The sequence below is a fragment of the Pelodiscus sinensis genome, chromosome 1, assembly GCF_052426305.1.
Source record: "Pelodiscus sinensis isolate ZL-2025 chromosome 1, ASM5242630v1, whole genome shotgun sequence".
In the NCBI taxonomy this organism is placed as follows: domain Eukaryota; kingdom Metazoa; phylum Chordata; order Testudines; family Trionychidae; genus Pelodiscus; species Pelodiscus sinensis.
Genome location: NC_143052.1, coordinates 129,577,649 through 129,801,437, shown reverse-complemented (window position 1 = coordinate 129,801,437; position 223,789 = coordinate 129,577,649). Strand labels below are relative to the sequence as shown.

Below are 223,789 nucleotides of genomic sequence, written 5' to 3'. Positions count from 1 at the left end.
AGCCACAGCAGGGGTAGGTCCCAAACCCAGGTTGAGCCAGAACTGAGCTGGGCTGCTGGCCAGCCTGCTAAAAAATGTACTGGTTGGGAGGGGGAGGGGAATGCGTGTAGTATATAGCATTAACCTATAAGCTTTTGCTTATTGGTTAATTGGATAATTGACTGTACTATTACATCCCTAAATAGAACATATATCACCAAGGAGAGTAATAGTGGCCCAGTGAAATGGAGGTGCCTTTCTGCCAGAGAGAACTGAACTTTGCCTTCATAGCACCCAGTGTTTCTCAACCTTTTTTTTTAAATAAAGTACCCCTTTACAAAAATTTAATTCCCCTCAGTATCTATAGTTTTCAGGCACACACAATTTTTTTCTACCATTGCAACACATTTGTTTAAACAATTTAATTGTAGCTGGGTGGGCAATAACATTTTTGGGTGTAAAAAGTAGAAAAATAGGAAAGCGCTGTAAAACTTAAAACAAAAAATCAGTTTTCTCCAAATTTCAGTTGTGTTGACGTACTCTCCCCCCCTCCCAGACTTCTCTCAAGTACCCTTAAGGGTACTTGTACCACTGGTTGAGAAACACTGCCCTAGTCCGACCAAGAGACTCCAGTGGGGAATGGGTTCACCACGTGGTAAACGTGCAGAACATTAGCTGTTATGGTCCTAGATCCGCTGACTGCTGGGGTTTTTTGTGTGGACTTCAACAATACGTAGGCCAAATTGTCATCCCCAGACTGCTTCATGTGCTGTTTAACTGTTTATCTGTGTTCTTGAAAAAGGCTGAAAAGAAGATTCCTGATGTTACTTTAGCCTGTTCCTTCTCTAGGCCTTCTACATAGCGGCACAGGAAAACGTTGCTCCATGAACATGCAGGGTGGGATCCGTTATTAAGTAAGGGCAAAGTGTGAATGCTCTGAGGGATTGGATTCAAATTCAAACCAAAGGAAGCATGAAGGATCAGCCTCTTGCCACATGGGTTTGGCAATGGCAAGCCTGCTCTTTTCGTGATTGAAAACGGCTGCAGCATTCTGTGTATATTCCCCTGGTGGAAAAGCAGTTGCAACACAGCGGAACTGTACTAGCTCAAAGTTGCAACACAGCGGAATTATACTAGCTCAAAATCGCAAGGATTGGATCCACAAACTTGGCATTCTTATTTTTATATTAAAATTTTTTTATTGAGATGATGTAATTACAGGCATTTTTAAAAATTATTTGCAACTCACTGGCCCTGAGAATAGGCTTTTGTTTGTTTTCTTTTTTTACATTCATTTGATTCAGTCCCTTAACCCCACACCTTACTTTTTTTTTTTTTTTTTTTAAAAAGCCATTAATAAAAACAGACTAGAATTCATTTTAAAAATGCATTCTGGATTTGCACATGGTTGCAGTCATATAAAGAGAAATCATGAAGAATGCATGCTCGGTATTTGTCTGAGATCAGGGGTGGTTGCCATTACTTAGTGTTTATGCAGGTGGCCCTAATAGTGTTTTCTCAATGGATAGTCCTCACAAGGTTTAAGACTGCAACTGCAAGAAGGTTTCCTTATTGGCTTACAGACCTATTATCTCTGTCCTGCCCAAGCAGCATTGCCCCCCGCCCCTTCTGTTTGCAGAAGGATCTGGCTTGCTTAGATGTATAGCATGTTGATGGCAGGGGAGGGCTCTTTGTAACCACACTAGTTGAAGAAAAGGCCCATCTCCCAATGATTAAGGGACTCCTTAGAATCTTTCTCCCCTTTCCTGCTTCCCTTGGGGAAGTGAGCAGAAAGTATGGCTACGTGGCAGATGGGCAAATCCTACACTTGGAATTCAGGGGTGGAGGGAGGTGAAAAGGGCAAAATTCTTGTTGATAGTCTCATGACCATTTCCCATCTATCGAATATCGATAGTTCAGTCATGTTTTACCTACACTTCATATGGCTTCCATGTTTGGATCTCTCTGTAAGAGGGCAGTGAATCTGTTTCCTGCAGGTGCTGTAGAAGTCTTTTTTCAAACTGACTTGCTCCCAAGATCCCTAAGGATACCTCAAATTCAGATATTGCAAGTCCCTACAGTCTGGCAGGCTGTTTGGTCATGCGCTCCAGCTTTTCACACTCCCTCCCTTAGCCATTTAGATCTTGATAGAAAAATCAGAACACTATTGCCTGAAAAGTTCACCATGCTAAGGACCTGCTGGGAATCCAAAGACTATTTTATTCTTACTGGTTTGTCTGTGGTTTTTTCTTGGCAAAGCTATTCTTCACGAAGGATGTGAAGGAGGAAGTGGACTCTGAAGAGGAATGGGGCAGAGGGAGAGGTTGTCACACACCATAGTTGTATGACTCAAGAAAATTTCCAACACCAGAAAGAAAACTTATCTAAAAAATTTTGCAGTCTAGATTCTTTCTTGGTTCCTGCAGGTATCAATTACCAACTTTTGTCAAAGGCAAAAACTTCTCTGTTAAATTTCAGCCTGAGACAAGTGGATGTGTATTCAAGGTTCCTTACCAGCCTTACGGTGAGGAAGTTTCACCATGTTTGCCACCACAAATGGCAGGGGTGTGTGGACCAAATTGGCAAACTCTTCAGCACACACAAATCAACACCGGTTAGCAGAGCCCTTAAATACAAGAATTCTCCTCCTCCTTGTCCCAACCATGCCATAATGACAAGTTGGAGAAGCAGAGGGCATGAATGCTCAACACCTATTGGTCGAGATAAAAGAGCAAACTCTTCCTTCCTATTTTCACAAAAAGAAAACAAGAGTAAGGAATTTCCTTTCAACCTTGTTCATGTTTCCTTCTCCATTTCTTAGTTGCAGTCTCCCTTCTTTTTGTCTTGAGTTTTCTTAGTTAGAGGTTTGCCAACTCTGTGTGCTATAGCAAAAGCATAAGGGTATTTGCTCTCATAATCTAAGCATGAGCCTCAGCTCCTGAGAAGGGACTGTCACCTGTCTCCTTGAACAGAGCCACATTCTTTAGCTCGAATCAAACAAAAACAGCTCCCTCTCCCTTCAGTTTCAAGTCCATGGCTACAAAGCCTCAATTCCTCAGCACCTCTCCCTCTGAATCCTTTTCAGAGCCACATCAGGGAATGACGCGATGGCAATCTTCTCTTTTGCTGGTATTTGGTGCTGCTGTTCTTTGATGCAGAGAAAAGGCAAATGCCCAGTGTGGTGTAAACTAAGATTATGGAAAAAACAGTTCCATAAAGCTTGGGAGGGAAGATGTATTGACAGTCTTTCTTCATCTTAGGCCAACTGGGAAGGGTTTTTGTTCTAATTCCATGATGTGATACTCTATGCCCATTTAAAAAAGACCAAAAAAAAAAAAAAAAACAACCTGTCACTCTACCATAAGTGACTCAGCACACCTTGCAGTGAAATTGGACTACAATTACATAACTATACAGGGCACCACTCCTAACTAAGTGGAAAGTTTTCTGGAAAGCAACATTCGTCTTAAATATTTGGTGAAGATCAGGTGTTGTATCTGGACTTTTTGGTGGGACAGAGGTAATGATCCCTTGATTTCTTCCATTTCAGATTTCTAGGATCTACAAAAGAGATTTTATTAATGAACAGACACAGGTTTCCTTTCCTTTGGACATCACAGTGCAGAGAAAGTCCAATCTCCTGGTTGAAAACTTACTTGGAGCTTCTTCTTTCCCAAATGCATATTTTGCCGCTAATTTTTTTTCTTCACTAACAAGGGATGGCTGATGATGGGTCCATCACTTATCCTGAAACCACCAATGGGAGTGACCAATGTTACAAAGGGAAATAGTTTCTCTAGTCTGGGACGTAAAAGTCCATGCAGATTAAAGGAGCCACCCCTTCCTTGCCAGCCATCTAGGCCAGATTCTCTGTTCCAATAGTGGCAGGCAGCAGCCAAAGCTGCTCTTGCTCTATCGGCTGCATTCCAAACTGGGGCTGCCAAAACAAGAATGTCTGAACATTAAAAGGAGAACACAAGGAGGCTGCTTGTTTTGTTTAAAACCATGCTAAAAAATGGGCAAGCGGCGGAGTGATCTCTGGCTGGTCGAGATGCATTTGGGAGGGATGGAGCAGGAAGTTGGAGGCATCAAACAACCAGTTTCAGGATACCAGGATAGCTATTTGGTCTCTGGTTGTCCTCCACATATCTTCATGCTTCTGGTTTCGCTTTTCTATCCAGCAGTTCTGGCTGATCCTAGGGAGGCTTCTGAGTATTATAAGCAACTGTGGGTCTTCATCTTTTTTCCTTCCCCTCAAGGCATAAAAAGAACCCTTCACCTTCACCCTCAAAACTGCTAGCTGCTGTGGAAATCATGGCTACTTGTAATTACAAATATTTCAACCCTTTCTCTTGGATAGAAGACATGGACAAGAAAGCCCACACTGTCTCTGTGTTGCTTTTATTCAAAAGCTCCTCTGCTAGAGGAAGGGTGAAAGCCAGCATCAGTCTATTGTGTTGTGTCAGAGATGGTTCCTGTTTGTCATTTTCCCCTTCTTCCACAGAGCACTTAGGTGATTTGGTCCATGTGCCAACAGTTAATTGCCAGCCCAACATACACTGGTAAGGTGTCCCAGGATTGTAGCAAAAGATGACTTGAAAAAGCAAATCGTGGCATCTTGTCCTATATGAATTAAGAAAAGTCAAACTGCATGTTTATTAGGAAAGAATGAAACAAACAAATCAACAACAGGAAAATAAAAATGAGTCAAGGAAGACTCCGTAGGGACAACAAAGTAGTGCATGAGGCCAGGCTCTCTCTCTGCCACCTTGCTGCCGCCACCACTGCTGCCAGTTTGTTTGTGTTTTACTAAGGTGCTTCGGGTCCTGCATGGTCTTCAAGATAAGCACTGACCCCATATTCTGCTCCTGTGTTCTTGTTCCCCCTCCCAAACTCCTGCAGCCGTCTGGGCCAACATTTCTCCCACAGAGTGTTGGTTCTTTCAGCACTCATCCTCCTGATAGATTTGTTCATCCAGCTCCTGGGACTCCAGGTGCTCGAGGCGGTCTGTTCGGCCACTCATAATCTCATCTGGGGTCTTCATGAACCTTCGAAACAAAGTGGTCAGTCAGTCACTGGCTTTGCTCCCTTAAACCCTGCTATGAGCCACCCTGAGCTTTCTAATATTCTGCCACAACATCTCCCTAGTGACCAAACGTGTTTCGGTGTCTAATTTCCATTGAATCCAATGGACATTAGCCTCAAAGGTACTTACGGCCTCTGTGCTTTCTTCCCAGCATCCCAGTGGTTTGGGCATGCCCTGCCTCCCCTCATTCCCCCAGAGACTGATGGGCTGCCCCAGAACACAGTCAGAAAAGCATTTATTTATTTGTGGGTTTACACAGCCACACTCGAAAGAAAAAAAGCTCATTTCTACAGAAGGAAGATCACTTAATAAGCAACTTCCTCTGTTATTGCTGTTTGCTACTGTAGATACTTGTATTGAGAGGTGAGCGCTCTCTCCTGGCCCTGTCAGCTTCTTCTAAGGCTATAGCTTCTGATATCATGCTCCTGGGTTTATGGCAACACAGCCTGTTGCCATGGAAATGCCTACACTGTCACCAATTTGCCATGAGCAGCTGAATTGCTCCATGGTCACAGGGACTGCACAGCTTTTCAGTGTCTCATGCACTTCCTATCCTCTGCACATAGGAGAGCCCTGCCCAACAGGTGCTAGCTCGTCTGAGCGGTGGTCTCAGTTCTGTCCCAGCTTGGTGTCTTGACTAGCCTCAGTGCTGGTGGAACTTGGACAGAGAGGGTGGCGGACTCCACCTCTGAGGCTAGGTCTGCACTGGACCTGGAAGGTCGGCTTAAGGGACACATAGCTGGATTCAATGTACCATAAGCTGAGCTTGGCACCATTTCCACAGCAGGAGGTCAACGGGAGCAAACACTCCCATCAGCTTCTCTTACTCCTCATGAATCGAGGCGTTCCGACACCAAACGGAGGTTCCCTCAGCATTCTATTTAGCGGGTCCTTATTAGATCCACTAAATCGAATGCCAGAAGATCGATCTCCAGTGTGGAAAGTGGAGATGTGGCCTCGGTAATGATGCTGCAGAGACTGTTTGGATACCAAAGTAGGCAAAGGGAGAGGAGCCAACTGTACCGAGTGGGGTCTCCAGTGCCACATCCTCTACTCAGTGTCTGAAGAGTGGGAGAGGATGGCAGGGCTTCAGATCTCATCTTCCCTCATTGGCTTGCACCAGTGCATAGGAGAGTCTCATGTGGACTCACATGCAGACCTTCAGTTAAATGTACCAGTAGCCAGAGCAGGGAATGGATTGAGAGCCTCAGCCCTTAGCACTACTCTTAGTGCAAGTGGTGGGTAGCAGGTATATGTGCAGTGGAGCTTTAATTCTCAGCTCAGGTAGACCGCTTGGACAGTTAGCAAACTAAAACTAACATTGTAACCCTGGCAGCGTGGGTGGTAGGATAGGTTAGCTATGTAAGAGCCTTTGTATGTACTTAGGCAGCAATGCTGTGACTATGGTGTTATTTTCTAGCCTGGTAGCTTGGCCCGGGCAGAGAAAGGTAGGGGCCCGGGCAGAGAGAGGTGCATCCTGGAGGTGAATGCCTGGCTGCGACGATGGTGTCACCAGGAGGGATTCGGCTTCCTTGATCACGGGGTGCTCTTCCAGGAAGGACTGCTTGGCGGAGATGGAGTTCACCTTTCCAGGAGCGGGAAGGCCTTGTTTGGACACAGACTGGCTAACCTTGTGAGGAGGGCTTTAAACTAGGTTTGTCGGGGGCAGGTGAGCAAAGCCCACAGGTAAGTGCTGAATGTGTGGGACTGAGAGATGGGTTGGAAATGGGGGGGACTACGGCCTATAATGGCAAGGAGAAAGGAGGGTCAGGGCACAACAGGGAGGCAAGATCAAATCAGTATCTTAGATGCCTATATACAAATGCGAGAAGTATGGGTAATAAGCAGGAAGAACTGGAATTGCTAACCAATAAATACAACTATGATATCATTGGTATTACAGAAACCTGGTGGGATGGGACGCATGATTGGAATGTTGGTATGGAAGGGTACGGCTTGCTCAGGAAGGACAGACAGGGAAAAAAGGGAGGAGGGGTTGCCTTGTATATTAAAAAAGTACACACTTGGACTGAAGTGGAGACGAATGTAGGAGATAGCTGTGTAGAGAGTCTCTGGGTTAAGCTAAAAGGGGTAAAAAACGAGGGTGATATCATGCTAGGAGTCTACTACAGGCCACCTAGCCAGGTGGAAGATGTGGATGAGGCCTTTTTTAAACAATTAACAAAACTATCCAAAGCCCAAGATTTGGTGGTGATGGGGGACTTCAACTATCCAGACATATGTTGGGAAACTAACACAGCGAGGCACAGGCTATCCAATAAGTTTCTGGACTGCATTGGAGACAACTTTCTGTTTCAGAAGGTTGAAAAAGCTACCAGAGGAGAAGCTGTTCTGGATTTGGTTTTAACAAATAGGGAGGAACTAGTTGAGAACTTGAAAGTGGAAGACAGTATAGGGGACAGTGATCACGAAATAATAGAGTTCATGATCTTAAGGAAAGGTAGAAGGGAGACCAGCACAATTGAGGTAATGGATTTCAGGAAGGCAGATTTTGATAAGCTCAGAGAACTTGTAGGTAAGGTCCCATGGGAAGCAAGACTGAAGGGAAAAACAACTGAGGAGAGTTGGAAGTATTTCAAAGGGACGTTGTTAAGGGCCCAAAAGCAAACAATTCCGCTGTGTAGGAAAGATAGAAAATATGGCAAAAGACCAGCTTGGCTTAACAAGGAGATCTTGCACGATCTCAAAATAAAAAAGGAGTCGTATAAAAAATGGAAACTAGGACAACTAACAAAGGATGAATATAGGCAAGCAACACGGGAATGCAGGGGCAAGATTAGAAAGGCAAAGGCACAAAATGAGATCAAACTAGCTACAGGCATAAAGGGAAACAAGAAGACCTTTTATAAATACATTAAAAGCAAGAGGAAGACCAAGGACAGGGTAGGCCCACTGCTTAGTGAGGAGGGAGAAGCAGTAACAGGAAACTTGGAAATGGCGGAGATGCTCAATGACTTCTTTGTTTCGGTCTTCACCGAGAAGTCTGGAGGTGTGCCTAACGCAGTGAATACAAGCAGAGAGAGGGTAAGTTTAGAAGATAGGATACACAAAGAACAAGTTAAAAATCACTTAGGAAAGTTAGATGTCAGCAAGTCACCAGGTCCTGATGAAATGCATCCCAGGATACTCAAGGAGCTGATAGAGGAGGTATCTGAGTCTTTAGCTATGATCTTTGAAAAATCATGGCAGACAGGGGAGATTCCAGAAGACTGGAAAAAGGCAAATATTGTGCCCATCTATAAAAAGGGGAATAAGAACAACCCAGGAAACTATAGACCAGTCAGTTTAACGTCTGTCCCAGGGAAGCTAATGGAGCAGGTAATTAAGGAAATCATATGCAAACACTTGGAAGGTAATAAAGTGATAGGGAATAGCCAGCATGGGTTTGTGAAGAACAAGTCATGCCAAACTAATCTGATAGCTTTCTTTGATAAGATAACGAGCCTTGTGGATAAGGGAGAAGCGGTGGATGTCATATACCTAGACTTTAGTAAGGCATTTGATACGGTCTCACATGATATTCTTATTGATAAACTAGGCAAATATAACTTAGATAGGGCCACGATAAGGTGGGTGCATAATTGGCTGGATAACCGTAGTCAGAGAGTTGTTGTTAACGGTTCTAAATCCTGCTGGAAAGGGATAACAAGTGGAGTTCCTCAAGGGTCTGTTTTGGGACCCATACTGTTCAATATCTTCATCAATGATGTAGATATTGGGATAGAGAGTACGCTTATTAAGTTTGCAGATGATACCAAACTGGGTGGGGTTGCGACTTTTTTGGAGGATAGGGACATAATTCAAAATGACCTTAGCAAGTTAGAGAAATGGTCAGAGGTAAACAGGATGAGGTTTAATAAAGAGAAATGCAAAGTGCTCCACTTAGGAAGGAACAATCAGTTCCATACATACAAGATGGGAAGCGACTGTCTAGGAAGGAGCATGGCAGAAAGGGATCTAGGGGTCATAGTGGACCACATGTTGAATATGAGTCAACAGTGTGATGCTGTTGCAAAAAAAGCAAATATGATTCTAGGTTGTATCAACAGGTGTGTTGTAAGCAAAACTCGTGAAGTCATTCTGCCGCTCTACTCTGCACTAGTTAGGCCTCAGCTGGAGTACTGTGTCCAGTTCTGGGCGCCACATTTCAAGAAAGATGTGGAGAAATTGGAAAGGGTACAGAGAAGAGCGACAAGAATGATTAAAGGTCTAGAGAACATGACCTATGAAGCCAGGCTTCATGAACTGGGCTTGTTTAGTTTGGAAAAAAGAAGATTAAGGGGGGACATGATAGCAGTTTTCAAATATGTAAAAGGGTGTCACAAGGAGGAAGGAGAAAATTTGTTCCTCTTGGTTTCTGAGGACAGGACAAGGAGTAATGGGCTTAAAGTGCAGCAGGGGAGGTTTAGATTGGACATTAGGAAAAAATTCCTAACTGTCAGGATGGTCAAATATTGGAATAAATTGCCAAGGGAGGTGGTGGAATCTCCCTCTCTGGAGATATTTAAGAACAGGTTAGATAGACATCTGTCAGGGATGGTGTAGATGGAGCTTGGTCCTGCCTTGAGGGCGGGGGGCTGGACTCGATGACCTCTCGAGGTCCCTTCCAGTCCTATTATTCTATGATTCTATGATCACAACTAGTGTACATCAGTGCCCTGATCTGAGCTGCAAACGACACCTTCGGCTTCCATGCTGACGTATCAGGAGTAACACTGCGGGCACCTAACAATAGCGGGAAGGACAGAACCTGAGAACGCTTCAAGTTCTTTAATACCCACTTAAGTTATGACTCTCGCTTCCTACTTTTCCATTTCTTAGCAACAACTGAAATGACAAAATGGACTTCCCCCTTTAATCTCCCTTTGTCCTTTATGTAAAAAAACGATCAAAACAAAAACATTTAACTGAAAATACCATTTTCCACCAAAAATAGTTTTCAGTGTAAATATTTTGACTGGCTCTAGTTATTTCTTTTTCATATCACGTGAAAAAGTTCCAAACAAAACCCTGCCTGCCAGTTAAAATGAGGCACAGATCCACTGATGTCAATGGAGAAACTCCTAATAGCTTCAGGGTGATTTGTATCAGGCTCTAAAGTAGGATCACTTTCCAATGATCCTGCCTCAATAGATGTAGAGCTGCTTCTAGATAGTGACACATTACTGACATACGCACTCTGTATCTGCTGCCCACTACCTCTAGCAGTAGGTCCCAAACAGTGGGGTGTTCTGCCAGTACTGGTACTTTTGGTTTTGTGAATGACCCCCTGACATTCCTCTTCCTCTGTTCATTATAAACCTCTGTGTTGGATCTCCCACTCCATTCTGCTGCACATCTCCCAGTCCACAGTATATGTTGTATACCAGGGTAACTCAACTTTGGAAGCCCTGGGGGCCACAATGATCCTTACAGCACATGCCGAGGGCCGCAATTTAAGTGTGGCTGCATATACATGCAAATATAAATGAAAATATATGCAAATGGATTCTTTCACACTGATGGGCATGAATACAAAGATTAGGGCATGGGTTCCCAAACTGGGAAATTCCAAGGGGGGTGCGAAGTGACTCAGCCTGCCCCCCATCCCCATCAAGTTTTGCTGCCCTGTTCAGTTCCCTTTTTCCTTTTTTTTTTGCTCAACAAGTTTTGCTGCTATTTGGGGGGAGGTGGGAGGGGCATGAGGGTTTTTCAAAAATCAAAAAGGGGGGCGTGATGCCAAAAAGTTTGGGAACCATTGGATTAGGGCAAGACTCCACAACATGCGTTTAAGTCAGTTCTGCTGATATTCATAAAATGCAGTATTTACCTGATTTCCACCCATATGACAGCACTTTTAATGAGCAATGACAGTCCAGGAATTACTACTAAAGCACATATCAACAGAAGACTATTATATTGACTACTTTTTTGTTTTGGCTCCCACTCGCAGGCTGTGTGTTGAGCCCCGCATAAACCCAAACTGCACTGTGGGCTGCAGACAAACAGGCCATAGGCTGCATGCGGCCCACGGGCCACATGTTGAGTAGCCCTTTTCTAAACCATAGCAGAGTTCAGGGGGCACCAAAGCCTAATTCAGTGATCAGAAGATGGAGGTTTGGAGTAGCTTAACTTCCAATGTGTTGAGATCATGAGACCTCGGTTTTAATCAACCACCACTGAGACTTAGACTATGAAACCAAACGCGAGGCATGTAACCAAGGGCTTAACACATGATGCAATGTTCACCAGCGTCAATGGACAGTCTCCCAATGACTCCAATGAACACTACATCAGACTGTTGCGCAGTCCCTGGAAGGTGCAGACCCTTCAATGTGGAAGGCTCTCTCAGCTTTAACTCCATTGACACCAGTGTTACGTTGCTGGTAGCGGCACAGCTTGCTCAAAACTTCTTCCTGCTCTCATCAAAAAGCAATCACCTCAGGAGGAGAAGGGGAAAGAAAAAAGAGGAAGGATTACCTGAACAAAAGCCTTTGTCCTGGCTCCTTCCGGATGATATTTAGTTTGTAGTAGTGGCGTAGGGCTCTGGACATTTTCTCATAGGTCATATTTGTTCTGTTCTGTTTGTTCCAAAAAAAATCATTGAGAGACAATTACATACCCATTTCCTAATGTTGCAGGAGCAGCTATAGAAATACCACAGCTGGCTGAAACCCCCACGCTAGTTCAAGAAGCTACCTCCTCTATTCCTCTGCTGTCTATAGGCCCAGCCTGCCTCTCCAGCATTCATCACACACTTCTGTGTTTTTCTTTTCACTCAGAGTGATTTGAATGAGGAAGGCTTCCAAAAACCAAGATTTTTAAATAAGGCCACATTGGATTGTTCCCAACCAAGACCTTCATCACCAGGAGAGACTTCAACATGAAAGAGTGTTTCACCCCACGTAGGCCTTCTTTTCAATGAATGGCCTTTTGTGAAAGCTTCCAAACAGCTAATAAACTTTATGTGACAGCACTCCTTCCTGTTAAAGGTGGTGTTCCTCTGGGCTTCCCCTCTATTAATTAGTTCATGTTTACACAGCACTTTGAAGCTCTAGCAGCTGTTTCTCTTCTCACTTTTTCTGGTGTAAATCAGGAATAATTCCATTAATGGGTACATCTGTTTACACTGCAACGTCCCCTCTCCACACACACACACACACACACACACACACACACACACACACACACACACACACACGGAATCTCTGCTCAGGAGAGGGCTCTCACTGGAAAAGTAGGAGCTGCACTGGCAGACTGTCACAGGTTTGAAATAAGATACGCTGGCACAGCTGTGTGTGGGAAGCTTGCATTACGCTTGCCCGTTCCATGCTGTACACCAGCGACTGCTGTCAGTCTCTTTCTTAAATGATCCCAGATCCCTCACTCTGGTTTTGTTTCCCAAAAGGCCCCCTGCTTGAGTATGAGACTCCTTCTGTTTGCCCACTTCCAGTGAGAGCTATGGCTGGCTCGGTGATGCCTGAGGGAAGGCTCCTGTGGCAAATGAAAGAGTAAGAATGGCAGTGTTCTGCCTGGAGAAGCTGGGGTGTGTTCCCTTAAGCCTGTCTGAAGCCAGCAGGCTCACATTCCCACCAAACCAGCAGAGGAGTTATTCCTTACAGCCTCCCTGCGTTGGCAGACCGAGATTTTCAAAAATGGTGTAGGGTTGCCAGATGCCTTCACAAAAAATCCTGACCAGGCAAACTGGTTGAGCAAAAAAAAAAAAGCTGCCGAGCCTTTAAATTACCCCCACCCTCGCTGCCAGCCTTCCATCCCTACCAGACGGAAGGCCAAAATACTGAACTGTCTGGGTGAAAACTGGACACCTGGCAACCCTAAAAGGGGGGTGGGAAGGGTCAACACTTTTTGAAAATCAGGCTCCTTTAAAGGGGTCTCAAAGTTGGACCCCTAAAACTGAGGCATCCAAATCTCCAGTCACTTATCAACATGTGCAGCCTACGTAACAGAAATGTAGCCCTGCACCAACACCAGACGGCAAATGTGATTTCTCCTGCTTGGTGCCGCTGGCTTTAAAGCAAGCAAATCAGAATCTCTCTCAGATAAGGAAGATTCTAACGTTATTGTGTGTTGTGTTTATTGCAATACAATATTTACTCCTCTCCTGCAATAGCTGTATTAGCCACGCAGCAAGGAATGCTAAGCAGCTCAGGCTTTGGAAAGAGAAAACAGGCGACCTGTCTCCAGTCTCAGACAAGACCCTAAATAGAGATTTCTATTAAATTGTTACCCTGTTGTTTTCCTAAGAAAGCCCCATACCAGACACTCTGGTCTTTTGCAGAGATCACTTTAGCCCAGGAGTTCTCAAACTTCATTGTACTGTGACCCCCACTTTTACCACAAAAATTACCAGACCCCAAGGAGGGGGGTCTGAAGCTTGAGCCTGGCTGAGCCCTGCCCCTAGGGGGAGAGGGAGGAGGACAATTCCTTGCTTCAGCCCTTGGCAGGGAGCCTGTAAACTGAGCCCCACCACCCAGAGCTGAAGCCGTCAGGCTTCAACTTTGACCCTAGGCCATGGGGCTCACACTTCAGCTTTGGCAACTGGTGGTGGGGTTTGGGCTTCAGCTTTAGGCCCCAGCAAGTCTAAGTCTGCCTAGGCAATCCCATTGAAATGGAGCTGTGACCCACTTTGGGGTCCTGACTCACAGTCTGAGAACTGTTGCTCTAGCCTGAGCCCCCAGTGGGGATCAAACCTGAGGAGGAATGACATACTTTTAGAAAGCAGAGTCATTACAACCAGTGTCCATGTCATTTTCTAGCTAAATGTTGCTACTCCCAAACTACCAGGCTCTTTATATAATGCCTGGCTTTCTGTGATCCCTGCTGTTGAAGGTTGGATGCTTTAGATATGTAAACTGTTATAAATAGAATGAAAGATTAAACCTTTCCATAAGTATTTTACTTTCTCTTATTCTCTTCAGTATTTCTGAATGAACTCCAGAATGCAACATTCCCTGGGAGGAAAACCCCACCACTGCTTACTTTGTGGTTTCCCCACAGTCGGGCCAGCCCGTTGGGATCTACTATCCGAAATATTTTGGATTCTTTGTCCTCCCATCGGATGAAGTTTTCGTACCGGCTGTCAGAAAGCAGCTGATAGACGTAATCCCAAAGCAGTCTGCAGTCTGTGAAGAGAATCAGAAAACACCATTCAAATACTTCTAAGAGGGATGAATTTTGAGAGCTTTCAGATCAGTGTGCAGTGAACCCCACTTATGGCCTCATTTCTCAGACTTTGATGCTCTTAGGATGAAGCAAGATGGCAGCATCCTGAAGTAAAGGGCTGGATCTCTCCTGGCTTATTTATATAAATTGTTATGGGCTACAGAAGCTTTTATCGCTAGTCGGAATATCTCAGATCAATAATGACTGAAAGTTGTTCCCAGTCCACAGCCTATGTGAAATGAGAGGCTGGTCTCAGTCTTGTTTCACACAGACAAGTACCCATATAACAATAACTACTGACACAATTAGCTCTAACCATCCCCTTTGTTAGTTGTCTCAAATCAGAGAAGCCATGGAACCTGAAGCCAGAGAGACTAAACTATATCCCTTTTGCACGTGGTAACTCCTCCAGATCAGCGCGAAAGCGAAGTGGTAGAAGCATGCACAATGTGATCCCTTTCCTATAGAACAGAAGAGTTCAGAGTTCTATACTATTAATTTAAGACCTTTCACCAGTTCTAAATTGGTTGTAAAAACTTAGCAACTGGAAAGCACTGTCATTGTGTGAGAGCTAGCAAGAGGTTAAACACCTTCTGTTTGGACAACCAAATTAAAATTTCCTCCTGGGAAACACTCCTTAGGTCACTAACAGACAGTTTTGCTACGTCTACACTGGTCCCTTTTCCGAAAGGGGCATGTTAATTTCACAGGTCGTAATAGGGAAATCCACGGGGGATTTAAATATCCCCCGCGGCATTTAAATAAAAATGTCCGCCGCTTTTTTCCGGCTTTTAGAAAAGCCGGAAAAGAGCGTCTACACTGGCCCCGATCCTCCGGAAAAAAAGCCCTTTTCCGGAGGATCTTATTCCTACTTCAACCCCCCCATCACAAACAAACAAACAAACAAACAAAACCCAACCCCAACAACAAAACACCATGAAAATGAACCTGGTTCAATGGTTAAAATACAGGATAAGGGAGCAAGAGAGCTGGGTATTAGATACAAGGGTATATCTACACTGCGAGCTTCTTTTGGAGTATGCTTTTCCAGAGGATATCTTCTAGAAAAACTTATTTTGAAATAGAGTGTCCACAATACAGGGAAGCCTCAAAATTAGTCCAAAGCAGGTTCTCCTAATGTGGATGTGCTATCTTGACTCAGAGCCCCAGGAAGCACTGGGGAGGAATAACTTTAGAATGGCCCTGGTGAGGGGCTGTTTTGACATAGCAGCAGTGAAGTGTCTACACACGCCCTCTTCTGAAAAAGCTTTTTAGAAAAAGGGCTTATTCCTCGTGGAATGAGGTTTACTGCCATCGGAAAAGGCCATCCATTATTTTGACTTTTTGTTGAAATAATGCAATTGCAATGTGGATGCTAGTATTGTTTTTCCAGAATAACGGCCGTTATTCCGGAAAAGACGGTGCAGTGTAGACACACCCAAAGCTACACATGGCTCACTTCAGCATGTCATTCTCCTCCTGTTCGCCTTGGTTTCATCATCTGTTAAAATGTGTGTAATAATATGCTGAGTGGGAGAACTTATAATGGGGGTATTACTAATTCATGTGAGTTGTGTTAAAAATGTCTAGAGATATTTTTAGTAGTATTTCCCATTTTAGAAATTCTGGGAACATCTTTGAAACCTGCACAAGTTCATAAACCAGAATTAACTTTGCCAGTGCACTCTCTATAACCTGACACATAAGGGATGCTGTGAGGAAAAAACCATGCATCGAGAATGGACTACGTGTCACACAAATGACAGTAGTTATTTAGGGAAACTAATCCCTACACGCACAGCACCTGGGTGCACCTCTCTTCACTAACTACAGCGTCCAATGCAAGGTCTCTGCCCTAATATTCCAATCTGAATTTGGGATGGGCTCTGCCTGAGAGGCTGACTCATCTTCTGTGACCAGGCCTCCCACAACTGGTATGCATCACTAGAAAAATGAAACTTAGCATGCTGACTGATACAACAAGGCTTCTGAATGTGGGATAGAGAGGTTTGAAAATTTTCATCATAGGGATTTTTTGAGGGGGGATGAGGAATAGCTCTTTAAAAACATTTTTTTTCCCCAGAAAATTCTTCATTCCATTTGAAATTTTCTGTTTGGTGAAAAATAATAATTCAGTTGTTCATTACAAACTGGAGTATTTACACAGAACATTTCAGAAGGAAAAAACGTAAAGAGGTTTTTTCATAATTTCCCCCGCATAAGAATGGGAATGCTCTGTTTTTCATAACATGGACATCAAACTCACACTGGAAATAAGAGCAAGCTGCAGGCCTTCACAACTCTGGTACTTAAATGGAATACATTGCTGTAGGATCTGACAACCTCACAGTCTTTCACATATTTCTCCTGTGAGGCAGGGCAGTGCTGCTATTCCTATTTGTATAGCTAGAGAACTGAGGCCCAGAAATACTAAGGCTTCTGATGGAATAAACTCTCCCATTAATTCCTCTCGCTCTTCTCATTCAGATGGAGTACTGGAGTCAAGAGGAAAGTGATTAATAAATTGACCCCGAGTGGATTGATCTCCACAGCGTTGATCCTTCCAGTAGGGGAGACAAGCTTGAGGGTACTTATCTCTCCTCGTTCATTGTCTAGGGAGTGTAGGTGCCTAACTCTGCTTTGTCTGGATCGAAGTTGTTCCAGTGATTTTCTAAAGCACCATGATGCTCAATGCTGTAATGCTTAATTCCCTTTGTGGATCCCATCCTGAGGGACTGCTGGGAGGTCATATACGAAATCTGTGGCTGAGCAGGGAATTGACTCTTAGCCTCTTAAATCCTCAGTTAGCACCATAACTACTGCATGATCCTTCTTCTCATGAACGCGTTACAAAATCCAGTTCCTCAAGCTCCTTTTCTGTCAATAATTCTTCACATGCCAGCACAGCCTTACTTTTTACATTTATAACTAATTTTAAATTAAATGTCTTATTCCAGTTTTCTCTTGCAGGCAGTGAAGGAGGAGAAATTCTGTTTCTGAATTTGTTCTGTTTAGGCAATTATTTGAGAAGTGTCCATTTAAACTAGGGAGGAGGCCCATATAAGTACCTAGTGACACAGATAATTCATTACTATTTATGAAATAATTTGAACTTTTTCAGGGAAAGGCACCCTGGCAAAAAAAAGTGTCAAAATACAGAGTCCTAATTGAAAACGAGTCTTCCCCTCCACCGTATTTCTTTTCTCAGTTTCAACTCCCCTCCTGGCTCCGATGTCCAAGTGCATTGTTTTTACCCTTGTTTGATCATTAACAGATATGATCCACCCTGTGGACTACAAGTTATTTTCTATATCAATTGCAGTATGTTTAGCAATGCAACCTGCCTATTTTAGCACCTTTTCCACTAACTGAGCATGTATCCAAGGTGAACATACACATGCACCTAACAGAAAGCTTTTGAAAGTTGAAAAGCTAATGGAAAATGATGAGGGCGGGCTTTTATGAGGGTAGACTCCGCATTGGTCTAACACTGCTCCTAGAAGCTGATTTCAATGGAAGTGAACTTAGGTCAACAATCAGCTCTTCCGAAAAGTCTTCCCTGAAGTTGTATGGAGAAAATCCTTTTTAAATTATATTCTAGAGCAAAATAATTCTATACGGTTGCAAGAATTACTGAAGAGGAAAAACTTTTATCCCTGAATTCAACACAGTGAGGGTATGTCTACACTACCCTCCTAGTTCGAACTAGGAGGGTAATGTATGCATACCGCACTTGCTAATGAAGCCCGGGATTTGAATTTCCCGGGCTTCATTAGCATAAGCGGGGAGCCGCCATTTTTAAATCCCCGCTGCTTCGAACCCCGTGTAGCGCGGCTACACGGGGCTCGAACTAGGTAGTTCGGACTAGGGTGCCTATTCCGAACTACCGGTACACCTCATTTCACGAGGAGTACCGGTAGTTCGGAATAGGACCCCTAGTCCGAACTACCTAGTTCGAGCCCCGTGTAGCCGCGCTACACGGGGTTCGAAGCAGCGGGGATTTAAAAATGGCGGCTCCCCGCTTGTGCTAATGAAGCCCGGGAAATTCAAATCCCGGGCTTCATTAGCAAGTGCGGTATGCATACATTACCCCGCTAGTTCGAACTAGCGGGGTAGTGTAGACATACCCTGAGGTTATTTCAGTCTGTTGTATCCTTTACAAGAAGCTTTAGATAGGACAGGGGCACAGGAATGAGGGTAGGTCCACACTACCGTAGTAAGTCGACCTATAGTATTCAACTCCAGCTACATGATAACATTGCTGTTGTTATCATGTTGTTGAGTTACTGCAGAGTATAGATGTAGCCATAGTGTGTGGAACATTACCACTTCTGGGCTTTGACAAATCCTGACAACTGTTGATCATGAGGTCTGTGACTCTGCTGATGCCTGGCTGACCCAAAATTGTACCTATAACCTTGATTTCATTTTTTTGTATTTTTTTAGAATCTTTGTTAATAAGACACATCTATTTTCTGAGCCATTTTGAGTGGGTACAGACTTCATGTATCTTGAACAGTATTCATTTTCATTCATGGGATTTCTGAGAGTAATCTAACGTGATATGTTGGAACAGTTTTGTTTTCCAATTTCTTTTATTTTATACAAATAATCATATATGGTCAATACTTGCTCCCATTGAAGTTAAGGGGAAAACACTCAGGGTGTGTCTAGACTACAGGGTTTTTTCAAAAAAAGTGGCCTTTTTTCGAAATCCCCCCCCCAAACCCAACCTTTCCCCTGTGTCTAAACTGCTGTTGCAGTCTTTCGAAAGTAAATCGAAAGAATGTGGCAGTTTTTTCAACCGCTGAAAACCTCATTTTATGAGGTATAACACCTTTTTTTGAAAGTGCTTTTTCAAAACAATGCGCTATGCAATGCAAACTGTGCTTTTTTGAAAGAGAGTATCTAGACTACCTGGGAGCTCTCTTTTGAAAAAGCAGTTTGCTTTTTCGAAAGTACTGATTGTAGTCTAGACGCTCTTTTTCTAAAGAGGCTTGCAGTCTAGACGTAGCCTCATTGTCTTAAATACAAAGGATTGAGCCCCAAAGTAGGTTTTTACCCCCCCCTTCATCCATATTACATGGTAAAGTAATTAAGAAATCAGTGTAGTTAAGGCAACCTATCTTTAGGGTTGCCAGATACTTTCACAAAAAATACCCAACATGGCAGCAAAAAATTTGATAGAGACAAAAAAAAAAAAAAAAAAAAACCCACCCAAAAGCCACCCCCACAAAAAAGTGTCACTGTGCCTTTAAGTCCCCACGCTTTCCACTCCCGCTGTCCCTGCCAGAGGCAGCAGAGGAGGAATTTCCCAAGCAGCCTTCCATTTGAGAAAAACAGAAAATATATTTTCTGGTTTTTTTACCGGACAGAGGCCACAAAAAACAGATTGTCTGGGCCAATGCTGGACACCTGGCAACCCTACCTAGCTTTATACACAAAGCAATAGGACCATGGTTTATTTTCTGTAAAATCTATACAATTTCTCTAAAAGAGCTTTTCTGTACAAGAGGCTTTAAAAATATGATATAGTATAAAATTTTTAACTGGGAATGGCTGAGGATGATTGACATAGGTCACTCTGCCTCTGCCACACAAGCTCATTGTAGCAATCCCAGTAAAAGATTTGTGTCACATATAGTCTTGTGATCTGAGTTCTGTCACAGGCTTTCACTGTGACCCTTGGCAAGTCACTTATCCTATCTGTTGCCTCCTTGTCTCTATCTGCAATATGGGGGATGATAGTATTTCCCTTCCTCACAACCTTAATAAATTGACATTTGCGGCTGCTCAAATGGAAGCCATTACAGCAGTACAGAAGTAGACTATATTTTATTTGCAATATTATCTAGCTATATCTCTGCATGTATGTATTCTTGGATATGTGTGTGAATGAGCTGTCAGATGTAAACCCTTTCTAAAATATATTAAGAGCTGATAGCAAAGCTAGTGAATCTCCCATAGATTTGTAATACGGTTTCATATTGTACTTAAAACTTGAATGTCATTTGGGCATTCTGAATGTATGGTCAGCCTTGACTACTCAACACTAGGGGCTGAAGACTGTAACTTGTGACATTAAAGAGGGACTTTTGCGTGAATTTCCCAAATGGTAACTGACCAATAACCCTGATGGCACAATAACTAGGTCATTCTTAAATATGCAGGTAGTAGTACTAGTAACTGAGTGAAGCTTCTTGGGTGCACAGAATACAGATTTTCACTAGCTTTATATGATATTTCACTAGAGGCAAGTAAGGGAGTCACTGTGATGGTACTGTATATCCCATGGCCGAGAAACAGAGTGCTCTCTTACATGTTGTTAAAGAGAGATATTTCTATTCCCACCCATATTTTATACAGCAGAGCAGTATAGATTTATCACAAGGACGTCGATATGGCTTTATAGAAAAACAGATCATGCCCAAGAAGTCATCAAGTCCAGTCCCTTGTCCTCATTGCAGGACTAAGCACCATCTATGCCATCCCTGCTAGATGCCTATCCAACCTGCTCTTAAATATCTCCAGTGATGGAGATTCCACAGCTTTCCTAAGCAATTTAGTCCAGTGTTTAACCACCCTGATAGATAGGAAGTTTTTCCTAATGTCCAACCTAAACCTCCCCCACTGCAACTTAAGCGCATTGCTTCTTATCCCAAGCAATTGGCTGATGGGCCTTGTCCTAAGCAAGTTGATGGGAAATGCTTTCCCCTCGATACAGCATAGTGTAACCACTGTGGTAATTGGAGCTAACAATGTCAACTTCAGTTATTCACATGAGTGACGTTACAGAAGTTAGATCAATTTACAGTGGCAATAAAGACTAGCTCTCTGTTTTTAGCTTAGGATAGCTCACTCATGTTAATTACCCCGGGGGCAAAAACAATACACCTTTTAGCTCTGAACATAAAGACCTTAGTTCACTGTATTAAACACTACCCTGCTGACACCATTCTCAGTACTGGGCCAGCTATCCCTGGTGGGAGGAAATCTGTCAACATAGTGTTGAAAATTGTGTTGGCAGCCAAAGTCCTGTGTGCAGTCAGGCTCCTGCACTGTTACAGTGGTACAGCTCTGTCCTGACTTTTCAGAAGTGTCCCTCATATGCAGATGAAAGGAAGACCAGAGATTTGTTGCTTGCAAGACAATTTTACAGTATCGCTGTAAAATCCTGTTTAATTAGTTAACCGGTGACCTAATTAAATGGGGGCATATAGGGGCTGCCCTGGCCAGGCTCCACCCACCGTGGTCCCCGCAGACCATTAACCCATTAACCATTCACATCTCTAGTTTACAGCATACATCTTAATTGGCACAATGAAGTTAACACTTTCACTTGCTCAGCTGCAAGGTGAGTTGGAGAAGGGAGGAGCAGCAATCAAAGCTGACAGCTAAGTACATAATTGAATGGAAAGCCTGAGGGCTTGTCTTCACAGGGAAAGTGACTGAAATAGCTATCACAGTGTAATTATTCTGCACTATCTCCCTGCATAGATATTTTATCGCAAAATAACACTGATTTTTAGTCCATTCATAAAGTACAGTAATTATTCCAAAGGAAAATCGCCTTCATTCCAGAACTGTGTGCCCACACCAGGGAGTTATTCTGGAATAGCTATGTCAGTCAGTCTGCCCCTTGTAGACAAGTTATTACTAAAAGGGGAACTGAAGGGCTTTTAATCTGCTGTGACTTGAATCCATGAGTCTGAGTTTCTGCTGTAAGAGTAGACAGCAACACAACCACTCTTTCTGTCATAGGGCATTGTATGCCCTTGATCATCCTGACATTTTACTTCCCTGTGCCTCAGTTTCCCCAGTTTGTAAATTGAGAATAATAACAAAAGGGTATTGCGAGGATTAATTCATTATTACTTGTAAAATATTTGGAAATCTTTGGGCACAAGGCACTATAGAAATGCCATGATCTAATTAGGCTTCATCAGCATGTAAAAACAAGTGTGTTTGGAGATCTAGACACAGGTGCAGAGAGGTTTAGAGCATTTTACGATATGGTGTATCTCAGGGGCCTGCGGCCCAGATCCAGACCGCCAAGCTGCTGGAACAGGCCCATGGGCCGCCTTGCTAGAACCCTCAGGCACAGAGCAGCCAGCCGCTTCAGAGCAGCCCCAGAGTCTGTTTCAGGGTCCTGCAGGGCTGCTGGCTGGGAGCCGCCTAGGTAAGCGCCTTCTGGCCACAGTCTGCCTCTGGCACCCCATACCCTCCCTCACCCCTACTCCCTACCCTAGGTTACCACCCAAACCCTCTGCACCCCCTGTCATCCAGTTCACAACTTCCTCACAACACCTGCACTCCCTCCTAAATCTCTTCCCCAGGCCAAAATCCACTCCTGTACCCATACACTTCCCATACCCTGCACCCCAAACCACTGCCCCAGATCACAACCACCTCCTTCACCCAAACTCCCTTTCAGGACTCCACACCCCCTCTTGCATCCCAGTCCCCTACCCTGAAGTCTCTTCTGCACCCAACTTCTTCCCAGATCCCACACCCCTCCCACAGAAAAGTGTGGCCCTTGACCACTTACCAAAATGTTGGAGTGGCCCTCATCAAAAATTATTGCTCAGCCCTGGTGTAGCTGGACCTTCTATTCCCCAACAGAAGCTAGATCTTCTCTTCCCCAGCATCTTCTACGACTGACCTACTATGTGACTATAAAAGTGAGTACATCGATCTCATCTTTGTTTCCATTGCCCCTCTGCCCTGGCTACTTAGTCTGTGAGCTCTCTGAAGGATTGTCACTCTCATTGTGTTTATATAGTAGCTAACACAATGGATCTTTTAAAAAATAATAAAATAACAGATACCGATATTGGCCTTGATTCTGATCTCACACTATGTATATGCTTATGACTTCAGTGGCGTTATTCCTGATTTACACCAGTGACAGTGAGAAATATACCCATGTTTTGCATAAATGGAAGATAGGTAGACCTGAGTTGCATGTAAAGTAAGGCCTCTTTACCCTTTTGGTAGCATAATGGGACCTTAAATAGAGTGTAAATGCAGCATATGACGACTTAAGGACCCTTTACCCTGTCAGAGCAGCACAAAGGGGTCTTATGCAAATGAGAATCAGGTCCCACAATTTTTAAATGTTTGCTGAAAAGCGACAGTGTTTTATCATCAGTCAAATTAATATTTTGAAAAATGATATTATACAAAACGTGTATAACAGATGAATCATCCCGCAAGTGGAAGTCATTTTTTTCTCTGACAAACCATCCAGCATTCTATTGATTGAGTTTCTGTAAACAGGATGTTTGTGCATACTGTAATGGCAAAGGAAAATAGTGTTTTCTTTTCATCAACAAATAACTGTGTATAGATGTTTTTCTTTTTTTAGGGGGAGATGGAATGTTACATTTTAAATGAGGAGAGTTTAGGGCCAAATTCTGCTCTGATTTGCACCATTTGCATCCCCATGGTAGTGTGAGGATGTAAGCCAGGGTAAAGTTTAAAATATCAGAAGCCACATTCTAAATATGTGTCTGTTTTGGGGCTGACATTTTTTTCCACGAGGTCTCTATTTTAACAGCCTCATTTGCAGACTTCCAGCCTCCATGGGTGTGCAAAGAGCATGCTCACACCTACACAGACATTTGTCTTGCACTTGCACCTACACACAGAGCAAATGGCCTCTTCCATCTGCACATACAGTGACACAATGACCACAATGACAAATCCATTTCCCCATAAAAAAATAACGTTTGCCTAGACAGACAACTGTGGGTTCAGAAGAACAAGCCACCGTCGGAAGGTGTTCTGAAGGTGTTTGTCCTTTTTTCACATTATGCAGGGATAAGGCCCTTGTCTATTTGTTAACAGCCGAGATGACCTCTCCCCCCTGCTTTGTTGACTAACTTATTCACAACCCTAAGGATTTAGGATTTTTTGGGAGGATTTGTAGTTTCTCACTGTTGTTTTGGGGTAGATATTCTGAGGAAGCATTGTGGCCTACTGGAGAGGGTTCTAGACCCAGCTTTGTCACTAAACCTTCACTTCAACCTCTCTTTGCTTCAATTTCCCCATCTGTAGAAAGATGTTCAGATAGTATGGTGACGAGCGTAGTAAAAAAACCCTAGATAGAATCAAGTAGATAGCTACCTCCTCTGTAAAGTGCTTTGCAAACCAGTGAATAAAAGTACCATATGAGAGTTAGGTGATGATATTATTATAATTCTCAAGGTTCTTTTAAGTCAAAGCAGCATCTCTCTCAACCTACCAAGCGCCTCATTTGAAGTAGCATTATGAAGGGAGGGAAACCCAAACTGATAAGGAGCTAGTTTTGATGCAAGGGGTTCATCTTGTCTCAGGCCTTGTTTACACTAACCTCCTCCCCACCCCTCACATTGGTACAACCTTCACAACTTCAGCAATGCAAAGAGTGTACCTGAAGTTGACGTGCTTACCACAGTGTCTTCTGTGTGATAAAGCTGGCGGGGGGTGCTCAGAGATGGATTGACCATGCTTAAGCAGACACACCAAATTGACCGCTGGTCGATTGTTCATTGTAACATCGATTTACTGTGCAGTAAGACAAGCCCAGAGAAACAGACTGGATTCTAAATTAAATGACTTTATGCCAGGTAGTCCAGACAGATGGAGGGAGTGCATTACTACAGGTACATTTTCCTGTTAGGGACCCAGTGCTGCTCTCATTGAAGTCAATAGTGAAACTTACTGCCTTTGACTTCCATAAGCATACCCTCGAGCTCTTTGTGCTTTTGCACTGAGCAGTATTTGGCTGTAATGAACAGGAATTCAGAAGTATGCACTGTAAAGAGTTTATGAGCCTGTTAGTGGCCCTCCCTATGTTTTGGAAGCTCTCCAAACTCTGCCAGAGAAGCACATACATATCTAGGCCTTTCATGTTGTATATAATTTATAAACATGGTGTGATGAATGGGAGGGATACTACCCTTTTCTGGACATCCCAGCTATTCAGTTAACTAAATTTCCTGTAAGGATTAAACCCAGAATCAGTGGGTCCTTGGGTATGTCTACACCGAAGGGTTCTTTTTGTATTTGGTTGGTGGGAGCATACTATCTTATGTCAAGGATGAAGGATGAAGTTTAAAAAGAACAAATGCAAAGTACTCCACTTAGTCAGGAACAATCAGTCTCACACATACAGAATGGGAAGCGACTGTCTAGGAAGGAGTACTGCAGAAAAGGATCTAGAGGTCATAGTGAACCACAAGCTAAATATGAGTCAACAATGTAATGTATCAGAGGGGTAGCCGTGTTAGTCTGAATCTGCAAAAGCAGCGAGGAGTCCTGTAGCACCTTATAGACTATCTGAAGTGTAGGAGCATAAGCTTTCGTGGGCAAAGACCCACTTCGTCAGATGCATGTAGTGGAAATTTCCAGAGGCAGGTATAAATATAGGAATTTATACCTGCCTCTGGAAATTTCCACTACATGCATCTGACGAAGTGGGTCTTTGCCCACGAAAGCTTATGCTCCTACACTTCAGTTAGGCTATAAGGTGCCACAGGACTCCTCGCCGCTTTAACAGTGTAATGCTGTTGCAAAAAAAAGCAAACATGATTCTGGCATGCATTAACAGGAGTATTGTGAGCAAGACACGAGAAGTCATTCTTCAGCTCTACTCAGTGCTGATTAGGCCTCAGTTGGAGTATTGTGTCCAGTTCTGGGCACCACATTTCAAGAAAGATGTGGAGAAATTGGAGAAGGTCTAAAGAAGAGCAACAAGAATGATTAAAGGTCTAGACACGAACATGACCTATGAAGGAAGATTGAAAGAACTGGGCTTGTTTAGCTTGAAAAGGAGAAGCCTGAGAGGGGATATGATAGCGGTTTTCAGGTATCTAAAAGGGTGTCACAAGAAGGAGGGAGAAAAGTTATTCTCCTTAGCCTCTAAAGATAGGACAAGAAGCAATGGGCTTAAACTGCAGCAAGGGAGGTTTAGGTTGGACATTAGGAAAAACTTCCTAACTGTCAGGGTGGTTAAACACTGGAATAAGTTGCTTAGGGAGATTGTGGAATCTCCATATCTGGAGATATTTAAGAGCAGGTTAGATAGACCTCTATCAGGGATGGTCTAGATGGTACTGGGTCATGCCATGAGGGCAGGGGACTGGACGTGATGATCTCTCAAGGTCCCTTCCAGTTTTAGTGTTCTATGATTCTAAGGAATCTGTGATTTTGGGGAGTTTTTAAGCAGAAGTCTTTAGTGACAGGATATTTTAAAGTCTCTTGCAGACCCCCACCTTCTGCACTCAAAGTGCCAGAGTGGGGAACGACCTTGACACATGGTTATTTGGACCCCCTTGTATCCAGGTAATTATGTTTGTTGGATAAAGAGGAAAATACACAACATTAATGCTGATCCTTGTTGCAATGTCTGACATGCTTTCTTTGGCGGATATCAAGCCCATCACAGAACTTATATGTGACCAGAGCTGACTGTGGTACAGGCAATTTTGTTTTACTTTAAAACATTGAACAGTTTTCGTGTTTTAGAACTTTAAAAGTATTTTAGAGAATGCATATTATTCAAACAAACAAACAAACAAACAAACAAACAAACAAACAAACAAACAAAAACCCAGCCCAAACCTTAAGACGTCTCTCACCCTATTGGACAGCCTGAAGTCTCCAGATAAGTAGAATGTTAAAAAATGCAAGGAACTTTGGGACCGACTGAGGCCTTAAAGTGAAGTTCAACTTGAAGGTCTGATACCAGATACACACCTGTGCCCCTTACTTGGCCTAGACATTACAAACCTGATCTTTATTTTCTGAACTAAGTTTTATGTTAGCATAAATGTGTGAAATGTCCTGTTCACTTGGTTAACTGGGACATTCAGCACATATTTCTAAAGCGGTTGGATTTCCCCCCACTGTGATCTATTTACAGTTCTCTTTTATGCACAAAAAACATTTTCTGTAACCTCAGTTTCCTGATTCAGCAGATGTGATGTCAATTATTTACGATAACAAAAGTGAGACAATGCCTGAGGTTTGTGTGGGATGGAGGTAAATTTGAATCTGTAAAGAGGGACAGTGCTAGTAATGAGACACAGTGGAAAGGCCTACAAAGTAGCTCTTGCTGGCCATGTCTACTAGGGATGTTAAATATCAGTTAATTGAATAGTCGATTAACCTCATGAATTCTTATAGATTACTCAACTATTCTATAGTCCCCGGGGGTGGGGCTGGCAGCCAGTTCGCTCTGGCTCCACTCCTGAGGAGCCTCCTGACACTCTGCACTGCTGCCTCTGGATCAGAGGCAGCAGCGTGGGGTACCAGCTGGGAGCTGATCCGCAAGGGGAGCCAGTTTAAAAAACAGCTACCCTTGCAGACCGGCTCCTGTTGCCTAGCACTGCTGCCTCTGATGCAGAGGCAGCAGTGCCTGCCCAGAGGGTGAGGTCTGAGTTCTCAGACCCTGGTGCGAGCGAGAACTGAGCTGGGCTGTCTGCCCTCCTGGCTACTAATACACTTTAAATGCAGAGCCACAGCATTTAAAGTTTAAAGGTAGATCACAGACCCAGCACGAGCCAAGACTGAGCCAGGATGCTGGCCAGCCTGCTAAAAAATGTACCTCAACTTAGAGCCCCAGGAAGCACTGGGGAGTAATTAGTTCAAATTACTCTGGGGAGTAATTAGTTCAAAATAGCAGCACCGGAGCATCCACGCTACCGTTATTTCGAAATAACTATTTTGGAATTAGCGTTACTCCTGATGAAAAGCAGTACAGATTTTTAATTAAGTGGCCCATTATTTCAAAAAACGGGCTTGGTAGTGTGGACGCTCCGCTTATAAATTCAACTGTAGGGGTGTTATTTTGAAATAAAGTCCTACTGCAGACCAGGGCTGGGAGGAGAGTCCGAGTGACCACCTCATAAGGTTGGGCCTGATCCTACTAGATGCTCAACAGCCCTTTGATGCAGCGTGCCTCCACTTCCCACTCATGGCACCTTTTAATGGCTCCTCAGTAAGTTGCAAAATCAAACCCCATTGTGCATGGGACAATCCTGACTATCCCTTATGTCCCAATATTCCTTAAACATTTTGTCCAGGAAAGCAGTAGCCTTCCCATGAGGACAAATCCTAGGAAAAAAGTTGGCCATCTAGTGATGTGTTAGAGCAGTGGTGCACAACCCGTGGGTTGTGACTCTTTTGGGGGTCGCAGCTGTCTTCCTGGGCGGGGCGGTCGCAGCATTTTGATCTGTGCTGGCCGGTATTTTCTTTTCCCAGCTCGGTGCCTGACGTACACGCGGTGGGGGTGGAGAGAGTGGCAGGGGAGCAGAATGGTGCTTTAAATTAAAAGGGCTGCATCAAATGTTTCCTGCAAATTTTTTTTTTTTTTTTGCTCAACAAAAATTTTCCCAGCTCTGGGGGTCGTAAATGAAAAAAGGTTAAGCACCACTTTCTTAGAGGGGAATTATAGAGCGTAGTTCTGTTTATATTAGCTCAAGCTATTGTACTGATTATTGTTTATATTGGTAGGTAAGTACTTCTGGGTTAAGTGTCACAGAGGCTGCCAGTTGTTCCTTTTGGTCAGATAACAGAGAGGTGCCAACTATAGAATTTGGAGATGAATGTTCCTCGCTTACCCGTCTCCCCCATAGTGAAGGCATTACTTCAATAATTACAAGCCATTTTGTGCTTTTTCCTGGTCAGTTAATGACTGGAAAAAGGAGTTAAGGGTCTGAGACAAAGTCATGGACTCTTAAAAAGCTGTCCGGTCACTAATTGACTTGTGGAAACTGCAGAATGGATCATTAACATAATCATGAAACCTTTTATTTCAGACAGTCTAACTTTGCTGCACTTCTGATGGGGCTTCCTTCTCTCTGGGCCAATTTAGAACATTTGTTTCTCACCATTCAAAGGCCCACTGACTACTCCATGAGGGCAAGTTCTATTTCAAAGAGTTTAATCTTAAAACTAATTGGGAGTGGGTAGAGCTGGGGACGGGGAGGCAGGACTCCAGCATCTGACCCTACTTCTCCCACCGTTTACTTGCTGTGTGATCCAGACCAAGCAACGCTGCACCTCTGCTTACCTACCTATATAACTGGCTTCAATAATACTTACCAGCCATCACAATGGAAGTTGTGAAGCTTACAAGAGGCTTGTGCTTTTTGTAAGATTATAAAAGTCCAAAGGACAGGTTATTGTTAAGAGTACTGCATGGTTTGTTTAGTTACTGTGTGGCAGACTCTGAATGATGGTCATGAGCTTGTGCGTTGCCCAGAGAACATCACACTTACCTGCTATCCTTCCAATTGGCATTGCATGCTCTTCAGGAGGGGAGACGGACACCATGATGTGGTTCATGTATGCTAGCTCTTCCCGGTGGGACAGATTGATGGGCTTTACTTCCCTGTGTAGCCCATCCTCAGACAACCGCGATGGTTTGAATTCTACCGAATGCCTGGGGTTCAATATCAAAGGGTGCATGATGGGGCTGGGCATCAGCTGGATGACCCTGGTGTTCTCCTGGCGAGGGCTGGAAGGCTTCTGAAGTACTTCTGGAGGAGGCGGGCAGTGGTTATTCTCTATAGGAGACACTGAAAGTGGATAGGACTCTTGGTGGTTGTTCTCTTGGTGATGCCGTGTCCCTGGGACCCTATCAGCTGGGGAGAGGCGGCGGACAGTGTTGTCCAATGGGGACTTCAGCGACCGCTGCTCAGGGTCTGGTGACGGCCGGTGATTGGTGGTGATAGGTGATCTAGGGCGATGCAACAGTTCAATGGTGGGGGTGTTGTGATGGACTGTCTCTGCTGATGGTCTTGAAGGTCTCTGGATGAAGTTGTCTGAGGAGAAAAGGTGAAAAACCCATTATGACTAGTGTGACTGAGCCACAGAACCTAACTCAAACTGGAAAATCTGCCCTCACACACCTTATTGGACTCAATACAGGAGTAATGGAGTGAAATTGAATGGCCTGAGATATACAGGTGGGCAAACTAGAGGTAGTACCTTCTGGACTACAGTTCTGTGAATCCACAATCTCACTAGTACATTTTAACATGGTCTTCATTACATCTGAGGGGGGGAAGTGTTGTCTAAGATTTTGTCTACACTATGCAGCGTGTAGCCACTGTTTGATGGCTCTTTTACTGTCAAAATACTTCCATCCCCAGTGAGTGGCGTTCATGCTGTGGGCAGGAGAGGGCTCCTGCTTACAATGCACGGCTCACACTGGCACTTGCTGCGAGGAAATTTTTGTCGTTCCAGAGTTGGGGGTGTGTTTAACATCTCTGAACAACAAAAGTTTTGTTGTTCAATTGCCAATGTAGACATAGCCTAAAAAAATAGGAAGCTGCTGATTAGGTCATCTGAGCAGCATCTTGTGCCATTGGACAAGTGGTCTATACGCCCAGAACCCCTCACCAATAAAAAGAAGTCTGATGGCTGTTTGCATGGGATTTTAAGATCCCTCGATGAAAGGTGCAACATAAGAGCGAGTTATTATTCACTTTCTTTTGCGCTGCCTTCAAAACGAAATGCAAATAAATAAGCCAACATACCCTGGCTTTTCAACAACAATTTAATAGTGTAGACTTTAAAGCCACAGATGTGGGAGACACTCCATGCATAGAAGAAAATATAGAGTGACAAGAGAAACGTCATATGTGGTTATACCCTGGTTAGATCACAAGTGCATCCCACAGCCTAACACTGCACTGGCAGGAAGTTTTTCCTATACTCAGCCTAAATTTCACCTCATCACCCTCAATAAAATCCTCTAGGACAGTCTCCACCAAGATTTTTTTCTTGTCGGCTCATTCCGCATGAAAACCTTTAGAGTGTCTGATGCTGGGGGAAAAAAACAGTATGTCCTTTTTGAGTGAGTCTTCTGACATTAGCAGTGTCTTTTAAACATAAGGGCTGTGTCTACACTGGCATGAATTTCTGGAAATGCTTAAAACAGAATAGTTTTCGTTATAAGTATTTCCGGAAAAAGAGCGTCTACACTGGCAGGCTGCTTTTCCGGAAAAGCCCTTTTCCCGGAAAAGCGTCCATGGCCAATGTAGACACGCTTTTCCGGAAAAGAGCCCCAATCATCATTTCCGTGATCGGGGCTTTTTTCCGGAAAAGACTACTGGGCTGTCTACACTGGTCCTTTTCCGGAACAGTGTTCCGGAATAAGGACTTATGCCTGAGTGGGAGCAGAATAGTTTTTCCGGAATAGCGGCTGATTTTGTACAGTTCAACGTCGTTGCTTTTCCGGAAATTCAAGGGCCAGTGTAGACAGCTCGTAGCTTATTCTGGAAAAGCAGCGGATTTTCCGGAATAAGTGGCCCAGTGTAGACACAGCCAAGGAGAGCTCAGAAAGCATGGACACCATCTGCGAGGGTTATTACCATCCACAAACCAAAACGCTTATTTCAGCTGACAGAAAATGATCTGATTTTGGCTGATGAAGGCCATAGTTTTCGGAGTAGAAAGCTACCACCAGAGAGCAAACACAGTGGGTGAGGTCACATCTTTTACTGGACCAGCTTCTGTTGGTGGGAGAGACAAGTGTTCACATTTACACAGAGCTCCTTGTCTCTCAGCCACAGACGTGGGTCCAATAAAAGATGTTACCTCACCCACCTTGTCTCACTGACATCCTGGGACCAACACAGCTACAACAGCCCTGCATACAACAGAGAGCAAAGGCTAACAGGTTTTTATCTAGAAAAACAAAGATCAAATTTCAGCCCTGTTTGCCAATAGCCTCAGGAGATAAGAGCAGGAAACTGTTAGGCATATATCAACAACCAAAACAAGTAAATGGGACTGTCATATTTGTTGACTCACTTGCTCTGCTCCTTTAAGAAGAATTGTCCTCTGTGCTCTGTCCTGTCAATGGAGCACTACTCTTTGAAGCTTCTATTCAGGCAGAAAGGAATCTAAGGGCTCCCTGCCTACCCTGGAATCCACACCCGCTGCAGCAGAAGGATCAGCATGAACTCCAGCAAAAGCTGAAACATACAATGCCCTGTTGCTGGGAAGATGCAGTTCCTCTCAGCACTGGCTCAGTGATTTTAAAGTGACCCCTCTGCCCCCCCTTCTTTCCCCACCAATGGGCACCTGCATGATTTGCCAACAGTCAGTTTCTTTGTGAAGACCTAGAACAAAACTAGACCTGCCTGAAGTTTATGATTCTCACACCTGAGGACAGGAACAAGAACAATATATTTGTGTCACTAGTGAGGTCAGTCGCCACGTAATGGCAGGAGGAAATGAAACTTCCAGATCTGAGCTATGCTTTGACTGCACTGGATGAAAAACAACATGTTTAATAACGGGGCTTCAAAATGAACTTAAAGTACCTTGTGGCCAAAGATAGCTTCTCAGTTTGGCCAACTGACATGGAACGGTTCAAACCATGTTAGAACATGAATCAAAACCAGCCTTGTCTACGATCCTGCCTAGTAACTGCAGTTAATGGTGCTTAAGGAAGGCTCTCCAGCCATCATAGATGGGACCTAACATTCATTAATCACCATCAATGTTCCCTCTAATGTTTTTCCCCACCTGTGTGTGGAATAAATTTTGTTATGTGCACCCAGGCACATTCAGGTGTGCAACACCAATGGAAACGCATGGTGCTGGCTGTGGGTGCTGTGCTAATCAGCTGGATGGTGATGGAATCTCTCCTGGATGGCCACCCAAGCACTCAGCTTACAGGAGACACTGATCACCACACAAAGAAAACCCATTTAATTATGACTGCTTCCCACCCCCATCCCCGGCCCAGCCCTAGTTATATACAGTGCCCTATTTTCTACTGGCTGTCTAACTAAACACTACACATTCAAATGCATTATGCTCATTTTTGCACTATGTGAGTCAAGAGAAATGAGGGTATGCCTACATTACCCTCCTAGTTCGAACTAGGAGGGTAGTGTAGACATACCCTGAGAGGGCAACCAGGGACATTGCATGGAGTTGACCCTGACACCTAGTAGTCGTGCTATGCTTCTGTATGGGAACTAAGTCTCTACTGTGCTGGAGCAGGGCTGCACTCAGCCAGGCGCAGGAAGGAATGCCTTACACTGCTCTCCACTGGAGCATCCGATGGAAACATTATGCAGCATTGACTGGCTGCAGAGAGGGGCCCGTTCCTTCCCCTCCTTTGCCAGGGGAGGGGATGCTGCAATAAGGATCCATTAGTGAGGGGTGGAGTACAGAGGAGAAGAGCAATGAATCTCAGAACACTCTCGCTCAACTCCTCTGTCAAACTCAGCAGGACTAAAAACGGGCTCACTTTGACTCTCAGTTCTCTGCATCATCCTCTTACTTTGGCAACCGATGCAGTTCATAGAATCATAGAATCATAGAATCCTAGGACTGGAAGGGACCTCGAGAGGTCATCGAGTCCAGCCCCCTGCCCTCAAGGCAGGATCAAGCTCCGTCTACACCATCCCTGACAGATGTCTATCTATCCTGTTCTTAAATATCTCCAGAGAGGGAGATTCCACCACCTCCCTTGGCAATTTATTCCAATATTTGACCACCCTGACAGTTAGGAATTTTTTCCTAATGTCCAATCTAAACCTCCCCTGCTGCACTTTAACACACTAATGTTTCACACCAACTCTGGGTAGACAGCGCCAAATATCAACATAAGTCACTATTCCAACAAATCTCTTAACCCTCGTGGAATGAGGGTTACAGGGATGCCGGAATAGCGCGCCCGCTCGTTCAGAAAATAGCAGGAGCATTTAAAGACGTGGCGTTGCTATTTCGGGATACTTCTGGTATCCCAAAAAATAACACTGCAGTCTAGACACACCCTTAGCTACACCAGCCTCAGAGAATTTGCCCAAGGGAATTGAGTACTAAAGTACAAAATGTTCAAATTTTTGGGAGTGTTCCCAGTATGTTCTTCACCACACATATTTCACAAAGGGTTCACCTAGTCCATTCCCATTTTCCATTAAAAAAGCAAAAAACCCTTGTTTGTTGGGCTCATGAAAGCGAGAGATTAATAACAGCCTCTGCCTAAAGCCATGTACACTGGGCAAAAACTCTACACATTTCCCCTTGTCAGCTCTGCCAGTGCAACCTACTCTGTCCTGACTTGTATCACCGTCTAGTTATTCTAGTGCTGACATCCTCACACACTTTTGCCAATGCCCTTCAACCCCATTCTACTTCACACCTTGTTTGAATTCTGCAAATTGTGCACTTTTAGGATGAGCGGGAACTAGAGTGAAATCCAAATTGTTTTTCATTTATGATTAAGGATGGGAGATACAGAGAAGGACTAGTTGACAATTTTCCATCATTAACAAACTTTTTGGGGTGGAAAATTGGGTTTTTAGCTAAACACAAATTCTCCTGAAAAGTATGTTTTCTACAAAAAAACAAAAACAAAAGCAACTTTTTGTCAGGGAAACAAAAGCCTGTAATCTGGAAAACTCCATAAAAAGAAAAAAAAAAGGTTCATATAGTATCTGACCAGCTTTAATAGGAGTAAAAGTGTCAATCTCTGCCATGCTGTAAAAGCAAATCACCCATTCTAAAAAAACACCATTTGTTATGCATCATGGGAAGATACCTCCAAATAGACTGGTGAATTTGTCTAAATTACCTCCATATTTTATCACAATTCTAAACTAAATAAATTCCAGTGACAGTTATAAGAATGTTTCTTTCACCTCCTCATTAATGCATGTGTTTATCTTATCTAGTGTTGAGTATGTGTTGGAATTTCAATTCAATCTCAGAAGTTAGGATTTCCCCCCAAAAAAGACACTAGTGCTTATTATAGGCCTCTTTGGTCCCGCCACTATCTAAGATTTAAGCTCAGGATAGCTTAAATCTTAGCTATTAATTATTTATGAATAGCTATTAATTATTTATCATTATTTATTTGTTTGTTAATTTATAAATTGGGCTTAATGACCAAGACATATGGTGCTGGTGCAATTGCAAAAATTGAGCAAAAAAAAAAAAAGTGTGTGTGTGTGTGTGTGTGTGTGTGTGTGTGTCTGACACCATGTCATGCATGTCTAAAGTTTCTAGATCCATTAGAGAAAATGAATTCCAAGGTCAAAATCCCCAGATCCCAATTTACAGCTAGCAGATCACAAGTGCAGCAAGAGTACATGAGGAGGGAAGAGAGTTTTCCTTTTCTCAGAAAAGTAAGACTTAGGCAAGGAAAGTTATGTGCTATACCTACCTGGTATAATTTTTTAAACAGGCTTTGAAGCAGAAAATAAATGGACATTTACACAACCAAAAGACTAAAATATAATGTAGTGTACTAAGAATTTGAAGTCAATCGGCTCGATAGATCAGCTGTACATTCTACCAACTGAAGGATTGCTCCACTTCTGAAGGGAGAGCGATTGCTTTAAATGAAATTTTTATTGGTTTAGACTAGAGTAAGAAAATAACGTCCTGACTCCTCCTTATGGTCTCATTCAAACTGCTGATGTAATGACACTGCCAGTAATAAAACACACATTATTACCTTCATCATGGTTCTGGTGTAACATGACCTCTGACTGAGCATGGATAGAGTTCCCAGGGTGGAAGAAAGGCGAAAATAGCATGCGAGCTTTCCTTTGTTTCAGGATATGCTGAAGGAGTTCATATAGCACATCACCTGAAAGACAAAGAGACGGCTAAAGGAAATGAAAAGCTACAGATTCTTGGGGGAAGACTCATTTCGACATTGGAATCATGAATCCAAAGCTCTTGGGTACCATTTTCAGATCCAAAAGTGCCTCCAGGAGGAATGATGCAGTGCCTGCCACATCTTTCTCACTCTTGAGTAAGACTCCTTCTTTATAGTCCAAACATTGTGCATGTCATATGGCAACAGCAGTGAAAAATGTTGTTCTCATTCTAATATCACGGCATAAGAATAATTTCTAGCACTGCTAGAATTCTCAGGTAACAATATGGTGGCCTTATAGAAACATATTTTAGAGTTGCCAAAAGACAGATTGTTTATATGGTGATTAATTTAGTGTGAGGCTATTTAATCTTTAGTGACCATCTTACCTCCAACTGTATGTAGGTACATGAGGGCTACAGTAGAGGTGCTTTTTATCTTTTATAACAGGTGACAAGCAGTTGAGTAGAAAGAGTTAACCAAAGCACAAAATGCAGGTGACTCAAAAGTTCCCTAGGGGTATGTGGTTAATCTTAATAATACTACATGCAGCCCTTTGCCTGTGTCCTGCCCCCACATGCAGAAGTCAACAAATTTTCAGCTATGGTACTTTGCCTGAAATGTTAACTAATTTTCATAGGTGCTTGAATTGTCTTAATTAAAGTGGCATTTGGGAGACCTTGGAGTTTCTATTATTACTATTTTTCTTTCTGTATAACACCTATAAATCCATTTCATATTCATTACTTGCCTCAGTACAAGCTTCTACCTGTCGGTCAAAGATTCTAAATCTTTTTTGTTTATATCCTAGCTATTTCATCCTAAATTATTCTCATTTGCATAGTCTGACTTTTTGCTCTATGTCTGTGTCTTGGCTGCTTTTATTATCTCAGGGCTGACTTTGGGGCACTTTTAAAGATGTCTGTAAAGCCTGAAAAATTAATTAAAAACAAAGCCTCAAGAATCCTTTCACCTTTTCCATATTTAATACATAATAAGAGACCAGGGAGGGATTTTACCACATAATTTGTATTTTACAGACCAAGATAGAGACACACACATACATTGTGCCAGGTCACTCCAGAAGAATACGCTGGTCATCCTTTAAAAATTCCCCATCTTTGCCTGAGGCCTAGTCTACATATAGCCTTTGGATCAATATAAGGATTTCATGAGGGATGTGATTTCCTACAAAATGGTATAATCCCTGTGTGAATATATTTGTTATACAGTACTGGTATAATCCTGTCTATCCTAGTATAGCTATTCCCATTAGAGAAGGGGGATATGTTATACTGGTATAAGCACTTTGAGGCTGCTATAATTGTATCTACACAAGATGCTATAAAGGTAAAACTGTTTTGGTTAAAAAAAATCATGTCACTCAGACTATGTCTAGACTGCAGGCTTCTTTTAGAAGAAGCTTTTCTGAAAGAGATCTTCTGAAAAAACTTCTTCCAAAAGAGAGCATCCACACTGCCAAAGCTCATCAAAAAAGCAATCTGCTTTTGTGAAAGATAGGTTCCACACTGAATGGACGTTATATCGCATTGAAGCTGTGATTACTATGGACAGAGTGGTCACCAGGGCACCTGTACTTTTTTGTCTTTCCTCTATTTTGAAAGAACTCCCTCTTCCTCATCCATACATCCCTTTTTCCAAAAGAGCTCTTCGGAAAAAGGCTTCTTCCTCGTAGAAAGAGGATTACCAATGTGGAAAAAACCCCTCAGTTCTTTTGATTTTCTTTTGAAAGAACATGATTATACTGTGGACATAAGTGAAGTTTTTTTTGGAAAAGCGGCTGTTTTTCGTAAAAAAGTCTGTAGTGTACACATAGCTTCACTGAAATACCCTTACTAGTAGAGTTTTGAATGTATACAAGCTCCTTGATAACTAAATTACATTAGGGTAGAAATAGAATAATTTCCCTATACTTCAAATATAGGAATAGCTGAGAAATACTTTAAATACTGAAATGATGTTTATTTCATTATCCATAGTAACCTACACACTCCTGTTCCTGTTATTGCTGCATAGGACATAGATTTAGGAGGCTTGAATGGCATGTTTTCTCAAAAGTTTGTCAACAGCTACAATACAAAAATTAGAATATAATTTTAAATTGGGTTCATAGCTCAATAGACAAGAAAGCCAAACCTCACATTCAGCAAAGGCTGAGCACCAGTCCCAGTGTAGGACGTGACTTCTAGAGCCCAGGACCCTCCTCTGTGAATGCTCAGTCCCCAGATGCTTAAATCCAGCTGATCTTGAGTGCAGTAACAGTACATGCAAGGACAAGAGAGGTGTCCCTCCTAGGCAGTTGGAGTTGGGGTAATGGAAGGCTAGTTACATGGAGCATATTGGATGCTACATACAAAACACCAGAAAAGTTCTCCTGCTCCAGTTTTATTTATTTATTTCTTAAGCCATCAATGGAACTTAAGCCCCTGTTTAAGTGTTTTGTTGATTCGGGTCCTATATGTAAAAAAGGATAAGGATGCTAGTAGGTGGAGGTGCCTTTGGGGAGTTAGTTCATTCTGAACTACTCCACATTTTGATTGGCTAGGGCAACACCATCTGTATTCCTGTGTCTTTGTATTGGATGTCTGATAGCAGCTATTTTCCAGGCACTCAGCTCAAGCTGCATGATCATCTCTGGTAGCTGATTGAATTACAAGCCTTTTTATTTAGCAGGGGTAAATAACGTAGTTAGAACCATTCATTCAAACAACATGTAGTTAGAACCATTCATTCACATTTAGTCTCACAGGAGAGGGAGGAGGTTCAGTGTGATTTCAATGCTGCAGGGGACAGACTGCAGGGAATATAAATATAGGCAGGTGACACACATGCTTCTACATCTAAATCTTCCCTCTGAATAGACTAAATAATTTGGCAACAGGCGGATTGATTCACACACCTGCCTGTGCTTTGCCTGGGGCTAAACTCCGGCAAGTGAGAGAATAGGGGCAGAGTAATGGGAAGCCCACGGGAGCTGTAAAAATAGAGGAAAGGTCCCAAGGGATGAGTTTTGCTGAAGCTTTTAGCAGCACAATCAGATGAGTGAACTGTGAGGCTGAATGCTAATGCGGGCTTCTTAAGAGACTGGCGCAGTTGAATAACTCCCTGCTCTAGCTGGGTCTGTGGAATGATAAGGACAAAGCTGGAGGTCCTAAATGGTTGCCAGGTAGTCTGTCTCTGGCTTTTGCAGAGGGTTTTAGCTAGAGATGGGCCAGGCACTCACAGCTGGGCTCTATACTCGCACAAAGTGCAAGGGTGTTAGGATCGCTCTCCCCTCCCCCTTTCTTATGTTGTTGGATGCTTCACTCTCTTGCTGGCCTAGTCTACATGGCTGGCCTCGTCTCTCCCTTCCAGCCCCAAGGACTGTGGCTCTTTTATCTCTGCAACTCATCTTTCCTGGCTCTCTTCCTCCCTCCTTTCCCAGAGTCCGTCTCTTCTGTCTCTTCCCAGGCCCCCATGTAGCTCTGTCTTTCCTTATGTAGATAAACCTCACCTGAATGAGGAGACCTGTATCGAAAGTCCTCTTTGGTCAGGAGCAAGAGTGCTTTTCCATTCATCTCAAAAGTGTTGCTGTCAATCGGCCTCAGGGAAAACTCCTTCTCTGCCCATTTCAGCCACTGGGCCACATCATCCCTGCTCCAGTAAACTGGCTGCAAGCCTGTGGGAGACAAAACCACAGTGGTCATGTTAAGAAACTGGAACAAAGAGCAAGCGGTTCTGGGAAAGGACTTGTGGATCATGAGCTGCATTTGGAGGCACGCCTTGAGATTGGCCTGGGGGAGCTATACAAAGTTATGTTTGCGCCCCAACACCTTACTGTAAAAAGCTCTATTAATCAGCAGGTGTCTGCCTCTTTACCAAACAAGACACACAACCACAGTTTTCAGCTGGTGGATGGATAGAGATTGTGGTCACGGGAAGTGAACTCTGCTCTGCTGGTTCGCCAGATTCAGATATACAGTTTTTGTACCAGTATGTAGTTGTGTATGTGTGATGTTTAAGAATACTCGGGTCCTTCAGGGCAGAAGTTAGGACAGGGGCTTGGAGATGTGTGTGCGGAGGTGAGGGAGTCAGGGTTGGAGGAGAGGAGGGGCTCAAAGCATGGGGTGGAGGTGCAGGAGTTAGGGCAGGGGGTTGAGAGGAAAGGGGGCACAAGGGAAGGGGTGAGGAGCTCAGGGGACGGAGTGGGGGTGGCCACCAGCTTCTCCCCTGGGCTAGCATGGGAAAGAGGGACCACGCGCCCTTCCCACTGGCTTCTCCACAGGGCCAGCCCAGGGAAGGGGGGCCATGCAGTGTCTGGCAGCTGCTTTCTGGTGGGGGCCATACTGCTGGCCAGCGGCTGCTCACTGGTGCTTGCTGCCCCCCCAGTGGTCATGCATGAGCATAACTGTCCCTGCTCTCACGCCCCTCTTTCCATTTGATGTGAAATAATCACATTTGATGCACATCCCATTATTCTGGCACAACCAAACCTGATGTTGCTTTAAGTTATGATCACAGGAAGCTGCCTACTACATTTGGTAGCCCTCGCTCTTACCATCTAGAAGGTATTCTTGAATAAGCTGACAGACAGACAGACAGACGGACGGTCAGATGCACATTTCTAAAACATATACAGCCTCTCCACAAGTTACAGACTAGTTACGGACCAAACACTTGGCTGTAACTCGAAGTGTTCATAACTCGGACCCTATTGAGTTACATGGCGCTGTTTGTTAGTACAGATCGCGTTCGTAACTTGGGGACCGCATTTACAACTGCTTCAGTCGCAAATGCAAACAGTCGTAACTCAATCATTCGCAGCTCGGGATTGGCTGTAGTAATAATTATACCAGAACAACCTCTAGTTTAGAAATACTATAGTTTTGTCCTCATTCCTACACAGAAATAACCTGTATTGAAAAGCTAAAAATTGTGTTCCACCCCATCAGAAGTTGGTCCAATAAATGATATTACCTCACCACCCTTGTCTCTCTCATATTCTGGAACCAACATAGAATCATAGAATCATAGAATACTATGGAAACACTGCAGATTATACTGCTATAAGCACATTTGTACCAATTTAACTGTGCCCTTAACGTTTGTGTATAGACCAGACTTAATTTTGGTTGGGGTGCTTGATCTTGTTATCAGTGAAATCAAAGTTAGTTTAACCATTAATTTTATTGGGACTTGGGATAATAGATGAGATTAAAATATCAATCTTATACACACTTTTAAAAAGGCATCCTTCACATGGAGAAAAAGCAGAATAATTTTCAGGCAGCTGCTTATACCTAGATAGATAGGCAGGCAGATTATCTCTTATCCACTGGGAGATAAAAGCTTCCTTTCCTTTTCCCCTTATGAAATGACTCATTGTTTGACTTGTTACAGTGCGTAATGTAGAGAGGAAAGCTTCACGCTGTGCACAGGAACATAAAATTTACCCTGTCTGATCAGATCTTTGATACATAGCTCCCGGCAATAGTTAAATCTTATGCTTCAGAACAAGATGAACCACCCTTCCTTATATTGCACCTGGCTGATTGTATGCTGTTGCGCATGGGAAGATGTTTCCTTCCTGGCACACTGTTCCATGAGACTGATTACCCCAATCTTTGCAAGCATAACTACTCATCTCTTACTTGTTTTTTTTTAAATGATATGCAGTGTTTTGACCAGTGTTAAAAAAAAAAAAGTCACGGGAAGTGAAGTATGCTCTGCTGGTTCGCCAGATTCAGATTTCCAAAGCAGCTCATTGGAAAGCCCCGGCACCACATTACACATAGAACTGAATCTGAGTTGGGGGGGGGGAATTGAGAGTGAACTTTTGGAGCATCACATGAGAGCATAATTGACTCCTGAAAGGAACAAGATACAGCTGAGCTGAACTCCAGTATACCAGTAGAAAGATCCCACATCTAGTTTTCCTTCATTTGCAATGAACCCCTTAGCATTGCATTAGGAGCCACTTTCAAAACAAAGAATCACATCTAATTCTTGCTGCAAGAGGACCTACACTCTCTACCCCTCCCTCAAATTAGTCCTTGGTTTGAGTGGGACCACTGAGGGGTGTGTTTTCTGAGCACGCGTAGGGGAAGCTCTATGCAAAGAGATGTGCACCGTGGTCTCAAAAGTGTTGAGACACATGCCCATCTTCCTTCCTGGTAGAAGAAATTCCATAACCCAAGGTCCTCCCAGTGTAAACAATCTGTTTCCAGACCCAAGAGTTTCGCCCTGAGCACTGCCTGCTTCAGAACTGTGTCAATCGTTGCTCTCGTGTTGGTTGCATATGGAAGGTGAGGTGAGATCTATTAAAGCACAGATGTAACACATAAAGAGCTTGAGAAAAATTAAAGGGCCTTGAAATACCCGCAAGTGACTTCCCACTCAAATACTGATGGTAACAAACGTGCTAGAGAATATCCCCCAATGTTTCTTTGCATTTCCTGTCAGCCTCTCCCAGAGCAACCACTTCATTGATGAAACACCTGTATATTTTTTATAAATTCAAATGATAATTAAACTATGATGTCCACCAATGTCTTTTCCAACAAAAATTAATTTGGGCTACTGGAAGTCAGGGAGAGTCAGCAAGCTAAGGTCAAGAACAGTGATGGCACAGCTGTAGGGCCTCCTATGCAATTCTATCAGTGCTTCTCTATGGAACTGCAGCCCTGCTATGCTAGTCTTTGTGCCTCTACCACTGGCAAGCCTACTCATCTCAAATGTGGGCAATAACACTCCTTTGACTCCCAGTGCTGCCTCCTCTCAGTTCCCTACTCTAAAGATCCTGAGGCCTGACATGGAGCACTCCCTGCTGTTTTACTTCTGGACCCACGTTCAGTCCTGTCAAAGCACCCGAATCCTGACCTGGAAGAGTTCTAAGCCTCTTCTGAACAAAGGCTTCCAACGGCACCAGTTAGTGTGGAGGTTTTGGGGCATGGAGAATGGGACTATTAAGATGATTTTGTCTTATTCTGTCATTTGAACCAGCCTCTCCAGTGGTAATAGGCTAGTGAAGTAACCTTTTACATCCCTAAAGCCTACTTCAGCTGTTATCATCTGGGTAGCTACTCAAGTACAAGCAAATCTCTGCATTTTGATCTTTGTCATTGGATTTTGGTACCATGGAAATCCAACTAGAGTTTTGATTAGAAATCCAAACGATGAAGCAAGGCTCACAACTTCCCAACTGTATTACATCTTCTGCTGTGGCTATGATTACACTACAGAGGGGTTTTTTTCCCAGAAAAACGGCTGTTTTTCTGAAAAAACTTCACTTACATCCACACTGGAATTGTGTTCTTTCAACAAAAAATCAAAAGAACAGTGGGGTTTTTCCGATATTGGTAAATTTCTTTCTATGAGGAAGAAGCCGTTTTCCGAAAGAGCTCTTTTGGAAAAGGTGTGTGTGGATAGGGAAGAAGAAGTTCTTTCGAAAGAAGAGAAAAGAGGAAAAAGCACAGGTGCCCTGATGGCCACTCTGTCCATAGTAATAACAGCTTAAATGCAAGATAGTGTCCACTGGATGGACACTATCTTTTGAAAAAGCAGATTGCTTTTTCGTTGCGCTTTTGCCTCTTCTTTTGGAAGAAGTTTTTCGGAAGATCTCTTCCAGAAAATCTTCTTCCAAAAGAAGCCTGAAGTCTAGACATAGCCTAAGAGATTGTGGCTTTTGTAAAAAATACAAGATCTTCTCCATATTGTGGCACGCCAGAAAGACAATCTCATGTGATCAGCACAGTTTGTAGTTTATAGCACATTCCTGTACAGAGTATATCACAAACAATAAAAGTAATTTTCTTTCAAGGGCCAGATCCCAAAAGCTGGTCTGTGAATGTTTTCCGTTTAATGTGGTCTGTACGATTAAGTATTTCTGTGACAGACACACACCTGTGTGAGGTGAGTCAGTGATGAACCCAGTTCACTGCTCTCGGATAGATCAGAACAAACCATGCTTAGCATCATATTGACCACGGATGTTCAGACACAGAAACATTTCATAATGTATGATTCTCTTCAAGCTACTCCTATCTCTGACAATGAATCACTTTGCCTTTCTAATTCAACTTCCTCATTGGTAAAATGTGGTAATAATATTTACGTCCTGCCCCTGGGGGTGGTAGGAGAATTAATGTCTCTCTGTTGTGTTTTGAGTATATAAAGTGCTGTCAGAGACAACAAAACAGATTAACCACTTCTCCACCTCGATCTCCTCCTCCCTTCTCGTCCCTCCCTCACTTTCCTGTGGAACGATTTGCTTCAAAGCACTCTGTCCACTGCATGACAGTCCCTTTGCAATGCTGAATCAATTCAGTCCAGGGAGGCTTTTTGTGGAGGCGAAAACATAGCAATGTGAGTAAGTGTGAGGCAGGCTAACGTCACTGAAAGAGCGGCTGGCACCTCACGGAAAGCTCCATTCAGAAAGAGCTGCCCCGGAGAGTATCATATATTTTCTGTAATTCTTTTCTTCTTCTTTTTTCATATTGAAATTGATCATTTGATGAAAAAAAATGGTATCAAAAGGATGGCTGTGCAGCTCAAGGGGGTTTTAAGGCAGGGAGGAAACCTAACTATATAGACCTGCTGATACCTCATGAAAACATTTGTCAAATAGTCTCCATAAAGGAAAATGAACCCTGCTTATGGTTTTGGATGCTGTGTTTTATATTTTTTGTCATTTTTCCCCATTGATCTTTATTACCAGGAACACTTCAAGAAAATAGATTCTTTCCATATTCCCCTTCCCCTTTCTTCATAATAAAGGTTGCTTGCTGCATCGTCTTAAAGTAACAAAAACATTTACCAAACAAAACAAAAGTATGAGGAAGATCAGACTGGGACTATAAAACAAAGGCCAAAAACTGCCTGATCCAATGACCACCGCAAGCAATGGAAAGAGTTCCATTGACTTCACGGGGCATTAGGCTGAGCCCATTGTGCAGGGCTTTTTGCCTTAAAAATTCCCAATTAAAGCAGTGAGGTTAATTTAGGAGGCAGCTTTTTCTAGCTTGGGAATGTGGAGACATGGTTTCTAATCTCAGCTCTGAACTGCTGCGTGACTTTGGGCTAGTCACTTCCCTATTTTGTGCCTCAGTTTCTTATCTGTAAAAAACCTGGGATAATGATAAGCTCCTCGGTAAAGAGTTTTGAGATCCAGGGATCTATACAAGAGCTCAGATATTGTTATTCCTCCTTGTGAATAAGGATGGCGGAACCTGGTTTTGCAAGACTCCATCACATTCTCTAGCCAGCCTACCTTTTGTTAGCTCCTCAGCATTAGCTTCAATAGAATAAAATTGTTTATAGTGTTGCTTACAGTCTTGTACCAGTGGGGTGGCCGTGTTAGTTTGAATCTGCAAATGCGGCAATGAGTCCTGTGGCACCTTATAGACTAACCGAAGTGTTGGAGCATAAGCTTTTGGAGCATAAGCTTTTGTGGGCAAAGACCCACTTCGTCACATGCATGTGACAGTCTTGTTGCACCATAGGCATTAAAGAGGGAGAAAATCATACAGTGAAGCTACAGGCTGGAGCTTGCTATCCTAATAGATTATCTGCTCCTGTTGCTTATTCTTTACCTGAAGTCCTACTTCTGACATTTGTTAAATTAGCTGGGATAAAAATGATGGGAGTGGTCCACTCCTATGCTCCAGGACACAAACTTACAACCTGGAGTTAGGAAGAAACCCACTCACCGCTCCTAGACCCTATAGCACGGCATGAACAGGTGCAACCAACAGGAACCAATGGGACGGTTTACACCTTCCGCTGACACAGCTGGTATAAACAGCGGGGAGGGCGGAAATCTTTCTTTCTCTCTCTCTTTCTCTCACACACACACATTTCAGAATTAACTGGTTTGAAATGTCATGCTTTCCCCATTTTCTATTGCAAGTTCCTAAAGAAGTGTTTGCTCTGGGCATTAAAACAACTCTGAGCTACACAGACACTCCGCGATAATACATAGAGTCATAGGTTTTTAGGCCTCAAGGGGCCATTAGAGTCACCTGGTCTTCCCTGCTGCATAATACAAACCAAAGAATTTCATCCAGTAATTCCTGCATCAGACCGTAACTTCTGGGTGAATGAGGGCAAGCCTTTGCGAAAGATATCCAATCCTGACACTGGCAACACTAACATTCAGAGGCTCTCTTTTCCCGTAAGAGCAAAGGACACGTTTCAAATATGTACTGTATGCAGTAAATCACGTATTTTAGATGTACATTACTTATGAGTGGGAAGTGTAGTGTATACAGTATGAAAAGGGCCATTTCACATTAGTTCCAATATGAGTCAATATATGAGGTCACAAGTTCAATATATAAATCATACGATTCTTACACAGCATTCACAACTACATTACAGATATTTTTTGTTTCGATTAGGGTGGGAGATTCCATCCTAATACTTGACTGCCTCATAGGCGAGAAGAACGGGGAAGATACAGAAGCGAGGGGTGGGGGGGGGAGACTCCATGTTCATTCATCCTTTCCAGAGGGCAGATGGAACTGTTTTCACTCCCACACTGAAAAGTACTTATCACAGTTGGGCAAACAGCAAAGGAACCAGCGCATGCAAATCAGCAGCTTGGTTTTGTACACCCAGGGATCCAAGCATCATCACGCTGGCAGCATCAGGCAGAGAAGCGCTGACTACAGAACAATACACAGTTCACCAGTGGGAAAACGGCACTAGAAGTGTTCACAAAAAGCAAACGGAGGCTAGCAACTGGCATGCTCTGAACTGAAGCAGAGGCTGGCATCGTGTGATTAATAATCTGTGAGGGGCTGTGTTGCTCACATCACGTACCACACAACCAGGGCAGAGAGAGGGGTGTGTGATGAAGGCCGGGGGACAAGAGAGTGGGTTTCTTTGTCCATGACTGTTAAGCCAGATGGTCTGCAGGAGCAAGCATAGACTTCAGAACACTGGGGTCTATGTCAGGCTCTGCCACTGATTCAGTGTATAGTTGTGAAAAGTCACTTCACCTTTCTGCCTCAATTTCCTCGGGGGGTGGGGCTGGGGAAGAGGGATGAATGCAAAGGGCTCTAATGAGGATTGATTAATGCCCTGAATACAGAGTCATAAAGTATCAGGCTGGAAGGGACTACCAGAGTGTTTAGTCTGACCTCCTGTGTGTCACAGACCACCTGCACACTAAAACCAACAGCCAACATTTGACTAAAATATTCCAACCCACAGGAGACCAGACTGTTCTGTGCCACAGGCAGAGAATAGGAAGGCCTGAGGTTGCTATTGCCTGAGGCCCCTGCAATGAATTGTCTTAAGGAAATGACTAAATGATATATACCCAGATAATCCAGGGAAGTGGCCAACACCCAAAACTTCCCAGGTCATTGCCAATCTAACTGTGGGGGGAGGGATTCCTTCTCAACCCATGTAGGCAATTGGTTAGACCCTGAACATGTGAGCAAGAACAAGCCAACCAAGTACCTGAGACAGAATTCTCAGTGCAACCTCAGAAATCTGCCCCCCTGGTCCAGGGACCCCTCTCTCCCCCCTGGCTATCCCAGAGGCTTGAGAGGAAAGACATCAAAAAATAACATGCTTGTAAAAATGTTAAGTGTAATTACTGCCTACTGGGGAAATTGACTGAGAATTGTGGGGGAGAGCAAATTGGATGAATAGAACCCTGTGTGGATACAAAATATATAGCTGCATCTGTATCTGCAAAAATGAACCGTGGATAGCTGCACGATACCTGGAGATATAAAGCAGATATCCACACATTTGAAAGGTTCTAGATACAAAATTTATATTCACATCCAGATCCTCAAAAAAGAGCTGCAGATATCCACACTGACATCTGTGGGTGTGGATACCTGCAGTTATAAAGTGAATATATGCAGATTTTCAGGGCTCTAAGAATGAGGGAGGAACTATATGAAGAAAGAACAGACTAGATGTGGAGTGGAGGAGTTCTGGGGTTGGGAGTAAGGGGACTAGCACGCCTTACCCAAACAAGCCTTACACATCATAAAAGAATGTTGTAAAACTGGCTTTAATTATAATGTTAGGATGTAGAAGTTCCCCACGGTCCTGGCAGAAATCTAGCAGCTGTAGAGTAACAGCAAAGGCCAGCCACCTGAAATTCAAAAAGGGGCTCAGAGACCCTTTGCAAGGGAATTAAAGTAAAGGATGGAGGGCAACTGAATTCCTTTCACTACAAAACTTACGTACAGGGCATGTTGTGTGCACACAGTCTGCTTGTAGCCCAGCGTGCACCAGGCATGCTACATTTTCCTGTATAAGTGCGAGAGAAGTTAATGAGAATTAGAATTCTGTGGATCACACAGATAAGTAATATCTGCTTTAATTTCTGCCCAAGGGCTTATTCTGGTCTTTATGACAAGCTTTTCATTTCTCACCAAGTGTATTGGCTGCATGGAGACCCTGCAAACTCCAGACACGCTGGTCTATAAAGCTACCCTGTCACATAATAAAATAATAATAAATAGATCAAACTGTTTTTCTAATGCAGCCTATGGAGAGCCTGCGAGAAAGATATTGATTGGAAAATGCTCGAGTAGAACAATCTCTGAGCTCTGGTACAGGGAAATAAATCTTTCCAGCGCCCCACACCCGGTGCCAAATGCAGCTTCCTGGAAGCTGCCGTGGCCCTTTCTGGAACTGAAGTGAAAATCCCATGTTCCATCACCTCTCCTGACCTGCTGACATTACACATGGTTTGCATTTGCTGATCAAATGCACAAGCAGGACTCTAAATTAGCTTGCTAAGCTAAGAGAGCTTACTGATTAAGGAGGGCAGATGAAGTCACTAATAAAAGAAAAGCCCTGAATTGTGGTGTGGGAGAAGAAGGGAGGAAAGAGGTGTATGTGTATGTGTATGTGTGTGTGGGGTGGGGTGGGGAACTCTCCAAAATTAAAGAAGGAAAAAGTTCCTTCTCTTTCCATAGCTGAGTTTTTGTTCACAGATCACAACAAACAAAACCACCCTATAAAATTACTGCATAACTGCATACGGCACAACTGCATATTACTCTGCTAAATAAAACATCAGAGGAATCACCCCCAAAATAATGTAGCCCAAATCCTGACGTTCTTACTCATGGGTGGATTCTGGTATCCAGAGGCAATGCCTGGGGCGGGGATGGGGTACATGGAGTCAAATCCCCATCCCCCCAAAATTGCTGCTTGGCTTGTACTGAGTATGCTCACATGGATTTAATAAGATCAGCAACATCTATTGAAGACACTGACTTTACTCTTCTCCCCCACTACTGGCAGTATAACCTACTGATATTGGTTATGACAATGATTGTAATCAATAATTTACTGTAGTCCAGGGTGTTACGCTATTATAATTGCGGTCAGTATTTTGCCCACAATTTTTATTCCTTCTACTAACTTGCTTAGAAGTTTGCCTAAGTCAGGGTGAGTAAAACCAGAGTAAAAAGTACACCTCAGGACTTAGCCCTGCACTAGCCGTATTATTATAAGCTGCGGCATTTTGGATCACTCCTGTAGAATACTATAGCACTCTGAGAAAGCCTGGAAATTAATTAATTACAGCAATGATTTTATTTTCAGCCAACTCATTCACTGTTTGTTTGTGAAGATTGTCGCACCCACCCACGGTGCATATTTGTCATGCATGGATTTATCTTCATCTTGTTTCTAAAGTGTGTGTGTGCCTATGTGTATAAATTTTACATCATCACAAAGCTTTCATCATCACCTCCATCATTGTTCACGGTGATGTCCCAAGATTTTATGTACCAAAATGCCTCTGCCAAAGGTTCAGGATTCTGCATGGGGCAATTATCAATTGGAAGAGCTAGCAGTCACAGCAGTAGTGAAAGGACTTACTAATGCCCCAGGAACTTGTTAAAGAGACATTGTCTAACTGTTCCAAAAATGCCTTTTTATCCCCAACAGTTTCCTTTTCTCTCCTCTGCACCATTTACAAGGCCTTCTTAGGCCATGTCTACACCACAATTTATATCAGAAAAACTTACGTTACTCAAGGGTGTGAAAAAACACACCCCTGCATGACATAAGGTTTGCTGGCGTAAGTGGTAGTGTGCACATTGACATCAGCTAGGGATGTGGATGGGTTAATGGGTGATGCTTACTGGGTAACACGGATGGAAGGCTGCCAGGCCCCTCTGTGGGGTGTTGGTCTCCAGCAAGCAGAGTTCCTCTCCACCAGCTTGAGCGCCACCCTCCCCACCCCCTCCGCCCTGCTGCCAGCACGGGTTACAGGTAGGGTTGCCAGATGGTTTAACCAAAAATGCCAAACACCCCCGCACCCCCCACAAAAAAAAAAAAAAAAACAGGCAAAAAATTCTGTTGAGGGGGGGAAAAAAGGAGGAGACCAAAGTTGTGCAAAAAAAGAAAAAAAAAAAAAAAGAAAAGAAACCCCAGTATGGCTCCTTTAAGAGGCTTTTTGGACTTAAGAAGCTGCCATAGTCCGGCAGCTATCTTGTGACTCCCTGCTCCGTGCCAGACAGCTCGCCTGCAGAACCAGGTAAGCCGGGGGGGCCTGGGTCCGGTTGCTGAGTGTGTCCAGGTGTCCGGTATTGACCCGGACAGTCTGGTATTTTCGCCCCCGGCCGGGAAAAAAAATCAGAAAATAGCACACATTTCTGAATTTTTTTTTCACTAGACAGGAGGCGAAAATACCAGATTGTCCAGGTCAATACCGGACACCAGGCAACCCTAATTACAGGGGTTGCTTTGGCTGAGCTGGAGTGACCCATCCTCCTCCCCTTTAATTGGTTAACTGGTTAAATACTATGTTTAACTGGTTAACCAATTAAACGGGATTTTACATCCCTAATGTCAGCCAGAGAGCTTCTTCCATTTGCACAGAGAGGCCCCATGAGAGCTCTTACAGCTTGGCCAAATGTTAGGCTTAAACTGCATTCTGTTACTATTTCTCTTTAGGGCCTTATCTATACTTCAGTTAGGTTAACCTGTTAAGGGTGCTACTTACCAGTTAACTTTTCATATCCCTGCTTACAACGTGAAGTCTGAATTAGTCAGGTCACGACAGTGCATCTCCTGTTGCTGCCTTTGACAGCCTGAGTCCCACTGCGTGAGGCTAACACCAGTAGCCCTGCCACCTTAAGGATGCACATCGCTGATAGAAGGAACAATGCACGGACAGGAAATTCTAGTGTAACTGATGCAGTAACTATAGGCTGACATATCTGAAGTCAACTTAATTGTGTAGTGTATCCATGCCCTGAGAGACAGTGCATAACATTGAGCATTAAATATGGCTGCTACTGCAACTATTAAAGATGATTATTAAGAATAACAATAATATTTGCATTTACACACCTTGTGGTGCCTCTCAACAGACGAGTGCTTATGTTGTTATGTCCATTGTACAGATGTGAGGCACAAACAGATTGTGGACTTGTTGAAGGTCACTCCCCCAAATTAGTTGGAGGGTCAGGAGTAGAATCCAGAGACTAGATTCTACTCTCAGTTACAACAGTGTAAATTAAGAGCTCCTTTTCATTTGTACCAGTATAGCTAAGATCAGAACATGTTCATTTCTCTGTGAACACCTTTTCCTCCTTTCCCCTCACTTCCATCTGCTTGTTTCACCCAGCTGGTATATTTTATTGTAAAGCAAGGACTGTACAGGCAGTCCCCGGGTTACGTATAAGATAGGGACTGTAGGTTTGTTCTTAAGTTGAATCTGTATGTAAGTCGGAACTGGCGTCCAGATTCAGCCGCTGCTGAAACTGATCAGTTTCAACAGCGGCTGAATCTGGACGCCAGTTCTGACTTACATACAGATTCAACTTAAGAACCCCAGGCATCCCCAAGTCACCTGCTGCTGAAACTGATCAGCGGCTGATTCCAGGAAGCCCGGGGCAGGGGCTTCCTGTAGTCAGCCACTGGTCAGTTTCAGCAGCGGCTGACTTGGGGACGCCTGGGGCAGAGCAGCTGGGGTGCTGCTGGGTTGGTCCAGTAGCTCCGCCGCTCCTCGGCGCTACTGGACCAACCCAGCAGCACCCAAGCTGCTCTGCCCCAGGCGTCCTGATTCAGCCGCTGCTGAAACTGACCAGCAGTGGCTGAATCAGGACGCCTGGGGCAGAACAGCTGGGGTGCTGCCCGGTTGGTCCAGTAGCGCCCAGAGTGGCGCTATGGGACCAACTGACAGCGCCCCAGCTGCTGTACCACAGGTGTCCGGAGCAAAGCCGCGGAGCACAGGGGCAGCGGGACAGCCCAGACGCGCCGTGGCTGTCCTGCTGCCCTCGGGCTCCGTGGCTTTGCTCTGCTTTGCTCCCCGTCCCCCTGGTCTGCAGACCAGGGGGACGGGGAGCAAAACGGCGGAACACGCGGGCAGCGGACAGCCCAGACGCGTCTGGGCTGTCCGCTGCCCGCGTGCTCCGCGGCTTTGCTCTGCTTTGCCCCCCCGTCTCCCTGGTCTGCAGACCAGGGGGACAGGGAGCGGGGAGGGCAAAGCAAAGCAAAGCAGAGCCAAGCCGCGGAGCACGTGGGCAGCAGACAGCCCTGTCCGCTGCCCGCGTGTTCCGCCGCTTTGCTTCCTCTCCCTGGTCTGCTGGAGACCAGGGAGAGGAAGGGCCCCGTTCGTAACTGCGGATCCGACATAAGTCGGATCCGCGTAACTCGGGGACTGCCTGTACATTCATTGAGGGCAGGGATGTGTCTATCACGTATGTACTTGCTTTGCACAATGGGTCCCTACTCTCAGCTTGGGGCCTCTAAGAGGTATTACAAAAGAAAGAAAGAAAGAAAGAAAGAAAGAAAGAAAGAAAGAAAGAAAGAAAGAAAGAAAGAAAGAAAGAACTGACCATCATCATTGTAACCCATGCTTTAAAGAAGTCTTTTGCCTCCTTTCCAGTTGTTTAAAAGTGCTTCTTCTCTTTGGGTGCGTCCACACAGCAGAGTTATTTTGGAATAATGGCCATTATTTCAAAATAACTATGCGAGCGTCTACACAACAATTCTGTTATTTCAAAATAATTTTGAAATAACAGATAGATTATTTAAAAATCTGTAAACCTAATTCCACAAGAAATAACACTTATTCTGAAACAGCTATTTCAGAATAGCAGTAGTGTTTATGTTCCACAGCTCCTATTTTGAAATAGCTCCTCCCCAGGACCATTCAAAGTAATTACTCCCCAATGCCTCCTGAGGTTCTAAATTGAGGTAGCATGTCTACATTAGGGAGCCTGCCTTGGACTAATTTTGAGGCTTCCCTGTAGTGTAGATGTGCTACTTCGAAATAAGTATTTCAGAAAAAAAATACAAAAAATAGCTTTTTTTTAAAAAAATAAGCATTCTGTGTAGACGTACCCTTTATGAAGATCGTATTTCAGCTCAAATGAGATAGTCTGATGGTGGAATCAGAAATTCTGGCTTCATGTTGCCATTGAAACAACGCATCAGAAGATTCTAAAAATCAAATAAACTGTTGCCTGTATAATAAATCAGGTTGCTGGAATTAATTACTTGACCTGTCATCTTCGTGGTTACTGTGATCTTTCCAGTCACTTCGAACACAAAGGAGATCTCAGAGGCACCAGGAAGTGAATTTCATCATTCTGAATTGGGCAGAAGTTTTCAAGCCTGACTTTCATAATCCGGCAAAGTGTCAGCTATGGCATATTGGCACATTGCAATCCCCCTGCACTAAGGAGCTGCCTACTTTTCCCAAGGATATTTCTTTCTCAAAAGCCCAGACCATGGTGAAAAATTCCTTAGGTCCCTTTGTCTTAAAGAATTTTGGCTAGATTTCCAGTTCCTAACTCAGCCGTGACTGTGAAAAAAATACATTAGCATGTTTCCAGGCTGTTTCCATGGAACATGAAACTGATTTTGTCACAGAAGAGTCCACTGTGAGACAACAAGAAGTTTGCTCACTTCCTCAGCATCTGGGGTCCTATAATTCTGAGTCATGGCTACATTTGCTCTGCTACTGTAAAAGCAGAACTTGGCAAAGCAGCCAGGTACATGGCTCAGTTTGTCTGGAAACATTAAGTAAAGCAGCACACAGAAGGTTTCACTTACATTCAGGGTGAAGACTTGGAGCGCACTTGACCCAAAGGGTTTTTCACGGCAGGACTTGTTTCTATGTTCCAGGGTTTTCTGCTGGATTGCTAAACCAGGGGGCTGTCAAAGGCTGCCACACTGGATCAATGTATGAGTTATTCTCTCTCTTGTAGGCAAAGGCCAGCCACTTGACTTTAAGCATTAACCCCTTTAGTACCATTCTGCAAATGGTGTGAATTGCGGCTCCTGGGATTGCACTGTCACTCAGTTTACCACACATATTCTGAGATATAAAAGGAAAAGAGCCACTGCTAACATGTTGCAAAACATTCTTCACTCCAACATGGTGCAACTGCAGGACCAGGTGCCAAGTGGGTAAAAGATCTAGTCTTTGCCTCACATGGCGGGACTGCTGACATGCATTCCAAACTGCCTCCAAACCCACTATACTAAGCAGGGAAGTGATTTAGTCACATTTCTATTAGTTGGGGACAGGGGTGAGAAGTTGTCCCACATCTCTAAATTATGGTTACCAACTTTCTAACAACACAAAGTGGAACACCCTAGCTCTGCCCCTTCACAGAGACCCCACCCCCTGCACCACTCCTTCCCCCGAGGCACCACTCTTTGGTAACTCACTCGCCCTCACCCTCACTCACTTTCACTGGGCTGGGACAGGGACTGGGGTGCAGAAGGGGATGAGGACTCTAACTGGGGATGCAGGCTTTGAGGTGGGACCAGAAATGGGAGGAGTACAGGATGCAGGGGGCTCTGGGCTGGAGCAGGGAGTGGGTGGGGGCTGTGATCTGAGATGGAGATTGGGATGTGGGGGTGGTGGTGGTGGTGAGGGCTCTAGGATGGGGCCAGAGATGAGGGGTTTGAGGTGTGGGAGGGGGGCTCTGGGCTAGGGAAGAGGAATGTGGTGCAGGGGGTTGAGGGCTCTTGGCTGGGAGTGTGGGCTCTGGGATGGAGCTGCATGTGAGGGATTTGTAGTGCAGGAGAGGGCTCTGAGTTTGTGGGGCACAGGGCTGTGGCTGGGAACTGGGGTGCAGGCTTTCTTTGGGCACTCCCAGTCAGTTGTGTAACAAGGCTAAGGCGGGTTCCCTGCCTGTCCTGGCTCTGAGCTGCACCCTGGAAGCAAACAGCAGATCCGGTGCCTAGGCGTGGTTGGGGTGTTAGGAAGTTCTGTGTTCTACTCTTGCCCACAGGCAACTCCTTCCCCCAGTTCCCATTGGCTGGTTCCCAACCAATGGGAATGCAGAGATGGTGCTTGGGTTGGAGGCAATATATTCAGCCCCATGGCCGCTTCCCATGCACAGCGTGGTGTCAGGACAGGTGGGGATAAGCCTGCCTAAGCCTTTCAGCACCACTAATCAGGCTTTTAATGGCGTAGTTGGTGGTGCTGACTGGAGCTACCAGGGTTCCTTTTTGACTGGGTGTTCCAGTGGAAAACTGGACACATGGTCACCATACTCTAAATGGAACAACAGGAAGGATTAAATTAAAAGCCAAACCCAAGAACTACTATTGCATTATTCTAGCACCATGAGTGGTTTGATATTTCTGTTGTCAATGAGAGACAGTTCTGAGAAGCTCGCTCTCAGAACCAAGAAAATTAGTATGATTTTTCTCCCCAAGTCAACAGCATAATATCAGTTTCAACAAATAATTCACAGTATATATTTTCAGCCTAAGATCAAGTTATGAACTGAACGCAAAAGAGAAGACCTAGCTAATTTACAAAAACATTGTCTCACGCTACTTTTCATAAGGTTACAGGGCGGTGAATAAGGTCACATATTTATTAAGACTTTTTTTTAATTATTTATATCATGGTACCACCTAGGGACTTTAACTGAGATTAGGGCCCCATTGTGCTAGGCACTGGAAAATTTATTGTAAGAGACAGTCTCTGCCCTGACAAGATTACAGTCAAAATTAGCAAGGCAGACAAATGGTTGGGAGAAAGGGATCTCACATGTCAGCAGAGTAAAAAATATGATGGTCTGCAAAGCACACAAAGGCCTATTTACTTGTATCCTGTGTTGTAGATGTGATTTGCCTATGATAGGTGATCAAAAAAAATCCATGAAAAAAATTGTGAATTTTTTTTCCATGTTTTTTCATCATAAAATTTGGCTTTGTTAATTTTGGCAAATTTCAACCAGCTCTATAAACTACACTTGTCAAAATAAATAAAGCATAATGTGTGATACAGGAACTGAGATTTATAAGCATATTTGCTTACCCACCAGCTTATTCACAAAACTCAGGAATCCACATCCGGCTGCACTCATGAATGCAAACTAGCAAGCCTCAGGTTTTATTATTAAGTCATATTCCTCACACTGCTTCAAATCATCCAACCCTGATTGATCTGCATTCACTCCAAATCAACCCCAAATTACCTATATTGGAATAAAAAATACGTTGTGCAAAAGGAAATGTCTGAAAAACACACCATTCACGTCCAATGGCTTCTCCCACATTTTAGCACTTGCCTGGATAGCTCCTGCAGCCAATATAGCTCCATCAAGAAAAAATGGTGTGTAATGAGTTAAGAAGCCCTGGAGGCTGCTTTTGCTACCAGTTGCTGACAGCAAGAGTAACTTTTAAAAATGCTCTTCAGTGCTGAGGCAAAAAGCGCAGAAGGGACTTGGTGACTGGGGTGCAGGAGTATGGAAAAAAGAAGAGACACAAGGTAAAATTGAAACTCGCATGCAGTTGCCCCACTAAAAACACCCTCTCACACTTCTCCACTCCCATTCTGTGGGGCTGAGTGTGGGTGAGTGTATGAGACAGAAGGGGGGGAGGGAAAATATGATGTAAAAATGGGTAGGAAGGAAATTATAGATTCATTCGCACACAGTGGGGAGGGAGAGAACAAGAGAGAGGAGGAGGAACTATATTTTGAGGAGAAGATATCCTCTGAACCATCTTCTTCTCAGGGTGCTCGTTCCTCACCAGTTTCAGGCTCTGCATGTTGGATGCTAAGCTAATGGGCTAAGTCTAGACTGGCATGATTTTCCGGAAATGCTTTTAACGGAAAAGTTTTCCGTTAAAAGCATTTGCGGAAAAGCGCGTCTAGATTGGCATTTGCGGAAAAGCGTCCTTGGCCAATCTAGACGCGCTTTTCCGCAAAAAAGCCCCAATCGCCATTTTCACGATCGGGGCTTTTTTGCGGAAAACAAGTCACAGCTGTCTACACTGGCCCTTTTGTGCAAAAGTTTTGCGCAACAATGTTGTCAATCCCAAGGCAGAGGTTTCATCAACAAATTCACACAAAATGACATATTCTTTCCCCACTGTTCTCAACACCTTAATATCTCCAGGAAGTGCAGGAAGTTATAATTAACTGGTTGGTAATTAACCTGGAGCACACGGACTTCCCCTAGGTCAGACTGGCAGTGATCTTGGCAGGTTTTCACCTTCTTCGGCAGTGTGGGTGCGGGTCTTTTGCAAGAGTCATATGGGCATATCTTACTTAATCACTTCCCTGCTACTGTTGGGGCCTTGATTCTGGTGCACCTCAGTCCCTCCTATTATTTGCCTGTGGCCCATAATAGTCTAGTCTCCTAGGGACTGTGATGCTTTGGTCTCATTTTAATTTTGGGAGTAAGCCTGGTGGAAGGTACTGGTGACCTGGTGGTTCCTTCTGGCCTTAAATTTGACATCTCTGTAGTTTAAATATGGTAGACACATTAAAGACATGTCCATGTATCAGTTTGTGTCACCATAGGTCATTTCTGAAGAAATGAGTGCAACTTCAGGAAAGATACAAACCCTGATGTGCACCAGCCAAAAGCTCTTGCACTTGAACTAATGGAGGTTAGGAAGAAAGTGTGGTTGTGGCAGGTTATTCTATAACTGTCTACAGGAGAGTTTCTTACAGGCGCTTCTAAAACAGCTTGACCACGGGCCTGACCTAATATATCAATTGTTTAGTTCCCAAACAGGGCTTAATTTGATGGAGTAGGAGTAGGGCGGATGGACTAGTTGACCTCTCGGAGGTCACTTCTGCTTCTAGTTCTACAATTCTATGATTCTAATTAACACTCCAAGCCTGTGACAGTCTTAAAGTGGCACAGTTTTGTTACTGCCTCGTTTGGAACTTGTTCTGAATTTCCTTCCTCCTCCCCCACAGTCACTGAGGTACGTGTGTTGAAAGAGGAGTTTTCTCTTGTCTGATCAGCCTCACCCTTATTCATTTAGGGCTGTCACCGTCATGCTTTTGCAACTGTGCTGACGGAATCAGGTAGGAGGAGGAGGTTGGGTTGGCAAGAGGAATCTTTTGTCTGTGCACAAAAACCATGGTGGAATCAGCTATGACGGAGGGAGAAAACAAGGAGAGAGGAGGAGGTGTTTCATAATGAAACAGGACACCTTTGTCTCCCCCTACATTGTGGCTGTGGTTTGTAAGAAATGAAGATGCTGTTTGCATGCAATTTTGTTGATAGCAGTGGACAAGGGAGGGGGGAGGAATCCAGAAAAGAAGTAATACAGAATCAAAAGTGGTTCTAAACTCAAAGGCCAAATTCGGTGCTTTCTAAAATCCAATGTCTTGCCCACTGAAGTTAATGGCGTTGCATCCCTGAAGGCAAATCAGCACAGAATTTAGTCCAAATTTTTCTGCAATGCACCAGCATTTCTTAAGCTGTGGTTTGTAAAAATGCACATAAGACTTACCAGGTTCACAGGCTTGACAAGTGAGTTGAGTGCAGAATGACCCTGACTTAGATTGAGAGGACATAGCTCTTCTAGGTCAAATTTTCTAGTTCTCCCTTCGGCTAAGCACTGAGATGCTGGCTTGGCAGGAGTGGGAGGGGAGATGAGATGCACCTTTGCATAACTTGTATCTCAGTGGGGGAGAGAAAGCTCCTTTAAGACTCACAGAAAGAAAAGGGAAACCCCTCCTCTCATCTATGCCACCTACTCTCCTGGAGTTGTGTTACGATACACAGCCAAACACAGTCAGGTGCTCTACCACCACCTCCTCCCAAGGGCTGACCCTGAGCTCCTAAGCTACTTATCACCCCCAACCCCAAACCCTTTTCAACCTCTTCCTCCCCTAAATCCTGACCTTCCACCTGCTTCCCTGGGCTAACCCTATGAACATTCACACTCTCTCATTCTCTCTGCGGCCCTGCAGTTTGAACTACAAGGGTGTGAAATAGCAGCGCTCACCAGCGTGCTGCACTGTAATTGCCTGGTGTGGACCCTGTGGGTGCAAAGTCAAACCTTGCTAGTTCGTTTTCATGTAACTCTCTTTGAAGAAGACACTATTAATGCCAACTAGGAACCTCTGAGTTTGTGACTGCAGTGTAGGCACAGGGGAATTACAGCGCAGCCCTTGGAGGTGTAACAGTTAACTCGAACTAAGGACTTAGTTCGAGTTAACGTTTGACTGCTGCATGTAGCCGCGGGCAGTTAGTTCGGGCTAGGGGGATTTAAAAATGGCGCCCGGACAGGAAGATGCAAATAAAGCCTGAGATATTTAAATCCCGGTCTTCATTTGCAACTTTGAATGCCTATATTATCCTCCCTAGTTCAAACTAGGGGGCTAGTGTAGACATACCCTCATTTACCTATTACATTTGGCAGCATGGGGGGAAGACACCACAGAAGGGATCCAATCAAAAATAAACATCTAGAGGAGAAGGACCATAACACGGCTTAGGTTTAGAAGCCTTTCAAGGGAACCTGGGCCTGCTTGTGGTCAGGCCCACCAATCGGGGAAGAGAAGAGGAGAAAAGGGGCAACTTCTCCAGGGCCTAGTGATTCAAAGGGGCCCGGGACTCTCGACTGCCACAGCTGTTGCTGCCACGGCCAGAGCCCTAGGCTCTTTAAATTGCAGATGGAACCCCAGGCAGCACGCTCCAGGTGGCACTAAGGACTGATCAGGGATAGGGAACAGTGAGGGCTTTGTGGTGCTGAGGGCTGGCTGCTCCCACTCTGCACCTTCCGCTCAAGGTCCCACCCAGACAACAGGCAACAGGGTAGCAGTGGGGCCAGGAGTAGGGTTGCCAGATGGTTTAACCAAAAATACCAAACCTCCCCTCCAAAAAAAAAAACACCAGGGGAAAAAATTCTGTTGAGAAAAAAAGAGGGGGAGACCAAAGTTGTTGAGCAAAAAAGAAAGAAAAAAAGGACCCCGAGAGTTGTTAAGCTTAAAAAAAAAAACCAAAAAAACCACCACAGCGTGGCCCCTTTAAGAAACACTTTTGAGGCTTTTTGGCTCTAACAGGCTGCTGGCGACCATCCACCATCTTGTCTCCCTGCTCCGGGCCAGACAGCTCCCCTGTGGAACCCGGTAAGCACCTAGGATTTTTGCCTCCTGGCCGAGAAAATAAATCAGAAAGTATTGGACATTTAAGGTGTCCAGTATTTTCTGAATTTTTTACCAGACAGGAGGCAAAAACACTGGACTGTTCAGGTCAATACCAGACACCTGGCAACCCTAGCTAGGATCTGCCAGCCATGTTATGTGAATTCTAAACCTCCACCCCAGACAACTCTGGGAGGAGACCAGCCCTCAGCACCCTCCTTTCTGCTCCAGGTCCCTTCCATTGGCCAGAATTCAGCCCGTAGGGACCCCAGGCAGAGCAAAGCTCCCAGCAGGGCAGTTCTCAACTCCGCCCCTTCCACCCAAGACCCTGCCTCTTCTGGGTCGGCCCGTGGCCACTTCTAAAATTTGTGAAGTGGCTCACCTTCAAAAATTATTGCCCACACCTGCCTTAAACTGTAATAAACTAGAAGCATCCTGCGAGTGTTTGCTTAGTACAGGACTCATTTAACACCCCAGCCAACCCTGTAACAGGGCATAAAGGAGTAGAGGGGTTTTTAATCTGCTTTCACAATGGCGTTGCCAACATCCCAAGCCAAAGCTACATCTGGACCATGTCAATGAGCCCAAGAAGTGGGAGCTAAGTTTGTCAACAGCTGCTATTTCCTAATTGGCAGACACACTGTAGAAGCCTTTTCGTAACTCTAATAAGAACATTTGCATAATTCTACCCAATTGGCTTTGCATATATTTTCCCCTATTATATTCTTTTTTATTCTCTCTCTTTGCAGTTCATCGCATTTCATATATTTAACTAGATGTCAGACAAGTCCAGGCAAAATTTGGTCTACAACTAATCCCAATTTTCACTCTCTGAATTACATGATTATTGATTTTTTTAAAAAAAGCCAATAATCTAGGTATTCCTAATTGTTCAATAAACCATAGTCCACAGAATGGAAAAAAAAGTTTCTTGTGCTTACGTGATTTTAGGAAAATCAGCTATTACTAGAAATTTTAGGGAGGCGGGGACAGGTTTTGTTTTAAATTCAGTCAACATAGACTTATTGTGTGAACACCAAAAAGTGACTCTAAACAAAATGAAAGGGATACACATATTTTCATTGGCAAGTTGAGAGAAAAGCAACATGCAAGACAAACCACATTAATAGTTAAAAGACAAGAGAATTTTTAAATTGGTCTTCAGAAATTATATCACATGGGCTAGATCACGCAACCTTTATGCTGGTGAGCATTTACTCAGACAATTAGTCCCATTGGTTTTAATGGGGCTCTTCAGTTGGGTAAATGCCCCCCCATTGTGAGTAAGCACTGAACAATCTGCCCTTCTATTCATCAGGATTTTTTTAATATATGATTTTTTAAATGATAGTGTCTCTAAGTCTAGCTGTTCTGGAAATTATTATTACTAAGATTTTTTGCAACATTCCAAATTTCTCAAACTACAAATCTCTTCCCAATATTAATTATAGCAGCTAAAAAAAAGTAAAATGCATATACATAAATGAGAGTATTGCTCTGTTTTTAGAGATGGACCGAACACAGCTTTTTTTTGGGGGGGGGGGGAGGGCGGGGAGTACCACACCTAGCACAAAGGGATCCTGATCCATAATAAGGTTCTGTAAGTCCTACCACAATAAAATAAAATAAAATAATCAGCATAATCAGGCTTCTACTGTGTGTCTGCCAATTAGGAAATTGCTAATCAGCATAATCTACTGCTGTACTCCTATATCTCTACTTTGGAGGAAAACTATTACAGCCGCTCCCCGAGTTGCGAACGGTCGAGTTACAACTGTTCGCACTTACGACCAAAGCTCCCATGGAGCGGTCGTAAAGATGTTCCTGAGTTACGAACGTGACCCACGCTTACAAGCAGTGCGGTCGTGTGTAACTCAGTGGGGTCCGAGTTACGAACAGTTCGAGTTACGGACCAAGTGTTGGTCCGTAACTTGTTCGTAACTCGGAGAGTGGCTGTATTATTCTTTCCCAGAATTCTTGACTTGTGCCAAACTTCCAGAAATGACAAAATGGCTCTGAACTAGTTGATTTGATGTCTTAATGGACCTTATTTAGGGGAAGCGAGATCTTGCTCTCTTGAGTGAAGTGTGGTGCAAAAAGAGGGCAGAAGACCCTGAAGAGAGAAAAGCCTGCCAAACAGAACTGGTTGAAATATACAAATCCAGCTGCACAAAAACAACAACATTTCAAAGTTGTTTTCATTTTGCCATTTTCTAAATGGAACCAGGTTATGTTATTTCAAAAAAATGTCACCATTTTGGTTTAAAGAATGTTACTGAAAATGTTATTGAAGTGGTTATCAAAACAGTTTGATCATCAAAAGTCATCTTTTGGGACAAATAAATATTTTCAATAACAGCCATGAGATTGTTGTCAATGAAATTTTTGAAAGCAAACATTTTTTAAAAGTCTGACTTTTTGAAAAACAAATAGAAAATTTCAAGTCTTAACATATGGTTGCTTTTGGTGAAAAAAAAATGTAAACCAGTTTTTTACTGCCAAACAATTTTCTTTAGGATTTCAGTGTTCAACTTGAACATCTTTATATGCACCTTAACAACACAATGCTGTATGACCATTCTCACAGCTCCTTCCTGGGCAGCCTCAGCCTGCTTCTCTGAAAGGCTGAATAGCAGATGCTGTAGGGAGCTCTCATTTTTATAAATGGCTTCATTACATTTATAAAAAACACTATAGGTCACTTAGTAGCAGATTGTGACGTATTATCATAAATTAAAATCAAATGACACTTCAAAATAAATGATAACCTGTGTGATGCAACATCCTGGAGTTTTCTTTTTCCTTTTTTTTTGTTGGTTGCTATGCCCAAATATATATTGAGTGCTGCTGTTATTTTAGTTTATTATTTCTAAAGCATCAAATGTACTTGATAAAATTAATAATAATTAATAAAGAAGAAGGAGAAGGAGGACGATGAGGAGGAAAGACAAAGGTGTATGAGGTAAAATCTTTTGTTGGTCCAGCTTCTGTTGGCGAAAGAGACAGTTTTGTTTTTTCACAGAGCTCTTCTTCAGACCTTCTCCAGACTAGAAGAAGAACTCTATCTCAGGTCAAAAGTTCATCATTTTAACTAACAGAAGTTGGTCCAATACCCCACATTACCTCAGCCACTTTATCTTCCTAATGTCCTGTGAGCAGCATGGCTACAAGAAGTCTATCTCTCAGGGTGTGTCTAGACTACAGGGTTTTTTCGGAAAAAAGTGGCCTTTTTTCGAAAAAACTTCCCATGCGCCTAGACTGCTACTGCATTCTTTCGAAAGGAAATTGAAAGAACTCAGCAGTTTTTCGACAGCAGAAAATCTCATTTTACAAGGAAGAATGCCTTTTTTCGAAAGTGCTCTTTCGAAAAAAGGCGCGATGTAATGCAAAGTGTGCTTTTTCGAAAGAGAGCATCCAGACTGCCTGGGTGCTCTCTTTTGAAAAAGCAGCTTGCTTTTTTGAAAGTACTGGTTGTAGTCTAGACGCTCTTTTTCGAAAGAGGCTTTTTCAAAAGTATCTTTCGAAATAGCCTCTTTCAAAAGAGGCTTGCAGTCTAGACGTAGCCTCATTTATGGTTTAGTTCATCATTTTTAGCTTGAGCCTGCAAGGCACTTTCTGATGGTTTGCAGAGAGGTGGTTCTCAAAAGTGCTGTCTCTTCTCCTTGTTTCCATCTGCTCAATTACATTGAAGACTCTTTAAACACATTAAATACTTTCCTTCCAATATTACTTTCCCATATAAACAAGAGCCTTGTTTGCAACAGGATCTTCAAGAGTATGAGTGAGATGGTGCCCTATCTACTAGATGACCTTTCACAATTTCTTGGATTCATCCTTCCCTCTCCCAGCACAGGGTCCTTTTCCCAGTCTACCTCTCCCACAGGTTCCTCTCGCATTCAGATCAGGCATCTGCCACCTCTGCACTGCCTGAGGTCAGCACAGGCAATGCTGAGGGCCAATCAGACACAGGCTCCCTGCTCTCAGTCCAGATACTCAGACCTGGACTTGCCATGGCCCACAGAAGCCTAGAGGTGCAAAGGCAGGGCTCTAGGCCCCAGCATGCTCAGTGAGGATGGACTCCTTCAGGGAATTTAGCTGCTACCATCTGAGAAGACTCTACTGAGCACGTGTAAATTACAAGTTTGTAGGGTTGCCATATAGTTTCAACAAAAATACCAGACACACTTGACATTACATCACAATCTACGTTACATCTTATTTAGAAAATGCCGGACATTTCTATTTTCTCAATTTGTTTCCCGAACAGAACGTTCAAATACTGGACTGTCCAGTTCAAAACCGGACACCTGGCAACCCTACAAGTTTGTAAAGGCCTAAAGCTTGGCCGAATTCAGGCAGATTTTCAAGAGACTGGTAAAAGGCATTGTCTCTGATACAAAGACCACATGTCCGCAACATTCTGAATCCCTGTTCCAAAGCATGCATGTGATAAATCTTTTCAAAGGAATGAATTTCTTAATACAGGTTGGACCTCCGTCCATGACCAGTCCTGAGCCAGGGAGTTTGCTGGAGGGCTATGGTTACACTGCAGCACTACGGGATACCAGAGTATCTCGAAATAGCTATCCTGTGATTTTGGGCTCGCTATTCCTACGTCCCTTATGTCATATGTCCTCATTCCATGAGGACATAAGAACATAGGAATGGCCATACTGGAGCAGACCAAAGGTCCATCTAACCCATTGTCCTGTCTGCTGACAGTGGCCAATACCAGATGTCCCAGAGGTTCCAGCCCCAGCCAGACTCCGCCCAGAGTCATTGAGTCCTCTGCCTCCAGCCCCAGCTATACTACTGCAGCCTGCTGTCTGGCTCTCTCTTCTGGCAACTTTTGTGACCCTGCTGTGCCAGAGCATCCATGGGCTCCCCAACAATGCTGGACCAAAGAATGCCAGACTAGAGAGGTCCAACCTGTATAGACAAAATAGTGTGTTTTTGCCTTACTTTGTTCTCTGATACACCTGAATTATATTGACTGAAAATTATGAATAAAAAATTCAGTCTGAGGAAGAAACTTAGTATGGAAAATTTCAGTCCAAATGGTCAGTATTTGGCAAAGTTAAAAGCACATGAAAACGAGGTAAGATAATGGACAATGTCAGGCCACTTTAATAATAAACAGCACGACCAGCCTTGCTAACAAGATACACAAACCTAGGTAGTAGGAGACAGTCGCTGCTCCCAAGTGCTTTCAGTCTAGACAGACAAGATAGAGGCAGTAGGGATGAGGGAGTGAGTAGTCGAGTCGTCATTCGACTAGTTGCTTACATCCCTAATTCAAAGCACCTATCTATATTGCCCGAGGAAATGAAAAACATTCACTTTAGTGAACCCCCATCCCACCCCAACCCCACCCAGAAGTTCCTGCAAGTCAAGTGATTCTATACTTTCCAGGGAATTTGAATTACACAGGCAGCAAGTTTAACTACACACAATAGCTGGTCCCTCATGCAGATCTGATCAGTCCAAGCCCCAGCCTCTGGTTTCAAGTGAACACATCCACTGTCTGGACAGTTAGAGCTCAGAGCCCTTCCTGCTTGCCGTTCTATGCTTAAAGAAAGCCATACGCAACAATGCCTGCTCAGCTGCTGTGGTTTGGGGGTTGGAGTGTCTCTGTTATCTGCCTCCTCCAGCACCTCATCTGACAGGAAGTTTCCCCAGAGTTTTCCACCACAGGAAATTTCCTGTGGGGAAGTGCTTCTCAAGCAAACAAAGATTCTTGGTACAGCAAAAGCTGCAAGAGAAAAGCTGAAGCAGCATGAGCACACACTGGGGGTGAGAACACACAATACTTGGGTCCACAGGAGCAAGGACTGCATCAGAAGAACCTCTGGGTTTGAGAGCAGAGGGTGTTAGAATACTCAGAAAGCTAGTAACTGAATTCAGAGCCCCTTGCCTTTTAGATCCGTGCCTGGAATCCAGCCCAAAATTATAATGGTTATTATTGTCTGATGCTTATTTCTCTGAAATGAGTTAATAACTTCCGTCAGTGTTTTTTTTGTAAAAAAAAAGTGCCGGTACTAGAGTTGCCAGATGGCAAAATTGTTGAGGAAGAAGAAAGAAAGAAAGAAAAAAAAAAGCAGAGGGGCCGAAATGCAGTCACGGCCCCTTGAACTGTGCTCCCAGGGTGGGCTGGGGCTGTGCTGGGGGAAAGTGGTGAGTGCTCCCAAAAAAAAAGGTGATGATACCATTGCAAAAAACACTGGCTTCCATCCAATTTCTAATACACTGCTAGATATAGCACCAATACACCATATTTGTCCCTAGTGGCAGTTTTCCCAGAGAGGCCAGTGACGGGATGAGCAAGAAGAATGTACTGTCATCTTCCCACTAAATATGGGGCCAGAAATAAGGGACATTCACATGGTGCTTTGTTTGGAAGCCCTGCATTGTTGCGTCCTATATTATACGTATTCCATGAATCAAAATGATGAGATTTGGTCATCTAAGTCCCTTAGGGTGTGTCTAGACTACATTCCTTTTTCAGTAAAGGGATGTAAATTAGGCACATCGATATTGCAAAGGAAGCCGGGATTTAAATATCCCGCACTTCATTTGCATAATCACATAATGACGCTCTTTCAAAAAAGCACTATTTCGAAATTGAAACCGCAGTCTAGACGTGGTTCTTTCGAAAATAGAAGCCTTTTTCGAAAGAGCCTGTAAACCTCCTCCTCCCTCCCAGCACTTCCCACCCCCATGGAACTGTAGCTTTGCAGCATTTCAGAGGCTCTGGGAAGGAGGATGAGGAGTGAAGATGCAGCATGCTTGGGGAGGGGTCAGAAAGAGGTGAAGCAGGGACGGAGGCTCCTGTGAAGGGGTGGAGTTGGGGTGGGGCGGAGGCAGGAAGAGGTCAGGTGGGGATCGGGTGGAAGGAGTGGAGGAGGAACAGGGCAGAGGCAAGAAGAGGTGGGTTGGGGATTTGGAGGAAGGGGTGGACTGGGAGTGGGTCCTGGGAGGGAGGTCAAGCACCCCCCTGCGAGAGCAGAAGTCAGCACCTAGGGTGTGGCCAGTGCTATGTCGGAGGGAGATGCTTTTCCACTGACATAGCTATCGCTGCTCATTGGGGGTGATTTATTTATGCTGAAGGCAGAGCAGCCACCTGGGAGATCTTACAAGCAGCACAGATGCATGGGTACAGCTGTGCCACTGTAAGCTATCTCATGTAGCTGTGAGTCTCTGACACTAAGTGGATTTCACAGTACATGTGGAATATGGCTCACTCCAGATCGCTTATGAAGCTGGCCAGGGGAGTCACTGGGAAGCCACATGCATGGAGAAGATACGGTATCACCATGTGACAGGCCCGATGGAAGGCAGGTACTCTCACCCAGCGTGATGTTTATTACACTAGCACATGTAGCCAGTAGCCAATAGCCAGTGTCAGCGGGTTTACAAAACACAGGACGGGGAGAAAAACTTTTTGTAAAACTGACTGGTCTGCTTGGAGAGGAGCAAGAAATATGGAAATACCTTCCTCTTGGAGATATGTGACTGTCTTATTCGGTATCTCCATCCTGCTTCCAGGAGCAGCACTACACTGCAAAGGGAGTTATATCCAGCATTCTTGCCCAGAGCAATAGCCGTTGGAACCAGATCTTTCAGTGTCAAAAGTAAACCAGAAAAATAAAGCTTTGATGTGGGTTTTAAGGGAAGGGTAAGAGAAGCCTTCAGTTACTTTACATGGCGGAGAAAGCAAGGCTTTTTTTCTAGTTTTCCAGCTGCAACTGTGCACCATTTTTATTTGCTCAGTCGCTGTGCATAAATGTATTCATCTGCACACTCATAACTTTGATTTGATGTTTGCTTATGAAGTACCTTTTATTCCCCAGGAAAAACGTAAAAAAACCCAACAAATAGTCTAGTAGCACCTTAAAGACTAACAAAACATGTAGATGGTATCTTGAGCTTTCGTGGGGCAACCCACTTCTTCAGATGAAGTCACAACATTTTGGCACCTGAGGCGGGGAGTTCAAATGATGCCCCCATGTCCCTCGCTCGGGCCAAAACTCTGAAAGGTCTCAATTCCTCCAGCACAGCACTCCACCATCTCTGTGCATGTAGAGCAGAGAGAATACATATGCACCAGCAGCAGACACAATTTTCTACACTCTGGGTCCTAGTGGCAACCCCCACACAGTCTGGCATCTGAAGCAGCCACCTCAGTTTGCCTCATGGTAAGGCCAGCCCTGGATGAAGTGCTTCAGATGCTCCGGTCATCTGAAGAAGTGGCTGCATCCACAAAAGTTCATGATACCATCTCCATGTTTTGTTAGTCTTTAAGGTGCTACTAGACTATTCGTTGTTTTTTAAGTTTTTCCTGTTACAGACTAACCCAGCTACCCCGCTGAAGTTTTTTTTTTTTTTTTTTTTTAGTTCAGACTCCTCTCTCTCAAGTTATATGACTGCAGAAGGCTGCTGCTGACTATTTTCCATCCTTTTCTGGTTAATTGCAGCTGTGGTAGAGGGACTTCTGCCAACAGTCCCATCATGCACTCCTCCACAGGAAGTTCCTAAGATCTCTTCCTGCACAGGAAATTTCCTGTGGTCCAACAGACATTCCTCTTGGCTTTTATCACTCACACACATTTGTTTTGGCAAATATCAGTTCTTAAGTAAGAACAACAAGAAACGGACAGAGCAAAAGCAAACAGAGCCTCAGAAAGAGCAGCATCCCCTGAAGAAAAAGCAATTATGGTTGGAGCAACAAGCATGACTAAAGTAGCCTCTGCCTCAAAGGAAAATAAATACTAGTGGAGCTGACTTTGAGGTCTATTATTGTAAATATTATTCAGGCATAAAAAATGCATGATATATCTAGCGTGCACTTTTTCCAAGATCCCACTCAATATATTTCTTACATCTCTTACAGAGACAGATTTCACAGAAGTTCAATATTTTGTGTACAAGTATCTCTGACCTCTTATATCTTTTTGCAAAGCCCTTATACCATTTTGAGTTTGATTACTTAAATAGAATTACACCGTATTTGTACTAGTATGAGAGCAAATACACACATACACAAATCTGACTCAAGAAGAAATGCTTCAGTGAGCTTTTGTTGTATTAACACCAGTCACACACTGCTATAATCAAAAACCTTACAGTAATAAATCCATGTTCATGAACACTATAAAGCTAACAACATTTCAGTAGGGGAATGGATTGTTGCATCAAGCTTCCAAGGGGTCAAATATGAAAAACCATGTAGACATTTGATCCAACTTTCAAAGGTATTTAAGAGCCTCCTAGCCAGTGGGATTTTCAACAGTGCTAAAGTAGATGAGGTACCTACCTTGCTTATTCACTTTTGAAAATTCCACTGGGTAACTATCTGCATCTTTAAGCACCTACTTACCTCTCTAAATTTCACCCATTGATCTTGTAGGCTGTCATCAGAAGTCACTTTTTCTTAAAAGAAAAAAAGTTTTTCTTAAATGGCAACAGGACAGAGCTCACTGGCTGCATCTTTGAAAGAGTCTTTTGGAAGAACCGAATTAGGAGAACAAAACGAATAGATAATATAATTCCATGACTATTATTGAAATTTGGTTCCAAAACTAAAATCCAATTCAGTCCCCAGCACTTGCCACCATATAAATTCTTTAATTGCTTTATGTTCTTCACATAGCAAAACAAAGATGGCCATCAAATAACATGGGGTACAAAGAGATTGCTTGTTATAAACTCTTCTCAGGGACCAGCCTTTGGCACGTACATATATGAAAGGCTAAGAACGAACACTAAATTTCCATACACCACCAACAAAATGTTACATCCTAGTATCAAACTTTATATCAGGTCAGTCATAATCAGAAGAATTCAACCAGGCAGGTTTTACAGCTAGAAGATTTTCTTTAGCCTGTAGAATAAACGGATCCCATAGATCAAAGAATAACACTTTTATTATCCCTTTGATATGTCATTTTCTCCATAGAAATCTTCTCCAGGCCAGATATTTGCAAATCACTGAAGGAATAAAGGGATTTACAACATGTTGCAAGAGTTGAGCTAGCTGCAAAGAATAAAACTCAGCCCTGATGTGTGTGACTTAAGTCAATAGTGTTGCCCCATGCCTTCATATGGCCCAAGCAGTTTTGTTGCATTTGAGTATTAATTTATTGTTCTGGACCGCCAACAGTGTTATTGAAAGCTTTGCTGGACTCTTTAATACTCTTTGAAAATAGCATTGATCCATTTCCTGAAATATTTTGATCTCTGAACCAGACCACTTGGTATGTCGAAAGCATGTCCCATCCAGTAAAATTCATCACCCTAATTCATTTTGCACAGTCTGTCTCAGGTACTGCATGATCTATACAGGACTTGGAGCTGGGTACACAGAGCATTTGTACATATGGAAGTACCTGAGGTGAATTTCCACACTTGGTTCCAAAATTCTCAGGGCTCTTTAGATTTCCAGTACGGTTGTTTCCCCATTGCCTCTCTCTAAAAATGTGCTTGGCTTCTCATTATTTCCACTCTTCTAACTTTCAGACACTATTTCCTCACTGGCAGCTCTCTGTCTTCCTCTCCCATTCTCAGACAGTGAGGCATATATGGTCATCCAATTTTAAATACATTCTCAAACAGACCCAGCCACAAATAAAGAGACACACACAGAGACAGACACTATGAGTGTAGTGGTAATTTCTGAAGTGGGCATGACAGATATTACATATGGTATGCACTTTATATAATCAATGATGACTTATTATTGAGCACAATCTATCTTTTGGGAACTACTGTGGGCAGTACTAACTTTCTGCTGCTGGTCACAAATAACTGACAGCACTGATGTACGCATGCAGACCAAGGTATGTCTCCACATTAAAAAAAAACACACACACACTCAGCAGCAAGTCTCAGCACCTGGGTCAACTGAATCCGGCTCATAGGACTATGTGGCAGAAATAAAAATAGCAGTGCAAATGTTCCCAAATAGAGTGGAGCCTAGGCTCTTAGATCCTCCCCCCACACTGGGTTTCAGAGTCCATGGTCCAGCCTGAGTGTCTATTAGCTATTTTAACCTCTACCATCCCAAGTCAGGTAATCTAGGCTCTGAGACTCACTGTTCTGGGTTTGTTGTTGTTGTGTAGACATATTCCAAACAATGGAAAAGAACTCCAAAAAATCCAGTCCAGCTGTGAACTGCGAATAAACCTCTTTGGGGTATCAAACATTGCTGGCTGCCTCACAGGCCTGCTGTGACACTTATCACTATAAAACCCTCTCAAATGTTTACCTGTAGCTGAGAAACCAGCCAAAAGACAAGCAAAACACAGAGCTTATTGGTAGGGTGACTGGGCCCTATGCCTACGTAAAGACCGTGCATGGCAGTCAGCACTCCTTGGAGTTGAAAGAGACATGCACTGGCAGTAAAAGATTTTCATTAATTATTATTATTATAATTATCCCTCGTGGTTTTTAAGTCTCAGCTTGACAAAGTCCTGGCTGGGTTGATTTAAGTGGGATTGGTCCTGCTTTGGGCAGGGGGCTGGACTCGATGACCTTCTGAGGTCTCCTCCAACCCTAGGATTCTATGTTTATGAGCAGCCTCCCCAATCCAGAGCTGGAACAAAATCTGAGATGTGTTTAATAGATGCTGTGGGTCTGATTAGGAGTTTTATACTGGGAACAACCTCAGAATCAGTTCCAGTAACCAGCAGAGTAACGGTTACTCCTGTCATTGCATTCCCTCCTGCAGAAAACCAATAGCAAGAGACTGGCAGTTCGGGGGAGACACCGTGGGTCCCCCTTGCAGCCTCCTCTCAGAGCATACTGCCAGGGGGCATGAAAGCAAGATGGAATGGGGGTTAATCCTGCCTCCTCTCCCAGACACAGAATGGATAGGAGTCTGTCCTCACCATCCTCATCATCCAAGTTTTGAAGGGATCCACAAAAGGCGGGATCCACGGAGGTTCTGTGTCTCTGTATTAATTCTGGAGCCCTCTGCTCTATGACACTCCTCAGTCCTGGTGCCAGCATGAAGGAAGGATTCTGCAGTGCAGAGGGACTGTATTAAGGAGTTAATACAGGCTCAGGCGGGTTCAGGGAGAGTGATGCACATCCTCCCGGCCTTCTTCTCATTGTTGTCCTAGCCCTCTCCATGCAGAGCAGAGTGAGGACTATACCACAGATAACCTAGCCTAAGAGGTCTATGAGGGGATGAGAATTTAAACCTTCTTTCTCACCTAAAACCAGTCTGGTCAGTTGCCGAAAAGCTGTCATACACTCCCTCTCAAAACACAGAGAATGAACAAACCGTCCACTAAACCCCATCCCACAACATGCACAAATTACACAACCTCCCACACCACACACATGCATGAGTCACCAGCATGGATGCAATCCGGGATCATCAGAACTCAAAAGCCCAGGTCTTTGCCAATGGAGCTAAAAGAATTACTCCTTTGGCTTCAGTGGCAAAGTCCCATGCTTTTGGGGGGAGTTATTACACATCAGTGACCAAAATGGGCATTTGCCCTCATCCCTGCGAACCTCAGATTTTTATGAAGAGCTTCAATTGAGGAGGGGATTATGCTAGCTAAATGAGCTGGGTCCTTCTTTAGTGGCCGGGCAATAAAGAGGTAAGTGCCTGATGTCACCAGTTGCTCCTTTAGTTCAAGAGGTAGAGGTATGTGCTTTCAGAGCTGAAATACCCAGCCGACAATCCCTGCAGAGAGTCCATAGTGGAGGATGGTTAAATGTACACACACAGACACACTTGCACAAATCATTACTATCCATTTCCATATGCACTATACAAGTGTAGACATACATGTTTGCTTAGTATCCTGTAGCAAGGACACCATCTGAATAATACAGCCTACCATTTTCCCCATACTATACAAGACACGGTACCGAGAGACATGTTATAGCAGATTGGCGATGTGGAGTTTATTGCCACTTGACGTCTGTTGATCCCTAATTGTGCTTTTAAAATATGTGAAATTGTCTCATTTTCCTGAGTTTTATTATTCTTTTTATGAGATTCGATATAGTATTAGTAGTATTCCTTCCCATTTTGTTTCCTTTTTAGTGCATCCAAGAACAGAAAGAATTTAAAGCCAAGAGATGAAAAAGAGAACACAGTCCAGAATCTTAACTTGACCTTATTCCGTAGTGTAGATGTATCTTTGATGATTACATGTTTAAGAACCTCTTGCTGTGCTGGAGAGAATTATATGATAGATGTTGGTTGGACTGACTGTAAATGTTTTCTTATTATCATTTTACCAACAATTAGAATCCTCGTTTAGGGGGAGTTTAGGGTGGGGGAACACTGCGTATGTATGTGTGTGTGTTTATAATTTAATTGGTTATGCATAAACGTGGGTTCTTCTGAGCTTTCTGCCACCTATCTCTACAGAGCACTTTTCTCCATCATTATCCTTTATATTTTCAGATTGGTAAAAAAAATTAGAGCTGACAGATTTGATTGGCTTAGGCCTAGGAAAGGCAGAGCATGGGCAACAACAGAGCCAGTTTATCCGGGGCCCTGTCCTGGCAATGAACTTTATACCCAAGGTAGAGGTGCTATATCTAGGGAAAATAAACGATTTCATTCTCATCCTTCTGCTGGGATGCCAATGAACAGTAATGGTGATGGTGGGTTTTGTGATGAGGACACCTCTTCACAAAATAGTAGACTAAGACAATTCCTGTAAGAGAAACTACTACCTGATATTAGCTTCTTATCACTGTTAGCATGAGCCAGACTCCAAACAAATCCCATTAACAATCTCCCTGCCCAACCTATCCCAACAGGATTCATCCATGACAGGGATGAAATATGACATTTACACAGAGTTTGTATTTTATCTGCTAGACCATCATGTGGAGCTCAGGGAAACAGGTAAGGTGAAATACTCAGAGAAAAAAACTTACACTAATGGAAGGACAACACCAGAAAAAGAGGGATCTGAGTCACAGGACTAAGTTGTAAGGATTCCAGTCTCTAAAGCTGGTTTAAATCTCATGAAACGAGGGGATGAGTCAGATAAAGCTGTCAAGCAGTGACTTTGGCTTGTGAAACTGGGGTTTATTCAGCCAAAGTTCATTACTGTCATAGATAATGGCTGCATTAGAAGAACACTATTGGACGACATGGATTAACTCTTTGGAAATTTTTTTCCAACACAGTGGATAATTTTCCATCTATTTCCTTTATTTACTTTGTAAAGAAATTCCACGCTCTACACATTAATCCTTTTATAGTAAACCTGGTATGTGACAAAGTACAGGATCTTCTAAAATCCTTTTAATGCACCAACACTAGCAAGGTGCAGACTCAATGGAATAGCTAGTGAGGAATAGCTTTTCCAGAATAACTCATCTGAAGCTCGTGGGAATACTGAAGCATGAAAGACATTAGCTGCCTTTCACTTATAATGATCAAACATCATTGCATGTAACATGGGCATTAATCTACTGATGGAGTCCTCCAAACTTTTACCTCTTAGAGGCACCAAGTGGGAACAACTTTCAGTCACAACTAACTCAAGCTTGGTTTAAACTGGCAACCTTGAAGTGAAAAAAAAATCTCCATTGCATCACCAAGAGTTTTCAAGAGAACAGCCTTCATCGAATAGCCACACCTTTACACAGGGGAAAGCTATTATAATTAATAGAAGCCTCTTTTGCTTTGAAGCTGGCCTCTATTTAAAGCCACAATAGGAAATAATTAAATGTAGCAGATGCCAGGAACATATAAAAAAAAGATAGACAGTATGTATACATGCTGTGTAAATGGTGAAGTAAAATATGTGAACCAAATCCTGCACTCTCTTACACTCGCTTTACACTGGTTCACCCTCACTGATTTACTCCCAATTTAAATCAGTGTGAACTCAGACTCAGGCCCCCTGCATTTATATCAGCTAGAGACAGCCAATGCCAATGAGAACTAATGAAAAATTATTGTATTTTACTTTTAAAAGCTGCTCTGGAAAATGTGCAATCTGGAATTATTTGTGTCTGAAGAGAAAGCTACAGCAAAATTCCCACACAGGAAACAGAGTCAGAGCATCTCCCTCTCAAGTTCCCGGCACCCTCTCCTTGTCATCATCACCACCATCACTACCAAAAAAGTATTCAATTTACAGTAATTGAGTCCAAACATTTCCAAACAGCAGCCATCAACCTGTCACTTTAAGCAGCCCCTAACGACTATTCTGCAACAGGAAAGGAATAAACATGGAACCATAACGTTGCTACAAGAACATGAGGATTAAAATCAAAGCCCTGATTCCAGCAGAAGAGGAAAACAAAGGGGGAGGAGGAATCTTAATTTCAGTCCACCCACTGTGCTTCACTGAATTATCAGCATTCTCATATGAGTTTTGTTTCCCTAAATACCTAGTTGCATATTCCCTAAATAGCCAACTGCCCTATTGTTCCTTATTGAACAATGTAGTGGGATGGTTTCAACTCTGTACATTTCACACTAAAGGCTGGCCGCTTGAGTTAAACCAGACTTTTGGTTGTTGATGCTATTTGACCCATCTTCCCAGCTCTCTCTTTCTCCCAAGATAGAACTGACATTACTACTTTGGATTTAATGCGGCACAGAATGTTTCCTCAGAGGTTTCTGAAGTGTGCTATAACCATTAATGTACTTCCCTTCACAACGTCCCTGCGGAGCAAAGATACACTTATTCCCCCTTTTTGTACATAAGGATGGGTAAGTCATACAATGTGGTGAAAATGGCACAGACAGTTACCAAGCCCTACTCCTTTAGACCAGTGTTTCACAACAGCCAGTCCTGAAATCTCCCTGACACAGTTTTGGAAGGCAGCAAGCCGGACCCTGGTATCAAAAAGGTTGAGAAACACTGCTCTTCTAGATCACACTACATTGTTAAATAAGGTACAATTGGCCAGTGTAACCGGAGGTCTAGAGAAAACTCACACACACTATAGACTCACACGGAAACACTCAGGGTGCGTCTACACTATGGCAAAATAGCTATTCCACCTCTTGACAGCATGCCCGTTATTTCAAAATATTTTTCAAAATAATGGGCGCGCTGTTCTGATGCCCCTGTAAACCTCATTCCAGGAGGATTAAGGGACATTGTGGAATAGCGCTTTATGTCACAATTTGGTGCTGCATAGATAGCACTAAATTACGAAATAAGCTATTTCAAAATACACTTGAAATAAGCTACGTAATTTGCTAGCTCAAATATCATAGCTTATTTTGAGCTAAGGGTGCAGGGTAGACATACCCTCAGGCACCCAGGTAAAGAAACCATAACTGCTCACTTTGCCGATAATTCTAATTGGGCAATGACCAGCAGATAAACATTCATGAGTAAATGGACTCATCTGCTTTTATTTCCTGAGACTTCAGACACATTTTTCCTTTCCCTGCAGAAGTTGTAAGTGTTGTTTGCCACTATCATTGCAGCATTGCATGGAGCCTAGCACAGGCTCCTTCATGCTTATGCTCTTTGGAGAATGCTTATGCACTCTGGGGAATGAGACAATCTCTCCTTTATTACAGACCAAGCCGGGGACAATTTCTGAGTTTCCAAACTTCCTCCAGTTCCACAGAAAACATCTATCCACTAGTTCCCTAACCCACACAAAAATCTTTGCTCTCTTCTGCTGCCTCTCCTTTCCTGGGACTCACATTCCCCAAGCCATCTCTCTCTTGCGTACACACACACACACCCCCACACACATGCAGAGAGGTTTGTGTGTTCAGGTGTTTGGGGGTCTGCAGAGGTAGAAGATAATATAATAAAGCTTGGCTTTTACCGATGTAGGCTTGACTCAAACGACTACAGAAGCGTCACCGCAGGTGTGGGTGAACCAACCTATTTGACATATACAAAACTTGAATGGCCCTGTGTTATTTGTGCATGGGTAGAGTTTGTATAGATTAATCATTTGTCATAGTCATTCCATGGCATAGGATGTGACTGCTTCCTAAAAATTAAAGATACAATAATGAATGCAGCCTTCAGCTCACACCAGTGAGCTAAGAGAACACACATAGACGTTAGCATGCACGATGTTGTAAAATTCTGGCTCAGACCATTATCGGAGAAGGAGAGGATCCATTTAGTGAATGGGCTGCAAGTTTACAGGTGAGACTATAGAACTATCTGGGGAAAAGGAAGTTTGGTCCTTTTGGTAAATACAGGATATGAGGTGGTGATCAGGGTTAGTGTCTGAGTTGTAACATTGAGAAAGGGCAGTGAGATGAAGCTGGAATGACTGTCGCAAACAGTTAGCGCTAAGTATAGAGGAACCGAATAGAAAAGTTTGTGATCCTTTTATGAGTGCTTCAAATCCCTTGTGCAGGATTTGCACTGACTCCAGCAGCACTAATATCTATCCTTCATTTGCCTTTGTTCTGTGGTGGATCCCGGGCATTACTGCATTGTACCACCTCCAATGGCTTGAGAATACACACCCACCGCTGCAGGAGGGGCAGACTCTGTTCATACCTACTTGGGTGCACAGGCAGTGAGTGGGCAAGAGGAAAGTTATGTTTGTTCCATCTGCTCCCACATATATAGCGAATACACACCCTGCCACACACTGCAGCTCAGGGGTCGGCTCTTACATTTGTTTAACAGCTCAGATTCTCTATTTCTGGATTGTGCAATTCAGTCCATGGAAACTTCCTTGCTTGCATAACTGTGTACTGTGGATATTGCTGGGGTTAAAAAATTGCATGATAATTCCAAGCTTGAAAAATAGGACTTGTTTCTGTAGAAGTAGAGGGGGTGTGGTGATGTGTTATTCAGTTAAGTTCCAGTAAGGAACTGAGGTCATTTCAGATTGAACTAAATTGTATATATGATCCCTTCTCTTAGACCTAAAAGTTAGGGTAGCATTTAAAAGTGCCTCAATCAACCCACTCCCAGATGTTTCTGGATGCTGCTTTGATGCCTGCTAGGAAATGTTGCAGTAGCAGACTTGTGGCACTTTGAATCTCCTAGGATTTCCAATTTAGATATAAAGTTACAGGGTAAATCCAAGGTCAGAGTCTGTCACATTTCTTCCTAGTGTTATCGTCCTCCGTATTGAAGGATCGTGCAGATTCTGATGGGAAATCCAAGTGGGCTGCTTACAAGCTTTGTTGTGCCCCCTATGCATTTCCCCTCTTCCCCCCACCCGTTTTTTCTGTTCTCCACATCGTGGCATTGAGCTGCCTAAGTTCTGTGTTACACTTCAGTGTTCAACAGCTCGGGGCCTGAACTTGCATGGGTCAATAGATATGTCTACACTGGGTAGAAAAAATTGTGGTGCGGAGTCTCAGAACTTGTGTCAATTCATTAGGGCATGCAGGGCTCAAGCTGAGGGACTAAAAATAGCAGTAGAAACATTTCTGTTTGGGCTGGAGCCTGGGCTCTGTAATCCAGTGAGGGCGGAGGATCTCGCAAGCCAGGTGCCAGCCGTGTGGGAACAGCTACATGGCTATTTTTAGCCCTGCAGCCCAAGACCTGAGAACCTGAGTTAATAGCCCTGGTCTCTGATACTTGGTGCTGCAGGTTTTCCTTGTACCATTCATGCAAATAATTCCGTTCCCCAGGTTTAAAGGTAAAATGAGGAAAAAATATTCAAGACCTGTACCTTTAAGGCACTCCTGACTTTTGAAATGAGTTTATGGAAAGGAGCTGCCTTTAGCAGGTGATTTTTCATTATTCAATGGTGTGTCAACAGCTGCCTTTTCCAGGAAATGTGCAATCAGGGCACGCCCTCTACCCACACTGGATTTAAACACAATTTATTTATTTATTTATTGGCTGTGACTCACTTCCCTGGAAAGGAAATTTCCCTCAGAAATGAAAAAAGCATTCTGTCCTTTTAGCTCAGAAGTAGGGTTGCCAGATGGTTTAACCAAAAATACCGAACAACCCTCCCCCCCCCAAAAAAAAACCACTGGGGAAAAAATTCTGTTGAGGGGAAAAAATGTGGGGGATACCAAAGTTGTTGGGAAAAAAAAGGACCCTGAGAGTTATTAAGCAAAAACAAATAAATAAATATATAGATTAAAAAAAATAATTAATACAGCATGGCCCCTTTACGTGCATGCAGAGTCAGACTAGGAATAGGAAGAGGGAGAGGTTGAACATTGCTTCCCCTTGCTTCAGGTATTTAGGCTTTTTGCCTGCAGCAATCTTGTTTTCTTGATCGAGCCAGAAGGCAGCTTCCCTACAGAACCAGATAAGCAGGGGGTCCAGGGATGGGAGTTCGGGGACTGGGCCCAGTTGCTGAGTGTGTCGTAGGGTTGCCAGGTGTCCAGTATTTTCACCTCCTGGCAGGGTAAAATACCAGAAAATACCGGACATTTTAGGTGTCTGCTATTTTCTGATTTTTTTTTACCGGACAAGAGGCGAAAATACTGGACTGTCCGGGCCAATACTGGACACCTGGCAACCCTACAAAGAGGTTGCCAAAGTCAAGAGTACAGAAACAGAGACCCCCATGTGAGTTCCTCTGGAAATATCCGGAGAGTCCTAGGACCTCACCAAAAGCAATTAAAACAGGCTATAGCTGCCGCCTGCAACTATCATCTTATCTGGCCCCCTAACTTAGTAGAGCTGCATCTTTTCTGTACTTAGAAGAAACAAGGACAACCCTGATGATGTGGGGGCATTAGGTGCAGTGCTTTTGCTGTTCCAGTTCTGGAGTACTACACAATTTTGGCTGCAGCACCCCCGCTATTATAGTAGTCTTCTCCCAGCCCCAAATCATGGAGAAGCTCTGGGAAGTCAAACTTTTCTTTCAGAGACAGCACTGGGAAGACAGCTACTGACTAATTTCATTTGTGCCCTAATCTGCATGTGAATTCAGGCTGTCACAGAAAAAAAAGACTAGGGCATTAATTTTCTGTGTCATCTAGGCTTTAGTCATTGGTAATTATGTGTGGAATGAGTGCCATCTTTATTCACCCTTTCTGTGCCCACATCCTTAAAGAGAGATGCATATTCCCTGGATATACTTGTGACTTCCAGCAGCATACATAGGAATAAGCATTTTATATCTATGGCTAGGCTGAGAACTTGAAAGCCCCTGATGAGGGTTGTGCAAGTAAGAAAGCTCATGTCCATTTTTTTTCCACTTTCAGGCTTGGGATTGACTGTGAGAATCCACTTTCTCATGGGAACTAAAACCTGCTTGCCAGTCTCTGGCATCATGTTGAAATGATGTCACAGTGATAGGTTGGGCATGATACAAACCTGACTGGTTCAGGCTTAGTATAATATTATTGCATTCTGGATCCCCAAGAGATCAACCAAACTCAAAGATGGGTTCTTCCAGGAGTGCAGAAAGTTTCTAGTTTTTAACTGAATAATTAGTACAAGCACAAAGATATAAAAAAGGAAGTCAAACACAGAGTATTAACTTCTATTTCTTTCCTGTCCACATTCTGTATCTATGATAGTTAAGTTCCAGCAAGGTGAAACAGGAAGCATTTCATATAATAAGGGTCATATTCAAATTAGATAAAAAACTGGTTACTCTCAGCCCAGTCTATCAGTTAGGGCGGTACTGCAGAACAATCCTAATATACTGGCTACTTGGGAATGCCCTTCTCCCTCTGCAAAAGACAAGTCCTCTGATTACTCCTCAAACACCCGGCCTGCTTTAATTCTGAATCTACCATGCTCTCAAATACATGGGTTCTGCACATGTATACCCCCAGTATATTGAGGAAAAAAAGATGTCTGCAAATATTTAATCAGTGTAAACACCAAGAAGGCAGAGATTATTTGGGGTATCCAAGCAAATGAAACTGAGAGCAAATGAGATTGAAATGAGCAAGGGAAAAATAAGGCTGAATCAGGCAAACCTTTCTCCTGCTGAGATCTATGTGCAGTAATCTCCCAAGGAGTCATAGAAACACCATCAAATGGGACAAAGCACTGGAGCATACAATGAAGGAAACAGTTCTGCACTGGTAAGTGGATGGGGTCAGCTGAGCTATTGGGTCTTTCCCATCATCAAATTGTGTCCTCTTTTCAAATGGGCTTGCACTGAAGGGCAGAATTTGGAACTATGGCTTTAAAACCACAAATATGACTGGGAGATGTGTGTGTGTGGGGGGGGGGGGTAGGTGCAGGTGCAAGAAGTCTCCTGTTTCTCCTCCCTCTTCGAAAACCCTGAGTTGCAGCTACTATCCTTTTGATAAGAATTGCTGAGAGCCTTTGCATAATTCACTGCTGCTCCTCCTTATTAATCGCAGGGGTAAGTAGTAAGCCATGTGAAACATTACTGCCGGGGGAGGGCAGGGCAGAGGATAATACTCCAAGCCCCTGCCAACTCAAGAAGCAAGAAAGAGACCACTAGGATTCGTATCTGAATTTTCTTTGGGGAAGTAGGAACAAAATTACTAGACTATGAGGACAGACCTATGGCTATGATTTTAATGTCCTTTTTCTACCTCATTTCCTACCAGCACTGTTTCGAGTTTATGCCAAGAACAACCAGTATGTATCCTTAAAGCACGGGGGGAGGGTACCCAGTACAAATTAAGTCTCTCCCCTTGCATTTTGCTAGAATTTGCTATCATTAAACTAAACAGTGAGCCTGGAGTGGCACCTGATTAGCAATGTAAACCTTCCTTATGAAAGGCTTAGTGGAACTGTGCTCTTCTACATGCAGCTTAACAATTGTATTCCCACTCAGATTTCCTCCTGCAGTGGTGGTGGCTGCTGCTGATTTGGTTATTACCTGGATTTGAAGTCTGAGTGGATTACAAGTAATTCTGTTTAGTGCTTATTTAAAAACCTCCATAAACCAGGTCTGTATTCTTTGCGGGAAGGGGAGAGAGGACATTAAGGGATCTCAACAAGGGAATGAAAAGGGGTGATAAATCACACAGCTGTTTGAGCCAGTGTCAACTACAAAAATAAAAGAACAAACCACCCCAAACAAAGAGACCGTCACTACAGGAATCTGGATGGAATTTCTTGACATGGAAATTAGTTGCACAAAACAGTCGTTTGTCTGTTGATTTTAATAATGCTATAAAAAGGTGGTGACAGAAGAAAAGGCGTATGCCCTCTGTCTATTCTCTCCTTGTATTTGCATTGTGCTACATCAAGCACATATTTGCAAAGTATAATAATAATAAGCCAGTACAGTACGGGTAGCAGCAGTGCGAGCTTCCATAGAAGGCCCCATCAATGTACTTCAGCCCTGTTCCAGAGGGACCATTTTCAGAGAACACTATTAATTTAATCTCTAAGCCTTTTTAAATAGCACAGCCACACACAGTATGGGTGCCCATTGGGAGAGTCCATCCCCATTGCAAGCCTCACTTCTACGTATGACCTCACAGCATCCAAAATGCCAGACTTACAATATGGATTTGTCTTAAAAAAACAACCAAACAAGGACTTCTATAATACCCCTCATTGCTGAGTGCTCCACAATCTCTTGTCTCTCAGCCACCTTCTTCCTCAACTAGCACATCTGTGGCACCAGGTGCAGCTGTACCTAATTTTGCCACGTGGGCCACTGATAGAATTGTCAGCAGTACAGGCAGGAAAAAGGGTATTTGAATGCAAGCCCAAGCTTTAGCGAGGACTTTTATGTTGTGAACCTTGCAGTTTTCTTTTCTCATTCAGCTAGTGCTACTTAAAAGCCTGGCATGAATGAGAAGGTTAAGCACCCTATTGCAGATGTCTGTTTTTCCTACTAACCACCTGTGCTTTTGCTGTGAGGGCGGCATTTCCCACCATGGGCCCTACTCTGCTTTGAGAAACAGTAATTCTTTCTCTGCTGTGACCTGCTGTGAACCAGTTTTTATCATGCCTTTCTGTTAGATGTGCCTCCATGGTGTTGCTTCATTATGCCACACTAAGCAATGTACTAGCTTTAGGACTTTCCTCTTCATGCCTCACCTTGCCTAGAATGAACAAATACACAGTTATTGCTAAACCATCCCTCTCAAAAGTCATATCAAAGTCCTGACTCTAAATTATCATCAGCAGCACTGCCAATCCCAAGTGTTCAAAAAACACAAATCAGGGCCCCAACACATTTTGAGTTTGACTTAAAAATTTTGAGGGTGTTTTATATAATAAATGCGGGGGACCTTTTTATTTGCATGTTGATTTCTGGTCAGGTTTTCAAATTTTCTTCTGCACACAAGGGCTAAACACATTTGTTTTTTACTGAATAATTCTCATACTGGGACTTCAGGACTGGGGCTTTAAGGAAACATAAAGACATCACAAGAGTTGCAACAGGATTGTGAGAGTTGGCAAAGTGGTACCGGTGATCTGGATGTTAGAAGCTCTTATTGCAAGGGAAAAGGATGCGGAGTCTTCCGCAGAGCGATAGCGCTAAATGCTGTGCTTGACAACCCAGCCAAAAAAAGACATACACACTTTGTGGGGCTGTCACAGAATGTTAGCGCAACTCCAATTATCAATCAAAGAGGGAGGCTGGAAAGGAAAGAGAGAAGACTCACCTACAGCTTGTCATCTGTAGTTTGCAAAGCACTTTACAAAAGTAGGTATTATCATCGCCCCTATCCTCCAGGGGGGAAAGCTGAGGCACAAAAAGGGGGAGCAACACACCTCTAAAGAGTCCCCCCCCCAATGGGACACCACGTCTCCAGTCACTGTGTGTGTATACGTACATGTGCATATATGAGAAAAGTGCAGCGAGGATGGTTTCTGGTAGTCTTCATTGAATAGGGCTCTGGCCCCACAGTGCCCCAAAGGTCATGGAGAACCATCAAGGCTAGTGCAACAAGGAGTCCTGGGGCACCTTATAGACTAACAGATGTATTGGAGCATAAGCTTTCATGGGCAAAGACCCACTTCGTGAGATGCATGCATGCATCTGATGAAGTGGGTCTTTGCCCATGAAAGCTTATGCTCCAATACATCTGTTAGTCTATAAGATGCCACAGGACTCCTTGTTGCTTTTTCAGGTTCAGACTAACACAGCTACCCCTCTGATACTTGACATCAAGGCTAGTGTGGTCCTAACATCTCAAACTTCAGTGCCATATAGGATAGGGGCACACACTGCTTTGAGCTTACTGAAAACTCCATGCTGCTAACCTGAGCCCTCTAGGGAAAAAAGATGCCCTCCTCCCCATTCCCAAACCTTTCAGTACACCCTGGTTGGGGTGTACTGAAAGTTCTCCTCCCTGGTATTTAACAGGAAGTACTTACCTGCAATCCTCTTTGTGATGACATAAACATGTTTGTCAACATTCCATGGGATCCATTCCCCACCCACCCTGCTTCCCTCCCCACGCCAGCTGCCTCCGCACAAGAGTTTTGTGCTACTCACATTCAGGATTTGGGGGCCTTGCAGTTGAGATGCCCATCAAATGCTCCCCAAGGCATCCTAACATTGTTTAAACTGCCCCCAGGGCTTAAATCTACATATGCTGCCTTTTGTATGGGAAAAGGGTGCAGCAGATATTTAGCATAGCAGCTTGAGCCATACACCCACTTCCCTCCCGTAAAAGATTGTTGAGATGGCAGCTAATAATGGAAGGGCAGAAAGACTAGGGAAGGGGCAGGAGGAAAGGATTTCTCCAGGATAGAGGCTCCTGTCAGGATGCAATATATTTTCATCCTGCGCAGGAGTATAATGGTGCATGGCCCGAGCTCTCTCAATAGCTGTTGTGAACTGAACCAGGCTGGTATGTCTTTAATTTGTCATTTCATTATGAAATGGTTTCCCGTCCAAGAAGCCTTCAAGTCAGGAAGCTCTGTCTGCCCACACAGGAAATTCCTTTGCAGCAACTTCCCCAAAAAGGAAATTTCCCTCAGAAGCGAGCCCAGCTCATGCCTTTGAGCAGAGATGTTTGAAGAGACTTTGGCACGCAAACGCTGAAAACACCCCTGGATTGCTGCTGCAGCCGGAATGCTGGGATCAACAGCTCTTCTTTCACATGGACGTGTAGAGGCTCCACTGCATTTGGTTTTACTCCCACTCCCTCTCGCACCCCCCTACGCACACACCAGCCACCCAGGAGTATTCAGAGGAGACTAGTTTCTGAGTTTGTTCTTTAGGAGAGAGAGATACAGGACACACACACAGTTCAGATTACTAAGAAGTGACAGGAGAGGCAGGAACAAACTGCAGCCTCCACCTTTCTCCTCCCCCCAAAATCCACTCTAATACCTTACATGGAAATCAGAGACAAATTCTTCATCTAATCTTAGATCTCATCTGATGGGACTTTGGAAACAGTTTTCTGTCCCTTATAATTATCAATTGCTCTTGGACTGTGGTGGTTTTATTCAAAATAAATGTTCACAGTGAGGATTGTTAAATAAAGTGGGGAGGCGGAGGAGCCAAGCTTATAAAAATGATTCTCACAGACATCTTGTGAATCACTAATTGGCTAGGAGCCAAGAGTGGCCAAGCTAAAGGGAATAATAACATACAGTATTTCATGCAGCTCCTTAGCAAAGGGGACATGGATCAGAAGCACTGCCAGACTTCCAGTAAGTTTTTCATTTCCCATTGCACATCACAAGTAACAGTTAACAATAATTGGGAAAATGCCGAAGACGAGGAAACCGAAAGGCCTGCAGGTTGGGGTAGGGACAATAGGGGAAGTGGAGATGAACTTGAAATTACGTATTATACGGCAGGATAGGGCTATATACGGGGCACTCATATTAAACTGCATCTCATCCCCACATAGTTTGCTGATAGTGGCAGGGAAATTACACTATTTAATATTTCAAGACACTTGGACTGTGTCTACATTGGCACCCCTTTCCAGAAAAGGGATGCTAATGTAGCACTTTGGAATAGGAATAAGAGATCCTCCGGAAAAGGCTTTATTTTCCGGAGAATCACGTCTAGACTGGCGCTTTTCTCCGGCTTATCTCCAAGCCGGAAAAAAGCGGCAGCCATGTTAATGCAAATACCGCGGAGGATATTTAAATCCCCCGCGGATTTGCCTATTCCAAAGTGCTACATTAGCATCCCTTTTCCGGAAGGGATGCTAGTGTAGACACAGCCTGAGAGGGGGAGAAGAGATACCAAGGAGAAAAGACAGATATAAGGGGAATTTGTGATCCACTGGAGGCCTTTGCATATTAACCCCAACACTGCCTCTATTGGTTTTTCCTAAGGCTTAAGTCATTTCACCTCAAAGATCTGCTTCTTGCACCCCAAGTTCCAACCAGTGCCTGGCTGCATTCTCTCCAGTTCCTTCCTTCTCTGGAGAACTTGCCCTGTTGCTTCTTCAATTGATTTATATTTGTGTCAGAACTGCCAAGAGGCAAATTCCCTTCTTCACTTTTATCTGAGGTCTCTAGTTTCCGAGTTAATTATCACCTAAAACAGACCCTCAACAGCTCTTTATCTCCGACACAAATATACATACCCATGAAATATACAGACTCACATGATGCCATCGTTGGAAGCAAGTTCCCTAGGGGGAAACGCCACAGTCATCCATCACAGTTAAAAAATAGCTTATCATGTCAAGCAAGGTAAGATGCTGGGGGAACTCATGCGATTGACCCACCACCCAAGAGACAATTGGAGAACCACAGTGTAGTGCCTGGGCTCCCATCAAAGCAGAAAAGACTGCTTGGAATGTGCACAGTTCCTGCAAGCTCTCTGGTTTTGTTCCGCTGGACCCCAGGGCTATCAGAGCGTGGCATTTGGACATATTTCTTTTTCTTTGGTATCAACTGGGGCATGTCCCGTTGGCACTGACAAGTGTCACACTGAAGACGGTTTGAACAAACTCAGGATCTCCTAAAGAGCTCACTCAAAACCACTGTGTTTCACCTGGCCTGTGTGTGTCAAAACGACCTATTTCTGACAATTTTGGTGCAAAAAAGTATAAAATCATCCCAGGTTTGCTTGAAAGACTTGAGCACTTCAGCTAACTTCGGACCAACGGAATCCTTTGATTAATGCAGGTTAAACCTGACGCCAGGGGAGGTTCCCAATCACAGTAACGTAAAGCCATGGGAAAATGTCATGGAGTTCCCACACAGAGTATTTATTTGTCTTCCTGATGGACCACCCCCAGCTTTCCTTTCGGATATGAGATTTTCCTGTGTGATGGCCCCCACAACTGTACAGTGAATGCTCTGCCCTAAGAGAACTCAGGCCTCTGCCTCCCCCACAAACAAGACAATAAAAATTAAAGTAAAAGAGATACATATCTTTCATCCCAAAGCTAAGCAGCATCTGGAATGGCTAATTAAATGGATGGTTATTATTTCAAATAGTAAGTCTAAGCTAGGTGCTATATAAACACAAAGGAAGATATGGACCCTACTCCTCTGGGTAATAAATCCACAAAGGTACAGCTATGTCTGGGCCCCAGAGAGGATAATGCACATGTGCACTTTAGAACTGGTCTAACCACAGGTTTTGTGTCACTTTAATTATAGTGATTTAGGGAACAATAGAGTTAAAGCAGTACAGCCCCCTTACCATGGACACAGTTATTCTAGGTTAAAGGTACCACAACAAGGACCTTTAAACCGGTATTACTGTATCCACTCTACGAGGTTATGCCAAGATGTAAGATGTTAAATTTAAAGTAGTACAAAAACTGTATGCAAACCAGCTCTTTCATTAAAAGGCTTCAAAGCAACAGAGAGCCTTCAGTAAAAGACCCCAAAAAGCATCAGCAGCTTTTTAATGTATTGTCAACTAATGAGTACACATGAAGTGCAGTGAAGGTTAAGATACATTGCCTCATCTACCATCTTAACCTAGAGCCTTCGCTGTACAGCATAGCTTATTTGAAGCCCATCTCTGCTGAAATACTGGCAGAAAGTTAGGTTCAAACCTATGCATTATTTCATGAACACAGCAGCTTTTCACTCCCCAGTGTGGAGTTTATATAGCTAAAGTTATTATTTAGTATTTTGCACTTGATGGCACTGACTCTTTCTGTTGGAAAGCAAATACGGGGTATGCCTGTGCAGTGTCCACCGTGGCTTTTGGAAGAAGTGTTTCTGAGCAAAGGCTGTAATCTGTCAAATATGTACAAGATAAATGGTTATGTCACACGGTAGGTGATAATTAGAGCTGAAGAGAAAGAAGTTTACATAGCACGTGCATGCCTAACACCTGTCTTTCTAGACATTTATACCAGACTTATCACCATGGGGTTTGAACACCTATGGGATGTCTACACTGCAAGGAAAAACCCGGGACATCCAGTCACAGAGCCTGGGTCAAGTGACTCAGGGCTCCTGGAGTTTGGGCTGCAGAGCTAAAAATAGCAGCAGTGTGCCCAGCACCCAGGCTCTGAAACCAGGCAAATGGGGAGGCCCCCGCCCAAACGAGAATGTCTACACTATTTTTAGCATGGCAGCCTGTGAGCCTGCATCATTTGACCCAGGTGTTAAGACTCAGTTTTCTTTGCTGTGCAGATGTATCCTGCCGTGCACGTACATAGTGATGGGCAGGTGACAAAACTAGAAACGTCTGGAGAAACTCAAACCCCAACTTTGAATTTTCAGAAACTTTAATTTTGGGGCCCTCCTGCTGCATCTCCAAGCTCTCTCCTGAAGCATCACTGCACTGTGTGAGAGCCAGCGTTTCTGAGGTAACTCTGGGCCAACCGGATGCTACCAGCACTCTTGTGAACAGACTCATACATGAGAGATTTCCGTCTCAATTTTGCATCTCCAACAAGTCTGGGAAGGTAACCAGATGGTTCGATCTAGCCTAGGCTTGTGGAAGACCTGGGCTCAATTCCTTGCTTTGTCACAGATTTCCTGTGTGAAGTTGGGTGAGTCACTTAGCCTCTCTGTGTCTCAGATGGCAATAGCAACCCTTCTCAAGCTCACAGGGGTATTGTGGCGAGGAGTCCTCTGGCACCTTATAGACTAACTGAAGTGTAGGAGCATAAGCTGTCCTGGGCAAAGACCCACTTCGTCAGATGCATGTCTGGGGGTATTGTGAGGACAGACATGTTAGAAGGCTGTAAAGCAGATCAAGATCTGCTGATGAAAAGTGCTAGGTAAGAGCTAGGGATTATTATGACTATTGTTAACCAGATTGCAAACTTTTTGAGATTTGTCCAACACTAATGCATGTGCTGCTAATAGGTAGGCATGGGGCCCTCTGGCACTACTGACATCATTAATTGTCTGATTTACTTAGGCCTGTCAATTGTGAACATAGTTTATCTAACCATGCCTTGCTGTAGGTGTCCCCTTAATAGTCTTTCTCCGACCCCTCTGCTTATTTTTTATGCTATTTCCTTGCACCTTGTCTGAATGTTGGCTCCAATTCTGCAAACACACAGATGGCTCATATGGGACTGCTCATGGGCTTACGGTTAAGCACGGATGTAATGGCTGTTTGCAGGGTTAGGCTCCATCACATTTAAACTTAGCTAGTCAGAAACTGTCCTTTATTACGTGTAGCACTAGGGTTGCCAGATGATTTAACCAAAAAATACCGAACACTCCCCCCACCCCACCAAAAAAAAAAACCACTGGGGAAAAAATTCTGCTGAGACCAAAGTTGTTGGGCAAAATAAAAGAAGGGGGGGACCCCCCCCGAGAGTTGTTAAGCAAAAAAACAAAAAAACAAAAAAACCAACCAGCATGGCCCCTTTAAGAAATGCTTTTTGGCCTTAGCAGGCTGCTGGCGGATGCCCACCATCTTGCCTCCCTGCACTGGGTCTGACAGCTCCCCTGCAGAACCCAGTAAGCACCCAGGATTTTCGCCTCCTGGCTGGCAAAAAATCAGAAAGCTCCAGACATTTTAGGTGTCTGGTATCTTCTGAATTTTTTTACTGGACAGGAGGAGAAAATACCGGACTATCCAGGTCAACACTGGACACCTGGCAACCCTACCCATCAACAGCACAATGGGCTGCAACCTGACTAGAGCCCAGTAACCCTACAGCCTGGGCTCTTGTACAGCCACTCAGAAGAGAGTGCAATGCTGCCCAGCTGTTTAGAAGAGCACCCACAGCTAGGTTTGTGTGAATCCAGGTGATGCACATGCCTCGGTGCGTATAAAAAATATTCCACACATGCATGGAAAAAAATCTGCCCACAGATGGAAAGGGTTAGAGGGAACATTTCTGGGGCCTCTAACATCTACTGCAACATGTCCCCATCCACTATTGCTCGGTAATGTGTGTGTTGTCAGTGCAAAGTGGGTGAAAAATGTGACCATGCCAATTCAGTAAGTTTTTTTTATGCTCGCTTTGTGACGGTGCGAATGCCACCACTAAGTACAGAGCAAAGGGGAATTGGGCCTTAGAGGTTCAATAATGATGACACATCTTATCTCTGAGTATTGACAAACGGAAAGATCAAGAGGGCCTGATGACTAATTAGACTTACCACAACACGGTAACGACCACCCAGAATAATGCACCTAATGGCCCAGAGGTCACTCAGGAAATTTCCAAGAAGGTGGATACAGAGTCAGAAGCGTAACACAGAAAAATAGGGGAACAAGAAGTATCCACATAGAAAGGGTGGTTTTGACAAGCTGCCTTCCCCAAAGCCCAGTGAGGAAGTGAAAGTCAGTGAGGGGTTAAATACTGACGAAGACAGATTGTTTGGAAGAAATCAGAGTGAAAGAGAGAGTTGGAAGGAGGAACTATCGTACATCAAGGGAGATTTCCACCAACAGGAAATCCTTTAGGCCACGCTAAGTGGCAGAACTGAAATGAGTAATTGGTTTGTGGACCTGCCTGAACCAGAGCTACTTCCTTCTGCACCAGGGAGAAGGAGGAAGTTGAAACGGAGAAATTCTTCTTAATATTGCACAAGACCCAAGGGACATCTTTCTTCCCACAGTCATTGCCCAGAGCAGCAGCCATGTAGGGAGGTGAAGAATTCTGGGTAAAATCCTGGCAACACTGAATAGGAAAAGTCCCACTGATTTCAGTGGGCCAGGATTTCCCCCTCTGTTTTCATTCCGTGGGTACCTATTTCTACTACACTAGAGCTGAAGCACCAACCCCTTTTCCCAGTCCCAGCCCTGCATAAATGTTTTCATCACCGGCCAACATCCTCAACTGTGTTTTTTCAATACCTCCTCCTCTCCTCCCTCCCCCCCTTTTTTGTTTCGTTCCCAGAGTAGCAGGACTCTGAACTCTGGCGTCTAAAAGGAGGGAGGGTTTAAATATCACAGGGCCTTTCTGCTGGCTTGAGCTGATGGAAATGTTCTTTAAAGCTCAGCATCAAAGCATTCACGTTATAAACTGGAAGCCTTGGTTCTTGTGCCAGCAGCAGCTTCTCCCCATAATTAATTAATGCCGTATTAATTGTGCATGTTCCAGGGGCCAGTGGAGGAGGCATAGTATGGCCTGTACATGCAGATCAGCCGACTCTGTGCAGCCCCAAAGCACAGGTGCCAAAAGGTGAAAAGCTACAGGCACCTTTAGAAAAAAAAAAAGACAATATTCTTAGCAGGTTACATTCGGAACTTGTCTAAAGGGACAAGTGCTCAGCCCTTGGATGGCATTTCGGCAAATAAAGAAGGCTGGGGTCAAGGAGGGAGCTACCAGCAGCTGCGCCCTTGTGCAATCTGTTGGGCTCCAGGCCAACCCAGAGCAGGGCCAACAGGCCAAGAGGAGGGGCTCTGACAGCAGCTGAATGCCTTTTTGGGTAGGCTTTGGCCACAAGTTATAATATCCTATGAAGGAGCTGAGGGGGAGGAGAAGGGAAATAGTTTAATCTAGACCCTGCTAGATAAACCTGTTGGAACTGCTCATTTCACCCTCAGTCACAGAGCCTGGGACGTCTTCCTGCTGACTTTGCTCCCACTGTTCAGTGGTGCTAATGTACCGTGTCTTACAAATGGGCACAAAAGTTCCCCCCGGACCCCCGGTACTGAGTCCATCAAAGCCAATACATATGGCCTCTTGAAATAAACAAGGGAAAGAGTCACTCACCTCCGTTTAGTCCTGTCTCTGAAGAACTAGACCAGATTGGGGACTCAAAGACATGTTTCAGGATTTTGTCACTAACACTTGGCCAGCCCAGCACCCCTCACTACCCCTTCCCTCCATCGCTACCTGAGGCTGCAGAGTAAAGGAGAAAGAGAATGGTGCTGGCCAACGCAGGTGAGGTCTTAAACTGGTGAATTGGTGTGCTGCTGTAGGGAACAAGCCTGCCTTACTAGTGAGATGAGCAGGATGATTCCATAGGTCTGTCCCCATTCATTCCTAAACTCTGCTCTCACTTTAATCCCCTTCCTGTGGGCACCCCTTGGCCAGATTACTTTTCCAACAATACTAGCAGTTGTGGATGTTCGATGTAATAGCTTGTTTTATTGGGAGAGGATATTTTGGGTTGGAGGGCAGGAGAAGGGGGTGATATAAGTTTGGTGTCCCCAGTGGGGCAGAGTTAAGGTCGCAGTACATGGCCTGCGGTAGAGATTACTAGTTGGGTATGTGGTTATTTGCAGGTGGACCAGTGGAAGGTATGTGCTAATAAAGTGGCTTCACTTTTTATTTCCTTCATTTCTCTTGGTTTGTCTGGTATGTTGTGTATAGCAGTTCTAACTGCATCACAGTGGCAACGATTCTGTGTATTAACTTCCTAGTTTTTTAAATGCTTAATAAAGAGGAGGGAGTACTGTAGAAGTGCAGCTGTTGACAGTTTATATTTTATCCATTTACAGCTGCACATGAAGCCTTCTCTGTTATCAACACATGAACCCTTCCCTAGTGCAGAATAAAATCTGACATCTCCTGGGGGAGATGGGTTCATGTGCTCCCAATTAAAACAATCAAGTTTGTGGGCACAGTGAAGACATTTTCAGTCATAAGTTGAACAAGATGTAAAAAGTGATTGTCCAACTTTTAAAAAGATTTAAAAAAATACCTATTATGTCAGATTTACTCAGGCACCCTCTCTACCAAATGGATCCAATACATGGCACCTCCATAATACATAAAAATAATGTAAATATATATAGAGGCTGAACCTCAGGACCTGACTGGTGCTGAACCAGAGAATTTGCCAAACCACCAGAGGTCAATATTGTCTAGCATCCTTACCAACACTTGCACTGCTTACTGGGCTCTTCGAAGACATTTATAGAGGTAAATTAGAGCTAAAGAACAGCACAGAAAACTGAAAGCCAGGATTGGTGGCTGTCAGCAAACTTTAGAGGACTATGGGAAACTTAGCCACACCCATAATTATTAAAATCATGCTGGACCATGGGTGTTGACCATGGACCAGAGAGTTAGATATGTTCAACCTGTAGTACCATTCCTATCATTCCTTCCTAAATACCATGAAGTACTTTAAGAAACTATATGTATATTGGTGCACTGAAATGTAGCCACCTCTGGAGCTTAGGCCAGCACACAGCAAAGGCAGGGTGAGTTTTGCACAAAACACTGGGCAAATGTCTGTGTGTGTGAAAAGTGGCCTAGGGTCTTCAGTGTCCACCATGCAACGATGACTGGACATTAGTTATTAAGATTTTGTGCAAAAGATGGACCCACACACCTTTTAAACTTCACATATCTCAATTTATCTGCCTTGGAAAGCTAAAAGATTCAGTCAACGCTGTCTGAATTTGCAGATCTCTGGAGCTCAAAGGTGCTATACCTGAAACTCTGACCCTAAGCCAATCCTTCTTTCAGCAAACAGAAAGAAAGGGTAAACTAATCTCTGTAAGTATTTTAAAATAAAAGGTAGCTATTTATAGCTGCATTTATTGAAGCTGCTTCCTTATCAGGAAGCATGTAGCTGGGAATTACTGTCTGCCTACATCGGAAATTCTTTCAGAGACACAAAAACCCAAAAAGGAAATTTCCCTTCAAAAATATACTGTGTATTTTAGTTGCTGGTGAGTTTAAAATAAAAAGAGTCAGTGCTTCTGACCAGGTCACAGCCCCACAGGGAGGTCTGCTCTGCAAAGTAGAAGCCCTTTAAGATACCTGAGGGAAACATAAAACCCTTCCAAAGCACTGAAAGGGAAAAGCACTGAGAATACATTAATAAGTTAAAAAATAAGCTCTTTCCTCTAAAACATGCAGTGCCATTCCTTAACCCCACAGCATCTCCTTCCCGACTATCTATGCACATACGGCATATCTTCACTAGAAAATGTCATCACAATGAATCACTGTGGTGAGGAGATGAGCTAACGCACACTATGGTGACTACGACTGACCAGTTAGTGCAGATTCAGACAAATCAGGTACAGTTTTGTATCAGCTAATTGTGTTTAAAACCATGTCCCCCATTCCTTGCCTCCTCCGCCTTTCCCTCTCTCCCTGTCGCCCATCCAATGGGCAGTGAAACCAGAGCCATTCCACCGAGCAGGGAACACAAACTCCCAAAAGCTATGCAGAGGTTGGCATAGGGTGAGGGCCAGCTAGGGAAAGAGGGCAAGATTGTTTCCCTCTTAGGAGAAAGGGCCACGTCTGCTTAGGTGCATACATAGTGCCTCATTACTGTGACACAAATAATAAACAGACCCAGCCCAGTGGATCTGCAGCTACAAGGATCCACTGGCCAAAGCTCTATATGGCAAGAGCTTCACTGCCTCTGAGTCAAAGCCAGCAGCAGTGGCTGGGAACAGTTTTCTACAGCTTCAGGGAAGGAGTCCCTCAGGGCTTCCTTCTACTGCTGCCGAGCATCCTGGACAAAGGCAGTGTGCTTTGAATTCAAGCAGGAATGCGTTTGGTGCTTAGGTTCAGTTGCTCACCAGAACGGACACATTTAAGGTAACTGGTTGATTCTTAATTCAGCGTAGCCATTTTCTGTTCCATTTAAATGTTGGGCACTTGCCGCAAATGCGAGCCAGGCCTAGCTTTCAGTGGGTGAGTGAATGGAGACTGATCCCTGTCAGGCATATGCACTAAATAAACATAACCAACCTGTCAGGTCAGTACTAGTCCCATTTTACATTTTTTTTTAAAGATTCACTAGCAGAGATATGGTGCCAAGTCACTATCCCTGGTGTTGGCGACTCTGGAAAGCCCAGCCATTAGTGGCTACTTATTAACCCGCAACACCATAAACTACAGCCCAGTTATAAGTGATGAATGACTCATAAGTTCTGATTTTTTAAAAAAACCTGATTTGCAGGCCTTTTACAGGCACCACTAGATCTGCATAAAGCAAATCTACATTCAAAGCACTGAACGTCTGCCTCAGTACCGCAGGAGAAATTCCCCCCTCACAGACAGGCCCACTGACATGGGAAAGGGAGGAAGGGGCAATTGCCTTGAGGCAATTTCCTTCATGCCACATGCTCCAGGCAGCTCTAAGGGCTGGGAGAGGCACGCCATGGTACGAATGGTGCTGAGGGCTAGCTGCTCCTTCCCTGCCCCTTCTGTTCTAGGCCCCACCCCTTTTCATGGGTGCAGAGTCAGGGGAACCCCACACACCTTGCCCGGGGGTCTATGGAGGCTGTTGGCTCCCCTCCATGTTCAAGCTCACTAAGTTCAATAGGAATTGTGTGTGGGCAGGTGAGGGCAGAACTGGGAACTTTGTGTGCATTTTCTAAACCTCCTTGTAAGTGCTTCACTGCTGGCTAATGTATTTAGCAGGAGTTGAAGGGACAGGAACTAACTGTACTCTCAATTGCTGCCCCCACATTGCTGGTACACACCTCCTGAAAAGCCATAACTACTTAGAAGAACAATGCTGTGTGTTCTGCTGTTGTGTGTTAGCTCCAGCCTATCATCGAAAGGGACTGGGAAAGAATAATCTCTGGGCACTCAGGAAATATGGGTTCAGCTCACTTCCCAGGTGGCTTTGAGCAAGTCCTTGAATGCTTCTGCTATTCAGGTCCCCCTGGGAATTGAATAATGCCTCTCATCCTCATAATTCTGTGTTTCCTACATTAATACTTGTGCGGCGCTCCAACGCTATGGCAATGGGGGGGCTGTATGAAGACCCAGGTATGGAAGACATAACCCCAACTATTCAAAGGCATACATAAGATATTCTGCATAATTTTTAAAAGCTCTGTTATTAAGAGTAACCCTTGATACTGAAACACTGATACTGAAATTCGGATCATCCTCGCGGAGACACTGGTTTGTTATTACAGAGCTGCTTGTGAGTGCTGAGCAGTGCAAGTTCATTTGATCCTGGAAGGCTGCTCATAGTGCCAGTTATTTGCCACTGATGGGTGGTCATAGTATGTGTGCTCTATTGTTATTGAAGGGTTCCTTACCACACACTGGTTTGTTGTTGTAGGATCCCTTAGTCATGGCTTGCACATGGTTTCTTGTTTCTTTTTTTTTAATCGTAGGTTTATTTGTGAGAGTTGAGCTGCTGACACTGAATTTTTCTTAGGAAAAAATGAGCCCTGAAGCATTTGTATATACAGAGACATATGAGGGAAGAACAAGTTAATTTTTGGGTTCACTGATCTTGATAGTATCACTTTAAGACAAGGCTAAAAATGCTTTGAGCCCAGTAATGCAGGTTGAAACGCCGAAATCCGGGACTCTGGTCTGGCAGGACCACGGATGTTGTTGGATCAGAGAGCCCTGGTGCCTGGGAGTTTGAACCCCAGCCCTGGGGATTCCCGGCCTGGCGGCACAGCAGCATGGCAGACAGTGGCAAAAGCAGAGCAGCTGGCAAGCCCCATCCCTGGCGAGGCACGGCAAAAGCGGGGCAGCCAGCAAGCCCCATCCCTGGGGATCCTCAGCAGAGCACGGCAAAAGTGGGGCAGCCAGCAAGCCCCATCCCCGGGGATCCTCAGCAGAGCACAGCAAAAGTGGGGCAGACAGCAAGCCAAGTCCCCAGGGATTCCCAAGTAGGCTGGAGCTCAAGTCCAAGCCCTGCAGGCTGGAGCCCAGTGGCAGTGGAGCCAGAGCAGAGCCAGCTGCAGAGAGGGGGAGCATCCTGGGAGGCCGGTGGCAGGGACCTCCCCAATCTGGCAAATTCCCTCATTCGGGACTGGTCAGGTCCCTTGGGTGCCAAACAAGGGAGGTCCAACCTCTACCATAAATGTCCTACTGCTTTTGCTTCTGATTTTTCCTTACCCTTTCTAGGAGAATTCTACAAGAGATCTGCTTGAATCCCAAACTCAAGTGACAACACCCTTTTTCCTCTGTGCAGAGAGATTTGTGTGGGCCTACATGCCTTAAAAAGACTAAAACTCAGCTCTACAGGTCTTCCACATGTGCAGTGGAGTGGCATGACACCACGGGACTTCTGAGCAGCGCATTGTCCATGCTCTGTAACACTGGGGTTTGGCTTTCAATGTAGTTCAGTCAGAGATTGGCAGCCTGGATAACCACAGCATTAAGCGGGGTTGTATCACAAGCTGGTGAGACCACAGGAAGGTGCACTTGTAAGCTACTTGCTTGATCAGCAGAACACCACCTTCCAACCCCAATTTTAATCATGATGCATCTGCCCTGGTGGCCAGATACTAGGGGAAATGGAACCAATCTGCGGTTCACTGCTGCACCCATTTACCTCAACAGTGCCACACGTGAATGGACACTGGATCAGGCCCTTGGTGGCATCTCCAATGGAAAGGGGGTTCAGCTGTTCATTCACATGTCCATACGTTATTCCAGATTTTCAAATGAAAATCACCCTGCTCCATAGAGCACAGATCTCCCAACTGGGCCAATAATGTATTCCTCAACCCTAGACAGGAGCTGCCCTGTTAAGCTTTCTGCACACTAAGGGTATGTCTGCACTGCATGAGTATTTTGAAATAAGCCATTCTGGAATAGTTAATCCGAAATAGCTTATTTCGAAATAGCACGTCTCCACTACAGGGAAACTCAAAATTAGTCCGAGGCAGACTTCTTTAATGTGGACGTGCTATCTTGATTTAGAGTCCTAGGAGGCACTGGGGAGGAATAACTTAGAATTGCCTTGATGAGGGGCTATTTTGAAATACCAGCAGTGGAGCATCTACACATGCCTCATTTCAAAATAGGTATTTCAGAAGAGGCATTATTCCTCAAGGAATGAGGGTTACAGATTTCAGACTAAGCTGTCCGTTATTTCAAAATAACGAAATGGCTGTGTAGACACATTGCTATTTTGAAATAAAGCTAGTTATCTCGAAATAAGAGTGCAGTGTAGATTCACCCTAAATGTCTCCCTTTCCATATTGATTTAGCACTGCTGTTCCTCTCCAGGTGCAGTAAAGTACTGCATCTTTATCTTTAATTTTCAGGGCTTTATTCCTCCTATGTCCAAGGTTAGCTATGTGGCTTAATTCATTTATATCTGTCCAGTGCTTTGAGACTGCCAGAGAGTAGTGCAAAGTAGCTGGACAGCTGCCTAAGCAACATTCTGTTATTTTTAAATTTACCGTTTTTATTGCATAAACAAGTACTCTTTGCCAAAGCCCTATGCTGCTAGACACTCTTCAGTCGACAGTGCCCTTTACAAAGCAGTTGGCAAATATTAAGCAAGTTTCACCTCACATCTGGGGGAGGTTTTCAAACTCAGTTGGGTTTAAACTCAATTGGGTCTAACAGAGTTTGAGAATCTATCCCTATGTGAGCCACAGTATAATCCTTGTTTTACAAATGGGGGAAATGAAGCTCAGAGACTTCTTGTTTAAGTCACTTAATTTCTGGGAGGATGTTTACACTAAGCTGCTTACTAGGCTCTGAATCAGGTTTTAGCCCAAGCTCCACTTCCATCCACACACATATCACTCTGACCTGGATCAGCAAGCACTCTGTGCTGTGACCTAGGACCCTGCTGGTGATGGAAGTTGTGGGTCACAGCCTGAGCCCTTCTGTGACTCTGGTCCAAACCCTGACATTTTGCAGTGTGGACACAGGTCAAGCCGCTGATTTGAGTCAAAAACAGTATGGGTTTCATTAATATGGTTGTAAGATCCAGGTCCTGCAATTGTAAATCCAGGTTTACAATGCAGTGTGGATGCCCTAGTATAGGCTTGGAAACATTGAGTTCCCACCCAGGCCCAGATACCCCAGAATTGGGTTTACAGTGTGGTGTAGACATAACCTGGGCAGCTCGCAGCAGCACCAGTAAGAGAGTCCTGACTCCTATTCTCCTGCTCTAACCACTAAAACATATTCCTTCTGTAGTAAATGATTCAACAAATTCAGTCCAGCAGTGCCTACGGACCAGCCAAACTTGTGGCCCCATTGTGTGATGCACTATCCAACCACAGAACAGTAAACCATCCCTGCCCCAGATATTTTGCAATCTAACTAGACAGACAGGCACCGGGTGGGAGAAGGGGACTTACACACAAACACAACAAACAATACAATGGCATCAAAAGTCGTGTTTATTCCAGGACGTTTTTCTTTGGTGTGAGTTGAGGCTTAGTTAGAAGTGGGTTAGCTAAACAGATGGGAATGATGGGAAAGGGGGCATGGAAGGAAAAGGCATAAGAAAGACAGGGCAGAGGGGTGCAGTCATGTCTGAGGAGCAGATGTGGAACCAGACTGAGATGAATTGGCCATGAGGGAATGGGCAAACCAACACAATCAGCACATGGCAGAGTAAGTTTGCACAAAAGGTTACATCCAAGTCTGGTTAAAGTCAATGGGAATTTAATCACTAATTTCAACAGGACCAGAGTTAGTCCCAGAGTCAACTTAACATTCTGGGCATCTCTCAAAATCCTTTTGTCTTCTATGTAGCTTTTATTTTATTTCCCTGAATGTGCGTCAATCAGTTTTGTTCCACAAGGATCCTTCCAAAGCAAATATTTTCATTGCTCTAAATGTGGCTCAGGACAAACGTCTTTCTTGCTTGCTTTCTTGCTTGCTTGCTTGCTTTCTTGCTTGCTGTCTTTCGCAATGTCCTGAAAATTCTAGTAACTAAATAACCATACATTTTACACTTGGAAGTGCCTTTTCTGTCTGTAAGCCAAAATTGTAGAATAATTAATAGGTGCTAACAGATTAATAGAGTACCATAATTAATAGACATGACACAGAAAAATGGATCCTATGCAACTGTAACTGTCGGTTGTCTCTTACCTATCTACTAATTGTTTCCTGCTTTCCTTTAAAAATATTCAAACAGAATCTGTTTCACTTAAAAACACTTTATGCATACAAGAAATGTTGTGTGGTTGGGAGTAGGACACTTGCAAAAAATTATCTGAGATCTGGTAAATGCCTCAGCTTTGCTTAGATATCTCTCTGACCCATCAGACCTTTAAATGTACTATTCAAGTCACCACCATACATGATGCCTTAGTAAATCGATCAGGCAAAGCCTCTTTTCACAGAGCAATGACATCATGGGCAATTTAAGTGAGACCATAAGGTGTTCATAACCATGCAGAAGCAAATGGTTTGGTCTCACCTGGATTAAAAATTCAACTACTCACGCAAAGAGAAATGAAATTGGGTGCATGAAAAGCACTTCCTGATAGCTAAATACTTCTCATTAATATTTTCATTGCAGAGAATTAAAATGAGCAATCTCTCTCTTTCCTGTCCATGTGCGCAATGGAACAATCTATTATTACTGCTTCAGCGAGGAACACCATTGTCTGTTTAAACAATGAGAAGTGTTGTGGCTCCTTATAGATTAACATTTATTGGAGCATAAGCTTTCGTGGCCAAAGGCCCACTTCGTCAGGTGCATGTAGTGGAAATTCCAGAGGCAGATCTAAAAAATATATAGTCTATAAGGTACCACAGGACTTCTTGTTGTTTATGCTGATTCGGACTAACACAGCTACCCCTCTGATACGTGTCAGTATGTTTAAAGAAGCAAGCAACCTGGCTGGCTGAAGATGGATATATTTCAATACCCTATAATACTACTATAATTATAAAGCGCTGATGCACATCAGAGCCAATCAGACCCTAAAATACACTAAGGGCTGGAAACTGAAGAGCGCAGAGTACCTGCAACTGCTGTTGAAGAATTGGGGAACTGCAGGTACTGAACAGCTCTGATCAATAGACCCCAACTATTTAAAAAAATCTCTTCTTCTCCCAGGCTCACCGACAGGGAGGAGGGGAGCAAAGAGGACAACTGCCCCAGGGTACGGTGAAATAAAAGCACCCAGAGCTTCCAGCTGTCACTGATGCTCCTGCAGCAGCAGACAGAGCCCCAGGCCCTTTAAATTGTTGCCAGAGCATCACGTGCCACGCTCTGGGCAGTGCTAAGGACTGTATGGGGGAGGCACAGTGCTCTCTGGGCAGTGCTGAGGGCTGCCTAGCCCCATTCCACCCCTTCCGCCTGAGGCCCTGTCCCTTCCAGGGTGTGGAGCAGGCTCCCTCCCCAGCCTTGTCCTAGGGCTCAGAGAAGCTGTTGGCCCTGCTGTCTTCTCCCATCACCCAAACAAGATATATGTTGCATGATGGAGCATCACAGTGCCTCCCAACGTGCTTTTGGTATCACAGTGCCTGGAATAATGTGTTCAGTTCTAAGCGTCTCAATAGCAGACAAGTTTCTGGGAGTTCTAAGAAGAGTAACAACAACAAGCAGTTCATGAATTACTGAGTCAGTAATGTCAGAAGAGCTAAATATGTACAGTTTGCCTCACTATGACTGAGATGGGAGACATACGATCTCCAAACATAGGAAAGACATAAACAAGGCGAACAGGGAGGACCTGTTGTAGGGTGGGTCTAACTAGGAGTATATGCAGTGTCAGGAGGAACCTTTTCCCGTGGTGACCTGTTAGATTGTGATCAAGTAGGCTCTGAAATAGCCTCTTAAGGGAAGTAGTGAAATCCCTTTGGTGATTAAAACTTAACTGCAGAAAATAGTAGACAGGGTACAACGGGGAGCAAGGGGATGGGCTAGAAGATGTTAATAGCTCCTTTCCTTCTACAGCTTCAATATTTCTATGCGCCGTGCTGCAAAATCTCTGCATCCAAAGGGCACAAAGAGAATTATGGCAGAATTAGAGCAGAATGTCACAGCAGTTGTTGTAGAAGATGTGGAGAAGGTAGCAAAATACCCATTTTATTCTTTCACGGTAAAAAAAACGAAAAGTGATTTTAAAAGATATGTTTGCCTGTGTTTCAGTGCATAATGATACTTGTCAGGGAAAAGTTTTTTTGGCCCATCTCTTCTCTTAAGGACTCTGTTTTACATTTTGTCCTGTTCTAAGAACCACTCACCACAATGTATCACCCAACGGCAGATGACAGCACTTAATGGCATTGTACCAGACAGGGAGGGAGCCCTTTAAACAGAATTCAGAGAAACCGGATTTTTGTGGCATCTCTCAGGGCAGAAAAGGGATTTGCAAGTACCGCTGGGGTCTCTATTTATCTAAGTTCCTATCTGAATGCCTCAATCTTTAATGTATTTATCCTCATAACCCCACGTAAGGTAGGGAAGTGCTATTATCCACATTTGACAGATGGGGAACTGAGGTAGAGAGAGACTGAGTGACTTGCCCATGATCTGTGGCATGGAAGGAAACTGAATTGGGATAGTCCACTGCCCACGGGGACTTACTAACAGCTGGACCATCCCTTCTCTCCTTCTGCTCTGTAAGCTGATAGAAAAAACTCACACTGCAGGGCTCCCTGTCACAGGTCAGTGCTCACCTATTCCCTGAGCTGTCCTCGCTCTTGGGTGGAGACACACCTCTCTTACTCCTGATCGGGGAATTTCCAGGTTGCACAGTTCCCTGCCTGTACTGTGAATCCCCCCGCAAGGTCAGATTGCTTACACAGGCCTGATTTGCCTTTCTCCTCAGAGATGGCCGACAGGTAGGTTACCATATAGCTCTTGGGAGCCAGCACATTCATTCTTAAGGTGAAAGCATTACAGAAAAAACACATTAAAAACAATAGAAGAACCTACATGAGTGCTAATAAGCTTCCCAGAGATCACTCCCTCGCTCCAACAAGGGCTCTCGGTGGTTATCTCCTCCAACAGGCTTTTTGGCAAGTTCACTGTAGCTGTAAGTCCACAACAAGACCCTCAGTCTTATGGGGCCTTGGTAGTGCAAATCCTTCCAACCCTTTCCTAACGACTGGGGCCTCTCTTGGACAGAAGACCTGATTCATTTGCAGGACCAAAAAAGAAGGCCCTGTGTCAGTTTTAACTCACGCTACTTAACCAAAATTCCTTCCTTTGTTTGTTGGTCCTTGGAGAATCCAGTAGGAAGCAGTACGTCTGAGCCTCTCTCCCGGTGTGGGTAGCATTCTGGAGGTGTTATAACTGGAGTGACTCTAATGAACACGCTCTCCCTTCTACTCTGTATTGTTCTCAGTCCCTGGAGGGCTGTGCCCCCCACCTCCCTGAGGAAAGACATTAATACTAGTGGCATGAACACCAACCCTTCTACTCTCCTTGCTGATGGGTGACTGGCAATGCCATAACAGCACCTGGCAACAGAAAGGACGAAGCTAACGGGGATGTTATGAGCCTTAGATGGCAGGGGTGTGTTTGGATGTCTAGGACAAAATGTTTGCAGGGCGGAGCGTGTGTTTGGAGAAAGGATTTCGGACCTTCACAGTACCCAAGAGTTACCGAATTAAGACTTATTATATAGTGCTTCCACGTTATTGGGATGGGGGAGAGGATAAGAGGGAGAGCAAATCAGGGGTTACAGTAGATTGAAACAGCAGGAGGAAGGCTCCACACCAACCAAGGAGGAGGGTGGCTCTCCCAAGACTTTCAACAGCCCCAGACTCAGAGGTGGATGAAGCTCTCCCTATACTTGTAGCAGAGAGGAAGCTGCACTCCACTCCTTCCCTTTCCCCCGCTCATACTCCCCTCACTTCAGATCCTGGAGAAAACTCTCTCCCTGTAGTCTGGCTGAGACCCATGAGCTCACCAAATATTAGGGACAGATTTACAACAGTGGAGGAAATTTCTGCCCTAATTGTTCTGGTGCTATTGGCAGTTCCTGCCTTAAGAGTGCTCTTAAAAAATTAAAATGGTGGCACTATTATAGGAATGCATAAAACACTCTGTCTAAATGCAGGGGGCCTGTTTCACATTAATCAAAGACATTCCTTTCCAGTTCTATCTTCTTCTCTCCATTGTAGAATATATTTGAGCATATTCCCAGTGCAGTAAGAAGGCAAAACCAATCTCTTGGGCACACTATGCTTTCAGTAATATCCACACTAGTGAAACCCACTGGTTTGGTAGCAGTGTAAATGAAAGCAGATATAGACCTATTAATTTGTCTGTTAAGGCTAGCATTGGCCTCTGACTGTGTTTTGCTGCATTGTTGGGCTATGCTATGGGAATAGTTCTGTTTAGCGTGGCTATGGCTTGAGAGCTATGGATGTAAAAGAGTCATCAAATAGTCAAGTACTCACATTCCACCCCCCTTGCTCCCTCTAAATCAGAGGCAGGAAGGGGCGGGAGCAGAAGCCGGATCCCCCCAGCACTGTTTCCGTGGTGCCAGAAGGGGAGCAGGGAAGGCAGAGGTGCAGCTGTGGCTGCCTTTTAAACGTAGTAAGAGCCAGGTGGTGGGGTTACCTCCTGGGGCCGGGGAGGTGCAGTGGGGTTAGCTCCCAGGGCCAGCATGAGCCAGGACTAAGCAATCCCAGTTCGCACTGGCTCTGGGACACTGCGGCTCTGCTGTATGTCTGACTCCTGTTACATTTAAACTGAAGAGCCACAGCGGGGATAATAAGTCCTCTTCCCCCTCCGCCCCAACTAATCGAGTAGTGGAAATTCCGACTACTCGATTAGCCGATTAATCAGAATTTAACATCTCGAGTGATAACTGAATCAGATCTCCCTTTTGCCATCAGAAATAACTATATGAAGGGGGAGTGGGTTAGGGGAAGATCATCAGCCACTGAGTTTCAGCCAGGCACCAGAGATTAAAAACAAAGATAGACCCAAACCATGATCTGGATTTGAACTTAAAACCAGTACCTATTCCTATTATGCACTGAACTAAAATGCCCAATTCAAGCTACCCTATCTGAATTTTGAGGAAAGCCCAGCTTTGGATCTAAGATACAATATTTGGATCTATCTTTAGTTAACAGAAGAGGAGCCAGCAGGAATGATTAATCCCTAAGTCTACAAGCCATTTAAATCGTGTTGCCCAAGGTCTAGAAAAGTAAGTTATCCCTGTACACTGCACTGGCGAGACCATTACTGGAATATTGTGTCCAGTTCTGGTGTCCTCATTTTTAAAAAGCTATTTAACAACCTGGAAAGGTTTCAGAAAAAAGTTACAAGAATAATTTGGTCTGGAATCAATGCCTTACAGTGACAGATTTAAGAAAGTCAGTTTATATATATAGTTTAACCAAGAAATTATTAAGAGGTGACTTATCTCGGTCTAAAAGTACCTACATGGGGTAGAAACTTTTGACAGTATCTAGCAGAAAAAAGGTATAATGAGATTCAATAGTTGGAATCAGAAGCTATGCAAATTCAGACTAGAAATAGGGCACACCTTTTTAACAGTGAGAGTAATTAATCATTGGAACAATTTACCCAGGAATATGGTGAGGTCTCCATCACTTGATGTCTTTAAATCAAAACTGGATGTGTTTCTAAAGGATGTGCTATAGCTCAGATAAGATTATGCAGAAATCACTATGTGATGTTCTATGGCCTAAGATAGTCTGGAGGTTAGAAATTATCATAATCATCCCTTCTGGTCTTACAATTTTCTCCAAAAATAAAGGAATTTCAACAATTTAGTATATAGATCAATAATAACTTGTTTGTTGAGAATCAAAAATACATGCTCCAATGCAGTGAACAAGGAAGACTGGGTGTTCCCTGAGCCCATGAAGTTCAGAATCTACATGAGAAATCAACATGATGGAAGAATCTTCCAAATAAATGTATTGAATAATCTTTAGTAGTGGTGGGTTTTTTTGTTTTTGTTTTTTAATAAAAGCTCAACAAATGAGACAGATACAGAAATGCAAGATACTTGCAAATGTCAAACACACTTCTCTATCAAAGTCAAGTCACAAGTTGGGTCAAAATTTCCTTTCAGTGAGGAAATCTTCATGCTGGGCAGTTGGGTATGCATGTGAGTTACATGTCATGCTTTCTGTCCAACAAGCTAATAATTTTGAAGGCATGGTATTAGCTGGGTTGAGTAGCAGTGGAGGAAGACAAGTACAGAAAGAAGCAACAGGCAAACACAGGTGACTATTGTAGATGCAATAGGTGATGTGGACAGGGCACATGTAGGAGTATATGGACATGGGACAAAGAGGAGGGAGACCAGTGCCCTAGAAGTGCTGAAAGACTAGATTCTTTCCCTAGCATCAGGGACGAGGTGTGCCTGAGAGGATATTTTAGGGCAAGGATTCTTATGCTGTATGGTAATGGGGAAAATTTTATGAGAAAATTTGTCTCATAGATTATCTGCCCTCTAAAATCTCAATCCTAGTTGTCATTCCTGCCCCACATGATCCAGCAGCATCCACAGAACAGAGTTGCTATCTGTCTTGCCAGAGCACCTGAAGACCTGGCGTTTAGCAAATTAATACAATTATGTCAACTTTAAATCAGATTGGCTTCCTTTCCCCTAAAAGCAAAATTTTCACTCTGTTTCCCCTCTCACTGCCCTGCCTGACAGCAGGTTACTTCAATGAGATGAGGCTCTGGCCCCACCATCAGCTCCTGTTTTGATTCCAATGTTAGTCTCTCTGTTTGGACATAGCAGCTTCCTGGTGAGCATCCTGCTAGGCTCACACCTCTGGCTTTACAGCTGCAGGTGTTTGCACCCTGCAGTGAAGCGCCTCGGGATGTGCATCATATGATTGGGAGCAGTAAACACTCTCAGAACCATCATCAGCATCAAAACACTCTGCTGGCCAGAGTTGGAGAAGTGCTGATATAGCGCCCAAGTGCATCACCAAGTGAGCCAACCCTGGGAGATTCATCCCCTCCAAGGTGATCTTGCTGAGTCAAATTTTGCCCTGGTATAACTCCACTGAAGTGAAAGCCATGGTTGAATTCAGTCCTTTGTATTTTTCCTGACCCATGAAAAGAATGCACAGTGTGGGGAAAAGTACATTTTCACTTTATTTGAGCCATTTCCTTTCTTCAAACAACAACAACAAAAGGTTTTAAAGACAAACAGCTCATACTTTCTCAGTGTCTAACCACGGAGTTCCCCCATCCCATTCTACAGAAGAACCACTTCCTCCTCCCTTTGCCCTCCTCCAGCCAAGACATGAGCCACCAGTTAACACTCACGCAGGTGTGCCGGCAGTCTGATCGCGTCTTCTTCCATCCGGATCGCTCGAGGCACTGGGACATGTAGTGGTGATGAGGAAGGGTAATTCACTACTGGGCTTGCTGGAGGTGTGTATGAAATTCTTTCCTGCTATTAAAAATAAGAAGTCGAGAGAGAGAAAGAGAGAGAGGACAATGTGAACTTTGGAACAGAGGTGTGAAACTAAAACAGGGGACGGGTGGGGGAAGTGGGTGGAAGGAAGGAAGTGTGTATGAGTGGTGGGGGCGAATAGCACTTATTATGCACCAGACTGGCTAGGGAACCACTCACAGTGCAATTTGTCCACTTGCTCTATAGCTCTGCAGGCGTGACATTCAAATCCCTGGAAGTTCCAAGTCTGCAAATTGCAGTCAAGGACTAGAGAGAGTTTTCAAGGTGACAGTTTTTCATCTTGATAAGGCCCAATAAGTTTCCCTGTGTTTTCTCAGAAGTATTCTGAAGGAGGAAGGGGAAAACAACATAACGATGGGGAAGGTTTATGGGGAGGGTTTTTAAGTCAATGTAAAACTTACAGGAGCTCCTCTATGTGTGTGTGTGTGTATTTTACACACATAACATTCTACAGTAAGTGCTCAAAGCACAACAACTCCTAACCACACACTGCAGTGCTCTGGGCATAATTTTTAAATACTTAACACTTAAAAAAATCTTCAGAACATTCTACCCAAACTGAGTAATTAGTTGATTTGCTGTAGTATTTTCTTTGCTGTAGAGAACCATTTTGTATTGCTGGTTACTTCAGCGTTTACTGTAGAGTAGTTTCTCTAAACAAAATCGGTCTAATAAAGTACCCATTTCCACTTTCTGAAAGGCACAGTAATGTTTATCCAAGTATTACACAAGATTCACAACTAACAAGATGTTTCCTATTATTACTACTACTCATTGAGTTGTCAGTAGTATGGTTGTACCGAAAGGTCCCACTAGCATCAATACGCACACACACGCACAGCGGAACAGCCCCAGTCCTGAGCTGCTGCGATTCATACAGGCAGCCTATACTGCTTGCACAGAGGCCCATTAAAATCCATTCAGACTGAGCAATCTGCCCATGTGGATTGCACAGTAGGACCAGATCTAAAAATAGACAAGCGAGAGAAAGGGCTATATCATACACGCGGTGTTATTAGAGGGATGAGTTGCAAAAGTCATGCAAGTTTCACAAGCTTTCGTCCGTTCAGTTTTATTCCCTAACAAGTTTGTCCAGCAACCTAAGATCACAGTTGCCAAAGGGGGTGGAGGAGGCAAAGGGGGCAGTTGCCCCAGGCCCCTTAAATCACCACCAGAACACCGCTGGCTGCTTATAGTCCCACCCCTTCCACCTAAGGCCACGCTCTTCCTGGGCGGAGCTGAACCCTCCCTCCCCGCCCCCTGTACACACACACATTGCCTAGAGCCTGGCAAAGTCTGTCACTAGCCCTGCCTAAGATCAAAACTTTATGTGCTCCAGTGGGAAAGTTCCTCCATATTTTAAATGTGTACTGTAATCACCACTCAAATTATACCCTTTGTAAATAAACTAAGCCACAATGTTTGCAGGAGCACAGAAATCATGTGCTATATACTCCCCTGCTGGTTCCGTGTGTTATTCCCAGAAGCTGCACTGACTGCTGACATTTTTGAGGACAGGAGTACAACTTAGCACAGATGTGAACAAAAGGAGCTATGCTTGCTCGTTTCACATTTTCAATAGGGATGCAGTAAAAGCTATCACCACTAAGCCCCTCCTCACCACAGTCTCTGTCCAATGGCAAAGGACAAACTTACTGACAAGAAAAAGAAAGTTATTTCTTTTAAAAACAATAGCATGCTAGGGATCTGGATCGACAGTCTCCTCTGAACCTTTGTCTTTTAATAAAGGAAATGGAGAGTAAGGCCTTTCACCTTCTAGTCAGGGTGGCAAACCAAGTCCAGGGCACTCTGACCTAGAAGGGTTAGCTGCTCAAAGGTCCAAATGAAATGCATTGTTACTCTCAGTTCAGAATCCACATAAACAAAAATCAACATTCTAAAAACCACCATTACAATTAACATTCGTTAGCATCTTTGCTGTCCGACTCAGCAGAAAGGCCAAGGTCAGATTGTACATAGAGAATGAATGACCCCTACAGGCAATATCATTTCTCTTCTGGATTTAGGCATATTGACACAGCATTGCTGAGAAGGTTCTATTGAAAAAAGAAGAGGCTTCTCTCTGCTCTGTGGAGAAGTTGTCATCTCCAGGGATTTCATTACAGCACCCTTTATCACACAGGATTCTTAGTTAAAAAGCTGGGACATTTTACCCTGGGGATATCTGAGATGGTGAAAAAGCTGGTGGACAAAGCTGGCTGGGACCTTTGACTATTCAGCTTTGGTATTTATGCCCCAGCCCAAGATGGCTGATTCTGTGCTTCATGTTCCAAAGACGTCCGCACCACAATGGTACTGAGGGGAAGCCTTGCACTTTCACTGGCGTTTTGCTCTCTCTCAGAGTTGGCACATGCAAAACAAATGGAGAGGTGGCAGAAAATGAGACCAACCACCTCCTAGCATTCCCTTTCGTGATCCATGGTTCAGGTGCCTGAACTGCATTACAGCTTGCTCTTTTGTCCAGTAGGAACCCTACTGAGATAGGGCCAAAATGATGCCTTCTTCTGCACAGATGCACTGGAGCAATGGTTTTCAGCCAGTGGTCCGTGGGCCCTTGGGGGTCCACAGACTAGATCTAAGATTTCCAAAGGGGTCCATAACTCCATTCAAAAATGTTTAGGTCTCCACAAAGGTATAAAGGCTGAAATCCACTGTTCTAGAGCACTGGTTCCCAAAGTGGGGTCCTCAGGCACCTAGGAGCCCATCATGAGTTACGAAGGGTCCATCTTGAGTCCAAGCCGGAATGTGCCAGAACTGCATTGTGGCACTTTTGCCTCATGAAGGACACCCTCTTGCCTTCAAAATGGTGCTTTCTGCCATTGACTCTCTCTCTCATGATTCATGTGTAAGGGCATGCAGTGGGGTATCTCACCCAGGAAGCTGGAGAGCCAACTTAGCCTGGCTGGGGAAGCCTCCCAGCAAACTCCATAAACTGGGACTCAACAGTGGAGACATAAAACCCAGCTGAGGGATCCTGCCTTCAGGTCCCTAGAGGCCAGTTCCCAGGTGGAACCCTGCATGCAGGCCTGGGGCTTACTAGCTCCCCCACAGCCAGTCCTCCCCTTTCCCTGGCTGGCTCCAGACTCCCCTCAACAATTGTCTCTCCTTCCCCCTGGGAGGGGAATCTCACTCCCTATGGGTTGCCAGGCAGACTCTGACCCTGGTAGGGAGGGGGAGCCAAGGCAAACTCAGAGTACCTCTCCCTGAGCTGCCAGCAGACATGGCCCTGGGAATCTAAGTAATCTCCTTGGGGGTTACAGGTATGTTCTCACACCAGCGGGGCATTCAGGTAGTACCAGACATGAACGGGATCCTGGACGCTTAGTAAGATGCCAAAGGGGTCCTTGAGAGAAAAAGGTTGGAAACTTCTGCTTTAGAGGGAAGAGAGGCAACAAGAAGCCTGACTCCGTCAACCTTAAACGGGTGGGGCAGGCCTGTCCTGCAAGCCATACTTGCAGCTCAAGCCTCACTTCAGGTAGGCACTTAGGCACACATTTAAACACCTTCCTGAATCAGGGCTTCAGAAAGGAACAGTAGGCGCTCCAGAGGACCCTTCCTCTGGATATCAGAAGAAGAATATGTTGGCTGTGCCTACGACAGGCAGGATGCATCAGCAGAGATGCTGTGCTATATGAAGCTATCATGCTTCTTTTCCCATGCTATACCGCTTAGCCTGTGGTGTTTAAAAAAACATTATACCAAAAAAGGGCCATTTCACAGAGATTGCTAAGTGAATGTGTCTGATCCATTGTTTTCCTGTATTCATATGTTCAGGACAAATAGAAAAGAGACCAAAGAAGGCTGTTGTGAATCAAAATGTGGGCTCATTTGGACACAGTCAATATTTCCATCACAACTCAGACTACAGTAGCAGGTTGTGCAACAGCCATAATTGCAAGTGAGATTTTCAAAAGCACAGGCAGCAGCTGGGCTCCCAACTGTCTTTTATGCCTTTTAAAATCTCCTCCCATAGCAATGCTATGTATTGGTACAGCACCTTTAAGACAAAGATCAAAGAGACTCTACAGACATTAGATATTCCCAGTTTACAGATGGGTATCCTAAATTATAGAACAACTAAGGCCCAAATTAGCTAAGCAATTTCAGCGTTAAGATGCCTTGAAGAAAGACCAGCAAGTGCATACTACAGTGGAACAGACTTAACAAATATATCCTGAAAATGCAGCCCTTCCTAGCTAAACACTGCATAGTTATTACTGGACCGATTTCCAAAGGTCCTGAGCAAGTCACCAGCAGGTAGAGTTCAGCTCCTTTGAAAATGAGACCGTAAGTAATTTGGCCAAATTCACACAGCAAGTCAGCAACAAAGTGGTAAAGGAGTAAGTATCGTTCTAGTTCTGTGACCTACCCTAACCCTGTGTTCAGCCACTGGACAACCCTCTGGCTAAGCCAAAATGTGAATACTGAGGGTCATATTTGATTGCTTGGTTGGTTTTAGACCCACATTTTCAGAAGGTGTTTGTTAAATCCATCCTATTTTAGGGCGCATTTAAAATCTCCACATCTCCAAAATTACTTCACTTTCCTCTATGGGTTCTAGAAAACAAAACAAACTATGTAAATAGGTAGATATTACCATTTTAAGGTTATACAACCAGATCCTTAGCTGGTATAAATGGTTATCACTCCTCTGAAGTCAATGGACTCATAGAATGTACCTATACTGGCCCATAGCTTGAAATAAGATATGCATTTTGAGCTACACAAATTGTGTATCTTATTTTGATCTTATTTCAAAATAGCTTATTTCATGCTTTGGCACTGTCTACACAGCGCCAAATTTTGAAAGAACCCACTATTCTGAAATGTCCCTTACACCTCGTGGAACGAGGTTTACAGGGACGTCAGAATGGCAAGCCCTTTATAGTTTGAAATAATGGGCTTGCTGTGAAGACGGGGGTTCCTCATTCCACGAGGAGTAACAGTTAATTCGAACTAAGGGCTTAGTTCGAATTAACGTTTCACTGCTGTGTGTAGCCACACGGCAGTGAGTTTGGGCTAGTGAAATTTCAAAAAGGCAACCGGATGGGAACATGCAAATAAAGCCCAGGATATTTAAATCTCGGGCTTCATTTGCAACTCCAGTTGCCTCATTTGCCTACCTAGCTCGAATTAACGAGCTAGTATAGACATACCCTGACAGTTTAAAAGAGGCAGATGCTATAGTTAATTAAACTATTTATTCCCCCCATCAATTTAGTATTTCCCTTTGCAGTAAAGCCTCTAGGGCAGGGGTATCCAAACTTTTTTCAAAGAGGGCCAGTTTTGATGAAGTGAACATGCGTGAGGGCCGACCATTTTGCCTGACATTCTTTGAACCATTAAAATTAAATGCAAATTAACTATTTTATGCAAAGTTTATTGCAAACGGCATACTTTTCATTTTGTCACATGGATGACAAATCTAAACAGGTGTTAAATCACTCTGCCTTTCATATCTGAAGGCCAGATGAAAAAAAAAATCCAAGAAGCTGAAATATATGTCAGGAACATTGTAAAGTACATTACATATTATTGGTCATAAAGGTTGTCTGTCAACTTTTAAGTTAAAAAAATATGAACAGGAACATAACACCAAGTATACATGTTGTGTCCAAATATATTTATAACTGATTTAGACCAACTGACATTAACTGAGATTTTACAATGTATTCATCTCAATACATATGGATTCGTTGGGGGCCATAAAAGATAGATATTGCCAAATTACCTGTGGGGCCATATTAAACCGGAACATGGGCCGCAATTGGCCCGTGGGCCAGACTTTGGACATGCCTGCTCTAGGGAGTGGCGCTGTAGGGTAATGGTTAGAGGACCAGGTGGGGAGTCAATATGCTTCGGCCTGTTACCCAGTTATACCACTGACTTGCTGCATAAACTTGGGCAAATTCCATTGATTCCCTATAACTCGGTTAATTACTGTTTGTCAGGGAAGATTGCTAGTGAAGAGTGCTACCAAAGAGCAAAGTGCTATTCTCTTCCAGATTTACAAGCTGTTCGGATAGACTGGGAAAACCATATCCCACAAGTCACAAAATCATCAGCCTCAGATAATTGCAATTTACAAACAATTTCAAAATCACTCTTCCATAATATTTTGCTTGCAGCCATAAACTCATCAGGAGGATGCACAGGTTGGCACAATTCCTGTTGTCTTGGCTTTTGGAAGGCTTCCCTTCAGCTCCTAGCAAGCTAGGAAAGTTTCCAGGGAGCCTCAGGCCAATTACAATAAATAAATTAAAACCCTTCATGGATACCCTACCTTTGGGGTTTATTCCATTGTCCCCAGTCTGTTAGGATAGGGAGCCTAGTGGTATTTGGACATCCAGCCAAATAACAGGCTTGCTAACAGTTTGAGGGATACAGCTGTAGGTAGCACAGCCCTTAAGCAGATGCTGAAGTTCCACTAGACTTTAACCTATGCACATGGTTAAGTGCTCTAGTAGGTAGAGATGGATTTAAACATGTGCTTAAGAGTGTGTCTGAATCTGAGCTTAAGACAGGACCTGGACAACACATTTAATTTGTGCCCTTTATATCGGAATATAGAGTGCTGGGTGCCCACTTACTGGAAAGTCCTTAAATCAAAGCACCAAGTAAGGAAACTATAAGCTACATTGATCATTTCTGCAGTCATAAACATTCACACACCACTGGCTAAACTCACAAAGTCATGTCCCAGCACACACTGACTTCAGCCTGAAAAACCGGGAAAAATCCACTGGGGACAGAAGCTGCTATGGGTTGTTTGAAAGTCTGAATCAGGAACATGGAGGCGAAGACCACAGGCCAAGTCAGAAGAGCTGGGGGGATGTCATTTTATTTTTGGCAAAATTCCAGTGCACTTTATAAGACCGGCCATACTGGGTCAGACCAAAGGTCCGTCCAGTCCAGTATCCTGTCTGCCGACCGTGGCCAATGCCAAGTGCCCCAGAGGGAGTGAATTGAACAAGTAATGACCAAGCAATCTCTCTCCTGCCATCCAGCTCCACCCTCTGACAAACAGAGGCTAGGGACACCATTCCTTACCCAGCCTGACTAATAGTCATTAATGGACTTAACCTCCATGAATTTATCTAGTTCTCTTTTAAACCCTGTTATAGTCCTAGCCTTCATAATCTTCTCAGGCAAGGAGTTCCATAGGTTAACTATGCTCTGTGTGAAGAAGAACTTCCTTTTATTTGTTTTAAACCTGCTGGTCATTAACTTTGTATGTACACTTTAAAAAAATCAGAAATTTGGTGGAGTTTCAAATAAGAACAGCTTTTCCCTAGGCTCAAACTACTTAAATTAGGCCACTGTAGTCCCAGAAGTCACAGCCCTAGCCTGTAACACTCTCCAGCTTCCAAGTCCCACAAGGAAACGTAAAAGCCTGACCATCCTATTTTAGTCCCTACATACCGAGTCCAGTGGAGCCGCACACACAAAAACTGATATATATGTTTGCAGAAGCAAAACAACCACTGAAAAAACCATAATGTACAAATGCAAAAGTAGCCCCAATCTCAGGACACTCAAAAGGAGATGGAGGCATGGCATTTCATGAATGAATATTTTTCAGTTGTTGAGACAAAGTGACACATGACCTGTCCAGTAGCTTTCAGGATAGCAAGATGGCTGACTTGGTTCAGCAGCCCCAAATAGGGATGTAAGGGAGTAGTCGAGTCAACTCCTTGCATTCCAACCCACCCCTGCTTTGCTGCCTCTGTATCAGGAAGCAGAGCCGCTATAGGCTGTGCATTTAAAATGTAATAGGAACTGGGTAGGCAGGCAGCCTGGCTCCTACTGCCTTTTAAATTGTAGAATTGCAGCAGTAGGGTTGGTAGGTGTCCGTTTTTTTCCCAGACAGTCTGGTAAAAAAAAAAAAACAGAAAATACCGGACATGCAAAATGTCCGGTATTTTGTTTTTCTCCGATGAAAGGCCATCAGGGACATTCTTCCCCTGCTGCATCTGGTGGGGGCAGAGGAAGCAGGGAGCGCAGGAATTTATTTTGCTCAACAAGTTTGGCCTCCTTTTTTTTTCCCTCAACCAATTTTTTTCCCCACCATGATCGTGATTTTTTGTGAAAGTATCTGTCAGGGTTTAGCCGGGACTGAGCTGGGTTGCCTATCAACTAATTGAGTAGTAATTCTATTGACTACAAGATTAGTTAAATACCCACCTCTTAGCATGCCTAGCCCCAAAATGATATTTTAAAGGCCAATATCAAGTCTAGATCCCTGCATATAGGGCCACTCCTCTTCTATATGTAATGATATCATACAGTGCCAGGGTTTAGTTTCCCATAGTGGAAGTATAATTCCAGTTATTCTAATTCCCTTTACCTAAAAATTCTAATTATCCAAATCCACAGTGTGTCCCTTATGTAGCCATATGTTAATTAATCACGTATAACTCCTCAATTAGCCTCTTAGTACCTGTTAGTGCTCATCAATGGTTTGGCAGTGAGATAGCAATAAATCAGATAATTACTAATTCACAAAAAAATTATATTCATGGTAGTTTTGAACGCAATTTTGGTGTTTTAAAGACTCGGGAATGGTGTATATTTTTATCTTTTAACAAAGTACAAAGTATTAAGCAAACATCAGCACGACTCCCTTCCATATTTCTGTATCAGGGAAACTGCACCTCAAAACAGCATTTCCATTTAGCTGAATGCCCGGCACTCTGAAAGTTTGGATTGTTTCCCAGGCCATTCAAATGACTGGGAGTGTACTGTGTACGCTTACCTCCCAGTCTGTTTATCTCTGTGTCACCCTACGTGTCTGCCTCCCTGCTCTTCCTGTTTATCTAGACCAGTGATTTTCAACCATTGCAGGCTGCATATGCAACTCTCTATGTGTTACGTGGGCTGCACCCACATCATATACACTACTGAATGGCCCTGAGGATGTCATGTGGGCTGCAGCTGCATGGCGATTGGGCCACAAGTAGCTCATGGGCCACCAGGTGAGAACCACTGATCCACACTCTTTTATGTATACTGTCCTAGGGAGTTTATTTCACCAATAGGTGGAGACACAGTAATTTGGACCTTGATGGCTATCCCATAGAGGTCAATAAGGGGAAACGAAGCGTGAATTACCTGCCCTTTTATTCTGACAACTGATCCCTCCTGGATGAGGTGTAGGGATAGTCTCTGGTACCAAGGATGTTTGTTGTCACTGCCCTGGGAATAACAGGACTTCAAACTCTCGCACTGTCACTCTGGCAATAGAGACCTAACTCCGTAGGCACTGGGGCGATCAGTTGCGTCAATTTTATAGGGACAGCACAGATATTTGAGGCTTTGTCTTTTAAAGGTGCCTATTACCCTCCCCAACCCATCCTGATTGTTCACCCTTGCTGTCTGGTCACCCTAATAGGAATGCTTAGTCCTGAGGCTGAGTAGCTGTCCTAGAAAGAGGCTTCACAGGTGTTCCAGCTCTGTCCCTTGGCTGCAGGGAAGGAAAGTACTTCTGCCCTGCAACTGAGAAATCCCCTCCATCGGAGCGAGCGGGAATCTTTCCCATGGGACGGTCATCAGCCTCGGCAGAGCCCGAGTTTTCATGTAAAACAGAAACAAGCCAAGCAAGGCTGCAAAAGTCAATGGTCCAAGCACACACAGCCTGGAAGCAGCGTGGTGACATCTGTCTGAGTCTGCAGAGACACAGTGCCACTGCTGCTATCTCCATTCGCAGCCAACAAGTAGGAGGAAGGTGGAGAGATTTCCTGGGAAGGCTGCTGCTAGGAATAACGGGGAAACTGAGCAGGAAGGGGGCATGGCTTGGGGGGGGGGGGTGGGGGGAGGGGACAGGAGAGAGGCAGTGGATTTCAGCCTGGTGAGCAAGTGTAGCATTGGGTATATTTTCCAAGCCATGTCCCTGCTCACATGGTTTGATTTTATGTTGCTGAAGTCAACAGAAGAACATCCATTGACTTCAGTGGGCTTGAGTTAGGCCATTAGCCATGTACTCTGGCTACTTACAGGGAAGAAGATTAGACCTTGGAACAGGGACACAGGCACTTCGCAGCACTGGAGGGTGAATTAAATCCCCCCCTCCTAATTTCTATCTCCTTGTTAATTTTCCACGTCAGACTTGTACACATTTTTGGTCCCATTAATACAGCAATTCACAACAAATCTATAGCAACCTAATCAGCACACCGCCAGCAATTAAGAAATTAAAAAAAACACAGCTATCTGGAATGGACCTTATGCAAAGTAGCCCTGGGACAAGATTAGCATCTCATTTCCTGAACACAGAGAGCTGAGATTGTTTTAGTGACCTTAGTGATTTCATGGAGTTGAGTTCCTCCTTGCCTCCTCCCTTTGGACTGCATCTGAATCTCCAGGTAGGAGAGCCCTGCCCTCACATCTCCTTCCCTGCTACAGCGATTTCCCAGGCAAACGAAAACCACAGAGGTACTGCCGTTCAGCACAGGAGGGAGTGGATGCTTTCCCCCAGACGATTACATCTGTGGATCTAATTAAATTAAAATGCTACAGACAGCAATATTAATTCATTCAAGTGTTGTGGAAATGCAGCCAACGGAGGTCAATAGGGTTGTCAAAAATGCTGCGACATGGTTGCATTATTGTCCAAGCACAGCACAAATGGCTCAACTTAGCAAATACAAGCTAAAACACTAACTAGCTAAACTATACACACACACACACACACACACACACACACACTGCTTCCATCTGAGGCTATATGTGGGAGGGGTAAAGAAAGAAATACTGTCAGAGGCTAATACAATGCAAAGAGCTCAGTAGAATTCAAAAAAAGGATTACTCGTGTATATTAACAGCATGAATATTATCTACAGATAGGCTAGCTTCCTAGTGCACAGTGTCTAAGAGAGAGGGGTCCTGGATAACCTTGCCCTGCACTTGTAGCAGACATTTACACCAATGCAAAGGGGTATAAAAGACCACTGAATCTGAATGGTAGCATTTACACCCATTTTTCACTGATGACTTCTTCATCAGTGGCGTGGTAGTTGTGACCTGGACCCAGTGGCCCTGATGCATCCAAGCAGGAGGTAACTGGGATTCATCTGCCCAATGTGGAAACATTGTATGTCATGTAGCTGCAGCCATGTCAGTCCCAGGACATGAGAGAGGTAAGGTGGGTGAGGTAATATCTTTTATTGAACCCACTTCTGCTGATGACCCAGACATGCTCAAAAAGAAACTCTGCCTTCCCCCTGACTTCCTGCCATAGGCATGTGTGCCTGAAAAAGAGTCCTGCATTGGGCAGGGCAGGGAGAGGAGGTTTTTGCATCTTCTCCTGAACAATTTGTTCCTGGCCACTCTCAGGCAGGATAAGGAGGTAAGTGGACCTGTGATCTGACCCAGCATGATAATTCCTCTAACTACCCAACTCCTAGTATGTCCATAACTCAAAGTACCCAAACAAGGCTTCAGAGGCAGAGGTCTAGTTTTCAGAACAAATACAAACAATGTAGCTAAGCCAGCCGTGCTCCTTACCGTCGGCAGAGCTTATGCTGACAGAAGGAGTTTTTCTGTCAACATAGCACATCAACCTAGGGTTGCCAGATGGTTTCAACAAAAATACCGGACACACCTGACTCTACATTTCATCTTATTTAGAAAATACCGGACATTTCTATTTTCTCGTTTATATTTTTTCAATTTGTTTCCCGAACAGACAGCTCAAATACTGGACTGTTTGGTTCAAAACTGAGCACCTGGCAACCCTACATCAGCCCTCCACACAACTGCAGCTAAGCCGACCGGATCACTCTTCTATCAGCACAAGTGCATCAACGTGTGGGGGGGAGAGGGCAGTTTCCAGCACAGCTATGTGTGGATTTTATGCCCCTGACTGTGAGAGAAAACCTCTGAAGTGTGGACATGATCATGGATAGTCAACTGTAATCTTAAAGGGGGGAAGGAAGGTTTTAAGGTGGAATCTACACAGAGGAAACGGCTGAGGTGGTGGTAGAATGAGGGCTACACATAGAGAGGGCTGTACAGTAAAAGAACAGTCTCCCCAGGCATGGACAGCTGCAAGACAGAGAGATGTAGCTCAGTATTTTTTCCCTGTTCTTGTTCTCTGCAAAAGGGAGTAACTACTGCCATAAGGTGATTATGCAATCTTGCTTGCATGCATGGGAATCACACCCTGAATGCCCATTAATGTTAATTTCACTCATGTACACATGGTTTCACTGGAAAATTTCTGGAGGCCATGAAACTAAGCAGCAAAGACAGAGAGAAGGATTGACAGTACAATGTCCAGGGAGCTCCGCATAGTTCTAGTGAACCTGGGGCTGCTCCTCATGACTCTTTCCCCACTGAGTGGGTCACAAATGAGATGACAGCATACAGTGGTTTCACTCTGCTGCATTTCAGAGTCCTCAGTCCAGTACAAACATGCAATGTTGCTGCATGCCCAAAGCATCCACAGGGCTAACAGCATAATTATATTTTTGCGAGTGTTGGAAAGGCTTTTTGTACTTTTACTGGGGGGAGGAATAACTCCTTTGAAGAGCTTAAATTATAGTGCAGATTACTCCAGAGCAGGTGTCCGCAAATATTCTCATAGCGTGGACCAATGCTCGCTCTAATGTTGTCCATGCATGTGCAGAATAATTTTTATGTGCACTGAGACATGTGTACGTACACCACTAATAGAAACAGCCTAGCTGTGAGTGCTCTGCTAATTAGCTGGTCAGCATTTGGATATCTCTTGACTGGCCACATAAGCACCCAGCTGTGAACCACATCTAAGACATTGTCACATGGATACAATCTATCTGAATTGTAATCCCTAATTTCCTTGTGGCAGCTATAGCAATATCTTACAAGTAGTCTTAGGAAAGTCTTTAATATACGTTTAGCTTCTTTTAATACTCGCTGCTGGAAACCAAAAGGAGAGTCAGGATACATTGAAATTCACCCCCTGAAATGTAATTAAATTAGGAAATTCTGAAATGCAGAACTTTTCTCAGGAGTGTTAAAAGTCCATCTCCTGATCTCAGTTATATCTGTGTGAATCTGCAGTAACTCTGCTACAGGCAATGGAATTCCTCCGGTGAACATCAGTGGAAGTGAAATCAGACCCACAGTCTTTGTTTCCTAGCAGAATCATCCAAATTGGCTTCCCACACTAGCTCTCCCAAAATCTCTTCATTTGAAAATTAAGGTGATGAGTGCATATATGCATAATGTTCTGAAAACAATTTGCACCTTGAAATATAGCACTTATCTTTTGCAAAGTACAATACATCCAACATTCAAAGTAAATGCAATAAGACACAGAAGTAAATTTGTTTGTGGTCAATCACACACTAATTCATCCCATATCCAGACAACATGAGAAACATAGTTTAGCAGCCTCTTGTGGCCTCCTCAAAGGACAGCTAACACTTTCAACAGGCAAGAAGATCACTGGTAATTTAAGGTGTTTGAGGACAGATCTTGAGAAGAACTTTTAAAATCAAGGAATTGGGCTGTGAGCGCCATTGCTGCATTTTCTTTTTAAATAAAACAGGCCATAAATAGCGTGATTGCTGAGTCTATGGATCCAATAGGGAAGCCATCTTTAAAAGTTTACTCTCCAGAAAAAAAACGGTACTGACCTGCTGCTTTTGCCTTGGCCAGGACAATATTTTATGACTCTTTGGGCTCCAGGCTTAGTCTGTAGGATGAAGGACAATCAACCAAAATGGAGACAGTTCTAAGGAAGTCATGATTAATGCAGAAACTCTGCCTCAGTCCTAATCTCATACCCCCCTGAGCTGCAAACACTGTGCAGGCCACATGCTCAGTCATAGCCGTGGGAAGTGTGCTAAGCATTCTTCAATTGCAACCCCTTGTATCAATTTTTAAAAATGGTACTGAGTTTCCAGAGGGTGTTGAATCTACTCCTCTGCAGCTTGAAAGAGAATGGCTGCGAGGCACAGTGGAAGCATGGGCGAATCCATTTGCGTGTCCGTGAAAGCCAAATAGAATCAGTAAAGATAGACATGCATATGGGTATTCCACATCCACAGAGGTATATCTCAAAACACAATTATACATAACCTTCTTGATAAGCTAATCCAGGAATGAAATAGAAAATTATTTGTTTGCCATCAGAAAACATCAGAAGAATTATTAAGGTCACTTGTCCCTCAGAAATCCCAGCAGAAGAAACTCCAGGGGAAGATTATCCTCCCACTAATCTACTCTGCCATTCAGAATCCACATGGAAACCATTTACGGCCTTCCTTTCACCGTTAGCACTGTTTGTATTTGATCTACTCGGCCACCTACCTCGACAAAAACAACATGAGGTCAATGGGGCCAGAAAAAAAATTGTGTCAAAGAGAGAAGAATAAATGAAGACAATCGGTGAGGCTTCCCTTGGAATGCTGGAGATGGCACAATAGGTTCTTCATTCTTAAAAAGATAAAAAATAAAAGAGAAAATACAAAGACCAGGGCAAGCATCATTAAAGTCAGAAGATCTGTCTTGCAAGGAAAGATGAAAGGAACTACCAAAATAGAGAAATATGACAGATCAATAGAAATTGCCAAAAGCAAATAATAATAAAGAAGTGGAAAGACACATTTGAGGCTGATCTAGGATGTGTTTCAAGAATGGCAAGTTTATGTAAGAAAAAAGGAAAAGTGCAGTGGGAGTAAGATACTGGAATAACAGAGGAAGAGCCACTCACTGAGAGAGGTCAAGGGACATCAAGGGAAATGGCTAAAATACAATACGCAGGATAAACTGGCAAGGGGTGATTCACACTAGGTGTAGGGAAGACTGGTCTTGCTGATGCTAAGAGGATCCCTCCATACCTACGCTTTATCATTCTGTGTTATATAAGTAATCAATTAGTAATCCACTGCTACGAGAAGGCAATCAAGAAGTAGATGAATCCTCTCCAAATCGATGTATCAAGTAATTTGTAAGTGTTTTCTTTTTCTAAGTAACATTAACAACTTGAACAAGAGCCTGAGACAGAGTAAAACTTTTATTTCCCATAACAGGTAGTTCCCTCCAGCTCAGGACTGTAGATTTTGGCAGGACATTAAGGGCTCTTCAAATATATACATTGTATGTTTACACAGGCGGTCGGGTCTGGCACAGAACGACTGTTTTACAAGGAAAAAAGATTTGCTTTCTTCTGTCTTTGAAAAGAGGCTGATGCTTCCTTTCCATACAACCTTTCCTGTAGGTACAGGTGACAAGAGGAGAGCAGGAACTGAATTTACCAACCCGGCCTGTGCATTAGGGACGACAACGGGGTCAGGTGATGACTTTTTACGCAATGCTTTTGCCTCCATGAACGCTGCCTGCGCTAATAATTTGACCATTGCCAGTAACAAATCTGCAGTGTTCCTGCCTGAAGCTAATAAGTAATGAACTGAGCAGGTGGAGTATTTTGTTGTGTAAGAAGGAGCGTTATTAATGACTGTTTGCCAACTGCTCTGAAAGTGAGAGATGCCTTCCAGGTATTACCGCCTGTCCACGTGACCTGCTACATCCCACGCAGGCCTTATTAACTTTGGGAATTCCACGGGCACTCCCTGCCCTTGGAAATGGGAGAGAGGGAAAGTGGATCATCTCCTGTAATGTTGCAGAGCAGGTCTGAGCCAAGGAGCAGAGCAGAAGCCGCTGTACAGACAAGCAAAGGAAAGAGTAGTGCTGCAGAAAGGGAGTAAGCAGGAAGAGAAGACGAAAGGAAAAGGATTGTGGCCAGAGCCAAAAGACTGAAGTTGCTATAAAGACTTCTGAGTTCTAATTCCTGGCTCTGCTGCTTATTTGCTGCGTGACCTCGGTCAACTCACTTCATCATTCTGTGCCTCAGTTACCTCATCTGTGAAATAAAGATCATAATGTGCTCAAGGAAGGCTGCATGAACAAGTGCAAAGTATCAATGTATCTATTCTTCTCTCCTACTTTTTCCTGTCAACTCCAATTTCATTGCCTTGAATTTTGTATTACTTCCTTTCCCTTTCTGCTTTGCTTTTTAATTCCCCATGTTATTGATATTTTGTTCTCTGCAGCTGCAGATGTGCTGTGACACCGTCACTGGCCAAAAAGACACTCTGAAGTCCCTCTCTGGTTGTCCTATGCTCATTTGGACAAGTGGGCACTCCAGAATCACAATAAATCAGAAATCTTTGAAAGAGCCCATTATTTTGGACAATAAGACCTCTTGCTGAATGGAAGTGTTGCCTCATAAATGCCTTTATCCTTCTTCACATGGTAACTGCCTGCTTGGGAGCCAGGAATTGAAGCCAGATTGTCTGACTATTGCTTAACCACAAGACCATCTTTCCTCCCTATCCAACTGATCACTAATTAAGGCTGTGTGGTTGTTGTTCTGGAAATCAAAGGATGAAATAGGAGGGAAAAGGTGATTTTAACAAATAAATTAATCTAGAGGCATGACACATGCATGCAATCTAAAGCTCTTAGTGGTTGATATGTCATTTTGTGTTTGTAATACCTATTTCTAATGTACAACACCCTGGAATGCTATGGCAAGCAGAGGCATTAAAAAATAAAGAGTATTATGTAATTGACTCAAATCATGGGAGAAACAATTGGGCAATAGGACTTGCTTGCACACTACAGGTATGTCTACACTCCAGTGAAACACCCCCAGCTGCCAGCTAACTCAGGGTCGTGGCGGGGGGAGGGAGGAGGAGAAAGCGGGAAGAAGGAGAGGGAGAGGGGTCGGAGCCCACACACCCACCCAAGTCTACCTAGCTACCCTGCAGTTTCGTAGCTCTACCACCTGAGCTCCGCAAGTCTGAGTCAGTTGACGCAGGCCAGCCAGGGAGGTTTTATTGCCAGGTAGCCATACCCTCAACAATTTGCATTGTGTATTATGAGCACGTTCCAGATTGCCATCCCTCCTTTGCTGTAGAACTAGCTTGAACATACTACAAACCTCCCCAGAGCAATGGGATTGCAGGGATCCAGTGATGAAGGCAGTTTTCTTTCCATGACTAAACGGTGGTAGCAAAACTGCTTTAAAAAACAGTTTAGCATTTGCAAGTGCAGAAAGAAGGAGCATCGATCATGCAACAACCTCATCAAATGGGGGCTGAGCCAAGCTGTTAGACTTTCACTGAAGGTAAAAAAAAAAAAAAAAAAAAAAAAAAAACTAACAGAATGGCCCCCTGTCCCTCCTACCACCAACAAGGCTACTGGGACAAGTCCTGAAATCAGGAACATTCCCAGTTTTCAGAGTCACATGATACTTCTACAGGCATCCAAATATCTCTTACAACCCCAAGCCCTGCCATGTGCCATTGCTTATACTTAGTGGTCTGAGGTTTTCACTCTGTGCATATTAGTTGGATTTCTTTTTCTTTTTTTTTTTAAGCTGACAACAAAAACACATGAGTTATCCTGGCATGAGCCCTGTTTGTACGGGATTTGCCCAACTGGTCCTGTGATTTTATGCTGCTTTCTTCCCCCAGAATCCTTCAAAGTGCCAGAATAACAGAAAGCAAATAAGAAATAAAGGTTGGTAGTAAGGCTGTTAAAATGCGGTTAACTGATTAGTCGACTAATCGATAGGCACGTCTGCATTCCTCCTTTGAAATGTACAAGAGTCCCTGTGGAAGGAATGTGGAACTCCACATACAGCCCGGAACCAGCGGAAAGTCCCATTGACTCCAGGCTGCATGCATGTGCCTGCTTTGAAATGCACAAGAGTCCCCAGTGGCAAAAACTAGTCCCCAGTATTTCATAGAGGCAGCAAGGGGGAGGGAGAATATTGACTAGTCGACTAGTCAAAAGACTATCCAATAAGCAAATGCTTATCAGATAGTCGACTAGTCTTTAACATCCCTAGTTGGTAGTAATGTTACAAAGCTCAGTGATGGGAATATACTACCAAAACCAACCAGAACCTCCCCAGCCTTTTATTACAAATGTCATACAAGGACAAGAAATTATTTAATATCATTATTTGCTTTAATTATATTAATTATATTTGCATCACAGCAGCACCTAGAGGACCCAGCCAAGACCAGGGCTGCACTGTGCAAACACACAGCAAATGACATTCCAGGTCTCAAATTGCTTGCAATCTAAATAGAAGTAGAAAGAACAGCACAGAGAGAAAGTGACTTGCCCAAGGTCATACAGGTCAGTGGCAGAGTCATAAAACAGAATGTAGGGCTCCTGACTTTCAGGATGTGTCTACACCACAAGCTCGGGGTATCATTCACAGTTGATGGAGACATACTCACACTTGCACTCATCTGAGCTGGCATGCTAAAAACAGTAGCATAGTCGCAATAGCACAGGTAGTGGCAGCAAACAGATGGACTAGCCATCGGGAACCCACAGGGTTCAGGCAGGTTGGTACGTGAAGCAGTAACCCTTGTACTTGAAGTCTTTGCTGTCACTGCTCATGGCTACACTGCTATTTTTAGAGTGCTAGCTCAGATAAAGACTAGCCTGGGTATGTCTCCATGAGCAGGGAGACACATCCTAGCTAGAGTTCCCAGATAGTCATAAAAAAAATACCAGACACGCTTCATGGGGGAGGGGAGCAGTGCTGGCTGGGCGGAGGGGGGGCTGGGAAACAGAGCTAACGGGGGGGAGGGGCAATGGGGCTGGCCAGGGGAAATGAGGGGGAGCTGACAGGAAGTAGGGCTGGTCAGTGGGGTGGGGGTCGGGCGGAATGAGGCTGGCCGCGGGATATGGGGGGGGGGGGGCCTGGCGGGGGCAGAACTGGCCAGGGGAGCTCAGGACAAGGAGGAGGGGAGAACTGGCCACCGGAAGCAGGGCTGGCGGTGGGTGGAGCAGGACTGGCAGGGGAAGATCCGGAGCAGGAACTGGCCAGCGGGAGGCAGAGCTGGTGCTGGGGGGTGGGGGAGGGACTGGCCAGGGAAGACCAGGAGGAAAAGTTGGGGAGAATCAACCAACCAGCTGGCTAGGAGGGGGCGGGGGAGCGAATCAGCTGGCGGGGAGCAGGACTAACCTGGGCTGTGCAGATCTCAGGGCGCTCCCGTCCCACACCAGTCAGTCCGGCTGCGGCGCCACCACACGCTTGACCAGCACGCAGGAGCATGGACCAGGCTGCCCCTCCTCCTCCTTACATGCAACCAGAGCTCCCAGCGCTGATCGCGCCCCGCCTCCCAGTCACTCCCCCCAACCCCACCAGGCTTCCATCCAGCGCTGCGCCGGAAAACCAGAAAATACCGGACATTGCACGTGTCCAGTGTTTTCTGGATTTTTTTCACCGGACAGAGGACCCAACCGGACTCTCCGTTAGAAAACCAGACACCTGGCAACCTTAACTAGCCTGTAGTGTAAACAAAGCCAGGATCTAGTTCCCTATGCACTAGTCCACGCTGCCTTCCCTTAGGGTTGCCAGGTGTCCAGTATTCACCCAGACAGTCTGGTATTTTTGCCTCCTGGCCGGTAAAAATATTCAGAGAATACCGGACACCTGAGATGAATTTTTCCCCAGCCAGAAGGTGACGAAAATGCCAGGCACCTGGCAACCCTACAAACACTCAGAGCCCGGCCTCCTCCTTCCGCTTCCCCTCATACTTACACAGTTACAAAGCTTTGCACATTTTCAAAGCTCGGCACAAAAAAATAACTGATCAATCACAACTTCTCTCCCACAGACCTATTGCTGGGCCTCTGGGAAAATTAGAGCTGGTCAAAACTTTGCAATGGAAAACCATGCTGATGCAAAACTGTTTTTTGTTTTTTGTTTTTTTTGTCAAAACTTTCTGTTAATTGGATGGAATTTGATAAAATTTCCTGTGTGTGAAGGGAATCAAAACAAAGCATTTTCATAATGACCTATGGGTCTATTTCAGCTTGTTTGGAAGGAAACATTATGATTTTTTTGTTTTTAAAATATTTTTTGTTTTGAAATTTATTTATATTATTTTTAAAATAAAAAATCATAGGGGTAAAATTGATACAAAATGTTTCAACTGAGACCATAACAAAATTTTCGAAAACATTTTATCTTGTGGGAAATCGCATCTTTTTTTCTGAAGCAAACTGATATTTTTCTCCCCCAAAATGACGGATGATCTCTCTCTATATCAAACTATCTGCCCTATCTATAGGGCAGTGGGTGCCCACAATTTACTCAGGCGGTATTATCTATGGTGGTATCAATTGCACACCTTTCCTTAGAATATTCAGGCACATCAATCAGTTCTTTAGCTTGTAAGAGCACCCAAAATTCCCACAGTCTGTCACTGGGATGGCTCAGTGTTTCAGGGTGTAGCCTACATAGTAGGCTGTGCAGGAACTGCCACAATGAATGTTCTTTTTCATTGAGTTGTATAACAGAGGATCAGATAAAACCCTGAGTAAACAGGCAAAGTACAAACTTATAGCTGCTCCTTATGGGCTGCTTGGAACTGACACACCTGCTTCTTTGGCAATAGTTTTCTTTCCCAAAGATTTGGACTTTACCTACCATAGCAGGGCAGGATAATAATGTTTATATAGAGTCTATCAGCTGAAAAAAGCCCCACAGTGCTCCAGAAGCTATGCTCCAGTCCTTACACACAACTGCAAGACAGCAACCACGCACATACAGTGAATAATGGGACCACGCACCGTCATATAAACAGAGGGATATGTATTTGCCGGATCAGAGCCTTGGATATGCCCAACTGTGAACTCCTTACTCACACTGGGGAAAAGTTAATCACTCGGTAATCCCAGTTGTATCCGTAGTACTCACTTTTAGGTGCTGTCTAGACTTCAAAATTTAAAGTGTAGCTGTGGCAGCGCTTTCAAGTGTGGCCACAGCAGGAGTGCTAGAAGAGAGCTCTTCCAGAGCTCTAAGTAAACCACCTCCATGAGGGGTGCTTTACAATCACGTAACTTTCTGCTCTCGGAGATGAGGGGTTGTTTTTTCATACCCCTGAGCCAGAAAGTTACAGTGCTGTAAAGTGGCCTAAGTAAGTACTGTCCACTAAGAATAAAATAGGGCTGTTAAGAACATATTTAAAAAATAAGAGACCGGTTTTTTTAAGACTCTTGTCCATAGGGTGGGGTGGGGCACTCTAGCCCAGCTGCTGCAGGCTGGAGGCGGGGAGAAGGTCCCAGCCCAGCTAGGCTTGAGCTCCCCCCCCCCCCCCCCGTCCCTCTTCAATTGGTTAATCATGTTTAACTAGTTAACCAATTAAATGGGATTTTACATCCCTAGTTTTCTTAGCATCTTGCACTGCCCTTCCTTGTGATAAAATCGTGTATTAATAAACAAGCAAACAAAGAAAAAGCAGCACTCTGCTAAGTGTGTCAGGGGTAAGCTTTTGCAGCTCTCAGCAATTCCCGATCTTGAAGGGATTGCTGGCAAACCTAGAAAAAAGGGTTCACACTCTGGGCCTCTGTGAGTCATGGCTTCAGGATTGGGCTTTATGACGATACTTCTCCCAACCAATTTACACAAACCTCTCATCCTCCTTGTGGCTATTTAGTGCCTCTTCTGTACTAGTTTAATATTCAGACATTCCACTGACGGGAGTGGAGATGAAGAGGAGAATATGCAGTAAGACTGTGAAAAGTGGATTAGAGAGACTTGCTTGCACACCCGCATGCGCACACATATGCAAACACTCAGAAGTGGAGGCATCTGTGATCAGTTGTGCACATCATATCATTTATCAATGACCACTTCTGCCCACTGCCTATTACTAACCCATCTCCACAATGGAACAGAAGGCCTAGGGAAGTCAAAGAAGCTCCTTCATTGGAGGTTTTCAAAATGAGGCTAGATAGCCATCTGTCTTGGATGGGTTAGACCACGGTGTTGAGTAAAGCTGCTGCTTGGAGGGAAAAGAACCTGAGCCTTTGGCCCCGCCCAGACTCCACCCCTGCTCACGCCCCACTCTCTCCCTTTTTTCTCTGCTCACTCATTCCAGCCAAATCTCTGGACAAATGATATTTGGGGAAAAAACCTACTCTTCTAAAATTGATTTTAAAAGAAAATGGAGCATGTTTTTCACTGCATTCCAGATTATGAAGACTAGACATGCAGAAGACACTGAATTAAAAGCCCTACATTTGAGAATAAAAAATGTCAGTCACAGGTTTTTTTGATCTACCCTGAAGTTGGTTGGAGACTTATTTGGGAAAAAAAACACTTTGTAGTGAGGGTAAGTCAGTTGTCCTGCTGAATTCAACATTAAATATTATGGCATACATAATGTAACCCTTCTGTGTTTTACATTTTCTTCATCAGTATTTCTAAGCTGATTTTATATTTTAAATATACTCTGAAGCCTTCACAAAGTAATCATTCCAGATGACTGCATATTTTAACTCACTGAAACAAAGACCTTAGTTAAGAATGTTGCCCCGCAAGGGCTTTCTTCAATAGGGTAGGTGAAAGGAAAGTAGGGATGGACAGAAAGGACAGGAGGACTTTGGATGCAATTTTTTGTACTATAGTAATTGGTCTTTTGAAGAATTTGTGTGTGTGTGAAGATCTAAGCATTGAAGTCTACAACTGAATACTCCAGATTGTACATCTTCATATCTATGCATGGATTTTTTTAAGAGATGTTATTTTATAATTTTCAGCCACAAACTAATAAAATAGTTAAAGCAAATTTTAAACTCAAGTCCTGTGGGCATCGTAATGTACAATTGTTTTTGTAAGTAAATTCAGGTTTGGCACATGCCTGTTAAATGGTTTCATTAACACTTAATGGCTCTTTCATAGGTTCAATGTTATGCTAATAGGTCTGGCCAGCTGGAAGGCTTTGCACTTTTAAGTTAACAGACCCACTTCGGGGAGAGATTCACTGGTTAGCATGCTGCAATAGCCTTCAGGAACAGTCAGGATAGGTATAGGGTGAGGGGAGAGGTTGATTGCTAATACCCAGGGGAGATACTGCCTTCCATTGCCTCTTACACCTGCTGATCATGGGGCTTGTCTACACTAGCATGTTTTGTCGCCAAAAACTGCCTTTTGGGGACAAAACAGTGAGAGCATTTACACTACATTGTGACTTTTGTTGGGAAACACATCCAGTTTTGAGGAGTAACGTTAGTTCGAACCAAGGGGTTTAGTTCGAACTAACGTGTCCCGGTGCACACTTTCACTTTAGAAACAGCTGGCATTCAGAGTAACGCGCCGGCGAGATCATGCTAAGGAAGCGCGGGATACAGGCAGTCCCCGGGTTACATACAAGATAGGGACTGTAGGTTTGTTCTTAAGTTGAATCTGTATGTAAGTCGGAACTGGCGTCCAGATTCAGCCGCTGCTGAAACTGACCAGCGGCTGACTACTGGAAGCCCGAGGCAGAGTTGCTCTGCCCCGGGCTTCCTGGAATCAGCCTCTGATCAGTTTCAACAGGCTGAATCTGGATGCCAGTTCCATACAGATTCAACTTAAGAACCCCAGGCGTCCCCAAGTCAGCTGCTGCTGAAACTGATCAGCGGCTGATTCCAGGAAGCCCGGGGCAGAGCAATTCTGCCTTGGGCTTCCTGTAGTCAGCCACTGGTCAGTTTCAGCAGCGGCTGACTTGGGGACGCCTGGGGCAGAGCAGCTGGGGTGCAGCTGGGTTGGTCCAGTAGTGCCCAGAGCAGTGCTGCGGGACCAATCGGCAGCGCCCCAGCTGCTCTACCACAGGCGTCCGGAGAAAAGCCTGGTCTGCTGGGGGGGGGGGGCGTACTAGCTGCGCCGCCCCCCCCCCCCCCAGCAGACCAGGGAGACGCGGGCGGCGGACCGAGACACACCACGGTCCCGCTGCCTGGGTCCTCCGTGGCTTTGCTCCGCGTCTCCCTGGTCTGCTGGAGACCAGCAGACCAGGGAGATGGGGAGCAAAGCCGGGGAGCACGCGGGCAGTGGACAGCCCAGACGCGCTGCGGCTGTCCCGCTGCCGGCGTCCTCAGAGGCTTTGCTCCCCGTCTTCCTGGTCTGCTGGTCTCCAGCAGACCAGGGAGACGCGGAGCAAACCCCGTTCGTAACTGCGGATCCGACATAAGTCGGATCCGCGTAACTCAGGGACTGCCTGTATTTAAATCACCGCTTCATTGGCTATTTCAAATGCCTGCATTTGCATCCCTAGTTCGAACTAGGGATGCAAGTGTAGACATACCCTGACAGAAAAACGCCTGTCACTATTGTGTTTACACTATGGGGTTATGCCAACATAGCCATGCTGGCACAGGCATACTGCCAGGATGCTGGGCAGGGGCGGGGCAAGGATGGGGAGGGGGAAATGAGCACACAGAGCACCAGGCATAGGCAGCTAATGGAGGATCCTGGCAGAGGTGGGAAGGTCTGACACAGAGTGCCCCTAGCATGAGGGAAGTGGTGGTGGGAGGCATTGAAGGGAGTTCCAGGCTGGATAGAGGAGTGGAACACAGGGAGTTTAGGAGGCCAAGTTGGAGGAGGGAGGGAGACTGGAGGGACATTCTGTATCCACAAGTGACAAAGTTAGCAAGCCTCTTGTTGTAACTTTAAAAAACCAGTGAAACAACAGCTTATTCATTTATTTGCCTTTGGTTCCCATGGTGAGATCACAAATCCGTAAGTGCAGCAGGAGTACTTAACAAATAAGGGTCTGTCTACACTACCACCCTCGTTCGAACTAGGGTGGTAATGTAGGCAACCGGAGTTGCAAATGAAGCCCGGGATTTGAATTTCCCGGGCTTCATTTGCATAAAGCCGGGCGCCGCCATTTTTAAATGTCCGCTAGTGCGGACTCCGTGCCACGCGGCTACATGCGGCACGGACTAGGTAGTTTGGACTAGGGGTGGAAAAATTCTCCTCTGTTGTGGAATGCATTGAGGCCCTTGCTAAATGAAAACAGAAAATCTGACAATTTCTTATTTGCTTTAGGGTTTGACTGGACTAGAGTTTGTGGTCCTGTATTAAATGTAATTAACCGATTGCCAATTAAGCCAAATTAACTGATACAGCTGGTAATGCAGACACTCCATAAGCTGCTTATTTCAAGACACAAACATTTGAAATTTACCCTACTGTTTAACTATCATAGATGGGGCTTCAGCCAAAAAATAAACCACAAGTGTTTGTGTCCTAAAACAATAGGGTTACCAGTTTTGGTTGCTCGTATTCCTAGAGGTTTCATCACATGACATAGTCTTTAATTTAAAGATTAATGTTTAATCTCTGCAAAAATAATGGCACCTTTAAGACTAGCAAATTTATTTGGTCATACGCCTTTGTGGGTAAAAATCCACTTTGTCAGATGCTGTATCAAAGTGAAATAAGGGATAAGGGATCTTTCGGAAAAGGCTTTATTTTCCGAAAGATCAGTGTCTAGACTGGTGCTTTTCTCCGGCAAAGCTCCGTGCCGAAAAAAAGCGGCAGCCATTTTTATGTTAATGAAGCGGGGGAGATTTTAAATCCTCGCGTCATTAGCAATTGCGATACATCTAATTTACATCCCTTTTCCGAAAAAGGGATGTAGTCTAGACGTAGTCAGTGGGTTTTACCCATGAAAGCTTAAATCCAAATAAATCGGTTAGTCTTTAAAGTGCCACAGGTCTCCCCGTTGTTTTTGCAGATACAAATTAACACAGTTAACCTTTTGAAATTTAATTTCTGAACACTTCAAGACAATCCTAGAGAATTGGCAAACTTACAAACCAAACGTTGAAGAATGCCTGGAGTAGCACCCATGTTAGTTAACTTGAGTTAACCAACTACCAGTTTACTTCAGTTAAAACAGGATCACAACCTCCAGTCTAGTGAAACTCCTATGGGAAATCTAAATTAGGATATAAAGGTGCTTTTGAAAACATGGCTAGTTAATACACCTTAGCTAATACATTTTAAAATGCTGGCCTAGACAGGGAAAACTGTATTTTAACATGTGCTAGCTGATCATAGTGAACACATTTTAAAACAAAAGCCTGTTTTCTTACTCCAGATATATAGCCTCAGAGGATATGTCTACACTGCAGTTGGGAGCAGGTTCCCCAGCCAAGGGAGACAAACATGCACTAGCTCAACTCAAGCTAGTGCACCAAAAATGACTTAGCCACCTGAATATGGGACCCAAAGAGTTTGGGAACGTTTACAGTCAAGTGGCTAGCCTGTGCCATAGCATTCACACTGCTATTCTTGAATCACTAGCTCAAGCAGAGCTAGCATGTCAGTCTACATGGGCTGGGAGGCTCATTTGCAGTTGCAGTCGAAACTTACCGAGTGTTCTTGAATAACCTGATGTCTGGAATGCATATCTCTCTACCTCGTTAATGCCAATCAGATCATTAAAGAGGCAAGTGATCAAATTCCCACCCACAGCCATAAATATATAGCATGAAAACAAGATCTTTGCTTACTTAGGGAAGAGGTGCAAAACCAGTGGCTGCACCAGCAATTTGCAAGGGGCCAGAGTGCCTGTCTTAATTTGCATATGTTTACATAAACGTGCATGTGAGATGTTATCAGAGACATGCACCCCATCATTTTTATTTGCACTATTGGTGCATCCACTGCTCTGCAAAAAGCACATGCAAAGGCAACATAAGCCCTGAAGACTGAGGAGGGACATCAGCACTGACATGGGCACTTATTTCTGATGCGTCTTATTGTTCAGGTTTAAGTCTGAGGTCACCTCTCTGTTCTAAAGATGGGTCCCAAGCTCTGAAAAAATTTGGCTCCAGGTAGAAAGTCTGTGTCTGGCTCAACCCTAGCTCATGAGACTCTACAAATGAGTACTTGTAAAGAGGCATTTAACAAAAAGCAGTTTTCTCCTGTTCCTGAGAAGCTCCCACGCCCCAAGCACTTAAGGCCTGATCCAAAGCTCACTGAAACCCACGGAAAGACTTATAAAACTTCACTCCTAGGTTGATTTTCATTGGCAGCAATTCAATAAGTTTCCTTTGCCCTTGTAAACCCCTCAGTTCTAGCTGAACTTTTGCCTCTGTTTCTTCAGATTCAGCTGAAAATCGGTCTGCAGACAACCTGAATGGGCGTTGTCCCTTGGAAAGTGCGCGCAGCACAGATCCAGCGAGCCTTGAATATTCTTACACTCTTCACCCGAAGGACAACTGCTCTGACTTCTCTTCACAGAAAGCTGCTGTTAAAATGCGAGCGATGTCACGAGCAGTGGGTTAAGATTTCAGGTGGCGAATGAGCAGTGGCAGCAGATGGACTTTTAAGAGGCAGAAACCCTGCTTGCATGCAAACACCTCTCATCATTAAAAAACGAGGGAAGAGAAGTCTAGAAAACTTGCCTACACATAATTCACGCTTTTAAAAAAACCGCTTCCCATAGTTTCCCATGAAGCATAGCAAGTCTTCGGAAGAAATATTGCAAAGCATTTCTTTTAAAGCAGTGACAGCTGCTTCAGTGTCACTCCACATACAGCTGGGTCAGAGGGCCCTTAATGAATTTTCAGAGAGATGGCAGGTTCAGAATGGGACAAACCCATAGAGAAAGAGAAGGGCTCAGGACAGGCCTATTGTTAGATAGTGTTGTAGCAAAAAGAGCGAGAATGAGGCTGCCTCCAGTGCGGTTGTTCCACAAACGCCCATGCTCGTTACTCAAACCTATCTCAATTCCTGTGCAATATCTTTCCTAGCGAAACATGAAATCAGCAGGAAACAGAGGTGGTTTATGGACTGCTTGTTGCTGAGATCAGCCTGCTCATTCTAAATGGCAGTTAAATTCAGTATAAAATAAAGGAGCTGAAGCAAGAAGGAACTTGCCCTCTCGGAGCGACACAGCCTTTGCTGCCAGTTCTCTCTCCCCTTATGCGCAGCAGAATAACTTTCCTACCAGTGGGATGAACATTTAGCTGAACAGATGTTGCTGGGTTCAGGGTAGAGAGCAAATTAACATTAGCAGTCAAAGTACATTTGTAATAGCTGCAGAGATTGGGAGAGCCTGATTTTGAATGAAAGACCTCCTGGCCTCAAAGCCGTAACTTCACCCAATTGAGCTGAAAAACATGATTGCTCCAGGTCAGCTTGAGCGATGCTGGGATCAGAAAATACATCAAGGTAATGAATTATCTGCTGATTAAAGTTGCCTGGAGATAATTCCAACTACCTCCAGTCTCCATCTGCTTTTATAGAATCAGGTGCTTGCAGCTCTGCGAACCAGGGCCTAAAGTGTGTGCAGAACTTGGGGGCCTTGCTGATGCAATGAGCTAGTGCAGTGGGCCTCCCAGTTCAGGAGACTAGGTCTGTGCCATGGTTTACGCTGGATGAAAAGGGTTTCCTCCTAACCCTCATGTGCCTGCATGCCACGGACACTGTGCAGTTTGGCCAAGGCAGTGCAATCGGCAGTCTCTGTAATAGAGGAGCCAAGCTACTGCAAGAAGAGGATGTACTTCAGGTCAGGCTTGTACAGGCAGTCTCCGGGTTCGTACAAGATAGCGACTGTAGGTTTGTTCTTAAGTTGAATCTGTATGTAAGTCGGAACTGGAGTCCAGATTCAGCCGCTGATTAAACTGATCAGTTTCAACAGTGGCTGAATCTGGACGCCAGTTCTGACTTACATACAGATTCAACTTAAGAACCCCAGGCATCTCCAAGTCACCTGCTGCTGAAACTGATCAGCGGCTGATTCCAGGAAGCCCGGGGTAGGGGCTTCCTGTAGTCAGCCACTGGTCAGTTTCAGCAGCGGCTGACTTGGGAACGCCTGGGGCAGAGCAGCTGGGGAACTGCTGGGGAACTGCTCTGCCCCAGGCGTCCTGATTCAGCCGCTGCTGAAACTGACCAGCAGTGGCTGAATCAGGACGCCTGGGGCAGAGCAGCTGGGGTGCTGCCAGGTTGGTCCAGTAGCAGCCAGAACGGCGCTAAGGGACCAACCGGCAGCGCCCCAGCTGCTGTACCACAGGCGTCCGGAGCAAAGCCGTGGAGCACGGGGGCAGCGGGACAGCCCAGATGCGCCGTGGCTATCCTGCTGCCCTCGGGCTCCTTGGCTTTGCTCTGCTTTGCTCCCCATCCCCCTGGTCTGCAGACCAGGGAGACGGGGAGCAAAGAAGAGCAAAGCCACGGAGCACTTGGGCAGCGGACAGCCCAGACGCGTCTGGGCTGTCCCGCTGCCCCCGTGCTCCACCGCTTTGCTTCCTCTCCCTGGTCTGCTGGAGACCAGGGAGACGGCCCCGTTCGTAACTGCAGATCCGACATAAGTCGGATCCGCGTAACTCGGGGACTGCCTGTATTGTGCCACACTGGGAAGCAGGTACCTGGCAACCCAGACATGCTGCAGGTCATTGATAGAGCTGTGAAGGGGGAAGCATGGGCAGCAGTTGCTCTCATTGCGCCTGAGGTGATTTTAGCCAGCACTACCAAGATTGCTACTGCCATTTGCTCACAAAGATACCTGAAAAGAGAGCATCACGTAAAACCTCCCTTACACCCCAGTGAAGTCGATAGGACTTTGGGACTGATTTTAAGCACAATTGCATCCAGACACGAAATGCCTCGCTCTTATATAGTACATATCATCCGTAGATCACGGAGCAGTTTATATAACGGAGCAGTTTATATCCATTCTCTTCATTTTAAAAACGGAGAAACCAAGGCACAGGGTGGTAGGGTGACTTGCCCCAAGCCACCTGGCAGGCCAGTGGCAGAGCTTGGGGATGGGGAGGAAACATGTCCCAAACCAGTGCTCTGTGTACTAACTCCCACTGTTCTGAATAAAAAACAGGGTATGTTGTGTGCACTTAAAATTAATACCTAAGGATTTTTTTAAAAATCCCATTACTTCAGCTGCTATCAGAGGATGCAACAAGCAGAGCTTCCGGCATGATTTCAGGAAAAAATTAGGCAGAGGCAAACCATAAAAAGACTTCAGTGCTTGAAAAACAAAGCTGGACATGCAGGCTGCAAAAATGAGATCCCCGGCTCACCAGCAACGCAGCTCTGCAGGTAGAAGATACAGTAGATGTGGGTCAGGCATTTTTTGTTCTGTTGTCACTTAACTTTATTTGGAAGATTTCAAATTGAGGCCATGACAAAACTAATTTTGTGGAAGTCCCAGTTCCCAAAATCTGGGATTGTTGAGATGCAGAGAGTGGTCTGGGGCCCTCCATGTTGGTAATGCAAAACACAGGGCAGGAGAGGCCAGGAACTTTTAGGCTTCATCTGCGCTGGCAAAAATGGGACCTGGAATTTACTGCCGGGATAGGTTCACTGAAGGTACCAAAGGTAGAAGGTGCTGTGGTGTAGACACAGCTCAGGCATTTCTATCAGCATGTCCTCTAACTCTGCTGGGAGGGGTTTTGGTTCAGGGTTTGATAGAGCAGTATTAGAATATAGCTTACTTGGCAAGTTACTTTAACCCACTCACCTTTAAATACAGTTTTGAAACCTGTGTCTATGGGGCCTAATTTAAAAGTGTATGGGTATTCAGGGTAAGGGACCACAGGGTGGAATTATAAAGTAAAAGCACCATCACCATTTAGTACTTTTGGGCCAAACACTTAACAAGATAATAGGAATGAACAGGAAGTCTCCAAGATGGTGGTAGGTTAACAGTAGGATTCCCCAAGGAATCATATTGGACCCAGTGTCCTTTAATATATTTAATCTGGAAATGAAGGTGAATATTGCAGGGGCAAAATCTGCAGAGGACACAAATATTTAAGAATAGCCAAGAATAAAGAATGTAGAGAATTCCAGAGGGACCTAGCCAGATTAATGGTACTTGAACGAGAAGCTGATGGCAGATGAACTACAATGTTGACAAAAGCCAAGTACTGCTTTGCAGAAGGAATAACCTGAACTAATGTTACACACTGCTGGATTCTAAATTAGCTATAACCCCTCTGAAAAATGACCTGAATATCGCTATAGACAATCCAATGAAAAATGGCAAGACTGTATTTAGTTCTGGTCCCCTCAACTTCAAAAAAGATATAGCAGACTAGGGTCCAGAGGTGGAAACAAATAGAGACTTCTTTGTGAGAAGAGGCAGGAAAAAATGGGACTCTTTATTTCTGAAGAACAGAAGAGATATATATGAAATAATGGAATGGTTTAGAGATGGTAAATCAGTCCCGCTATTTACCTAATTGTATAATGCAAGAATAAAAGGACAGCTCTTTTAAAACTGTTATGGCAAGTCTGACTTTTTCCTTTTAAATGCAATACCTAACTAATCTGTGGAACTCACTGTCATAAGAAATTCTTTGATTAAAAACAAGTTTGGACAAAATCACTTGGCAAATTCAGCACTCATGTGAGTGCCTGAACCATAGGAAAGGGAACTAACTAAGCTCTACTGTTGTTTTGTTTAAGATTTCTGAGGCAAATTCTTATAATGGTATCTCATCGTTAGATAGATGAACTAGTCCTCCATTAACTTGTTTGGAAGCAGCTATTTCATTCTTTTTTTCACAAAAAGTCTATAATGACATTAATCAGAAAAATTAGAAGACATTTCTGTGAAAATCACTGCTTTTGAGATTTGAAAGAGTAACTTTCATCACCAGCCTAGAGTTTTATGTTAGAACTGTTAAGAATGTACAGCAGGTACGGCGGCTATGGAAAGGCTCTCCTATTGCTCTCTGAATGCAGTGGAAACAGTGAAAGTTAAAAGTACAAAATGTAATGAACAAAATGAATACAAAGCTTAAGGGTGGGATTTTCAAAGGAGCCTAAGGGAGTTAAGTGTATGACTTCCTTGAATTCCTAGGAGAATGTGAAAATGCCAGTCTCGGAATTCATTCAAAGCCTGTTGATGGGATGTATGAACATGCAAAACCATGGTATGCCTACATCTTGAATACTGCGTACAGATGTGGTCGCCTTATCTCAAAAAAGATATATTGGCATTGGGAAAGGTTCAGAAAAGGACAACAAAAATGATGAGGGGTTTGGAATGGGTCCCATATGAAGAGAGATTAAAAAGACTTGGACTTTTCAGCTTAGAAAAGAGGAGATTAAGTGGAGATATGATAGAGGTCTGTAATATCATCACTGGTGTGGAAAAAGTGAATAAGGAAAAGTTATTTCCTTATCCCGCAATATAAGAACTAGAGGGTCACCAAATGAAATTAATAGGCAGCAGGTTTAAAATGAACAAAAGCAAATTTTTCTTTACTCAGAGCACAGTCAACCTGCGGAACTCCTTGCCAGAGGATGTTGTGAAGACTAGGACTTTAACAGGGTTCAAAAAGAGTTAGATAGATTCATAGAGGTTAGGTCCATCAATGGCTATTAGTCAGGATGGGTAGGAATGGTGTCCCTAGCCTCTGTATGTCTGGAAATGGGTGACAGGAGAGGGATCATGTGATGATTACCTGTTGTGTTCCCTTCCTCTGAGGCATCTGGCATTGGCCACTGTTGGCAGACAGGATACTGGGCTAGATGGACCTTTGGTCTGACAGAGTATGGCCATTCTTATGTTCTGATGTTCATGGCAATTAGACTTAATTAAGTGCGTGTTTTTCTGCTTCTGTGATAGTGTGAGGAAGAGATGGTGTTAACCAAAGCTTTTCCTTTAGCTACCTCATAAATGTCTCCATATATAGTGCAGCTATTAAAATGTGAGAATGGGAAAGTCTTCCCAAGGATTACAGAAAGAGTCCTTGCGCTCACAGTTGGTTGGGCCATATCCCAAACCCCCATCGAGTTCATCCCTTCCCTCTCCCTCTCCCCCCAAAAAAGAGAAAGTCCCATTCCTGCAATCAGATCCACAAGGGTGGATCCCTGAATATCTGCAGTCGCACTGAGGTCAGCAAGGGTCTATATTGGTACAATGGTCCATCTATACAGATCTTATTGGCAGACCAGGATCTTGGCTTGTGTCCATACTATGGGCTTGTCTACACTGTCGTTTTTAGTAGTAGGGGTAGCTCTGCTGACATAGCGGCACAGGGGTAAAACCCTACCACAGGCAGGTTGCCATGGTGTAAAAAGTGACTGGAATTATTGCCATTTATCCTAGTTTGAAAAAGAAGACTCGTCACTATCAATCTAGGTAATATGGAACTGGTCCCAGTGCCCATTAAGATCAGTGGACATTTTCCCATTGATTTCAATGCATCTTGGCTCACACCTATGTAGAGAATATTGGTCAAATCTGAGACGCATATGTTTTTATACTCCTTTTTATAGAAAATCACTTATACACAAGGGTGATCCTCTCAAACTCAGTTGAACTATTTCGTGTACATGTATGTTTCCAGAATGGGGTCCTTGGTGTGTCAGACTAGCTCTAAATTTGCAGGAGCAGAAAGGGTAATATATTAGCTTTCCTTTAGGGGCAAACCCCATAGTTAAGGTTGCAAAAGGTGTTCAATCACATTGCACTTCTTGTTTTCCATGTTTTCTTAGGTAACATGAACTTTATGATGGACACGGAGGGGAGATAGGTGAATCAAGATTCACTCACAACTTTCCCGTCAAATTCACCTTTTAAATGAAATATTCAATGTTTGGTCTTTTTTGTCGCAAGCAAGATAACCTTAACTAGATAATCTAAGCTCAAAGTCTGGAAGCATTCAGATCAAGGATTTTGGTTTCAGCTCATCTCTGGTCAAAAGCACATATAACCAGAGTTGTTGCATGATTTCAACTGAAAAGCATAAGAGACTCAAGCAATTTTAGGTCAAAGCTTAGCACAAGTTTGACAGCAGGCACTCTAAACTCAGCAGAACTTTAGATGGACCAGGCCTGAATTATTGCAAAACGTGTCAGCATATGTGTTTTGCAGGATACTGCTGATTTGGTTATGAAAGTTCAGCTGTGCTTTGCAACAAACAAGATATATTGCACTTACCTGAGTATGATGGATGAATTAAAGACAAAGTGTCAGTATCAAACTTGAATCAACCTTTCTCCCCTCAACTTGCATCACACATTTCTTGTTACTTAAGGAATCATAGGACTGGAAGGCATCTAATCCAGCCCCCCTGCACTCATGGCAAGGGGGCATCTAATCCAGCCCGCCTGCACTCATGGCAAGACTTTCTTTTCCTTTTAAAGCATTTCTTTTCCTTTCTTCAGGAATGCTTTTTTATGTGCTGAACTACACCTCTTGACACACTGCAAGAATGAGCATTCCCTTTGACTCTACTTTTCTACTACCTTACCCTCCACAATCAAATCAAGAAATTCCACATCCCTTTATTTTAATTATTCCGAGTACTTGCTGTCGATGACAAGAAAGGGGAGAACGCTCATTATTTTATTTGCTAAATATTAAACACTTTTTTTTTCTCAAGTTAAAAAAGAGGCTCGGTATTAGCTTGATGCTTTCCAGTTTGATGGTATCTCCACAAACCCTCCTGGCTGTGGGTAGATTAGTGTCCTGTGATCTGTCAACTGTCTACTTCCTTTCTCTTCCCTTTCTTTTCTCATGTGCCTTTCCACCTCTTTCTATATTCCCTCCATCACCCCAAAACCAAATGATCCTGTTTTAACAAATAAATACCAAATAATATCTTATGATTGCTAAAACTTTGCACGTTCAGTACATGAAACATTACATCTGTGGACTGCTAAATACTTTTCAGATGTGAACTAATTAAAATCTCCCAGCATTTCCAAGGGTGTATGAGTATTTTATCCCATTCTTTGATACAAAAGGAAACTAAGGCACAGCAAGTGCAACAACCCTTAGATTAGAAGTCTGGGGCAGAGTTGATCATAAATGTCAGTAATTCCACTGCAAAGACTCCTACTTCAACTACCAGACATTACTCCCTAACGTCAGAAAATAAATCTTTTAAAAATAAACCTTACACACAAGAGCAAATCACTTTTTCTTCCCTAAGGGCATGACTACACAGGAGGGCTAAAGCCGAAATAAGCTACGTCAATTGTGTAGCTTAAGTTAAAGTAGCTTATTTTGGCTTTTGGCACTGTCTACTCAGCAGGAAGTTAGAGCACTCTTCCTCCGACTTCCATTACTCCACGTACAATGATGGTTACAGGAGTCGGAGTAAGAACTCTTCCTGCTCAACATTATTTCAACATTATGTCAAAATAACTGCTTGTAGTGTAGATGCAAACTATGTTATTTCGGAATAACATCAGTTGTTTCGAAATCACGCTGATGTGTAGACATAGCCTAAGGGACCAATCCTGCTCCTACTGAAACCAGTACCAAAACTCCCACTCATTACAAAGCAAGCAGAATTGAGTCTTCATTTTGAGAATGAATTTGCTGCTCTCAGAATCCTGGATCTATCCAGTGGTGAATGAATAGAAAATCCTTTAGGGATCGGAGACTGAAATTCATCCTTGCACAAGAGGTTCCATTTGACTAAGTTCCCATGCAAGATACACGTTGGACCTGTTCCTATTACAGCCAAAGGCAAACTTCCCATTAACTTTCAGGATGCAGGTTCAAGACCAGTGTATGGATTTTAAAAATCTGATGGTGGTGGAGGAACAGGAATGGATCTTCTAGTGGCTTGCTGCATAAATGATCTGAACGCAAATAAAATTGAGCTATAACTCTCTCCCCTCTCTGTCCTAATCCCACAAACAGCCCATGACGTGAAATCATGGAGGGGATCTTGGCACAGCCTATTTGTACTGGCTGACAAACTTTCAGATTCATTAAAGCAGCTTCCCTCTGCTGACCTAAGCCTGCCTCTGAGTATAATCATGAACAAGGCTACGCCAGAGCAACTGCAAATACTGAGGCTCTCGTCCGAAGTGAGGCAGGAAAATATATTGAAATAATCATCAGGTTTAAAAAAAAAAAAAAAAAAACTAAACGTGCTTTAAATATTCCTAGAAATGTAGCCGTGTTAGTCTGGGGTAGTTGAAGCAAAATGCAGGACAATGTAGCACTTTAAAGACTAACAAGATGGTTTATTAGATGATGAGCTTTTGATCTGAGGAAGTGGGTCTGGCCCACGAAAGCTCATCATCTAATAAACCATCTTGTTAGTCTTTAAAGTGCTACATTGTCCTGCATTTTGCTTTAAATATTCCTGGCATGATTAATGGGGTCTTTTTGTGTAGCTGTTGGTGAGTGTCCGTGAGTGACTCTTTTTCTCTTTCAACGTCTACTCAGGGGGCCAGGATTTAAATTTCAACATAGCACCGACAGTCCTCTCAACTGGGGATGGGGAGGGGGGAGGATGTTTGTGCCCTCCCATCTCATGTATCCTGACCAGTACTACTGGTGCTGTCGGCCAAATTCTGCCCTCGTTTACACTTAACCCAGCTGTTTTCCAGTTCTGCCTCAGGGACACCTGTGTGATCCCATTACGGGTTTGCCTGGGTGTTGATAGCCCTGTGGTTGGAATTTAGCAAACATTTCTGTCGAGGATGCTCAGCAAGGAATAGGGATGTCAACAGGGCTGCTCACCTACGTCAGTGCTTTGCTGAGGGGAGCTCTGAGAGACTTAGGGCTGCTAATGACTAGAACTTTGTCTTGGATCTGGGCCTGAATACTGCTCAGTGGGCCGTTTCCCTCAATGCAGCAGCTGTGGCTCATCAGTTTCTCTTCCTATCCGCCCCTTGCAGCTGTGCACCCCAAGCAGCGCAGCCGGCAGGACATGTCCCAGATGATCACTAGGAGGAAAAAACAGCTTCTGTTTGGTCCTAGCGAATAGATAGGGTTATCTACCTTCCCTCTGACCTTGCCCTGTGAGGGGGATAGCTGAAGGGAGTATCTCTCTTCCACCCAGTCTGGCCCTGAATGGAGGGCACAATAGGGGAGAAAAAGGAGGGATTGGCAATTAGAGTTGCTAGATGATTTAACAAAAAATACCGAATACTCTGCCCTTCCCCACCCCTCCAAAAAAAGCACTGGGAAAAAATTCTGTTGAGCAAAAAAAAAAGGGGGGGGGGTGGAGACCAAAGTTGTTGAGGGAAAAAAAGGGGAAGACCAAAGTCGTTGAGCGAAAAAACAAACAAACAAAAAAGGTGCTGTGCCTTTAAATGGCCCACATGCCCTACGCCAGATGCGGCAGGGGAAAATTGTCCCCGCTGGCCTTCCATTAGAAGGAAACAGGAAATATTATCTCAGCCATTTCACATGTCCAGTATTTTCTGGGTTTTTTTTTACCAGACAGGGGACCCAAATAACAGACAGTCTGGGCAAAAACTGGACAACTGGCAATGCCTGGTTGTTGGCAATTAAGCTGCATCCAGACCCATCAACTTTAGTTACAGATTGTGCGAGGCACTGTGGGATCATACATGCAATGCTAAATTCAGTCTCATGCTTCAAAACATGCTGATTGCTACCTGTAACTGGGAGGGAATTCCCTGTCCCATATATCAGGTTTCATTATTGACCAGGTGTTTTATGGTAGGGGACTTCACCTATGTCTGAAGCATCACATATGGCTGAGAGCTGGAGGTAAGATGCAGGCGCGGATGGAGCCCTTGTCTGATCTGGCCTGGCAAACTCTACATGCCCCACATTTTCAATGACCCAGCGCCAGGCTGGCCCTTGCAGAGGAGCAGTGCACCATGATTGACACACTGTAGGAGGAATTTAAAAGGGAGCCCTCCACACCCCCTTTTTGAATTCACTGCACAAATATTATCTCAGCCTCTCTTCTCTGCACTTCCACCCTTTCAGGACATTATTCTAAAATAACTTGGCTGTGTAGACGTACCTCCAGTGTGGGTATGTCTACTCACGCTGTAAATTGCACCCCCAGCTCAAAGTGTAGACACACCCTGAGAGCACAGTGCCTCACGATGTATGGTATTGTTAGAGCACGTCTTCCATAGTATTTGAAAAGGGTTCCTAATTCGTTTTCAAGAGCACCAGCACAAGGACTGTTGAGGTGAGGACCCCTCTGTCTGATGCACTCATTTGGAGCAGGAGAAGGCAGTCTATTGTCACAGCCAATGTGTGCCAATAACTCCCTTATCTCTCATGAACACACCATTGCACACAGTAACCGACAGAACAGACTCACCAGAGAAGGGCAACCTCACAATCTTTGGGTACCAAGTTACCCAAGCAAGTGCTTGCAGTGGGGAGGGGACAAGTAACCACCTCTTTCCTCTAGTCCAGCTGCAAAGAGATGGGATCAAACAGCTAATTGCTATCCTGTTATCTGAGGGCAGGATCGGTCAGTGAGTTACATCTCTCTTCTATCACATTGACTGTGAGACAGAGATAATAGCTGTGCTTAGGAGTTTCAGCACCTGTACAAAGTCTTAGGCAGTTACTTGCATTTCCGCTGGATATGAAACAAGGGCAGTTAACTGGGCTAAAGGGTTGGGGGTGAAGAACTGAGAACCCAGAGGCGTTTGTCATCTGTCTGCAAGGTCATTTTATAGCTAAATAGATTTTGAGGCCTGAAGAACCTATTAGAAATCCTCAGAGGAGACTGCTGCCACTCCTAATCAATGACTGCTTTGCCTGTGAAATGTTGCCTCTTCTTATTTTATTTGATATGAGGAAAGCTGGTCAACATCCTGGATGGGCAAAATTTTCTTGTTGCAAAAGATAGGGCATTGTCAAAATCACCATGTTAGGTGGGGAAACGGTCATTTCAATATCCTTTTTCATTTTCCACAATCAGGAAAATCAAAATGAAAAAGGCCATTTCAAAAAAGTCTCATCGCTTCATTTTGATTAAAAGTGTCCTCGCTTTTTTGTTCTTGACACTTTGGATTCAGAACTTTTGGGAGTTTTCCAGTCTGTGAATTTTTGGATATTTCATCTTTGAGAACAGAAATTCAATTTGAAATGTCCAAATTTCTCATAGGGCAAAAAGACTCCTTTCCAACGAGCTCTACATACAGGAACTAACACTGAGCAATAGTTATGACTCGTGTGTCTTCGGTTCACTTTTATTTTCCCTTCAGCAAGTAAAAAAACAATCTAGCTTTTAAAATATCAATCATCATGCTAAAGGGCTGGTGAGGTATAGTTATTTATTATGCATATTATGATAGCATTTAGATGCCCTTAACTAAAATCAGGCTCTCATTGTACATGGCCATGTCAGAGACAAACCCTACCTGAAAGAACTGCTGCTTTAAATAATCATGATAAAGAAAATATTGGAAAAACTTAAAAAACAATAAATAGTCTAGCAGCACCGTAAAGACTAACAAAACATGTTGATAGTTTCATAAGCTTTTGTGGGCACAACCCACTTCTTCAGATGAAAGTAGTATTAATAGGCCAGTTCCAAAATAAATAGATAGAATTTCCCTTGTCATCACCTACAGCTCCAACACATTATCAACCATCCACAACCTATCCTAGAAAATGACCCCTCACTCTCACAAGCCTTGGGGGAAAGCCCAGACCTCGCCTACAGACAACCTCCTAGCCTCAAACAAATTCTTTCCAGTAACTATGCAACACACCGCCATCATAATCATCCAGGAACGTACCCCTGCAATGAGCCCTGGGGCCAACTCTGTCCACACATCTACACCAGCAATTTCATCATTGGACCCAACCACATCAGCCACTACATCGGGGCTCATTTAACTGCACATCCACTAATGTGATTTATGCCATCAAGTGCCAGCAATGCCCCTCTGCCATGTATAGTGGCCAAACTGGACAGTCTCCATGGGAAAGAATTAATGGACACAAATCAGATATTTGAAAAGGCAACACACAGAAACCTGTTGGAAAACACTTTAACCTGCCCGGGAACTCATTTATGGATTTTGTGTTGTTTCAGGCCAATTCCAAAAGCCAAATACACAGAGAAACGTTGAAACTGAACTTCATTTACAAGTTTGGGACCCATCACAAAGGTATGAATGAAGACATCACCCGACTAGCACACTACCTTCCACAACCTAGTGATTTAACCAACTAGACAATGGGTATTTACGAACAATTTACACCTTCTCTATCAGCTTCTTGTAACATGAACACTCTAATTCACTATTTCCTCCCCTTCTTTCTCCTTCCTCCATCTTCCCCTACTCCTCCTGCCCATCCCCTATTTATCTGGGAACTGGACTTTTAATACTCCATTCACTTGAAGAAGTGGTTTGTACCCACGAAAGCTCATGAAACCATCTACAGGCAGTCCCTGGGTTACGTACAAGATAGGGACTGTAGGTTTGTTCTTAAGTTGAATTTGTATGTAAGTCGGAACTGGTACATATTGTAGGGGAAACTCTAGCCAAACATTTCTCCAGAGCTCAGTTTTATTCTCCCACACCTCACTTCCCTCAGTCCTTTATTCTCAAGCTGAGGTGTCTGCTGAGAAAAGCCGCTCCGCGTCTCCCTGGTCTGCTGGGGGGAAGCAGCTAGTGCGGGGTTGCCTCACCTTGTTTGTAAGTAGGGATCCGATGTAAGTCAGATCCATGTAACCCGGGGACTGCCTGTACATGTTTTGTTAGTCTTTAAGGTGCTGCTAGAAGTATTAGTTGTTTTTAAGTGTTTCCAGTTACAGACTAACTCAGCTCCCCCTCTGAAGAAAAGAGTGTTATCCTTATTTTACAGATGGGCAGAGACAGAGCAAATTACTTGCCCACAGGAACCCTGTAGTAGAACCAGGAATTAAACCCAGATCTCCTGAGTCCCAAACCAGTGTCTTAGCCACAAAATCAACTGTCCTTTCTGAGATGAATAGGTTCTGTACCCCATATGATATATTTTAGCACTGTTGGAAGGCTGACGGAACAATAAGAGGGAAATAAGGCAGAATCCATGGTTTGACCCCATTGTCCTTAAAAAGAAAGAGATCGCACAAGTATCTTCCTCCGCAGTAAGCACAGTTGGGTATGTCAGATTCCTATGAAAGCTGTGTTCAACAGGTCTTAGAATAAGCTAACATTCATGGACTGAATGTATCATTTCCAATCATGTTTCAGGGACCTGATTTTAGCAGATAATTGAAAACTCTGAAATGACCTTTAGATTAGGTATGTGGGGCAAACTTCCTCCCTCGATCTAGAAGCTTTACACTTTGATGCATAGTTAAACAGGTCTGCAGTGTCTGTCAGGACTGGCAATACAGAGCAGCATAAATCTGTAATCACAAAACTGGAGTTTGCTATGCAGAGTTTTCTGTCTACCTCACAGGGGTCAGAATAAGAAACTGTTTCTTTCTCTTTTTTTAAGCAAACTTGTGATGGGGTGTTCATCCCACATCAGTCTTGAAGAGGTTTATCATGGTGCATCTAGGGCCAATTAACCTTATAGGCCACACCTGAGAGAGTTTGGTTTGATTGAAAATGATAATGGCTGGTAAAGCCCAACTAGGAGAGAACTCAAGCAGGCTAAGATATAAAACTAGGAAGTTTGAAGCAGAAAAATGCAGCAGTGTGGAAACTAGCAGTCACTCTCCAGGCTTAGAGAGGGAAAAAAAGGCAACCCAGGGAAGGAGAGATGTCTGGGCTCTTGGTCCTGAGGGAAGTGTTTAGCCATAAGAGTGCGGAAAAAGCCTGTGGGAGGAATGGAAGGAATAAGAACAGAGAAAGAGCATTGAGGTTAGAGATTCTGTAGTCCTTGGTTGCTGATTGTAGGGTGTCTGGGTTGGAATCTGAAACAGCAGGTAGGCCTCTTTTTCCTTCTCAGCCAGTGGGAAGTGGAACAGGATTGTGGGAGACACCACAGGGACTTCTATACCCTGGGGCTACGTCTAGACTGGCATGATTTTCCGCAAATGCTTTTAATGGAAAAGTTTTCCGTTAAAAGCATTTGCGGAAAAGAGCATCTAGATTGGCACGGACGCTTTTCCGCAAAAGCACTTTTTCCAGAAAAGTGTCCGTGCCAATCTAGACGCACTTTCGTGCAAAAAAGCCCCGATCGCCATTTTCGTGATTGGGGCTTTTTTGCGCAAAACAAATCTGAGCTGTCTACACTGGCCCTTTTGCGCAAAAGGACTTTTGCCTGAACAGAAGCAGCATAGTATTTCCGCAAGAAGCACTGATTTCAGACAATAGGAAGTCAGTGTTCTCGCGGAAATTCAAGCGGCCAGTGTAGACAGCTGGCAAGTTTTTCCGCAAAAGCAACTGCTTTTGCGGAAAAACTTGCCAGTCTAGACACAGCCTGGGAGGGAGGGGAAGGCTAGTTAGTGGCCAACCCAGAGGACTGAGTCATGAAGGGAGAGAAAGCACCCTGAGTCACAGAGAAGGAGTGAAACAAAATGCAGGACAATGTAGCACTTTAAAGACTAAAGACGATTTAAGTTAGAAATGTCATTCTTGATGGTTTTCTGTTTCTTGTATAAAATACTTATCAGGTGGTTTCTTAATTTCTTGGATAGTGTGAGGCAGAGTCTTTCACTGTAGTCAGTGCAGTATGTTGATCTTAATGGATTGTTCACTTTCAGTCCTTTGGGAAGGAGTGAGTGACAGTAAGGGATTGAAGATAGATGAGAGTTGATTCCTCTGACAGCCACTAGCAGGTGCTCCAGTGGTGAGCAGACCCTATGACAAACAGTCTTTGACAATTAAATGTAAACCCAGCACTCTTCCCTCCCCAGGCCAGAACCCACCTCACCACCTTACTTTCAGGGCATCCCTTATCTCACCTTTCCCAGGGCTGCCTGACTGTTGGCCATCCCGTCCCAGGTGGGGCTTGAACCTACCACCCCGGCAGGCACCCTATCCCCTAGGCCACGGATCAAGGGCACAATCAAGTGATAGCTTTGGAAAGAGAAAGCAAACCTAAGTGCATCAGTTCAAAGGCTCAACCCGGAACAACCTCATTCTGACATACAAAGAGTCAAATTTATGCATTCTCCCTGCAACAAGAAAATAATACAGCCTGTATCCTTCAGCTTAAAGAACAAACCTGAGCTCTCACCTGAGCTTTTGAGAAACTTGGCAAACCCTGGCACAAAGAAAAGAAAGGAGAAATGGTTTCCTTGTGAACACCAACCCAGCCAGCTCTTACATGCCTATTAAAAATTAATATTTTCCTTTAGCGGTCCAAAACTCTGTCAACTTACAATCATGCTACTACAGAACACTCTCACATCCAAATTTCTGTTCTACTTGGAAAAAAAATACATGCGATGGAGCAGGGCGGGCAGCGATGGGATTAGCTAGGGCTTTAGTTGAGCTCCTACTTTGTGACTCAGATAACAGGTGAACTCTGCATCCTGTTGGGATTCAATACACTCATCACCGCTTTTAAGGTTGTAGTGCCAATGACTGATTGTAGCACCACACCATGGCCTGATCTTCTAAAAACCCAATGAATTGCCTGAAATTAGACCGGGGGTTGTGCTAAAGGCTAGCAGAGGATGGGAAATGAACAACATTCTATAGTAGCTGAGAAACAATATATGATCATATTTCTGCAGAGCACGGTGTGATGCAGACACAAGAGGCCAGAGAGCAATTTGTGCATGAAAACATATGCCCTCGCTGCTGAATGCTTTACTGGGCAATCTTCACGCACTCTGTTTCTATGGGATATTAAAGCTCATTTACATTAACAAGGAGAAACATTGTGCCCCTGAGTCATATGCATCTTTCATACATTTTCGTGCATTTTTTAAAACCATGCTCTGGAAGTGGGTATAATGTCTTAGGACAAACTCCTCCGTTTTCTAGCTAGGACTTTGGAACAGCAAAGACGCATCTGTCCCCTTAGGAGCTATTCAGTTTTAAAGCTGAACCTAGTGAACACTGGGGCAGGGTGGAGGTGGGACTCCCAGCACAAGCAAGTGTAAACATGCTAGCTGTGAGTGAGTGAGCACGCTCTAAGTAGCAGTGTGGCTGAGGGACGGACTAGCTGCCTGAGTAAGCACCTAGAATCTCTGTCACCTCCACTTCCAGTCTAGATGTCCCCTCGGACACGAATGTCAAAGGTGGTGACTGTGGCTAGTTGTGTGCGGAGCTTGTGTGGCCATATAGCCACGAAGAGCCAGACTGAGGAAATTCACTTGATGTAGGAGAAACTGAAATCAGATGCTGTCATGATCATGAAGGTTAACCAGCAGCCTGGGGACTAAGGAGTTAACTATGTCCCTTACCTAGCCAGGAGGAGTGGCCAATAGGAATGTAGGTAGGACTTTCAAACTGGGACAAAGGAATTTTTGGTTTTTCCCTCCTTTCTTCTGGGCAGTTCCCTTCAGCTATTGAGGGGGACAGACACTATGTCTCCCTCCAAGAAAAGGCTCTTTCTTCACTTTCTGTAAATAGGGTAAAGTTTAGATAAATCTGTTAGGTTTCGTTGTTTTATGGTTTGGGTATGGGACCTGCTGTCTGTGCCCTTTTTAAAAAATGTTTTGGCTTTCCTTTGTAACTAAGTTCTAGGCCCGTGGAGTTTCTCCATGAGTATATTATTTTGTTACTTTTCCATCTAATCGTTATGCTTGCAACAGGAATAGTGTGGTGATAATAAAAGTTTTCTCTTTTCTTTTTGTTAACCTGGTATTGGTTAATGGTGGTGTCCTGCTTTTTACTTTAGAGGTGAGATTTTCCCAAATGCTCTCTCGCCTGGTTTCTTTATTAATTTGGGTGGCAGCAGCGAAGATTCTATCCCCAAAATCTAGGGTTTTAAGATTTTGGGGGAAGTTTTATACTAAAGCCTGGTAGATAAGGTTTTGGGTACACTTGCTGGCCCCCACTTCTGCATTTATCGTGCCAGAGTGGGGAAGGAGCCATGACAGATGCCAATAATCGGTGGCCTCCGCCATTGTTCTAGGCCAGTGGTCCCCAACCTTTTCAGGTTGTCGGGCGCCAGGGGGCGTGGCCGTTCGCCCGCCGGGCGCCAGGGGGCGGGGAAACTTGCCCGCCCAGGGGCGGCCCCCCCAGCCGCATGCCTGGGGGCGGGGCCCCCCCATAGCCACGCACCCGGGGGTGGGCCCCCCCCCATAGCCACGCGCCCGGGGGTGGGCCCCCCCCCATAGCCACGTGCCTGGGGCCGGTGCCCCCCGGCAAGCGCCGCGTGCCCGGGGCCGGCGCCCCCCCCCCCGTAAGCGCCGCGGGGCTAAGGCCGGGGCTGGCGCCGGGGCCAGATCACGCGTGGCGCACCCAGGGCCGGGACCGGCCATGCGCCCGGGGCTGGCACCTGCCAGCCCAGATTTCTCCGCGGGCGCATGTAAAGAGCCCGGCGGGCGCCATGGCGCCCGCGGGCACCGGGTTGGGGACCATGGTTCTAGGCTATATCTAGATCAGTGATAAAGTTTAAACAGAAAAAGACACACCAAATCAGCCTTTTAAATATTCTGGGAGGGAAAAAGAGGGGCTGCACATGTATGACTTGCTTTCCATTTCAGCAAGCAGTCGTGTGCTTGGATGAGAGAGGGCCTATCCTGCATGATGTCAAATACCTTCAGATCAGTGTTTGACTTCCCCTGAAACCAACCAGTAGTAGAAAATACTTGACAGCTTGTCGGATATATAGCTCTTGTGTTCTACTTGAGCAACCCAGCTACGTAACTTGGCGGAGCCTACATGCTGCCCATTTAAGTATTAAGCCATATGGCTCAAGCTGGTGGGTTTGACTTGGCCCATTCTATTGCTCACATCATTGAGAGGTGTATATCGTCCTTTTGCTATGTTTTTGAATACTTCATTAATAGTGCACTTCCACGCAGGCTCCATTTCAACCCAGGAATGGAAGACAGTCACTTGCCACAAGTCTGAGTTTCCCCATTATTGAATTGCCACACTGCTGTAGTAGGTGTATTTAACAGTTTGGCAAAGGGGGTGCATACACATACACACACACTCTTGTGGTTTTATGTGCCCTTTTGGCTGCTCGTCTTTCAGTTTCAGTGGCCTGCTATCTGCATTTAAACAAAGCAATGGTGTGGCCAAGAGATACTTCACTTGCATAAAAGAAAAGTTTATAGACATTGGAGTCTGTGGACACTTACTGGTAAAGTGTATTGGAGAGAGAATCCTTGTTAGTTTCAGCCTGGTTTCCTCCTTAACTGTTTTGCATGGAAAAACAAATCTCACCAACCCAATAAACGCCAGTCCTTCTTTTATGGCCCTGACTACTGGCAACCTGTGCAGTGAAGCCAAGGGTTCTATGAGCATAGAGTTGGAATCACCAAATTCTAGGTGGGGCGCCCTTCAAGCTAGAGTCAAGGCACACTATTGGGGTAATGTGGGAAAGCCTGAACTGATACCTCCCCTGAAGTACCTGCTCATTGCTATGATCCAGCAGTGCTAACGTCAAGTACCATACCAGAACCCAGCAACACTGCATCTAGCTCATTACCATCTCGCTGAGAGTGGCCAAGTTTCTGTTTAGAAAATGAAATAAAATGTAGGGTGTAAGTCAATGTAATCTGACAGTCCCTTATGGCTCGCAGCACAGCTGAGCCTAATGACCCTGATATCTATTGCACTAGGCACTGTACACACATAACTAAAGAGAGGCCCAGCCCCAAAGAGATTACCTGTTAAGGACATAAAGCATAAAAGCTCTTGTAATTTGTTTTTATCCAGAAGTGTGAAATACTAAGGAGAACTTGTCAGTAATACAGAAGACCACAAGTTCCTAGGCATCGCACAGTTCTATAGCTCAGTCAGCTTTTTTGCAAGTGATTAAGGACAAGAATCCATGGATGCAAATTTATCGCCATGGCTAAATAAGGATGAATTCACACATGGTTGTATGTGACTGTATTGACGGGCTTCTTATCAACTAACAGGAGGTGCGTATCTGAAAATGGTACATGGCCCTTGAATTATTTAAGAATCTGATTATTTTTCGCCAGCCAGGCCTGGAGAAACTCATGAGAGGGACTAAGGTAATTAAAACCAGAATCGATTGAAGCATTTTACACCAAAAGAGGTCAGGGCTGAGAAGCTGAGTCAAGAACAGGGAAGTTCTTACCAACTTTCTGAATTGTTGGGATAAGGGTCATCAAAAAAGCCCAAACTTTTTGAAAAAATATGTTTCACCTCCAGCTTGCACTGTCAGGTTTCCACTGCTGAGGGAAACAGCAACAAAGTTCTTCACTCCAATACAAGATTTGTGGCACAGCCGCAACTGGCCTGGGATGGGTTACTTGGGTTGGAATGTGGGGCTAAACATCTCAGTGTCGATATTCAGGCTCAGGACGGAGCCAGGCTCTGAGACCACACAAGAGGGGATTGGATCTTAGAGCCTGGCCTCCAAACCGAGCCCAAACCTTTACACTGAAATGTTTAGCCCTGCACATGAGTCTGAATCACCTGTCCTGGGCTTGAAGACCCAGTACTACATGTTTTTTTATTGCAGTGTAGACATATCCAAATGTGTAAGTCAGGGCAGAGCCAACTCTGGGAGAGGAGGATTTTCACTCTTTCCACAATATGGCCGACATCCCAACAGAAAGATGGTCTTGTTGATGTTCTCATTTGGTATATCATAGACCTATATACCCACCCATTCACTATTGACTAATCCTGGTGTCCGCCACCACAATTGCTTACATTAAAATTAGGAAAAGGATGTATTTCCTGCTTCTTTAAACTAGACATGGGAAACAAAGAGGAAAGCTACCACCATATGACCCCATCTCTCATAGGGGTGTTGTGCCAATAAATACATTATTTTAGTGGCCAGGGCAGAAATATTGTGGTAATGGGGCTGTAGTGTTTCAGAATTGTCTCCACCCTGGGACAGTTACTTGAGGTCTACTCTGAAAAGCAGATGGTGGTGGGTGTGTAGCAGGGGAAGAAATCCAAATGACCCCACACGGATGAGAGGGCGGTTAGTTTGTATATGACTGCAGCTGGCACTACCCATAATATGCCTGACGGTGTAGCTGGGCAAGCATAGAGGGTCTCTGAACCTGTGAGAATCAGCAAGTGTGGAGTCTGCTGAATAAGGTGGTGGGCCAAGGAACTAATGCTTTTTCTCTCTGCTTCCACCACTTTCTCCAAACTGTCATAAATAGCACAGGCCCCACCTTTCTCCCTCTGCTGCCTATGGGAGCATTCCAATGCCTATTTCAGGGAGACAATTAATTTAGCATGTGCATCTTCAGCTCTGGTATATTTTAGTTATTATCTGGGGTGCATCCTAGGAGGAAGACCATCCAGTGGATAATCATGGTCTACTGGATAGTTCTGGCTCCCATAATGAAAATGACTCTACTCTTCTTTTCTGTTATCCTCCCCTCCCCCTATGGTCGATATTAATTTAGTATACATCTTAGACTGGATAATTTTTCCACCCTGGGAAACATTCTGAACAAAGGACTCTATTGGAGAAGCCCTCCTTCCTATTGCCCTGCTAACCACGTAATGGGGATTATTCAAGGGGCATTTTAAAAGATATCATGGCCATTTTTCAGAACATTAGGAGGAACTTTGGACCTGTGTTCTCTCTCACACTCAATATGGCAGGTCCTCAGACCTAAGGCAGCATCTGAATTACAGCTGAACACACCACATGTTTTGCCTATGGTCTCTTCAGCACGGGTATTGGACTCGTGGCACATTAAAAGGTTGTAGCTAAGTAGAAAGGGTAAAGCAGCACAACAACCTAGAATTTGGAAGACCTGAAATTAAAGTCCTTGAGTGGATTCAGGCAAATCGCTAAGGGTTTGTCTACACAACAGCCAGACACCCAGTGTTGGCCCATGCCAGCCTATTTGGGTTCAGGTTGTGTGTCTGCTTCATGGCTGCGTAGACTTCCAGGACCTTCCCTCCTCACAGGGTCCTAGAGTCTAGGTTCCAACCTGAGCCCCGAGGTCTGCACAGCCATGAAATAGCCTGAGGCAGCTGGCATGGACAGTTGTCTTGTTGCTGTGTAGACATGCCCTTAGTCGATCTGTTCCCCATCTGTGAAAATGGGTTAATAACATTTTCCTATGTCTCAAGGGTGCTGTGATAATAAATACATGAAAAGATGGTGTTACTATGGTAATGGTGGCCATATAAGTACTTAATATAGAAAGCAGGTTAACACTGTATTAAAAGTGCCAAGGTACAATCAAAGTCTATTCTATTCTATCCATGAGATCTATACTAACTCCTCTTGAAAAAGGAGGCTTGTCCAATGTCTAGGACAGCATTCTCGACTGCACATGCAAATGCTAAGGGTGCTGAATCACCAAAATGCCCCTTCTATTAGCTGACTGTGTAACATGTCTGATGCTTATATTCTCTCTCATGCCTCAGCCCAGCAGGGTGAAGGCACAAGGTTCCCATGGCTCAGATTCAAAACGGGAATTGCGTAGAAAGGATAAAATGAAGAGGGCACAAAAGCACACTTGTTAACTTTTCAGCACTAGAGCTCAGCCCAAGGTCTCCGCAAACGGAGCAGTGGCTACTGAACAAGGCAGCTCAATTACTTCTTGTCACACGTGGCCAGATGGTGAAAGCATCAGCTTCAATGCCCTGCTCTGAAAGCACCAGTCTGGGCACAACTGTACACTCTAGCTGAGGAGCTACAAGAGAGCTGGTGGATGCTCCCAGGGCTAATATTACAGGGAACATTGCTGTGCACCAATCCACTGCACACAGAAATTTTGGGGTAGGGTGGAGTTAGAAGAGAAGTGTAGGGGAAAGAGTATCTAAAGGAAAAAGAGAGCACAACAAATACAATCTCAGACTGGTCATTTTCTGCTCCAGCTTTTGCCTTCCCATTTATCATGTACATAAGAGAGCTAATGCTGAAGGGGATTCAGAAACATGTTTCAAATGTATAGCAATAGGAACTCAAAGGCCTTTGTAAAGGCATACTTCCACCCATATATGATTCCTGGAAGTGAACACTGTCCCTTCCTCAAAACCAGACAACTTCTGCGTTTTCAAAGGCTAGGCTGGAATTCCCCTTCCATGTATTCCCTGAAGGCTTTTTTCCTCTCACTTCCTTTCTTGACTCTGAAAACGAACACCAACAAAACTAGCCTCCTTCTAGTTCGCCACCTAGTAGACTGGGCTTCTTAAAATCCCTTAAGGAGCTAGAAATATTCAGATTCTCACTCAGCACTCTTGCTAGTTAATAATAATAATAATGGAGAGACTAAGGCTATATCTACACTGCAGTGCCATTTCGGGAGGCAGAGGTATCCCAAAATAGCTATTCCGCGTCTTTTGAGCGTACCCGTTATTTTGAAATATAATGGGCTCACTATTCCGACATCCCTGTAAACTTCATTCCATGAGGAGTAAGGGACGCTTTGGAATAGCAATTTATTTCACAATAAGTGCCATGCAGACAGCCCCAAACTTTGAAATAAGCTATTTCAAAATAACATTGAAATAAGACACGCAATTTGCATAGCTCACATTGCGTATCTTAGTTCGACCTACGGTGCAGTGTAGATATACCCAAAGGGTGCAGGCGGATGCTTGCTTAGGACCAAGAAGGAGGGTTGTACTGAGTAGCAGTTTTAATGATATTACCCTATGGGATCTCTGGAGAAGCTTTCTAGCATGAGGAATTTTCCTTTTTCTTCCCCCAAATGCCGGTTCAGGACTGCATGAGCCTTTATTTGAATTCTGGCTCCAGGCTGCTACACAAGTTCTGTAGCTTACTTGCTGCTGATTAGTTTCGCTGATTGACAAGGTCAGCTAGTGGTTAAAGTAGACCAAACAGAAGAGGAAGTTCTTAATGTTCCTACCATGGAGGAGGGTGAGCAGAGAGGACAGCCCTCTCTGCTGTAGCAGAGGAGAGTGCGTTATACACCTCTAATTCTCTCCTAGCTGCTACTGGATTTCTTTTGCTGTTCCCCCTGAATAGCTGAGGGACACATCTCAGGTAGGATTTCCCAGTCTCCCTTTGCTGAAGTTGGTTGATGGTGACACAATTAGCTGCATAGTTGAATTGGAAAAATATTGCCAGGCCTTTGGTCAGTCATTCTGGGGTTCGTGAGCACCCGTTTCGGGGAGCTAGTGCCCCAGCTGTCATCCCAGATCTGGTAGCAGGAATATTAAGCCCCTGCATGCACTTCTCACCTCCAGTAAAAAACCAGCAGCTTCCCATGGGGTCTCAGATACCAATTGCTCTTCCGGAGATGAGGAGCAGCTTAAACTATTAGTTGGTTCCCTGGAGGGGAGTATCCTGCTGTCCTGAACTGGCTCTACCGTTTGCCTCCATCATGGCTCTGACAAGTCTGTGCCCTCCTTGCCCCACACTGCACCTCCTGCTTCCCACTCCCCATTTCCCATTCGCCCATCCACAGTCCCTTGACTGCCCTCAGAATCCCAGCTTTCTCACACAGAATGAGGTATTGGCAACCACATAAGCAAGGTGAAGCCAGCAGAGCTGACAGCCTTGCTGGGCTCCTGGGCAAAACAGGGGAGACTGCTCCCCATCTGCAGAAGGGACAGGGCCTCAGGCAGAAGGGGTAGGGATGGGACTAGGCAACCCTCAGTGCTGCCCAGAGCGTGCCACACCTCCCCCAGGCAGCCCTCAGCACTGCCTGGAGCACACCAGGCGGCACTCTGGGAGCAATTTAAAGGGCCCAGGGCTCCGGTCACAGCAGCAGTCTGGGAGCTCCAGGCCCACCCTTTTGTATTGTTGGGCCTAGGAGCAAACTGGCCCATTTGCCTTCTCTCTCCTTGGCAGGCCTGAGGAAAACTCAGCATTCAGTCATGCATGGGTTTCATCCTATATCATGAAACAGGCTGGAGAGGACTTTTCTGTAGCATTTTCCTCATTTATCAGGCAAAATAAAAAGAATCACTTCCTTCAGGGGATTCCTGGCACAGATCTCCAATAAAATTCCTAAAAAACAGGAACTTTTACTGGAAGCTTTTGGAGTGATTTACATAGTTTAATGAACTGAGCCTCACAACATTCAAGTGAGCCATCTAGGCCTCCCTTACAATGTCATCTTTTCACAGGAAGAAAAGGGCATGTGAGTTGCAGAGAATGGGCTAAAAATTCCCAGAGTTTATAACCCCACTGACTAGAGAATTTGGCCACTGACTTTAGGATAGTTCCACAGTTGCCAATTCATGGATTTCATCATGACTCCCATGATATCTGGAATCCAGTAATTAGAGAAGAATTTCAGCTTACACATTTTTAATGGAAGTTTCAAGCAGTCAGTTGCAGAGAACAGCTTCAAATTGTGACCCGGATGCACTGAAAGATCTCAGAAACCAGAAAGCAAATAAAAATAACCCACATTTCCTTGGGTTTTTAAAATCACGATTTTAAACCTTTTTTAAAGCATGGCTTACAACTTTTGAATGTTTGGAGCTGGTTTTATTGTAGTTCTGTAATGTGGGTTGGTATCCTGTCTACACATAATACCAATCTGTGTAACAATCCAGTCAGTACTCTGCAGTATTTTAACATGGAAATCCCAAACAGTAAGGCTACATCTGGACTGCATTGCTTTTCCGGGATGCTGGAGAATATGTAAGAATAGATAGGAGTTATGCTCTATTTAGCCAGCCAATAGGCCAAATGAAGTTTCAGTTGAATTTGGAAACTGTCCCTCTTGAAAATCCTGTCGAATTTAATAATTTGTGTTCCATAGGAAGTGTTCTTAAAACCTACAGTATTTAGTAGAAAGTGAGACTCTTTATATAACCATCTATAGCAGTAAAAATTGTATTACATTTTAATAGAATGGTCCACGCACCAACCTATGGAAATTGACACCTTCTGAAGGCATCCTACAGACTTTAGGAAAGTTACCTTCTAGTTTAAGCACCTTCCTAGGGTAGAATTTTATATTATTTGTTTAGTACTCTGGGAAACATTTTCAAAAGATCCCATCTCCAAGATAGGCACATAAGTGGCTGGATTTCCAAAAGGGCCATGCACATCAGGTGTAGATGCCTTTTGAAAAACTTGCCATAGGTATCTCAGTGAGAGCTGCTGAGGAGTTTGAAAATACAGCCATTAATTTAGGTGCCTATCTATATGAGAGCTGAACTCTTCTGAAAAATCTCATTCCAACTCTTGGCCCTAAGCGCTTAGAAATCAGGACATGAGCACAGTTGAAAATCTAACCCAGTGTGCCGTCCTATTAACTAGCCAGCTGAATCAGTTTAGAAATTTGAGTTGGACACACCTATGTGTTCCCTACAATTTTCTGCTCTTCATTCTTACCTCCTCCTTCCTTCACTCGTGTTGTTAATCTCATCCAACGGCTGTGCCTTGTCATAGACTAGACAGAGAGCAATTTGGTGTAGGGAATGTTTTCTCACAGTCTGCACAGCACCTAGCAAAATGCGCCGTCGTGGTCCTTGATTGGTGCCCAGGCACATTACTGCAACACAAATAATAATGAGTATTTCCGACCCACCTGTGCTCCTGGCTTGGTATAGGTGCAACCGAAAGCAAACAATGTCTTAAAGTCACCCCCCCCCTTCCCCAGGGGGGGGGGGGGAAATTAAGAATAAAAACCAAATAATTTGGCTGCTGGAAAAGTGAATTAGAAGATCCAGTAAATCGGAGAGCAGGGGGATAAGCAGCCGTGGTTTGGATGTGGTTCACCAGGGTTAGTCCCTGAGGGGCTTCCAGATACTTTATTCAACTGCATAGCCTCAGGTACCGCCATTCGCAGCTCCCAATGGCATTGGTTCGCCATTCCTGGTCAACCGGAGTTGCCAGAAGTGCCCAGAGACAGGCCACCACTTCCCACAGCTTCTATTGGTTGGGAACGGCGAACTGCGACCAACGGGGGCTGTAGCTACATTAGTGGCTGTATTTTCAAAACTCCTCAGCAGCTCTCACTGAGATACCTATGGCCAGATTTTCCAAAGGCATCTATACCTGATGTGCATGGCCCTTTTGGAAATCTACATGGATAAATAAAGCATCTAGCAGCCGACCAGGGTCCACATCTGACCTGCGGGCCACTTATTGCCCACCCCGTACTAAATAAGCACCACATTTTAACGGTGTGACAATTGGAAAGTATTGACGGGGGCCTATTACGCTGTGTCTAGACTACATCCCTCTTTCAACAGAGGGATGTAAATGAGGCATTTTGAAAGTGCAAATGAAGCAGGCATTTAAATATCCTGCACTTCATTTGCATAATCGCGTCATGGCACTCTTTCAAAAAAGCGCCATTTCGAAAGTAAAACTGCGGCCTGGACGTGGTTCTTTCGAAAACAGCAGGCTTTTTCAAAAGATCCTGTACTCCTCAAAAAATGAGGTTTACATCCCTCTGTCAACAGAGGGATGTAATCTAGAAGTAGCCTTAGACAGGATAACTCCTTAAGATACACACAGTGCCAGTCACAGCATTCTACAAGGTTCTATCCAATTTTAAGGGGCCACTCACCCGCCTCTCATGTTTAACCTTCCATCGGACATACAAGTGATACCATTGTGAGCATCTCTGTTTCTCTCTTTTGCCCCTGATTTGACCCCTTAGAAAACACACATTTTTTTAACCAGGGTAAAGAGGACGCAAAGAGGAGCAACAAGGAATAATCTTTAGAAAATCATGTTTATAAAGAAACAGCTGTAGCTGCACTATTGTAACCAGAATGCCCAATGGCGTTAAGTACCAATATATTAAAATGTGCAATGTAGTTGTAGCTATGTTGGTCCGAGGATATTAGGGAGATAAGGTGGGTGAGGTAATATCTTTTACTGGACCTACTTCGAGCTCTATTAGCTCGAAAGCTCATCTGCCTCACCAACAGAAGTTGGTCCAATAAAAGATATTACTTCATCCAGCTTGTCTCTCTCTTATATTCGAGAAGCAGGAATAGCTATAGATTGAAATGCAAAAACCATGAAAAGCCCAGTCCTATGATTGCTCATAACTTTCTCAAACAGATTCCATTAAGTCTGAAGATTTTCCACGGTTGGTCTCCACCCGGAGGTGACATTTCTCAAAAAATTTCAGTAAAATCTGTTCAACCCTATTGATCTCTGTAATTGCAGGAGGCTGGGAGCAAAGCTCTTGCCCCTCATGTTCTGATCATCAACTTTGTGCACACCACTCAACAAAGCTGAACCAATATTGTTTATTGTTTACAATTTGGCTTGGTCTGTAGTTCTAATGAATAAACTGTGTCTTTAGGAGGTTGTTCCAGCAGTTTTGATGATATGAATGCGGAACATTTTGTTAGGTCCATTTAGTTGCTCTGCTCAGTTTGAACCTTAAAACATTGTAATTGCCTAGACTGCTACATTTGACTTGGTTGGCCTGCTCAAATATAGCTTCACATATTGGGAATGCTGTGAAATGCCATCTAAAACTGCAAAGGGAATTTAACTTCTTGCAAATGTAACAATCTTTTTAAGAAGTCTAGGATATTGCAAAATCAAGTGGAGAAGGGACGTCTCCCTGGAGGTCACATAATGTAAAGCAATGGGCACAAATCAGGGAGCTTCTCTGCCACTGTTTGTCTTAATAAATGATCTGCTAATGCCTGATGTATTACAAATGGTATTTAGTTAAGCCTCAAAACACCCTGTGACGGGGCACTCGCGCCCCGCACTGAGAGCGCGCCGGGAGGCCCCGGGCGGCGCGACGGGGCACTCGCGCCCCGCACTGAGAACGCGCCGGGAGGCGCCGGGCGGCCATACCGGGGGGCGGGGAACGCAGCCCAGCCCGCCGCGACGGGCGGCAGTAATACGCCGGCTGGCAGGGCCCGAGAGGGAGGGGCCGGCGAGGCGCAGGGGGATGACGTCACGGGGGAAGGGTGGCTGGGAGGCGTCGCAGGGGAAGTGACGTGGAGGGGGAATGGAGCCGGCGGGGGGATTTAAACCCGGGACCGGCACGGTGCAAGGGAGCGCGGCGGACCGAGCTGGAGGAGGGGAGAAAGAAGGAGAGGTGAGGCCAGCGGGGTCAAGGGAGACGGGCCGGGAGGCCTGGTGGAGTAGGAAGCGGCCCAGGGCGGGGTCGTGGAGCCCGTGAGCGGGTGTGTTTTGGGGCGTTCCCCCATCCGCGAGGGAGGGACCACGGGTCCCTGCCTTTAGGGCCCTGGGCCGGGGTTCGGAGAGGGGGCGGGCCCGAACCCCCCTACTCCGCCAGCAGGCCTACCCGGCTCGGGTGTCACGCGAATGTGCGTAATAAAAGGGCCACCGGCCTTAGTGGTGACCGCTCAGGCTGATCTCTCTGTAACACAATTAGCTCATAGTGGACGCTGAGGGACGAACCAGTTTACACGTGGTGGAGAATGTGGGCATAGGTCCCTGGGCCCCGGGAGTGAGAAGGGGCCCCAGGAATTAGAGTAACTCACAAAAAAAAAAAAAAAAAAAAAAAAAAAAAAAATATGGTGGTGGGCATAAAACAAGGGAGGTAGGGTGATTGATCCGTTTGGGTGTTTGTTTGAAAAGAACTAGGTGTTGACCACCTGCATCTTACAGTTGACCCCCTCCCGAGCGCATAATGGAGGTCAACAAGATCATAGAATGGCTGGTAGACAACCAGAAGCAGCAACAGCAGCATCAGAATCAGGTGTTGCGGGACATGATGACCCAATTCCAGGACCAGCAGCGGCAAATGCTGAAAGAAATCAGAGAAGGGGCGACTGCCCGAGGAACCGCGCCTGGAGCAGAGCCGGGCTCCCCAGGAGATGGAGAAGGTGGCGCCATCCCGGGCGCCCAGCTGCCGCTGCGATTGACGAAGCTGGGACCCGAAGATGATCCAGAAGCGTTTTTGGTCACCTTTGAGCGGGTGGCTACCGCCGCGAAGTGGCCACAGGAGCACTGGGCCACCTTGCTAGCCCCCTTCCTAACGGGTCCGGCCCAATTGGCCTATAGAAGTATGGCAGACAAGGATGCTTTGTGTTATTACAAAGTTAAAGAAGCCGTGTTGGACCAGCTGGGCATATCACCGGAGACGTACCGCCAGCGATTCCGAGATACCCGATATGACCCGAAGGAGCGCCCACGGGTGCTGGGGCAGCGGGTCAGGGAAGCAGGCATGCGATGGCTGGAACCTGCCAACAAGACCGGGCTGCAGGTAGCGGAGCAGGTGGTGTTAGAACAGTACCTCCGGATCCTGCCTGCCGAGGGGCAGAAGTGGGTTCGCCGCCACTGGCCAGAGTCGCTGGAGGAGGCGATCACGCTGATGGAGCGCTTTTCAGCAGCGGAGGAAACGGGGGGTAGACACCCCCCTCCCGCTCCCTCGGGGCCTCGACGGAGCCCGGCCGGTAGCGGAGGAGCGGACACCTCACACCGGGCAGACCCACCGGCCCGCAGACCATCATGGGGCCCGGGGGTAGAGCGAAAACTGGCCCCAGTTTGGAACCCGCCGAGGAGGACCGAGAACCAACCGGGAGCGAGTGGGGACCCCGGGACACCCAGCCCGAGGGCAGACCCTAGCCCGAGGGGAGCCTGCTTCCAGTGTGGCGAGGAGGGGCACTTCAAAAAAGATTGCCCCTTGATGGATTGTACCTTTGGGCAGAGACGGCGGGACGGGGCGGCCGGGACCACTTCGTCAAGAGCCCAGGTAACCAGGTGGATAAGCCTGAATGGGAAGCGGGTAAGGGCGGTGGTGGACTCGGGGTGCGGCCAAACCATGGTGCGGGAGGATCTAGTCCCCGATTCCCAGACCCGGGGGCCCCAGATCTGGATGAGGTGCGTGCACGGGGACGTACATCCGTACCTTACCGCCCACGTGTGGATCGATGATGGGCAGATCCGGGCGCGGTGCCGGGCCGCTATATCCCCCAAACTCCCCTACCCAGCGCTGCTAGGGAGGAACTGGCCCGGGCTGGCCACCCTGCTAAAGGAATGGGGGACGGGTCACGAGGGCCCGGGGCCGGGACAAGAGAAACCCGTTCTGGCAGCCCAAGGGGAAGAAGTCCCCACCTCAGGGGAACCCGAGGCCGGGGGGCCGAACCCCCCGCTACGCCTGGAGGTGGAAGAGGGGGACTTCCTGACACACCAGAGGGAAGACCCGACGCTCCAGACAGCATGGACCCAGGTGCGGGCAGAAGCAGAGGAAGCTCCAGAGGGGGAAGGACGGCAGCAGCTGGGACCACGATTTGAGGTACGGGGAGAGCGACTCTACCGAGTGGCGGTGGGGGCGGACGGACAGGAAAACCCACAATTACTAGTGCCACGCCCATACCGATGGAAGGTACTGGAGCTAGCGCACAATCACCCTTGGGCGGGACACCTGGGCAGCGAGAAGACCCAGCAGCGAATCTTGCAGCGGTTTTATTGGCCCGGGGTATACCAAGAGGTCAAGAATTTCTGCATGTCTTGTCCCCAATGCCAAAGGACCTCTAGCAAGAAAGTGGCCCCCGCCCCGCTGGTTCCCCTACCCATCGTGGGTGTCCCATTCGAACGTATAGCCATGGATTTGGTGGGGCCCTTGGATAAGTCGGGGAGAGGGCATGTCTACATCTTGGTAATCGTGGACTACGCGACCCGCTACCCCGAGGCTATCCCGCTGCGGAAGGCCACCGCTAACGTGATAGCGGAGGAACTGGTTAAGGTGTTTTCAAGGGTAGGCCTGCCGAAGGAGCTACTGACAGACCAAGGCACTAACCTGACGGCGAGGGTAATGACTGAGCTGTGCAAATTCCTACGAATCCGCAAGATCCGCACCTCCGTCTACCACCCCCAAACCGATGGCCTCGTCGAGAGGTTCAATAGGACATTGAAAGGTATGCTTAGGAAATTCGTACAGGAGGAACCCCGGGGGTGGGATAAGCTACTCCCTGCTCTGATGTTCGCCATCCGGGAGGTGCCACAGGCCTCGGTGGGTTACTCGCCGTTCGAACTGCTTTATGGGCGGAAGCCCCGGGGGGTCCTCGACTTAGTGAGGGAAGGGTGGGAAGCTCAGGTTACCCCGGCCCTGGGGGTAGTCCACTACGTAACACAGCTCCAGCAGAGACTAGGCTCCCTGGCCGAATGGGCACGGGAGAACTTGCAGAGAGCCCAGGAAGGGCAGTGCCAGCAATATAATCAAAGAGCCCAGGTCCGAGAGTTCGCGCCAGGCGACCAGGTGTTGCTCCTCTTACCAGACAGAGAGTCCAAGTTGTTGGCACGCTGGCAGGGGCCCTTCAGGGTGTTAAGGAAGGTCGGGGAGGTGGATTATGAGATACAGCTGGATGGTCCGCGAAGGGCCACCCAGATCTACCATATTAACCTATTGAAGCGGTGGGTGCCCCGGGAAGCCTTCCTGGTAGAAACACAGATGAAAGATGTGGAATTCGGACCATGGGGAGACCCGGAGGTGACGGTCAAGGAAGCCACGCTGGGGACCGAACTCACGGGACAACAACAACAGGAGCTCCGGGACCTACTAGAGAGGCACCGGGAGGTGCTGACGAGCAGACCGGGACGGACGCATCTGGCCCAGCATGAGATCGTCACCGAACCAGGGAAGCGGGTATTGGACCAGGTGAGACCCCTCCCCCGTAAGATGTGGGACGTCGTAAAGAAGGAGCTGGGGGACATGCTGGACTGGGGGGTAATCGAGGAGTCGCACAGCGGCTGGCGGAGCTCGATTGTGCTGGTTCCCAAGGCAGAGGGGGCCCTCCGGTTTTGTATTGACTTCAGGAAGGTGAATGCGATCTCTCAGTTCGACGCATACCCTATGCCACGCATCGATGAGCTGCTAGACCAGCTGGGGAAGGCCCGGTATCTCTCCACGATCGACTTGACAAAAGGCTACTGGCAGATCCCGCTGTCGCCGGCGGCCCGAGAAAAGACGGCCTTCTCAACCCCCTTCGGCCTTTACCAGTTCCGGACCATGCCGTTCGGCCTGCATGGGGCAGCCGCGACGTTCCAACGCCTCATGAACCGGGTCTTGAGAGAACACCAGCCCTACGCGGCCGCGTATATTGATGACATCATAGTATTCAGCGAGACGTGGGAGCAACATCTGGGACACGTGGCCGCAGTTCTGGAGGCCTTGAGACAAGCTGGCCTCACCGCCAACCCCAAGAAATGCCAGTTCGGGAAGAAGGAGGTGACGTATCTGGGGTACACGGTAGGGCGGGGGACGGTGAGACCCCTGGTGGATAAAATCCAAGCAGTACGGGACTACCCTACCCCCACCACAAAAAGACAAGTAAGACAGTTTCTGGGATTGGCAGGGTACTATCGCCGATTCGTGGCCCACTTTGCATCGTTAGCCACCCCGCTAACGGACTTGACCCGCAAAGGGAAGCCCCAGAGAGTCCAGTGGACGGAGCAGTGTCAGAAGGCCTTTCAGGCTCTAAAAGAGAGACTGACTCAGGCGCCGGTGCTCGCCCAGCCGGACTTTTCAAAACCCTTTATCCTCCAAACGGACGCATCGGAAACTGGGTTAGGGGCGGTATTAACGCAGGAGATGGGGGGGGCCGAGCACCCGGTACTGTATCTAAGCCGGAAACTGTTTGACAGAGAGAAGGGATACGCCACTATTGAGAAAGAGGCACTAGCCATTAAGTGGGCGGTAGATGCTCTACGATACTTTCTTGCAGGGGCCTGCTTTACCCTGGTAACGGACCACGCCCCTCTGAAATGGCTCAATACCATGAAGGATACCAACCCAAGAATACTCCGGTGGTACCTAAGTCTGCAGCCATACAAGTTCGAAATCGTGCATCGACCGGGGAGTGCCCACCAGAACGCGGACTGCCTATCGAGAAGGTCGGAGGGAGCCGCAGGGGGGGGGGAGAGTATAAGTAACGAAACGAGGGGGGAGTGGTGTGACGGGGCACTCGCGCCCCGCACTGAGAGCGCGCCGGGAGGCCCCGGGCGGCGCGACGGGGCACTCGCGCCCCGCACTGAGAACGCGCCGGGAGGCGCCGGGCGGCCATACCGGGGGGCGGGGAACGCAGCCCAGCCCGCCGCGACGGGCGGCAGTAATACGCCGGCTGGCAGGGCCCGAGAGGGAGGGGCCGGCGAGGCGCAGGGGGATGACGTCACGGGGGAAGGGTGGCTGGGAGGCGTCGCAGGGGAAGTGACGTGGAGGGGGAATGGAGCCGGCGGGGGGATTTAAACCCGGGACCGGCACGGTGCAAGGGAGCGCGGCGGACCGAGCTGGAGGAGGGGAGAAAGAAGGAGAGGTGAGGCCAGCGGGGTCAAGGGAGACGGGCCGGGAGGCCTGGTGGAGTAGGAAGCGGCCCAGGGCGGGGTCGTGGAGCCCGTGAGCGGGTGTGTTTTGGGGCGTTCCCCCATCCGCGAGGGAGGGACCACGGGTCCCTGCCTTTAGGGCCCTGGGCCGGGGTTCGGAGAGGGGGCGGGCCCGAACCCCCCTACTCCGCCAGCAGGCCTACCCGGCTCGGGTGTCACGCGAATGTGCGTAATAAAAGGGCCACCGGCCTTAGTGGTGACCGCTCAGGCTGATCTCTCTGTAACACAATTAGCTCATAGTGGACGCTGAGGGACGAACCAGTTTACACACCCCCACAGACATAGGTACTATCCCCATTTCATGGGTGGGGAAAATGAAGGCACAGATGGTATGTCTAGACTACATGCCTCTGCCGACATATACGAATGAGGTTTACAGGAGCGGTAGACGAAGACGTCCCCTGTTGACTGATCCGTGTCTTGACTCACGTGCTGTGCCAACGATCAGCTGATCCGGCACAGCGTGGTGGCCATTTTTATTTTAATGAAGCCGGGGATATTTAAATCCTGGCTTAATTGACTATGTTGGGTAGCCTATTTTACATGCCTCTGTCGGCAGAGGCATGTAGTCTAGACATACCCAGAGATATCAAAGTCAACGCCTCCAGAAGTGATCACTAATTCTGAGTGGCTTAGCTTTTGGGCATCCAACTTGAGACATAAATCTCAAATACTCTAAGGCTGTGTCTACACTGGCCGCCTATTACGGAATAGGCATGCAAATGTAGCACTTTGGAAGAGGCAAATCCGCGGGGGATTTAAATATCCCCCGCGGCATTTGCATTTTCATGGCCGCCGCTTTTTTCTGGCTTGCAAGTAGGAATAAGAGATCCTCCAGAATAGGGCTTTATTCCTGAGGATCGCGCCAGTCTGGACGCTTTTCTCCGGCTTATCTCCAAGCCGGAAAAAAGCGGCGGCCATGAAAATGCAAATGCCGCGTGGGATATTTAAATCCCCCGCGGATTTGCCTCTTCCAAAGTGCTACATTTGCATGCCTATTCTGTAATAGGGGCCAATGTAGACGTAGCCTAAGACATAGACACCCAAAACCAGTGGCACCTCAGTCTCTCTTGTTCTCTGCTTGTGGCACACAACAGTCTTGTTTTCTGGGACCTGAAATGCTTAAGTTTAACCCAAGTTCTGCATTCAATACAGAGATAATTAACATCCTCTGTTATACAGGAGGTCATGCGAGATGATCCTTCTGGGGGGGAAAAAAAGATTTTTTTAACTTCCTGGGAACCCAGGGGTCAGCTGTTCCTTGAGATAGGCAGAGTGCCATGCAACCTGAGTGATTTTTTCATAGAAGACCTTAAAAACCTGAAGCTCTCTTCAGTATGGACATTAAAGAGCACTTATTGCATTTGGTAAGAGATGGGATTTACCACAGTGTGTAACTGCAGAAGATTTCATTTCTACTGATCACCATTCTTATTACCTATGTGTTGTTTGGCTGCCTTCACCCGCCCCAAAAGGCACAGTAGGTATACAAAGTGCTTTGAGACACAAGTTGCTATATAAATGTAAATTACCATTACAGTGAATTCTATGTAATTGGGGCATGTTAAATAGGGATGGCTACTTGATTGCCTCCAAGGAAACTGACTTACCCTATGAGGATATAGAGTGAATAGTCAACCAATGCGTAATTGGGACAGTATTAGCAAAATTTTGATTCATGCAGATTAATTTTGCTAGTGCTAATTAGTTACGCGATTAATCGAATGTTAAATAACTTTGCATTGGTAAAGCCTGGTCTCTTGTGGTTTGAGCCTGCATCCACTGATCTTAATGAGAGTTTTCTGATTGGCATCAAGATGAGAAGAACCAGACCCTTAATACAGTAGATAAGTTTCCAAGTACGAATTAAGGGGTCTATCTTTCCCAAGTAATGAGTTAGCCTTCTTTAAGGGTGGCAGGACTCCAGTGGCATGAGCCAGAATTGTTCTAGAATGGAAATTTACACTGTTCATCATCACACTGGGGAGAAAAAAATAAATGGCAATTCCTTTAAAAAAAAAGCATTAATGAAATAGAAATCAAACACTGAAACTGGTATCTAGAAAGGCAAAATTCAGGTAAATGGCTCAGCCTTTTCATTGGTCCCTTGAACTCAAAATTTAGAACATAGTCTCTCTTCTAATCATTATAAATTAGACTTGACTCTAAAATGAGCACCTCTTTGGTGAAGCTCCACACCTATCAGGATTTGTATTGACGAAAATGGGGCTTTATTTAGGCACGAGGGCCTATATCAATCAGTGCAGTATACAGCAACATCCAAGCTTTGGAACTAGTTTGCATTTGAAGCATCAATGAGATATGCATAACAAATCAAGTTTGGATGAATTCTAATCTGCAAGCTGAACATGCTGACCCTTGAAAAACAGCAAGAAGAAACTTTCATTTGGATTTTTAAACTCATTCCAGCCAAGAGCAGTTTGGCCTGCATCATCCCGGGAAGCTTTTTTCTCTTTGAAGGAGTCGCACTTGTAGGTACCATATGCTTCTGAGACCAAAGCCTTGTTAAAAAAGTGATAGAAAAAAAAAGTTTTGTGGATAAAATGGACAGAATCTTCAAGCGAAGTTTTCAAAAATTGAGCCGGACTCCCAAAAATCATTAGATTGTATTAAAAGTCAGGAGATTTTTTTTTAAAGAAAATAAATAAATAAATCACTCTGGGCTCTTTCTATGTGCTTTTTGATCTTTTCTGGTGCACTCAGGTCATGTTTTAAGGCTCTTTTCCACAACCAGGAATTTTCTTAAAAAGAAAACAAAAAGCTGATTCTCATCAAATCAAATAATTTCAGGAGCTGGGAAGATTACTAGATAGCCTTCTGACTCTCAGGCTATGGCTACACTCAGGGCTGGCCCATAACATTTTGGCACCTGAGGCTTGGAGCTCAAATGATGCCCCTATGCCCCATCGCTTGGGTCAAAACTTTGAAAGGTCTCAGTTCTCTGGGTCCTAGTGGTCTCAGTTCTCTGGGTCTGGCACCTGAGACGGCTGCCTCAGTTTGTCTCATGGTAAGGCCAGTCCTGGCTACACTGCTCTGCCATGTCCAAGGAATGTGTCTGCCTTTCCGAAAAAAAATTTGGAAAAGCAGACATGGTTTTTTGGCATCCCTGTAAACCTTTTTCTATGAGGAAGAAGGGATGTTCTGAAAAAGTTTTTTTTCCTGACATTTGGCCCCGTGTAGACGGGCCAAATGTCAGAAACGCCTCTTTCAGAAGAAAAAAAGAAAAAGATGCGGTTCGCAATTTGTGTATCTTTTCCCGATTTTTCTTTGTAGTGTAGACATAGCCTCATTGATGTTAATAGGAAGGGCTGGCCAAACTGCGGCGAGCCCTGTTCGCCAGCCACACTGTCCAGCAATCTGCGCATGCGCAGATCACCAGAACCCGGCTCTTTTGGGTTGCAATCTACTCACCATAGGCGAGTAGATTGCATTATTTGTCGAGCCCTGTTAATAGGACTTCTTGCCATTGCTTATTCAGCAAGTGCATCAGTGTTCGTGGGAACAGGGCCTTGGCGTTCATTTTTTTCCCCTCACAGAAAATGAATGTTTATACACACACACACACACACACACACACACACTTGCAACAAACCAAAAATGTAAAATTTATCACTGTGTAAGCATACTCCCCTCCCCCCCAATAGCCATTCAACAGATATATTACTGTGAATGTGTATTGACTGAGAGGTGAGAGCAGACAAGCGTACTAGAACTTCATCCTCAGAAATCCTTCCTAAATCTTCTGATAGTGCTTTTCGGGTGCGGTAGGAACATCTCACACACAAAACAAAGCACTCTCCTTCACTCCTTTCAGTCTGGCTGTCCATGGTTCACCACACTAGTTGCTGTGGAATTTATTGCATGCTGATTTGCTCCTTGTTGAGGGAGGAAAAGCCCTAGCAAAATACTTATATCTATAAACACTTCGTCCAGTTCATAGGTTTCTACTGGAATGCTCTGGTCAACCAGACAATTCAACATTGAAACATGTGCTGTTTACAGCAGCAAGATACAAGACAGGGTCTCAGCAGACTTGTAATACAATGCAATGCTTGCTTATATGCTCTTGAGTAAACACTCTGCACTGCAAGCTGGCATGAGGCTATCATGCAATATTGGATTGCACTGGTATGGTTACACCATCATTTAGAGATGTTCTTTTGATTCCAGTTACTGACCTAGAATTACCTTTGGATCTATCCTGAATGAGACAAATGTTCAAAGATTGTGATAGTACGCAGTCGAACGAAGGGAAAATGATCCAAAATGGTTTGACTATTAAAGGGATATCATCTGTTTGAAATTCACATTTCTGTCGGAAAAGTTCCTCTTCAGTACTTAAGAGGAACAACTAAAAATTATAACTGAGAGAAGTCAGACAAAAAAAATTCCTTCCATTTTGTTTATTTGTGCATGTGATAGCACTCTGTGTATAGTTGGACTTAGGGCTTCCCCTGTATGGTAGCCGACTTCTCTCTTGCTAATGAGATCATCCTCAGTGTCAATGTGAGAGCAGAAAAACACCCATAAAAATGTGAAGGGCCTTTTTAAATATTCAGGCCACAGTATTTAAAAAAATATATTTAATGACATCCCGTTACGCATAACAAAACACTTCCATATTTCCACTATTAGTATGATGCAGTAAGAAACAGACAAGTAATATGTGGGGAACCCCTTATAATATGGTTCCATAATGTTAAATATTGTGGGGGATCAAGCATGCTGTACCGTAAATCAATGAGACTTTGTCACTAACTTGACGTGCAAGATTCATTTATTTACAAGATGCCCCATTTCTGATGCAAAGTAATGAGCCACTTAGCAGCATTGTTTTTAGTAGTTTGTGATCTCATCTCCATATATAATGTTTTTATGGGGTTTGTTAGAAAAATCAATAGCTTTTTACTTGTGTATATTAAAGCAGAATGTGTCCATAACTGGTACTTATTAAAAAGATGCTGCTTACTTAGCAATTCAGATTTTTCCCTTTATCAAAATGTTTTGCTATCCTATTAAACACTCACAGTATCCTCGTCTCTAGTTTGCCTATCCATGAAAAAGTCAAATAAACTATATTATTTATGCCATGGGAGTTCACAGGACATTGTGATGCAGTTAGTTTACCCAGAAAGAGAAATTACCTAGAATTTGAAAACTTCTGGGCTATAATCCGAAATGTGCAAACATGCAGGACAAAAAGGGTTCTTTTGCATTCAGTGGGATAAATAACTTTGTATTGCAGGCTGTTCCACCTTTCAGATACTATGGCAATCACCATTTCTGCCTACCTATTGACTGTCATAAAATGTTTCTGAACAGTACCAGTTATGGACACATTCCTATCCAGCTTGCAAGTGAAATAAAATAAGTCCTCAAGGAAAAAAAAAGTAATTCAAGCATAAATGGTGGGGGCAGAGGTACTTCAAAGGAAATCATTGTCTACATGGATTGTCTTGATAGGAAGGTTCTGGACAAGAGAGGAAACTTTCTTTTCTTCACTCTTTACACTGTCTCCCCTTAAAAGGGGAAACCTCGCCGTGTCCAATAGGCCAAGCCACAAAGAAACACACTCCTTTACAGGACCCTCGCAAGGCAAAGAGCGTGCTAGTCCTACTCATGGAGAAGAGCCACACAGCGATTAAAAAACAGCACCAACAGCCCTGCTCGTGAAAGTACACACTGCGTCCCTTCCACCACAGCAAACTTTCTCCAAACTTTCGAGCAGCAGCTGCGACAGCCAAAAAGCCAGGGTCGCCAAACCGCCAGGGGCCAGGTACCAGGTATTCTTTTAAACCATCCGCCGTGGCGTTGGGTCCAGCAGCGGCAATCACTCTGAAATATACTTGTGCACTGGGGGGGGGGGAGGGTCCCCCCTCCCCACCGTATTCACAAGGACAGAGGCATTCCCCCTTTTGTGCAATGGGAATCAAGCTAATCTGAGACTTGTTTAGAGTTGTCAGGATGCCGCGCACACGTCTGGCCAAACAAGCAAACCCAACCAACCCACCCTCCCCGATCATCTTGGAGAATTTCAAAAGCACCTACATTTTGCCCCTGCCATATGGAGGGCGTTTGCATATCAAACACTAACACAAGCGCGAGTTCAAATGTGCGGTAAGTTCTTCTCGTCTGAGAAAACAGGTCTTTCCTGCTCTTGCCAAACTAGCATTTCCATACAAACAAATGTTTCTATTGACATTTCTGCAGACCTTTCTCTCCCTCCCCCCCCCCCCCCCAAGCACAGAAAGTTCACATGTACTCTTCATGTCCAGGGACAAACAGACATCAGGCTGAGCCAGAAATTCGCCGAGTATTTACTGCCCAAACTCCAGCAGCCAACAAACAAAACAAGCTTGAGTTCCCGGCTCGGTTATGCCAAGGGTTTCATTGTATATTTCAAGAAGACAAAAAGGCAATAGAGAGCAAGGTTTTAAAAAAAACTGCATTCCCCACCCCCAGCCCGGTTCACGCACCCCTCCCAGAGGAGAGCTCACTTCGAAATATAATCTCTGCAATTTCCCCACGCTGCAAACCCTGTCTGGATCGAGGCAGGTTTCAAAACGGGAAAATGGGTTTTTACCTTGATGCAACACTGAGCAGGAGCCTCAGACATGTCTCACAGAAAGGGGGGGAAAGGAGCGAGAGATCAGGAAGTTCTCAGTTTTTTTCCACTTTCCTTTCCTCTCCCCAACCCAGAAATCCTTCACACACAGACGTAATCATTTAAGGAGAAGTTACTCCAACCATCTTTCCACATAGCCCCAAAGATCCTGCAGATTTGCCCCTCGGAGAGGCAGCCTGCATAGTTTTGTTGTGATGTTTGGCTGGGTTGTTTGGTTTTTTTCCTTTGAAGGAAGGGGTGAATATGTTTGATGTAATTTGCCGGTGTTGTGTTTTGAGAGCTGAAGGGTGAGGCTGGTGTCCTCGCTCTCTCCCCCTCTCCGTGAATGTTTTCCTTCCTGGAAGAGAGAAACTGAAAGACAGAAGTGAGAGAAAGCTCTTTGCTCATTGATCTTGAGAGTTTCAGGGCTGAAACTGACGTGAATTCCCAGCACTGAGCTCTGCCTCTTAAAGGAGCCCTGCCACCAGGAAATACAAGCTCATGTTACCGTCAGGCAACAGGGAAAAAGACATGCAGGGCATGGTAGGAGGAGAAAAAGAACGAGGGGAATCTGCTGACACAAAGGGGTGTCCAAATTGATGGTGAAATGAGAGAAAGAAGGGGGAGTTACATAGTTCTGGTCTCAAACCTGGGGCAGACAAAACAAACAAGAAAATGGGATCATAGAAGAAGGAAAGAAACAAATTGTTTTCATTGACAGTTCATTGCCCGAAGATCTGTTAACATTTAAACGCAGAGCTATCTGCGGGGAGGGGAGAGTCAGGTCTGGGAATGTTGCATGGATCTTTACTCCCATAGCAGCAGAAGAATCCCCTAAAAATGTACACACCGTTAACAATGGTAAAGTGGGTGCAGGAGGAAGGGGGCTAAGGAAGAAAATGGATCACAACGTGAGGATCACAATGATCTGAGGAAATACAACAATAGGCTTTGTTCTGCTTGCCGAACATTGCCTCTTTAAGAAAATCTACCAGGAAATGGGAGCTCGGGTTACAAACTGCACACAGGGAAATCTGGGCAGAGAGGTACACACAGGAGACAAAAGCATAAAGGGGCAGTGAAGAGACAGAGAGGATAAAACAAGAAAAGAATCCTTTAGCCAGAGAGACAGAAGGGGGGGAGGAAAAGGGAAATTATGCAGCAAATCAGAGGTGGAAAAGTTCCTTACCAGAGAAAATGCATTTAGCATTGAAAAGAGAGAGAGAGAAAGGATAGTAACACTTCCCTTTCCAAAGAAAAGAACTAAACTGCCTTTGGCATAGGATAGGTTTCAAGGCTATTCCTTTTAAAGAATCAGGTGGGAACTTGCAAATGAGTCTTTAAATGAAGAGTAATGGCAACAAAAAGTGTTACAATAATTGTTATCCATTAGATTGTAAAATCAAAGAGATTAAGAAAGGAGAGAGAAGGGAAAGAGATCAGTTGTGCCCTCAACTCACCCAGGCTAGTCTGATATTCAAAGCCCTTTTCCCACCCCCATTGAAAAAGGGGGTCTGGTATCCTAGGGAGATTTGGTGTTTTTCTCTCTAAAAGGTAGAGAGGGAAGTTTTCATTTACTTTTTATGGTATGTAATCTGCATTACCAGGAAAATTGATTAGATTAGTAGCTAAATCTTTTCCATTTCTAATTTCCATTCTATATTGCATTAACTGTTTATACAGTTATAAATTAGGATATATTGTATTGCATCTGACTTATTGAGATAGAGCACTACATATTATCAAGTTTTATGAGTGCTCTCTTTGTCTACATGTTTATCTAGTGCAGTATTACCATTGTCAGCTCCTGATACTATGGTGGATTTCTTAAAATCCCAGGTCCTGGAGTCATGTAATAGCATGAGAATTTCAGCTTCCATGTTTAGGTTTCTAGCCTTCATGTTTGTCAAGAAAAGTTTGATCCTTTAAAGGTGCACAAAACACATAAGGAAGTAAAGAGAACCCAACATGGTTAACCACATGATTTTTAAGCAAATGTCGTAACGGGAGAGGGCAGATTCCTTATTTTTGAATGTTTGGTGGGGGGCATCAGGCTTTCACCACACCCCTCTGTAGACTTATTTTATAGTCTACCAGGTTGCACAACAGGGAAGATACTTAGGCTACATTTTCATCTGTCCAGTTTCACCCAACTACTCCTACTTATTTTGCTGTGTTGTACTATCCTAAACAATTTCTCTCCCTCCTGAATACTGGCATCTTCCGTGTAGTTATACCCAGATATCACATGCTTTCTCAGGGCTTGTCCATGATGTAGCTGCACTATTGGAGTGCTTCCGTGAAGACACAAGCTATGCAGGCAGCTGGGGTTTTCCCATAAGTATAGGTAATCCACCACCCCAAGAGGTGATAGTTACATTGACAAGAGAATTTCCTCATTGACCTAATGCTGTCTCCACAAGAAGTTAGGTCAATTTAACTGTGTTGCTCAGGGCTGTGGATTTTTCACTCCCCTGAGTGACATAGTTACATTGACCTAATTTCCTAGTGTAGACCAGGCCAATCACTGGATTTAGTTCTTCTCTTTAGCTCTTTTCCCTGGGCTAAAACTTTAGAGAAAGTTAAAATTAAGTAGCCAGCTGTCAAAGTACTTGACTGAAGCAAAGTGGGTAATAAATGGGGTACTTTGGGAGATTAACAACATGGGAAAAGAGTAATAATATGCAAGCAGCTAATTAGTAAATAAGACAGCGGTAACAAGCCATCAACAGCAGTGCTGGTTACATTTAAGGGCAGGACTCAGATAAATTAATACTAGTGCATCAGGTATTTAGAATCAAGCCATATACTTCTGCCCCCCTTTCGGTATTATAAGTGCCAGTGATGTAGGCAAATGTTGGTGATGGGAAAATGAGTCATGCTAAATGTGGGGTGAGCATTCCTATGAAAATTGTGTAAAAGGATTTGAGGTCAAGTGTGGTAACTGTGTTGAGAATCAGCCTGACACATAAAGGCTGTATTGTACTCGAGCTAAAGAGATACAAACCGCAGTAATTGTTAACAACATCTCTGAGGAAGCTGTAACTAGGAGAAAAAGATGAGAAAATCAACACAGATACAGACTCATACTATAATAAAAATATTACAAATATTGCAGAAAAACAGGTGATAAAATATTAATAGAGGAGAAAAAGAAAGGTTTATTGTCTGTATGACAGAAATCATAAATTACAGATGACAAACAGGGAAAAAAATCCAAAAAAGTGAAAATTATACCAAGGATAAGGAAAAAATGCTACTGTGTTGTTAATCTATCAACAGACCACATTCATTCAATCTTGAATGAAGGCTGTAGTGAAACATGACTAATATGGAAATCACAACCTTTTGCTGGAATGTGCATAGTTTGGTAGCACATGGTCAAGAACAAGAAAAAAATATACTGAAAATAAGAACTAAACCAGATTGACTATGTCTCCAGAAAACATGGTTAATTGAAAAGCTTACAGTGAAAATTCCAGGATTTTAGACAAGACCAAAAACAAGGTAGAGATAGACGTGTTTCACAAGGTAAAGATTTAATTACACAGAATGTTGTTGAGATCCCAATGGAAAAGAGAAATATTTCTTTAAGGATGTAAAGGTAGTCAATTATTTTTGTCAAGGTCCAAACTTCTTGGTCGAGAGTTAGTCAAGATCAAGACTCCAGAGAAACATTTTTTTTACAGAGTAATAACAATGGCGATGATGATAATCTACTACATGCTTCAGAGTTTGTCTACCTGTCTGTCTGTCTGTTTGTTCAAGAACACCTCCTAAATGATAAGAACTAGGACTACCAATTTCAATATACAGCTTCATTTTGTCATAACTTAATGCAAGGTAAGGGATTGGTTATGCCGGGAAAATGGGGTGATGCTGGAATGGGATTGCTTCTCATAAAGCCATACAGAAAAGAGACAGAATCACCAGACAAATGAAAGGGGTTAGCTGAGGGTACATCCTTCCTTCCGGGACTGCCCTAGCCTCAAGCTTCCCACTCTCCGTCCCTCTCCTCCCCCCCAAGCACTCCATACAGAAACATTATTAGCTGTTCCTCTTCATAAGGGAGTGAGGGGAAAGTGCACAATTTACTGCATTTCTCACTCTGGCTGTGAAGTGCAGGGGGCATGCAGGGGGCAGACAAACCTGGACCTGTCCCAGCCCGGGCACGTGCACCCATCCTCCAGCTGTGCCAGCTGGAGCTGCACTGGTCATGGAGAGGTGCTTCTCACCTGGCCCCAAGCTACTGTGGTGAGGAAGGGCTGGGTAGTCTGCTCTCCCCAAGGCAGCCTGCACACTGATCCCCTTATCCCCAAAGCAATAATTTAAATGAAGCATGTACATTTTCATTGTATTTTCCAAAAACAAAGATTAATTGAGTTAAGGACCCAAGCAACACTGGATAAATCTTCAAGTAAGTAAATAAAAAAACTTTGTGGTCCTCTCAAAAGTGTTTGGTGATCCGGATTTGGACCATCGTCCACTTATTGACTCTCCTTGATTTAACCCATGCGGGACATTAGAAAGCTGAGAATAACAAGAAATAATGCAGAATGCTATAAGACCATATATTATATGTGACCTTAACAGTCATAAATAAAATGTGGGGAAGTAGGACAAGTGATAATAGTGGTGCATGTTTAGAAAGCTTCATTGACTAAAACACTCTAGTGGTTTAAAATGATTGCACCCCACTATGGCTATGTCTAGACTTCAAGGATAATTCGGAAAAAGAAACACAATATGCAAATTGCGTATATTTTCTGCTTTACTGTTGAAAGAGGCTTTTCCGAAATTTGATGTGTCTAGATGGTGCCAAATTTCAGAAAAAAACTGTTCTTTCAACACATCCCTTATTTCTCGTAAAACAAGGTTTACAGGGATGGCGAAAGAGTCCAAGAGTTCCTTGGACGCAGCATTGCTTTTCCAGGATACCAGAAAACATTCCAGGATACCACTACTATGCAGTGGGGAAAATATGAAGATAATATACTGAATGAAAAGTTTTATGTGCGGGAACTTGAGAAAGCTATTGCTATAAACAAAAATATGTCCCTCGACAAAGTTAATGTCTGCAATAGAGTGTTCAAATATCTTCCTGAAAGCAATTTCAGAATACTTTTGGAATTCTATAATATTATAGCACTAGCAGGTGAGGCCTGTCATTGACCTGGCAAACTCATTTTGCGTAGATTACACTTACAGGAAAGTTCAAGAAATGAAATATATGTCATAGAATTTTTTATTTATGTGCTTGCAAAAGGAAAGTAAAAGAACAGTTTTAAATTTGTAGAATTACAACTTCAAACACTATTAACTTTATTGAATAGTTACCATAAATAGTAAATTTGAATCAGAAACTCTTAATTAGTGTAGATGCTGGTGTTGGTTGAAATAAATATCGAAATAAATCAAAATAAAAAATGAAATTGAAATAAATCACTTGCACATAAAAATCTTTAGACAATGATATCAAGCAATCAATTCTGATTCTTTATAATATTTATCATATTAGTAGGTAATATGTGAATACATTCTTAAAAAGTAACTAACCAAACAAATATGAAAGCCGAAAAAGGTAACTCTTATTAAGTAAAGCTTCCATTACTCTTTCCGTAACTAAAATGAATTACTTTGTGATTTGTAACAGTAAAATTTTTCTTTGCACTAAACTAACAGTTGAATAGGCAAGTTGATTTTAATTTTGTTAGCAAATATTTTTTACGGACTGTAATCATAATAGTCACATTTCTTTTTCTAATGAAAAACAAAAATAATGATTTAAACCTTTCACTCAGCATATTCCAGTGTAAAAGGTAGTGCATTCACCTAATTTAAGTGGCAGGATTGCTTATGCAAAATTTGGTATATGTTGGTAATCGTGAAGTATGGTTTTATTTTGCACAAATCCACAAACAAACTCTTAAAAATATATAGCAGATTAACAGTTCCCTGCTATGTGCCATTTTTATTGGTCAGGCCTTATTGAATATTATGGTAAATGATCTTCCAAAATGAGTAAGTTCTGGGACAGGTATCAGTGTATTTGCAGATGATTTTGCTCTATAGGCTAGGAGCAGAACCTTGAGATGGTAGAAAAGAGAATCAACATGGCATTACAAGAGACTTCAGTTTGGAGATAGGCATGAGGTTTAAAAAGAAAGAAAAGCTACAAAGAAATGTAAATTATGTGGGTATGGAGAATAAACATAGTTAAGAAGTTTACATTCTAAGGGTACTATTTGATACTAAATTACTTTGGACAGCTCATATAGACTATGTTAAAGAAAAATGCAAAGGAAAGATCAACCTACTTAAAAGCATTGCTGGGACTAAGGCCACATCTCCATCTGCCAGAGGATCGATGTTCTGGCAATTGTGAGCTCAGAGCTTGATTTAGCAGGTCTAGTAAAGACCCTCTAAATCAAATGCTACAGGCACCCCAGTCAGCGCCAATACTCCTTGCTGTCACAAGGAGTAAGGGTAGTCAACATTTCTTCCATCGACCTCCTGCTGTGAGGCTACCCCAGAAAATTGGTGCAAGGTACATTGACTCCAGCTACACTATTCACATAGCTGGAGTTGCATATCTTGCATCGATTTTCTCTACCAGTGTAGTCCTGGCCTTGGTGATAGAAGACATTGGTAGTAGAACAGAGCCTTGATCCGACCAATTATTGACTATGGCTGCCAATCTTTTGGATCAGTATAAAAATCAGAATTAAAAAAAATAATTTAATAAAAGCACAGGAAGTATGTATTGCGTGTGGTGGAGTTATTACAGCACTCATATTTGCTATAGAAAGTTGCTAGTGAAATGCCAGTTAAATTACAAATGAAATTACTGGACCTAAGTTTGAGCCAAATTAATAAGAATTGCAATGATTTGAAAGTACCCAACAAATATATGAGGATTATGAGGAATTAAGTAGGTGACCTATAGCACATAATGTTAATATTCCATATGCCATTTGAGTTAAAAGGTGGTTGCAGTCATTGAAAGACTAGGAAAAGCTAAACGAAGTCAAACTTTTTCATTGTGGGCAACGTTAATTACGGCTAGAAAGCTACAAGTCCATATGTGGATTTAGATGTATTTTATAAACTTAAAGAGTAAAAGGGGACAGTAGGTATAAAAATGAAGTGTACCAGTATATAGATGAAATGTAGAGTTGTTTTTAGCAAAAATGGCAGCTGTCTCCCACATAGGGGAGAAAACCCCACAAGAGCGGGTATGGTATTGTATTAGAAATTAGTATGTATAAAAGAGTGTGTAGCTGTCATGACAGCCAAACTAGGAGTAACCATGCTAGCATTAAACTGGATTTAGATGTACACCCAGCATCTGCGGTCACTTTTTCAGATTCAGTATCAGGCCTTCTGGTAATAAAACAGTGAGTCTGTATGCAGAAGTGATTTAATTGATGAGATTCTATTTCCAGCAGCAGTTATAGTTCATACATATAGCATTAGCTTGGATCCCAGCACATAGAGAATGAAATGGAGGACAAAGCAACTAACAGCACTTTAAGAAATGCAAGAACTAACATCAAAATATCTTTAAATAAACAGAAATTCAGAAGCCAAGTACAGAACATTTTAAAAGAGTAATGGAAAAAAATGTGTATCAAAAAAGAGGAAGAATTTTTTTTGAAATTGTGCTCTAGAGTTGAGGATAATGACATACCCCAGGGCCTGGACAGGAAAAGTGGAGATGCTTTTTAGAGTACTAGGTGGCCACTGTGGTTTAGCACACACTTTTTGAATATATAAACACAAAGAAGGACTATGTGCACACTCCAGGGTGGAAGTGAGTCTGTAAGGTCTTTGACCAAGAAAGAGATTTAAATGACTTAGGGCAGGGGTTCCCAACCTTTTTTGGTCCCCGTATCCCTTTGGCTTTAGTAAACCTTCCCGTACCCCCTATTCAATATGAAAGGAAATAAATTCTAGACTCTAGAATCCACAACTTTTTTCACTAACACTACTACTTGTGGAATATTTCACTTAGGATAATCTAGTTATTTACCAAATATTCCCCATACCCCCTTGAAAAGCTTCTCGTAACCCTTGGGGGTACACGTACCCCAGGCTGGGAACCCCTGGCTTAGGGTAACAGAAGTTACATTACATTATTTAGCAAAAATACTGGGTAAATGGGGTTGTGTTAGAAAGGCACTATTACACTACCTGACAGACTCAGGGCAAAAGAAGAAAGTATAAATAGCAATAACTGGTGATCCACATCTGTTTGGTCAAGAAGAAAACGTCTGTGAACAGGATCATGGGCAGCAAACAGGCTGCTATGGAAGGCCCTGAGCTAAGGTCTGCAGGAGTCTAGGTATGCTTGGGAGCCCGCCAGTCTATGCTGAACAACAAAGGGCACAAGGAACCAGAGCCCAGTAGGGGCTGAGACTGGTACTCCAAGGGAAGCAGCCAGAAAGATTCCTTGAAAAAGGCTGAGAACAGGATCCAGAAAGTGCATAGAAGAGAAGCCACCAAAGTGCAGAAAAACTTTGTTTAGGAGAGGTTTTAGTTTGGGCTCCCCAGCTAAAGAGTGTACACACCAGCTTGGACTGGCTGTAATCTACACCCCCCCTCCTTTTCCTTCCCTCCCACCGTACAAAGACAGTTCTCTAGCGATCTCATTCCTGGCTTCTTTCCAACAGCTGTGTAACAAGCTTCAGAGGGGTAGCCATGTTAACCTGTTTCAGCAAAAACAATGAGGAGTCCTGTGGCACCTTAAAGACCAACACATTTATTTGGACATAAGCTTTCGTGGGCCTACTTCGTCAGATGCATGAAGTGAAAACTTCAGTTTGGCAAAGATATACACGCATGCAAAGATGGGAGTGTTACACTCAGAGCTTTAGGATTTATGGGGACCTACATGGTACTATTCAACTGGTGCACCTAAACCCGATGGCAGCCTGTGGGGTGGGGAGGGATGACAGTTCTTTAGAGCTGTGATTTTATGATCTTCAGCAACACACTAATGAAATATTTTTAAAGCAAATGTTAAACAAAGACCCTGTAGACTGGCGGTAGCCAACCCATTAAATGAAGAGAGCTGAAACAGCGATGGAAAAAATGAGAAGAGATGCACCAGAATTTTTTTTTTAGACATTTTTGTTAAGAAAAAAAATAGGAAGTGCTTCCCACCCGCCTCCCAGAGTTGTTGAGAGAAAAAAAAAGACATTGCTCCTTTAAAAGACAAGGCTTTTTGGCCACATCAGGCTCCCGTTGGCCGCCGCCATCTTGGCAACACCATTTTGAATCACCGAACCAGAGGGCTCCCCTGCCACAGTAAGCACGGGGAGACAGGACCATTTCTAGGGCTGCAGGGGTGTCTTCATGAGCTGCACTTTAAGGGGGGAAGAGCTGCATGCAGCTCGGAAGCTGGGGGTTGGCCACCCCTGCTGTAGACTAAGGGTATGTCTACACTACCCCGCTAGTTCGAACTAGCGGGGTAATGTAGGCATACCGCACTTGCTAATGAAGCCTGGGATTTGAATTTCCCGGGCTTCATTAGCATAAGCGGGGAGCCGCCATTTTTAAATCCCCGCTGCTTCGAACCCCGTGTAGCGCGGCTACACGGGGCTCGAACTAGGTAGTTCGGACTAGGGTGCCTATTCCGAACTACCGGTACACCTCATTTCACGAGGAGTAACGGTAGTTCGGAATAGGCACCCTAGTCCGAACTACCTAGTTCGAGCCCCGTGTAGCCGCGCTACACGGGGTTCGAAGCAGCGGGGATTTAAAAATGGCGGCTCCCCGCTTATGCTAATGAAGCCCGGGAAATTCAAATCCCGGGCTTCATTAGCAAGTGCGGTATGCCTACATTACCCTCCTAGTTCGAACTAGGAGGGTAGTGTAGACATACCCTAACACGGTACATTCGGAAAGTGACAGTGTATACCTGGGATTCGCAAATACCTGTTAAATGACTTCATTCCCACTTGAATGGCTCTTTCACAGATTCAGTGTGCTGCTAATAGGGCAGGAAGGCTGTGACAGCACGTCGGGGAGCCCTGACCCTGCACCCCCGTAGCAGAGAGAACAGACTCTGCCAGCCAGTAGAATAGAGAGGGCTTATTGCTACTCCAGGATACAGCAGAGCATAGACGTGATGTGGTTACAGGAGTCAGGGCCAGGGTGCCTCAGACCCCTTGGGTTAGGGGGTCCATCGCCCCCCCCCAACCCTCAGCACCCAGCTTAGTCTGTTCCCTTCATGCGCTCTAGCCAGCATCTGCCCCTTCCCCCAACACTCACTTCCTTTGTTCCATCCCTTCACTTAACCGGTAGGACCAATTCGGTCACTGTCATGGGGGCCCTCAAGGCGCCCTCCGCTGGGCAGTGCTTACAGACAAAGGGCAGTAGGGGTCATCCACAGCCCAAGCATAGCAACCAGCAACGTACTGACACTATATCACATATCTCCCCCCTCCGAGAGCAAACTGAGCGGGGCCTCTCTGCCTGTGGCATGGAGAAGTTCAGGCCCCCCACTATGGGATAGCGCGTCGGCGATGATGTTGGCATTTCCCTTGACATAGATCACTTCCGTTTCGTCGTCCTGCAGGAGCAGGCTCCACCTCAGCAGCTTGGCGTTGGTCCCCTTCATCTGGTGCAGCCAGGTCAAGGGGCAGTGGTCTGTGTACACCGTGAAATGCTGGCCAAACAGGTACGGCTGCAGCTTTTGAAGAGACCACACCATCACCAGTTATGCCTTCTCTATGGCTATGTAGCTCTGCTCCCAGGGTAGCAGCTTCCTGCTCAGGTACACGATGGGCTGTCACTCCCCACTCTCATCCACCTGCATCAGCACCGCCCCCAGCCTGGTGTCTGAGGTATCAGTAAACATGGTAAAGGGCTTGTCGAAGTCCGGGTTCACCAACACTGGGGCCTTGACCGGGGCCTCCTTCAGTGCACAGAGAGCCCCCTGGCACTGCTCCATCCAGACCACCCTGTCAGGCCTCCCCTTCCTGCACAGCTCCGTGATTGGGGCAGCGATGGAACTGAAGTTGGGCACAAACCTCTGGTAGTACCCTGCCATCCCAATGAAAGCCTGGACCTGTTTCTTGGTCTGGGGAACAGGCCAGTCTCTGATGGCCTCCACTTTGGCCGGCTCTGGCTTCATGCAGCCCCTTTCTACTTTATGGCCCAGGTAGGTCACCTTGGCCATCCCGACCTTACACTTCCCAGCCTTTACAGTCAGGCCAGCCCCCAACAGCTGTTCCAGCACCTGGCTGACCTGGGACACGTGGTCCTCCCAGGTCTGGCTAAAGACACAAATATCATTGATGTATGCCAGGACAAAGCTCTCCATTCCCTGTAGCAGCTGGTCCACCAGACTCTGGAAGGTGGCCAGTGCCCCCTTGAGGCCGAAGGGCAGAACCAGGAACTTGTAGAGTCCCACCAGAATGATAAACGCAAATTTCAGCCTGGCCTCAGGGTCTAGCGGCACCTGCTAGTAGTCTTTGGTGAGGTCCAGAGTGGTGAGGTAGCAAGCTCCCCCCAACTTGTCCATGATTCGTCACAGGCCTAGGCATGGGGTAGGCATCAGACACCGTGATGACGCTGAGCTTCAAATAGTCCACGCAGAACTAGATCATCCCGTCCTTCTTGGGGACCAGAACTACCGGAGAGGTCCAGGGGCTGGAACACCCCTTGCATCAGCATGTCCCGGATCTCTCTCTCCAGGTCCTGGGCCATCTTCCCCATGAATCTGAATGGGGAGCAGTGCACTGGGGGAGGAGGGGTGCCCGTCTCTACCTGGTGGACAACCAGGTTGGTGAGACCAGGCTTGTCGGAGAACAGCTGCTGGCGGGAACACAGCACCTCTCAGATCTCGGCCTGCTGGGCTGGGGAGAGCTGGTTCGAGAGGGAAATTGACTCCAGCGAAGAGTCTGCTCCTATCCCAGGGAATAGACCCACCAGGGGATCCTCCCCCTGCTCCTCCCAGGGCTTGCACACGGCCAGCATTAAGTTCTCCCGGCCCCAGTACGGCTTCATCGTGTTAACATGATGCACCTGCTGGCCGCGCATTCAGCCAGTCAGCTCCACCACATAGTTCACCTCATTCAGTTGCTTAACAACCTTGAAGGGGCCATCCCAGGCTGCTTGCAGCTTGTTCTTCCACACAGGGATTAGGACCATCACTTGGTCCCTGGTAGCGTAGGCGCGGGCCCGTGCATCCTTTGGGCCCTGCTCAGGTTCTCTCTGGCCAGGCCCATGAGCTCAGCGAGTCTTTCCCGGAAAGCCAGGATGTATTCTACCACCGACTCACCCTCCAGAAAGGCCTTCCCTTCCCACTCATCTCTCAGTAAGTCCAGGGGTCCCCTCACCCGCCTCCCGTACATCAGCTCAAATGGGGAGAACCCGTGAACTCCTGGGGCACCTCCCTGTATGCGAACAGCAGGTGGGGTAGGTACCCAGTCCTGAGGGTGCTGGTGTATAAAGGTCCTTAGCATCTGCTTCAGAGTCCCATTGAATCTCTCCACCAGCCCATTGATCTGGGGGTGATATGCCGAGGCCCAGGTGTGCTGGACCCCACACTTCTCCCACAAGCACTGGAGCAGGGCCAACATGAAGTTGGAACCCTGATCCATGAGGACCTCCTTGGGGAACCCCACCCTGCTGAAAATGGTCAGCAGAGCATCTGCCACTGTGTCTGCCTTGATAGAGGGCAGAGCTAAGGCCTCGGGATAGTGGGGGTCTAGGTCCACCACCACCAATATGTATTTCTTCCCCGTCCAGGTCGCTCTGCTGAAAGGTCCCACAATATCCATCACCACCTTCTGGAAAGGCTCCTCTATGATGGGTAGGGGACTCAAAGCAGTTTTCCTCCTATGTTGGGCCTTCCCCACTCTCCAGCAGTACCGCTGCACAGCTGCAAAGATCCCTGGCCAGTAGAAGTTTTGGAGCAGTCTCAGCTGGGTGCGCCAGATCCTCTGGTGTCCTGAGAAGGGGATGTCATTGGCCAGGTACAGTAGCTTGGGGCGATACTTTTGGGGAACTACCAGCTGCTGCTGGAGCCCCCATACCTCCACCTTCCCTGGGGGGAGCCATTCCCGGTACAGGAATCCCCGCTCCCACAGGAACCACTCCACAGCAGTTTAGTCTGTTCCCTTCATGCTCTCTACCCAGCCTCTGCCCCTTCCCCCAACACTCACTTCCTTTATTCCGTTCCTTCCCTTAACTGGTAGGACCGGTATGGTCACTGTCATGGGGGCCCTCAAGGTGCCCCCTGCTGGGCAGTGCTTACCGACAGAGGCCAGTAGGGGTCATCCACAGCCCAAACATAGCAACCAGCAACGTATTGACACTATATCACACAGGCTTTTTGAGTTAACTAGATCCTCTCCAGAGGAGGCAGAGCCACAGAACAAGGATAGGAAGAGGTAAGTGGGCATTAAGACTTAGTGGTGCCTCAAATTTTGGGCTGCCCTACACAGCTGCATATTCTGCGTATTAGTAAGGATAATGCCAGTTACATTACTATGTGGACTGACTGGCCTCATTACCACTGGCCCTTCGCATAACAATGTAACACTCCCATCTTTGCATGTGTGTATATCCCAAACCCAAGTTTCCACTTCGTGCATCTGACGAAATGGGCTCCAGCCCATGAAAGCTTATGCCCAAATAAATGTGTTAGTCTTTAAGGTGCCACAGGACTCCTCATTGTTTTTGTGTCACAAGGGTTACCATAGGCAAAAGCTCCTCCGTGCCTTGTGCTCCAAAGTGCCTAAGGGTATGTCTACACTACAAACTTAATTTGAACTAACGGATGTTAGTTCAAATTAACTTTGATAGGCGCTACACTAGCGCTCCGCTAGTTCAAACTTAATTCGAACTAGCGGAGTGCTTAGTTCGAACTAGGTAAACCTCATTGCACGAGGACTAAGCCTAGTTCGAACTTACTAGTTCGAATTAAGGGGTGTGTAGCCCCTTAATTCGAACTAGTGGGAGGCTAGCCCTTCCCAGCTTGCCCTGGTGGCCACTCTGGGCACCATCAGGGAAACTCTTCTGCCCCGCTCCCGGCCCCGGAGCCCTTAAAGGGGCACGGGCTGGCTACGGTGCCCATGCCAGGTGCAAGCCTGCCAGCACCCAGCCAGCAGACCCTGCACCTGGCACGGATCGAGCCAGCCACCCGATGCTCCCCAGCCCTCCGCCTCTTCCCAGGACCAGGCTGGCAGCTCTCGGGAGCCTGGCCAGGACCGCAAGAGGCGGGCACCTGCCTGGTCTAGTGCGGACATCGTGGACCTCATCCACGAACTCCGCACTAGGCACAGGAAAGTGACCATCTAGCGCAGGAGAACTGCCAGCCTGGCCACCCAGGAGCAGGTTTGCATGAAAATCAGGGTGGTCCACTGAGACCCCCGACCCTGAGCCCTGAGCTTAGAATGGCCATACTGGGTCAGACCAAAGGTCCATCTAGTCCAGTAGCCTGTCTGCCGACAGCGGCCAACCCTAGGTACCCTGGAGGGGATGGACCAAAGACAGTGACCAAGCCATTTGTCTCATGCCATCCATCTCCAGCCTTCCACAAACTTTGGGCAGGGACACCATTCCTATCCCCTGGCTAATACCACTCCATGGACCCAACCTCCCTGACTTTATCTAACTTCTCTTTAAACTCTGTTCTAATTCTAGCCTTCACAGCCTCCTGCAGCAAGGAGTTTCACAGGTTGACTCTTTGCTTTGTGAAGAAGAACTTTCTGTTACTAGTTTGAAGCCTGCTACCCATTCCTTTCCTTTGGTGTCCTCTAGTCCTTCTAGTATGGGAACTAATGGAGAACTTTTCTTTATGCACCCTCTCCACGCCACTCTTGCTTTTATAGACCTGTATCATATCCCCCCTCAGTCTCCTCTTCTCTAAGCTGAAAAGTCCCAGTCTCTTTACCCTCTCTTCATATGGGACCTGTTCCAAACCCCTGATCATTTTAGTTACCCTCCCCTCTCCCAGCCTCTCTCTTCCCCTCTCCCACCTTTTTTTTCCCAGTCTCCCCCAGTTTTGTTCAATAAAGAAAGATTCTATTTTTGAACACACGTTTTCTTTATTTTGTACATCAGGAAGGGGGGCTAGGGAAGGGTAAGTGGAAGGAGGTGAGGGAGGAATGGGGTACGCGCCCCCGATGGGGAGGACTGGGCTGGCTCTGCGGGCTTCTTGGGGTGGAAGCTCTCCTGCAGCCCCCCGATTGACCCCTCCCCCCGGATGGCAGCCTGTGGCAAGTGCAGCCGGGCTGATGGCTGAGTGCTGTGATGTTCCGCGTGTGGGCACTCAGGGCACTCCAAGCCAGGACTGCTTTGCAAGCGGGGAACCCTGAGAACTGTCTGTCCGGGGTGGGGGTCGGGTCCCTTTAAGCACAGCCCTCAGCTAGCCTGAGGCAGCAGCTCCACGCTCTAAGTCCTCATCTGATGCCCTGCCAGCACTGTTTCCGGCCATCCTTAACCTCTGTTCAGGGTCCACTCTGTGTGGACATGCTAGTTCGAATTAGCAAAACGCTAATTCGAACTAGTTTTTAAGTCTAGCTGCGCTAATTCGAATTAGCTTAGTTCGAATTAACTAATTCGAACTAAGTTAGTTCGAATTAGCGCTTTAGTGTAGACATACCCTAAGTCATTTCTGAGAAGTGGACTTAGGCTCTGTAAGTGCTTTTTGGAAAGCTTTATTCAAGATCTTCATTACCACTTCACCTGTCCCCACTGCTTTTCTGGGGGTTTTTTTTTCTTCTTACAGTGCAGTAGCATAGTCACTCAGCCATTTCTGAATAGCTGATTTCAAATCTTTTATTAATGAGCCCAAATTCTCTCTAATATGTCTTCTTTCCCTCTTGTCTATTTACGATACGTTCTTGCTGTTCCCCAATGCCCCGTTGTTATCATTCACTTGTTCTACTCTTCTACTGTCCTTATCTTTTCCCTGCCTTTATCTTTCTGCTGCAGGACTTAACCAACTCACTTATTTAGTTAGCTTTTCCTCTCTTTGTTCATAGTTATTTTTTGCCTTGCAAACTTTGAGCACACTTGCTGTTTTTTGCTCCATTACATTTTCCTGGAAAACTGAAGTTTGTGCTGCCTTAGTTTTCCATTCTGTTTGGCATTTTCAAGTGTCTTCCACAGTCATTGATTTTAATACTTTCTCCTCTTGCATTTTACGAAAAAGGACCCGCAGTCCCGCAACTGGATGCATCAAAATCCATGGGTATCCACAAGGGTCCACTTACACAAATCCAATGACAGGATTGGAGTCTTAATGAACAAAGCACAAGGGAAAAGTATTAAAATCTTTGAGTGTGAAAAAAATTAAATCACACCTGTAAGTAAGGCATAACCAACAACTTCTCTCCTGGAAAAGTCAGATAAGTCCATAAGGCATTGGTGCAAGACTCTTCTTGGGCAGATGTAATTGCAGAATCATCATTTACAGTCTTCTTTCTCTCCCAGCTTGCTTTCTGGTTGTAAGCACTAAAGTTACCTTCATATCCTCAGTCAAATTCTTCCTATTGGCAAAGAGTTCATCCTGTCTTGTGGTGCTTGGATCACGATGTTGTTCTCTGTGAACCCTTAGAGCATCTTTGAAGATCAGCTGTTGGCCATTCACCAGAAGCTGGAATAGTTAGGTGTGTTGTATCCTCTAATTTGGAATTCTCAGACTTGAAGCTTTTCATTCTTCTTTTCATAGAGCCTAAGGGGGATATCTACAGTACAAGATTAGGTCAAATTTATTCAGGTTGATTACCAGCACCTGATTTTATAAAGTCGAAAGTGCATGTCCTCACTGTGCACATGAGGTCGACGGAATGCGTCCTCAGTAGGGTGGTACCTTTGACTTTGACAGTGATGGACTATAGGTAGTCATCCCACAGTTCCTGCCACCCCTTTACATTCTGGGTTAGTCCCAGTTTGCATTCTGGGTTTTGTCCCAATGCCTGATAAGACAAAAACTTTGCAGCAGATGGTTTTGGGTACATGTTGTCAGCATCCTATAATGAACTCATCTCTTACTTCTCCTTTCCCTCCTCCCCTTCCCCCTCCTCTCCCCCCCGCTACCCCCGTCCCCCCCCCGAAAGCAATGGCAAACAATTTTCTCTAGCTCTTTTTACTCTGGTTATTTGTGTAGACACCATTGAAGGGTAAGCATGGACCCTGCTCAAGGTTTACAGGTGCTTTCGAAAAAGGCTTCTATTTTCAAAAGAACTGCATCTTCACTTTCAAAATAGCGTTTTTTCAAAATGTGAATATGCAAAGCATGGGAAATTAAAATCCTGGCTTCATTTGCAATTTTGAAGTATATAATTTACATCCCTCTGTTGAAAGAGAGATGTAGTCTAGAAACACCCTAAGTCTACACTACAGTACTAATTCGAACTAACTTAATTCGAATTAGTTAATTCGAACTAAGCTAATTCGAACTAATGCATCTAGACCTAAAAACTAGTTTGAATTAGCATTTTGGTAATTCAAACTAGCATGTCCACATTGAGTGGACCCTGAACCGGGGTTAAGGATGGCCGGAAGCAGTGCCGGCAGAGCATCAGGTTAGGACTTAGAGCATGGAGCTGCTGTCTCAGGCTAGCTGAGGGCTGTGCTTAAAGGGACCCGACCCCACCCCGGACAGACAGTTCTCAGGGGTGCCCCGCTTGCAAAGCAGTCCTGGCTTGGAGTGCCCTGAGTGCCCACACTCGGCACATCACAGCACTCGGCCATCAGCCCGGCTGCACTTGCCGCAGGCTGCCATCCGGGGGTAGGGGTCAATCAGGGGGCTGCAGGAGAGTTTCCACCCCGAGGAGCCCGCAGAGCCACCCCAGTCCTCCTCATCGGGGGCTCGTACCCCATTCGTCCCTCACCTCCTTCCACTTACCCCTCCCTAGCCCCCCTTCCTGATGTACAAAATAAAGGACACGTGTGGTCAAAAATAGAAACTCTCTTTATTGAACAAAACTGGGGGAGACTGGGAAAAGGAGGTGGGAGAGGGGAAGAGAGAAGGTGGGAGAGGGGAGGGCAACTAAAATGATTAGGGATTTGGAACAGGTCCCATATGAAGAGAGGTTAAAGAGACTCAGACTTTTCAGCTTAGAAAAGAGGAGACTGAGGGCGGATATGATAGAGCAGTGGTCCCCAACGCGGTGCCCACGGCCCGCCGGGGCATTTGTGCGCGCCCGCCGACAAGCTGGGCCAGCCCCACACGCGGCACACTGGAGGCACTGGCGGTGGCGCCGGCCCCGGGCCCACGGCACAAGGCGCTCGGGCGGCCCTGGCCCTGGGGCACATGCCGGCGCCGGGTGCAAGGGCATCCCACCCCTGACGTGCCCCAGGACGTGCGGCCCCGCCCCCGGGTGCCCGGTGCATGTGTGGCCACACACCCTGGGTACCCGGCGCATGAGTGGCCCCGCGCCCGGGCGCCCGGGAGCCTCCATAGGTTGGGGACCACTGTGATAGAGGTCTATAAAAGCATGAGTGGTGTGGAGAGAGTGCATAAAGAAAAGTTCTTTATTAGTTCCCGTAATAGAAGGACTAGAGGACACCAAATGAAATGAATGGGTAGCAGGCTTCAAACTAATAACAGAAAGTTCTTCTTCGCAAAGCAAATAGTCAACCTGTGGAACTCCTTGCTGCAGGAGGCTGTGAAGGCTAGAACTAGAACAGAGTTTAAAGAGAAGTTAGATCAAGTCATGGAGGTTGGGTCCATGGAGTGCTATTAGCCAGGGGGTAGAAATGGTGTCCCTGGCCTCTGTTTGTGGAAGGCTGGAGATGGATGGCACGAGACAAATGGCTTGGTCATTGTCTTTGATCCATCCCCTCCAGGGTACCTAGTGTGGGCCGCTGTCGGCAGACAGGCTACTGGGCTAGATGGACCTTTGGTCTGACCCAGTACAGCTGTTCTTATGTTTTTATGTTCTAAGCTCAGAGCTCAGGGTCGGGGGTCTCACTGGACCTCCTTGATTTTCATGCAAACCTGCTCCTGGCTGGCCAGGCTGGCAGCTATCCTGCCCTAGACGGCCACTTTCCTGTGCCTAGTGCAGAGGTCGTGGACGTTGGAGGCTTCCCCCCAAACCTGGATGAGGTCCACGATCTCCACACTAGACCAGGCGGGTGCCCCCCTCTTGCGGCCCTGGGTAGGCTCCTGGGAGCCGCCAGCCTGGTCCCGGGAAGAGGCGGAGGGCTGGGTGGCAGTGGGTGGCTGGCTCAAGCCGTGCCAGGTGCAGGGTCTGCTGGCTGGGTGCTGGCAGGCTTGCACCTGGCACGGGCACCATAGCCAGCCCATGCCCCTTTAAGGGCTCCGGGGCCAGAAGGGGGGCAGACGAGTTTCCCTGGTTGTGCCCAGAGTGGCCACCAGGGCAAGCTGGGAAGGGCTAGCCTCCCACTAGTTCGAATTAAGGGGCTACACAGCCCTTAATTCGAACTACTTAATTGGAACTAGGCGTTAGTCCTTGTAGAATGAGGTTTACCTAGTTCGAATTAAGTTTGAACTAGCGGTTTGTATGTGTAGCGCCTATTAAAGTTAATTTGAACTAATGTCTGTTAGTTCGAATTAACTTTGTAGTGTAGACATACCCTTAGTGTTTTGGCTGGTGCATGTGGAAAAAAAAGAGGAGACACCAGCCCGACAGCTTCAGTGGGAGTAGAGGACACATGGCAACTTGCCAGATAAAGCCCCAGGTGAATGACAATTCCAGTGTGAAGACAGCACCTACAACATAACTGATTTATCTGCTTTGCTTTTCAATAGTTCCAATGGTGTCATGATGTAGGGTTTAATAGCCTATTCAATCATACCTGGCATTTATGGATCAGATTTAGTGTGCATGTATTAAGGATTCGTGGCCATTTCTCCACAGTCTGGAGGCACCCAGCTAAGATAGCAACTGGTTCCTATTTTAAAGTCATATTCTCGGTACCCACACTCTATATCCTTGGCTTGGAAAACCAATTTGGTCTGAAAACTACTAGATTTATTCTTCATCTCTGGAGATAGTCAAGAGCAGGTTAGATAGACATCTATCAGGGAGGGTCTAGATGGTACCGGGTCCTGCCATGAGGGCAGGGGACTGGACTTGATGACCTCTCAAGGTTCCTTCCAGTTCTAGTGTTCTATGATTCTATGATTCTACGATTCTATTCAGAAGACAAAGGTTTCTGCTAAGTATGGGAGGGCGGGAGATCTATCAACTGCTTTTTAAGCTATAGATCATTATAAACACCCTGGGCTCGTCTACACTGGCCCCTTTTCCGGAAGGGGCATGTTAATTTCAGCTATCGTAGTAGGGAAATCCGCGGGGGATTTAAATATCCCCCGCGGCATTTAAATAAAAATGTCCGCCGCTTTTTTCCGGCTTTTAGAAAAGCCGGAAAAGAGCGTCTACACTGGCCCCGATCCTCCGGAAAAAGCGCCCTTTTCTGGAGGCTCTTATTCCTACTTCAAAGTACTTCAAAGTAGGAATAAGAGCCTCCGGAAAAGGGCGCTTTTTCCGGAGGATCGGGGCCAGTGTAGACGCTCTTTTCCGGCTTTTCTAAAAGCCGGAAAAAAGCGGCGGACATTTTTATTTAAATGCCGCGGGGGATATTTAAATCCCCCGCGGATTTCCCTACTACGATAGCTGAAATTAACATGCCCCTTCCGGAAAACGGGCCAGTGTAGACGTAGCCCCTGATTTGACATGGACTTCTGTCTTGTACCCTTTCTGGGTCAATAATGATGAGTTACTGCCCTGAGAGCTTTGCCAATGATTTCATTGGGAGCGAGATCAGGCACTATATGTGAAAGTGTGTTCTCCCCTGGTTGTATCTTAGGGTACATCTACACTGCACGGCTATTTCGGGATACTGGAGGTATGCCAAAATAGCTACCTCATGCCTACACAAGCTGCCTGTAATTTTGAAATATTTTTCGAAATAATGGGTGCACTATTTCTCTATCCTGGTAAATCTCGTTGCACGAGGGCTAAGGGATGGCTCGAAATAGCATGTTATTTTGAAATTTGGCGCTGTGTGGATGTGCCAAATTTCAAAATAAGCTATTTTAAAATAGATTTGAAGTAAGATACCCAATATGCATAGTCCAAATTGAGTATCTTATTTCAAGTTTAGGGTGCTGTGTAGACGCACCCTTAGAAAAACAAGGATATTTCTAATGGAAGCGGTTAACATAGCCAAGAATGATGCTAACACTATGGCCAGTGGAGGGAAATGAATGGTCTAGAGATGGGATAGGACCAGTAGTTTTCAACCTGGTCCATGCTGGGAACATAATGTGCAAACCCACCTACCTGAGATTCCCTGCTTCCATTTAGTTGCATAGGAAGGGCAATACGAGATGACAACCAGGCACCTATTTGCAACATCGAGGTTGAGAACTTCAGACTGAGACAGATCTTTGTGGCAATACCTAAAGGAAGTTGTTTAAGTCTTCAGTTGAGCTGGATGAGACAGGCCACAAGAGTGAAATGGAAATGGTTATTAAAAGAATAACAAACACACAGTTGAGTGATGGTAAAAGACAACACAGCTATAACTAAAACAAAGGAGAGGGAAGAAGTGTTGCGTTCACACTACCAAGCCCAAAATAATATTCCAAAACAACAACTCCTGCTTTCCATGAGCAATAATGCTTATTTCGAAATGGTTATTTTGAAACAGCAGTTGTGTAGATACTCCACTGCTGCTATTTTGAAATAACTACTCCCCAGATTCATTCAAATAATTACTCCTCAGTGTTTCCTGGGGCTCTAAATCAAGGTAGCGCATCCACATTAGGGGAGCCTGCCTTGGACTAATTTCGAGGCTTCCCTGTGGGATGGACATGCCATTTTGAAATAGTTATTTTGGAAGTTATTATTTCAAATTAAGTTATTTTGAAATAATTTCCGAGTGTAGACATGTCCTGAGTGTGGAAAATCAAGAGCTGCCACTTCTAGGATGGCAAAGAGGAGTAGTTTTGGTTCGAAAATGCCGTGTGAGAAATGAAGAAATAATATTTCACTCTGAGATGGCACCTTACAAAGAGTACTTGGGGGTGGTTCATGGGAGGGAGATTAAAGCGTCACTATCTGTGGGAGGAATGTAACCCACCCACATGACCTCCCATGGGACTTGTTCCCACCCCTGGCCCAGGGATTGCTGGTCACTCTGTCCTTTTCCAAATAGCCTCCAGCCATGCTGCCTGCCTGAGATGCTGCCCAGTGCAGCACAGCAACTACCCAGGAGAAAGCAGCTACTGCATAGCACAAAGCAGCATCCCAGATAGTCAGCGTGGCCGGAACTGTGAGAGGAAAGGCTCTGGCCCTGCCTCTTCCCTTCCCTCCACCTGCTAGTCCCCTTGCCTCTCCTCTGTCATTTCAGGGAGGGGCATGTGACCATGTAAGTCCCTCCCACACATCACCCCAATCATTGCTCCCATTTTAAAGCTGGGAAAACAGAGTGTCCATGCTGGGGGTCCGTGGCCAAACTTACATTAGAATGCAGGAGCACCTGACTCCCAGTCTGCTCCATGCACCAGGAACCGGTGCAGCCTCCCCGCCGAGCAAGGGAAGAAGGCTAACTTCACAAGCACTTTGAGAGTGAGAAGGTTAGAAATCACCTAGGGCTGTTTCTATGTAGTGTCAGTGCTGAGGGCAAATTTCTAAGAGGGGAGTGGAAATTCAGAAAAGACTGGAGATGAAGTGATTATGAAGAGAACAGGGTTGAGGAAATAGAGTGAAATAGAGGGAAGGAAAAGAGGTCATGAGATCAGATAGAGGGGGAGAAGGAGGAGGGGGAAAGTGGAAGTGAAAGAGAGGAAGCAGAAAATATCAGTGAGAAAAGAATAAGAGGTGAGGTGTCCAGAAGGTTTTGTCTGTTCATCTGTTACAGATCGACAGAAATGTACTTGGCTCTTATATAGCGCTGGTTATGTGTAGATTTACAGAGGAAGGAAAGTATAATTACTTTCCTTAAAGTACCATGTTACAGGTGGGGAAACTGAGTTACAGAAAAGTGAAGTGACTTGTCACACGGCCGGAGAGCACATTATTCTAACACAAATTATTACTACAAATGCTACCCGAAAGATGAGTAGGAAGGAATCGTGCAGGGAACTGGACTACAGGTTGTACCTCCAAAATCTGGATGCTCCTGGAGCAGATAGCCTGGGAGCCTAAGGGCAGGAGGGCCAGTTAAGTGGGACACCAGAGTCAGCAGCCCGGCTGGGGCAGTGCAGGATCAGGGCTGGATCTTCTAGCAGCCCCCAGGAGTGCAGGGCTGTGGCCGGAGCCCTGGAGCTTCTCCCGGCTATGCAGGGACAAGTTGGTGCTGTGCCAGGATGGGGCTGGAGCACTAAAGCTTCCCCTAGATGTGTGTGGGAATGGGGCTAGAGCCCAGCTATCTACCCTGGCTGCACGGGAACAGGGCCAGAGCCCCATGGCTTAGCCCAGCTGTGCAAGGATGGGCGGAGGCTGTGCAGGGATGGGGTCAGAGCCCATGGCTGCTCCAGGCTGCATAGGAACAGAGCCCCGCAGAAGGAGCCAGACCCTGTCCCGCCCAGGGAGACAGAAGTAGCTGGGCAAGCAGCCCAGCCAGGTTGGGATAGAGGGCGGAGGGCGAGGCAGGGTTGCCTGCTGGGGCAGCCTGCAAGCAGCAGGTGACAGGCTTGGGGCCGGTGACAGGAGACCTCCCCTGGTCAGGCATATTCTCTTGTTCGGGACCAGTCAGATCCCAGTGATGCTGGACCAGAGAGGTCCAACCTGTAGATGACCTTTTGAGGTCCCTTCCAATCCTATCATTCTATGAAGCTCCAAATACAGTGGGTCAGAACAAGGGGCAGGGGCGAGGGGAGGAGGATTGACCTAAAAAGGTTATAGGATGTCTGATGCCTACTAAAATGCCTGATAAAAGCAAGAGATTGGCTCTTCTGTGCTTTAAGCTGCCAGCTAAGGAACAACCTCAGGCACATGCACACACTAGCTCTGCCACTGATTTGATATGGGACCCCAAGCAAGTCTTTTCACCCTATTTCCCCCACTATAAAATGGGGATGCTCCTTCTCTACTGCACAGCAGCCTCACAAAGCTACACTCGGGAGTGTTTCAAAAGCACATTGAGATCTGGGGTTGGCCAGGGCAGAAAATTGTTACCAACCCCCATTTCAAAAGGAAGAAAATCCCCATCATGTAACTGTGCTCCCCACTGCCAGCCTCAGGACACTGCTTGGTCATTTTATGCCAGAGAGCACTGTGGAGCTGACAGCCAGCAGCAGGTAACAGGATCAATAGAAAGTGAGAGGAGAGGCCCAGAAAATGGGCTGCCTAGTACTATGGGTAACCATTTTCAAAAGCCTCTAAGGCCCAGTTCCTCAAGGGTATTTATACACCACCTTCTATTGACATAAATTAGAGTTAAGCCCTAAGGACTGCTGAGGATTTGGGCTTAAAGCCATTGCCTTGAAATGGGACTTAGGCACTTAAATCACTTAAGTACTTAGGATTTAGAGTCAAATTTTCCAGTTTTCTAAAGTGCCTAACAGCCCACATCCCCAAAGGCATTTATTTAGTCATCCAACTCCCTTTGTTTTCAAGGGGAGTTAGGCACCTAAATATCTTTAGTGTTCTACATGCCTAAATCCCTTTGATTTTTTAATCCTATCGATTTATAATCCTACTGCCCTGAAATTTTTTGATAGTTTGCCCTGTTAGAGCAACATTAATGCAGACTAAGGCAATGTCTACACTGCAGAGCTTTTCCGGGACACCAGAGGTATCCCAGAAAAGCTACGCCGTGTGCAAGAAATGCGTCCGCTTTTTCGGAACAATTTCCGAAAAAGCGGACACATTCTTTTGCCATCCCTGTAATCCTCATTGTGTGCAAAAGAAGAGATCCAAAAGAGGAGGTTTTTTCAAAATTTGGCCATGTATAGTCAGGCCAGATTTCAGGGCCAAATTTTGGAAAAGCCTCTTCTGAAAAAACAGTGGAAAAAGACATGCAAATTGCAGTTCTTCATTTGTGTATCTTTTTCAGACTTTTCTTTGCAGTCTAGACATAGCCTAGGAGAAGGAAAATGATGGGAAAAAAATACTAATAATGAATCGGGTCGAGATACAGAATTGTTACAAAAGAAGAAGAGTAGGAACATCATGAAGCATATTTTTAGAAATCCTATTTTGGCATCAGTTAAAAATCTCCATTATTTGGACTTTATCACCTTTCCTCTCTCTTTCTCCCATTTCCAGTCTTCTTAACAGATGCTGAGTTTGCCAAGCCCCTTTGTGGTAGCCTCATCAAAGATGAGGAAAGCCCTCACACCACCATTAAATCTGGTGGGAGGACAGTTTTCAGTGATGTGTGTCATTTGTCTGCCTTTGGCCACTGCTATCTGTGGGATCCTTTTCATTGGCGCCAGTTGTGAAGACTGGCTGCACATTGACCCTGCGAGGGTCAAAGGAGCTCCTGTCTTCAGATTTTTCTGAAAACCATTTTTGATGACTGTTGTAAAATGAGCCCTTGATCTGTCCCAACCTCTCTGAAAGCCTGTTTGCTTGATGATGAGTATGCCCTGTATTTCTGAGAGGCGCTGAAGAATAAGACACTCCAGCATCTTGCATGGCTCCATGACAACAGATATGTTAGTCAGCAGCTGCCAACACTGAGTGTCTCCTTTCCCCGATTTCAGGAAAGCAAGGACTTAGGGCATTTGCCATGTCTTCCCAAGTTAATTCTTCACTGACCACTGGCAAAAAGGATTCACATGAAGAGCTCTAAGAGGAGTTCCTTCTAACACACCCTTCTCATTGGTCTTCATTAGGGGCAGTGCTGCCATCACCTGGCTAAATTCAGTACCACAGAGCTCATTCTGTAGGAGGGTCTTGAATTCAGTGTTTCTTCCTGGTATAAATGTGGCCTTTTGGTTGTAAGCAAGAAGGTGGAGACGGTGAGTTACTCTCTCTTAAGCTGCTCTACACATCACCGGCTGTGACTGCCTTGTTTTTATACATCAACTTGCACATTTACCCAGCATTGCTCAGGTCCCCCTGGACAGGGGGTGGAGACTGTGAGGGGTACAGGAGTCAGGGCAGGGGACTGCAAATGGGGGACTCAGGGCAGGGGGCTGGGAGTGTGTGGGGTGCAGGACTTAAGGGTGGGATGTGAAGAGGGGCTTGAGGCGAGGGGCTATGATTGGGGGGATGGAAGAGTCAGGCTTGGGGGTTGAGGACGGGCTCAGGACAGAGGGTGCGGACTGCAGGAGTCAAGACAGGGGGTGGGGTCTGGCCAGGGTAAGAGGGGCCATGTTGCCTGGCCAGGAGTTCACCAGCACAGTAACCTTACCTGTGTATGATGGCCAGCAACTATGCCTGCTAGCAGCCCCTTCCCTTCGATTTTATGAAAAATAAACGAAAGCCAAATGTCCTGGCATAACCAGACCCTGGCCTTGCTTTAAGTTAGGATATGGTTGCCTACCATATTTGGTGGTCCAGGCTCTTACCACTTAGGAGGAGTTCTTGAATAAACAGATTCACAGATGGATAGGCAGACAGACACACAAACTCTCTCAGCTGTATGGGTTTCGTACTAGTGAAGGATGCTAGGTTCACAGCTTTAAACAGTGAAGTCCTCCATCCATCTAGCAAGTACAAGCCAACCAGCAAGCAATTTTTCTCTCCACTGTTTGAAGAAGTACTTTCTACGAGGGCAGGAATGTAGTGCATGAGTCTGAAATCAAAGCATTTGACTGGGATTCTAAAGAGCTGAGTTCATCTCATTGCTTTGCTACAGATTTTTGGTGTTTAGGAGTAACAGGTTAGGGTAGTATCTCCTTCACATCTGCCTAAGCCTCTGGGAGAGAGTGTGGGTGTAGAATGAGGGATCTGTATTGGGGTACGGGATTCGGATGCAGAAGGTAGTTGGGAGTATGAGTATGAGTGTTAAGGTAAGTTAATTGAAAAATACACTTTTCTGCCTATGTAATAATAAGGCATAGCTCTAAATTAGCACTTTTAATCCATAGAACTCAAAGCACTTCACAAAGGAGATCCATACTTCTGTGGGCTGACCCTGCTTCCAATGATTATCCCTGGACATCTGAGTTAATTACTCACTGACACCTGGTCTACACTAAAAATTAGATCAACCTACTGATGTTGTCCAGGGCTGTGAGAAATGGTGTGCCCTGTACAATATAGATTGACCTACAGGCCCATATGCAGTGTGTGTGTGTGTGTGTGTGTGTGTGTGCGTGCGCACACGTGCGAAGGGGGTGAACACACCCCCTCGTGGTCCCCCAAGTAAGCATGCTCCGGCCAGCTGGGGGAAGGCAGCAGCAGTCCGCTGCCCAAGCCTCCCCCCCATTCTCCGGTCAGCTGGGGGAAGGCTGGGGCTGATTTCCACACACCCCAAAAGAAGCGAGGTCAGAGTTGGGGCTGGGCCTCGCTATCGGGGGTTTGGGAGGACAGGGAATCAGCCCCAGTCTTCTCCTAGCCAGTCAGAACATGAGGGAGGGAGGCTTGGGCAGCGCGCTGCTCCTGTCTTTCCCCGGCGAGCCGGAGCACGCTTACTTGGGGGAGCATGCCGGAGGGGTGCGTCCGCATCCTGGTGGTTGACATTTACAAATAAAGCACACACACTCCCACAGAAATTCCTGCTTACGGGCCTGACCTAACTCCCAGTGTGGGCATGGCTAAATCAAGGGGAGAATTCTCCTATGGACCAACGTACCATTTCTCAGAGAGGTAGGTTAACTGCATCTCTGGAAATCTCCTTCCATCAACGTAGGCAGCAGCTAATCTACGGTGTCCCAGCTGCAGTGCCCTGTCTGTGCCCCTTGTAGTGGCAGCAGTATAAATACACCCTAAAAGGCATTGGTCAGTTCACCACTTTCACAGAAGCCACTTTGCAGGCTGACACAGATCTGAGTATCAGTTACATTCAGCTCACGCTTTCAAGGTTTCCTTCACAATCATGAGAACAGCTAAAAATTTACAGGAGGAAAAAATAGTTTCTGAAGAACAAGCCAGAAGCTTGACCCAACCCCATCCCTGTTTCCAGGGATCTTGATGCTGCTTGGGCATAGAAGGTGTAGATCCGGCTTCCTCCTGCAATAGGAAGGGTTGGCTTTCTCAAGGGACTGGTAATGAAAATGGAGCTTTTCACCCCTTATTCAGGGGTGTGAATCCAGCCTGGGGATGACTGTAGTGCCCCATAATAATTCCCAGAAATGTGCAAAACTGGCAAAAAAAGTATAGGATAATGTTTGCCTTGTATACCCCACAGGCTTCACTTTCCTATAAAATACGACGTGTGCATTTTCACTCCCAAAATAGCCAAGTTTGAATTTGCAGTCTGCATTGTGAAGCTGCGTTGTCCCCCAAATGTGCCTCTTTTCTCTTGACTCTGTGCTGATTTTCCCTGCGTGCTTTCAGAGAGGTGCTCCTCAAAATGGGCTCATTCTTCTCAGTGTACCACAGACTGCTAAAAAGTCCCCATATTCCAAGAACTTTGGCCTTCACAAATAGTTTACAGTCCTCTACTTGCTGCCATCAAGTGCTTGCTCGGCGATCTCTCTGCGATGAACTGAGGATCTTAATGTAGTGACTCGTGGACAGGTGTCCACAGCACAAACAGCACCGCTTTTGGTGCCTCTGCACTAGTGCCAGTAGTGATCTGAGGGACTGAATGACCTGGAGGCAATACTATCTACCTGGGTACCTTTAGGAGTCCCATGGCCACACTATGTTCGCTAACAGTAATGAGGCCGAGCTGGCAACCTCCTGAGGAGGTAGGGAGGGAGAATTATCCTAAATTTACAGATGAAGAGCTGAGGCACAGAATTATTAAGTGATTTGCTCAAGGTCACACAGACAGGAGTGGCAAGTTATATGGGCCCGTGGGGCCCATACTCCAGGAATATTCAGGGCCCACATCCTGGCTTCACCCGTGTTCAGTGCTGAGTTTCTCCATTGGCCTTGCCTGCTGCACCCTCATGCCTCTCCCAGAGCATTTCCTGGCCTCGCCAGCTGTCCCCCCAGGCTATTAAAAAGGAGCTAGGGAGTCCCGGATATTGAAACTGTCAGCACCGTCAGTGCAGTGGGGCTAAGGCAGCTTCCCGGAAACAGCTGGCATGTACTTCTGACCCCAGAGGGGGGTGTCTCCATGCATTGCTCCCACCCAAGTGCCAACTCCACCGCTCCCAGGGCTGGGAACTGCTGGCAAAGGGAGCTGCGGAGGCAGTGTCTGTTGGCAGCAATGCACAGAGACCGACTCCCCTCCCCCTCCAGAAAAGTTCTAATGAAGAGCTAGGAATTATTATTCCAAAATAGAAAGGGGGTATTTTTTCAATTAACTTGCCTTACCTTAATACCCATGTTCAAGACACAGTTTAGCACTTTTAAAGCTAGGTTCCCATCTAGCCTAAAGTAGGACCAGGTCAAATAATTTTGAAAAGCATTAAACTGTGTATGAGCTTTTCAAATAGGTTAACCTAACTTAATTGAAAAATGCATCCTGCCTAGAGATGGCCTGAATGATCCTTGTTAAATAATTCTACCATAATTCCTTTCCAGATCTAGCTGTTGCAAAATATTAGAGGCCCATTAATGTGGTGTTGTTTTTTTAATTTGGAAAAGCCTCCCCAAAACATCCCCAATTCTTTCCCCGTGTCCAATGTTGTTGTACAGTGTACTTTACTCCATGTTTGCCATGTATGGTTTGTAATGAGATTAGTGGAGTGAAAATCTTTATGCAATTTAAATAAAGAGTCTCCTGAGTGTCTGGCATTACAAATATAATGTTCTGCTTTTCCCCAGGGCACTGATGTTGCATCCAGTAATCGTAAAGAATTTATCCGTGTCGTATTACCACACATTTGATTTTAATTTTTAATTCGAGCAGTTTCAACTCTTCTTTGTTTCTACCTCCGTGTAATTTGGATCATTTCAATCTGTTAGGTATTTGTTTTTCATTTACCACAAAAAGGCCAAAGCATTTCTTTGGATATTTTATAAGGTAGTTACAGTGTATATGGAAAGTCAATGGACAATATGTGGGGGACAATTATTCAGGTGTGCTATTATTGTCTTTGTAACACTTATCTCACCCCATTAATTTAGTGTTAGTGGGTCTTAATTTCTATAATTCTGCAAAAGAAAAGTTTGCATGGCTAATGTCCAGTTGCATTTCCTAACCATTTGTTTATTTTGATTCCTAGATATTTCATGATTTTATTGATCTTTGTAAAACGGTCACTTCTCAAATAATGGAACCAGGCTAAATTCAGAGAGGTAAGACTTCTTCTATTTGCCTTATCCACGGATATTTTGCGAAACTCTGGATCTGATTCTGATCTCACACTGATTTCAGTGGAGTTACTCCCGATTTACATCAGCAGAGCTGAGAGATCAGAATCAGTCCTTCCATTATCACTTCCCGTGTTTCTCGTATTGAGAGGGTAGGTTCTAATCTTAATATCTAAATGTCATATGAGATTATGTTCCTGTTCTCCAGGGTTTATGCTCTTAATATAATTTTTTTTTGTTTCTTATTGCTTTTCAAACATTCAGGCTAAGTCTACACTACACGTTTTTGTGGCAGAAAATATGCTAATGAGTCCCTCATTAGCATATGTCACGATATCATGAGTATATTTTCTGCCGTTTCTTTTCGTGCAAGGAGTTTTTGTGCAAAAAGGAAGTGGCTATACTGTTTCTGTTTGCGCAATATCCCCTTGCGCAAAAAGAAACGGCAGAAAATATGCAAATGATATCGCAATTTAAGCTAATGAGTCCCTCATTAGCATATTTTCTGATGTGAAAACATGTAGTGTAGATGTAGCCTCGGGGTTTTCTTCTTTAGGCAGCAGCTCTTCTTAAGCAAAGATGCATGCCTCACCTAAACCCTTTAAAATATGAGTCACCTGTTAACCCCTTTAGCTAATCTCCTGTTATCTTAAAGTCAATATTAATCTTATCTGTAATATTATTATTCTTTAACACTGTATTTTCTTTTTTGTTTGAAACACTTTTTTAAATATAAAAGTTTTGCAGTTTTCAAAATTGCTTTTCCCTTCTCTTGTAAACTGGAGCACTATCTCCAGCTGAAAAATCCTATATTGTCCCAATCCCAAACCCATGGAAACAAATTGAAAGTTTTCTACTGACTTCAGTGGGCTTTAGCTCAGGCTGTATAGGAAATTCTTACTGTTAGAATAAAAGCACTGGGCTTATGAAAACACATGCTTAACTTGGGAAGGGGAAAAACTTTGTAATACTTTTAAGTCATAGTTTTGGCCAGTTCCACTTTTAATCTATTTTTATTTCAAGGTATAAAATAAGGCAGGGGTGGGCAATACTTTTTGGTGAGGGGGCCACTCCAACATTTTGGAAAGTGGTTAAGGGCCACACTTTTCTGTGGCGGAGGTGTGGGGTCCAGGATGGAAGTTGGGTGCAGAAGGGTGCATGGGGTAAGGGACTGGTGTGCAGGAGATGGTGTGAGGTCTGAGAGGCAGTTTGGGTGAAGGAGGGGGTTGTGATCTGGGTTAGGGGATTTGGGAGTAGGTCCAGGGAGGGTGTGGGGTGCAGGAGAGGATTCTGGCCTGGGGGAGAGGTGGAGGAGGGATTGCAGAGTCTGGGAGGGAGTTGTGACCTGGGGTAGGGGTTCAGAGGGTTTGGAAGGTGACTTGGGTGAAAGAGTGGGGTGCAGGAGGGTCAGGGGTGCTAGAAGCAAGCTCTGGCTGGGAGGCGCTTACCTAAGCATCTCCCGGCCTGCAGTACCTTCAAGGCAGGCCAGTCTCCCTGCCTGCTGCAGCTCCAGAGCACTGAAAATGCAGCCTGGTCTCTCCAAGTGACTCTCAGCTGTGGGAGCGGGGAGAGGGTTGTGCCTCCCCCATACCCCAGGCCAATCTCTCAGCTCCCATTGGCTGGCTGTTTCTGGCCAATAGGAGATGAGCAATTAGCGGGGGTCAGTTCCTAGTGGCCAGTTGTTTCCAACCAATAGGAGCTGAGGATTGGGCTGGGGGTGGGAAGATCACAAGAAGCCGCCCCTCCCTCTGAAGTAGAGATCACAGGGAGCAGCCCTGCATTTCAAGCAGTGGCTGCTACGTTCCTGAGGGTCCTGGGAATCCAGCTGAATCCAGCCCACGAGAGGTATCTTGCCCAGCTCTGAATTAATGGCTAGTTGAGATCAGGAATCAATTCCTTTGCCACATTCATAGTACTGCACAACTGACTAAATGTAGAATGGGGGGCTGGCATTCCTTCTGCTGAAGTACATAGCAGAACCTCTCTAGTCCGGCTCCTTTGGAACCTGACCAGTTCTGAACCAGAGAATTTTCCAGACTATGGGAAGTCAATATTGTCTAGCAGCCTTACCAATGCTTCCACTGCTTTCTGGGCTGTTAGAGGATATTTTAGGGGTAAATGAGAGCTAAATAACAGCACAGAACACTGAGAGCTAGGACTGGTGGCTGGAAAAAACCTTTATGGGACCACAGGAAATTTGGTCACACCCATGAAAAGTGGACACCCATGAAAATAATTCCAGACAACAGAGGTGCAACTTATATTAGACAACAGTCACTACAAAGGAAAGGACCATATAACATAGGGGTGAGGCAGGGTGGAGGAAGCTTCATGCGCTCCCTCGCTCCCAAGCTCTGATTGGCCTGTGGGCGGGGGAGCGTGTGAAGCCTCCTCCTGCCCTGCGAGGAGCGCGCAGCACTTTAAAGTGCCGCGCACTCCTTGCAGAGTGGGAGTAGGGCGGAGGAAACTTTGCACACTCCTCCCACCCTCAGGCCAATCAGGGCTTGGGGGTGGGGGAGTGCGTGATGTCTCCTTCTGCCTGCCAGGAGCACGTGGCACTTCAAAGTGCTACATACTCCTGGCAGGGCAAAGGAAACTTTGTGTGCTCCCCCCGCCCCCAGTCCCTAATTGGCCTTGGGGTGGGGGAGAGGCAGGGCCTCCATGGGCCACATCAACCTGCTTGGTGGGCCACATCCAGCCCACGAAAGCCCTTTTGCCCACCCTGATATAACAGAAGGATAATTATTGTACAATTCCTATTTTATCTTCTATAATCCCGATTACCATTATTGGTTCTAAATATGCCCCTTGTAGTAAGTCAGGTATAAACTGGCTGACTATTCCTAAAAACAGGCTATAAATCACATACCTCAAAAGAGCTGCTCATATATACTTACCACTTCCATAAGTAATTTTTATTTGGAAGGAAAAGTGACTATCAATCAATGTTTGGCAGTATCTGCCTCCCACGGGGCTTAGGCAATCAAATATTTTCACATCCCTCTGTGCCATGTGGCTGCTATTAATACAGTCATAGTATCACCCCCATGCAAGTTGGGGGAAATTAATCTTTAATGACTTTTGCAGACTACTAATTCCTCATGAGCAATTTCCTCAATTAATAACTAACTCAATTATCTGATAAAGGCAGACACTTATCATGTGCATAACATGCCATACGCAGTAAGCCAAGCCAGACAGCAGTTGGTCATTAATTGTTATATGGAGTTAATTATTTTCAAAAATCTGTTTTGTGATATCAATAGTTCTGCTTTTTATCTATTTAGTATCATTTTCAAAGCCTGATCCCTCCAGGTGTCCTCCTCTTCTTCTCTTGATCTCGGCAGGTCTTTTACCAGCGAACATAGAACCCTTTCAAATAGCCGTCTAGTATTTGACAGTACAGAATTTTGTCTGGCTGAAAGCAGGGAGAGATCCAGAGGACCTTCTCAGATGATATAAAAAGTAATAACAATTCTGTAAAGGCCTGCTTGGTATTCTCTACCAAAGTGTAAAGTCTTGTAATCATAACACTGAATTCTGAGCTCTGAGTTCTGTTCTTTGCTCTGCAGCAGAGGGAGTGACTCACTCCAAGCTGTCTAGCTTCTGCAGCTTCTCAGCTGTTATAAACTGTCATCTATTGACTTCAACAGAACTATAATAGTTTACACCAGCTGAGGCTGTGCCTCTCATTCTGAGTTCCCCTGTCTGAAGTGGAGATGTTATTGTGTTAGTACTGATAGTAGGGCATGCCAAGGTTTAGATAGGACTCAGTGTTTCCTTTGTGATCTGCCCTCCACTTCCCCCCCCTCCCCGCCCCACCTTCTATCTAGTGTCTGTTTAAGGGTGTACATACACCAGGGGAGGGACTGGTTTTTACTGTGTGTATGTACAGAGTCTACTACGCTGCAGCCCCGGTTTTGGTTGGGGCCTATATGCTCTACTGTCATTCAAGCAGCTATTAAAACATTCCAGTATATGACATGGGTCTTCAAATAGTGTGTGGACATTCCCCATTAGCTTTACTAGTAACAGTACTGATAGGAAAAAAGGAGCTGCGTTCTGTCCCTCCTGTTGCCACCGTGTTCTGCATGGATATAATGTGGGTTTTGTTTAACACTATTACGTAATCCTCATATGTTTTATCCCAAGATAATGAATTGCTTCGTAAGCATTTAATAAATTAAGACACACAGCACTTCCTTGAAGCAGGCATTATTTAAATTCATTTTCCTGTTGGGGAAACTGAGGCACAGACAGGTTGTGTGGATTGTCCGATATAACACAATGACTCAAAAGCAGACTCACGAATATACTCTAGCATGCCTGACATGTTCTTAGCTCTTATTTTCTAGATAAGCTACCTTCTGAGAGGCAACCATACTTTATAAGTACAATAGCCAGGGATTGATCATCCAGTCCCAATGCAGTGGACTAAAGGCGGTTACAATCTTCTTTGGCCTGAAATTCTCCAGAAAGGGCAGATATAATTCGTTCAGATTATAGGGGAATTAAAAGAATGTTTGCATAGTGCACGCTTTGGAGCTATGTCTAGGCAGGCCATAATGCTGTTCTGAACTCATCACAACATAATATGAAGCTGTCACAGCTGAGGCATTATCAGGCATTGGTGTTTTCTTCAAACTGAGACTTAACGGGGCAATGAAAGGTGTGTTGGTTCCATCTAGTGGCTGCAAACTAAAGGAGCAGACCCATTTCTAAAACAAGCCCTCTTTGGGGCTACGTCTACACTGGCATGAATTTCCAAAAATGCTTTTAACCGAAAAGTTTTCCGTTAAAAGCATTTTTGGAAGAGTGCATCTAGATTGGCAGGACGCTTTTCCGAAAAAGCACTTTTTGCGGAAAAGTGTCCGTGGCCAATCTAGACGTGGTTTTCCGCAAAAAAGCCCCGATCGCCTTTTTCACTATCGGGGCTTTTTTGCGGAAAACAGTACTGTGCTGTCTACACTGGCCCTTTTGTGCAAAAGTCTTTCGGAAAAAGACTTTTGCCCAAACGGGAGCAGCATAGTTTTTCCGGAAAAGCAGATGATTTTCCAGAAAAACTTGCCAGTCTAGACACAGCCTGGGTGTGTCTAGACTACAGGGTTTTTTAGAAAAACGTGGCCTTTTTTCCAAAAAACTTCCCCTGCGTCTATACTACCACCGTTTTCTTTCGAAAGTAAATCAAAAGAATGTGGCAGGTTTTTTGACTGTGGAAATCCTCATTTTACGAGAAAGAACGCCTTTTTTTGAAAGTGCTCTTTTGAAAAAAGGCACTATGTAATGCAAACTGCTTTTTCAAAAGAGAGCATCCAGACTGACTCGGTGCTCTCTTTCGAAAAAGCGGCTCACTTTTTCGGAAGTACTGCTGTAGTCTAGACGCTCTCTTTCGAAAGAGGCTTGTAGTCTAGATGTAGCCTCAATGTTTATACTCTTCTTTCAACAAAGCCAGGAGAAGTAAAGCACCTAGGGTACTTTAAGCGTATGTCTACAGTGTGAATGCATGTAGGGTACATGTAGGTACAGCCGGCTACAGTTAAATGCAGGCGATGCCTATGCTGCGGTGGGTAGCTACACTCAGGGTATGTCTACACCACAGAGTTCTGTTGGAAAAATGGCCGTTTTTCTGACAAAACTTTACCTACGTCCACATTGTAATTGCGTTCTTTTGAAAGAAAATCAAAAGAACAGAGGGGTTTTCCCGGCATTGGTACTCCTCTTTCTACAAAGAAGCATGCCTTTTACAAAAGAGCTCTTTCGGAAAAAGGCGTGTGGATGTGGAAGAGGGTTTTCTTTTGAAAGAAGAGGCCTCCAGGAAATAGCACAGGTGCCCTGGTGGACACACCATCCAAAGTAATCACAACTCTATAGTTCCTGTCTCCTGCCAGTTCTTAAAGCTGCAGGCACTAGACAAACCTAGTGGCAGGAAGCCGGCTTGGGAGCAGCACCTGAGCACGTGGCTCTCCCTGCCACAGGCCTGCTCACCCATGGCAGAGCCACAAGCCCCTTGCAATCCCCCTGGCTCTCACAGGAAGCAGCCCCAGGGGTCCCAGGACCCATCCAGGGGGACCAAGAGTGGGCACCCACTTGGTCCAGAGCGGAGATCCTGTCCCTCCTTGAGCTGTAGGGTGAGGAGGAGACATTGCAGGATCTCCGTTCCAAGCACTGCAACGCAGACACCTTTGAGCTCATGGCCGAGTCCCTGGCGGAACGCGGACACCCAACCCAGACTTTAGAACAGGTCTGGAGTAAGGTGAAAGAGCTCCGTCAGGTATATGTCAGGGCCAGAGAGTGCAGATCATGCTCAGGGGCAGGACCTCACACCTGCTCCTACTACCAGGAGCTCCACCAGATCCTGGGGGGTGGGGAAGCCATTTCCCCACTTGTCGTGGTGGACTCCAGCCTCAAGACCCCCGTCGTTGCCCAGCTGGAGGTCATGGTGGAGGAGGAGGTCCAGGGACAGCAGGAGGAGGCGGAGGCGGACATTGTCACCCTGTCCCTGGAGCCAGTTCCTGTAAGCCAGGATGTCTCCCAGACCTCATGTGATGCCAGGGAGGGATCTTCAGGTGAGTGCTCTGTTTGCCACACAGACAGGGCGGGGGAGGCGGGCACACAGGAGGCATGGGGCGAGCGTCACTCGGGGTGCTTGGGCTGGACATCATGCTGCTGTCCGTGCATGTGAAACCATGTGCAGTGTTAGTGCGTGCCACGTGGACTCAGAAGGCAGCCTCTGAGCATGGGTGGGATCCTGCTGCCAGGCTCAGGGGAGGGTACAAACATCCGGCCCTGGTGGAGGGGTTCTCCCAGCACCTGCCAGAGCTGGAAGCAGGCCAGTCACAAGGGCACAGGCATGACCCCAGACACATCGAGGAGTGCCGCACACAGCACACGGACATGCCTGCATGTGTGAGGCAGCCAGGGAGGGCCAGGCTGCTCCCAGCTCCTCTCCCACCCATGGGATCCCACTGTGGCTGGACCCTTCCCTTACCTGCTTGTCCTTGGGCTGGAGGAGGAGGGGAGGAAAAGGGGGCAGCTGATTCCAGGCTCTGTGCAGCACTGCCCTTTGAAATGCCACCACAGTGTTTCAAAGCGGCAGTGCCGCATGCAGCTGACCCCGGGCTCCATTCGGAGCTGCTCCTTTGAAATGCTAAGGTGGCACTTCAAAGGGACAGTGCTGCACAGAAGATCCTGGGATCAGTGCAGCGCTGCCCCCTTGAAACACTGTGGTGGCATTTCAAAGGGCAGTGCCGCACAGAGTCCAGGATCAGCTGTGTGGCACTGCCCCTTTGAAACACCACCTCGGCATTTCAAAGCAGCAGTGCTGCATGGAGCCCAGGGTCAGCTGGGGAATCCCTAGCTGGCCCCAGGCACCATGTGGCATTTCCATGGAACCTGGAGTCAGCTGCGGAGTCCCCAGCTGATCCTGGGCTCTGTGTGGTGCTGCCACTTTGAAATGCCACACAGAGCCCAGGATCAGCTGTGGAGTCCTGAGCCGACCCTGGCTCCGTGCGGCCTTTCAAAGCTGGCAAATTGTGCTCTTGTGCATTTCAAAGCGTGTGGAGTCCGGAGTTAGTGGGACTTCCCGCTGGCTCAGGCTCCACATGGAGTTTCAACTTTGAGATGCACAAGACCCCCGCTGGGGCTTCTGTACATTTCAAAGGAGGAACGGGGAAGTGCCTGTTGACTAGTCGACTACTCAACCAGTAAATTAACCGATATTTAACAACCTTAGTTCAGATTCCCTCAGCAAATATTTCTCTGTCAACCACAAGGGGGAGCTCTAGAATTTTCGCTCTTTAGGAACTCCAACTAAGGATCTGTTTGTCTCTCAAAAAATATGAAATTAACCATGTATTATTCAAAAATATCCCTAGCTCATTAGATCCAGGGTAATTCTCTGCTTCTTACTTGGTCATAGCAATTCAATTATGCCTTCCCTCTGTTACCACTCTTCCCACGATTGAAAATCTGACAGGACAGAGCAATGGTCATCCTGATCTCCTTTCTAGCCCAGATAGTTCTCCCAACCGCCTACCCATGGTGTCCTGACCACAAATCATCCTCTAACATTCCCTGAGATCTTGCCACAGTGGAATGGCAGGTTCAAGAACTCCCCAATCCACATTCATACAACCTTAGGACTTGGCAGCTGACCCTGGGTTCTATGCAGTGCTTCTTCTTTGAAGTACCCCCCTCTTCTCTTCCCCCTTGCTGCCTCTATCTGATAGAGGCAGCATGGGGGGGAGTAACTAGTCGACTATCCTGTCAACTCATCTTTAACATCCCTAGTGAGTGGGTGGGCTGAGGGCCTGCTCCTGCAGAGGAGGGGCTTATCTTCTATGGGGTGGCCTCAGGTGGCAAAGGTAGGGCCAGAAGCTTGCCTCTATCAGACTTAGGTTCACCCACTGCCCAAGCCTCTATGGGGTTCTATTGGTGAAGCTGATTATTATGTTCAGGAAGTTGATCCTAGCATGTGAGTGTTCCAGAGATAGTTTAATATAATGGGTGTGTGGTGGTTGTTTACGTTGTGATGGCAATCTATGAGGGAGTTTAGATTATCTCTCCAGAGGATGACAGTATCATCAATTTATCTCAGGAATATTATTTGTTTTGTGACGCATTTGTCCAGAAATTCTTCAAGGTATCTCATGAAGAGGTTGACAAATTGGAGAGCCCCCCCCCTCCACGACACCCCCCCCCCCCCCCCCCCGCTACCCAGAACTGTCCTATTGTTTGGACAAAGGCCTGGTGTACACTAGAGGATACGTTCAAATTAAAAAATGCAACTTCATCTACATTAATTGCATAGTTGAAGTACCTTAACTTGAATTTTGGCGCCGTCCACACTATAGGAAGTCAAAGGGAGCATACTCTCCCTTCGACGTCTCTTACTCCTCGTGGAAGCAGAACTACCAGCATTGAGCAGAGTGACCCTTTCAGTTCAAATTAGCGTGTCTTCACTAGACCCGCTAATTCGAACCCCGGAAGATTGACAGTGGCAGCTTTGATTTTCTCTATAGTGTAGACATGGCCACAGTGTTTGTTGTTGAATGTAAACCTCATATGGGTGAGGATGCCTTGCTGTCGGGCCATGCCTCTTTGCTGTCATGCTAAGAGGAGGACAATGGGGAAGTTAGCAGTTTCTAGATCCTTCCCCCATAAATAGAGTGGTAAGTCAAGCAGGGCAGGGCAGCACACAGTCTAAAGCCCAACCCTGAGGCATGGTAAAACCAGACGTAGTCTGGGAACCAAGCCTTCCGACTGGGTGGGATACCAACCACAGTCCAGGGAGATCCAGCAAGGGGTGAGCACCCAGCACAGTCCAGGGGGCTAGCCCATGGGATGGTAGACTCACTCAGGCCTCTTGACTAAGGCTATGTCTACACTGCCGTTTTTTTTGCGGCAGAAGATATGCAATTGCACTCTCATTTGCATATCTTCTGCTGTTCCTTTTTGTGGAAGAAGTTTTGCCACTAAAAAGCCCCATGTAAATGGGGCCATTTGTCGGCAAAAAACCCTTTTGTGCAAGATCACTTATTCCTCAAAAAATAACAGGATCTAGATCAAAAGGGTTTTTTTTCTGACAAATGGCCCCGTCTACATGAGGCTTTTTAGTGGCAAAACCTCTTCCACAAAAAGGAACAGCAGAAGATATGCAAATGAGAGCGCAATTTGCATATCTTCTGCCGCAAAAAAAAACGGCAGTGTATACATAGCCTTAGACATAACCAAAATGATTAGGGGGCTAGAGCACATGACTTATGAGGAGAGGCTGAGGGATTTGGGCTTATTTAGTCTACAGAAGAGAAGAGTGAGGGGGGATTTGATAGCAGCCTTCAACTTCCTGAAGGGAGGTTCCAAAGAGGATGGAGAGAGGCTGTTGGCAGAACAAGGTGGTGTCAGATGGCAGAACGAGGAGCAATGGTCTCAAGTTACAGTGGGGGAGGTCTAGTTTGGATATTAGGAAAAACTATTTCCCTAGGAGGGTGCTTAAACACTGGAATGGGTTACCTAGAGAGTTGGTGGAATCTCCATCCCTAGAGGTTTTTAAGTCCCAGCTTGACAAAGCCCTAGCTGGCTTGATTTAGTTGGGATTGGTCCTGCTTTGGGCAGGGGGCTGGACTTGATGACCTTCTGAGGTTGTTAGAGAAAAGAAACTGCTCCCCCAGTAAAAAAGTTTGGCCAGGCCGCTCTTGCTATAGTGGGCTGCGGTACTCCTTGGGAGAAACCGGCCCTACCCTTCCTGCATACCATTGCCTTTAGAAAAAAGGAAGGTGTGAAAAGGGGAAAATAGCCTCAGACTCTCCCACCCGTCACCTTGGCGTGAGAACTGCGGGGCTTACCTGGTCGCATGAAACCTGCACAGTTTCGGCTCAACCCCTGGGACACAGACCCCCCCACTTGGTGACCATTGGGCCATATATGGTAATATGCAAGCGCGGGAAAGCGATGTGCAGATTCGGGGATAAATACCCATCGCACAGTTCGCTCTAGGAGGTCTTCGCAACACACGTACCACTGTGCGTGTGCCTTCTCGTATACTTCAAAGCGCTGCCGGCCTGATCAACCGACCAGCCACCTCCCCCGACTCTCGGGCGTAACCAAGGCCTTCGCAACTGAACCGATATCTGTGAAATGTTCTGTGTGCTGTGTAAGTTGGTATGTATGATTTGATTTTTTTCTTGTGGTATAAGCTTAGTGTTGTAGTTGTTTTGGGTAGTACATAGAGTTTGTAGTTATCACTGTTATTTAATTAGTGTAGCTGGATATTTTAAGATTAGAGACTATTCCCCTTGCCATTCCCATCCTTATATCTCTGACACGTTTAACTAGAAATCATAGAATAAATATAATAAATACTGTAAATCCATTATTAACACGGTCTATTAAAAATCTTAGAATAAATACTATAAATTCACCATTGTCATAAATAAATATTTTTTATTTGATAAAACTGTCCACCTGGTTCTGTCCTTCCCCCCTTGGGTATTCATCATCGGACCTGTGATTCTCGCGACAAGGTCTCTTCCAGTCCTATGATTCTATAATTCTATGTTTTTGTCATCTCCTTGTTCGCTGGAAGCAAGAATTCTCTGATTTCTTCAACTTTGTACTGCATGTCCATGGGCTGAGCTCCGGGGCAGTTGCTGCTCAAACAACCACAGACATGATGGTAAAGAGCCCGAAAAAGTTGGAGCTGTGTGAAGTCACGGAAAAAAGGTACCAGAGAGAGGAGTCTATCCCAGAGGCTCAGCCAATCATGGGGAGTGGAGAACACCAGGTATTGAGTGTCAGGTTGGTCAGTAAACCATCTCCACACTGGTGTGAGGGGGGTGCACAGGAGATTGTGTCTGCAAGTGACAGAGACTTTTTCCTGTGTGTGTGTGTGTGTGTGTGTTGGCGTTATCATTGAATTGATGGTGCATAATTAGAGAAACCAAATAATAAGCTAGTTATGTAGACTAACAGCTATGGAATGCAATATTACAACTCTTTTCCTTCAGCTAAAATATTAGAGTCTATAATGCTGCATGTGCTCCCTCCCATCCTTTCCCCTTCCCCCCCCTTACTTCTCCCCAATTGTAAAGCATCGATTCCAAGCACATCGGCCGTCATCATGAATGTTCATCGGGTGCGTCGGACATAGTTAGGGTTTTTCTTTTTAGTTTAGGCTAGGGTTTAGGCCACCATCGCCTGTCCGAGCTGTCCCGAAGAACAGGAAGAGGATTCGTGGTTCATGCGGAAGGCTCAAGTCAGCGTACCCAATTCCAGTCATCTTCGAGGGATCTCCTGGCTGTTCCTCTCCCGAGGCCCGGAAGGACCAAAGGATTGAGGTTGCCAGCTTCGCCGTCATCTTCCGTCGAGGGATCTCCTGGCTGCTCCTCTCCTGGGGCCCGGAAGGATCAAAGGACTGAGGTTGCCAGCAACACCACAATCGTCCCTGAGTCTAGACTATGTTACATATTCTTTTGTGTGCATCTTTTAACCTTTCTTGCTTGTTTGTTATCTATGTTAATATAGTTCTGGTTTAAATTTTACTTAAAAGTTGTCAGTATTTATTTATGCGCCACAAACCAATGACCACTTAAAGGGACGACCGGTGATAGATACAGAATTTGGTGTCTGCATTTTGAAAATCCTCTTAAATTTAGGTGGCTAATTGACATCTCAAATCATTTATTACAGTTACTTTGAGTAACACAATAACCAACACAATAATCAACTGAAAAATTGTCTATTTTTATTTACAAGCAGGAGGGGGAGGGGGAGGAGACCTTCAACTGGGACAGGGACAGGGAGGAGACCTTCAACTGGGACAGGGAGGGGGAGGAGACCTTCAACTGGGACAGGGACAGGGAGGAGACCTTCAACTGGGACAGGGACAGGGAGGGGGAGGAGACCTTCAACTGGGACAGGGACAGGGAGGAGACCTTCAACTGGGACAGGGAGGGGGAAGAGCTACTCCTGGGAGAGGTGGCCCCTGCGAGCACTCCTGCGGGGGCGGAACTACACATGCGGGGCAGGCCGCATTGGGGCAGGCTGCACGGGGAGGTGGGCAGGAGGAGGGGGCATTGCAAGGGCGACAGGAGCAAGGGGCTTTGGAGGGGCGGCAGGAGCAGGGGGCATTGCAGGGGCAGGAGGGGGCATGGGCAGTTCTAGGGTAGGGATGGCGGGGGTATGCGGTAAGGCCATGCCATAACGTATTGCATGTGCTATGTGCGCTGTGAGGGTGGCGATGGAGCCCAGGCCTCTTGGCACCATTGCAGGTCCCTCTGTACGCGCTCGCAAATGGACGCCTCTATTCGCTCGACCGCCTGCACATGCCGGCAAAGGAGCTGGTTGCGATGGCGGAGCCTGTGCCTGCGTGGTTGGGCAGCTGGGGGTGCCGCTGCTGATGGACTGAAGGGTCCCCAGCTTGTGCTCGGTCCCGCTGTAGGGAAGAGAAGAAAGGATGGGTCAGTCAGGCAGGCCAGCCACTGTTCCCACACCTCATGCCCTCCACCCCTGAGCCCAGGTGACCCCACAGTAGTGTGGCTTGGGCCCACTTGGTTCCCCTTCTGCCCCCCGTGTTGTACGTTTGCAAGGAGGAATGCCCCTGGAGTAGGGTCCTCCTCCATGTATTGTAACCACCGGTCTGTGTCCTGGCCCCGTGGACGGTGGGAGGGCGCTTGTGTTGCGTTAACCTGTGGAACTCCCTGCCAGTGGAGACTGTGAAAAGCTTTGGGCTAATCACTGGTGTTTGACAGGGAGCGAGATGCATCCCCACACAGTGCCTGGGGCACATCTGGCAGAGGTGGTCTGGGCTCTCAGATCCCCATCGCGTGGGATATCTCCTGGACGGAACCAGAAGAATGACTGGGGAGGGGGGTGGTGTCCCATCCTTGCAGCAAAACTCAGGCGGCCCTAAGGGCGGCCCAAGCGCTTCCCCCCCTTCTCCCTCACACTATCCCTCACACATGGTAGCCCAGGTACATGTGTGGCCACAGTGGGGACTTCCCTCGGGGAGCCAGCCAAGGCACTGGGAGCAGGCGAGGGGCTCGGTGGGGGCCACGGTCACAGGGCTGTGATGCTGTGGTTTACCCAAGAGCAGCTGGCTGTGCCTCACAGCCAGGCATGGGACAGTGTGCCGTTCTCTGTGCTGCACCCTTGCGGAGGTGCAGGCTCTGGGCTGAGTCCCTGAGGCCCTGGCCAGTTCCAGCCGGCATCCACTCTTCCCCCTGGTCCCGCTGAAATGTGTGTGAGCAGCACGGTCCTAGGCGTGCCCTGCAGTTGCCTGCCGCGGCCACGTGCTGCTTGGTCACCAGGCTGCACATGGTTGCACGTGCTGCTTGCTGCCTAATGCTACACAGCATGTAGCTCACGTGGCCTGAGTGACATGCTCTCCCCCTCGCCCCTCCGGGCACCTGGCTCCTCCCCTCCGCCCCCCCGCCCTTGTGAGTGCAAAGTGAAAGACTCACCGGTGGATCCTTCCCCGGCCTCGGAGGGGCTGCTGGAGGGGGCCTGCTGGGTGACGATGCTGGCCTCCTCCTCCGACGCACTGCTGTCTCCTTCCCCCGCTTCGGTGGTCCGGGTGACCGGGGGGGAGGGGGGTGCTCGCAGGTGTCTACGGGCACATCCGGGGCTTGCGGGGCTGGCTGGCCAAGGATGGCATGCAGCCGGTCGTAGTGTGGGCAGGTGTCTGGTCCTGTCCCCCTGCCCTCGTTGGCCTGCACGTAGCCCAGGCACAGCTCCTTTACCTTCGCCCGGACGTGGTCTAGGTTCCGGGCAGGATGTCTGTGCTGGGCTAGTACCTGGGCCATGCGGCTGTAGGTGTCAGCATTGCGGCGCCGGGACCTCGTGTCATGGAGGCCCTCCTCCTCCTGCCAGAGGTCCAGGAGGGTCTCCAGCTCCCTGGGGGACCACGAGGGAGCCCGTCTTTTCCGGCCCCTGGGGGCCTCCTGCGCTGGGGGTGCAGGTGGCTCAGCGCCCGGAGCTGCCATGGCTGGCTCAGATGGCTGCTGAGCAGGACAGGGGTGCCGTGGCAGACCTCAGGGCAAAGAGCTCTGTGGCACGGTCCTGCCACGTGTGCTCAGCAGCCTGCGTGTTCTTTAAGAGCTCGGGTTACCAGGAAGTCCGTGGCTCCTATGGGGTCTCCCGGCGATCAAACCGTTTTTTTCCGTTTAGCCTGCTTTTGAGCAAAAGCGTTAGCTAGCTGTCTACACTGGCCCTTTTGTGCAACAGTTTTTCGCAAAAAGGACTTTTGCCTGAACGGGAGCAGCAAAGCTTTTCTGGAAAAACGGCTGATTTCGCACAGTAGATCGTCAGTGCTTTTGCGGAAAATCAAGCGGCTAGTGTAGACAGCTGGCAAGTTTTTCCGGAAAAGCGGCTGATTTTCTGGAAAAACTCGCCAGTCTAGACACAGCCTGAAGGTTTCCATCACAACCATTTGTTTCATTGGGGACTGTGGGCATGGCAAGGGATGTACTCATCGAATGTAACTCCACTGACTTACAGTGATGAATTTGAAGCCAGATTGTGTGGCTTGCCTTTTTGTTTGTTTGTTTTTACTCTTACATATCCATCCCACAAGCCATGTATACTGTAACTTTCGTTGGTTATAGACTGGCTCAGAAGAACCATTTCAGGACTAAGATTTTTACATTTTTTTTGTCTAGCACCCTTTTCCTCTATATAAATGTCAGGGACTCGAACCCAGATGGCGTCCGTTCGTTGTCTGACCGCGAAGAGACAGACAACGCCAGCAAGGTTCAATCATAAGCTCTTTATTGAAGAGTGAACACAACAATAGAGAGCGGCCTGTCTCCAAAGAGAACCAGCCACGATTTCATTAACAGGTAGGCTTATATAGACAGTTCCGTTGCATCATAGACTATTCGCCCAAGCAACCCACCGCCCTTTATCAGTTAGAAACTTCTAGTATCCATGAACACCTGGCCAACTATACATCATGGCCTTAAGCAATTCATAATGCATCAGCAACTTTCTTATCAGCCTAGAAGACAGGTACCGGGCAACAAGGAGACAGTTTGTTGAGAACATAAACAGGGAGTTTGGAACAAACAGGAGAAGAGCAGAAACAGGGAGTTTCCTTATCAGTTCTCAAAACAAACTGTCCCTCATCACGGCAGGTACAAGAATGCAACTTCTTACTTATCTTACTTTTGCAACTTAAGCAAGCGTGTAGGGTGTGCCCCTACTTGAACCTATCTCCAGTTCTGCCCAGGGACTACCCAGAAACCTTTGTTACGTCTGCTTTAGCATAACTGCACTAGGCCTAATTTTCTAGGGCCTAACAGTCCCCTCTTTGTCCCTAGAGTACCATGAAGGGACTCTTGGGACACACTGCAACCATTTACTACTTGGTGGCGCATGCCTTAGTGCCCATCCAACATCCACAACGAATTATGACATAGAGAACTACTAAGCCACAAATAATGATGACAGCGCTATGAAGTAAGTTATGGAGCCAACCACCTATATTTGGAAACCAGCTAAACAGGTTGCTCCACCAGGAATCCCCTTTCTTCCCTCCATGGTCCTTTGCTACCTGCATAAGATGATTCGCTCTTTCCCAAGTGGCGTTATAAACATCGGGAATATACACACAACACTCTTGTCCTATCAAGGCACATGTTCCCCCTTGAGAGGCTAGTAGAATGTCTAGTGCTAAGCGATTTTGGAGAACCATCTTCCAGATCTTTTTCTCTTCGGTAGCCAGATCAGTTAAAGCATCAGCAGTGCCTTTATTTTCAGAATCCCTTGAAGCCTCATTACTCCTTCTCCTACTCGATAAAAGGCCCCACCACAGGCATGGGGAAATCCCGCACAAGCACCTGTCCAATCATTCACAGCCCACCAAGTAAGAGGACGAGATTCCTTAGCATCTGTCTCAGCGTCCCTTCAATTTCTAATCTTTCCAGTGGGGAGATGAGGGCGGTAAACAGCAGGTGGCTCTAACCAGGCCAAGTAGCAGGATCCACTCCATGAGGGAGGAAGAATTAAATATGCCTTGTTACCGCACACCCAGTATACTCCAAATAAAGGTGTGTTCCACGGTGCCCAACTACGGGGAGCAACCGGTGTTAGAGGACTATCAGGAAAATAACAAGCATAAAGCAATCGGTGACCAGGTCCCTGATTGCAGTGAGTGCAATTTAAGGGAGAGCAGTTATAAGAATTATTTATCTGAAATAGGATACACAAGGAAGGGTCTATAGTCATCCAGGTAGGGAGGAGTGAAATAGAGATTCCATTGGGGATCAGATATTTCAATCTCTTTCCTTCCACCTGATTCCTGTGACGGGAGAAGTTGTATCGTGTTTCTATCCTTTCAAATTGGTACCTAATATGTGAGATATAATAAATTTCGCACTGACTTTCACCAACCCATAAAGTATCGGATGTAGAAGATCCTTTGAGAAGACACCATTTACCGGGTCGCTGCCACACCAACAGATATTTATCTGTATGGATTCCGGAGTTTGCCCAAGTTATATTCTGGGTGCCTAAGGGATCTTTCCACGATGGAGTCCAAGTCATATTTGCTGCGCTAAGGGCAATAGGAATCATGGGAAGGCCCTTTTGACTATCTATTTGCATTAAGGAGCAAATCCAGCAGGATATGTTACGTAATGCAGGCATGTGAGCCTTCATTTCATGAGCAAAGCGTAGGAAGGTATTAGCCTCTGATGCTTTCACATTCCATACTACCAAAAGAGCAAAGCAACAAATAAAAGACAAAGTAACACACAGAGGACCCCGAAAATATAACAAAGCCATTCTTCAGTAAAGGGGTACCACAGATCTGAGTCCTTTTCAACCGAAACTTCAGGTCGTCCAAAGGGATAGCAGTCCATTTGCCTCGGACACAGATGCCGTCTGCTTCTGGTTCACCCGATTCGCGGTGGGTTGAACGTGCGTGGCTCCCTAGAGGTCAGACGTCATCTGCTTCTGGGCCTGGGTTTCTGGTACCAGGTTTGCAGTGCTCCTTGTTGGGGCCAACCTGCGTAGGCACTGGAACCGGTTTGCAGTGGGAGGCATGAATCCAGTGGGCAATTTCTCGTACTTTATAGCAGTATGGGTGGTCAGAAGGACTTGGTAGGGACCTTTTCACCTGGGTTCCAGGGCAGTCTTCCACTGGTGAACCTTCACGCAAACCCAATTTCCTGGTTGTAGTTTATGGCACGGCACAATCAGGGCCTTCTGGAAGGCGTCCTTAACCTGAGAATGATAAGACTGTACACACCTCATAAGTTCCTGACAATACTTGACTATGCTTTCTTTAATAAGCGTGGCATCAGCCAGGTCAATTTTTTTGGCTGCTTAACAATTTCATAGGTCGGCCACATGCAATTTCATGTGGACTGAGTCCAGTTTTTCGATTAGGAGTCGCTCTCATGCTCATTAGGGCAATCGGGAGTGCTTCTACCCATGTTAAGCCAGAGTTCTTACATATTTTAGCAAGATTTTTTTTTTAATCCCGTTTCGTTTCTTTACTGCTCCTGCGCTCTCTAGGTGTCACGCACAGTGCGGTGCTTGTCTGATAGAGTAGTACTTTGCTAGTTTTGTTAAACAATTTGTCCAGTAAAGTGGGTACCTCTATCACTGGAGATCACAAAGTGTATTTCCTATAATGGGATGTAATGATTTAGAAGTTTCTTTGCCACTGTGATGGCATCAGCTTTTACCCATTCCAAACACAAGCAAACAATAACTAGCACATAGTCAAAAGATTGACATTTAGGCAACAGAATAAAGTCCATCAGGCATGGTCCCAAAGGTGGAGGTCTGGTTGCTGGAACTGTCTTTACAGGTTTACCTACATTGTGGGCTTGGCAGACAGGGCAAGCCAGGCAGTAATCTTAAGCAAGCGTGTAGGATGCACCCCTACTTGAACCTATCTCCATTCTGCCCAGGGACTACCCAGAAACCTTTGTTATGTCTGGTTTAGCATAACTGCACTAGGCCTAATTTTCTAGGGCCTAACATAAACAAGATTGTCCTAATCACCACTGCATAGGATATGAGGCCCTGGATCTACCCAGGCACCGTGCTTTTCTAGGGTTGCCAGACGGTTTCAACAAAAATATTGGACACACGTGACATTACATCACAATCTACATTACATCTTATTTAGAAAATACCGGACATTTCTATTTTCTCAATTTGTTTCCCAAACAGAAAGCTCAAACACTGGA

The 223,789-nt window shown here is 45.3% G+C and overlaps 1 protein-coding gene across 5 annotated transcripts; it reads right to left on the bottom strand.

Annotated features, from left to right (window-relative positions):
* Positions 1-1,152: 1,152 nt before the first annotated feature.
* On the bottom strand, positions 1,153-175,313 carry ETV6 (ETS variant transcription factor 6). Of its 5 annotated transcripts, none has more exons than XM_075901018.2 (9): positions 174,808-175,312; positions 107,590-107,754; positions 107,280-107,409; positions 39,385-39,549; positions 35,724-35,858; positions 29,515-30,060; positions 14,066-14,208; positions 11,546-11,646; positions 1,153-5,027 (listed from the first exon to the last, which is right to left on the bottom strand). In XM_075901018.2, the coding sequence occupies exons 3-9, from the start codon at positions 107,314-107,316 to the stop codon at positions 4,922-4,924; spliced, it is 1,233 nt and encodes a 410-aa protein (XP_075757133.1). In that variant the 5' UTR covers positions 107,317-107,409; positions 107,590-107,754; positions 174,808-175,312; the 3' UTR covers positions 1,153-4,921. The 5 variants fall into 5 exon arrangements, with proteins under 5 accessions (XP_075757133.1, XP_075757140.1, XP_006115544.1 ...); XM_075901025.2 differs by having other exon boundaries at positions 107,280-107,406; XM_006115482.5 differs by lacking the exon at positions 107,590-107,754.
* Positions 175,314-223,789: the final 48,476 nt, after the last annotated feature.

Bases quoted from the DNA above. Each gene is read 5' to 3' on its own strand.
- ETV6 (XM_006115482.5), bottom strand. From the start codon at position 174,840: ATGTCTGAGGCTCCTGCTCAGTGTTGCATCAAG. The intron at 35,859-39,384 runs GTGAGGTTTATC...TTTGTCTTTCAG, and splicing joins ATACAGGTCTCCTCATTCAG to GTGATGTGCTATATGAACTC. The intron at 5,028-11,545 runs GTAATCCTTCCT...TTTGTTTCGAAG, and splicing joins GGACAAAGGCTTTTGTTCAG to GTTCATGAAGACCCCAGATG.